Here is a 288358-nt window from a genome sequence, read left to right on the forward strand (position 1 = left end):
CTTGAACCCACGACCCCGAGATCAAGACCTGAGCTGAGATCAAGAGTCGCACATTTGGAGCGCCTGGGTGGCTCAGAGGGTTAAGCCTCTGCTTTCGGCTCAGGTCATGGTCTCGGGTCCTGGGATGGAGCCCCACATCCAGATCCCTGCTCAGTGGGGAGCCTGCTTCTCCCTCCCTCTCTGCCTACTTGTGATCTGTTAAATAAATAAAACAAACAAACAAACAAACAAATAAGAGTTGGATGTTTAACTGACTGAGGTACCCTGGTGCTCCCTATCTCTTTACTTCCAAGCTTTAGGGAAACGAGTACGTTTTGCTCACATACAAGGGGAAATGAATTTGGATTCTAGGTTTGAATATTCTGCATTTAATACGTGGACATCCGAGTACTTCCTAGCCTTTCTAGACTGTCCCTGCCTTTACCTGGAACTCCCACTGATCAGTTGCACTTTTGGTCTGTTTCATCTGTGCACTGGGTGACTGAGTGGGCTAGTCATAACTTGGTTTTCCCTCCTGTAAAATGGAGGTAATTATTGTAACTCCTTTATTGGGTTGTTATGAAGATTAACTAAGATAGCATCTGTAATGACTACGTAAAATGCTTGGCATAATGGGTGGTGGTGATTATAATAAGCATGTTACATGTTTTCTCATCTAAATTAACCCTCGCATCAACTTCGGCAAATAAATAAGACTTTGTAGCCACTCTAAGTGTTGTCCTCTTGGAGATATGAGGTCCTTGCCAGCTGGGTCTTAAACAGTCCCTACAGCGTGCAAAAACCTGGAGCTTCACGGATTGGTACTGCTGTCCTATAACTGCTACTCTGTAGTGGAGGTCTATTATCCCCTGGGACGACGCGAAGTGCTGCTCAGCGATCTAATTTAACACTCCTAACCTTAATAAGTAGGTATTGTTTCCTACATTTTCCTAATGAGTAAACTGAGGCTCTGACAGGGTTAATTACTCCACCGAAGTTTAAAGCAGTTAGGGGGTTGAACTCTTACCTCAGGTCTGACTCCAAAGTCTGTGTTTTCTCCACTCTGCTCCTCACTCAAGTTGTGGTAATACTAAGTAATATAATGTAGGAAAGGATCAATGGTAGCTTTAACAAGTAAAAATGCTTTAGGAAATTAGACTACTGGCTGAAAATAACTGCCGTATGTATTTCCTGTGGCATGTATTTCCTGTGGCATGTTCAAGCAGCCAAAGGAACCTGTCAGTGATTTGCTTTGAAAGCATCAAAACCAGGCCCTGAATGAGTCTATCTGTGGAGGTCTGTCAATAACTTTAAACAGATAATAACATTATTTTAATATAAAAATTAAATGTATCTCAGATCAGAGAGAACAATGAACCCAGGATTACACCTCAGTAAATAAAAAAAAAACCTCACTTCCTACCTGCCTTGTGGTTCATTCCATCAGGTCCTTTTCTCTCATGACCTCCCTTCCCCAAACGGACAAAATATGGTACCTGGGTATTAATTATGATTTTTGGAATAGGCACTTTTCTCAGGAAACCCAATTAAAAAAGTCCCGTCAGGATGAAGAAACTACCTTGTTTATATCAGGAAGTAGGCTTCAAATATGCCAAATACTTTTGTCAAAGAAAGACCACTAAGTTTTTATTATGTATGTAGTTTATTTGTATATTCACCTTAAAACAAGATTTTAATATGTAATTTGAAGTGCTAAGCTAAGTAATCTGGTTTATAGTCTGATTTAGTGGCAAACCAGCTCTTAGGAGATTCATCCGTCACTGGAGGCAAGTTTGCATAAATCACCTTTGGATACAGTGATTAATACTGTCGGTAAAAAAAGGCTTAAATGATCCATATTTAAGAATTTCTTTTAGGGGCGCCTGGGTGGCTCAGTGGGTTAAAGCCTCTGCCTTTGGCTCAGGTCATGATCCCAGGGTCCTGGGATTGAGCCCCGCATCGGGCTCTCTGCTCCGCGGGGAGCCTGCTTCCTCCTCTCTCTGCCTGCCTCTCTGCCTGCTTGTGATCTCTCTGTCAAATAAATAAATAAAATCTTAAAAAAAAAAAAAAAAAAAAGAATTTCTTTTAAAGCAAAAAGAGGTCACAGATTGTGGCTTTGCTAGATACAGTTCTGTTACATCACTCTTGTTTTATTCATTAGTTCTTGATGTCGAGGCTTAGACCTGGGATAAGCGTGCCTTACACACTCATGAATGACACCATTGACCACTGAGCGGGAAACCGAGTGAGGTCACCGGCACAAGACTGTAACTCTTTTCATGTTAATGACAGCACTGGAAGTCTGACGCCTAAGCAGTGTGCATTCAAAACGCGAATACCTGAAAGTGGGCCGGGGAAAGGGACCCGGGATGCCAGTTTAAGGGGAGAAAAACTGAGAAGTCATAACGACCCCAAAGATAGGAAGGAAACCGCAAAAAGACACGGATCGGATTGTGCTGTAGAAAGGAAACGAATCGCTCCCTTGGGGTTCCTATACCAGCAGTTCCAGCCCATGGTAGCTTTGCCTCTTTCAGGCTTTTAACTCTGATTTAATTTCATGGAAAAGTAGACCTCTCCAAAGAGAAAGAATGCCATTTACCAAAAGAAAGAGGCCTTGTCAACATGGGGTTTAATAAGGAAAAATATTTATCTGTGCCCTGTACAGTTTTCAAAAGCCATTATTTCCATTTACTGTTTGGTATTTTCTACAGTGCTGGTTACAGAGTTAACAAAAGCCTCCTGAGTGAATGAATCACAGGATGAAAAAGGTGATACAGTGATTTCTTGAGAGCTCAGATTCCATAACAGTGAGCCTTCTCAGTGGCCTGGTGAGGGTCTGGGCCACAAGAGGAGTTCAGTGCGTGAGATGCTGCCCACTACATTCATGTTCAAGAACGTCACGCTTAAATGAGGTAAAATTTGGAGGTTACAATCCCCAAACTAGCATTTGCCAGCTAGCACTGCGGTAAATGGGAAGAACTTTAACTGTTCGGTGTTAAACTAACCAAGTTAACTGAAGGTTCCGTCTAGGTGGCTCAAAAGGGAAAATGTGTGTAAGGAATATTTCAAAGATTGACTTTCAGATGAAATGATACAGATTAAAATTAGCACGATCTAATTACTGAACAGTATAGAGTACCAAAATACAAACTCGATTCTCTTAGTGCACAGCAGTCAAAGTGGTTTGCTCACATTTGTTAAAATCAGAACTGAAAGGATGAGTGTACAGAAGAACAGGTCAAGTGGTTTTTCATTCTAGTCCAGTGTGTCACTTAAGTTCGTTCGGCCCCTTGCTGTGAGCTGATCAGGACATGTGCGGTCACGCAGGCTGCATGGAGCGGTCAGGTAGACTCATGGTCGAGCCTCTCTATCTCAACATACATTTCTGACCTCTTATTGGGTCAAAGGCCAGCACCAGCAGACTCGCTGAGATTTTAGGACTTGCTTTCTTTTTCTTCTGGTACCATTTCCCAGACTGGCTCCTTGATGTGTTCTGGTAACTGTTCTAATTTGGTCTAAAAAGAGAAAAACAGAACTATAACATAATGTGGACTTCACTGAACTCTTTGGCCACAGATGGGATTTATTCATTTTGTTCCCTCAAGTCCTCTTGTTTTCTTTTTCCCTCTCACTCCCCCTTATCTCTGTGTAGGGCTTTCCAACAAGGAGAAGGAACCTGGACAGTGTATAAAACACTCTCACACGGATCACTCGGTGATCTCCAGGGACTGCCAATGAATGCGGCCCCTCTGTCCACTACTGCTGAGGGGAAGGGAGATCAGGGACAGCTTGGGGAGGACGTGGGCTGTCGGCACTGCGCAGGGAGGCAAGGACCCCCACCATGGTGGCAACTCAGCCCCCAGTCTGCCTCAGGCACTCCCCACTACTCCACGGGCCAGGACAGGGCCGTGAAGTAGCAAAACAATAATACATACCTCTTGCCAATGGAGCCAGAAATTTAAGTCATACCTTTGTTACTTCCATGGCAACTCCTTCAGGTAAGTTACGCTGAATATATTCCAAGTAGACATCTGCTGTACTTCCAGTTAGATGTTCTAACTAAAATTTCAAACATGAAATTGGTTCATGATATGCTGTTAAAGCAGAAATTTTAATTTTTTTTTTCTTTTTTTTCTTAAAGTAAAAGCTGTATAGCCTCTTCTTTCACTATGAAATCTTACACGGAATTCCAGCTTTGTTTTTTTTTAAGAGAGAGAGAAAGCGTGAGCGTAGGTGAGGGTGGGAGGGGCAGAAGGAGATGGAAAGAGAATCCCAAGCAGGCTCTATGGGCAGGCTCTATGGGCAGCACATAGCCCAGCTTGGGCTTGATCTCATGATCCTGAGACCACGAACTGAGATGAAATCAAGAATCAGACACTTAACGGACTGAGCCACCCAGATACCTCCAGAATTCCAGCTTAAAAGGAAAAAAGTATTGGGGTGTCTGGGTGGCTCAGCTGGCTAAGCAACTGCTCTTGGCTCAGGTCATGATTTCAGGCTCCTGGGACTGACCCCACATTGGGCTCCCCACTCAGGAGGGGAGTCTGCTTGTCCCCCTGAAACCCCTCCTCCCTCTGCTCACATACAGATTCTTGCTGATAAATAGATTAAATCTTTATTTATAAATAAATAAATAAATAAATAAATAAAAAGAAACAACTAAAAATAAATAAATAAATAAGATCTTCTGGTTGATTGGAAGGGGCGAGCACAGCGCACTGGATACCTTAAAACCAGGGCTCTATGCAACCCAGCTGGCAAGTGTGATTTACCTGCATTTGTTTTCATGACATTTACTAATCATTTACTATGTAACAGGAGGATTCTAAGTGCTTTCAATAAATACCGCATTTAATCCTCACACTAAACTTATGAGATGCATACCAGAATCGCTCATTCCACAGATGGGGGAACTGAGGTGCAGACCACACTGCTGGGACGTGCAAGTACTTGGACCTGATTCCAGAACCCTTGCCTCCTTAACCACAAGACCATGCTGACCCGATTGGATGCACGAACGAGTAACTGACGAATGAAAAACCTTCCTGTTTCCCGCTGTGGACATGGAAAACCCACTAGTGTGTGAGAAGAATCACTAGAACTATGTAGGAACTTCACTAGAATTTATGAAATATAAGCCAAATCCTTCCAAGGTTTCATACTGTATGAAAATTAGCATACCCTGCATTGCTGAGTTGAAGTACGAACTGCTCTGAAGGATGGCTGTGAGTCTCATTTCCTATCATTTACCTTTTCTCCAGGCAAAAGTCACCGGCTGACAGAAAGTCCACCCAGTCAACGTCAAAGGACAGTTACGGGGTGCTAGTATAAAACCCCGGGCATTTCAAAAACACTTTAATGTCTGAAATTAACTCACCTCTAAACATCTGTAAAGTGTTCTCATTTCATACTGAACTCTGTGCTTCTTGAAAATATGCACTGATTTGAGAAGAGTAAATCGCTCTATTTTCCTTGGAGGTTCATGTCTGAAAAATCAATGGGCAAACAACATACTAAGCTAAGTGGTGTTAAAACCTGAGTCACCGATAGCAAAGCATGATTCCACAATTTCGTAGGCGGGGCTCATAATTATAGGCATTAGCTACCACTTACAGACTTGCAGCTGTCAAGACTGTCACGCGTTAACAACTGCTGTCATAAAGCCCAGGCCAAAGTAAACACGGCAGACGGCAAGGGGAACAAATATCCCACAGACCCAGAACTGAGCCTTGGCATGCAAGGGCACAGTGCATGCCTCCGGCTCTTACCCGCTGCCCACCTTAGTCTGGTTTTGGCCAAAATGTATGAACTGTGAAGAGTGGAACTAATGCGTTACTGTGTGTGTTGTTTTAGGGAAACCTGCAAATCTACCAATAACCACGAAACTAAAAAGCCTATTATGGGAAAGGTGTGGGTTCCTTCTGTTTTCTTATAAAGCAAGCCTGGCAAAGCCCTAAATGGGCCTTGTTCAGCACCAGAAGGAGCAGGTGACAAAAGAGGTGCAGCAGTGCCCCCCCTTATCCATGGTTTTGCTTCCAGCGGTTTTAGCCGCCTGTGGCCAACCACAGGCCCGAAGCAGGTAAGTCCTTCTGAAAGAGTCAGCAGGTTAAGAGCAGCCTAACGTGACATCACAGTGCCTACAGCACTCAGCTCATCTCGTCGCACTGCCTGGGCAACTCATCATCTCACATCATCCCAAGGCTGAGTACAGCACAAGAAGGTATTCTGAGAGAGGAAGAGAGAGAAGGCATATTCACGTAGCTTTTATTATAGTATATTGTTGCAACTGTTCTATTTCATGACTGGGTGTTGTTGTTAATCTCTTACTGTGACTAATTTATAAATCACTTTAGCACAGGCATATAGGTATAGGAGAAAAAAACGACATGCAGGATTCAGTGCCCTTCCCAGGTCTAGGCACCGGCTGGGGGTGCTGAGTGTCCTCCATGGACAAGGGGGAGACTACTATAGTTATACTTGACCCAGCAGTGATTTCAAGGTCATCTGAAGCTTGCCTTGCTCCTGCGTGAAATGACTAGGTGAGTGATGTTTCCAGAGGTAGTTTTGAAACAATAGCTATTAGCAAAGACCATCAGAGCCTGAAAAGATTAATTTTTCACCTAATTCACCTCCCTGCCCCACGGAGTCTCTAGACATTAGGGCTTCGTGGGTCTCCTTATGACTGTGCAATTGCTAAAAAAAGGATTTCCTTTATTTTCCTTGTTCACTCGTTCTAGTTTTTAAAAATTCTAGTAGGCAGGAATCCTGATTAGGATAATACAATAAACCTAAACTCTACCCACTATGAGTTTCTATGCTACCTTAATCAGCACCATTTTTCAGGTTTTCAGGTTGATCACGTTATAGCAGATAATAGGTCAGATTAGGAAAGATCATACTTACATTTTATTTTATTTTTTTGGAAGATTTTATTTATTTATTTGAGACACACAGAGAGAGAGAGAGAGAGAGATCATGAGCAGGGGTGGGGTAGAGGTAGAAGCAGACTCCCCGCTGAGCAGAGACACCCCCCCCGCAGTGTGGAACTCAATCCCAGGAAACTGGGATCGTGACCCCAGCAGAAGGCAGACACTTAACCTGACTGAGCCACCCAGGCGCCCCATACTTACACTTTAATAGAGATACCAAGTTCTTTCGCAGCAAGCACTGCAAAATATTCATAACTGTCCAATACAGCCTTATCATGGCCTTTTACTAAAACTGATAGGCGCTTATATAATGTATCTGGTTCATCAGAGATGGTTATCTACAATTTTAAAATCAAAAACAAAAGTTTCAGTTATGGTTCCTCTAGTATTTATAATTGGAAAATTTCATGTATTATCCTCAATTGAACAATTTCAGAGTTTACTAATAAGCGGGGCAAAAAATGCTGAGTAATAGCTTAATACTATTAGCTTAATTACCTAGCTACTTTCACATTCAGATCTCCACAATGACTCCTACAATCCGTTAAAATAAAGTTTAAATCAAAAGGCCTTTCAAGCAACCTACAAAGTCACTAATGGAACCTTCTAACTTCATAGTTTTTGATATTTGATACTGATATTGGTATCTGATCCCAAATACATAATGGGAAAAGATTTTGGGGTCTGTTAACAAAGTAGCCTGGTGAGAAGGTCAGAAGATGTGGACTGGGAATTAAACTGCCACTTCCAGCTGAGTAAAAACAGGCAAGTCCCAGGATTTCACTGCACAACAGTTTGCTCATATATATGATAGGATCATCCTTATGCTAGAGTTCACAGCATTCCTGTGGCCAACAAATAACAAAACACAGATGAAGTGCTTACAAATTACAAAATGTTGTTACACAAAGCCAAGCTATTGCTATTCATATTTTTACTAGTTTTTTTTCTTTTCGATTCTGTTAGAGCGAGAGTGCACAAAGCAGGGGACAGTGGCAGGCAGAGGGAAAAGCAGGCTTCCTGCTAAGCAAGGAGCCCAGTGCAGGACTCAATCCCAGGACCCCGGGATCATGACCTGAGCTGAAGACAGACGCTTAACTGAATAAGCCACCCAGGCGTTCCTTATTAGGTTTTATTCGTGTATGTTTTGCCTGCCCTAATAGAAAAATTACTCATTTCTAATTAAAATGTTTTGGCACTGACTGTACATTTAACTTCTCCCTCTTCTACTCTAATACTTAAAGATCTTAGGAATAATGGGTCTGACATTTCTGACTTTATTCCAAGAGATGAATTACATTCACCTTCATTTGTCCATTAGACCAGTAATTTATCTTACTAATCCAATGATTCAGGGTTAAATTACTTCACTCCTGAAAGGAGATCTACTTATTAACCAGGAAGCTACCTAGACATTTACTCTCAATTACCCCAAATACAGTTGCTGGAAGAAGAGACTATGCTGATATTCTGTATCATAACTTGGGGGACTGGGGAAAGGGAGTAGAGCTCCAAGATGTGTTTTGACTGGTCCCTGTAGGGCTTTAAATACAGTCTGAATCTGTTGTGATAGGAAAACTCAAGAGATTTTGAATAAAAATTTGGATTTCAGGTTAGCTTGGAAAACTTAAGACATCACTAGTCTACATGTCTACAGGCAACATGTGGCTGGAGTAAGTGGTAGCTGTCTCACTTATAAAGGGCATAGCCTATCACTGTGCCCACGCCACCACCTTTCCTTACAGACTTGCCCATGAGAACACCTGGCGTGGAGGCCCAGGGTTCGTATGTACTTTCATGGAAAGAGATCCAGTATCTATTCAGTGAAAACAAATCAAAAGAGCAGTACATGATGTATAGCAGAATCCAGTTTGGTGAGCACATGCATAGAGAGGATGGTTACACACAAACGTCTAGAAGGAGTCATACCGAACGGTTAACAAGGGATTATTTTTGAGGGGTGGAACTGAAAAGATCCAGAATTTGTAAGGACTGTTTAAACCACAATTTACACAAAAACTGGGTTGATAAATTATGGTTCTTATTTAAAGGAAACAAGGTTACACAGCTACTTCTAGATTTTCTTTGCCAGTGGTAATGCTCTTCCTTGCTGTGAATAATAAAGGACTGTCCAGGCCCAGCCTCTATGCCTTAAAGTGGAAACAAAGACTTGAAGCCTCCAAGAAAAACATTTTCTATAACATAATATGAAGCATTCTGCACCATTAATTATGACTACTCATCACACTGTGCTGAGCTAAAGCAAAAATCTGCTTCTTCTCACAGTAATTAGTTATTTGGGGTAAATAACCAATTCCCTGACCCCCTGAAAGATGGTATGAGCATGCAGAAATGTCAGAGTACTTCACTCAGGCACACCCTGCCCCACAAAATGTTTGTTATTCCAGAACAAAACATTTTTATCCATAAGGTGTTTGGGAAACAGCCTCAAATGAAATACAGAGGAAAATCTATTGCTAATACAGCTCTTTATCAAGAAACAGGTAGTACAAGAGTGCTGTGAACTGTGTAAACCTGGCAATTCACAGACCTGTACCCCTGGGGCTAATAATACATTTTATGTTTATTAAAAAAATTTAAAAATTAAAAAAAAAAAAAAAAGAAATAGGAAGTACATACCTTAGGTTTGGTCAAATCCTTGGGAATATCAACGTGTAGGTTTGAAAACTGTACCCATTTCATACTGGTAGTGCTACGTGTGGAAACAAAGGAAAAACCTAAGTGATATAGTACAAAAGCCCATTTCCTTATTCAATTTAGCCCATCTAATTACATACTTACAGGAGAAAGCCACCATTTCTGGCTGTACTGCTCTTAGAAGGGTTTACAGAAAAATTCCTTGAACCCTAAAAAAGGGGGGGAGCATGTTTTAGAATTAAAGTCAATCCTTAAACATTCAGTCTCCCTTAAAAAAAAGAAGAAATCAAAAGATGTACAATGCTTCAAATTAAGGACTATCTCATTATTTCAGATGAAGATACTAGGGTAACTAAAATGCCAGATTAAATTTCATTTAAAAACAAGAGGACAATGAAAGAGTTGGTAATCCAAACAAATTCTCAGAATACGACAGCATCTAGATCTCTTAAAGCTTAGATTAAGAACTTTTTAAAAAAGCACTTTACACAGACACACATAAGCAATTCTCACACTGAAAGAACACCTATGATTTTAAGTATGTGGACATCAAGGAAAAAGTGACTTCATTTTCCCATTTTTTTTAATAGATTAATGTACTACAATATAATACTTACCTTGCCTATTTCTGAGCAAGTCTCTTTTTAATTTATTTATAACAATTGAAGTAAGAATACTAAAGTACCCTTTTTGAAAAGCTTTCATACATCTTTCTACTGTAAGTTTCTTGGCTTGGCTGGGAGATTTATAAATAAACTGAAATACAGTGAAACACACATCATCTTACACCACTGCTGTACCTCATATTCCCAACAATCCAGCCTTTCCGCATCCTTTATTGTCAGCTCCCTCTGGTGGACAAAACTTCTAGCTGCAGGACACTTGTGGGCCTCTATCTAATAAAGTAATTTGCCATCTGTTTCCCCCTTGAGCTTTCCTGATTTAAAAATGTAACCTGGGAGGGGTGCTGGGTGGCGTAGTCAATGAAGCATCCGACTCTCGGTTTTGGCTCAGGTTATGATCTCAGGTTATAAGATCCCAGCCCTCTGTGGGACTGTGTATTCAGCAGAAAGTCAGCTTAAAACACTCTCCCTCTGCCCCTCTACTCCATGCTTGCTCGATCTCTTTCTCTAAAATAAAAAATAAAAAATTTTAAAATAGATTGTATTTATTTATTTGAGAGAGAGAAAGCAAGACAGATCAGAGGGAGAGAGAGAAGCAGACTCCCCACTGAGCAGAGAGCCCAATGCGGGGCTCAATTCCAGGACCTTGAGATCATGATCTGAGCCCAAGGCAGATGCTTTACCGACTGAACCACCCAGGCACCCCAATAAATAATTAAAAAAAGAAAATGTAACCTGAGAAAGTACAGTATAGTTAGATCCTCAAAAATACTCAGAAGGGGCGCCTGGGTGGCTCAGTGGGTTAAAAACTCTGCCTTCAGCTCAGGTCATGATCCCAGGGTCCTAGCAGGGAGCCTGCTTCCTCCTCTCTCTCTGCCTGCTTCTCTGCCTACTTGGGATCTCCGTCTGTCAAATAAATAAATAAAATCTTAAAAAAAAAAAAACTCAGAAAATGAAAGTAACACTTCAGTACAATAAAACTTTAAACAACAGGGGTTAAATAAGTATTTTTTTTAATTATTTTTTTATTTTTTAAAAATTTTATTTATTTATTTGACAGAGAGAGATCACAAGTAGGCAGAGAGGCAGGCAAATAAAGAGGGGGAAGCAGGCTCCCTGCTGAGCAGAAAGCCCAATGGTCTGAGCACCTGGGTGGCTCAGGCAGTTAAACATCTAACTCTTGATTTTGGCCCCCCCCTCTTAAAAAAGGAGGGGGCACAGATTTAAGCAATAGGACACTTTCCAGTCATATTCTCCAAGTACAAATCTCTGCTTTTAAAAGTTGGAGCTTAGGGATGCCTGGGTGGTGCAGTGGGTTAAGCGTCTGCCTTCAGCTCAGGTCATGATCTCACGGTCCTGGGATCAAGCCCCACATCAGGCTCCCAGTTCAGCGGGCAGCCTGCTGCTCCCCCTGCTTGTACTCACTCTCTGACAAATAAATAAATAAAATCCTTTAAAAAAAAAGTGCTGTTATAACCACAAATCAACTTTTTAAAAAAATATTTATTTTATTTATCTGGGTGGAGGGGCAGGAGAGGGAGAGAGAATCTCAAGCTGACTCTGCACTGAGTGTGGAGCCTGATATGGGGCTCAATCTAATGACCCTGAGATCCTGACCTGAGCAGAAACCAAGAGTTGGATGCTTAATGGACTGTACCACCCGGGTGTCCCCAACAGGAAAAGATGTTCACTGAATCTTATATAAGAAATGATTACCTCTTGCAACTCAGCCAATGAAAAACCATCACTCTGAACTCTTGTTTTCCACTGGACTTTCAAAACCCCTTCCAACTTCTTCCTTTTTCTCCATAAAATATTTCTCTTCTTTGTTTCTGGGACTTGTCCATGGTTTTGCAATAACTTGCATGTCCCAAACTGCAATTCTCTGCCATTCCCAAATAAACCAAATAACTTTCATTTTTAAGGTTAACATTATTTGGTGATCAGAGTGGGATCCAGGGCGCCTCGGTGGCTCAGTGGGTTAAAGCCTCTGCCTTCGGCTCAGGTCATGATCCCGGGGTCCTGGGATCGAGTCCCGCATCAGGCTCTCTGCTCAGCAAGGGAACCTGCTTCCTCCTCTCTCTCTGCCTGCTTGTGATCTCTGTCTGTCAAATAAATGAATAAAATCTTAAAAAAAAAAAAAAAAAAAAAGAAGAAGTGGGATCCAGAAATATTCAACAACTTCGAGGCTGATGAGCAAACAGGTGCTAGGGCACACAGAGCCAATGAAGTTCACTGTTCTCTTACCAACCCTGGAGTTGGAGGCTGTTTTTCCTGGACTTCGAGCTCTACTCTCTGCGTTTTGAGCTCTCCAGGATCTGTTTCAAGGCTCTGTCCTTTCAGAGAGTGCTGGTCTGACCTTTGGACTGACTTCTCTTTGGAACCAGACAGTTCCTATTGGAACTGTGCCTACTTGGAATGGAAGTGTGTTAGTTTTGGTCCACCTCCTTTCCAGAACTGGGCTGTTCCTATTGGTTCCGTGCTGGCCTTTGGAACTTAGATGTTCCTGTTGAAACTGTGCTGTTGAGCAATTTTTCTTTTTTTACTCTAGAGAAAAACCTCTAAGAAACAGGATCCCCGTCATTAAAATGATTTGAGGGCAGCTCCCCTTCTGAAACACTAGTGGTTTTATGTTTAAAAGCTGTGTTTCTTCCTCCTGACCATCTCTAACTGTAGTTACTGACTTAATCAAAAGAAATTTAGAATGTCAATGGACATTATGGGGAACTTCTGATTTCCTCCCAACTAAACCAGGAAGTCTCCAAAACTGTCAAAACTGAATAGGATGCCTATTTTGATTGGTATCTTAGAGCTTCTAAACATTATCATGGAATCTAAAATAGCCTCTCCACAAAATACAATTTCTAGACTAATTGCAGCAAAGATAAAAAAGCTCCTGAGGTCTGAGGGATGCCCTCCCTGCCCAACTCCCAGGACTGTGGCAGCTACTTTATGCTCAGCAGACTCCCGCCCCCCACCCCCAGGGTGTCATCACCCTCCTTCCCCTTGTGACGCCTCCAGCTCCTCCACACCCTCAACTTCCCTGTTCTAATTCTCCCACCAAACTTTCTTTTGCATCCGAACCTCAGCCTGCTCCGTCCTCTACTGAAACCTATCAACATCTGCCCCTTTAAAGTTAAATCTTTTTACTTAAAAAAATTTTTTTTTCTTTTTTGAGAACATGCTTGTGCCCAAGTGGGGAAGGGGCAGAGGGAGAGAATCTCAAGCAGACTTCCTGATATGGGGCTTGATCTCCCAACTCTGAGATCACGACCTGAGCCGAAATCAAGGTGGACATTTAACTGCCTGAGCCACCTAGGTGCCCCTAAAGTTAAAATCTTCTGAGGATCCAAATAACACCCAAATTTCTTATGTTCTCTAGAATGACACTGAATTGAGAGCCACAGCTGAAGTTTCCTGTAGTGACTGAGAACCCCCACAGGTTTGCAGGAAGCATTTCACATAGTTATTAAAACTTACCAACCTGGTTTCTCAGATTTTTTAGAAATTAGACCATATGCATGTTGATGAGGGCTAAGCCAAATATTGGCTGTAGCTAGCCCAATGGGAATATCGCGAAAGGAATTTAGAGAAACAGACCCCTAACTTTTGCTAAGATGCTAGAACATTTGCTGGAAATCTCCACCAAGCAATTACAGTAGCTTTTCCTAAGCCTGTTGAATGGACCAAAGTTCAGTCTCGCATACAAAAGCCTGATGAACCTGTTCATGACTACTGTAATTGATTTCAGATTATTTTCAAAGAAAATTCTGGTCTTCTTTTTCATGTTGAATCCATCAGAGTAGCATTTAGCTATGTTTCTTAATGGGCTGAACTGGGCTAACTCTTTTAGGTAAAAAAACCAAGATGGAGTGGGAAACTGCGTCCACTCCTGATTTAGTTAATTTGGCAAACCAGCTTGCTAGTACCCTAGGGCAGTCACCTAAAAGACCACTAAAATTCTTAACTTTCTTTCCATCTTCTTCTTTTTTTTTTTTTTTTAAGTAGGCTCCATGTCCAGCATGGAGCCCAATGCAGGGCCTGAACTCATGACCCCAAGATCAAGATCTGAGCTGAGATTAAGAGTTGGACAGTTACCTGACTGAGTCACTCAGGCATCCCTAAATTCTTAATTTTCAACTCAAACAAATGAAGGTCCTTAAACAAACCAAAAACTTTCTAGTTTCTGCTATTATTGCAAAGAGCCAGAACACTGGGAAAAAGGTTACCATCATAAGTGCTCCAGGTGTCTTCAGCCCTCTACAGCCAGCCTTTCCAATGGCTACGAGGAACTATAGGGGCTCCTCCCCAAAATCCCTCTCCATTGGCTCAGAGAAACCACTGTTCAGTTCAGGAACAAAATCTTTGTCCTTACTGACACCAGAACTACACTCTTGGTGCTCAGTCCCAGTACTGCAAAGCAGTTCCTCCCTGCCTTACAGTTCTAAAATGGTTCAAACAAATGGTTCTCTAATGAACTTCACCAGTTTCCTGTCTCTGAACCAGTTCCTGTTGGTCTAGCTCCATTGGGAGATACAAACCCTTTTCTCCTTAGTTCCTCTGCTCCTACTCATTTATTGGGCTAAGACTTTTTAAAAAGTTTTACTTACTCATTTTAGAGAGAGAAAGATACAGAGACACAGCATGAACAGGGGGAGAGGCAGATGCCCTGCTGAGCCAGAAGCCCAACCCGGGACTTGATCGAAGGACCTAGAGATCATGAGCTGAGCTAAAGGCAGATGCTTAGCCATCTGAGCCACCCAGGCGCCCCTGGGGCAGGACTTTTTCTTTTTTAAAGATTTTACTTACTTATTTAACAGACAGAGACCACAAACAGGCAGAGAGGCAGACAGAGAGAGGAAGGGAAGGAGGCTCCCCGCTGAGCAGAGAGCCCGATGTAGGGCTCGATCCCAGGACCCTGGGATCATGACCTGAGCCCAAGGCAGAGGCTTTAACCCACTGAGCTACCCAGGCGCCCTGGGCCAGGACTTTTTTTAAATAAATGTATCATGCTGGAATTCCTTTCTCCCAAAAGAGGGAAATAATTCTAGAATTTGACAGTAATCAAAATGGCCAACAAGGTGGATTAAATGACCTTTTGACAACTTTTATTTGCTCCACGTCTGTTAGTACTGTGGCTGCATCTGGCGACACTGTTTGTCCTTACTGGCACAAATCCTCTTTCTGGACAAAATCCTCAACTGATAGGTAGAATCTACAGAGTACTTCCCATAAAGATTCAAACAGATCCCTCAACCCTCTCCCCAGAATTGATGAATACCTTTAAAGAAGCCCCGGAGGGCATCAAGCCTGTAATAGCAGATTACAAAGCTCAGGGCCTTATTATCCCCTGCACTAGTCCAGTTACTACCGACCCCTTTTGACCTGTGAGAAAACCCAATGGCCAAGGATGGAGGTTTGTCTACGGCCTCTGAACAATACACTGTTATCCCTTGGCACCCTGTTGTTCCCAACCCCCACATGCTGCTGACAACCATTCCCAATGAAAGCAAATTTTTCACTGTAACTGAAAGGCAGAGTGTATTTTTTAGTATTCCAGTTGGTAAGGATAGCCAGTATCTTTTTGCTTCCACTTGGGAAGGTTGGAAAGACACCTGGACAGTAAGGCCTCAGACATGCACAGAGTCCTTACTTTTCACCAACCTTAAAAACAGATTTGGATGACAAAGTTTTCTATAGGCTCCACCTTGTTAATGTAGGTGATTTGCCTTTCTGTTGCCCTTCTCAAATCTCTTCTCAGTAAGATAGCATCTACCTACTAAAGCTTTAGGCTTGGGCCTTAAAAAGGAACACAAAGCCTACAAAGGGAAAAACTGCAATTTGCTCAATACTCAGAGCACCTATCTCAGATCAAGAACTACATTTGGATCCAGGGAGGACTCATACCATCCTGAACTTCCCCAAACCTAAAAAGAAGTGCCAGTTACAAGGTTTTCGTGGACTGGCTGGCTGCTGTTGAAATTGGATTTGGAAACTTCTTCTATGGCTCACTCTCTATATGCTTTACTAAAAAACAAACAAACAAACAAAAAAACCCCAATCCTATCATTTGGAAAAATCAAGAAGACAAAACTTTTGGGACTTTAATAAAGCCCTCTGCCCTCAGACATCCTAATTACCAACTTCCCTTTACTCTTTGTACATGGAAGGTAAAGGAACACCCTTGCGAGTACTCATCCCAAAACACCAGGACCATGATGGACCCATCGGATACTGTAGCCAATAACCAGACCCTGTAGCAAGATATTCTACTAACTTCTGAGCCATTCCCGCCACTGCACTTAATTAAGGCCACTGAATAAAAAAAATCAAGGGATTCCCCTTTAACTATCCTTGAATTTTGGCTAAGGGTAAAGCTGCAAATTTATACCAACAGTCAGTATGTCTTTGGGGTAGTTCGTAATTTTGGAATGTTAGGAAGCAGTCAAGAAGTTTCCAAATCCACCTGAGTGGCTCAGATGGTTAAGCATCTGCCTTTGGCTCAGGTCATGATCTTCATGTCCTGAGATCAAGCCCCACGTCAGGCTCCTAGCTCAGTGGGGAGTCTGCTTCTCCCTCTCAGTCTTTCCCCCTGCTTGTGCTCTTTCTGTCTCTCTCAAATGAATAAATAAGAAAATCTTAAAAAAAAAAGTTTCCTAATCTCCAATTTATCCCCATGATAAATTAATAACATTTCCTATTTCCAATTTATTCAATACCATACTTTCAACAAAAATACTGCTTTCAAAGAAATCAATAGCCAAACCTCTGTCATGGTCCAAAGGGATGTTCCCCAAAATGATAATCTGGAAAAATTAACCAGAGATACCCAACAATTGGTCCCAGAGAGGGAAAAACAATATCAGAAAGAGAGTAATTATTGGCTTGATAAAAACAGAACTGTGGGGCGCCTGGGTGGCTCAGTGGGTTAAAGCCACTGCCTTCAGCTCATGATCCCGGAGTCCTGGGATTAAGCCCCACATCAGGCTCTCTGCTCAGCAGGTAGCCTGCTTCCTCCTCTCTCTACCTGCCTCTCTGCCCATTTGTGATCTCTGTCTGTCAAATAAATAAATAAAATCTTAAAAAAAGAAAAAAAAAAGAGAGAGAGAACTGTAGTTTGGACCAAATCACAATCTGACCTTACCAGAAATTCTAACATTCCCACTACTAACCACTGCACATGCATTAAACCATTGGTCTACTGACAAAATGACAGCATCACTAACTAATATTTATGGGGGAATTTTTTTTTTTTTTTTTGAGAGAGAGAGAGAGAGAGCATGGGGAAAGTAGAATGGGGAAAGTCAAAAGTAGAGGGAGAAAGAGTCTTTCTTTTTTTTTTTTTTAAGATTTTATTTATTTATTTGACAGACAGATCACAAGTAGGCAGAGAGGCAGGAGGAAGCAGGCTCCCTGCTGAGCAGAGAGCCCAATGCAGGGCTTGATCCCAAAACCCTGGGATCATGACTTGAGCTGAAGGCAGAGGCTTTAACCCACTGAGCCACCCAGGCGCTATGGGGAAACATTAGTAAGGGCGCAAAAAATATCTACCTCACTCATCCCACCTGTCCAAAGTGCAATGGAAAGAAATCTATTCGCAAGAATTTCACACTAGTCCCCCACCTCATGGATATAAATATGCTTTAGTCATGGTTTGTATGTTTCTCACTGAACTAAAGCTTTTCCTTATAGACAGGCCACTGCTTCTTCTGTGGCTAAAATTCTGTTAGAAAGGATTATTCCTACTGGGGAACCCCTCTTGAACTTCAGAGTGATTGGGGAACCCACGTTACTAGTCAGGTGCTTTTAACAAGTCTGTGCTGTTTGGCTGGTTTTATAACACTTTCATTGTATATATACCATCTTCAGTCCTCAGGGTTAGTTAAACTCACTAATGGTACTATTAAGATTTAACTGGCAACATTTGTAGAGACTCTCCCAATACCTTGGCCGAGAAACTGTTGTTGGTCCTTCTGAATCTCAGATCCACCCACTCTGGAACTCAGACTCTCACTCTCTGAGCTAGTCACAGGATGCCCAATGCACCTGGTCCCTGCCTCCTTGACCCACAACTAATAAAAGGATATATACTTCGTATTATAAAGGCCTAATTATTTCTATTAAAAACAACCATCCTTTGGTCGAGGAATCTCTTCACGTGCATTCCTGGGAGAAAGACCTTAATCATCACACCTTGCAACCTGGAGATTTCATCTACTGGAAAAGATACGTCCAGAAAGACTTCCTTTAACCTTGCTGGAAGGGACCTCATCGGCTACTGCTAACCAACCCTTGTGCTCTGAACTCCAAGGGACAGACTGCTGAGTGCACATGACACATCTTAAGAAAGATCAAATACTGACTGGACCTGCCCACCATCTGATGAACTAAAAGTAAAGATTTCCCAAAACTCAAGTAAATGAATTTGAAGAAACAGCTTTTTAAAGATGTCCAGGCCAGGCCTGTATACCTTGTCCCATTTACTTCTACTACCTCTTTTGTGAAAAGAAAATGCCCTCTTCTACATTTTGCAAACCCTCGTGAAAGGGGGAAACCTCTTCCTTTGATTATGGCCTTTTGGAAACAGCCGCATCATGATCCTAGGTCAAAAAAACCTTCCAGGGGCACCTGGGTGGCTCAGTGGGTTGAGCCGCTGCCTTCGGCTCGGGTCATGATCTCAGGGTCCTGGGATCCCGCATCGGGCTCTCCGCTCAGCGGGGAGCCTGCTTCCCTCTCTCTCTCTGCCTACTTGTGATCTTTCTCTGTCAAATAAATAAATAAAATCTTTAAACAAACAAACAAAAAAACTTCCACATGCTTTTTCTGAAGGGTGAGACAGTTCAGCATTCACAAGTCTCCTGTTCATCCGGATTCTTAACTGACTCTGGCATCTTATCCAAATTCACAATCTCTGAATTTGCAACCTTATGTGCTGTATTATTGGATGACATTTGGTTCCAAACAGTTCTTTTGGGATAACAATAGTGCTTTCATTTATCTTTGAAGTTTTACTATTTTTGTAAAAAGTTCATTAGCTATTAGCTTCATGTTTATGACTACACTGTATCTTCCCAAATGCACTCAGTTAATTCTTTCAGAGTGATCTTATAGCCTTCACTATTTTGTCTTCATGGCTACATGAAGCAGGGACTTCAAGTTTGCCTTTGTAGGGGTAACTTTCCTCCCCTAACTTGGAATAAGTGCCACTAAATATTTCCGTTGGCTACCTTCAGACTTAGGGCAGAACCATCATACAATCTGAAATTGTTACAACACTTCTTTTGTTTTCTGTAATTATTTAAGTTTTGTACTTAGCCTGTCGAACTTTTGTAAAAACGATGTAACCAATAAGGAGATGATCTCCAGTGCTCATAAGCTTGATAATGTCTTGACAGATGGAAATGCCTGAGCATTTTCCCTGCCACCCCTCCTTGTTATTGAATGAGACCTCAGTAGGTTTCCAATCTATAGCTTTCCTCAGACATAAAACATGGCAACCAGGAAAAGTCCTTCCCGACACTGAGGGACACAACCACTAAACATGGAAACCTGACTCCCCAATCAGCAATGCTTTTGGAGAAAGATCTTAATCAAAAGGAGATGTAAAAATGAAGGGAAACCTCACTCAAGCAGAGCTGGGTAAAAGGGGGACCCACACTACTTAAAATCAATTACAGGAAGAACTGCTTGCCAATTACAGGCCTCAAGAGAAGAATCATCAACAGAAAAGAAAGATCAATTACCGGCTCCAACAGAAGAAGACCTACACTGAATCTTCTACAAGAAACTGACCACCCTGCAATTCAGCCAAGGAGAAACCATCTTCACCCTGAACTCTTGCTTTTCTCCAATGGACTTCCATTCAAAACAGTCCCTCCTATGTACTTCCTTCTTTGTAAAATAATGTGCCTCTCCTTTATCTGCGGACTTACCATTAGTTTTGCCATAGCTTGCATGTCCGAAATTGCAATTCTGTTAATTCCTGAATAAACTCATTTTTGCTTTTATTTTTAAAGTTAACAAGAGACTTACAAAAACAGAAAACACAGCCACTCTTATAACAAACCCTGAAAAACTTAGTTATCGCTCCATAAAAAAGTTAATAAGCATAAGCTAACTTTATTTTTAAATGAATAAGTATTTTTAAGACTCTCAGTTTGATTTTCTAGTAAGCTACATAACCATAGCTAAAACCCACAAAAACAAAAGCTCTTTAGAGTCCTCAACCACTTTTAAAATGTTAAAGGGGTAGTGAGACTAAATATTTTGAGAATCACTGCTTAAGTTTTTGCTTTGTCTCCAAAGAACGGCAGAGAATCCTTAACCCATTCCTAAGACTTCAGCGACTCTCATCTAATCTCACAACCTCCAGATATCAGAAAAACATCACAATTTGGTTCCATGAGAGGTCTAAGACCTTGCACCAGTTCAGCCCCTAATTTTACCGAGGCAATCATTCTCTGAGCTTCAGTTTATTTTGTAAACCTGAAAGCAGGGGTTTGAAACATATGCTGTTCAATATTCTTTCCAGCTCTGACATACTGTGATTCTTGTTCCCGTTTTTGTCCTGAATCTTATGTTTTACCCCGTGAGAGAATACGAAATAAAACCAGCCCCTTTCTCGCCACCTTCCGGCAAAGCCCCACGATGAGGAATAAATATCGGAGAAAATTCCAGATGGCCACAACGACATCTGGTAATCAGATTTTGTGGCTACTAACATGTTAGCTGGCTTAGCACCCCCAGCCCGCCAGGTACCTGCCAGAGACGCCGGCACATGGAGCCGAGCGCTCCCCGCGCCGACATCTTGCCTCCAAGGCCTCCCAAGACTGCTTCCGGGGTCACGGCGACGCCCTCAGGCCATAGAGTTCCGCTAAAAGAGAGAGTGTAGCCTTGCGTTCCAGCACAGAAACAACCATAGAGACTTTATTCCATGCTTTTTGAGGGTGGGACTGAGAATACGGCTGGCTTCCCTAGGGTTGGCTGACTAGCCGATGCTCCGTATTGATAACATTGCATCAACCCATGTCTAGATTGTTACCAAGTTCCTTAAATGTTTCCTCTTCAAATCCTGTTTGCCTTATGTAGTTCCTGTTTTGTTGGAGGCAACATGCTTTGAAAAATATATGTTAATATTAGCAATTATTTCTGGGTAGTGGATTATCAATGGTTGATTTATTTTCCTATTTCTGCATTTTTAAAAAAAATTTAACAAAATTTGTATTTCATTAAAAAGAAAAAGTACCAGGGGTGCCTTGCTAGCTGGGTCAGTGGAGCGTGTGTCTCTTGATCTCAGGGTTGTGAGTTTGAGCCCCATGTTAGGTGTAGAGATTACTTAAAAATAAAATCTTAGAAAAGAAAAAGAAAGAAAGAAAAAGTACTTTACTTCATTTCAATAGCCTTGCTATGTTCTGTAATCCTATATTCCTTTTTCACAACATTTCACATTTTTGTGCCCCAACCCCTGCCATCCTGCACAACACTGTCCTACAGGTCTTCTGAAGTCTTCATTTCCTTATGTTACTTTAGTATTTCAGAATTTACAATTGCTGCCATTACCCAGTACTACAAACCAAAAAGTTTTATAACTAAAAAATGGTTATTAATGTCCACCATAATTTAGCTCCAACCCTTTTGAACTGGGGTTTGTTGTAGTAGAAGTCTCTTACATTTGTGTCATTCCCTAAGTTTTATTTTCCCCAGGTGTTTTCACAGATGCAATTTAGCATAATGGAAAACTCTAGACTTACAATTGGGAGATCTGGGTTTACCACTTAGCTGAATGACTGGGAAAGTTACTTGCCCACTCTGAGCATCAAGTTTCTCATATATCAACTAGAGATGATAATAATTGTTCCCATTTCAAATAATTGCTATGCAGGATAAATGAAATATTGATGTGTGAAGGTTTGGTATAATGCCCAGCACACAATGATGCAAGGTAAATATCATCCACTATTTGCAACATAAAGTTTCTGCACCTCGATGGTGCAGTCGGTTGAGCATCTAACTGTTGGTCTCTGCCTGGGTTGGAATCTAGTATTCATGGGGTTGATCCCTGCATTGGACTCTGTATGTGACCAGGAGTTGGCTAGAGATTCTCTCCCTCTATCACCCCCCAACCCAAATCAATCAATCAAATCAATCTTTCTATCCTTCTGTCAATCAATCAATCTTCTACCTCACAGGCCTTGCAAGATTGTTGAGTGGATTAGGGATGCCTGGGTGGCTTTGTTGTTAAGTGTCTGCCTTCAGCTCAGGCTATGATCTCAGGGTCCTGGGATCAAATCTTGCATCAGGCTCCTGTTCAATAGGGATTCTGCCTCTCCCTCTGCCCTCTCCCCTGTTTGTGTGCATTCTCCCTCTCTCTCAAATAAATAAATAAAACCTCTTAAAGAAAAAGATTGTTGAATGGATTAAAAATAAAAAGATCAAGTTTATGAGAATATTTTGTACCACCTAAATAAGGTACTATGCAAATATATTCTCTCCCCTCCAAGTAGGTTATCACTCACCCTACTTGGCAGGCAAGAGAACCAAGGAAGAAGTAGCATGATTTTCCCAACATCACACAAATTGATGAGGATAGGAACAGAAACCAGTTTTGGGGCCCCTAAGACTAGCCTCTTTTCACTAGAAGTCTGTCCACGTGGCGGTGTGGCAGAAATGTGCAGATGTTGATACACCAGAGCATGTAAACACCACACCTTACACCTGCACTCTACTGTCCTTGACTGCACCCAGCTTTGGCAGGCTGCCCAGAGCCCTTTTCAGAGCTAGGCTCCCTCTCTGAATTGTGACATTCAAAGTTGGCTGGTCTCTCCCAGCCAGTGGGGCTCTCCAGTAGCTCTCCAATTCTCCTGTTACTTCTGAAGTTTGCATCTGTTTCTCTTAACGGCACTTCTGCAAGCTTTTCAGCCTGCCTCCTGCCCGCTTTGAGTAGTCTCTAGCGGTTGAGTGATCCACAGCCACAATGATGGTGACATTCTCCCAATTTGATCTTCACAGGAAGACACAAATTTTATGCTAATTTTAGAGTGAGGTCACTGAGGCTCAGAGATGAAATGACTCCTGTGAATTAGTTACAGCTGAACCAATAACCATCTTCAAAATCTTAGCTCTGTACCTGTCTACCTTTGCAGTGGGTTGCAGTGGGTTACTCTGTGATGACATGTGGTTCTATTTAAGTCCCTGTGGATTCGAGGGCTAGAGAACCCCATTCCCCCACCTCCCTGCAAGAGAAAGGGCTTATTTTTATTTTTAAAAATGTGTGGACTAAACTACCCCTAGAACTGGAAAAAAACCCACTGGAAAAGTGGGTTCAAAGCAACCTTAAGGACTGGATACCCTTTCCATTTTTAAAACCAAACATGGTCTCTCTAATGGTGGGCTTTCCCTGCTTTCAAAGAGCTTCTGCTCCTCCAGAATTCTGCATTGCACGTGGCCATTGCTGGTTGCCTTTGGCTTACTGTGTTTCTCCATTCATACCCTCAAATCCAGAGATTTGATTTGGTCCCTGCATTTTCCTGGGCCAAACCATGTTGTGTGTCACCAAGCAGCCTATGGGCCCAATAGCATGGTGTCAGGTGCCAGCCCTGGTCCAATTAACTGGGGGCGAAGGGGAGAGTCACTGTGAGGGGTCTTGCCAGCCATGGGGCCATCGAGAGGGTTCTCTACCATGGTGTGTAGGCAAGGACAGCACTCTCCAGCTTGACCCAGCCATCATGGGCCTCTTTCTCTACCTAAACTTTCAAATGTCTGACTTACTATGAGTAGGAGGCTAACTGATTCTATGCAGTTGAGGGAAGTACACCTTGCTTTATATTCAGGAAGAACAAAAGTATATGAGTCATATATTTCTACCTTATATTTTGATTGCACCAGCTGTTCTGTTTTAAAAGACAGCCCTTTTCCCTTGATTGTGGTGGTTTCACAGGTATATACTTACCTTCAAAGTTACAGCTCATCGAGCTATATATGTTAAATATGTATAGCTTTTTGTATGTCAAGCACATCTCAATGAAGGGATTTTAACAATGTCAATTATTGCTAAAAATGAAGTTACACAAGCAGAGGAAGTAATGACCTAAAACAGCCCAAAGCAAGCACCAGTGTGGTAAGGGTATGTGTGCTGGAATGCAAGACAAGCAGGGATGGCTTCTCTGGCCTTTACAACTAACTTACCTTGGGGCAGTGGTGGGATGGGGAGGGCAGCCCTTTTCAAAGATTATCTCTCTCTCTCTCTTTTTTTTTTTAAGATTTTATTTATTTATTTGACAGACAGAGATCACAAGAAGGCAGAGAGAGAGAGAGGAGGAAGCAGGCACTCTGCTGAGCAGAGAGCTCAATGTGGGCTGGATCCCAGGACCCTGGGATCTTGACCTGAGCTGAAGGCAGTGGCTTTAATCCACTGAGCCACCCAGACGCCCCAAAGATTCTCTCTCTTATATAAAGGAAATATTCAGCACCTTTTCCTCTCTCTTTTTAAAAAGATTTTTATTGTTTATTTATTTATCTGATAGAAAGAGAGACACAGTGAGAGAGGGAACACAAGCAGGAGCAGTGGGAGAGGGAGAAGCAGATTTCCTGCTGAGCAGGGAGCCTGATGCATGGCTCAATCCCAGGACCCTGGCATCATGATCTGAGCCAAAGGCAGACACATGTTTAATGACTGAGCCACCCAAGCGCCCCACTTTGGCTCTTTTATACAGGGATGTCTGTGATCCAAAGATCATCTATGGTTCACTTAGGAACATATTATTCAATTTCTTAACATATCTTCTTAAATGTGTTTTGCTTGTGTCAACATTGAAGCTCATTCTCATTCTTAGAGCACACCCCAGCTGGCTGGCTGTGGTTGAGGGAGGTAGACTGGGAGTCTATGAATTTCAAGAGGCTTTATTTACACACACACACATACATACACACTCACACACGCATACCTGGAAGAGTAAATTAATAAATTTATTTATTATATTAGTATTATTAATATTAGTATTATTTTTTATTAGTATTGTTAATAATTAATCAATTTAACAGATTGTTGCTGAGCACCCGATACACATTGCTGGGGGAGGCAGTGGTGGTAACGGGGTTCAGATTATTAATAAAACATGACCTTTGCTCTTCCCACTGGTGAAATTAGATTAAGTCCCAGACCTCTATATGTTCTAAGTATTAAATCAGCAGGAAGGAATGTTGGTCATCTTCACACTTTCTTCCCACATGTATAATACAGTGTGGAATAGTGTTTTCTGGGGCGCCTGGGTAGCTCAGTGGGTTGAAGCCTCTGCCTTTGGCTCAGGTCATGATCTCAGGGTTGTTGGGATTGAGCCCGGGGTATCGGGCTCTCTGCTCAGCAGGGAACCTGCTTCCTCCTCTCTCTCTTACCTGCCTCTCTGCCTACTTGTGATCTCTGTCTGTCAAATACATAAATAAAATCTTTAAAAAAAAAAAGAAATAGTGCTTTCTACATGGGTATCATGAGTACTGAATGAATAAACAGGAAAACGTCTTCAGATCGGACACGTGAACCTCTGCAAGCAGAATTTAAATTTACAACACTGGCCACGTACATGCTGCTTCTAGAGGAATTGCTATTTTATTTATACAGAACTGTCTAAAACTGATAGCTAAATATTATAGTAACCTCCCCCCCACCAAAGAACCTAGATCAAAAGGCTTGAATGGGTATGCCCCACCTGGAGCAAATTTAAAAAAATATATATTTGTTTAGTGGGGTGCCTGGGTGACACCTCAAGTTTGTTTTTAATCGTTAAAAAGTAAGCACACTCCAGAATTTGGAAATCCAGACTAGCAAAGCTGATACACCAGGGTGGCCAGGGGACTTGGTGGTGAATTCACCATGAGCGACCCGTGTGTGATACTGAGCCCCCATAAGCTATAGGCCAGGAAGTCTGGTGCAGAGACCACGGACCCGGCAAGGGGCGCATCCTCTCTTTGTAGCAGAAATGTTATGTCCTTGTCTCCAGGAAGTGTTGGGTAGAGGGTGCTTCAATGAGCTACCAAGTGTCATCGGCAGACCTCTGAATCGCTCTACGGAAACCAACTAGTAGGTAAATTAGCACTTATCCAGCAGTGAGAAGTGGCTAGAAAGAAGGAATGTTTAAGCCAAATGAAACTCAAAAAGATAACATTTTATTTTCAGAGCAGCTGATGCAGTATTGAATCAGGTTTTCACATATAAATAGGACAGTGTCTATTTGGTTACATCTCTGTTTGATGAATGCCTAGCTATAGGAACTGTAATAAATTTCTGAGAAGGCTAATGCCTGGAACCTTTTAAGTAAAATTCTTCTGGCTCTCTTTCTGAAAAAAGGATTGTGAGAACTTAAAAAAAAATGCTTTTCACTCAGGAGGAGAACCAATCTAGAATGCCTCATTTAAGTTTTGAAGGAATGCACCTTTTTAGGACAAGTCTATAAAACATCTTTATTTATTTGTTACATATGATGTTTAAATATAACTTTGCTTTCAAGCTTCAAACTTTTTTTTTTTTAAACCCCTGGTAAAATAAGACTTTTGGTTCACCTTAACAAAAACTGACCTAGGAAGAAACATTTTTAGCAAAATGTATTATAAAATTCACTAGAAAATACTGTCCTCTTTTTTGCCAAAATGTTACATAAAATCCTTATTAAAAATACACACGTTACAAAAGAAAAAATTAAGAAGATGCTAATACATAGTGCTTTGGATACGGACCAAGGGACCTGCATTCCGGGAAAAATACAGTTAAGTACACTAAATATTATGATGTCAACTTATAATAGTGCAAACCTGAATAAATTACATCCTGAAATGAGAAGGCATGCAAGTCATTTGCTGAGAATAGAACATAACGAAGCCAGAACAGGAAGCAATCACAACACTATTTAAAAATGTTTTCGTTTTTATTACATTAATTTTTTTCAAAAATACTTTTCTTTACAATAGAACTCCTAGAAAATATTTACAACCTTCCTCTAATAAAATATAACAGCAGTTAAATATATTTGAAAATAAGATGGGTTTTTCCATAAAATATATCTGTTAACTTTTTATATACAAGCTTTCTCAAAGAGGTCTAAATTCACTAATGAAAAACCATCTGATAGTAAACAGTAACGGTGTTGAAGACATTAATCTTTAGGAAGAGAAGTTCTTTGGGGTGGGGAGGGCGAGGGAAGCAAAAACACAACACATACATGCAGGCAGAATCATTTCAGAAGGAAAATAAGTGCAATATTTTACCGTGAAGTCAATTCTTTAAGTTGATATTGTCAAGAAATACTACTTCAGCAATTTGAACTGTCTCATTAAGGAGGAGTTCTTTGGTTATTTCAAGTCAAAGATGCTTATATTATACTGCATGAAAAATCAAAATTAAATTGTGCATTACATTTTTTGCCTTGGCAACTCAGTTTATTTTTAATGTTTAAAACTGGAACGGCTGGGCAAGTCTCCAAACACAACAAGGACATTTGCTTTATAAACATGTTTCTGGGTGTTTGCTCCTTTGATAGATAAGCTTTCATAGACCCGATAGCAGAACCATTCCAGAATCACTCTCAGAGGCCAGCACACGCCGAGGGAAGCAGTCACCGGGACAGCCGCAATCAGCTGATCTTACGGAATGGTTCTGGAACAATTCTGCCACAAAGTTGATGCGCACGGCCTGGGCAGTTTTAACTCGAAATAGAAGAGAGAATAACCTGTCTAGAATGGCAGCAAATAAAACCTTTCTTTTTGCCTGTAGGAAAGGATGAATGAAACTCCCAAGGCCTTTTTTTCTGAAAACGCAAAGACAGAAATGAAAAGAACCTTTACATTTATCTTCTGACCGTGGCTTTCCTGAGATTCAGAGAACACTGCCTAGGCAGGGCTGCGAGGGAAAGCGAGCGTGTGCTAAAATGCTTCTGCTGGAGTCAAACTTAAAAGATGCTCAGGTCCTGTCCTCATGTTTGGCTGACCTTCCAATGTCAAGCTATTAACTAATGTGCCAGCGGAGTCTTCCGGGACAGGCCACACCTACAAAAGCTCGGGGAGCCAGCCTCCCTGGGGTGGGGCAAGGCCTGAAAGCCCTCCTTCCAGAAGTCAGGCAGCATTAACGCTCCAGGGGAGGACGCTGGGGGCAGTCTTCTCTGCTGGGCTGCGTCCCAGTCTGAAGACACGTGCTCATTTGCCCTACCCAGGGAGGGGGCAGTCTGACTCAGCTCAAAAGCCTGAGCTAAATGCCATTTTTGAAGGATTATAGGCTTATTACCTTCAAGTACAAACAGCAACCCTGCTAAGGAGACAGGAGGAAGCAGAGTTCTGTAGCTTGGAGAATTCTAGAAATGCTTTGGTAAATGACTTGAATGAATACATTCCTTGTTTGAATGCAAATATTGGTGGCTAAAGTGGTATCAGAAACCATTATTGTTGGCCTTTAATGCTATTTCACTTGTATTTGCTGTTAAATCGGTTAGGAAACAGTCCAGCAAAGGTGAATGACAGCAGAATCCCAGGGAATGAGGTTTCACAGTACTTCCAAGGGACACAAAGTAATTCCAGAACTCCATGGACCATTAAACAGTGCTGCAAAAAGAATGGGCTTTTCCAGTCTAGTTTTTGGGCAAAAGAACACTTTTCAGTGTCCCAGAATGTGTGACCCTCAACCACTTTCCCTAAACAGCTCTGGCAACTTCATGGTTGGGGTTGTTTTCCTCTAGACAGCTCAAACAGAGACACGGCTCTGCCAATCCACGAATCGGAACCAACTAGTTCCAGGGGAAGGGGGGAGCACGGGAGAGGATGATGTACTCGCTCTAGGGACCAGGTCCTCAGTAAAGCCTGAAATTGTACAGTACTCCTGGAAACAGGCCAACGGGGATAGCCAAGGCAGGGAGAAAACTTATTTTCACATTTGGTCTTTTCAAATGGTGTATGTGCTAGAGGAAAGCCGTGTAAGAGGAAGGCTTGCTTTGCTCACTGGAAAGTTACCCCTTAGCACAGAATCTCCTGCTAGAGACTCCGGGTTTGCTGCAAACTCCAGAATGAGGTCAAAACAGAACAAAAATAACTCTTAGTGGGAAAGGATGGCCCAAGGCCCCAACATGAAGAGGGGAGCCTGCTCCACACACGCACACGCATCCACACGCTCACGGCAAGCTTTGGGATCAAAGGCAGCAAGGATGGTTGACATCTGAAAGCAAAAGAACATTGAAGGTCAGGTTTATTCCCTGCCAGGAATGAGTTCGTGGGAATGCAGCCCAGATGAAACACCTCTTAAATAGAGTTGTGCCAATTATTTATTCCCTCCAACCTCCCACAGAAACATTGATTTTTTTTAAATAAAAGGAAAAGAAACTGAAAAAAAATTTTTTTTTTTCCTAAACCTGAATGAAACGACCACTTCTTTAAACAGGTAGTTTAAAATGGTTACAAAACGAGCAGGGAGTCCAGGTTTCCTGATTAACGAAGACGGAGGCCGTGGGTGTTGGCTGTCTCTGCGTGACAAGTGGGCCTTTATAGTTCGGCATCACCCTGAAGTAAAACCGAATCTTGGTCGTCCAAGAGGAGATCTGTGTCCACGACCTCGGCCTCTTCCATGACGCCTCCCAACTGCTGGACCACGTCGCCATCGAGGATGTCCACGTCCTTGATGGGTTTGATCAGGCTCAGCTGGTCCAGGGGCAGCAGCCCCGGCGCCCCTGCGGGCCCCGTAGTCCTCTCGATGGTGGCGGCCATTTCGGCGGCAAAAGCTGCCTTCTGAGCCTTTTGCCTCTGCTGTTCCTCCTGCTGCCTGTGCGTTTTCATGTGCGCATTTCGGCTTTTGATCTTGAAGAAGACTCTAAAAATGAGGAAAAAGCAGCATGTGAAATTTAGGGGATCTGAGTTCTTGGAAATCTGGATGCCCAACAGGGAATAGGTGCTTTGTGGTCTAACATCTGGTTTGGGTGGCATGGAGAGAGTCTCTGGGTCACCTAGGACCTCCTGCCCCTGTTGCTTCTCCTCTCCAAGCATTACAAAGGAAAGGAGGTGGGCATGGGAGCACATGTACAGTGTTTTAGGCTTCCTCCCTGGGACAATGGAGGATGGATTCTCAAAGGCCTTCCTGTCCATCTATGGTCTGCAGCATGTGCCTTTCTCCCCCTTTAGCCTTCCCTACCCCCGTCTCCTCATCGCAACCGGAGAATCCCTCAGTCATGCTGCTGAGCTCTCACAGTTCCCATAATAAAGCCCATCATCTGCCTTTGGCTTCTGTCCCTGTTCCTCCATAGTCAAATTTCTGGAAGGCTCTGCCCAATCCTTCACACTTGGTATCTTCCTCTCTCCTTCACCCTCCCCAACTGGATTCTTGTCTCCTCCACTGAAGCCCCAACCCTCTTCTCAAGGTCACCACTCTGTGGGGCCAAATCCAATGCCCTCTGCAATTCCATTTTCATTGTACTTGACTTCTGAGCTACACCCACCACTCCTTTTCACCTAAGGCCCCTCTCGTTGGCCACCAACGACCAAATTATTGTCCTAATTTCCTCCTTTTAGCTTTAGAAGGAAAATAGTAGTTCTCAGCTGCAGGTGATTCTGCCTTCCCAGGGACACCCGGCGATGTGTGGAGTCATTTTTGACTGTCACAACTCAAGGGGAGGATGGTATTTCTCGCATCCACTAGGCAGAGGTCAGGGTGGTCTCCATAACCCATCACGTGGAGGGTGGTCCCTTCTTCCCCAAACAAGGACTGATCAGACCCAAATGTCACTGCTGAGGTTGAGAAACTTTGAGACAAGGGGCCTGCAAACTACAGTCAATGGACCAAATCCAACCCACTAAATTTTCGTAAATAAAGTTTTATTGGAACCCAGCCATGTCTATTTGTTTATGGACCATCTGTGGCTGCTCTGCTCAGCAATGGTACCAGGGGAAGTTGTGACACGGACAGTATGGGCCACAAAGCCTGAAATATTTCTCTCTGAACCTTTTTCAGAAACCATTTGCCCAGATGTGAGGCTGCCTCTTTTGGGAGAGGGGGTGGCACAGATCCCTGCATTCATTCCTGAGCTCATAAAGGGAAATGGAAAAAAAAACCCTCTGATTTCTAAGACAAGCAGAGTTGATGAATCACAATTGCACATATTGAAACCGTTTCATGTAATGAACATAATTTCAGCAGCTAAAACAGGCATTCTGCAAACATTTGCCTGTTATTCCTACTCCGGAAAACCACAGAAAATATTTCTATTTTCCACAAAATCTTAACTGGAGTTATGGTATTAAAAGGTCCCAAGCAACATCAAAACAAGACAAGAAAAACACTTAATGGGTGTCAATGAGAGACAGCCAGTGAGCTCAAGATGCTAATTCTGGTTTGTTAAAATGTTCTTTGTCTCCACCTGCTGGAACAAGGAGTTGTAGCCTGTGTGTCCCAAAGTGAGCAGAGGGAGGTGTTGGCTCCTCTCGGGGGACAGGTGGGAGATAGAGCGAGTTAGTCTGAAGATGGTTCCTTACTTCAAGTCGGGAAGCCTAATGATCCATCTGGAGGTTCACATCTCCGTGGTAAGATGAAGGGAGGGATACCTTGTCCTGGCTCTGAGGGGTATGAGAATACAGAGGAGCTGCACTAAAGGCATCTCCCCCATCGCTGTGCTTCACAGAGAGAAGACTGCTGCTAATTCCATCTCACCTTGGCGAGAGCCACCAGACGGAGTTAGGCTCACTCAGAGGCTGAGAGCACTGGCCTGGGTCAGGCTGCGTAGCCTGAATCCCGACTCAGATGTGCACTGTGACCAACACCTTACTCTTTCTGTGCCGCATTTTCTCGGCTTGTCCAAAAGCGCCTACTAAAAGGGCCTACCCTGGGGTGCCTGGGTGGCTCAGTGGGTTAAAACCTGAGGTCATGTGGGTTAAAGCTCAGGTCATGATTCCAGGGTCCTGAGATCGAGCCCCGCATCAGGCTCTCTGCTCAGCGGGGAGCCTGCTTCCCTTCCTCTCCCTCTTCCTGCCTTTCTGCCTACTTGTGATCTCTCTCTGTCAAATAAATAAATAAAATCTTAAAAAAAAAAAGGACCTACCCTGTGGCACTAAAGACTAAATTAATCAATACCTGTACAAATCCATTAGAACTGTGCCAGCAAACATACCCTACAAATGGCAAGTACTGGTAAGTTGTCGGAAATAGCCTAATGAGTATCATAGGCAGAGGTCCTAGTGGGCCTCACTCATACAACTAGGGATGCTCAAGGAAGTCACTCATGACAACCCCTCCAAGTCAGTCGGCCTCACTGAGACGTGGAGTTCTACCCTGGATGGTGTGGGAGGGAAGGCCGTGTTGTCTTACCATCCGCGATCTTTTCCACCTAAAATAAACAGACCAGTAAGATGGAGCAGTGGTCAGGGTCCTGGGCTCTGCACTTCGAGAGAGACGGGCCCAAATCTCAGCTCTGCTCTCAAGGGGGGGTGTGACCAGAGGCAAGTTATTTTACTTGATTTTCAATCTTTATTTGTGTAACAAGGATAAAAACAGTCTCTGTACCACATTGAGTTTCTGTGTGAGGATTAAAATGAGCTCCTGCACATAAGGTAGTTCCCAAAGTGAGTGCTCAGCAAGTGTTAGATGTTACTAGTACTGCCTGCTGTCGGTTTTCCTCTCTGAGCGGTCTTCAGTTATACTTAAAAGGGCAGGCATGACAGACAGGCTTTTTCTCCTGAGTCATCCTGATCAATTGGTTATGCCTGCCTGAAGCATTAGGGTCGAAAAGATCTGAGGTCCTGTCTTAAGATGACAGTGAAGAGTGCAGCAATCAGCTAGTGATGTCTGCCCCGACACAGGAAGGAACCTGTAGTGAGAGGGTACTTCCTGATACATGTTTCAGAGTCATTCTCAAATCACTCAGAAGGAATGCAAAGAGAGCAACACTCGTGAATATGGTTTGGGTGTGAAGGGATGGAGTGGGAATTAGAGTCCCACCCACTATTTCTGAAAAAGAGGGAAGTTTTTGTTACTAGAGGTTTGCCCTGAAGTTGTCTGTCCTTATTAGGCATGAGGATATCAGAATGACCATATTCTGAGTCAGAGACAACGTCCACCCACCCTGAGGCTCTGTGCAGACCACAAGGATGATACGAGGGAGTATTTGGAAACACTGGGTTCTTTTTCTAGCTGAAGAAACCTCAGACCATCTTGACCAGGCCTCCACAGAGCACTTATTCATCACAGACTCAGATTTGGTCCCCGGTCCAACTGCACGTACTTGCCACACTCCTTGCAGGGGAAGATGGTGGTGGGGTCTGTCTCGCCGCTGGTGGTGCTGTGAGAGGGGGAGCTCTTCACTGAGCAGTACCCACTCTGGGCACTGCCTGGTTTCTGCTTCCCAGAGGGGATGGCCCCCCGGGCTTTAGTCACTTGGTTGGTGCCACCATGGATGCGGGCGTGGCCATTCAGTGCCTGTCGGGAGCTGAACACCTGGGGAAGAAAGGGAGTGACATGACATCTACAGTCCTGAAAAGGAAATTAGGGTTATTAGTTACTCAATGGTGAAACATGTGATACTTGAAACAGTGTTTAATGAGGGGGTGCAGGGGTTTTATGTAAGCAAACTTTGGACGTGGGCACGAAAAGGTCAAGGTCAAATACTAGCACCACTAACACTGCGCCCATAAAAAAACCCGCATCGTTGTTACAACTGGAAGACAAGAAGCACTGTGGCTGAGTCTGAAGGACAAAGCTGCCATCTAGCACTCAGGGACCTGGGGGGTGAGAGCCAGCGCCTCTGTGTCATAGGAAAAGCTGCTGGGCCATTTCCCCTCTGTATACCCGATTTCTTTTTTCCACCTGTAAGATGAGGGAGTTGACCAGCTTCCAAACTCTTTTTTTTTTTTTAAGTTGGAAATTACCTCCCTCTCCTCCCCTCCCCTTTTCTCCTTTCCTTCCCTTTCTTTCTTTTAAGAAAAACAAAACAAAACAAATGAGGTTTTATGCAAATGCTCAAAGTTAAAAGCAGAGGTGTTCTGGCTGAAATAGAGCCAGCACCCCGGGAAGTGGGCCTACTTGCTCAGCTCTATCTCCCTACCACAGAAAGACCCAGCACCCCAAGAAACACAGGTGGAAAGACACTGATTAGCGGCTCTGATAAATTCTGTACATTACATCCAAGCCTTAATCAGTGACCAATTGTCAAAGCAATGTTTCAGACTCCCAGATTTTACTGTGGGATGATAAAAAGGGGCAGGACCTAGACAGTCTTTTGAAACTTGCCAAAAGCAGTCTCTCCCAACCTCAGTATGACTGACATTTGGGGCCAGATAGTTTTTGTTGGAGTGGGGCCGTGTTAAGTAGGAATTTTAGCAGCATCCTGGTCTCTATCCTGGAGAAGCCAACAGCACCTCTCCAGATGTGACATAAATGTCTCCAGACATTGCCAAATGCTCTTGGGGAACAAAATAATTCCTAGTCGAGCACCACTATTATAAAGAGATGCAATCCACATCCCTGAATTTGAAGAGCCCTGACTTCAAGCTTGTTAAACCTATCAGCTAACAGGCCTACCCACGGAGCCGTAGGAGGTTTGCTCTGTGTGAAATTCATGAGTTCTGTTTATGGTCTTACCGGGGGGAAAAAATAAATCTATGGCTGATTTAGCAACCCAAACCTCCAGACTTAGGCAAGGAATAAAACTAACATGTTTTTCTCCTTGTGAATTTTAAAAATCATTAACAAATATCCAGCTTGCTGAGCATTTCTGATTGGCAAAAGTGAAAGATGACTTCCCACTCAGTCAAGAATTTATCGTACACCAAACTATGAGCCGATGAAAACAGTGAATTTCTAAACTAATTCACCCAGAAATACTGGCATTGAAAGTCACATCTTAACCATCCCTGAACGGAAGAGCTCTATACAAAATGGAAATGATGTGGTGATGCTTCCAGGTCATTAAACATCAAAGACAGAAACAAGCTAGCAATTTCTTATGTTCTCTTTGAAGCTAATGCCAGATGTATGTATTTTTTTTCCTTACTTTTCCAGTTTTTTCTCGAACGTAAATCAAGTGAATTTCTGCGTTAGTATCTAAATATTTTAAAAACTATTGCTTTCTCCATCTAAATGTCGGAATCATCAAGCAGCATTCAATACACTCTGGAAAACAGTGTTGTCCTGCATAATATACAAGCAAAGATGAGCTCTAGCTTGGAAAACACAGGGGTTCTCATGAAGGAGTTAACATTCTCATTTTTTGAGGAATACCTCTAGAACTTACCTGTACAGGTGTGCCTGGATTTAAGATATCTGACTCAGGAGAAGTTCAACATGCGGGCTAGTGGGGGGACTGGTGAGGGACTGAAAGTCTAAAGTTAACATCTTAAAAAATATATATCCTTTAAGATACACTGGGGGCCTTAGACCGGACCAGTATAGATTGCATAAGGCCTTCCTTAGTGGTAAGAATGATCGAACAGTGAATTTGTTTTATTTTAGCTAAACGGTATTTCCAATGTACTTGAAAAGTACTATGTTAATTGTACAGACTTACGTTCAGCCTGTTTACATGATTAAATTGCTTAGTAAAAATTTTCTTGGTTCTTTGCAAAGTATACAAAGGTAAACTTCCGCTAAATCACTGTAATGATTTTCTCAAATTTCAGATTACTGACATTTGAATGAGTAACACTTAATGGAATCATGAAACGCAAAACCTTCCAGACAGGTGAGATGACCAGGAATGGGGACAAGTGTTACGAGAGGGCAAGCCTTCTCTGTGGGCTCCCCTAAGGCATTTCAGTGTGTGCCAAGGGGGCAGGACCTAGTGTCACATGGCCCCGAGGGGTGGCGGGGCACCAAGAAACAAGGCGTGTAAGTTCTGGAGGCCAAGGCTCACTGCTGAAACCATGCTCAGTAGCTCAGAGGAGCTCGGATCATAAGATTCCTGAGGGCAGGGACCTTCTCTGGGCCCCAGAGCGCCCCAGTGCTCATCTGCCGGCTCATCAACATCTGCCGGCTGAGTGAATAAGGAAATGGAAACACAGGAAAAAAAAACACCAATGCAACGTGAAATCCCCTCCTTGAAACTTTCCTTGCTAAAAGTGCAGCCCTTCTAAAGCGCTCTGTCCTTAAAGGCAAGCACGGCTCGCTGCCCTCCTAGTCCCAGCTTCCCGAAGGACACAGTGACACTTACAGCCCCGCAGTTGGGCATCTCACAGATGAAGGAGCCGGATGGCTGGCTGAGGGCCTGCAGGGGTGGCCCCTCCGCGGGAGCCAGTGTGGGGCCTGGCGGTGGCTCGGGTGACTTGGGCACCTCACTCTCCTCTTCTCTTGTTGATTTCCTATCTTCTTCCGGGTCCTCCTCCTCCTCCTCTAACTCCTCTTCTTCTTCACTCGTCTGGTGGTGAGACAACAGAAGCAAAAGAGGGGATATCCCCAAATGGCATTTTTAGTGATGAACAGGCCACCAGCTAGAAGAGGAGAGAGGGGCTGAACACAGGGGGTTCTTTCTGCCTAAGGAACAGCGGCAGATGGTCTCTACCAGCCCCGTCATTGGGTGCTTGGGGCTTTGAGGTCGAGGAAGTCCCCCTGCCTCACTGTGGGGCCCCCTCACCACTTTTGTAAAAATATGAGCGATTTCTGTGTGCAGAGTTTCTCTCCCTTGCTCAAGACCAGCAGACTTTGAATTGGATTAAATCTCACTCGTGAGCAGCTCTGTCTCCCCAGAGCAGTAAGGAGGGCTTTTAAGCAGCCACGATACTGCGGAAACCCCCCTGGAGAGAGACTAAAGACCTATATAGTGATTTGTTTCCAGACCTTATGATACATTTCCGGGCAAGACGACCCACATGTCTGATCTGACCTATGGCCTGTGGAAAGCATGGGACTCACGGTGCTCTGATGGGTTCCTGCTTACTCTTGTCAAAATAGAATCCAAGAGTGAACGTCAACAGCTTTGTAGAGAGGAAAGGGGAAGGGATAACCACCCCCAGCCCCCACATTTTTTTTTTTCTGGACTGTGTCATCATGGGCTTGCAGAAATGCCTAGCAGAGGTATTCCATCAAAAATAACATGAAAAATATTAGTAGCCTCACTGCTACTGTGTCCCTTCCCCCTACTTCAGAACAACCAGGTGGAGAACAGGGACGCAGGAGGCCTTCATTCTATTTGTTCAACTACCTTACTCTGTTTCCTCCATCCTCCCGGAGGGATGCTGGCTCCTCCAGGCTGTGGAAGGATGGAGGCTCAGGGAGAGGGAGTTCTACGTTATGTCAATTTCATTCCAGCTTCTGTTTCACAGCACTTCACAGTTTACAAAGTATTTTCATGTTTGCAGTCTCACCCAGAAGCTGAAAACATCTTCCCATTTTACAGATGAAGAAACAAAAGGCACGTCCTGTTGCCTCCACCTTGACAGGTCAGCTGTGTCTGCCAGGCTCTGCTTAAAGCACATGGGCTCCAGGCTGATTTATCTCAGAGAATGATGGAACTCTGGGGGAACCTACGATTCTTAGAACCCAGAAGCAAAAATTCCTGAAAAGGACGAAGATTTCTAAGAGTAGAGGAGCAGTCCCCTGGGATCCAGAAACCACAAGCTTTCTCTCTCCAGTTTGGATTGGGGGCAGGAGAGAAAGACAATGCTAGTACATATGGGGCATTTAACATTCCAATGTTGTCCCACTGCTGTCTGCATTTAATACTATATGCGTATTTGAGAGGACGTAGTGATAGGGTATACTTAAGAAATAGCTTCGGGGTGCCTGGGTGGCTCAGTTGGTTAAGCAACTGCCTTTGGCTCAGGTCATGATCCTGGAGTCCCTGGATCGAGTCCCACATAAGGGCTTCCTGCTCAGCAGGGAGTCTGCCTCTCCCTCTGACCCTTCACTTCCTGTGCACTCTCTCCCTCATTCTCTCTCTCAGATAAATAAATAAATCTTAAGAAGAAAATCTTAAAAAAAAAAGAGAGAGAAAGAAATAGCTTCAGTTTCCAGTGGGTTCATTAAAATGAACCAGTAATGATTACATTTGCTGAAAGACTTCAGTGAGCACAGATGTAGGCCTACTTCATTTTGCAGAGTGATTTCCGATATATGAGTTGTAGGTCTCATAATTATGAGTATAGAACACACGGGTTGATTTTCCTTAAATGGTCTGATTCCCATGTGAATCCAACAGCTTTGAACCTCAAAGGGTTTCAGGTAAAACCATGTCATGTCAAACTCCAATGGTTCACTCCAGACCTTTCTAGAACTGGAGCTCTGTGGACTCAATATTGCTTTATTAAGCAAGCCATGGTCCACACCTTGGCCCTTAGATTACATGGTAACTTTTAATGACAATGGCATTTGTTTTACAGTCCTTGCTATAATTACAATTTTCTCACAATACCATTTTTTTGGGCTTAAAAACTCTTAGAAAGAGAATGAGATCTTAGAAAGATTCCATAGAGTCATAAATTTACAGATTAAATTACACTGTGCTGTGATTATATATGTCTCTGGAATTTAGATAGGTTTTATTTCAACTGGCAATCTATACATGTTCACAAAATGATTTATCACCAAGCCATATGGCTTACCAAAGTGACTAAGAGATACAAAGATAGGAGGACAAGAATCCTAACATGGACAACTTTGTATCAACAAGTTGGCCATTTCACAATGTATTGTGAAATAAAACACTGAATAATATTCCCAAACTGGTAGCAGGTGGGCAAATACAGGACGGGGAGGTGGTGATGTATTTAACACGGTGCTTAAAACCTTGCGAGTCTGCAGTAAGGGTTCCTTGAGGAGGATGATACTCTTATTTCTCAGGCATGCAAATGGAATTTGCATGATGAGACATTTGTTAAGTGAAAATACAAATGCTCAACAGCCCAAATTTACTCAGAGACATAAATCTGAGCGTCACAGTTACTTATGATGATGGTAATGGTGGGGATGAAAACATGTTGGAAGCCTGCTAGGAATTAGGCACCACACACACACGTATGCATGCGTACATATACATGAAATTTCTGGTGCATATGATAATCCCGTACAAATGAGGAAATCGGCCAGAGAATGACTTTCCCTAAGGTCACAAAGCTGGTAAAAAAGTTGAACTGAGATTGAAACCTCAACTATCTGATTTCAAAATCTAGCCTTCTTCATTTATTGGCCCTGCAGCCGATGTCCACAGGGGACATGTGTTCATCTGCACACAGTTTATATTTTCAGCCCAAAGAGATCCTAAACTCCTCAAAACCATTGCAAACAGCTGCCTGTAAATGTCAAAGGGCAGCAGGAGCGTTCCCAAGCTTCCATCAGCTGTGGACCAGGTGGTAGTAACTTAGGTGCTTAGACCATGGGTGAGCATTGCCCTTGGGAGACCTGACTGCTATCTTCCAAAGTCAGCTACTCTTCTCACTTAGTTTCTTGAATTGTGCTGAATTTACAACCAGACCCACAGATTGGCCTTGAGTGGGAGCATGAGTGTGGGCAGGAGACAGGGAGGTGTGAGCAGTACTTTTCTCCTACATCCTTAACAGAGCCCACCCTGGTCCCCTTCTTTTGCCTCCAAGATGGGAGGACCTCTCATGGCTTTAGGCCAGAAGTCTAATCAGCTGAGGAAGCTACTGCGGTCTGTTGGCCTTCTGGTTACCTCAAGAGCAGCCATTCCTCACAAACTCTCTTTTTCCCTTCTCCCCACAAAAGTCCCTGAACTATCCGAGTGTGTTCCATCTGGACGAAACACTGCCGACCTATGATCAGGAAGCCTCTGGGCAGGCCCAGAGGACAAAGGGCAGGACCCCTATGACTGTGCCTTCTGCACCCTTCCCATTTCTTGCATGGTCCCAATTTTTCATCTCTACTTTGCAAACTTTCCTTAAAAGGCTGACTGTGTCTTCACAGTGCCTGAAAGGAAGCGTGAGCTACCATGCTGACCTTAAATCAAGATTTGCTCCCTCGTTCTTTCTTTCTTTCTTTCTTTTTTTCTTGTGGGCCTGAGTCATCTCTGCACATGGCTTATTGGTCTCCTTAAGGTAACAAGGGTGGGGATGCTCCCGATCCAACCTCATCCTGGCTCCTGGTGAACAGGCTCGAGAAGGTGTGGTTCCTTGGGCATCATCTTACCCTCTCCTCCTTGTCTCAGGCTAACAGGCTGGCCTGGCCTTTCTGCACAGCTCCAGAGCCCTGCCAGCCCACGACGGCCCCTCTTCCTTACGTGGTAATATCTTCCTTAGCAGCAATCCCCTGCTCTGAATCCCCCTGTTCTCCCCATCTCCCTGCACTGTGTTCATAGAGGGAGCACTGCTATGAGCCCCAGTGACTCCTCTCTGGGAATGATGTTCATTCACTTCATTCCACAACAGATATTTAAAGGATTTATATGATGCTAGGAACACCCCTAGGCGCTTGGTAACACACAGCTAGAAAGACATCCATTGGCCTTAGGAAGCCATATTCTCTGATTTTGCCTTCTTCCAAAACATGACTCTGACAGAGACCAGAATGTTTCAGAACTGGAAGGGACCTTCCAAATCATCTAAGCCATCTGCCCCATTTTATAGGTCAGTAAGCTTAGGAGCCAGGTCTTAGGTCTGGAAGACCAAGTTTCTTCATGCTTGTTTGCCATCTAGTCCACTCATCTGGAAAGTAATGCTCTGTGTGACCTTGGGCAGCCCTTCCCCTCTCTGGGCCTCAAACCCTTGCTCAGGCACGGTGGAGCTGGAGGAGAGAGAGGACCTAAGGCACCATCCAAGCCCTTTTGGCTCTTGTCTTACGCTGCTTGTAAACACTCTTGGGGTTCATGCTAAAGCTTCCATTTGTGTATGCCACATCCTCCAACTTCAGTATACGCTCCTGGTGGGGGGAGGGGGGGCCAGAGGCCAGTTGACATCCCCGGGTCACCCACAGTACCACATGCGCTTTGTTATTTACACCGTGGGAACTCAACTGCGTTCAGCTGATTGAGCCAGAACAGGCCACATTGCTTTTTTTAAACATTAGGCCACAGGTGAGAACAATGCTCTCCAGATAGAAGACAGCACCCACTTCAGTTACTCAAACAAAAGCCCTGGTCACGGGAAACCACAAGCACAGAACACCATCATCTCTGATGCAGATGTCCATTCTTTCCTGATATCTGGGTCCAAATATAAATTCAAATATGTGTGTATATTTCACAGCTAGGATAATTCTTAGGTAGGAACTTGGACCTCAAGGAATTAATGAGTCGAAAAGTTTTTATACTTCTTTAAAAGAGTCTGCATTGTACTGCTCTTAAGTATCACACAGGGAATCAGGCTCAGACAACACCCTCACCAGCCATTTGACCATGGCTAAGTTACCTACGCTCTCAGTTCCCTACCTCCCGGACGTCTATGAGGATTAAGAGTTCATACTGGTAAAGGGCCTAGCACAAGGCCCAGCACATAGAAAGGGCTATGTAAGTGTCCATTAAAGAAAATAAGCCACGTATGTGCTATCACAACTGGGGCATGATGGTGAATGACAGTGTAATTACAGATATTCACAACAATCATGAATTCCAAACACTTTCCCCGATGGTGACAGCTTGGAGTTCACGAATCTGTTGTAAGACATGCCATTTTTATACACCCCTGCACGGCTGGTAATGTTTCCCACAGTGCGTGGAAAGATTTCCCCTGGCTATGGATGCAGATAAAAGGAGTGAACCACAAGTACAAAAGTGATCGTAATTACTGAAGCCACACATTAGGAGTTCAGAGAAGACTTCAGTGTCTTTCATCTTCAGTGTCTTCAGTGTTACGTCTTTCATGTCTGCTTAATATGCAGACAACTTTGGATCGTCCCCCACTGAAGGAAATCAATCTTGAGGATAAACGGTGATTAAGGATTAGAATATACACACTGCTAACTATTCCTCAATAATTGAGAGCTCCTGGCACTGTCTAGAAGCCAGAGCTCCTCTTTGGTCATGCTTCATGGACGCTGTGGGAAAACCCGAGGGCTGTGCTTCTCTGGCCAGCAGCATCTGTGATGCCAGTGGATATCCTGGGGGGTCAAGGGCATCCACTTATAAGCCATCAAGTCAAGGCAGGGATCACCCTGGGTGCCTCAGAAGCCAGGCAAGCCCTCACCTCCTCGAACTGAGTGCTGAGCTCCGGGGCAAAGTCAGAAGCACCTTCCTTCTGGCATTTCTGTGCCAGGAAATAGAGGCCTGAATCCCGCCAGGGAGTGTGCCATCACCTGCTCAGGTGGTCACCTCCATAAAGCCGAGCCAAACGCCAGCCGCTTACTAACCTGGGTGTGGGGCGGGAGCAGGGCCCGCATAAGCAGCGACTGACCAGCTTCACTCACCACAGAATCATCAATTTCTGCGAGGCGTGTCCGGTGCTTCCGCCCCAAGCGCATGATCTTTTTCCAGGTGTAGTAGTACTCCACACACTGAGCCACCGTCTTAGACTTCACCTGCCGGGAAAGACATCTGCAAATCAGCTCGGCAGCATGCGCTCTGCCCAGCCATCAGCTTTTGTGAAATAGCTCACAAGTGTTTGCAATTCAATTTAAAAAAATGTAGATAGGGAAAACCCTCCTTCGGCACATGGTCTCCCTCCATCCAGCCCTCACTCTCCACCCCCGCCACACAGCTACCCCTCATTTCTTGGGTCTCATTCCAGAAACTACAGATACCAAAGAACACAAAAATGTATTTCTCCTCACGAGAGGCGGCACACTGTCTGCTGTTCTGCAATTTGACTTTTTTTTCCACAATATAGCCTGGAGATCTTTTTTGATGTTGGTTCACAGAGAGCTCATTCCCTTTTTTAACCCGTAAAGCAGCATGTTTTTTCATTTAATGTGCTTGAGTGTATTTGGCTCTCTGGCTGGTTGACCTTCAAAATCTATTTGTGAAAAATGTTCCTCAGTAATCGAACAGGAATGTAAGGCAAAAGTTATGATGATAAGAGCTTAGTTTCTACAGGAAACCAATGTTGCTCTGCCCTCCCCCAAGGGGGCAAAGGTACATATATTAGAGGGAAAAAAAAATGCCTTTGTGTAGTTCATAGATCTCCAAGCTCAAGGTGTGGTTCAATAATGTGGGTTTTCTGGAGGCTGGCCACACTTCTTGGGGGGAGCCAGCCAACCCAACCATAAGGTCAGAGGGCAACACCCCAAGTCCTGTCTTCCTGAAGCTGTCCCCTTCTCATCACTGGATATCTTGAATTTCTAGAGATGCGCAGGGAGTGAGGACACTGGCTCGGAGAGCACTTGCTCGCAAAGCCATGTCACCTGGCAAACATGACACATGACTCCATCACCAGTCAACACGGTGCAGGCCTGCAAGGGGTGAGGCCTCCCCCGGCTCAGTCCTGGGGCAAGGGGACTCAAAAAAGACGACAGCATGGAAGCTGCTGAGCTTACGGGGCAGCCAAGAGTGGGGTGGACTCCAAGGCAGAGAAAGGCAATAGTGAATACAGAGCTGGAGATGGGGGCAAGAGAGAGGAGAGTCTACCTGTTCTGATTCCTATCCATCAAGGAAGGCCCTAGATTAGGGACAGGAGACAGGCACCCAAGTGGGTGGCATCGGCCAGTACAGATGCCAGTGGGAGTTATTACCTGCAACTGCTCTCTGTAGACCTGAACATTTTAATGACCTTAATAACACATGGATGTTCTGAAACACCCTTGGAATCATTTTAACTTTTAGTCTAAACCACCTCACCTCTTAGAAATGAAGGTCTACTAAGTTCATTATCTGCTGTAAAAGTGCTATTTCGTCTGTATAGAAGAGTTCTATTTTGTTGCGAGATGTTATGAATGCAAACTATTATTTTTATTATTATTGCCATTATGATCAGGGGCCCAAAACCGGATGCTTTGCTGCTGGCTAGCGGGGAGGCACCTATCATCCCTTCTTTAACTTCTCAGAAAAAAACTGCCAAAACACAACAAATCTGTCAAATATACAAGAAATGAATCATGTATATTGTAAACTAACAGACCCGTCCTATTTATTCTGAGAGAATGTATAAATTACATGTATTTAATAAGATAAAAAATACCCCCCCACCACTATGTCCAAATAATGTAGGTTCTCCTTCTCCCTCACATCCCTGACACTGGAGTGACCCTAATATCCTTCTCGTGAGAGTGTTAAATGAGTACCAGATATTTCTGTATGTCTTTAGGTGCACAATTTCCCAAATTCAGTTTCAAGTGAGCAATTAGAAAAAGCATGCTTACCATCTTCTGTACAAAAATAAAATCTTTGCTGTAAGTGGCTAGTGCTTTATTGAACAGTTTTCTTTCTAGGGAGGTCCACTTGTCCGAACCTACAAAATAGAAACATTGTAAGAACAGCTCACAGTTCTCCCTACTTTTAGGTGCTGGCTTATTTAGTTACAAAACATGACTGTTTTTAGTAAGTGATATGATACACATCCAACTCCAGTTTGAACAAGAAATCCAGTGTAGTGTAATGGTTCGCAACCCTGACATCTGGATTCAAATCCCAGCTCTGGCTTTGACCTTGGCAAGTTAGTGAACTCAAGACTCAGTTCGGTGACCTACAAATGGGAATGATTCCAATTGTCCACAGCTTTTGTGATCTCTGCGAAGGTTAAAGAAGATAAGACACTGCAAGTGCTTAGCTTAGTAACTGGAAAACAGGGAGTGCCCAACAAAATGTAGCTATAGGTAGATTCAGCAGTCTCCACCATCAAGATGCTCACCATCTAGTGGGGAGACACACCAGCAGGCCACGGTGTTCAAGGTGAGCCTCACGCTCAGGTTAGGGTCAGGCTTCCCGGTAGAGAAAACACCTGATCTGAGTTTTAAAGGACATGCAGAAACAGTTCAGGCATGGAGGAGATGGAAGGGAATTCTGGGGAGGAAATGTGTTTGAGGCAAAAGTAAGCGCAAAGAGTGAGATGATGCATTCATTCACTCCATTCATTCATTCATTCATTCACTCAATCAACAGGTATTAGGTGTCTACTACACGCAAGACACCGTGCTAGGAAAACAAACGACAAAACCCCTAGCATTTCTAGGTGCTTACTATTCCGTGTTCTAAGTACTTCACAGGTATTAATCATTAGGCTCTACTGATAACCCCATAAGACTGGCATTACTATTACCCATTTTACAGATGAAATGGAGGTGTTCAGAGAAGCAGTAATCCAGTGTGGTTTAACTACAAGCTCCCAGCAAAAAGAAAGCAGATGAGGCTGGAGAGGTGGGTAGGACCAGTCCTTGAGCTGCAAGACCAATGAGGACAAGGCCCCACAGTGCTGGGTTGGTGTACCTGCTTTGGTGGCTGAACTTGATTTTCACATTTGTTTCCCCTCCATAAATAAGAAAGCAAGATATGCAGATCATCATACAGGGTGGTCCTGTTAAGAAATTAAGCTTATTTCTAAGATAGGTCCCATTTCTGGAGGCTCTAGTAAGGTTCAATCCTGGTGGCTGGTTTGCAGAAAACTCTGCTTCACTTTCCTGGCTTTTTGAGTTCTCCACATCTCTGAATTTTTTGGATGGTACACGGCAGGACCTTTGACGTTCTTCTACTTCTCAGAGCTATAATCCCCCAAACAGTGGTACTTTCCCTCCTCACCAGGGTAAGCCCAGGATTTCCACTTTGCTATGGCTGGCTGATGAAGATGAAAATACAGGAAACCTGAACTGTGTCTCCCATTGGAAGTTTCAGCCAAAATCAGTGAATCAGGCTCCTTGAGAGAATGTGTGAGTCAGCGACAAAAACAGATTTCTCAAATAAACACCTTCTCCGTGTGACCCAGTGATGGGTCCCCAAGCCAAGAGCTCTGGCTCCAGACTCAGAATATGTTCTGTGGAGTTGGCTGGCTCAGACCTCCAAAACACAGGGCCACCACCACCTGATTTCTTTGGTTTGCAAGTTTCTCTTTATTTTCAGAAGGGGAGTGGCCTTCTGAATAATCCTCAGCAGAAAGAAGCATCTTCCACAGGTTCTGGAGGCTGGGACATCTCTGGCTATGCAGCCATCACAAGAAGGAGAAGTGAGGATGAGTGGAGAGGTTTTGCTGGAATGGATATGAGCAGAGGACATCAGTGCGATTTGGGTCTTTAGAATGGTTCCATCAGTGTTCCTCAAATTCTGTCTAATATTCAGGGCCTTGGAGTCCCAGCAATCATATTCCTCTTGCTCAGGAGAGGGACGTAGAAAGAGAGAGACAGAAAGGATTACTAACACTTCAGTTGAATAACCAAAGAGCAGCCGTGGTTTTCTTTAGGTAGCCATCCAAACAGCAAAGAGGTAAGAGGAATCAGACATGTAATGATGGAAGAGGATCATGATGGGGACATGTCACATTGGCTGAAGCCCTGGTCAAGCTATCCCACTGCAGGTCCGGAGCCCAGACAGCTCTGGGTTGCATCTCAGATATGGAATCAGGGGACCTCTTGCTGATGATGACTAGATCAATGAGAATCCTGTCTGCCCTCAGCCAGAGCACACATTTCCCAAGTTAGAGTGGGGCTCTCAGACCTGATGAGACACTAACAGGGCCAGGCAGCCTTCTCAGGTCAGCACCCATCTCTACGGTGGGCACAGGTGATTCCACCCCACACCAGGAGCAGAATCATCACGTGATTACAGCCCAGGTCTATTTTTTTTCTTTTTTAAGATTTCATTTATTTATTTGACAGAGATCACAAGTAGGCAGAGAGAGAGGCAGAGAGAGAGGAAGGGAAGCAGGCTCCCTGCTGAGCAGAGAGCCCCATGAGGAACTTGATCCCAGGACCCTGGGATCATGACCTGAGCCAAACGCAGAGGCTTTAACCCAGTGAGCCCCCCAGGCGCCCCCCCACGTCTATTTTTAAGCAGCATATCCCTTCATGCCTCCAAAGAGCTTGCCAGTTGCAACCCCACTGAATGGGAAGTAGCATCCTGGACCATCTGACATGGGGAACTCCAAGCCTCATGGGGGAAGGGCATCCCCCCCTGCTGATTCCTCAGTGATTTTTTTAGGGCTGCTGCTCTGTGATGGGGTCTTCAGTCTCCCCCACCGGATTGTTTGTTCCGTACCCCTAGCCTGGATCAGAAGTGCACTGCACTTCTCTGCTCTGAGGGCTTGCAGGGCCCGGGGCAGGGAGCATGTGCTCAGAGTAAAAGACGGCTGCCTTATGTGGTCCTCTGGGTGCACTTCAGTGCACAAGACAGCATCGTGTATGTGTGTCTATCCAACAAGGACATCCATGAAGTGAGAGGCAGAGGCAAGGCCAGACCAGCAAATCCATTCGCTCACACTAGAGCGGGGTCCATCTTCACGATATCCTGATTAAGAGTGCCCCCAGGGCTGACAGTCCACCCCTGGGCTCCTGGACAGAATTCCTAGGACCGCGTCTAGAAACACCCAAATGTGCTTTTCCCAGATAAAGGCACTGTGCTGTGATAAAAAGGGGTGACTTCAGGGATGCCTGGGTGGTTCAGATGGTTAGGCAGCTGACTTTGGGTCAGGCCATGATCTCGGGGTCCTGGAATTGAGCCCCCCACATCGGCTCTCTGCTTGGTGAAGCCCACTTGTCCCTCTCTCTCTGCCTGCCATCCCCCCTGCTTGTGCGTGTTGTCAAATAAATGAATAATCTTAAAGGAAAAGCGGTGACTTCAGTCAAGAGACCCCAGTCTGCAAATCCAGTTCTGCCACTTACTCCTATGGCCTCAGGCAAAGGTACTCAACTTCTCTGGCTCTCAGTTTCCTCTTCTCTGAAAGACAGCACCATTTGGTCCTAAGTGGGTAGGTACACAACAATTATTGCTGGTCCCTTGGAAAGGAGATTCCAAGTCAGCCCACAGCTAGGGGATCCACACTGTCCCCGGCTGACCTGTATTAACAGCACTGGAGAAGAACACTGGTCGTGCTGGTGTTCCTAGTCCTGTGGGAGTACAATCCCACCGGTGCTGGTTGCTGGTGGCTCCCCAACTTCCACTCCCTGACCCCCAAAATGCCTTCTGTAATCCCATCAAGGCAAGACTCAGGCATCTCATTCCCAGAGGCTCTGTCGGACGGGAGCGCTTTCTTCATTTTTAGACAAGGTTCTAAGCCAGCCCTTCCTGGATTCTGTGTCTTGGACAAGGTCCAGGATAAAACACAAAACCAAGGCAGGGGGCTGCCTCTAACAATCCCCTTGCTCTGCCCTTTCTTCCTCTCCAGGATCCCCGCTGTCCACTCAGCACGCACACAGGGTTAGTGGGCTGACATTCCCCCTGCGCTCATTTGCCTTACCTGGGGATTCCTGGCTATTGGGCTGTTATCAGCGGGGGGCCCCTAACAAGCCGATTAAGGCTAATTACAAAGGGCCTAATTAACTGAGGAAACTGGTGCTGGAACAGTATCCAGAGGAAAAATGTTCTGAGCTTTGGTTGCTGGGAAACAGGCTCTGGACTAGGGCTACATTTGGGGCCATCTATAGCGAACCCAGGCAATTAAAAAGAGACATGGAGCGGTGAGAGAATTGGGCTCAGGATCTTTTAGAGGGCCCTTCCATCCTGCTCTCAAGACTTAAAATACTTTGGTGATGGTGTTGTTATTGCACAGAACAAGGAAGACCTGTTCACTGCAGGGAAAGGGGGGACTGTTTTAAAATCAGATCTTCACTTCTGCGTAAGGTTTTCCACAGTAGGTAAAGGCTGAATCCTTTTTTAGAGGTGGAGGGTGAAATCGGCTGCTGCCAAAGATCTCCGTGAGGCAGAAGGAAGGGAGGCCTCCATCTGAATCCACACCTTGAGCTCAGACGCTGAGCCCTTCTTTACCAGCATTGTGTCAGGCAAGGCCAGAGACCAATTACTGACTCAGGTCCTGCCCTTGAGGTGATCACTCTCCAGCCAGAGACATGAGCTGAGAAAGCCTGGAAAATGCCATCACAGCTGTGTTCCTCGCCAAGCATTCTCTCGAGTATGTAGTCCTGTCTGCTCATCAAACTGGGCAGCTTCCAAGATAGAGAACAGGTCTTCGCCAACCGATTGGGGATTTCCTCCAGGAATCCTGCAAGTCCGGAGTGAGGTCAGGGTCTGGGACTTGGGAAGAGCCTGGGCTGTGGTGGGAGCTGGATGGTGGCCTTTGTTGCACCCTTGCCAGGAAGCATGAGGCCAGTGTCTGCACCCACCTGCAGGAATGATCAGTTCGATGGAAAACCCAGGGTGCAGGAAGCCCCTTAATCACAACCAGGCATCCTCCTCACCCTGACTCCCCCATGTTCAGGCCTTCCCCACCCAACCCAACTGCTAGCAGGCAACTTCTGCAAAGTGCTACCCACACATGGGCGGGGGGGTGGGCTGAGAGGCTGGACAGCGTGCCTGGGTGTGGATTTGCATGCCGGAGGCCCCTGCAACGGCATGTTCCTTCCTCCCAAGGATCTTGTACAGCGCTCCTCTGGCCTTGGCAAGCTGCCCACCCATACTGGTGTCTTTCCTGGGCCCCAGCACTCGTCACTTTTTTCTTTTCATACTGAATTGTTTGGGATGAGCGGGGCAATGTCCTAAGTAAAGTAGGGGAAGTGATTTTCACACAGGCCTGGGTCTCCGTCTGTCTCCCCCCAAACTTGTAGCCTCTGCCTCTAACCTTAGATGTTCTACCTCACCTCCAGGGACAGAGTGGGGGTGGGGTGACACTGGCCACAGCCACAGAGCCAAAGCCTAAGGCGATCCAGAAGACAGTGTCCTGGTGATGCTGACTTTACAGAATCCTATTGGAGAGCAACCCAAAAGGGCACAAAAGCCAAGACAGGATGGGGCCACAGGGATGTGAGTCACTGATACCCTGAATCAAACTGAGGGAAGAAGGTGGTGGCTGGTAACTAGGACATATGAGGGGGATATACTCCGGGGCCTCTTCTGGGGCCTGGAAGAGAACTATTAAGGGATGGAGACTTTAGGGACCCATGACCTGTGGCCTTTTTGCTCATAGTTCTACAAGATTCTCTGCGGCCCAATCAGTGATCACTTCCTGGAGAAGGCAGACGTCTGGAAGATATATGTGAATACCCTTTTCTTGGAGACACAGGGCTAGTGGAATACCAACCCTTCACACCTCAGCTCTACCTCTCCTGCATCCAAGGTTGAAAATTTCAGAAGGCAACAGAGTGCTTCCTGGTCTGCTTATGGGGGAGGGAGGCCAAGGATGGGCAACTCATTAGCTGGGGACCCTAAAAGATGGGTAATTTTAGCAGAGTTTAGTTTCAGAATCCTTATTATTATTGCAGCATTTTGGTTTTGTTTTCTTTGGGGAGGGGTGCTTCTATATAGCTTTCCAAATGTTATGTCATGACACACATAAAACAATGTTATACTTGCTTGGCACAGTGGGAAGAACTGGATGGAGGGGGTCTGGGTCTCAGACAAGGTTGCTTACAGCTGGAGCTGACCAGCCCAGAGGCTCCGGCCACCCTTGTTCCCCCGTGGGTGAGGCAGCTACAGCAGATGGCTGGGAAGCTCCCTGTCATCAACCGTCTCGCCCACTCTTCAAAGAAGCCTGAGACCGGCTCCAGTAGGCTGGACAGCCTGTCAGGGTTTAATGGGCAGCAGATGACACTGGGAATTAAGAGGATTGAATTGTTTCCACGGCAGATTAGGGAGAACTCCCACATCTTCCTACCCGTACTCGGGGCAGACACCAAGCAGGAAGTGATGGAGACAATAGTAAGAAACTGGTTGGCTTAGGCCCCAGTTAAATGATTTCTTATCCCCGTGTCCCTTTTGTGCTTGCCTACTTCTGGTAGCAGCCCATGTGCTAACAGTGATCCATAGGCAGACATCCAGGGCTGTCTGTGCTCAGGTAAGTGGCTTCTGGGCCTTTCCACCCCCGTGATGCCACACACAGTTAGCATGGCAAAGGGCGCTGGGCCCGGTGGGGCGCCCATGGAGAACAATCTCATATTTGCTGAGCAGCCCTCATGTTAGGCCACATCTGTCTGCCTGGACTGAGGACTAGGAAAGGTCCAACCAGGTCCCCAAGCCCACTTCAGTACTTAGCACCTACTCATGCAGGATCTGCCCAAGGCACCAATGGAACCTTCAAATCCTCAATGGAGGATTTAGTCCCCTCTGAAATGGAGGAACCCAGCAGGCTTGCACAGGCCCTCAGAACGGATGGGTTTACCCATTACCGGAAATTAAAATGTTGATTTCAACTTCCTTTTGTCATTTCAGGCTCCCTGACCTGTCACCTTCTCTTTCCATGATTCTTACCACATTCAATTCTCAAAGGTGTTTTCTCCTTCCCCCTTACTGGTGATGCCATCATTAACCCACGCCGTCACAGGACACATTCTGTATGTGTACGTGTATGTGTGTAACACGTGTACATATATGTATATGCATGCGTATATATGTATGTGCGTGTGTATAGTACACGCATACGTAGATGTCCTTCTCTGGCCTTGAGTGTCATCTGTGGTTGGTGACTCCTTCCTCCTCAGACTGCAGACTGCAGGAGGTAGGATTCCACCTACGTCCGTCATAGGCACTGTTTTATCTTAGTACTCAGCACAGTTTCTTGTATGCAGCAAGTACTCAATAAGTAATTAGTCAATAAATAAATAATAGTGACTAGACTATGCCATGCATTGTGCTACATCTACTATCTCTGATCATCACAAAGTGCTGCAAAGGATGGAGGAGGAGCCCCGTTTCACGGGTGAGGAGACCAAGGTTCCAGAAGGCCAAAGGGTGCAGGCAAGATCTGAACACATGGCCACTAATTCCAAAGCCAAGGGGGCCACCGAGCATTGTCTCTGTGCCGTCCCCTGGGTGGTGCCTTCCTGCTGATGCACCAGTCTCACCGCCACACACGCAGGCACCGGCCACTGTCACCCGGCTCTTGGCACGTCCACTAGGGTGAGGGGAACCCATACAAACACCCAAGAGTACCCAGCCAACAGACACAACTGCCCCACCAGCTGTGCCCCAGAAGCCCTGGAGCTCACAAGGGGCGATTAGGACAGGATTGGTGGATCTATTATTAAAAAGCAACCCCACCAAACATGCAAAAATCCTGCTCTCAGGAAGCAATGGGGCACAAGGCTCCTGGCAACCTACCGGCATAGTGGTAATTTGCTAACGGATGACATTTTAACCTGACTGGCTTCCTCAGCAGCAGCATTTCCAGAGCAACCTGCAGACCCATGGGAGAGAAAAAGGAGAGTCAGTGAGTGGTCTGTGGGCTGCGGGAAGAGCATTATCTAACGGGGAAAAGGAGTCAGCACTACAAAGCTAGGAGTTCCGGGTGCTGGAAGGAAACCCAGACTGGGCTTCCTTTCTGGCCGGCACCCCATGGGATGTGGCACTCAAACACCTCCCCCTGTCCATGCCTGTGGCCAGTGGGTCCTGACAGAGAAAAATAGTGGAGACCCCACTCCTTCCCTGGTGAAGGCGCCAGCCTCAGAGAGACAGTGGGATCTCCATTGAATGGGGACTCAATCTCTGGGGAAAGGCTCCAAGTAAATTAGTGGGTGATTTGTGGGTGTTTTGCAGAAAAATGCATTTTGTTGCAATTAACATAAACAGTTGTGTTAATAGTAACTGTACTATGCACTGTCTTTCCAGAGAGCCTAGGTAAAGAACACTTTCAAATATGCCTTTCATAAGCCTGTTCAACTTAAAAAAAAAATGGTGCCTGTGGAATTGTGCATGGAAACAGTAGATGGGTTAGGAGCAGAGCAAGGTTTAGAATCTCGCTTCTCAAGTGTGGTCCATGGGCCAGCAGCATGGGCATCCACCGGGAGCTGGTTAGAAATGCAGAACCTTGGGCCCCACCTCCAGAACTGTTGAATAAGAATTTACATTTTAACAAGATGCCCCAAGTGATTTGTGTGCACATTAGAAGTTTGAGAAATGCTTCTCTGCAATACTTGTCTTAAAGGATTAAGAAGCGTTCTCTTAACATCCTAGAAAATCCATGAAAGGAATCAATAATCTCATGAGAAGGTAGTATTGGGACACAAGAGGCCAGATTTGGTACCAAAACCATGTATTTCTTAAGGGGGAAACTGATGTGAGTAACTGAGTGCCCCTGGTAGGAGCCCAGGTGAAGCAGGTAAATGGTCAGCTAGGATCCTGGGAGAATGACACCAAAGGTCTGACTGTGCCAAAGCTGCAAGAATGACCCCAGCTGGTACACAGCAAACCCTTCATTTCGGGTAGGAGATAAACTTCTATGAACATCAAACTGGCAGGGAAGAACACAGCAGGGAAGAACAGTCAGCAGAGTAGGATAGGCTCTTTCAGGCCAAGTCTTGTCTCAGTAAGGTTTTCTACCTCTAACATTGGAGGCCCAGTTTCTGATGTGAATTATAAGACTGCTGAAAAGAAATTCTAATTTCCCAAGACAGGTGTGAACATAATTATTACTCAGAAATAGATGTACAGACAGAAGTCCAACTGCAGGTTTCTCCTACAGGCTTAAAACCAGACCCACTCAGTGAGATAAGGAACATGGTGGCATGTTGATTGGTCATGATCTTAAAAACTGGTTTTATGGCATGTGGGACAACACAGAATTTCAGGAAAATACTTTTCAAAATTCTGACATGGGGAATATGAACTGTGAAGTCTCTCTCTCTCTCTCTCTTTGATGGTCTCTCTTCTCCATTCCTTACCATCACATCACCTTTGGCCTCGAAAAGAGAGTGCAAAGCAAATTCAGAATTGGTCCCTCCACCAGGCAACGCACTTGAACAGCACAAATTCAGGAGATTCTCCACTGTTGGGGACAATAAGAAGCCAATGCATCAGAGAGAGCTCAAGACTCAAGGACAAACAACACCCAGCCTGAAGCCCAAGACCCTTGTAAGAGGATCAAGCCTTCCCCACCCAGTTCTTCCCACATGCCAATACCTCTTTGCTGGAGGTCATGGTTTTCCAGCTCTGGCCAGGGCTTCCATACTAGTGTGGCTTTGTGTGTGTCCTGAGCCAAGGCAGAGACATCCTGAAGTTCTGGGATCTCTGCTTGGAACCTCAAGCCAATGTTGATGCGTCTTTAAGGACAAAAATGAAAACAACAGTGTGGCCTTCAATTTGAGGTCAAGAGCAACTGTCAGAAACTTGAAAAAGGAGGAAACCAGTTCCTTCTGCAAGAAGAATGCAGAGGCATTTCCCAACAGTGTGATCCTAAGATTCCAGGGATGGCCTTTTCACTGGGAGAAGGAACAGCTTTAAGATTGGGGAGAGATGCTACAGGGAGCGGGGGGAAAGTCTGATCAGAGCATCATAGCTCACTGTAACTCAGACAGGATGGGTGCTAATTGCAAGGCAACAGCTGCCCAGGGTATGGCCGCTGGCACAATTTAACCAGGAAAAACGGAACAAGCATAATGTGCTTATTATATTTGCTATCCCTTTCAGACTACTTTCACATAAATTATCCCATCTGAATCTCACAAAAACCTGAGATGTAAGCAAGGCAGTGATAATTATTTCCACTTAATAGGTCGGTTAACTAAAGCCTAGAAAGTTGGGGTGCCTGAGTGGCTCAGTCAGTTAAACGTCTGCCTTTAAGCTCATGTCATGGTCTCAGGGTCCTGCAATGGAACCCCTCATCAGGCTCCCTGCTCAGCAGGGAGCCAGCTTCTCCCTCTGCCCCTCCTCCCACTCCTGCTCTCTCTCTCAAATAAATAAATAAAATCTTAAAAAAAGTAAAGCCTAGAAAGTTTAACTTCATCAATGTCAAATGAAAAAGGGTACTGACTCAGTGTTGTCACCACTCTACCACCTGGTCTTTTTTGCACTTATCTATGAAAATAGCACCTTCCTTGGGTCTCCTGGGTGGCTCAGTCAGTTGAGCCTCCAACTCTGTGTTTGGGCCCAGGTCGTGATCTCAGGATTGTGGGATCGAGCCCAGGGTCGGGCTCTTCACTCACAGCAGGGAGTCTGCTTGAAAGTTTTTCTCCCTTTGCCCCTCCCCCACTCATGCTCCCTCTCTTAAAGTAAAATACATAAACAAACAAACAAACGAAAAAAGAAGGGAAAAAGAAAATAGCACCTTTCTTCCATTATATCTCCAGCCCCTCCCACACTAAGCCTATTTGGAGGACCAGCCAATAATTTTAGGGAAGGGACAGGGAAGCAAGGGCATTTGGATGGAGCCTTGTAGAGAGCTCAATGTCACTGGGGATGTGCAAGCATGTGGCCCGAACCATGCAGATGGAGATGGGGACACTAGGTTCTCTGAATATAGGACTTCATGCTTTAGTATACATTTAGTCTTTGGCAAAAGCCTTGAAACACCAGAAACTGAGAAATACCATGATCTTATAATTCCCTAACTTCTCATTCGGTGGTAATTCTCAAAGTTCCTCATCCCCAGCTGAGGCTTCTGTTACACAAAACAAAACAAAAACAAACAAACAAAAAAACAACCAAAATTGGCTTTCCTTACGGTTCAACATCAATGGTCTGCTCTCCAGGCCCTGGGGTGACTGTCACGTTGCTGCCATCAATGCTGTCTGAAGCACAAAACCCAGAGGTCAGTGGTCAACAGGAAAAGGAACGGAAGAAATTATAGCCAATGAGCAGTGACCTAAACACTCACAATGGGACCCCCCCCCCCCACCCAACCCACACCAGAATTACTCGCAGTGGTCTCCAAGGAACTGGATGGCATGTGGTGCTAAATGGTTTAGGATTACTCATTTCTCGCACAGGGCAAGGAGAAGCCATCGCCCCGATTCTGGTCCACTAAGCTCCTCGTTCGTTCCTCTGAAACCATTCTTACTCTAGAAAGAGATACTGGCTCCGAGGCTCTCCATGCTTGATCTTTAGACAACGTGTGCATAAGATGCAGAAGCGGAGTCTTGCAAATAATACCTAATCCTATTTGTCTACCTGCTTAGTACATGTATTGCGGGGGGCTGTCTCCGAGGATGATCCGCGGCACCGGCTTAGGGACCGCGTGCGCACTTTAACTGTTCCAACTTAGGCCAAAGAGACAGTAATTAACCAGAGCTCCGGGGTCTCTCCGGCTAGACTGGGGATCCCGAGGGTGAGAATCACCCGTGGAGTCTAAGTGTTTCGGTCACCTCGCCCAGTGCGGTCCCGGTAGAGACAAGCCCCAGCAGAAGTGAGTGCGGTGCAGGAGCCCCGCGTGGGAAGGGAGCCCCTGGGGTGGGGTGGGGCTGGGCGCGTGAGGAGGGCCCGCGGGGACTCACTGGAGCGGCACAGCAGCACCCGCGGCGTGGGCGTCAGGGGCGTGAGGGGCAGCTGCGGGTGCGCGCCAGGGCCGTGGCCCGCGATGAGGACGTTGCTGAAGAGGCCCGAGCCCTGGCGCACCGGGCTCAGCATGGGCGGGGGCGTGTAGGGGGGCAGCTCGTGGGCGGGGTCCAGCAGCAGGTGGTCCCCGAGGATGCGGGGGGAGCGCAGCTGGCTCTGGTACAGAGTGGCGCCCGAGTACGAGGAGGCGGCGGCGGAGTTGGTGGTGTAGGAGGGCGGTGGCGGGATGAACAGCGGCTCCGGCCGGTGCCGGAACTTTTTCTTGTCCGGCAAGCTCTTGAGGGGCTCCTCGGCTTTGGCCACGGCCGGCTGATGCTTCTTGGGGAGTTCCTAGAACGGGAAGAACGGTCCGGTTCGAATCCTCAGGCGTTCCCCACAGGCCACTTCCACAGGCTGAAGGAAGGGGAGCGTCTGTTCTAACGGGGGATTCCCCCCCCGACCCCCCCCACCCCCACCACTTGTCTGCTTCCCCCTCCCCCCGCATCCCCTGCCTCGAAAAACAGCCTCCTCCAGTTCCCACAGGGCGAGTTTGGGGGCTTGACGGGGGAGAAAACTGGGATTCAGGAGGAAATCCCTCATGTCTGGAGGCGATGGGGGTGATAGGAAAGGTGGGTGGGCAAGAAAGAATAAATTCACATTCTCTATTGCTTAGCACCGCATTCCCATCCGGTGAGTGGACTCCAGCCGAGTGGGCCCTTTAATTCCCCACCGCTCCCAGGGGACAGACATCAGGGACAGATAACACATGTTCTGAGAAGGGGACAGAATATTCAGGAAGGCTGGGCTGCGGCTGAGGAGCAGATGAGGGGGGCCAGTGACCCGCACTGGGCTCTCCTTTGAGGTAACCCTGGAGCTGAGGGACAGCCATCTTCAGACCTGTTCCGTGTGCTCCCCTAAAACCGGATCCGGCGAAGCCCCCCCGCCGCCCGCCCCTCACCACCGCTCCCAGGACGGTAGCTCCTTTGCAGCAAGCCCCTCTCCTGGGTGGCTTCCTGTCAGCAGTGTTAGTTTACTTTATGGCAGCGGACCCAAGCACAGTCTGGAAGGAGGATCTGCCACATGGATACATATATACTAATAAGTAAACATGTGCACATAAATAGATAAGCAGGGCATGCCAAAGCCAAACAGAAACAGACTTGGGGCGTGTGCCAGCATCAGCCCAGAGAAACCGGCTGGGTGTAGCTGGGTGTGGCTGGGGAGGCCGAGGTGCGGTTGGGAGAGGCCGTGGGGATACCTGCAGAAAGTTCTGGGCAGTCTGTGGTACCCTCCCAGGCCCTGCAGGCCAGTGCCTGTCACAGCTGCAGTTCCTGGCAATTCCTGTGCCCAGGGTGGCACCCGAGTAGGAGGAGCAGGGGGTGATGGGAAGGGCAGGCCATGGTCATGTGACCAGTTGCCTCCAGCCATGTGACCTGCTCCAGTCTTCTCTCAGCTCTGGGCTTCTGCTGCTGCCCCTCCTGTTTTCTCCCTCAGCTTCCCTGTCTTCTGGGCTGCTGTCCCAACCCCTAGGAGGGAAGTCTAGGGAAGCTGAGGTGTGGGGAAAGGAGAGGGGACACCTCTGTGAGCTCCCAGCTCACCCCGAGGGGGTTCTCCTTAGGCCAGAGTGCCACAACCCGCCTCCTCTCCCCACCAGAGGGCTCCTTACCACCTGAGGCTGAGGTGGAAAGAGAGGTCTGAGGAGAATGGGGAGTGGATGTCTCTGCCCCCCACAAGCTGGGAAGCAATCCTGAAGCCTTATACCCTGTTCCCGGGGAATGATGAGGCCATGTGAGCACAGGCTGACCTGGCATAGTTTCAGGGCATCTAGACCCTGTGTGGGCATCTAGACCTCTGATCCCAGGGTCCAAGGTCCCTTTTGGGCGCCCTCTACTTGAGCCTCTGGTCCTTTTACTCCAGTTCTCAACTCCAGGCAAGACCCTGAGACCCTGGGCCAGCGGATTCACCCAGAATGCCAGGCCTGGATGTCACTTGAGAGGAATCATTTATAGGGTTCTACCTCTACCAAGTTATTCAGACTCTGGAGGTGGGACCACTCGTGGAGAGGTTTTAAAAGCTCCCCTGGGGCAGGGAGAAACATTAATGAGTCCAAACCCAGGCTTTTTGAGGGGGAGGGTCTCACAGTTGCCTGCATCCCCAGGGCGCCAGCAGCACAGTGGGGACTGAAAGCCAGTGCTCCTCCCCAGACATTTTAATTTCTTTAAGTGTCAGGATGTTGCCCATATTTTCCCAGTCCCAGCTATGTGCTTCTGGTTCAGCTTATCTCCTTACAACAATGTCTCTCTTTTCTACAAAGCCAGCTTTATCCCTGCCTTTAAAACCCTGCTCAAAACTGTGCTCATGGTGGTCTTCTGACCAAATTCTTACCAAACTCCCTGTGTCTCCCCAGTCCCTAGTTACTTTAACTGCCCAGGGGTGCCCCCCTATGGGGAACTACTGTTTCTTCTGTGCCCTGGTTTCCCTCCCACTGTCTTAAACTGGGGCAGGGGGTGCTGCCTGGGGTTTAGACCCCTGTGTGACAAGGAACAGTACTGTCTCCAGCTTCAAGCTGAGAATTCTCTAGGGGTAGAAACAGTGGGTCTCCCACTAAATCAGGGACTTCCCTGGGCAAAGAGGGAGCTTGGCTCTGTCATTTCATCTCTCTGCTTATTACTGGCCCCCAAGTCCTGCTGACTTCTGAGAATCGTGCTCACTCCCAGAGGTTCCCCCTCCGCCTCTCCTCTTCTGATGCCTTGATATTACATAGAGAACCAAGAAGGTTCTTTCTGGACTTTTCTAGTTTTCTTAATTTTCCACCCTACCTCTGTTTTGGCCCAACCCCACCCTCATACCACCTGGAATCCCAGCAGCCACTTATTCTTCGAGGACAAATGTGACCCAGCACACCACTTCGTGGAGAGGGAACAAATCCAATGTAGTCAACTGCATGGGTTACAGACTCCCCAGGGGAGGGAAGGAGGGAAGAGGGAGGAAGACAGAAAGAGAGGGAGAGAGGGAGACAGGAAGGGTGGGGTAGAGAGAGGGAGAGAGAGAGATCTCTGTCCCAGAGCCAAGCTAAGCTGCTTGGGTGAAGCAGAAGAATTTGAGGAGGAGGAGAACGTAAGAGTGAGTGAGAAACACGGATCTCTTTGCTTTCCTGAGATTGGGGGCTGGGTGTCTCTCAGTGGAATTACTTTGGGAACCATAGCGAATTAGGTCCTCTAAGGCTAATGATGCAGGTGGGATACCGAAAATATGAAGCATCTGCTAAGGCTGACCACCAGAACGGATGCAGGGCTATCCTATGGAGGCTTGCTGTGCCAGGGGTTCCCTCTGGATCTGAGGAAGTCTGGAGATCCTGCAGGGGGGTCAGGGCCCCAGGCAATAGCTCTTTATTACGTGGGATAGTACTTCCATGTTTTAATAGCTGTGTGATTACCAGCTGAGTTATCATCTTTGTTTTCACCTTGGAATAGCTTCAGCTTTCTCAGAATCTAATCCAGACCGTTAGCCTGGTAGAGGTGGTCACTGGGTAGCAAGCAGTGTGGACAAGGATGGGATTCCCAAGGCAGCCAGGGTTGGGAGCTCAAACCGAGAGGCCAAGCCATGTCTGAGAGCTCAGGTCAGTGATCCCGGAAGAGCTGCCCCATCTCCAAGAAAGCAAAGGGATGTTCCCACCCCAGGCGGGCGGGGGCAGAGCAGCAACTCACAGCAGGCGGGTGGGGGGCAGCCCCTTGGGGTGAGTGTGGGGGAGAGAGGGTCATCCTCACGAGCACGGGCATCTCGTCGTCCGACATCGAGCTGGCTGGCTTGTCTCTGGTGGAGGGGGCGGCAACGATGCTGTTGGCGAAGCCCTGAGAGCCTGGCTTGGGCGGGAGAAGCTTGACAGGGACAGACACGGGCATGACCATAGGCGTGAGGCTTTCTGCCTCGGGAGGGAGCTGCGGTGGCGGCGGAGGCGGAGGTGGCAGTGGCGGCTGGGGCTGAGGCTGAGGCGGCAGGGCCTTCTCTCCTTCCTCCTACACAGACAATAAAGGCTTTGATCCTGGGCTGAGAGCAGCCTTCCCAAACTGGGGACGCACTCTGCTCTTCCTGAAATGTTGCAGGACATCATGAGTGGGTGATAGAGAACCACGGCAGGGTGGTTTCCTTCCTGCAACCCTGAGTCTCTTGGCTTTATTGAGGCCAGTTGGGAGTGGACAAGGCCATGCACTCTATTTTCTATGTTAAGAGAAGCTCCTCAACCATTATCACTTGTATAATTAAAACATATTAAAATTTTGTTGTTGTCATTGCTTTTAAAGAAAAGGATGTGGACTGGGAATTAGGCACAAAACAAAACAGGACACATAGGCTTTTGTGTAGGACCTCTGAATTCTATGGGCCTCAGTTTACTCATCTGTCCAATGGAAGACAAAGCTCTTTTATCTGGAATGGTCAGGAGATGGGGTGAACCGGGATATCCAGGCTTTTGACAAACAGACAGTTAATCCCATAGACTTAAACTTAGATCAACAATATCTAAAGATTTTGAGAAATTCTTTGATTTCTAATCTTACTCTAAAACCGCATGGATAGTTCACCACATGGATATCCTTCCTCCCTGGATAATCCTGAGGGTAATTAAAGACCTTCTTTTGCTAGAATCAAACAGTAGAGTAGAAAGTGCTGGCTGAGAGCCCAGTGGTCATGTTAGCTTTCCTTGGCCATCGGCTACTACGCTGGAAGGCCCAAGAGACTGGTCTTAGGTGCTTTAAGCAACAGAAGTTAAAAATAATATTGCCTCTATGTGTTTTCTTTGCTGTCTTTTTCAGAAAGTGGAGAGACTCGGATCCCTCAAGAATTTATTCTAGCCTCTGTTTTTGACCCTTGTTCACGAAACCAGTGGAAGCGGGGTCTGTTTGACCTGGCTGGCTCCTAGTGGCAAAGCTTTAAGGGAAGGACAGTGCCTTCCTGGGTGCCCACCTGGGGGTCCCATCACTCTCTGATGGCAGCAAAGCAAAGCAAGCAACACATGGCCTGGGAAGGGCTGGGCGCTGGCTCCTGCTAACCTGTTTGAGGTTGGGGGAGGCTCTCATTCCCCCATGGGACCGCATGTGGCCGTTCAGGGCAGGTAGGCTCTTGAATTCCTTCAGGCAGATGGAGCACGTCAATTTGTTCTTGGCATCAAACTGCTCCCCAAACACTCCTTTTGGTTGGCCACTGCTCAAGGGTAGGGACAAATGAGAGGACACACACATTGACAAAGAGGAAGGGTGACTTATCACAAGACCTCACACCCCACAGTGAACCCATTTCATTCACTCAGTGCTCCCACGGCCCCACTTCTATTATCTCAATACCCTTCAGAGAACTAAGCCCACTTTACAGGTGGAAAACTGAGGCTCAAGAGCGGGAAAAGGCTTACTCAAAATCATGTGGGAGTTGAGTAAAATATCCTTCATTCTAAGCCAACAAGTGCTAGGTTTTTTTCACCTCTGGCCTGTTATCTTTCTAGAGGCAGTTCAGGTGGCCTCTAAGCATTCCCTTAGAGACATGCATCTAAGTCCCCTGGCTTAGCCTCCAGACCACATGTCTCAGCATTTTATCAGGTTCTGGCTATGAATTTACCATGCCCATGATGGGGGAAAACAAGTCTGTACTATTCACTGCTGCATTCGCCAAGCTTAGCTCTATGCCTGGCAAGCAGTAGGTACCCAGTGAATATTGACTGAACAGGGGAGAGAATGTGGCCTCAGGACTCAATTCCAGTATTGCCACTTACGTGATGTACAACTCCAAGTCTCTGAGCCTGTTTTCTCATTTGTAAAGCCATTGGAATAAAGCCAAGAATGATTGAGCATTTACTATGTGCTAGGCACATGGTAATCCTACCTACCCCTACTGGGTTGCTTTATTACACAAAATATAGCGTGCTTAGCACACAGTAAATGCTCAGACACAATAGCTGCTATTATTATTATAAACTTCTTCAGAAAACTGACTTTGAATTTGAAAATGAGTCTGGAGAGACAACCCAGGAAAACCTCCTACTCTCCCCAAATGCCAACATGCCTTCTTGCATCCATCCTACCTTGACTCCGGGGACCCTGGCTGGGCTCTGCCATCAGGTAGGTGCATCTAATTTAATCCATGCAGGACATGGGAAGAAAGAAGAAAGAGAAAAAAAGTGTATTTCTACTGGGAGAAGTCTTTGAGCTAAGGGAACCCCAGGACCTGCACTTTCTAGAATACTTCCTCAAGCTCACAGTGGCCAGCAGTTCATGTCCAGATGCTGGGAGCACCTGACACTTCTTTCCCGGGCTTCCTCCAGCCCCCCAACCTGGTAACAGACCCACTCCAGGAGTTGCCACCAGCCCCCAGCCCACCAGGACTCAATCCCCTGCCTCAATACTCCCTTTTTTCCCTGTCCACTACCGTGTGCACAGACAGGCTTCATTTCCAAAAGACATAGAACAGAGAGCCAGACGACACAGCAGCATGCCCAGAGACCTCCTGCTTGTCATATCAGCACTGGCCATGTCACCTTATTCTTATATTCATAACAACTCTCCATTACCACTGGGCCTGGGTTTCAAGCAAGACAGAGTCAAGTGAAGCTCATCTCCAGCCTCCATCAGAGCCCTGTCTCTATCTATTCTGGCCCCTTTCTCCCATGAGCTGTTGTCACATGACTGTAGCACCTGGAACATGCCAAGGCATCGACAGTGCCCAGCACACAGGAGGCTGTTTTGTGGCAACTACATTTGGGAAACAATCAAGGATTAATAACAACCTTGGCCCATAGCCTTGCAGACGCCATTCAGATGGGGCATTTGCGCTCTAGGCCACCACAGTGGGCACCACTCCCCATTATCTCCTAACAAGCCACTTTGCTTACTCCCTTTACCTGCCTGGATCCTGAGGGCAGCTAAGATTCTCATCTCTGAAGCTAGCCGGGATATCCCCTCAGGGAGAGTCCCAGTGCTCGTTAGCATATTAATGGCTCTGAGAAGCCCCTCAGCATTGCAACCTGATTCACTGTAGGAGCCCCTCAGATGTATTGATCTGGAGAACCCGTCCCCCTCAGCCATTCCTATTAAACATTCTATGGTCTTCCTGGTCTGAGCAATATACTAGGAGAAATGCTGTCATAATGTGGTCTCCTTCCCAAAGAGGCAACAATTTCATGGGAATTCCCCGAGGATTCAGAACTAAGGGGACCAGATGCCTTCCCTGTGTGGTCCCTGGGCCCAACTCAGGCTTGACCGCTACATGCATCATTCAGGCCCGGTACTGGCCCCCTCTGCAGCAAGCTCAAGTTCAGCGGGCAGAGGGCTGAGTCGAAATTGATTCTGTGTTCCCTGTGCCTGGCACAGACAGTGTCTGGCATGTGTGAGTTAACGTTCGCGGTGTGAACAGAGAACAAAAGCCCGGGAGGGGCTGGCGAGAGGGCTGGGTGCTGCCTAGACTCGGCTCTCGCCGGAACAGCGGCACACCGAGGGACCCAGAGATGCTCCCGCTCTGAGAATACCTGGGGCCACAGGGCACTGGGAGACAGCTGCTGGTGCTGAGGCCCCATGTTGTTGAGGTGGATCCCGCTGGGGGACAGCAGCGGCCGGTGGGGGAGGGCCCCGCCGAGCCGGTTCAGGTCCGAGCTTGCCGGGTCTCCCATTCCTGCGTCGGGAGGCCCCAGGTCGCCGTGGGAGCTCAGCACGGCCTGGGCCTGCCTATCGCTCGGGTACGTCTTGGGCTGACTGTCCTCGCGCTGCTGGTGCTGGGGCAGGTGGCTCTGCTGGCAGACGTGGTGGCCGTAGGGCTGCTGGGGCTCCTGGTAGTAGTACTGGGGTACGGAGCCCAGCTGGATCAGCTGGACGGCGTGTGCCTGCTCCGGGCCGTACTGGTGGGCGTCCCTGTGGTAAGAGGGGGGCTGCAGGTGCATCTGCGGCGGCTGTTGCTGCGGCTGTTCTTGCAAGTGCTGCATCACGGGCTGGGGCTGGTAATACTGAGGTATCTGCATCGGACCCTGCCGTTGCTGCAGCTGCAGCTGCTGTTGCTGCTGCTGCTGCTGCTGCTGCGGGCGGCTCTGCTGCTGCTGTTGCTGCATTTCCTGCAGGGATAGAGGCTGCTGCCCAGCCTGCTGCGGCTGCGGCTGCGGCGGGTAATACTGCTGCTGCTGCATCTGCTGCATGTGCTGGGACAGCATCGGGGGGGCCTGCAGCGGCTGTCCTCCCTGCACCGGCATCTGGGCCAGCGGCTGCTGGTAGTCATAGTACAGGTGCCCCTGGCCGGCGTGTGGCCCCACCTGCAGGGCTGGTTTGGACAGGCCACCGGGGAAAGCGGGGTGAGCCTGCTGGGGCACCTGCTGGTAGCGAGCAGGAAGAGCCGGCGCCGGGGGCTCCATGGGCTTCTGGGACAACAACTGGCGGAGGGCACTGTCAGGGGCCCCGTCCATCACTGCCGACTGGGTGTGCAGCACCTGGGCCATATTGTTGACCTGAATTCGCAGGTTTTGGTTGGCGAACACCTGGGTGAAGGAGTCTAGCTTGTGCAGGACACCGCTGGTGAGTTTCTGGGTGCGGATCTCACTGGCCTGGGAGTAGGTATACTGGTAGCCATCGGCGGGCTCAGGCTGGGCCGGGGTCCCCCACATCATGTTTGAGTTGGTCAGGTTGCTGCGTAGCTGGACGTGGTTGCCAGGCCCAGTGTGACCTCCCCACCCTCCCTGCCTCGAGGTATCCACTTGGCCTAGGTTTTTGGAACCAACAGGCAAGCCTAGACCATCCCGAGTATCTTGAGGGAAGTGAGGGGAGAGGGGCGATGCCTGAGGGGCCTCCAATCCAGGCCCTGTGACTGTATTCCCATAGTTGTGGTTCAGCCCACCATGGATGCCAAGCGGTGGCTGTTGGTAGAAAAGGTTCTCACCACTGTGGGCCACGTGATTGGTCTTGTAGAGTTGCTGATCCCCCATGGCGCCTGCCTTGGCTGGGAACGTCCAGCCACAAAACCATAAAAAAAGGTCAATGAAACAAAACCCAAAAGGACTGAAACCCTGAGAAGCTGAGAGAAGGTGTCCACACTATTCCACGGCTGACATGTCTGTGAACGTGGCTGCAGCCAGATGTTCCTGTGGGCCTGTACCACTCATGTGCAGGGAGGGGGGCTTGACATTGTCACGGGGGCTGAGGTACGAACCGAACACCACCGTGGGGCAGAGATGTCGTGCACACCTGTAAGACAAGGTACAAAAGCACAGGACCAGATTTACTCGGATGCTCCACATGAACAAGGACATCTATCCCAACCAATCAGAATTTAATACAAAACAGAAGACTTGATTCAAAATAGCCTGTTTCATACACTGCCCACCCTTTATACTAATTCTGCAGCTATGGGCCCTCGTGGGAGACAGAACTCTCTTAGTTTCCAGCCTTTGTTCAATGGCTCATTAGTTCATTGATTTGTTAATTCATTGTTTTTTGCTCACTGATTAATTCCTCCATTCTTTGGAGGCTTGGCACTATTCTAGGACCTGCAGGGGATGCGAAGAAGGTTAAGGCATTCATTTATCAACTTTTCTGCTCAACACATACTTACTAGACACCTACTAAGCATAAGGCACAATGCCAGGGAATGACTGCAACATGGGCCAGCTCTTGAGGTGTTTATGGTGGGAAGAACATTTAAGGAGGAAGGATGCACATAATAAAAAGGTAAAAGAACAGATATGGGAACTCAGACTGGAGAGCTTATGCCGGGTAAGAACAGAACTGGAGAAAGTATCAAGGAGGAGTACGGCACATATTAGTTTGCCTGTCCAGTTAACAAGGTTCCCTGCTTTCTGAGGTCCCCACTCAGGCAAACATCTCCAAACAGGGTTGACCTGGCATGAAAAACCATACCAGGACAAGTCTTAGAACCATGAACTAGGCCATCTGGGGAGACAGGTTTAGTCTGGTTTGAGTCAGATAGTTTTTTTAGAGGACTTCTAACTGGGGTCTATAAACCCCCGGGAGTACATGAAGACTTTCCAAGCACTACACACATGCACTCCAAGTTTTAAGAAAAACTCTTTCTTCCTCTAAATTCAGACAGCCTCAAACTTCCATAGAAGCTATTTTCTAGAACCAAATAGTGATGAAGGTGCAAGTTGACATTTTAAACTTGCACTCTCACAATTGCCCTCCTCCTTTCCAAAAGGAAAGACAGACCTTTGACTCACATTGTCTCAAATCTTTTTTTTTTTTAAAGCCAAGCTCTTTAATTCATACATGCTCCGAGAAATCAATAAGAAAACATCACTATCCCAATAGAAAATACGAAAACAATATGGAAAGATTTTTCAAATAAAAGAGAAAGAATTCCTAAACACATGGAAATTCAGCCAAACTTGCTCATAATAATCTACGTACTAAAAGGTCTCTGAGTTACCAATCAGATTCACCTGACAGATTGAAAATACATCCAATAGTTTGATAACGCACCTTTTTATCAGAGTACTAGGGAAAATGGCTCTCACAATGTTGGTAAGAATATAAATTGATGTAATCCTGCAGAGCACAATTCGTTAATAGCTATCAAAAGTCAAATGTTAACATTAAAATTCAAATGTATTCAACATCCTTCAATCAAGGAATTTCATTTTGGAGGATTTATTCAATAGGCGTGACCTCATCCCAAATCTGAACAGGGCTTATTACTCAGTAAAACCCCCCTGGCCACCATATGAAAGGACATCTAGAAAATAAGCAACTCTAATAAATGAGTAGTGTATCTTCTTTGACGCTGGGTGGTTTCCAATTCTTTTTTTCCCCCTTAGGAAAACCTAATAAAAGTAATTAAAGTCTAATTGTTAGTGATAGATCACTATGTGATTTTCGGTATAGAACTCCGAAGCAGATCAAGAACTGAGTGATCCTGTTTTAACAAAACTTCCATCCGTTCACGCGAATGAGGATATACAGTGCTTACATACGTATGAATGAAAAACAGAAATGCAATCAGTGTTGGCACCCGTCTCATATCTCCTACCAAGCGTCATATTCTTCCAAGGATTTAAAAACAAACTGAACAAATAACCCCAGGCCAGCAATATTCTGTTTCTGGACGTGGTGATAACGGTCCTAGTGCGCTCACTCGGCTAATTCAAGCTGTAGGTTCTGGTCATATATAGGCATGTCTGTTGTAAATCAAAAAAAAGGTTTGTTTTAAAAAGTCGCCCAGCATTACCATCCCACCAAGAGATGCACCTTCAGTGTAATTTTAGGTTTTATGTTTATTAATTATTTATCCAAATTAGCAATACATTTATGTTATTTTGATTAATTATCTCCTATCAATAATTTTTATCAATAACTCAAATAAGAAAATGTCAACACTTAGAGCTTTATGATTTCAGGAAATTAAAGAGGTTTTAATTTCATATAAAATTGTTATGGAGAAACATGATAGGGAACAAATGAGAGAGTTTTAAGCATAAGATGGATTACATACATTCCATTAGGATAAAATTCCACAGGGCAAGTGAACAGAAATAAAATTTCAAGAAGAAAAAGGAACACTGACTATTAGTGAAGAGGATGTCTGTGCATTTTAAAAATGGATGATGGGGGATATTGAATGTCTATGGTGCTTGGATTCCAGTGGATAAATTTAAAACAGTGATGTCATAGTTTTACTTAAAAATATCAATGTTGGTAATATGCTGGAACTTGCATCTTCTGCAAATGTATGATAAAAAATGTAGAGGTAAACTTGAAAATATGTGAGTGGGTCATTATATTTACCATATCCTTTTATGCGGGATTTTAAGCCACAAAGTGTGGAGACCATTATAGTAGCCCCCTCCAACCGGAAGCTAGACTGAGTTGGTCTCTGTCCCTTTCTGCATGATAGAGAGGGACAAATTCAGAGCAAGGAATTGGGTTTGGCTTGGTAGAATGAAGGGTGGATGAAGGAAAGCAGTGGGAGGAAACCATGGTGGCCAAGGAGAGCCGGAACAGCTCCTGAATATAACCGTGAATGGCTGCTGAAGACCTCCCAGCAGTGGCACGATGATGCTGGGCGGGATGGCCCTGAGCTTCAGAAGCAGGGTAAGACCCGATCCCCTCATTGAAAAGGCAGTCCGGGGGCACCTGGGTGGCTCAGTGGGTTAAAACCTCTGCCTTCGGCTCAGGTCATGATCTCAGGGTCCTGGGATGAGCCCCACATTGGGCTGTCTGCTCAGCAGGGAGTCTGCTTCCCCTCTCTCTCTGCCTGCCTCTCTGCCGACTTGTGATCTCTCTCTCTGTCAAATAATGAATAAAATCTTTAAAAAAAGAGAAGAAAAGGTCATCCGTATCACCTGAGAGCTTGGTAAAAATTCAGATTCTCAGGCTTCAGCCCTCATCTACTGAAACATCATCTGCATTTTATCAAGACCCCCAAGTGATTCATGTGCATATTAAAATTTGAGAATTTTAGTAGGCTCTTGCTGCATCCAGATGAGACCTAACAAAGACCTGAACTTAGATGATGGTAAGCAGAACCAAGGGAGAAACAAGAAAAACAGCCCCTGTGGTGCCAGTGGGAAGTGAGTCTCCTTCAGGGGCTTATAACCCAGTCTGAAGAGACACCCCTTCTTTCCTTGCACAAGCTCTCCTCCTTGACATCCCTTCTCCCCACTATACCTTGCTGACTCCCAGTCATTACTCCCAGCCCAGAGGGTCTGCCTACTCCAGCTGCCTACCCCAAATTCTACTTCCACGTTCAAAGGCAAAGGCGACTTCGTGTTCCCCAGAATAGATGCTCCTCTAAACTCTTGCCCTCAACTCCTCCCTCTCTCTTAACCAGCCTCACAACCTATCCATTTACCTCCTCATGTTTTCTTAACTGCATCCATTTTCCCTGTTCCACTACTATCACCTTAATCCAAGACACCTCATTTGTCTTCCAGACCATCCCAATAGCCTTCCAAGCCATCTCCCTGCTTTTGGTCTTATCTATGCTCCAGACAGCAGCAACACAATGAACTTTTCAAATATAACTCCAATCCCATCACTGTTCAAAATTCTTTGATGTCATTTTAGTGCTCCAAGGTTAAAAATTAAAATCATGAACAAGGCCAATTCGGCACAGCAGTCTGTCCCAGTCTGGTGATGTATTTCTCTTTCCTTTGTTTTCTACCCCCTTCCCATCCCACCACCCCAAGACATTCTGGTCTTCTTGAAGCTGCCACATTGTCACCCACCACAGGAACTTTGCACATGCTGGTGTGTCCCCACACCCCTAATTTGGGAAATTGTTCCTCTTCCTATACTCTCTTCATCTAGTGACGTCCTGGGCATCCTTCATTCAGATGTCAGTCAGCTCAGGCTATATTTCTCAAGGAAGTCTATCCTGATCCCAACCACAAGTAAACATCAGGGTCATTTCTTACACGTTCCTTTCTTTCAAACCACTCTTCTTAGTCCATAATTGTACTTCCACCAGTACCACTATTTAATTAATGGATTTCTCTTTATTAGAGCTGGGGCCACATCCATTTTTGCCTCTGATCCTATTCCCAAAGCCTACCATAATGCCCAGCATATTGTAGGCCCTCCAGTAAGGATTTGTTGAAAGAGGAGTAATATTTGTTGAATTAATGAACTGATGAATGAAAAACAAACAAACAAACAAACAGAACAATGATCAAGTGTCCCGCTAAATTGGTATCAGCAGAAAAAGATGCTTCAGTGTAGGGGGAAATGAATGTTAAGTTCTTATGGAGAACAGTCAGATTTACCTGGGTGTTGATGGACCAATAGGGTTTATACAGAGATGAGAGTACCAGGAAGGGTATTCTGGCTGAGGAAATAGCGTGTATAAAAGCATGGAGTCAGGGGCAGGTGTCCAAGTCAGGAACTCACTGATGATCAGACTGAACTTGTGAGGCAGGGATAAAATGTGGGGGCTTTAAAATGACCTCTAGCAGTGTTATCCTGTGGGCATTAGGCCTGGTGGAAACACTGCCCTGCCTAGCTTAAACCTCACCACCTAACTTTTCTCAAAAGTCTTTGCACCTCGTTACCTCCCACAGGAAGAATTACTTATCGGAACTCACCAGATTCTGACCATGACCTGATTTCATGTTCCTCCACTGTGCCCCTGTGGGTGGAATGGAAGCTAGATACTTTTACTTCTGTTGAAGTGTCCGCTTTGTGTTCTCAGCTACAGAAATCTATTCTTTATTCTCTAATATTTTCAGAACTGGAAATGTAGTTTATTTACAAGTACAGAGCCCTACAAAGTCAGAAGTGGTTCCTGGGTCAGCAGCATAAGCATCACATGGGAACTTGCTATAAATGTTAACTCTTGGCCCACACCCAAATCCACTGAATCAGCAACTTGGTTGGGGGACAGCAGTCTGTGTTTTAACGAGCCCTCTGTTGGGTCTGATGCCCTCTCCAGTTAAAGACTGCAATAAAGCTCATCTAATCTCCCCACGTGACAGATTTAGACACTGAGGCCCAGAAAATAGTGCCCAGTTCACAGGGGCAGGCATTTAAGAATCATACATTGAATAGAAGAGAGGGGAAAATGACTTCCGTAGGAAGACATAACGAAGTAGTGGGAAAACCAGGTGCTATTTATGTTAATTAATTTTTAAAAAGATTTTATTTATTTATTTGACAGAGAGAGAGCATGAGCAGAGGGAACAGCAGGCAGAGGGAGAGGGAGAAAAATGGCCCCTGTGGCCTTAGGAGCCGGATGCAGGGCTCGATCCCAGGGCCCCGAGATCATGACCTGAGGTAAAAGTGGACACTTAACCGACTGAGCCACCCACACGCCCCTATTTTATGTTAAATTTATAGATTTTTAAAATTTTATTTATTTATTTTCCCCAAGAACTTAAATTCTTTGTATTCTGCATATGTGCATACATTTATATATATACATATATATTTTAAATAGGAACTATAATTATGTGGTTTAAAATTCAAAAGGCATAACAATATACAAAAGAGTGAAAATTACCCCCAAATAAATAAGTGCTTAAAAAGAAAGTGAGGGGCACCTGGGTGGTTCAGTTGTTAAGTGTCTGCCTTCGGCTCAGGTCATGATCCCAGAGTCCTGGGACTGAGCTCTGTTTTGGGCTCTCTGCTCAGCAGGGAGCATGCTTCTCTCTCTCCCACTCCCCCTTGCTTGTGTTCCCTGTCCCATTGTGTCTCTTTCTGTCAAATAAATAAATAAAATCTTTTTTTAAAAAACAAAGAAAGTGGTGGCGCCTGGGTGGCTCCGTGGGTTAAGCGCCTCTGCCTTTGGCTCAGGTCATGGTCTCAGGGTCCTGGGATCCAGCCCTGCATCAGACTTCCTTCTCAGCAGGGAGCCTGCTCCCCCCCCCCTCTGCCTGCCTCTCTGCCTACTTGTGATCTCTCTCTCTCTGTCAAATAAATAAATAAAATCTTAAAAAAAAAAAAGAAGAAAGTGAAAAGTTAGAGCAAAAAAATTTTTTTAAAAGGTATGAAAAGTCTTCCTTTTGCCTCTATTCCCAGATACCCAGCAGCCCAACCCTCTTGGGATAATCACTCAGATTCTTGTGTATTCTAGAAACATTTGCCTTTTGCAAAGAGGATAGCATGCCACAGTTCAGCATCTTGTCAAAAGGTTTCTTAAATATACATTTAAAACCTAAAAACTGTTCTTGGTGGATTAGTCAATCTTCTAGAATTGTCATAATACCATCGCAGGGTTCAAGTCTTAATGATTTTTCTAACAAGGTAACTGCTTTCCTCATTATGTAAAACATTTCCTATTGGGTAATTGGCACCAGGAGCTTTTTCACTCGTGAACTAATTAACAGAGCTACTACTTTCACATTCCTTGGATCAATTCCTTCCTTAGAGCAAAACTCAGGGATTCCAGAGTAGAACCAACAAATGAAGGCTTACTCAGAACCCGAGGTGCCCTCTCCGTTCCTCCCAACGCACGAGAGCCACACGACCTGCTCCCATGCCCATCTGTCCACTGGCTGTCCTGTCATTCTAAGGCAGGGACAGCATCCTACTTATCTTATGTCCCCAGAAGCTCAATCAACGCTCATTGAACCGATACGCTGAGGCAAGCCGATGAGACGGGGAGTACTTCAGCCCTGACACGGAGCCAGGGATGTAGTCTCTTATTCTCTGTTTCGGGCTGAGTGCCCTACAGCCCCAGCTGGGATACTGTAGGTAGTAAGGCTCTGCACAGAGTTTTCTACACTGGAGCTTTTCTGTACGGGACCAGCTAGCAAATATGCTCAGGTTTGTGGGCCATACAATCTTGGGACACAACTTCCCAGCTGCAGCGTGAAAGCAGCCATAAAATGATATATGGCTGTGTTCTGATACAACTTTATTTATGGACAAGGAAATGTGGATTTGACATCTTTTCCTCATATCAAGACATATTACTGTTCTTCTTCTGATCTTTTCTTCAACCATGAACACATGTAAAAATGCTTCCTTATTAGCTCACAGGTGTGGGCTGGGTTTGGCCCTGGCCAAAGTTTGCAGACCCCCATTCTGATGCATCAAAGTCCCTACCAGTCTGTCTGAGCCCTCACCCTCCCCGCCTGGAGCACCAGGAGACAGAGCACAATCTGCAAGGAGGATATCTGTCCAAAAGGACTGTCCTTTGAACCAGAAAGAGAGAGAGGGAGGAAGTTGACTTTGGCCAAGGACCCAGCGGGACTTGTTTGCTTATAATTCAGCCGGGGTAACACCCTGCTCCCGCCAGACCACCACCGCTGGTTGGAGGAAGAAAAACCAAAAAGATTTCCCTTTTTCCGACACCAGGTCATCATTCAGAGTCTGTATACACAATCCCCCAAATGACTTGGCTTGGGTTTTGGGCAAGCCTTCCCCTCAGGTCTGTCAAAGGAGCTTCATGTGGGTTCTCCTGGGATTCTTCTCACTCCAACTCTCTCCCCAGCTCCCCAAAGGAGGCAGAGGCCAAGGGCAGCTCTCCAAGGCATGGGCCCATGGTTCATGGTCTCCTTTATAGCAATGTTGTTGTTTTAAATACTTTCTGATTAGTCTTCTAAGTAAAGTTGGTGGGTATTTTATGATTCTGTAACCCAATGACTGCAGACGAGTTTGGTCAGTGCTGGCTGTTAGCATCGTTCCCCCTCACAGAGTGACTGGTCTGCTCTTTTCCTTCTTAGCCTGCTGCTCCCTGTCCTGGGTCTCTGATGACTCCCCACAGTGGAAGGATTTCCAAGACTTCCCTTGGGCTTTAAGGGACACTTATTGCCCCCTCTTTAGGACTCACCCTGTGGCATCAACTATCATTCTAAGCCCAGGAACCAGGAAGAAGCCTGACACATAGCCCGGGAACTTGCAAAATGGGAGTTTGGATTGTGCTTCCGACGGACAGTCACCATCAGTAAATGGCGATGGGAGCTATTTCATTTTCTTGGGGGGCAGAGCTATTTCACTTTCTGACCCACACTGTCCACTGCCATTGCTCATTCCTTTGGGCTAGCAGTAGTCCTCGACCAGGGAATCAACACCGTCTTCCCCCGGTGACTGCCTCATGCCATTTCTTCTCTCCCTCCCCTCCAGCCCCCTGAAGGATGTGGATGCTAAGGATATAGGGAAATAAGGGATCACAGAAATCTAGGATGGCTTCCTGGAGGAGGCAGCCATGGTCTGAGTGTGCCTTGTTGATATATTTCTGAATATAGTTTTGGAAACCACCTTCCTCCACAAATGGCTAGATCTAGGTAGGGACATTAGGAGTATGGGCTTTGACTCTGGGAATACGGTGCAATTAAAGGGGCACTGGAGAAACAAACAGAAGACTCAGCTATGCCTATATTGACTGTGTGACCCCGGGCAAGTCATTTACCCTGTCTGGACCTCAGCCACATTTGTATGTATCCAGATAATTAAAGTCAAGTTTTTCTAGAGGGAGCCTGAATGAAATCCATAAAATCCCTACCTCATCTTTTATAAATTTGTAGAAGCTGAAATTAATGGTGCAGTATCTAATTAGTATTCCATGTGCAGAGTGGACAACTGTTCAGGGGTGAATGCATACAGCTTAGTGATTGCTACGGGGTGTCTATCTCCCTTAGGACAGAGAAGTTAGGGAGGAGGAGGCAACTGATATGAATGGATGTGGCCCAGCACTTCCTGACTCCCCAGGACTCCATGATGTAACTGCTCCAGGAGACCAGAGTGGGACCTGCTCAGATTCACCTGGTGAGATCCATGTTTGTCACAGAGCAAGTCAGTTACATCCTGGGGAGAAGGCGACATGGGAAACAGTGTAGGAAATTTATACCCCAAACTTAGGGCTCCTTAGATCTCAAGGGAAAGATGCATCAGATTCTGGGGCAGGAATGCCAGGGATGAGGTCCACACGGGCTCCAGGAAGGCTCCTCCCAACCACAGCTGACCGCTCCTGGTGGTGAGGCAGTTGACAGGCAATGCGGCCAAGAGGTCCACAGAGAGAAGGCAGGCCAGGGGGATCACCCGAACAAGCCACACAGGAGGTCCCAAACAGTGACTACTCCATAAGAACATGCTTCTCCTAAGGAGGAGTTCCAGGAGAATTTCAGAATCCATCAGCAACCATAACGAAGACCGTACCTGTGCCAAGAAACCTGACCAAGTCATAGCTGCTGCCCTCAAGGGGCTTACAGCTGATGGAAGGCCATCCATGCCCGGCCCATCCTTTATATTCTTTCATACCATCTAGCCCCAAGGACCTATGGTGCCAGGACTCTGCTAGAGGGAATAAAAACCTGAAAACCTGCATCTTCAACCTCACAGTCTGGGGTAACGAGGCTGGGGTGGGGTTTCCAAAAGACTCCAAGGAATTTCACAAGGAGGAGGAAGTGGAGGGCCTGGGGGAGTGTTGCGAGGTGACTCTAGCCAGGGCCCAGGAGGCACAGTGGGCAGACCCTTGCTGTTGGGGATGGGGTGGATATTTCTGTGGGGTGGACACTGGAAGAGGGGCTGGGCCTGGAGCCACAGGGAGGATCCACCACTCTTGTCCCTGAGGACCTAGGATGTGGGCTTTGTGAATCAACACGTGGGATTGCAGCCAAAGAAAGGATCCCCATCCCTGCCCATAGCCCCCTGTTCAGGGCAGGGCAGGGCAGGGCAGGGCAGGGAGAATGGAAGATTCCCTCCAGCTGTTCTGATGACACCTAGGAAGTGTGGGGGATGAAGAGGGACTGAAGGGGTGCTGGTTGGTGGGTCGATCTGACACCTGTATTCTGCCTCTAGCCTCAGAGTCAATTATAAATCTAAGAAAACCCAAGTCGAGCATCTGAGGGCTCTATTCCTCCTACCTATGACTCAAGCCCCACATCCAGCACCCTGGGTTCAGCCACCAAGAGGGCCTCCAGCAGGTCAGTGGTACAGACCGGCTTCCTCAGCAGGGGCGGATGAGAAGGGCAGCAGCCTGCTCTGCCTCCTGGGATAGACCAGCCCATAGACTATCCTGCCTTAGGACTCTAAGTAGGCTGCCCAGTCAGGGCTTCTGTTCCCAAATGGAACAGCTGGCTTGGCTTTGGTCTATGGCCTTTAAGGTCTGATGTTGATATAGAAGACAAATGCTACCGGACACCCAAAGTCTCAAAGATGGGGGTCAGTGTCTTGGAGAAAACACCGCCCTTCTTTCTGGAAAACAGCCTCCAGCTCATTGGGTGACAAAGTCAGTGACGCTCCTTTATGTGTAAAATAATTATGCCTTGCATTCCTGGTGCTGGCGGTGTCTGAGGGTCTCGCTTGGCTCTCCCAGCCGCGTTTCAGACAGGGGGCTCCCCGGGTTATGATGTCAGTGCTATATCTGGCCATTCTGTAAACAGCAGCGGCAACGCAGCCCCATCCTGTGGCAATGCCATGGCTCCCGGGCTCTTCACTTGTATGACTAGGGGGCTAAGACAAGCAGAAAAGCATGCCCAGTCTCAGAGGTCTGAGACTTTGGAGGAAATTCTGGGAGTCAGGAAACAAACCAGAGGGACCTCTGTGTCTGGGGAAGGAAGCCTTCCCAGAGGCACTTCCTGAGGGGCTCCCTCCTCCAGACCCCTATAGATTAGACTCTAGCCCATCATCACCGCTCATGCCCGAACCTTGCCAGCCCTGAGGGCCGCTGGAGGCCCATTGTGGTCAGCTCTGGGACCAGCCTCGGCCTCAGGCCTGGCTCTGTGCCAACTAGGTGTTTGCTCTATGAAGCAGACAGAGGGCCTCACAGCCCACCTGGAGCCTCCCGTCACCCTGTAGCCCCCTGACCAAGGTTTGACTCTGTGGCTTGGCTGCCCAAGATGTCTCCTTTGTCCTCTGGTGTGCAGAGGCCCCCACCAGATGAGAGGGGCTCCTGGTCCCCGGGTTCTTGGGAAGTTCTCTGGGGAGCAAACATGGAGCAGATCCCAGAGGTGAATGTCCTGCAAGAGGCAAAGCTGATGGAGTTGTGGAGACCAGTTCTGTCAGGAGGGCTTCGTCCCGAATCAACAGTGTGCCGAGGTGAGGAATAGCAGCAGGCTTTTATCTACAGATGCTTCTAAGAGTTCAAATACTATAAAGTTGGAAGCAACTATTCCCAACAAACCCCTCACCTGAGATTCCCCCACTGTGGAGTTCTTTTTGCTGATGATGGGAAGGACACGAAGCTTGGTTTCCATTTGCCCAAAAGGCTACTGACAGGCCTCAGGGAATCAAAAGGGTATCTTGCCCTTTTCTGGGTTTGCTCCCTCCTGGTGATCCTTTATATCCTGGGAAGCCCCCAAACCTGTCCGGACTTGCCCAAGTCTGATATTCTGTTGGTCATCCGTCCCTACCATCTCACTGTCTCAAATTCTTACATACATATTTTTGAAGATTTATATATTTATTTGAGAGACAGAGACAGAGAGCACATGTAAGTGGGAGAGCACAGGCCAGGCGTGGGTGAGCGCAGAAGGACAGGGAAAGCAGTTTCCCCGCTGAGCAGGGACTCGATCCCAGGACCCTGGAATCATGACCTGAGCTGAAGGCAGACGCTTAACTGACTGAGCCACCAGGCACCCCTCACTGTCTCAAAGTCTTGCCCAACCAACTTCCCTTTGCTGCTCTAAGACCAGGAAGCTTCAGGATGCATCCACCAGGGGCCCCGTGGCTGAAATGAGAGGGCCGAAATGGGGCCTTTAGAGCTTGGGGATCTTGGGGAGAATGAGGACCATACCCTAGAGGAAGGATTTACAGGCCCAGAGACGAATCCTTCTGCTTGCTGGAAATATTACTCACCACGGAGTCGTATAAGGTATTTTATTTTTCAACCAATGCTCAATTTTAAGTTCTGAAGGCACAGAATTGTGTCTTAATACCTCTGTTTGTATGTCTCTCCCTACCTTCTCCACCACGTCATGAGCAGTGTTGGGCCCAAAGCAGGTCCAGTCAATTCTTACGGAATGCAGCAACCAAGTTTGCCAAACATCAACACCGTGTGCCTGGTGAAGGATCAGGACGTGAAGGAGACAATCCCCTTCCCAGGAAGCTGATGTGGCCCAGTGTAAAGCCTAGGTGGGATACCAGCCTATGAATGTTCCCAGCAGTGCCCAGGCGTCCTCCAACCCCATGTGGAGACAGATCGCAGAGAGATGGGCTGTGGTTGGGAGAAGAGAGGTAAGACCCCCGCCGCCATGCTGATGAGCTGGACTAAAGCTGCTGAGCGAACAGGAAGGAAGAACAATAAAGATAGCGTGGCCAACGTGCCTGGGATGCCAAGCTCGGGCCAGGCACAGTGCCAAGTCCTTCACATGCCCTTCACCTACCCCCACACCACCCCAGTGGGAACCCACCCCCCTTACACCTCACTACCTTATTGATCTCCCACAGACACCCCAAGATAGCATTCTCAGATGAGTCCCCTTCCAAACCTCTGTGAGATCTGTTTAGGCTACACCCCCAGGAGTCCAGAATTCCCTTTCTAGTAAGTTGGTTACAGAAGACAACAAATGACACGTACAGACAAGCGTGTACACTGCAGTACTGTTTTGAGTAGCCAAAGATTGAAAACATCCCAAATGCAGACCAGTAAGGGACCAATTAAAGAGAATTATAGAATAACCCCAGGGTGGAATACTATGCAGCTATTAAAAAGAACAAGGAACCTCTCTGTGGACTGATATGGAAAGCGCTCCAAAGTTAAAACAGAATATACACATATCTGTAAATAGTCGATTCTCATTATTAGTAGTCCTATGTCCTGTAAAGTCATCAAGAACACGGAATTCGTGAACACTCTACCACTGCTTCTGAGGAAAATACAAGTCAGGTCCCCATGAGGTCACAACATTTCCATCAACTGATCAGTACATATCTCGTTTTACGTGTGTTTCTGCTTGAAGTCACCTTATTTAATATATATTGCTGATTCATAAACACTGAACTCACGGCCAACAGCCCTTTAACTCTTATTTAAATGAAGCTTATCTAACAAGTGTTTTCTCCATAGGTCACACGCAACCTGGCACTTCGGAGCCCTAGCCAGCACAGCAGACCACATCTGGGGGCCACGTTAAAACGGCAAAATCAATAGGAAGCACAAGAAGGTGAAAAATGTGGCCCGAAACAGAACAGGAGAAGGACACCTGTTTATAGCATGAGCGCCTAACAGGAAGGCAGCGCATCACACGGGGCAGCCTCAGCTGGGGATGTGTGTTGGGCAAATCCAATGTCCACTGCCAATGTGGACAATGCCGTGTCCGCCAATGACTTCCCAAATGTTGCCAAGTATTGATTTGGGGGTTATAAGTAAATCGGAGAGAGCAGAAGAATTTGTAAATACAGAACCCGTAAATAGTGAGGACCCGCCGTATATTCACAGTTGGTGGCTGTGCAAAAAGAAAGTTTCGAAGGATCCAAGAAACCAGTAAGAGCTATCTGTGGGGAGGGGCTGTGTCTGGGCTGCATGGGAAGAGATTGGGAAGGAGACTCCATTTTATAGCTTTTTATGTTTTTCTCAATTATTGAACCACAGGAAGCAATTACTTCTTCAAAAATAAAGACATCTTAAAACATTGAAAAACCTGCACGTACACTTAAAAGCCCTACATTCACGCCTTAAAATTTTATTTTATCTTCAAACACAGATATCTTCAGAATCTTTCTGAGGCAGCGTCCAGGCCTCTGCACACAGAGAGCTTTGTGTCTTTGTGTCTCATCTGTCGACGAGAGCTTTGCATTTGTCTTTTCGGCATAAATCGCCCCACCATGCATCATGGGTCATTTTCTAGTGCGGTGTCTGGAAGGTAAGGGCCAGTGGTCAGTGGAGCAGCATGGCACAGACTCCCCCTAACAGGGACATCCGGCCCTCTCCTCCCAGGGCTGGTCTCTGCAGCCGTGGTCATGCACACAGCCGGAGAGGGATGTTTCTCAGAGCGCCTTGCTTCCATCAATTCTTTCCAAAGCATTCAGTTCACTTTTCACAGAAACAGCATTTCTAGGTCTTCCGTGTACTCAGAGGTCATCTGCTCACGTCACATCGACGTGACATCACACTGCCAATTGCAACTTGGCCTAAGCAGGTGGATTGTGAAGGCCGGACCACCCCTGTCGGGGTGGGGGCTGCGTGGGCGGTCTGGGGGCCGAGGGGTTCTGGGCAGCCACCGGTCATGAGGTAGAAGGTGGCTGACGACGGCCTCATCTGTGCCTGAACATGCCTTGTGACCCTGAACACACCACGAAGAAGCAGGATGTCGCTGAAGCATGTTTTCGTGTCTGTTCTTCATGCATGTTATGTGCCAGTTAGGTCTGTGGGTCAGAGACTGTCCGGGGGCGGAGGGCTGGTCCCCGGCGTGCGGTGCTCAGAGCAGAGCTGGGCGGAAGGACAGAGTAGGCCCTCGGCAAACATCTGAAGGGAGAGACTTTCCTTAGAGTCCTCCAAGGTAGGATTTCTGACAAAGCAGACATTTGGCCATCCCATTTTTAGGAAAAGGTAGAGGAAAGGCAGGTCTGTAAAATCTCCTTAAGGGCCCTATGAATCCCCAGGGAAGCTATTTGGGATTGAAGTCCTCGGTCTGGGCCTCCCATCCCCACTTCCCACACCCGGCAACAGGACAAAGGGGCCAAAGTTCCAAACCCAAAAGTTCTTTGTCTCAGCAGATGATCCTGACTTTGCATCACAGAGGAGACCGAGGCTGTCAGAGGCTGTCGGCCTTGGCTCCCTCCACTTCCTGGGCCCAAACGAATTTTTGAGCCTCTACCCCTGCGTCAACTCTTTTCTCTCCACTGTCTTAAGTACTGGAAGGGACTGAATCAGAAATCTGGGGCCCCCAAGTGCGCAACACACCTCTTACTTCCGATAGGTTATCAATTCCTGTTGACCTCTCCTCCATGGCATTCCCTGACCGTCTTCTCTCCATTCTCTTGCCAACTCTACAACAGAGTCTCTTCATGGCCGGTCTCACTTCCTCCAGCCCACTCCCCCCCCCACCCCGGTAGCCCTGCCCATGGCACCCTTCTGCTCCCCCTGCCGACCGTGCTCCCCCTGCCAACAGAAGTGTCCCCACAGCTCAGTCTGGCACATGGGGCCCTCTCGATTTGGCCTCATCTGTCTTTGCAACAATTTCCCCAACCATTCACCCATATATACCCCAAGCGCTAGACCTAGGGAGCTACCCCAAGTTTCCAGAATGCTGGTTCCTCTGCCTGAAATTGCTTTCTCTTATTCTCCAATTTCTCAGTCTACAAGTTCCTGCTCAGACTTAACATCTTTTATGAAACTTTCCCTGATTCTCAGACATGGACTGTAACAAAATATTTGGGTGCCTACTTTATAGCAGGCACAGTAGATATAATGGGGTGGGTACATGACTCAGTGTCAGCCCTTGTGGGGCTTGAGGTCTGGGGAGGCAGTGTCATACCCAGACAAATGTAATTCTATGACCATGTTGAATGGCTCTATTACCGGGTCATGACCTCAGCAGAAAGGTCTGGGAAAGATCCTCTGAGGAAGTCACAGTAGTGCAGCCATTGGAAGGATGAGAAGAGTCTGGAAATGGTGTGATATGTCACATTTCGGACAGAGTCAAAGGCAGTATGGGCAAAGGTCCTGGGCCTGGTAGGAAAAAGGTGGACATGAAGAACAACAATAAAAAAGGCCAGAGTGGCGAGGGCCTTGCAGGACCAAGGAGCATGGTGATAAAACTGGAAGGGGGGTAAGGGCCAGACCACCCAATGTTCTTAAGGGTAAGGAGTGTTATCTTTATCCTAAAAAGTAATGGGGAGCCAAAAAGTGTTTTGAGTGGTGTGTGTCTGTGTGTCTGTGTCTTCTAAGTAAGTGTGACTGGCCAGATTTCCATTTTGAAAAGGCCACAGTGGTCCAGGTCCACAGTTTTTCAAAGTAAAGGGCCAGTTAGAATACATTCTAGCTGTTGCAGCCAGAGGACAAAACCAAGGCTATAATGTAGACACACATGTAATGAGGGAAATACACATTTCTACAAATTTTTCAAGGAAACTCAAAGTAGAATAATAACTGAGTACTTTTTTTTGGTAACACAGATCTGCTAAGGAGAAGAGTGGAAATATTTTTTGGAGGGAAAACATCTTGCTTAAGTGGGGTTCAAAGCTAGTGTTCCTGTATCATCCAGTGTTCATATGTACAAACCATTCTGAGCTCACGGGCCATAGCGTGTGCACCAGTGGTGCAGACATGGACTGGAGGAGGGTGAGTGGGAACATGGGGCCCTTAGCTTTACAGTGATCCAGACGGGGCAACTCACATGTGGGAGGTGATGGAGAGGCGTTTTGGGGTGAACTAGGCAGAACTTAATGATGGGGTGAGTATAAAGGCACAGGAGGGGCAGGTGTCAAGAAGACATCCTGATGTCAGGTTCAAGCCTATGAAGATGGGGCACTGTGAGAGTTCAGTTTCATCTGGAGACCTACAACAGGAGCTGCCTGTGAGGAAGCTGGACTGGGGGATCCCAGGCTGAGAGGTCTGTGAGTTTCCTGACAACAGGTTAATATGTGAAGGGAGGGGCACGAGGAAGAACACCTGGAGGGTGAGCAAGAATGGGCCCAGGACTCTGTGCGTCATCAACCACTCAGCACGCTGTGCCCCACCGGGCTACTGCCTCTGTCATTAGGCTAGCACCTCTTTTGAGGAGTGCCACATCAATTCTGTCTTCAGGGCTGCCATATTCCATGGTACCCACTGGGCACTAAAGACATGAGAGAGGGAGAGAGACAGAGAGGAAGGGGAGGCCTTTTGTTTCTACAGGGTAACATGGAAAAGATTCCCTCAATTCACAAGGGAATCCTTCTCTGAAGAGCATACCGTGTCTTTCCCAAGAGCTGCTTTCGATAAGGGTCACTGGACCCTCCCCAATCATGCTAAATCATCCAGCGTGTGAGCGCACAGGCACATTTACACACAAATCTCCTCCCCACCAACCCCTGCAACATGATTTGTGGTGATGGTGTATTAATAACACACCCATCAGCTGTCAGTTCAACATGTCTAAATATTATGTCCCAGCAACCAGAACATCACTTTTTTAAATTAAAAAAAAAAAAAAAAAAAGCAAAATGGCAATTCCACTCATAGCAAAGAGGGGAGAAAGAAAAAAAAAAAGCCACAGGTTAAAGAAAATTAATTTTTCTCTTTTTCCCATTTTGTTTGTTGTTGTTGTTTTTGTTTTTAAACAGAAGAATAAGAAGCTCTTGGTTCCATCTCTTTAACAGTCCAGGGATGGGGTCAATGCAGGATGACCCGCCCTGATGACCACGGGGTGTGTTTGCGGACATCTATGGAGCTCAGGGCAGACTGGTCCCCTGGTCCACAGCCACAAATCCTCTGGCCCCATGTGAAGTCTCTGACAGGGACAGCAAGAGTTCACAGGAGGGTGTGTATATCCTCCTCATGGCCAAAAGTAACATTCTGGAAAGCAGTGCACAAAGCACAACATACACTATTTCTGTTTGTCCCCATAACAAGCCTGTGAAGGCAGAAGTGCTTTCCCTATTTAAAAGATGAGAGGATTAATATGGGGGGAATAATCTGCACAAGATCACACAATCAGTGATCAAGGACAGACCTCTAATGATCTGATGCCCAAGGATGAGGCTTCCTGGGGTCCCAGGTTCCCCATCACAGATCTGATTAGCATGAAGCTACTTCCCCCGAGTGGGAGCCTTCCAGCTTTCTCTTTGACTCTTTTTCTCGAAGAACTCTGGAAGGGCTGAGGAAAGCCAGTTTCACCACAGTACAGACATGCCCTGGGAATCTGGCCATTGGCCCTGAGCAACCTTCAACCCTCCACATACAGCTATGAACTTGGAAGTATGAAAAAGAAACTGATGCACTTTACACCAAAAAAACTTCCTATTTCTAGTCTGAAAGGGGTATCTTTTACACACATCAGGAACTTCTCCCCGGAGAGAAACACTTGGGGGGGATGTGGCAGGAATATTCCTCACAGAAATGCTCAGACCACTATTCTGGAGTCAGAAGATCTGAGTTCAAATCCTAAACTTCCACTGGCAAAGAACCTAGCAGGCTGATCTTGTCCTGTTTTTGAAGACTCAGTTTGGACTGAGGAATGACAATATCTACCGTTCCATTTTCTTTTCGTGAGTATTAAACAAGAGAACGTATGGGACGTGCGGGGCACCCAGTGAGACTCCCAGAGCCTCACCGCCTGGGGTGGGGTTCCTGTTGTTTGTTTTGACTTGGGTACAGTTTAGATGAGGCCTCAGTGACTCAGTCGGGATTGAACTGGTTTGGTTATTCGTTTCCTGGGCAACCTTGAGCCCTCCCTGTTTCAGTTAGCAGACTGGTGCTTGGGGGGCAGGCGCTGCAGACGTGGACACCGTAAGGAAGAGAGACAAACTGTAAAAACCATCCACTGGGAAACGTCAGCAGCAGCGGGGACCAATAACCACACTGACCCCACCAGCCAGGGTGCCTTCCCTCTTAGCCCTCACAAAGATCCAGAGACACTACGGATAGCCTCACGCACATTAAGCATATTCTTCACGAGGCAGAGAAGTAACCAGAAGAACGTAAATGCTCTTGGGACTGGTTCGTAATTGAGGGAAGCTTTCCCCGGCAGCTCAGCCCCCGCAAAAGAGGCCTTCAGCTCTCCAAGGCTCAGTGTGCTTCAGGAGGTGACTGAGGAGCTTAGAGTGGGGCTGCAGGTCAGGCCAAGTTCTCCCACACGGTTACTGGTAATGAAGGAGGGGCTCTGCTCTCTGGGGTCTTGCCTTCAAGCAGTTCAAGACCCACTCCCCCCACCCCTGCCCCAAGGAAAAGAGAAGTAATTATTTAGTGGCCATCTAAAGCTTAACCTTATCCGTGGTTATCATTCAAGAAGAACCAACGCTCTGCAGTTACCCAGAAAGAGTCATTTCATTCCCTCCATGATACCAGATAAAGAGATCGTCTACTCCCTTTCCTGTTTCAAGAGGGCCCCCAGTGCTCAGATTCCTGGCAGTAACTCTGTCCCGATCTGCAGTTTCCTGACTTCTAGTCGCAGCCTCTCGGCCTGTCTCAACAATGGTCCCTCGAAGGAAGCCGGGACACACCGTGCGATGGGGCTGTCCCAGGACAGTGGGCCTGGGGTGGCTCTGGGGGCACCCCTCTATCACTGGATCTGATGGGAAAATGAGAGTTTGCCTGGTGGAAGCACTGAACTTTCTCAGGGCTCAGGCCAAGGCAGGTGTGAGAGAAGGCCAAAGGAGGTCAACCTAAGCCTTACCATGTTGAGGGCACTTACAACCCATTATTTTTCTGTGAGGCAGACCGTCAGGATGTTGCATTCCCATTCTGAGCTAAGCTATGAAAGCTCCGAGGGAAGAAGAGATTTCCAAAGGATCCCCCGTGCCAGTAGCAGCAAACTCGAGGGACTCGAGGGCAGAGGCCTCTGGTCCCAGGCCAAAGAGCCCCCCAGAGACCATGAAACCACTGCCACTAAAACGGGACTAGGGCCACCAAGTGACTTGAACGTTCTCCAAAAATACTAACAAGAAGCCATTGCTAAAGTGCAAAAAACAAATTCCTATTTATTTCTAATCCATCGATAAAAATGTCGCAGCCTTCTCTGAATGGCTCCCTATTTTGTCCTCCTTCTCTCCACCTCCCCACCCCTCACAACTCTTGTTGGTCTTTTGGACCCAAACCAAGTCTTCCCTCTCCTTTTGATTATGTGCACATAGATTATCTCCCTCTTCATGGGACACTCACAGGAAATTTAAACATTCTCTGATGGGGTTCTTTTAAGCCCACTTCCCCTGCCCTCCTCCTCCCTACCCCACACCCGTTGCTGGCGTATTCAGGAAATGCAAACCCAATATAAAGATAACCCGGACCAAACAGAAAAGGAGACTGGCCCTGTGACCTTGTTGGGTAAATGACTTCCCCTCCCTGTACCTCAGACTCAGCTTCCGCAGAACACGGAGGCTGGGCCCAATGGGCTGCCAGGATGTCCCTCTGGCTCTGACCTTCGAAGGCTCAGCTGAGTGAGCACCCTCAGCCCCTGCTTGGTCCCAGGGACACCCAACAATACTGAGGCACTGGAGTCTTCTACCGCTCACACCTGAGCCCTGAGGGTCCCACTACAATGGATCAAAAGCGCTGCAAATCGGGATGCCTGATTCTAGTCTCAGTTCTGCCACCTTCTTGAAAAGGGAAGAAAGAGAATGGGGGAGGGTATCTGAGCAGACATATGCTCCAGCTACTGTGTTTTAATTAAAAAAAAAAAAAAATAGAATAATGGAAAGGACTAGTATAGTAAAGATTTTTAAAAAAAGATTTTACTTATTTATCAGAGAGAGAGAGAGAGAGCGCACAAGCAGGAGTAGCAGCAGGCAGAGGGAGAAGCAGTGTTCCTATGGAGCAAGGAGCCCTACGTGGGACTTGATCCCAGGACTCTGGGATCATGACCTGAGCCAAGGGTCGATGCTTAACTGACTAAACTACCCAGGCATACCTATAATAAAGATTTTAAAAATATTTTTAGAGGGGAGACCACACATCAGTGAGAAGGAAGTGATGGTGAATCTCTTAGAGCAGCACTTCAAGACGCAGCTGAGAACACGTGTCCATTGGCTTTCTGTGGCTTTCCCTGGGTCTCCCCCTGTCCCTGTGTCCATAACAATCCTGGCTCCCCAAACTCCTAAGATAGCCCCAGACATAAGGTGTTGGATTTACTGGTTCTGGAAAATGGCCTCCATGACTGTACCTAGAATAAACCCCTTGTTTCACTGTGCAGGGCTGACCAGGAGAACACAGGCTGGGTTGTCACTCAATGAAGACTATTTAATCTACCAGCTGAGCTCCCCCTGGGCAAAGCCAGTTGAATGGTATAAGTAATCAATCTTGGCTCACAGCTCTGAGTAACTAGAATGGAGGAGGGACGGACAGGAAGCATGAGTCATCATTGGGAGAGAGCTGTTAATAAACTTTGAGGTTTGCAGGCAGGGGTGGGGTTGGGGCTGGGCCCTCAGCTATGTGGAGAATATCCAGGACATCATCTTGGAAGTTGTGGAGAACAAAGAAGCCCCTCTCTAACCACAGCAACATTAAAGTTCAGGCTTCTAGAATCTTCATCCTTCGAGGAACAACTTAGAAAAGGAAGACAAATGGTTGGCTCCAAATAAATCTGATACTCACAGACTGCAATTTTATTTATTTATTTATTTTAAAGATTTTATTTATTTATTTGACAGAGAGAGAGAAGGAGTAGGAGAGGGAGAGGGACCAGCAGACTCCACATTAAGTGCAGAACCCAACTCAGGGCTTGATCCCATGATCCTGAGATCATAACCTGAAACCGAAATCAAGAGATGGAAACTCAACTGACTAAGCCACATAGGTCCCCCTTACCTGACTGAATTATTTTTTTTTAAAGATTTTATTTATTTATTTGACAGACAGAGATCACAAGTAGCAGAGAGACAGGCAGAGAGAGAGAGGAAAGGAAGCAGGCTCCCTGCTGAGCAGAGAGCCCAATTCGGGGCTTGATCCCTGGACCCTGAGATCATGACCTGAGCTGAAGGCAGAGTCTTTAACCCACTGAGCCACCCAGGCGCCCCTACAGACTGAGTTTTTAAAGAAAGTTGCCAGTTACTGTTTTAGGATAGTGAGCTGATGGCCTGGAGTCAACTGAAGCATCGGTTAGAGAGACAGAAGTCAAATGTTAATTAGCTCAAGACCTCCATGCACTCAAGACCACTATGTTCAACGGCCATGAGTGGTCAATCACACTTGGGAAACCTGGTGAAACACAGTCAAACATTAACTGTAGGACTTCTCAGGGCGTTTGATATGCTAGTGGATGTGGCTCTCCAAGAGGAGTCACAGGGGCCATTTGTCTCATATCTCTATACCTTATGTCACACCATAAGGCCAGCTCCAACCCACCTGCTCCAGCCTTCTCTGACCACAGAGTAGGGCACAGTGCTGTCCCTCATGACGACCCATTCTGTACACCTAACACTTAATCTCATGAAGATGTTTTATTCTTTGTGTCTATTTTTGGTCATAAAGTTTTTGAAGATTAGTAGACCTTATTTTTTTAGAGCAGTTTATGGTCACACCACCTCTATGCATTTTTAAATGCCACTTGCCTAATGTATAAAACCTAGAGTCACTATGAATAACAGGCACTGCAAAAAGTTGTTGCTTCATAGATATCAAATCAGGGAGTGATACAAATCTGAGCATGATATAAAGCCACATAATAGAGTGTGTGAAATAAAGTGAACATCAGCTATAAGAATGAAAGTAAAATGGACAGTGAGGACTACCTCTCTCACCCCCACTGGACATGTATCTGGCAGGGTGGTTGTGCCATCCTTGACCTTGGGGGGGCGCTCCACAAGGGAAAAGTCCCCAGTGGGTAGTGTCATCAGAGGGCATGGCTTAGAGGGAGGGCTGAGATTCTGGAGTACCCCATTTCTAGAGCCCATGGTTTATATCGTCTGCCAATACTGGCCAGATGGATGTGCTCTGTTTTCCCTCAAACTGCCTTTAAAAACACCCCCAGTTTGAAGTACATAATAGTGAAGCTGGGAATCCCACACGGCCCCTAGATTTTTGCCTCCATTTTCATTGTGGTTCACAAACCAGTTCTTGTCAACTTAACAGCGTCACTGAACAAAAACTTGGGGCTTGAAGGGTGTGTCTTAGTCATAACAATACTGGCTATTATAGACTGAGTGCTGTAAGGCTCCAAACTCTTGTCACAAGCTCTATGTACATCGTCTTTCTAAAAAATTTATTTATTATTTGAGAGAGAGAAACGGCATGTGCGTGCATGGGGGAGGGGCAGAGGGGGAGAGAGAGAATCTCAAGCAGACTCTGCACCAAGTGTGGAGCCTGACGTGGGAGTTAATCTCACCACCCTGAGGTGATGACCTGAGCTGAAATCAAGAGTTGGATGCTCAACCCACTGAATATTGTCTTATTTAGTCCTTAAATAGTTCTGCCTATTGTCCTCATGGACAATTTTAAATTAAAGATAAAGAAACTGAAGTTTAGAGACACCAAGCTAGTATGTCACAGAGTGAGGTTCAAACTCAGCTTCTCTCCCTGCCCCCAAAGCTCAAAAAAAACTAACCACGGTGCTCTGTGGCCTCCCCTCCAATGAACGGCACACACGAGGAGACAGAAAAACCAAGAGCAGAAAGGATGGAGGTGCAGGAAAGGGAAGGGAGGAAAGTGGGGAGGAGATAGTGGCATGTGGAGGAGAGGAAGTTGAGATCTGGAGGAGGTGCATATGGGGTTTGGCATGCAGCAGGCCTTTGAGCAGTGGAATGGAGCAGGACAGTTGCTGGTGCCCGCTAGAGAAACAGGCCACAAAATATGCAGAAGCCATTTCCTCTCTCAAGGGAAGATAAACAATAGATTCATAAACAAATTTTACAAAGCTGTCCAGCTATTTAAAGCATTCTGCTAGGGACTCATATCCTTTGTAAGCATAAAGTTCATCCAACCCCAACGGTCAACAGTTACTTTGGGGAGAGGGAAAGTGGGGAAAAGGGGACAGGTGGAGACACACTCTTTATACTGTGTCATCTGCTAGCTCTAGGGCTGCAGCCAGTTACATGCCCACTCTGAATTCTGGTTCACTCTTCTGTGATAAGGACTAGAAATTTCTACCGTATGGAGCTATGGTGAAGAAGAAAGAAGATACTTTCAGGCAATATGGCAGATCAGATAACCCTACCTGACTTTCCCAATTGAAACAACTAACATGCTGGACAAAATTTAGAATATAAATATTGTATACACATCACTGAGCTCATATCAATGCAAGGATTCTTCAAAAGACCAAACACAAAGCCAAAGCAGGAACCCTGGGAGGTGAGCTAGCAGCAAAGCTGACTTTTGCCCTGAGGGTTCCTGTCAAATCCTAGAGATTCTATGTTTGTCGTGAGAGCTGCACAGTGTTCAGGACATAGGAGAAAAAACCCTCATTCCTCCATAAAGTTGGGGCTCCACACTCAATGAATGAGAAATAAGTGCACAACATAGGAGAGACTGCAAAGAAACCTGACTTTGGGCTAGTGGAAAAGGAAACAAATCTCTCCTGAAAATTTGTGTGTGTGTGTGTTTTTCTTTTTTCCTTTTTTAGAGAGGGAGAGAGGGGGAGGGGCAGAGGGAGAGGGAGAGAGAGAATCCCAAGTGGGCTCCATCCCCAGTGTAGAGCTGACATAGGGCTCCATCTCACAACTCTGAGATCATGATCTGAGCAGAAATCAAGAGTCAGTGGCTTAACAGACCGAGCCACCCAGGCACCCCTTTGCTTTTAGAGAGAGAGAGAGAGAGAGTGCATGAGGGGAGGGGGCAGAGGGAGAGGGAGAGAATCTCAAGCAGACTCTGTACTGAGCATGGGGCTTTAGCTGTGACCCCGAGATCATGACCTGAGTCAAAATCAAGAGTCAGACACTTAATTGACTGAGTCCTGGCACCCCTCTCCTGAAAATATGTAACCAAAAGCTGGAGCTCACACAGGTTTAGAGTTTGAATTAATGCTTCTTATGTAGCCAGAGAAAGCTTAAGTAGAAAATTAATTTTTTTTAAAGATTTTATTCATTTATTTGACAGACAGAGATCACAAGTAGGCAGAGAAGCAGGCAGATAGAGAGGAAGGGAAGCAGGCCCCCTGCTGAGCAGAGAGCCTGATGCGGGACTCGATCCCAGGACCCTGAGATCATGACCTGAGCCGAAGGCAGCGGCCCAACCCATTGAAGTGATTTTTGGTTTCTAGTGACCCCAAACAATTAGCAGAAATGAATACAAATTCTTTCTGGAAAAGTCAATGTCAACGAATACCTCAAATAATTCTCAAAGTTTTAAGGAAAATAAGCAGCTTGCAGGAAACAAGACACCATGATTACTAGCCAGCAGACACAAGAGACAGCAGTACTGGACCTCCAGGGATTTCAGAATCTGGAATTACCAGACATGAGAGTTTACAATTTCTAAATAGCTAATTCAACAGGTTAAAAAAAATAAAAAAAGAAGTTTGCAAATATGAGCAAGAAATAAGAGACTAGAAAATAAAAAATCAACAAGCAGAAAAATAATGAGCCAGAACTTTCAGAAACAATAAATAAAACAACCACAAGGAAAATGGATGTAATCACTGGGGGATTAAAGAGCATTTGAGACCCCAAATATGTGAGGTGAATGGAAGGCAGATTTGAGGAAATTATTCAGAGTTCAGCCCAGAGAGACAAAGAGATGAAAAAGATGAAACAGAGGTTGAGAGCTAAACAGAACAGAATGAGAAGGTCTAACATAGGTCTAACAGGAGTTCCAGAAGAAGATATTAGAGAGAATGAAAAAGAGGCAATAGTCAAAGAAATGAAGGGTGGGAAATTTCCAGGACTGTTGAAAGACACCCATCTTTAGTTCTAGGAATCCCTACAAACCCCAAGCAGAATGAAGACAGAAAAACTTATTCCTAGTTACGTGGTAATGGAAGCTGCAGAACACCAAAGAAAACAATGTGTTGTTGTTACTGTTGTTAAAGGTTTTATTTCTTTGAGAGAGAGAGAGAGAGAGAGAGAACAAGCAGGGGGAGAGGGAGAGGGAGAAGGAGACTCCCTGCAGAGCAGGGAGCCCAATGTGGGATTTGATCCCAGGATCCTGGGATCATGACCTGAGCTGAAGGCAGATGCTTCACTGACTGAACCACCTGGTGCCCTGAAAACAATGTTTTTAACAGAACCAGAGAGAAATACCAGGTCACTTACAGAGAACAGCAGCTGAACTGACAGCCAACTTCTCAACAGCAATTTCAAAGCCAGAAGCAGTGACACAATGGCTTTAGTGACTTAAGAGAGTATATTCAGTAAAGCCACCTTTCAAGACGGAGAAAAAAATAAACACATTTTCAAGCCAACAAAAGCCGAAAACCAAACCAAACCAGACCAGTAAAAACACTTGGGAATTTAACACCACCAGACTCTCACTAAAAGCTAATGCTAAACAAGCAGAGGGAAACTATCTGAGATTCATAAAAGAATAAGGAAAGATAATGGTAAGTATGTGGGTACATCTGTATGAACACTTACTGTATGAAACAGTGATGTTTCATGAAGGTAAAGACCCTGATGAATTTTGGACTTTGGTGAGTATCCCAGCTACAACAGCTCGAGTACCCATTGCAAGAACAGACAGAGAGTGTAGAACTTCTAAATAAGAAGATGGAAAATGGAACAGGGGTGGAGGAACAGCTCAGTCTAGAAGAAACATCAGAAAAAGGTGCAAGTCTATAAAGGTGGTAGAAATCTATCTCAACTCACCAGTAATATACACTGATTCTAAACATCGAGACACCCAATAGCATTGCCTTAAGATATATAAAACTGACAAACCCAGTGGGAGATTTTTAACACATTTCTCTCAATAACTGATAAGTTAATCAGACAAAAACAGAAAAGGACATACTATAGATGATCTGCACCATACAGTGAATGAATTCGTTTTGACCAGCCTATACAGAAAACTATATCCAACAATAAGAGAATATAGCTTTTTATCGAGCGCTCATGGAACATTTGAGAAAAAAAGTTGAAAGGAGATAAAACATGAAAAGGGAACATGCCGAGGGGGTTATGTTTCTTTCTAACTCTCTCTGAGGATCCAAACTTGTTTTGTCTTGATGTACCTCGAGTCTAGCGCAGTGACTATCACAAAGGAGGTTCTTAAGATGTCCTGACAAAAGAATGGTCAGTAGAGGTTCTCTGCGGAGGCTGGCAGAGGCTGAGTGAGCACGGCAGTCCTTTCCAACATAGAGAGGGACAAGGGGGCCCACAAGTGAATGGGGCCAGTCTCCAGGGAAAATGAATACCAACAAGAAAAGCAGAGTCATGACCGCCATCTTCCCATTTGAAGAGAGAGTCAAGTGGAAGAGATTTTGAAAGCCCAGTCTTTGTGGTTCCATAAGGCAGAGCAGTGAAGGGCAGACAAGAATCACAGAGAAAAAGAGTTGCTTCCAAATTAGGAAGAATTTTCTAGTAATTCACTGCTCAACTTTGGTTACAAATTGGCCTGGGTGATCCTTTAAGACCTCTTACAACCCTGTGTGGGACAGGAGTCTGTCCGGGGAGTCCCTCATCACAGACTAAATGTCTTTCAAATCCCATTCTTTCCAGGGAATCCTTCACCCCAAACTGCCTGTATATACAATCCCTAAAAGATATGCCAAAGGTCCCAGATTCAGGAGGTAGTAGAGGAACATTCTTTCAGAACACGGTGCGAGATCACAGAAGCACAGAGAATTAGTTAAAATAAAAATGCCTGAACCTTCCAGGAGAAAGGCAAGCAAGCTTACCTTGACCTCTGCAGCTGATGGTTGAGTTGGGGGCCTGGCTCTGGGGGCTTCTCCTGCGGCCGGGCAGTCATGCTGCTCTCATGCTGCTGGGCAGGTGGGAAGAGGAGACCTGGTTCTGCGGGGGCAAGAGCAGGAAAGGTCACTCCTTCACTGTCTGCTCCTAGCTCTCCAGTACCAGCCTGGAGGGGATCCTATCTGAAAGCCCAGGGAGTTCCTGAGGCTAGCCTCACCCACTCTCATGTCCTCGGGGAGCAGACAGGCATGGATGGGACAAACATTTCCCACGCCCTGCAATGTGCCATGCAGGGATCTGGGGAATGAGGCTGAAAAGATGGATTAGATGCACTCCCTACTCTCAAGAAACAGTCAGAGAGAGAGAGAGAGAGAGAGAGAGGAGGGAGGGAGGGAGGGAGGGAGACGTGCACATGTTTCATTACAATATAATTTGGTAAGTGCTGTGATTTCCCCAAATTCATTCAGCAGCCTACCTGTCCCACAGGGAGCAGAGGCAGCTCACAAGCGCTACCCACAGGCCTTCCCAAAGAACTTGGCAGGAAGGAAAGGAGTTGTCTCTGTGTTTTAATTTCCAACCCATCGTAGGTCACTCTTTTTATAAAAGATAATGAAAATGAACTGGTGGATAAACGAAATCAAAAAATGCTCATACAAAGCACCACCTCTTCGATGATCTGACTCAACAGATCACTCTGTCCAGTCGGGATGGAAGTTTCTAAGTGCTTCCTCACCATTTCTGTACTCGTCTCGTGGACGGGTGAGCAATTTGTGGCCAGCGCCATTCCGCAAACCGCAGTTGGGTCGCATCCGTGAAGTTCCCAGGTTGTCGGGCTGATCTCCTGAGAGGGTGGCTAGCAGTGTGGTTGATGCCAAATTCACCCCCTGGACTACAGATCAGAGTCTCTCTCCTGGAGGAAGGGCCACGGCAGGGGCATTGGGGAAAGCATCTGGGTAGAGCCAGTGGACTTGCTGGGCTCAGATTACAGAGCATGGGATTCATGAAACCTGGTCAGAATTTCCCAGCCCTAACTCTGGCAACCCCTCCAAAGCTACCACTGCGACCAGGAAGGACAAAGTGTTATCTGTTAAAACCGACTGGGACATTGCAGAAAAATCAGTTCCAAAATGTCAAGAGGGCTGCTGGTGCTCATTCCTATCATTTAATGCCATAAAAAAGTTTTTTTTAAAATTGAGAACTCCTTTGTCTGTGACAGCCAGCTCAAAAAAAAAAAAAAAAATCAAAAAAAAAACTTTAAATGCCTATTGCCTTAATACTTGAGGGAGAGATTACAAGTCATTTTCACCCATTTGAATGTTTAAGAGAAAGTGTTCATTCCTCTAAACTCTGAGCTTTTAAGTAGTTCCTATTTTAAACTTTAGAAGATAACTCCACAGAAGAAAAACTTCCCCCTTTCTAAGTCTTTTTTTTTTTTTAACGCAAACACTCATATATTCTCACTCCGTGCTTCAAATGCTAAATCATCTGCAATTTGGTAGTTTGAAGCTCATGAAATTCTAGTGAGAAGCACATCAGATAGAGGCTTATAGCAACAGAATGCTTTTGAACCGATGTCTGTGATGTTATAAAGATTGCATATCATTATCTCTGAATGGTGGGGAAGAGAAGGTTATGGCAATAGCTGTTTATGTACAAATAAGTCAATATAGTAACTGGCAAGCCGCGTAGAAGACATTAGCAAGAAGCTAAATTACAGTGTGTGGTGAGAAGCAGGGACGCACTTCCTCAGTTTCCATGACTGAAGGCCTGTGCCATCTCTCAGCAAGGTCCCAGCCACAGCCTGAGTCCTTGCAGCTGACTGTCTCAGGGGCAAGAGCTATGCGAGGCAACCAGAGAGCCAAACGTGACTGGTCCTCTACCGTAAGTCAGGTGCTGGGCTGGCCTCCAGGGTCCTCAACACGGGTGCTCCTTCAAGGCGGCCCAAGACAGACACGGAAGCAGGTATTTACAACCTCCCTACCCTGCTAAAAAAACAAAAACAAAAACCGCACACACTGGCTGGAGTTAAGGGAGAGGAAGTCAGTAACTAGCTCGATCCGTCTCTCCAAACATCCATTCATCCATCCAGTGATGACTGAGAGATGGTAGGTACCATCTTCAGCTGCAAGGCACTAGGCAGAGAACAGGTGAGACCACAGTGGTCCCTGCCTTCACGGAGCTTATAGTCTAGAGGGAGAAACAATGAGAAGTAACTGTGATAGTGATGTGCTCTAAAGAAGTATGGCTACTGCTTTAAGAACACGTGATGGGGGTAGACTCGCCACGGAAAAGGGTCAGTGGCATTTTCAGAATGAACTGTTCTTTAATCGGAGCCCTAAGAGCACATTAGTGAAGCAAAACAGAGAGGGCAGGAGAGGAATGAGAGAGAAAAGGTGTTGCTGGCACAATGAATGGCCTGTGCAAAGGTCCTGTGATTAGAAGGAGCAAGGCACATTCTAGTTACAAAAGGAGGCTTGTAATAAGGACCAGATGGGTTCTTGGCCTCACACCACGCTTCAGTCACTGTGGTATTCAAGGAAAGCACGAAAGTTGTGCAGGTTTTTCAAAAGTGCCCAGGAAGTTACTTATGGCAAGCCAGGAGCAGAAGGTGCATACATACACACATATGGCATAATTTTCTCTCACCCTAAGTGGGCACAAGGAATCCAAAATAGGGGCTACCTCGCTCTCCCTCCAATTTTAGACCAAGTTTTTGGTCAAGTTTTCTTACCTATTTTCTTTACAGCAGTGGTGACTTGGTTAAATTCAATTTGTCCAGTAGTAAAAGATTAGCTGATCAGCGTTGATAAGAGAGTGAGTGTGTGGGTTTTGGAATGCGAATGAGCATTCCATTATTAAGATTATTGCTGGAGAAGCATCCTGCGGGGGAGGGGGCGCTCCTTTAAGAAGAGTCATATGATTTCAAGCATGGAACATGAGCTTTGGGGCCTGGCAGGCCTGGGTTCAAATGTGACTCCACCCCTCACTGGCCATTTGGCCCCTGTTCTTCTGTTAAAATGGGATTAGCTGTACCTCCTTGCATGGGTCTCAAGGAGATCAGCAAGAAGCACACTGCCTGGCTCCCAAAAGCCCCCAAATAAGGGGCAGCATCACCATCAATGCACCCCAGTGAGCAGGGGACAGGGACAGCCACAGCCCTTCCTCCCTGTGAAAATCAACAGGAATCCATGAAATGATCTCCCAGGCACTACTGGGGCTATAGGGGAGCTTTGCAAGGACTCAGGGGGTTACCCCTCAGTGGCTAGGTATCCTGGTGACTCATGGTTTCTTGGTGTGTACCCTCAATGGTCCCCGGCCATCTTGCTCAGAGTCCGCAGCCAGAAGTCCCACTCTCCACACTGAGTCACACCTCATCTGCCCCAGGCTCAAGTGCATCTGAGAAATCCAGATGTCCCTCTGGGGACTGATGAGGAGCCCCACTCAGGAACTCTGGGGTTCCATCATGGGTGGAGCCAAGGGTTTCCTCTGGACAAACAGCGGAGTCCCCAAAGGTAGAGGAAATGGACCAGCTACCGCATCCTACCACAGACTAGGCATGGTGCTGGGACTTCCCAGCAATCGCCTCTGATATTGACAACAATCCTGCTGAGTCACTGTGGGTATCACAATCTAACAAGGAGGAAACTGAGGCCTGCCGACTTGCCCAAGACCACAGAACTGAGCACTGGAGCCAGACCCTGAAGCCCGGAAGCCCTTCCTCTTTACTCCAGCACCACACTGCCTCACGGGGACAAAAATCTTATTATCTCTTTCCCAGGCGACCAAGGAGGACACAGCCCTGGGAGGCTGTGTGCCGTTCCAAGAATCTGCAGCCAGCAAGCCACCAGGCATGGCCAGACTCTTCCCACTGCCCCACACAGCTGTTGGGCCTCAGTTTCCCTTCTGCACACTTGTGGGGACAAATACCCCTTACATACCACACTCTTTTCAGCGTTAAGGGGCGGGGGGGAGACAAAGATTAAAGATCTGGGGAGGAGGGAAAAAATTAATTTACAGAAACACTTTAAATGGGTACTGAGAGGCTCAAACCAAAGAGGGAGGGTTCTATTCAGCCACAAAGTGGTTGTAATGAAAAGAGCAGCTCAGGGATGCCTGGGTGGCTCAGCTGGCTCACGGCATGATTTCAGGGTCCTGGGATTGAGCCTGGCATCGAGCTCCCGGCTCAGTGGGGAGTCTGTTTCTCCCTCTGCCTCTGTCCACCTCCCCCTCCCCCCGCTTGTGCTCACTCTCTCTCTCAAATAAATAAAATCTTGAAAAAAAAAAAAAAAAAAGAAAGTAAGGAAGAGTTCACATCCTGCCCTGATGGGTTGGGGGAAGGCTTAGCTGGGGACACAGGATATACAAGAGGGAGCCTCTGAAATGGGAAGCAGGACCAAATGAAGTCTGGAGAATTCGCTCCATGCCACCCACAATAAATTAGGAATTGGCACAGATTTTATTTTTATTTTTTAATTTTTTTTAAAGATTTTATTTATTTATTTGACAGACAGAGATCACAAGTAGGCAGAGAGGCAGACAGAGAGAGAGGGAATCAGGCTCCCGCTCAGTGGAGAGCCCGATGTGGGGCTCGATCCCAGGACTCTGGGATCATGACCTGAGCCAAAGGCAGAGGCTTAAACCCACTGAGCCACCCAGGCACCCAACACAGATTTTAAAAAGAAGGAAAAGGAGGGAGGGGGGAGGAAAAACGATGATGATGAGGAGAATTCAATCTGTAGCTTTAATTTAAGAAACAGTCTAAAGAGCGATGGATGCAATGAGGAGTCTCAGACTCCAGGTGCTCGGGGGCCAACACTTCCGTCCAATGAACGCTATGCAGAGACAATGCGGGCATGGAAGAAGATCTCATCTTCAAGTGACACATTTCCCCAACAACCAGGGGAGGCTCGGAAGCTTTTAAGATGGGGTGGGGGGGACTCATTCTCTCCCTAAACATCTCTTCTTTTGGTGCCCCACTCCCATTTCCACGGAGGTTGAGAAAAAAATAGCTGTCTGCATGGCAGGAGGGGGTTCTGCCCAGGCCACTATGCGTTAATCCAGCCTCTTGCACCTGGTTACTCCAAAACACAGAGGCTTGGCCATTCACATGAGTACCAGAATAGCTCAAACACTGAGAACATATCATCAGACAGACTCACTGTAGACTGATGGTGAACAGCAGGCCCCTAGTCACTCTGCAACCTCCTCTGGCCTCCTATACCATTATTCATGGCCCCAGCCAGCCCGTGTTTAGGGTTTCACACACCCACAAGCTCTTTCCCACCCCAGGGCTTTTGCACACATGGGCCTCTCTGACTAGGATGCTCTTCTCCTGGCTCCTCCCTCATTAGCATCTAGTCAAGTTTTCAGGTTAAAGTTTCAGCGAGACTTCTGACTCTCCAGAAATTTAAGTGTGCAGCAGTACTTACCACAGTTGCAATCGGTTAATTATGGGCTTAGCAAGCTGGTCTCCCCAGTCAGACTGTGTAAGCCCTACTATGGCATGGACAATGTCTCTCTCTCTCTCTTTTTTAACCATTGTGTCCCAAGGGCTCGCCCAGCAGTTCTCAATCCTGGTTGCACATCAAAATCATCTGGGGAGTTTACAAAACCACGGATGCCTGGGTTCTACCACAAACCTATTAAACAATAGTGCTTAAAGCTTGCCAAGTGGTTGTAATATGTGGCCAAGGCTGAGAACGGCTGACATAAGGAGGTCGTGGGTGCTAGGCTTATGTCCTACAGCAATCTTGCAGTGGCCTGGGGCGTTACAGTAGACCTTGCTCCCATTGCTTGTGTATACAATGTAGCACATTTAAATGTTGTTTTTCACTCCAGAGATTAAATTTGAGGAAATTCCAGAAGAGGGAAACAAAATCCTCATTGTTAGAAAGGAATACTATGCCTTTCGCTCAGTTCTCCCTATACAGTCCCCGTCCCCAACACACCTCTGTCCGTTTACTCTGCTTTATCACCTTGATCCTCAGAGCCATTAAATTAACCTCATGCGTTCCTGAAATACATTTAAATAGCGGGGATGAAATCTACTCTTTTTTTTTCTTCTTAAATTAAAACAGGCCTCGCTATACAACGCAATAGGATGCAAAAATTTCACACTGAGTTTTAGTAAAACAGCAGAGTTCAAAGCCAGTTTGCACTGGGACAGGCTTGCTGAAGCAGACTTTCTGTCCCCAGGTGACCCATGTGCCTAACGAAGCGTGGGCAGCCCTGGTCTCTCCAGCTGCGCTGTCCAACATAGTAACTACTAGTCACAAGTGGCTCTTTCCATTAAAATAAGATGAAATGAACTTAAAAACTCAGTGCTTCCAGTTTTACTCGCCACATTTTAAGTACTCAGTAGCCACATGTGGCTAGTGGCTACCATATTGAATGGCACAGAACAGAACATTTCCATCACTGCTAAGAGTTCCTTGTGACCAGCATCCTTCTAGAGCAGAGTATCGCTACATGGGCACTAGTGACATTTGGAGTGGGATAGTTCTTTCTTGTGGGGAGCTTCCAGCCTATGGTGGAGTGGTAGTTCTTGACCTTGGATGATTTTTGCCCTTCAAGGAACACCTGGCAATGTCCAGAGACAGCTTTTGGTCCTCACAGCTAGGGATTCTACTAGCATCTAATGGGCAGAGGCCAGAGATGTTGCTAACATCCCTATAGCTCACAAGGCAGTCCCCACAACAAAGAATGCCCTGGTCCCAATGTCAGTAGCGCTGAGGTAAGAAACTACTCTAGGTTCATCAAGAAAACACAGCCTTTCTCAGTAAAACTGGTGGCAGGAGACTCATAAAACCAAAGGGCCCCTAACCCCCTCCTTCCTCAAATTCAGAGAACAAGTGTCTAGGCAAACAGGTGTCTCTATTTGTCAAGAATGCAGGTTTCCAGAATAATCTATGAATTCATTTTTAAAATGAAGTCCGTGCACTTGGAATCCTCAGGACTGGGAAAAGTAGAGATTCACTTCTAGCACTGTGGTTTGGAATGTGTGATTGATTCCACAGGAAACCAAGTCTGCCTGTTAGATGTAGATATGCCTTTGTTGACACATCTACTTATTCGGGAGTATTTGCTGAGAACCTACTATGAGTTGGGTACCTTTCTAGTGCTGGAAACAGAGTAGTAAATAAAAGAAGCCAGGTTCCTGACCTGTGGAGTCAACTTTACACTAGGGAAGACCAACAGTACACAAGGAAACAAATACACCAGCAGTGGAAAGTGGGAATGATACTGTCAGGAAGGAAAACAGGCCAGGGTAAGGAGACCGCGGTAAGGGGGATGAATGCCTGAGGTCACCCCCTTGAAGAATGAACAGGGAAGGTCAGCAGAAAAAGTGACATCTGGGCAGAGACCTATGTGAACTGAGATCGAACAAGGTAATTCAAGGAGGCAAGAGAGTCCCAGGCAGGGGGAAGAGTGGATGCTGGGTCCTTTGGTGATATGAGCTTGGGGGAGAGAGGAAGGCTGGTAGAGACATCAGTGAGGCAGGTAGGGGCCAGGTGACAGTGCTAGGAAGTCACTGGATGGCTCTGAGCAGAGAAGAGATGGGGCCTGGTTAATGTTTCACAGAGAGAACGAAGTGTGGGAGGACAAGAGTGGAGAAAGACCAGTTATGAGGCTGCTAAGGTTTTCCAGGCAAGACATGGTGATGACATTATTAATCAATCAATGAAATCATCAATACTAATACCAGCTCTCTACTTGGCCAATGCTACTCATATTCTATCTCGGATAGATCATGGACAGACCAAGCATCCTATTCAAGCTACCTGTATGGGAAAATACACTCTAAGTTCCAAATGGTCAGCTAGGGTTTTAAGCTGAGGACCGAGTGATCTGAGAAAAGATGGCAGGGAAAGGGAGTTGGGAGTTGGGAAGCTCTGCAGGAGGAAAAAGGGAGAATTCCCCAATTACCATCCCCCCTTTCTCCAAAGGCATCAGAGAAGGGGAGTCTGAGAGGGCCCTTCCCACCATATTCGTCCCAGGGTTGCTGGGTAGCCAGTGCTTGAGACCCACTCTCCCGCTATAGGCAGAGCAGAAGGGGAAGGACTGGTTCCCCCAGAAGGATGGCATTGCAGCTGAGAATGAAGGAGGGCATGGTGTCTCTTCCAGAAGCGAGAAAGCTCTATTTCTGGGGTTTCTCGTGTTGAAGGGCAACACAGGGTCAGGGAAACAGCCATGGAGTCAGCAGACGTAGCACAGAATAATCTAGCCATGCTTCTTCCTAACCGCACAACACTGAGCGTGCTGCCCAATCTCCCCAGCCTCTGTAAAATGGAAACGAGACCCTGCCTCTCAGTGGGGTTAGGAGGGGTCAGATCAGACAACTCCCATGCTGAGAGTAAAAACTGCTTCCAGTCCACGGGCCAAAGTTTGGACATGCCAGTCTTCTGGAGTAGAGGCAGAACCCACCACTGTCCATGGGCGTGTCAGCGGGATTCAGCTCTATCCATGGGAAGGGGCTTCCCTTTCATTAATTTATTTCTCCAACACACACTCACTAGGTCTCAGTGCTGGCCGTGGTTTCTGGAAAAAACCGAGAGGATGATGCAGCATCTCCTCTCTAGGAACACAAGAGCAGCGGGGGTGGTGGGAGATACGACAAAGGGTCCTCTAATCCTCTTTTTCCCTTGGTGTGTGGTGACCCCATTCAGATGGTTTTCACACAGTTAAGACCCTGGGGACCCACCCTCCAGCCTGGCCAGCAGGTCTGATTGGTTCTCCTGGAGGAAAAGGATGGGGAGAGGAAAAGGCAGGGCTGGCTGGGTCGACGGGGACGCAGGAAAAGTGACTGCTTTCAGCCAGGCCTTCCTTCCAGCCGCCTCTTCCTCCCTGCAGTGGACGTGGCCCCAAAAGAAAAAGACCAGGACAGGTCAGGGGCCAGAAGGACACCTGATCCTGACCCTCAGATGGCCCAGTGCTCGGCATCTTCTCAGGCGCTTCCCTAGGAATGTCTTCACGAGAAGGCCCCAGCTCTGAGTCATCCGAAGCAGAGAAGGGACCTTGTAAAAATAACTCCCGAGTATGAGGAACCTGTATTCACATTATTCATGAAACAAAGAACAAAAAAGCAGGGCAGGAAGCAGAGGAGGAAAGTGTCGTTCACGTCAGTTTTCTTCACATGACAAGCAGCCAGGAACTCATTTGCTGAGCCCCATCTCTTCCTCTCTCCCCTCCTCTCTCCTTAGAGCGATTACATAAGCTGGAGAGAGGGTCTCCTTTTAACCTTTTGACTCTCCCACCCACCCTCCCTCAACTGTCACCCCCAAATCTGAGCCTTCCCAGTAACCCGGGATCGTATCCAGAGGGGCGCAGGCGGGGTCTACCCAGACACAGGGAATTCCCATGAAGCCCCAAGAGCCTCTGCCAGGTGCCAGGGGCAGCATATCTGCCACTGTGACCAAAAATATTTTAGTAAACATCTATAAAAACAAAAGGAAAATACCTTATAATCCCATCACTTTGTGACAATATTTATTTCAATTTTTTTTTTTGCTCAATTTTTAAGGAACTATGGTTTGGGATCATATTGTATATATAGTTTTGTATCCTGTTTCTAACATAAGCATTTTGTCATGTTATTAAAAGCTCTTTGTAAATATTAGCTTTAACTGTTGGATAATAATTCACTGAACATAATGGTCCATTCCCTAATGTTATAAGGAATAGGAACCCGTATCCTTCCTGGACTTATTTTCCTAATAATGCAGGTACTTTTAAGTGACCCATCTCTGAGCACTTACTACTTTGTGCCTGGGACCCTGCCTCCTGCCATGTCAGCTGGCTGGGAAGGTCAGATGTGGGGATGGCTTAAGAGCATACTATCCCATGCAGAATAGATCCCCTTTCTCCACACTTGGAGCTTCTACCCCTCCCTTGGTTGAGGGCCGCCTCCTAGTCCACTCTTCTCCCAGAAAAACCAGGGCCTCACCCTCATTCTGTTGAGGGGGAACTCCAGGTCTGAAAAGCAGAGGACATGTGGACAACTGAAAGACCTCCGGTTGGTCTTCGGGTGTCAGGGCTGGCCAACCACAGCCTGCCCACAGCCAGCCCCCTATGTATGCGAAGAGAGCTTTCACGGAACACAGCGACACCCATCATTTACATATTGTCTACTGCTGCCTTCAGTACAATAAACAGACTTGTGACAGAGACCATATGGCCCACAAGCCTAAAATATTTAGAACTTAGCTCTTTAAGACCGTTTGCTGACCCCTGTGTTTGAAGGCCAAACATCCTCCAAAATCCATGCTCCCCATTATTTAGTGAGAGGTGTCCTTCAAAGGCAGCTGCCCAGCCAGGAACCCCATCTGCCAGCTCTTCCTGCAAGATGGGACCCTATGGGGCGCCTGGGTGGCTCAGTGAGTTAATCCTCTGCCTTTGGCTCGGGTCATGATCTCAGGGTTCTGGGATCGAGCTCCATGTCGGGCTCTCTGCTCGGCAGGGGGCCCGCTTCCTCCTCTCTGCCTGTGTCTCTGCCTACTTGTGATCCCTGTCTGTCAAATAAATAAATAAAATCTTTAAAAAAAAAAAAAAAGATGGGACCCTATGACTAGTTCTCATCAATGAAACAAGGGCCTGGGGACATATGTCATCTTGGGGCCCTGCTGGTGAAGAGGTAGTTGAGCTTCTACTACCTTCTTTTTTCCCTTCCACCTGAACCCAGGGGCCTCCTGGGCCTGCAGTAGTGTTTCCTTGCTTTCTTCATCATTATTTCCCAGAAAGGAGGAGTTTTGGATATTTTTTTCCTAATTGCCTTCCTCCATGAAATTATACCACAAATACACCATATATCTGGTTAGCTACCATGTATAGATCCATCATATTTATGTAAGGAATGTAAAATTTTTTGCCCCTGGGAAATAATTTTTGCTCCCCTGAGTGTGATATTAACCCCACTGAGAACGTACCCTCTAAAATATAGCAGAATCATAAGACAGAGGTACCTGGGTCCCTGAATAACCCTGTGGAGGAATACCAGGCATTCCTCCAGAACACTTGCTTTTGACCGTTATCAAGGGCAAGACATAATTGATATGGTAAACTCCCCCAAACCGGAAGATAACTGTGGCAGCTAATGTTGCTTTAACAATGATAATACACGATCTAAACTTAATCATTTTTGTTTCAAAAGTATAGATTGGATAGGTATGTAATATTAGAAACAGAGAATCTCTCCTAAATCCCAAAGAAAGTAAATTTGGGATTAAAAGCCCCTACTTAGATGGGGGATAGTTTAGCCTGTTATCTCTAGAAGTGATTTGGCAAAAATTTTAAACAGATTCAAAAAAGGTTGAGATTCCATCTTTATTAGATGGAACATGGATAACACATTACTTATATTCTTTTCATATAGCTAAGTCACTGCACAGACGAAAGTAAAGAAAGTGAGATTTTAAAAAGACATCATTTTAGGGTGCCTGGGTGACTCAGTTGGTTAAGCATCCAACTCTTGATTTCGGCTCAGGTCATGTTCCCATGGTCATGAGATTGAGCCCCATGTCAGGCTCCAAGCTGGGCATGGAGCCTGCTTAAGAGTCTCTTTCTCCCTCTCCCTCTGCCTACCTACCACCCTACACTCATATTCTCTCCAAGGGAAAAAAAAAAAAAAGACATCATTTCAAATAACAAAGGAAATAGGTAAGGGCTACTAGGGAAGAGACTGGAACAACTTTGTGGAAAATAAACAGATGATACAAGGTTGGAAACTGATGATGCAGGCACAGGAAGCCTGAGTCCAGAGTAGATGTGAGTATCATGGGAGTCCATCAGCCTGGCAGAATGGCCAAGAGGCTCATGATTCAGGGCAATGGAGGGCAGGAATCAGATGTGAGGCTGAACAGGGGGGGATTATATGAAATCTGAAGTCAAGAGGAGTTGAATCCTCCATGGGTGGCTCACAGGCAGCCAGGTATCCACTCTCCCGAGCGAAAAATGGCATTTTTTCCCTGAAGAAACTGAATGGACCCAAAGAAAAGATATGAGGTCCAGAAAGCAGTAGAACAATAGTAAAATAGTAATAGTAAATAGTAAAGGAAATCCCAGATGACAATGTGTAGCAGGCCTAGAGAGCAACCAGATCAAACCTGAGGAGAATAGAGGCTCTGGGAGAAAGGGAGGATATATAAAATACCCAACTGGCTGGAGGGTTTGGGAGGAAAGAAAATGACAATATGATAACAACAAATGGTTTTAAAAAAAAAAAAGGCAATAAAATACTCTTGGGAAAATAAAAGGCTGCTCCCCGAAAGACTCCTAATATATTATTACTTGGTTCCAAAGAGGATAATATATCAGGTCTCAGGGTCACACACTTTAAATGCCTTCATGGTGAAGCAAGTAAGTTAATGATCAGAGCAGGTTAAGTATTACGCACATGCATACACTGAATGAGTAGGTGGGGACTGTAAAAACTGGGGTAGGCATGCCCATTCTAAAGAAGGCATCCTCAAGCTGGGTTACCATTTGGGAAGTCAGACCATATGTGCCAGAGCTTCCAATTTTAAAATCAATATCCCAAACTCTAACTCTTTTATGAAAATTCTATTTTAAAATATTGGCTGAAATTTAAAAAAATCACTAGGCAAACCAAACACGTATGTCCAAGGGCAGACCGCCAATACACAATTTATTATTTACATATTCACAGTAAGACAAATCGTATCTGCTGATTTTTCAGTCTTAAGGATCAACCTACAGCTAAAGCACAGAAGATTTAATGGCCATTAGAAATAAAAATGTAAATGCTATCACTTTTATTATAAAGGGAAAAATAGAGATGACTTAAATTGGAAAATGGGAGGTAGCTGGGGTAAGAACACTAACATCTTCATCTTACTGAGAAGAGAATCAAGAAATATTGTTGTTAATGAACAAGAAATATGACAGCAAGAATCTCTGGTTATAAAGCTAACCAAATAGAGGAACTATAAATAACAATACAACTATGTTGTGAGGATGTGGGGAGGGAGGTAGAAGGGTGGTATGAGTGAGCTAAATCATCACCTATCACAACAGGAAGTGAGTTGATAATTTCTAAAATAGGAGTGAAATAAAAGCACCTTCTTTTCAAATATGGAGATAAGTGCCAGAAAGAAGTAACTGAAAGAGTTAAAAGTGGTTGCCCCCAAGGGAGTACGGCTGGGTTAGGGAGAGAAGAGGACAGGAGACTGTTATTTTTGTTATAAATTCTTCTGAATTCAAACACCCCCAACCCTCGTGGGGAAAAAAAAGTGTTTGAAAGAAAATGAAACAGATCACTTCATGGGTTTGCCTACTGAGATAGGTAAGTAAGCTTATAAGCTGACTGAGTAACATAGTATGGATGGCACCCAAAAGAGTTTAAATGGAGATAATTTAGTGGATGGACAGGGGTTAAGGGAACCAACAATATATGAGACAGCGCTCAGAGACTAAGACCAACAAGAAGCCCTTACCACCCCTGGATGTGAAGGGCAAAGGGAGGGAATGGTGTTCCTGGAGACCAGTGAGGCTAGAGCTCTGGGAGACGGGCTCAAGCTGTAAAAAACAAACAAACAAACAAACAAACGAATAAACACAGCCACTGCCAGAAATCAGATAAAGCAAAGAGGAACCAAGAGGATTAATACTCCAACCTTTCCTTCCTCTGGTTCTTGACTCTCAAGAACCTCTGGTGCTGGCATCTCCCGTTAGTCAAACCCAGTTAGAAGGTAAAGTAGAGAAGTCCAGCTGATGCAATCCATAGAGGCCAGCCTCCCAAGGACACAGCAAGGCAGAGAATGGATCTAGAAGAAGACAGGCAAAGGGAGAACAACCAACACACATTCTCACACTCTCCATTACCTGAGAGTTTAAAAAAAAAAAAGAAAAAGATTAGATGCCCAGAGTGGTAACTCTGTCCTTCTCTAGTTCAGCAGCAGAACTATGGGTCTGCCATGAAGAAGTGATAAATGATGTGTAATTTCCCCCCAATTTTAATTTGTAGATATAGATGGAGGACCTCCATATTTAAGTCCTGCATTTAGTCAAGGAGAAGAACCAGGATATATGAAGTAAGAATCCCATCAACATGAAAATAGGAGAGAGACAGGCCTACACAGCAAGGTAATGATATAGGGTGGTCTGACGAACGTCCAGAAATGAGCAACCACACATCTCCAAGACCCAAACCAGGAAGCAACACACCTCCCCAGGCTTTCCAGGGAAGATGGGATCGGCTCTTGAAGGACAAGTGCAATTAGATAAACAAGAGAGAGCAGCACCTGAGACATGTTCAGGGGCACTGAGTGGGTCTGCTCGGTCACAGGAGGAATGAGAAATAAGCTGGTCATCGGGCTGGGACAACATAGAGGAGGGATCCCAACGTCGGGCTCAGGAGCTAAAACCTTCAGATCAATGACATGCCTGTAGCTGTGTAGAAATTACACAGGTGGGATATGAACCAATGTCAAAGAGCAGGTGGGGACATAAAGGACTTGTCCTACTGGATGCTTAATATCTGTTGGAAGATGAGAGGCCAGGAGCTAGGAAGCACCTATATATGCATATAGGTAGGCACTGAGCTGTCATTTAAGATTCAGTTATAAGGTCATTACCTCTTTTAAATTTTTCTTGACCAAACCCTGCCTTTTCTCAGTAGTGGAACATTAAGCCCGATTATCGGAGCTTGGAACACTTCCCTGAACTCATGTTTCCTGCTGTATGAACTCATATTACTGTATGAAATATCTCGAAAGCAAGAACGGTGACTTATTCACCTTTATATCCCCAGATCCTAGATCAGGGCCTAGTCCATAACAAGTGACCCCCTGGATAGATGGATGATGGATGGGGTGACAGGGGCCTGCATTAGGATAATAATAATGCAAATGAAACAAGAAATCAATAGCATTTGGATCTTCCCGGAGTATGCAGGGCAGATGCCTGTCTCTTTTGGAAAATGGGAGATTATAGCTTAATTGCTTTATGATTCTGCAAATATTCCCCAGCTTGTGAGGGCATGTTTAGTTATTAGTAACAGATCGTGCAGCAAATTGGACACAGGAAACAAACGACGGGTGATAGAAAGGTGGGTGGGGCTCAGGGCAAGAAGCAGAGACCAAAGACCCCCTTGCGTACCATTTAGAAGGATGGGGTCGGACATGTTGGCTCGCTTAACTTTGAAGTTTTGGTTGCTTCATTTTTAATAATTCATCTCAACAGAATGACAAGGAACAAGAAGGCCGTTTCCAGTTCCACACATGAACATCTCATCTACTACCATAGGCTTGTTTCCTAACTATTGGTCTTGGCAAAAGTCATAGAAAGCAAAACATTGCCCTTACGTTAGGTTCCAGAAAAACACCAGCTGTTGAAATTAAACAGCCAGACTGGGGGCCTAATGATGAGTAAGAACAACTTCCTTCAGAAAGTGCCATCACTATGCAAGAGACTTTTGGATCCTCAGACAATAAAATCCAACCACTCTAATCAGATGGGACTGCGGCCTCAAGTCCCATAATCCTCTTGACCAGTTACATAAACACAGCATCTCCGACACCAGGGGACCAAAAATTGATTCTGAGATTCTAGCTAGAATCTCAGAGACATTTAAGAACTCCCCGAGAGACTATCAGATGCCTAGACGTAAGGGAAGGCGGTGATACTGATAAAAACTTTCAGGACCGCCATGACAGAGATGGGTGGTGGCGAACTGTCTACCTTGCCTGCGTTCAGGGAGGAAGGGAATATGTCTGCTATCTCCTTGTGTTGGAGGACAAGGCCCAATGATGCCCTGCATCTCTTCTGCCCTATGAATGCCCCCAGGTGATTTCAACAACAAATCTCCCAAGAACCCAGAGGAGGAGCTGAAGCAGGTTCCTCTAGTCACATCTGACAGATGGAAAAATAAACTCGCATGAATCTGGATACACAACTTGCCCCAGGGTCTCCAGAGAGGAGTCCCGGACCCAGCCTAATCTGGAACACTGCTCTCCTGATGACCCGGATGCAAGGCTGGTGACCTCCTCTTTCTTCTCTCTCTGACTCCTAGCACAGAGCCTACTCCTGGTCCATAATCAGTTCTCAACAAACACCTGGGAAATAGATGACTCCTGGTGTCAAACCACTACGTTAGCCCCACTGGGGAGTTGATCTCTTTCATCTCTAAAATGGGAATAATAATATTCTTCTCATAGGGTTAATGGGAGGCTCCAAAGCGTCAAAACATGTACAGTTTTGATGACGCTGCCTGGCCCGTAGTTGATACCCCTCAATAGTAGCTATTACTACTACTGTTGATGGTGTCACTGCTGTGAAGGAAAGAGTAAGGTAACTTGAGTGAGAATGACATACTGGGGTGGGGGCAGCATACCTTAGCTGGGCTTGTGGGGAAGACGCTCTTGAGGATGGGACATTGGAGCAAGACCGAAGTGACAGAAGGAGTCAGCCTTGCTGGATCTGGGGAAGTGGGGGGCAGGTTGGGTGGAGGGGGGGTACGCAGGGCAAAGACTGAGAGACTGGAGTGAGCCTGGCATGTCTGAGGGGTGGAAGGACGTGGCAGTTTTGTGATGGTCCCAATCCATTTTATACATCCTAGTTCCTTTCCATCCTTAATTTTTAGGAAGAAATGTGGAATTATCCATCTTGGATAGCTACCCCACTGTAGGCAGAATCATAAAGGCCACTCTTGAGGGTTTGGTCAACATATCTTGAAAGACCCACTTTGCTGAAAGTTTTTAAAAAGTCCCTTCAGCATTGTTCACACATTTTTAAAAGAGATCTTACTTCTACCCCACAGATGACTGGCTGGGGAAACTGAGGCTCCAAACCACCTTGACCATGGAAGTCCCCAGCTTCTGCTCAGCAACAGCTGCTGAGAGCAATTTGCCACCACCCACTGCCCTACCGCCCCCCAGTCAGCCTCCTCCCTGAGCCTGTCTCACCAGGAGGAAATCTGGTAAATGTGGAGGAAGGAGGCAAGTTAATTCAGTAAACACTAAGGAGAAACACACATTGCAATGTAAAGCGACTGCATTAGAATAGAACTGTCCTATAGCATTTGAGGCTACCCTATGCTATTATCACAGGAAGCTGGAGCGGAACCAACTCAGGTGAGCCCTTTAAAGCCCCAGTCCCACTGGTCTTGTCCTGACTTTCCTTGAGGCTCAATCAGGCAGAGAAGATTTGGACAGGAACAGCCCCTCCTCATAACCATCAGCCCTAGTGAGCAACACTGCCCCCTGAGGCCAGCTCTTAGGGGCAGGAAAGATCTGGAGCTCTGCTGCTCTGAATCATGTCCATACCCCTCACTGACATTCATCCTCTGCCTCTGGATCACCCCAGTGTGAGGTGGGTTCTGGAACATTCCAGCCAGCAGCTCCCCAGGTCATGTAATGCTGAGTCCCAGGAAGGGGCTGCCTCTTCCACAGCACTAGTCTCCCACCCCCACATGGGGCTAGCAGTCCCAGGAGAACTGGCGTTCATGACCTGGCCCTCATTCTGAAAGAACTGAACTCAGTTGCACTGACATCTGCAGCCAGCCCATCACTCAGGCCCTAGCCCTGAAGAAGTGAAGGTAGCCCAGGAAGTTCAAGGTGCGAGTGATCTTGGACACGGACCATGAAGGCAACAGACTGATCAATCCTGGACGCGGACCATGAAGACAACAGAAGACAACAGAAGACAACAGACTGATCAATCCTGGACACGGACCAGGCAACAAATTGATCAATTTTACTGTTTAAAACTTACCTGTTGCATACTCAAACAAACACCAAACGGTAACCAAAATTAAAAGTCAACAAAATAAAAAAATAATTTCCTATATGCATATTAGTATCCTTCATATATAAAGAGAGCCTAAAAATCACAAAGAACAAAATGGGTTACAGGCCATCCACGAGAGAAGAAATACAAATGGCGTAAAGACATGAAAAACTGTAAGCCTAAGGAGAGATCAAGAAAAGGCAGATGAAAGGAAACTATCAAATTGGAAAATATTTTTTATATCCTAGTGCTGTGCGGGCAAGAATGTGGAAGAAATGAGCATGCTCATGCATGATGTTAAGTGGACCAATGTCTATCCAAACCTTAACGCGCACGCAGTCCGACCCAGAAATCTATCCCATAGAATGTTCACATTATAGGCACAAAAATATATGCTGTATAATCTCCAGCACTGACAGGAATGTGGAGAAGCAGGCACATTCATTACTGCCAGTGGACATGAAAATTAGTACCATATGAGGAGACATTTAGCAACATATACCAGAAACATCTTAAGGTTTTGCATATCCTTTGACCCAAAAATTCTACTTGCAGAAATTCACCCTTTGGGAATCATCATGACCATGCTGGAAAATTTACTACAAGGGTGCCTCATGTGCTGATTTTAATGGGGGGGTGGGTAGTGCAGAGGGATGAAATATACATGTGCAAAGACACAAGCCTAGGTAAAGGGAAGGTACAGACACAGCACAGAATATCGTGAAGTTCGTTAAATGACCACGTAGCCCTTCCAGTTTTAAAAATGGAAGACTGAAAACCTGTTTATCCCTTACCCCTTCTAGGACTCCATTAAAATGACAGTCAAGGAACTCTTTTAATTGTATAAACTTAACAACACTGAAGAGAACAGGAAAGAAGCAATTTGCGACAAATTATAGGAAGATGGCCAATGGACAGGAGGCAGCACCGAGAAAGCAGAACAGGGCACTCCAGGGGAGGATATGGATGAGGAGGGTGGATGAGACTCCAGAGTGAGGGAGGCAGGGGTGCCAGGACTGGGGAAGGGTGGAAAGAGACGAGGCTAGAAACAGGGACTAAGGGCAAATCAGAGAACAGAAGACTGGTGCATCCATAAAGGATCATTGCTTCTTCCTACCCACTTGCACCTACCTTGCAGGTAGGAGACTAGAGACCCCTTCTCCAGATTAACTGAATGACAAGCAGATCACCCCAAGTAGTGGCCAGGTCCCCTGTGGGTCACCCAAAAAAGCTCCCCAGCTATGAGCCACTGAGTCAGAGAGAGCAAAGGTGCAGGAGAATGAAGGGCCCCCTCGTGCCATGGATCCCCAAGCAAGAGAAAGGAAGAGATTGAAAGCCTAGGGTAGGGTCTGATCTCCTTAGGGGCACTGGGCTGGGTGCTGGGTGCTGTTGTGCCCCACCCCCCCGCCCTGAGGTTTTGGGCCACTCCAAGCTAGACCCAGGCTAGTAGGTACGCCCCAGACCCCAGAGGCCACACACATATGTAGTCCCTTCTGCCCTTAGCCTTTCCCCTTCCTTTGAGCTCTGCCAAAGAGCTGAGAATGGAGACTGTTTCCAGGGAAGTAAAATACGTGTCACTGGTCATTCTTTTCCTGAAAAGTCAGGAAGTGCTCTAAACCAAGTGTAACATCCTTGCAAAGAAGAGGTCCAGTGGGGTGCTTGGCTGGCTCAGTCGGTTAAGCATCTGACTTGGCCCCAGGTCCTGAGATCGGGTCCCACGTTGGGCTCCCAGCTCGGGGGAGAGCTTGCTTCTCCCTCTCCCCCGCTCCTCCCCACTGCTTGTGCGCACACTCTCTCGCTCTCAAATAATAAATGAAAATTTTTTTTTAAAAAAGAACTATTAATAAAAAGAAGAGGCCTTGTGAGGGACAGGGTGAGGTGTCATGTGTGGGACCGAACCCAAGGAAGCTGGAGCCACTCGTACTTTTCCACAGATCTCTAGGAAGAGAGAAAAATGGCATGGAAAACAGACTATCCATTACAGGATTCCCTCGGATGGGCAAAGCTCTCAGAGAAGAGAAGCTCACAGCAAAGCTACCCTACCTCCTTGGGCATAGGCAACACTGAAAGGGTGGAACTCACAAGGGTGGGGTGAGGGTGGGGGGCAGGAGCAGCTCTCCTCAACCTTTTAGGCAGGTGACAGTCTCAAATCCCCAATGGGTGGGACAGTCTTGCTCATTCTCTAGGCCTCCTCCCCTCCACCATGAACCTGACCTCTGTGAATGTGCCTAGAGGCTCTCATGATTAGTCAGGGTCAGTCTGAGAAGACTTCTTCCACTGGCTTCTTCAAGATGGTCCGTACTCATTTTCCTGTCTCCGTGCTTACTCTTTCTAAGAATTCCAGAAGGCTATGTTCTGGCCACTAAGACGGGTGAGAGGCCAGTCCTTTATGGAGTGTCTGATGCAGTAATGCCAGGCCTTTCTGCTAAGCTGAGCGCCAAGGACAGGAAGCCGACCTGCTTTTATGGATCTGGTTTCCCACCACGTTTCCAACAAATAGATACATATATTTGAAGAGCGTGTCCATGATGCTCCAGAGAGAGTTGTACGGGGTGGGGGGGGATAAAAAAAGAGGAAAAGAAAGGGAAGGAAAAAGGGATTCTAGTAAGTGATGAGGTTGTAGGTTAATATAACACAAAAGTCTGGTGTATGAGCCAGTGGAGAGAACTGACTTCCCACAGCCCATCACAGAAGCACACACTTACCAGTTACCAGCTTGCTCCTTAATAGCGACTGATAACATGCTAGCTGGTTTGAACTCAGATGGTTCCTGATTAAGCTTATTTCACCTCCTGCTTTCATAAATTGGAAAGCTAGGTTCTGGCAACATTTTGGGGTGCTCGTGACTGCAGTCAATGCTTAAGGCCTCACATGCATGAGGAAGTTACCACCCTCCTCGTGAGAATGAAGGGGGCATTTAAGGGGATGTTTTCTAAAGATCCTGTCATGTGGTTCTAGCAGGCACCTGACTCGCTGGTCACCTCAGCCCCTTCCTTGCCAGGGAAGGTGCTCACTCACCTGACAGAAACCTTCGGTATCCACATCAAAGCCAGCAGCTTCCCTTCATCCTGGTACAGCCGGGCAAAGGGTTCTTTGTGCCAGAGAATTGCCCTGGGCCCCTGAGCCAGGATGCAGAACTCCTACCATCGTTAAGGAAAGGGACCGACACCCCCTAATTCCAACTGGCACAAGGAGCAGAAAATAACCACAAGATCCCAAGGGGGCCCTGTGACTGACTTCATCCTCCATGGGAGGAAAATATAGGAGCCTTCAAGGGCCACATGGGCCCCTCTAGTGCTTACTTAATGTGAAGAGGAAATTGCCCCAGACACCCACCAACGGATGCCGAGGCGCTGAGGCCAAGAGCAGTGACGAATCCCAACGGCCACATCCCATCGCGTCTCAGTCGTAAAGAAAAGGAAAATTCCAAGGATACAGCAAAGATATTTTTTCTTTTAGGTCGGCAATCCTAGGTGGGCTTTCAGCTGGGACCAGTAAAAAAAAAAAAAAAAAAGAAAAGAAAAGAAACAAAACAACTATATAGACATGTAGCTCAAAGGGGTGTGTGTGTATGTGCATGCGCACATGTGGATGTGTGTGCTTGTGTGTGTGTATACCGAAAGGTACGTGTATACCAAAAAATACACACAAAAGGTGTGTGTATACCAAAAGGTATGTGTGTGTGTATGTGTGTGTTTGTGTGTGTGTGTGTATACACTGAAAGGGGTGCCAGCGAGGTCAAGAAGCCCTGAAAGGATAAATGTGGAAATCTAAAAATAAAACAAAGGAAAGTTTGGGAAGGCGAGTGGAGCCCAGTGATTTGAAGATAGTTGAGCCATGGGGGTGAAGGTAAGATAGGAAACATAGGAGATGGGCCTCCAGGAACCCCTGACACACTCACTCCTTCCCCAGCAACGGCCTGTTCAGGTTCCTCAACCACTTCCACCGTCACGACCCGCTTTCGAATTTTAAAGCAACCCAAGCCCAGCTCTAACATTCTCCACAATTCTGCTACCTAATAATATTATCCAGGCCGATCTCGTGTATCAAATCTCATTACAAGAGAGAATTGCTTGGATGGGCCAAGTTACGGTGATGTTTTGATTTGGTTAGAAAAGAGTCTCTCTGGGAATTAATCCTATGCAGCAAATCCTATCTCTCTGGGCTGGACCACGTAGAGTGGTCCCTCTCCGCACTGAAACAGCTGGCTCGGAGGGGACAGCAGCGCAGATCAGAGAGAGGGGACGGCCATGGCTTTGCTGATGGCTGCAGCTCCCTAAGGGGAAAAGGGAGTGAAGCTCCGAGACACCCCTCCCCCCCAGGTAAGGGCCAACACGTCCCACGAGCCTGGTGGCTCTGGAACTGAAAAGGTGCTGTGATGGAGGGGCGAAGAATGCTCCCTCTGATATTTCGAAGCTGTGCGTGATCCATGTGCCCGTGGTCACACCAGAGCACTGAGACATCCCACCTGCACCTGAGTGACGCTCTGGAGGGGAAGGAATGGGTACTGGGGATCCAGCCGGAGGGAAGATGCTGGCTCCCTCAGCTACATGGGTTATATCTTCCCTCCCTGGAGTCCTAACATTGACGAGGAGGTGAATCTGATACACTGGTGTCAGGACTGACCTTGCTGGATTGTTGGATTGTTATGGGACTACGTGATGCCCAGGTCCCAGAAAAAGACTACTACAGTGACTTCTGCACCATCAAACCAAGTGTCCTCTGGGAGGACTGACATCAGAGAGGCCAGAACAGGACAGGGTGGGGAGGGGACACTAGGAGCCAGAACTTTTGGTTCACCTGGCAGTATAAGCCAAGACCCTGCTCCCAGGTGATTCTGCTTATGATCCCCTAAGCAGCTGGAGGGAGGGCATCACCCTGTTGACAAGTCAGGGGTCCTGGAAACAGCAAGGGTGACAGCAGCCAGCACTCAGAAGCACTTACAGGGTGCCAGGCACTCCCACATGCTTTGTGTCTATTAATTCATTTAATCTTAGTGACAATTCTATCATGGACATACTATTTTGTCCATTTTACAGATAAGGAAACTGAGGCACTCAGAGTTCAAGTAAACAGATCTGAACCCAGGCAGTGTGTGCTCACCAGGGAACAGCAGGGCCTGTGCTCCATACAGCTCCGGATTAAACAGTCACCATGAGTGCGTACTGGGACAGTCGGTCACTGAATGCCAGTGATGGCCCATGTCTAGGCACTTCCCCGTGCACTAACGCCGGGACCCTCTCTCCTTTCTCCTCTCCTCTCCAACCTCCCTGCCAACCTGGTTACCATCTGCTCCAATCCCAATGCAGCCATCACTTCCTCAGGGAAGCCCAGGTTCCCCTAGCTAGGTCCAACTCCCATTATCTGCTGACGGGACTCCCTTTACTTTGTCTTCCTGTTGCCTTCCATGACTCCACATTATGTCTGTTTACATAATAAATGCTCTTCTGGGGCACCAGGGCAGCTCAGTCGGTTAAGTGTCCGACTCCTGACTTTGGCTCAGGTCATGAGTTCACAGTCATGAGACTGAGCCCCAAGTCAGCCTCTGTGCTCAGCACAGAATCTGCTTCAAATTCTCTCTCTCCTTCCCCCTGCGACTTGGGCTCTCTCTCTCTCTTTCAAATAAATAAATGAATAAAATCTTAAAAAGGAAAGTAAATGCTTTTCTCCCTGGCTAGATGGTAGGCCAGCACCATTCAATAAGACTTTATGCGGTAGCAGAAAGCTCTTCTGTCTGTGCTGTTCAACGTGGTAGCCTGAGCCATGTGTGGCTGTTGAACACTTGAAATCTGGCTACTTAATGTAACTGGGGAACTGAATTGAAGAATACATTTAATTTTATTTAATTGAAATCTAAGTATCTACAGGATATGCACAGCCACTATATTCCACAGTGCAGGCCTAATCCCCACGAGGGCCCGTTTTGCACTGCACTATCCCCAGAGTCAGGAGGCAGTAAACACTGACATGAATGAACGAGGAATAAACAGAGGAAAGGAGGCAGAAATGCAGGCGAGGGAAGCTGATGAGGAAGAGAGCAGCAGGATTCCAGGGGACACTGCATTCTTGCCTCCCATTCACTCTCTGCTGTCTCACCCGCCTGGCTGTACTACCCACCTGGCCATCACGCTCACCTGGCCTTCACACTCTCTGGCTTTCTCGCCCACCTGACTATCCCACCCACCTGGCCATGACGCCCACCTGGCATCACACCCTAGTGCATGGTCTTGAGAGGCTTGCATAGCTCTGCTCACCTTCTGCAGCCTCTGAGGTCCAGGAGAGTCTGGAGCCACAATGTCCGTTTCTATCCTTCCCCACCCCTGCCAGGAAGTAGCTTTATTCTACCTACTGGGGACACACTGGGGTCAACAAGCCATTACCTGTGAGACAAATGATCCCAAAGGAGGGATCATCACTCCTTCCTCCACTCTTTAAGCTCTGCATCTCCTGTGCCGGTCTGGGGGATGGGGAGATGAGGGAGGTTCACATCATGCCTGCGCAGAACTCAGTGGAGCAAATGATCCCCATCAGACCCTCAACAGCTGTGTGAGAACCGTGACCTAAGGAAACAGTGGCCTGTATGGCTCAGGGTAAATTCACAGCACCCCCGGCTGGTGTTCAGCAGCCAGGGGTCAAACTCCAGTTCTGCTACTTAAGTGTCACATAGCTTGGTGCAGCTGCACCGCCTGTCTCAGCAGCCAGAGCTCCACGTCCACGCGGGTCATAGTTATTAGGCTCCTACTCCATGCAGGTTATGTGTATGACGGGGCATGGTGGTGGTCATGGTTCCCGCTCAGTGGAGCACAGGCCCTAGCAAATGTGAAAAGAAGAAAAATACGGGGTGGTTTTCTTTCTTTAAGGAGGCCAACTGGGGGCCATGGAGTTCTGGGGGCAATGGAGTGTGTATCTGGAAAGGGGAGAGAAATAAGGGACACAGGAAGATGCCAGAGAAACTCCAGCCACTGACCCATCCTTTGGGCATCCTGAGCTGCTCATTGGAACCTTGAGCATCGAGGAGCCTGGGATGGGCCCTGCTCTCTCCTTCTGCAGAGGTGTGGCTATGTGGCCCAAGGCCCAGCAGAGAGGAAGCTGGCCAGGGAAGGGCAATGGGCAGGTGGTCAGGAGTCCTAAGGGCAGTGGAGCAAGATCTTTAAGATCTGCGACCTTCTCCAACATTAGAAGCACCTCTTTGCACGTAGACTTCTTCTCTTGGAAAAGTTGGGTTCAAGTTCTGGTTCTATGGCTCCTCAGAGAAACGCAGGAGAAACTCACCATAGCAGGGTGAAGCCCCTGTGGTTTGTCTCTGGGCCTGGGAAAAATCTGATTCACTCCTGTTTATGGAATCCCTGCTTGTAGTGGAGTAGGTGCGTCCATCCTCAAAGCCAGCCTGCTTGGCTGCAAGAGGCAGCCATGCCCAGACCATCTCCATGGCGAGGAATGCGTGATTGAGAGCACAGAGGAAAGGAACAGAGTTACCCTGGTGGGGACTGAGAAAGGCTCCAAGGAGACAAGCCTCTGAGCTGAACTTTGAAGGACAGATATAACTCTCCCAGGTGGAAAGAGGGAAAGGCGTAAGCAGGAGGGACAGTCTAAGCAGAAGGATGGAGATGGGTAGGTCGCAGATCAGTGGTTCTCAACCTGGCTGCATATTAAAATCACTCATGGAGCTTTGAAAAAGGACGGATGCCCAGGCCCTGCCACCCAGAGATTCTGATATGACCCATCTGGGGTGGGGTCCTAGCATTGGTTTTTATTAAAAACTCCACAGGGCTGAGGGTTGAAATCCCAGCTATCTGGGCCCCCAGCACCACCAACACTTGGGAGCTTATTCAAAATGCAGAGCTCGGGCCCCATCCCAGACCTTCTGAGTCAGAATCTGCATTTTCACAAGATCCCCAGGTGATGTGTGTGCACATTAAACTTTGAGAAGCCCTGCTCTGGGTATTGGAAGAAGAGCGAGGAGTTGCATTTAAATCACCTTTTCTGTTCAAAGGCAACTGGCTCCCTGCTGTGGGGAAAGTGGCAGGACCCCAAATGATAACCAAATGACCCAAAACAGAAAGAGCTGACCTCCACTGAGCACTGTGGGGAAAGGAGTGTTGCCATGAAGCACAGATACAAAAGACGGAACTAAGAAGTTGGGTGGCAGGGGAAGCAGCACGCTGACAAGACTGGGATTCTGTGAAGCCATGAGAAGAAAAAATGATCTGGGCCACAGCAATGTGAACTCAGAGTGCATGCGTGCACACATGTGCACACACACAGGCATGAAGTTCAAAATGGCGCTATCAGACTTTGAGCTACTTACCAGAGGCCAAGCATCCTAAATTGAATGGAATTTACAAATTATTGGAATTTACAAAGAAATTAACAAGGCCCTACTATTAACTTCCAACAAGCAGCAATCTTGCTTCTGAGTATTATGGGCTAGAAAATGGCCCTCCTTTGCCTCCTCCCTTCTTATGCCCCATTTCCACCCAGCAGGATTTAAGATGACTTTCCCTGAATCCAGACTGCAATGTCACACACAGACTTTGGAAAGGATCGGCCACGTTGCTGGAAGGGGACCCAAAAGAGGTCCTTCCATACCATAACATTCTCATTTGGAACTCCATTCACAGCCCACGCAGAGCGAACTCCCAGGAGCATCTGGTTTTCTGTGGTGATGATTCAACACCCATTTGTTTTTACTTATTTTTCACAACTGGTCTATGCCCACCAGTTGGCTGGATAACCCACCAGCCATTCCTAACCCCTCTTGCCCACCTCCACGACTAAAAGGCTGGAAAAACTGAATAGTCCATCACCAGCTTCCCTTGCAGCTAGGGGTGACCACGTCACACTCACGGAACTGATGAGAAAAGAAGCACAAGGACAGAAAGCCAGAACACCAAGGAGGGTGAAGCAGAAAGACTGAAAAGACTCTGGTCCTTGACGTCACCACTGAACTGCCCCAGATACACAACAGATAACCACTGAGTCCATCCTAACTTCTTGCTTTATGAGAAAATGTATTACTCTTATTTATGGCCCAAAGCATGCCTATAGGCTTTCGTATCCTCTGCTCCTCTCCCTCCATCGGCTTCACCTCCTTGTCTGCTAACTATTTCCATCTCATTTTTGCACCGACCTCTAGACGGCTCCATTTTTCCTTACTCTTTTTCTAGTTACAACCTCCACCCCCAACTCCTATAATAAAATGTACTAGAAGAGCAGGGTCAGATACACAACCCCCACTTTTGAAACAGCGAATCAGAATGTCCCATCCTTGAGCCCCACACAGTAGCCTCTTCTTATCTCTGGAAGCTTTTGCATTGCTACAGATTTTACCCAAAGCTGCAAAAACCACGAGCGAATTCCATTATTATGTTTCTTTACGTCTTGGGTTATCGGTACAAGCTAATAAAGGTATGCAAGGATATTTCTCAAGTGTGTTTATATTTTAACAAATCTTGAATTTCATAGCAGGTAACAAGCCTCCGGTAACTCAGCCAGGCCGACATTATCAACAAAGACAGAAGACCTTGAATAAGTAACTACTCCTGAGAACAAATGTGTAAACAGAAACACAATTTATGAACTAGCCCAGTGTGCTTTCCAACGTTGACTCATGGCATCCAGACACTACCTGGCCAGCCCCGGGCATTTAACTGGATATGTGATTAGGCAAAACATACTCTAATCTTGATGAAGTTTAAGATTTCTTTCTTTCAATGAGATGCTTAACATGTATGTTCAACTGACATGTTTTCTGCAACTGTTGACCTGCCTCTGCCTCCTTCAAGTTGCGAAATGCTCAAAGGCAGGAATTGTGTCCAAAAAGCTATTCGTCCTTCCACACTGCACCCACCCCAAGGCCAAGTCGGATCCAATCCCCAAAACAACAGCAACCAAGTCAAAATTAGAAATAACATGGCAGTTGCCAGTCACAACCAAACAGCCATTTCTTACCTGTACGTGCTACAGAAATTAGTCACGTTTTCAGGGCTCCCTCATTTCAAGAATGATTCATAATTTTTTTGTGACTCAGACACACCACCCCATTCCTGCTCTAGCTCATGAGGAGTGTGGAGTGAAAGCGTCAAGGGATGGATAAGTGCCTCAAGATTACCCTGGTCGGGGAGGCAGGAGGGGCAGACCACGGAACGGACGGGAGCTCACCAAGCCCATCACAGAAGGTTAAGCATTCTAACTGCAAACTTCAATTGCCCCTCCCCCATGGAATATCACTGCCATGGTCAACATCTATTCGTCAGCGCACGGATGGATCTATTTATGCTTTTGCAAGTGGCTTTTCCCCCCTTTCTTAGCTTTGTGTATCCTCACCCCTACATGTGAAGCTTCAGAAGGGTCTTCCTTCCCCAACCACACATATGAGCAAAAAAGAAAACTCTCATCAGATCACATCAAATTAACATTCTGAAAATTCTCCTGAAATGATCTACTTCTTTCTGGAACTTACTCTGACCAGCACCACCTAACTCCTCCATAATATGCCCAGCTGACTTTTTTTTTTTTTTTTTTTTTTTAAGGGTTCATCTTTATGCACTCAGCACTTGACCATGGCTGCTAGGAACTGGTTCAGAATCTGTTACTCCAAGGCAGGGGCCGGTTTGGAGATGCCGAGAGCCCATCTGTGGTGACGGGCTCCCCAGCAATCCCCTGTGTGCCATGCTAAGCTCAGCCTGGTGGCTTCCCCTCACATCCTCCCAGATCTGGGTGTGGGACTTTCATGACCCCAAATCATTTACCAGCAGAGCAGGAGGTGGAAAGAACAAGGGGCTTTAGAGACAGAATGCTCTGGGCATGACCCTGGCCTACCACTCAATGTCGACAAGCTTCTGTTTTCTCATCTGTAAATGTACACCTGCAGAGTTGTTTCAAGGATTACAAATGGTGTGGGAAGTTTCTGGCCCAAAGGGGATGCTCGGTCTGGTCAACTACCAATAACCACCCTTATCGCCATAGTGAGAAATACTCCAAAAATACACTCATACACTTATGTGATACCTCAGACAGAGGTACTGCCTCGTTTCTGTGTGCATCCATTCAGGGTTTTCATTCCCTGGCATGTCCCTGGGTCTGCCTTAGATTCTAAGGCCCCAGGAATGGGACCAGGGCAAGGTTTGGTTCCTAGGTGAGGGCAGGGCAAGGTTTAGACAATACAGCAGAGGAAGGCACATTCCCTTTGGAGATGAGGCACCTGTCATTTTTACGGGCGACCTGGCTTACGGTGAAAATTCAGCAGGTGAGCTAAACTGAATAATGCCAAGGTCTAACCCTGACATGGTGCCCTCTTCCAGAGCCACAGAGCCCAGACCCCTTCCAAGGTCTGCTGCTTCATGAAGTCACAAACAGTGAGTTCTGGCACTACCAGAAGAAAATAAAAAGTCTGTTTTTCAATCCATCTTGGATGCAATGGGGAGAGGAGTTTCAATTTATTTGTAGGAGGGACAGCTTGTAAATGTTCAATACCGGGACGCCCAGGTGGCTCAGTCGGTTGAGCGTCTGCCTTCAGCTTAGGTCATGGTCTCAGGGTCCTGAGATCAAGTCCCACATTGGGCTCCTTGCTCAGTGAGGGCCTGGTTCTCCCTCTACCTCCCACTCCCCCTGGTTGTGCTTTCTCTCTCTCTGACAAATAAATAAATAAAATCTCTAAAAAAAATGCTCAATATCAATTCATAGGCTGACATCCCCCCCTCCGCAACCCCAGGCTTTGGTAATTATTAGTGAAGCCATCTGCTCAGCCTAATGAAATGTGCAATCTCCTGCACATATAATTAGTGAAGTCATTTTAATTAATTAAACAAATTAATTAATTGCAAGGATACTGCAACCATTTCCTAGGAACTGCATCCAACTCATTTATTCTGCATGTGTCTACTGGGCTCCTACTGAGGGAAGAGTCCCACACTCGTGCTCTGAGGAAATAAAGATACACCATGAGGAGAAATGGAAGGCCAATGTGTAGAGATTTGCTGATGCCCATTCCCTCTGCTTTGGGTGACCATTTCATTTTGGTTTTCCTGGGATTGTCTTGGTTTGTAAGCTCAAAGTCCAGGTCCTGAAAACCAGCCCCTCACTGTAATCCCAAGCAAACCAGGATGGTTGGTCATCCCACTACTGTTTGACCTGGGTCAAAGTTCACCACTAGATAATCTCCACTGGAAAGGAGATAGCTAATATGAGCCTCCTGCAATCTTGCCTCCTGTCATTGTAGACATTGTTTTTGGTTGTTTTTTATTTATTGAGAGAGAGAAAGAGAGAATCCAAAGCAGATTCCGTGCTGAGTGTGGAGCCCGACAGAGGGCTTGATCCCACAACCCTCAGATCATGACCTGAGCCAAAATCAAGAGTCAGACACTCAACCAATTGAGGCACCCGGGCACCCCTCATGGTAGACACTGTTAATCAAAGAGTCCCTACTTGTTGAGCCAACCCCCAATCCTTCTCACTTTCGCTCTGGAAGCCACTATGAAAATCCTGAATAAGAAGCCCAGAAAATTAAATTAATTTTCCAGGTATGCCCTAAAATCATAGAAGAACTAGGCTAGCAAAGGCCTTTGAAGTCTAGTCTAATCACTCATCCAGAGCTTAAATCACCCTTATTGCCACAGTGAGAGGCACAGTATCCTACGGTATCCTCCACAAGCAGCCAACCAGTCTCTCCTTACATACCTCTAATGATGGGGAACTCACTATTCCTTAAAGTAACACTTCCTCTTTTCAATAGGTTGGGCTGTCAGACTCCTTCCCTTAATTACTGAAATGTCTCTCTTATCAGTCCTTTTGGGGGGACCACATCATGGTGTTTCAAAGAATGAAACACAGTTATTAAAGTCCTCCCAAGTCGTCTTTTTTTCCAGGTCCAATTCCTCCATCTGCTCCTTGGTTTCAAGCTGGAAGTGCTGTCCCAGTCCTCTCACATCCTGTTTCAGCCCCTCCTGAGGCAGACCCAGATACGTCCCCCACGCCAGTTGCCAAGCCCCTGGTGCCTTCTCCACTCTGTTGTAGCACCTGGCAACTCCCCCATGCACTGACTCATACCAGCTCCCCAACGTTGTTTCCGAAATCGCGACCGTTGAGCCACAGCTCCATCCATCTGCCATAGGACTTCCCAGGAGCTTACGCTCCATCTGGAGTCCTGGGGTATGAGAAACCCCACCAGACGGTAAGAAAATATACTATAAATGACTGACTGCCAATTTCCCTGTTACAAACAACTTGCTCTAAAGGTTTGCTTTAAAGTGATTTCTTAAGAATCCTGACAGCATGTAGCCACAGAAACCATATTTAAAATGATGGTTAGACTCCTGGGCCAGCCCACAAAAGCCGTCTGCGCTCACAATGTACCTGCAGCATAAAACTAACAGGATAATTTTACCTACACAGAGCCACCACTTACATGACAGTTTCCACACTAACACATGCTCCTTGCATTCAATTTCAGAGAACTAGACAGGAGATAAACCCAGGGCTGCGTTACTCTGGACAGTCCCCACATGGAGGTGTATGTGGGGGGTGCTGGCCTCGGAGGAGAAATGACTCTAGACACCTGTATTCCCACTTTGGTAAGACTCCCAGGTCTTTTAATGGTGTGGCATACCTACCCGAGGGCCTGTTAGGGCCAGGCTTGCTGGGAGGCCACTGCCAGGAGACCTTCTGGAAGGAGGCAAGTGATAACAGTTACAGAGTTTGGGTGTTGTCTGTGTTGTCTGTGGTGGCGGTGTTGCAGACACAAGGATGGGGTATTTCTCAATGGAAATGTAAACTGGAAATGTAAAACTAGAGAAGTCACTACTAATGGTCATGTTCCTGAGTCTTTATGAGGGATCTTTACAAGATGTTGGGTGTGGTGTCTGGGGGGACCTGGGCGGGGGCGGGGAAGATGTGTTGACACCCAGTGAACAGCACTGAGGATGCTAGGCAGAGCTGCCAAGCCTCAGCTCTTCCCAGGAGAAGCACTACATCCTTCCTTCTTCCCACCCCGACCAATCCTGCCCCCCGACTCTTGCCTGACCCTGGGCTGCTTTTCTTCAGAGGAGTCTAGAGAGCAATCAGGAATGCAGCAAATGGAATCTGTGGCCACATATCCTGGGCACCTGTCTAAAGCAGGAGTAGCTGTGCCCACCTGGAGTTAGGCAGGTGCTTACCTGGATCGAGCTGGGCCTGGAGCCTGAAGCCTGTGATTTGAGACCCACTCCACCACCCACTAGCACCCTGAACTTGCTCATTAGTGCTGCTAACTTCCCTGGGCCTCAGCTTCCTCATCTCTAAACTGAGCTTAACATCCTCCTCTTGGGACTGTCCCAAGTAATACATGAAAGGGAGTAGTAATAACACCCAAACCTCTTATAGCAGCTCTTTCCAGCACTGTTCTATACACTCGGATCATCTCATCTAAACTGTACGACGACTCTGATACTTTATAAATGAGGCCCAGAAAGGGAGGGGTAGTGGCCCCAAGTTGTTCAGGCAGTAAGCAACAAGGAAGGGTAACAGACAAAAAGCTACGCTGGAAACAACAATATGTTATACAAATGGCAGTCATTGTTGTTGGTGATGAGCAACGTAAGACAGGCATGGATTGCTCAAGTCTGTGTTTCCTACCACGAGGGATCTGAGTGGCTCCTGCCCAGCCCTCCTAAGGCTCTGAAGGTGTATCCCCTCTAGCCACAGCTGCAGACCTAACCCAGCAGTCATCTTAGGGGCATGTGCTGTGCGCTGGACATTATAGCCCTGGAGCTTGTGCAAAGGCCTCTCCATCACCTGAGCACCCAGTTTAAACCCGCAAAATGCACGTTACCCTCTTCACTCCCCCTTACCTTCTTTATCTCATTTTCCCCCATAACATGTATCACCTTCTATCCCACCACATGCTGTATGCTCAGTTATTGCCAGTCACCCCGGCTAGACTACAGGTTCCCCAAGGGCGTGGAGTTTTATCCCTGCTGTTCAATGTTACATTCCCAACACCCTGTATCCTTCTGGACACACAGGAAGCATTCAGTAAGTGTTTGCTGAATGAATGATAAATGAATCTTCACTGACATGGAGAAAATGTCAGTAAGATAGTGTTAAGCAAAAGAAAGGAGGTGCCTACATTTTATATAAAATGATCCCATCTGTGTAAATATACCATTTTGTGTGTGTGCGTACACGTCTGAACCTATGTGTGAGTGCACAGAAAAGAATCTAGAAAGAAGCTTTAACTTCCTACTAAATGTTTTACCAAGACCATATATTACTCCTATACAATTTTAAAGCTATTTATGTCGAAAAACAAATACACTGTGTATGCAGGCATGCACAGAGCAGAAGCACGCAGTTGGTTACAGGAGACCCAAGCTAGAGGTTAGGACCAGCAAAAGCTCTACATCTCCACCCTCCAGGTGGTGGGCCGGAGCTGCATTTTCACTCATGGATCAGCACGCTGAGACAAGTAATAGAATTCGGTCTCCAGGGTCCAGCACAGCACACAGCACTTCCTTCAAAACTCCTCCAAAAACGGAATGAATCAAAAAAGGAAAACTCTATAAAAATCAAACCCACTTTACTGCCTCTGTAAAGCAGTCTCAGAATTGTTTCCTCCTCTGTGATTATTTTAAAATTACATTCGAATGTTCCAGAAAATGTAAAGCAATCCTAATATATAGAGTGAAGTATTTTGCGACTGAAAATTCGCTTCACATTCAAGCAGCCTCATCCTCCTGTGCCAGCGTTCAAGAGGAAGTCGGGGAACCTGAATTCCAGCCAGGACCCAGGGCCTGGCTCAGGCCACTCTGTAGTCCTGCCTTCCTCCTCCTCCACGGTACCCACGTACTCCACATTCAGAGGCTCACGGAGAACCAGCCCACTGACCATCCTCTGTCACCCACAAATCACCAAGGTGCCCTCAACCACACTACATACCCCAAGCGAGGGCCAGCTATGGGCCCAGCACAGGGCCAGGTGCAATGAGGTAGAAGGAAAGGAAGCAAGATAAGACGCCTGCTTTCAAGGAAGAACGAACACATGAGAAATGCAAAAGAAAACAATGAGACTCTCTGCATGGAGCAGCACGGGATGTGTACTAAGAGTTCTGAGAACAGAGAGGTAAATGTGGGTAAGGAGGCTTCAGAGAAGAGAGCCGGCGGCCTCTGACAGCAGAAATGCAAGCAGGGTTTGGGGCTTAGCTTGAAAGAGCTAGTGAAGAAGGAGTGGTGAAGGGAAAAAGAGAGGAAGAATGAGGCCCAATCAAGGACCTTGCAAAGGGAAAAGAAATGGGCAAAGAGCTGGCCAGGGCAGGGAAGGGAGTAAGTGACATCTAAAGTGACCGACTATCCTGGTTTGCCAGGGACAAAGCGGGTGTTCCAGGACTCAGGACTTTCATCACTGAATCTGGGACAGTCTTAGGCAAACATGAGCTCATCCACCCTGAGGTACCAATACCACTCAGGGATGCTAAGGGGGTGCTGACCCCTTGATGTCCTCCTCCGCCCTTCCTTTGTGGATCTGTTCTTGCTGATCAGCACCCCCTAGGGCAATGGGAAGGATGCAGCTGTCAACGCAGGGAGAAGACCATTTACCCTTCCTGGCTTGGGTCCTCTTATCTCCACCACGATGATTTCTCAAGGGCTTGGGTAGAAAATTCTTTATTGTTGTTGAAATAATAGCTAGAATTACAGCCACTATCCTTTACTCAACTGTTTCTCATGCACTAAGCTCACCAGCCACCCACAGGGGAGAACACAGCACCCTGCCATTAGGGAAGTGCCTTATCTGTACCTGGAAATCAGAAGAAAGGAGTAGGCACACCCAGCTCTCAAAACCATCCCCATCCAGTCTCCATCACCCTCTTCCCTCTCAGGGCTTTAGTTCCCATCTGTGTCTCCCCAGACAGGGTCCTAAGATGATGCTGATCCTTGGCCTCCACCCGCCCATGACATCCATCTACTCAACAAGAATTTACTGAGCATTCACTATGGGCAGACATGGTTAGGGACTATGAAGAACACAAAGGACAATAAGATACTTTCTCTGCCTTCCAAAAACTTATGGTTTGGCGGGGGGGGGGGCGTTGTGGAGTGAGGTGGGAATGTAGGGGTGGTATAGAGAAGGCGAGAATCATTTAACTAGTGAACACATATTTCCTTTGCCATTAAAATGTGCCAAGAACTGTACTGGAGGAATAGAGACAATAAAGAGACGACCGCATAAACCACTGGAAGTACAATGAGGGTGATTCGGGAGCCCTCAGGAGGGGAATCTGCTCAGGGACTGAACCCAATACCAAATGATCACCCACTTCACTTTAGCATGGAGGTAAGTGCTTTAGAGGATTGAACACACATGTGCGTGCACACACACATATGCACACACTGTGATAAGGCCAATCACGGACCTCAAACAGTTAACCAAATGATCACAGACATGAAACCCACACATATGAAATAATCAGTGTATCACAGGACACAGAGGGAGGGACTAACTGTAGAGTCCACACATCAGCACCAAGAGAAACAGCAGGAGAAGGTCCACAAAGCTGCCAGAGGAAGTGGAAGTAAAATCAGAGATGGAATATTGATGGGGAAGGGTTTTCCAGGCAGGGAAAAGCCAACAGGTATCAGTCATTTTGCTCAAAAAGGAAAAGCAAATGCATAGTCACTTCTAAAAATGTTTCTGAGTGGCACAGCTATTTACAGGTCTCTGGTGTAAGCAAATGAGGACCTTGCCAATAGTAACTTTCACAAGTGTAAGTTACATTACAATGAAAAGACAGAGATCAAATCTAATTTCAACTGAACTGAAACATACTTAATTTTATAACTGCAGGTCCGTGTACATACCTGCATGCACACAAAGACAAACACACACACACACACACACACAGAGTATGGCTCCTTTCTGTACGTCTATCCTCAAGCCATCCAAACTCCATCTTTGTATTAGAAGAACCCCATAATCCAGGGAAAGAAAAACTGAATTACCAGGAACAATCTACAAATTAATGACTGAGCATCGACCACATTGGTTTTTGCTATAATGATATCCACAAAGTATGAGTAGAAAGATCACATTTGGTCTGATGGTACACCGGTCAGTCAATAACAAGTTAACAACTATTGATTGACTGTCTATTTAATGAAGAGCCCTGTGCTAGTGTTGGGGGAGTGGGAAGGAGGGGCTGGTGAGAGGGGTTGGTAGAAAGAAGGATGACACAGTGAAAAGAAATGGAAGACTCATTAGACAAGGAGTCTGGTCCTAGCTCTATCACTGACAAGGCCTTGGGTAAGCGGATCCCATGGTGAATTTCACCTTATCCTGGAACAGCTCCCACCAAACTCTTAGGGTCATTTGCACTTCAAAGGAGGGAATGTAGGCATACAGTGCTCAGAAAAGCAGAAGGATCTACATAATGCAACATGAAGGTTTGGAGGTACCTCCCTGACTTCACTACCCCATCAACTTTTCCAATAGTCCCCCGAGTCTTTCAGGCAGCCAATCTGTTCCATCCCCTCTACATGGTACTCATACAGGGGAGCGTAAGATCCAAATTAAGCCAACCAGGGGCAACTGGACACAATTCTACACCCTTGGTTCATCCATTAAGGGTCTTTACTCCTACCTGGTGAGAACAAGGAAACAGGCCAACGTAGGAGCTGTGGGCTACCATTCTGTGGCTGGAAAGGGAGAGCATGCCTGGGGAAGGAACCAACATTGAGGGAGAAACACTGGATCTTGGGCACTTCATTTGAGCCCCTGGATAAAGCCTCACCTGATGCCATCATCTAGTCCTAAACTGAAACCAGTCTGGGTTGGTTTTCAGTTAATCTGTCTTCTAATAAAATTAGAGAAATTATGGCTAATGCAATGTAATAAATGTCTCTAGTCCTTCACCAGATTCCTGTGGTTCCATAAACTACCCAGGGAGCACTGAACAGGGAATCCTCCTGAACAGGGAAGACATGAAAGGGCTCAACAAAATGAAGAAAGGCAATCATAAGCAATAAGACATAAGTGACTACTGGGCCTGCCAATAATTCATTTGCTTCCTGTCTTCCAAAACCAGTGAGGGTTGAAGTGGTAGAAGGGGAAGGAAATCTCCATGATAAGCTCAAGGATTAGAGCTTCTGTCTCAGCTCTATTCTGCAAGCTTCCTCCAGATGTTTACCTATTCTCTTTTATAGTAACCACTGTAGAGCCCAGAGGAATAAAACCAGTATCCTACTGACTTATTTTATATCTTAAAAAAAATTACTCAGGGCCTGCAGTACTGAGCTCATGTTCAAATTAAGTTTGCTGGAAATCTAATTTGGGATGAGTAATTTAATTTGGCTACTACAATTAAAAGTGGTGCAGTATTTGTGTTTTAGAGGAAAACCATATTAGATTCATCTAATCTTATTAGGCGAATATCACATTTAGATCACATTATATCTGGAACAGATATATATGGGATTGATTCCTTTCATAAATCACTCAGGAGACCAAAGGGACTAACTTTCCTCCCACTCCCCACACAGGTCAGAGCAGGTGGTGAATGTCAACGAGACCCCATGGAGAACTCCACCCCACAGTGGGGGCAATCACACATCCAAAACATTACCTACCACAACCTCTCAAGTTCTGCTGATGAGTACACTGAGGGCTCAAGTGGACAAGGGTCTTGCTCAGGGTCACAGTCAATGGCAGAACCAAGACTCCCACCCAGCTCCTTGACCCCCACCTTGGCTCCTGCCATTCTACCACGTGTGTTTTTATTAAGATCTAACATGAAGGAGAGCCAGAGGGCTCTGAGACCCCACTGCTACTCAGTTACCTAAAGCCATGGAGTCCTTCAGATACCATCAACCTGGCTCCTTGCTGCTCTTAACTATCTTGGGAAGATAAAGAAGGCAATCTCAACAACTCCGTGGCTAAAAAAAACCAAAACACCAGTGCCCCAACTCCTCCATCTTGAGTCCATTTTCTCGATGACTACTTTAAATGCTTTCACTTCAAGATAACTAAAATTTCACAATAAGAACATTCAAACCGTATGATGCGTCAGAAAAAAGAATCTGCTTTGCTTTTTAAAAATGTTATCAATCTCAGAAGTACCGCTAACCAGGCTGATTCAGTGGGTATGATAGCACATATTGGGGTTCCAACTGTAGAGTTTAATCTTTAAAAATTAGTTCACCAAGCAAAATCAAGGAAAAGAGAAGCTAGATAAAAATGTTTATAACATGGCAAGTTAATACATACTGCATAAAAATCTCTTATAAATGATTGAAAAGAAGATGGAACACTTCAAAATAAAAATGGAAAAGGATGCAAAGAGGCAATTCTCACAAACACATGCACAGATTATTGACAGCCGCTTGAAAAAATGTTCAAATCCACTATAAGGAAAGCTTACAAAGTAAAACAGTGCAGTACCTTGCTCAACAATCAAATTGGCAAAAACCGAAACAATTCTAACGCCCATGATAGTCAAGAGTGCTCTGAAATAAGAATTCTCAGACACTACTGATAAGAGTGTAAATAAGTCCACATTTCTGAAGGGCCATCTGGTAATATGCATCACCAACCTCAACACTGAGCAAGTTCATTCCCAAGAATTTTCCCTGAGGAAATAATCAAAGGAATACTCCAAGATTTATGCACGAGGACATTTATAGCAGCACTATTCAGAATAATAAAAATCTAGGTAAAGCTAACTGTACCATAATAGAAAAGTGGTTAAGTCAATTATGATATATCAAAACAAGGAATAACATGTAGACATTAAAACTCTTGTTTTTGAAAGAGACTCACACAAAAGCTTACAAAATGATGCTAAGGGAGTGCCTGAGGGGGATCAGTTGGTTAAGTGTGTGTCTTCAGCCTGCTTTCGAGTCCTGGGATCAAGCCTCGTGTCAGGTTCCCTGCTCAGTGGGGAATCTGCTTCTCCTTCTCTCTCTCCCTCTGCCCCTCCTCTCCCTCGTGCTCTCTCTCTCAAATAAATAAAATCTTTTATAAATGATGCTAAAATTCAAAACTTTTAACAGGATGATTCCATTTTGTAAAGAAAATATGTATCATATACGTTATAGATATAACAAATGGTGGCAAATTCAGTTGAACGTCCAACAAATATTCATGCTCTTTCCAGAATGCAAGTTTTTCACTGGAAAGTCGTTACCCAGCCAGGAACTACATTTCCCAGCATCCCTTCTACATAGGTATATACATGTGACAATTCCCACCAATGGAAAATAGGCAGAAGTGACAGGAAGCACTTTCAAGCTTAGGTGGTTTTAATAAAGGACATGTGTTCTCCCTGTTCTCTTCTTTCAACGTGCCAAATAGATGCACAGAACCCCAAAGCCCCAGAGAATGGAAAAACCATAAGACGGAAGGACCGTGGGCCACTGAATAATTCACTGGAAGGCTGCCCACCAATCAGAAACAACTATGTTGGATTAAGAAATAAACCCCTACTGTGTCGTTATAATCTGGGGTTTTAACTGTTTCATCAGCAACTATTACTTTAATTAATATACAGGTATAGAAGAATTACTGAAAGGTAAATCACCAAATTTTGCCTGAGGCACTGTGTGACAAACAAATTATAGGTAAATTTTTTTTTTTTTTTTAAATGTATTCATGGGGCGCCTGGGTGGCTCAGTGGGTTAAATGACTGCCTTTGGCTCAGGTCATGATCCCAGGTTCTGGGATTGAGCCCCACATATGGGTCCTTGCTCAGTGGGAAGCCTGTTTCTCCCTTTCCCTCTGCCACTCCCCCTGCTTGTGCTTTCTCTCTGTCAAATAAGCAAATAATATCTTTAAAAGTTAATTAATTAATTAAATTAAATAAAAATAAAAGTAAAAATGTATCCTTTCAACCACAAATATCTTATTTAATAACCAATAAATGTATTAAAATATAAAAGCAAACTTTCCAGGGCAATGCTATATAATGAAATCCCTCAGTAAAATATTGAGTAAGACTACAAAAATAAAAATGTAGAAAATTACAAAGGCTCAAAGGAAAAAAATAATCTATATTTACAACTTTTAAAAATCTAAAATAGGGGCGCCTGGGTGGCTCAGTGTGTTAAAGCCTCTGCCTGCCGCTCAGGTCAGGATCCCAGGGTCTGGAATGGAGTCCTGCAGCATGGTAGCATCGAGCTCTCTGCTCAGCAGGGAGCCTGCTTCCACCTCTCTCTGCCTGCCTCTCTGCCTACTTGTGATTTCTGCCTGTCAAATAAATAAATAAAATCTTAAAAATAAATAAATAAAAATCTAAAATAATTCCAGACAAGTGATGGTTAAAAAATGACCTAAGGTTAAATGACAAACAAAAAACTAGGGAGAAAAATTGTGATTTATACAATATATGAAACATTAGTGTCCTTTAATATGTAAAAAGCCTTTATGAATCAGTGGGGGGATAAATACAACAATTGGGGGAAGATATAAACAGCTAGTCATAAAATAAGAAATATTGACATACACATACAGAAAGATTTTCAACTCACAAATAATTTTAAAAATGCAAATTAAAATAAGATATTCTTTATCCCTGTATCAGACTGACAAACATTCAAAAATTGTGACTCCAGCACTCAATGTTGCTGAAATTATGATGAAATGGATAATCATGTATACTATAGGAGGGAATTCAAAATGGTATCATATTTCCAACAAAAAGTCTGCCATGATAAAGAAAAATGCCTTAAAAACTCTTGGGTTTTCCAGGTATTTCTCAGAAGAAAAATGTATGCAGAACTGTTTGAATAGGAAAAAAAAATGAAACAACTTAGCTATCCATTTGTAAAGGATTGGTTAGATCAAAACAAATTATGGCATGTGTGTGTGTTTTCCCATATTAGAGTAATACACAGCCATAATATTAAGTTATGAGGAAGATCTAAATGTACTAAAGCCCAATAGTGTCCACAATATAAAAAAGCAGGATACAAAAACAATACAGATAGTATAATTTCTTGTTTAAACATGTGTATGCATAAGAGTATGTATTGTAAGTGCATAAGGAAAGAGTATAGAAGGAGCCCTATAAAAATGTTGATAGTAGTTATCTCCAGGGGATGGGAATGTGGGTGACTTTCATTTCTTTCTTTATACTTTTCTATACTTTACACATTTTCACCTGTAAATATGTATTACTCTTATTTATATTTTATTATGAAAAGTTCTAAACATCTATACAAAAGTATCAAGAATATATGTACTCACTGCCCAGCTTCAGTTATCAATTACCATGTAATAATAATAATTATATTATTACATGGCTGACCTTGTTTCATCTATACACCATTATAGCCCCTACCCCTGCATTATTTTAATGTAAATCCTGGATATATCATTTATCCATAGGAAACCCCCATATATGGACTTTTCATATTTAATATACCCAAACTCTCCTCTAGATTATCTTAAAGTAAAAATCTGATATATTACATGTTCCTAAACACTATAGCATGCATCTTTAAAACATAACCATAAATAAAGTCATACCTAAAAATTAATAATTTCACAATATCAAATATCAAATCAGTGTCCCAATTTTCCCAATTGTCTCATAAACACCTTTTCACAATTGGTTTAAGTCAGGATCCAAATAAGATGTGCACTGGAATTTGGCTGTGTCTCTCAAGTCTTTTAAAATTTATTAGACTGCTGTCCCTCCTTTTCCATGCTATTTTATTTATGAGCAACGTATGTTCTAAGAACTTCCTGGCTGCACCTTCATGGTGTCTTTTTACATGTTCCCCTATCCCAGTATTCTCTTTCAACAGAGCTGTAGTTCTAGTGTCTGCCTGACTTACAAATTTTTGTAAGACTATCTCAAATTATTGTTATTATTTTTGTAACCAGTCAAAATACTAAGCTAAAAAATATTTTAAAGGAACCCAAAGAAATGCCAGTCTTTCTAATTCATCCTCATCAGCAATACAATAAACTCAGTATCCATGAAATTTTCTCAGAATTCAGGCTAGGTCAAGGCTTTCTCACACAAGTAAGATGCTTAGTAACCATTCATAGATGCATTTATTCTTTCCAAATACATTCCTTTTACATTTTAAATACATCTTGGGGGGGTGCCTCGGTGGCTCAGTGGGTTAAAGACTCTGCCTTCAGCTCGGGTCATGATCTCAGGGTCCTGGGATTGAGCCCTGCATCTGGCTCTCTGCTTGGCAGGGAACCTGCTTCCATCTCTCTCTCTGCCTGCCTCTCTACCTACTTGTGATCTCTGTCTGTCAAATGAATAAATAAAATCTTTTTAAAAATAAATACATACATACATACATACATACATCTTGGGGCACCTGTGTGGCTCAATCAGTTAAGCATCTGCTTTCAGCTCAGGTCATGATCCTGAGGTCCTGGGATTGCACCCTGTGTGGGGCTCCCTGCTCAGCAGGGAATCTGCTTCTCTTCTCCCTCTGCCCCTCCCCTTAACTGCGCATGTGTGTGCACATGCTCTCTCTCTCTCTCAAATAAATAAAATTCTTAAAATAAATTAATAAATCCATCTCCCCTTTTGCCTCAGTGGTGAAGTCTATCACTCTCGAGCAATGGCTCACTCTACTGAGTGAGCTTAAGTCACTCTACTGAGTGAGCTTAGGTCACTCTACTGGAAGCTTAAGTCATCCTATAGTTGAAGTCTTCTTCAATTTTCCTTTCTTTTTTAAAAAATGCAACAAAAGCACATACAGGCATACCCCAGAGATATTGTGGGTTCAGTTCCAGACCATTGCAATAAAGTGAATGTAGCAATTATGTGCTTTAAATGAATTTTTGGCTTCTCAGTGCATATAAAAGTTGTGTTTACACTACACCATAGTCCATTAAATGTTAAAGAGCATTATGTCTAAAAAACTACTATATTGGGGCGCCTGGGTGGCTCAGTGGATTAAGCCGCTGCCTTCAGCTCAGGTCATGATCTCAGGGTCCTGGGATCGAGTCCCGCATCGGGCTCTCTGCTCAGCGGGGAGCCTGCTTCCCTCTCTCTCTCTCTACCTGCCTCTCTGCCTACTTGTGATCTTTATCTGTCAAATAAATAAAATCTTAATAAATAAATAAATAAATAACTACTATACATAACTTAATTTAAATACTTTATTGCTGGGGTGCCTGGGTGTGCAGTCAGCCAGTTGAGCATCTGGTTGTTGGTTTTGGCTCAGGTCATGATCTTGGGGTTGTGAGATCAAGCCCCACATCGGGCTATGTGCTCAGTACGGAGTCTGCTTAAAAGCTTTTCTCTCCCCCTCTCTCTGCCCCTTCTCACTCAAGTAAATAAATCTTTTTTAAAATAAAATAAAATACTTTATTTCTAAAAAATGCAAACCATCATCTGAGATTTCAGTGAATTATAATCTTTTTGCTGTTGGAGGGTCCTGCCTCAATATTGTTGGCTGCTGACTGATCAAGGTGGTGGTGGCCGAGGACTTGGGTTGGCTGTGGCCGTTTCTTAACATAAGACATCAGTGACATTTGCTGTATCATTTGGCTCTTCCTTTCAGAATGATTTCTCCGGACCATGTGATGCCGTTTGAGAGCATTTTACCCACTGCAGAACTTCTTTCAAAATTGGAATTAATCCTCTCCCACCCTGCTGCTGCTTTATCAACTACGTTTACAAAATATTCTAAATCCTTCACTGTCATTTCAAAAATCTTCACAGCATCTTCACCAGGTGTAGATTTCATCTCAAGAAACCACTTTCTTTGCTCATCCACAGGAAGCAACTCCTCATCTATTAAAGTTTGACCGTAAGACAGCAGAAATTTAGGCACCTCCTCAGGCTCCAAGGGTAACGTGAAAGACTATTGACCACAGATCCCCAGAACAGATAGAAACAGTCAGGAACAAGTCTGAAGTACTGTGAGAATTACCCAAATGTGACCCATAAACACAAAGTGAGAAAATGCTACTGGAAAACGGCACCGACAGACCCCCTCAACACAGGGTTGTCACACAACTGCGAATCACAATAAATGGAAGAGCAGTAAAGCCAGGTAAGACTGCCAATGAAAATTTGGAAATGAAAGAAAATGAAAGAACGACCCATCCATAATTTCACTCCTCTTACACAGTCACTATTACCTATATACTTTCTTACCATCTATTAGGGGTAAAGATTTTGTACATAATTGGACTCCGTGAATATGGTTTTAATACTCCTTTGTTAAATTAACACTAAATACACAAAAAATACTTGTAGCTTATTTTAAGGTATAAAAAAAGGGCTATAGATTTTGTACATAATTGGACTCCGTGAATATGGTTTTAATACTCCTTTGTTAAATTAACACTAAATACACAAAAAATACTTGTAGCTTATTTTAAGGTATAAAAAAAGGGCTATAAGGGGAAGCCTGGGTGACTCAGTCGGTTGTGTCTACCTTTGACTCAGGTCATGATCCCAGGATCCTGGGGTTGAGACCCACACTGGGGGCTCCCTGCTCAGTGGGGAGTCTGCTTGTTCCTCTTTCCTCTGCTCCTCCCCCCACTCACACACACACACACTCTCTCTCTCTCTCTCTCAAATAAATAAAGCCTTTAGAAAATAAATTTAGGGCGCCTGGGTGGCTCAGTTGGTTGGGTGACTGCCTTTGGCTCCGGTCATGATCCTGGAGTCCCAGGATCAAGTCCCACATGAGGGTCCCTGCTCAGCGAGGAGTCTGTTTCTCCCGCTGACTTCTCCCTTCTCATCCTCTCTCTCTCATTCTCTCCCTCTCTCAAATAAATAAATAAAATCTTTAAAAAAAAAAGAAAAGAAATTTAAAAATTTAAAAAGAGCAATAATATATATACTTTTGTGAAAGAGAAGTTTACCATCCCCTAGATAGTCCCCATGGGCCCCTTCCACAACCTCCTCTTTCCTCCCCCAACTAGACTGAATTTTTGTCTATGCTTGCTTGTTTGTATTGGGTTTGCCACATGCATGTAGATGTCTAAACGCTCTATCACTAGTTTTGCTTGTATCTGAACTTTATGTAATTGGGATCAAGTGGCTATTCTGCAACTTGCTTTTTAAAAAAATTGTATGTTTTCATTTTAATTCCAATTAGTTAACAGACAGTATTATATTAACGTCAGGTATACAATATAGTGATTTAACAATTCCAGACGTCACTGGTCCTCATCATGATAAGTGCAGACGTCACCGGTACTCATCATGATAAGTGCACTCCTTCATCCCCACCACCTATCTGACCCATCCCCCTTGCCACCTCCCCTCTGGCATCCATGAGTTTGTTCTCTCTAGTTGAGTCTGTTTCTTTTTTTTTTTTTTTAAAGATTTTATTTATTTATTTGACAGACAGAGATCACAAGCAGGCAGAGAGGCAGGCAGAGAGAGAGAGAGGGAAGCAGGCTCCCCGCTGAGCAGAGAGCCCGATGCGGGACTCGGTCCCAGGACCCCGAGATCATGACCTGAGCAGAAGGCAGCGGCTTAACCCACTGAGCCACCCAGTCGCCCCGAGTCTGTTTGATTTGTCTTTCTCTTTTTCCCTTGGCTCATTTGTGTTTTTCCTTAAATTCCACATATGACTGAAATCATATAGTATTTGTCCTTCTCTGACTGACTTATTGCACTTAGCATTACACTTTCTAGCTCCCTGCATTTCGTAGAATAGAAAACCCAGAAATGAACCCAAAACTATATGGTCAATTTCGTTTCAACAAAACAGGAAAGAACGTCCAATGGGAAAAAGACAGTCTCTTCAAGTAATGGTGTTGGGAAAACTGGGCAGCAACACGCAAAAGCAAGAAGTTAGATCACCTTAATACATTATACACAAAAATACATTTAAAGTGGATTAAAGACCTAAATCTGAGACCTGAAACCATAAAAATCCCATAAGAGTACACAGCCAGTAACCTGTTTGACATCAGCCATAGCAACTTTTTTCCTGAATAGGTCTCCTGAGGTAAGGGAGACAAACACAACTTGCTTATTTACTTAACAGTTGTGTTCCTGAGATCTTCTCAGTCGTCACAGGCAGCTATGGGTCATTCAATCTAATTGCACAGCAATATAGCTGTATTCTATAGTGCAACTACACCACAATTTATACTGTAATTTCTATACATAAAATTATATTGTAAATATCATGCCACGTTACGATGTATCTTCAAAATAATTGTTCATTATATTACAGTATTATGCTGAGAAGAGCTATTTCATTTTATGGTTACCCAACAGTTGGACATTAGTTGTGTGTGTGTGTGTGTGTGTGTGTGTTTTGTAAATAATGCATCAGGGAGCATCTTTGTTGAAATAGCTTATTAAGTATTGTGTATTATTTCCTTCACTGAGGGAATGGGGGTAGATGGTCCACAGAAGTAATATTACTGGATCAAAATGTATGAATAAATAATATGGCTCTTTAATATATTGTATAGCCATTTCACAATATTGTAATACCACCAGAATTGGGGATTAGCATTAAAAATGCATTCTTTGGCTAATACGTTAAAATTGTATTTTGCCAATGTTTTAATCTACATATCTCTTATTACAAAATTGACCATTCTCTATATATATTTGTACAATACTGTATGTAGTCACCTATCCAAGTGTTCCAACAAGGCTTAATTTTTTAAATTAGTTTTTTAAATTTATTTGAGCATGTCCCAAAATAAAGATGCTAATTCTGTCCTGTTACTGAAGATCTTTTCCCAATCTACTGTTACTCTGTTGGCTTTTCACATGAAGAAATCTTTTATTTATTTTTTTTTGTAGTTTGACTTTTCCTGTTTGAGGGTTTTTCCTTTGTTTCTAAGCAATATTCAATTCTATAGATTTCCTATGCCTCTACATTTTGCAGTTAATTGTTTAATCAATATGGAATTCATTTTGGTGAAGTTAGAATGATTTTTTCCAAATTGCTAACTATGCATCAAAATTATCTTTTAAATAATCTTTCCTTCCCCACTGATTTCTGATGACTTCTTTATGATTTACCAAATTATTTATGCAAGGGTCTGCTTTTGAACTGTCCTGGTTCCCTTACCTACTTCCTCGTCTTCTGCCAGCATCACTGTGTTTTAATTACGAAGACTTCATTAGGCACGTTAATATCTGGTAGTGCAATATACTATAATATCCAACAGATCTAACACCCTCCTCCTACAGCCATTTCCAGAATTCTCCTGAGGTTCTCATCTACTTATTTTTCCATATAGACTGATAATCATCTTATGAAATTTTAAAAATCTTGGTGGGACTTTGAAAAGAATGGCATTAGACTCGTGAACTGATTTCAGAAGTACCCAAATCCTTAGTTCGTTTGTTTGTTTTTTAAAAGATTTTACTTATCTATTTAGTTTAGAGAGAGAGAGAGAGAGCACGCAAGACAAAAATGGGGGTAGGGTCAGTGGGAGAGGGAGAGAGAGCATCTCAAGCAAACACCACACCCAAAATGGAGCCCAACGCGGGGCTTACTCTCAAGACCCTGAGATCATGACCTGAGCCGAAATCAAGGGTTGGATGCATAACGTACAGAGCCACCCATGTGCCCCTCCAAAATCCTTAGTTTTTATCTTACCATCTAAAAGTAATCTCTTTAAGTCTTCTTGATCTACAACTGAGTGATCTGTAAGGATAATTTTATCCTTTTCCTTATAATATTTCTTCTCTAAAGTTAAAGTTACTACTTTCATAACTTTCTACATTGGCTTTTTGTTTTGATCGCAGTCATATCCAATAATACCTTTATTGGGGCCCCCCAAAAGTCTAATGATAGTGGGCTGTATGAACTCAGTCTTATCATATGAAGGAATGGTCATGTTATATGCTCGTTTTTAAGTGGTTCGTAAAAATTAGAAGTTGAATTGACTGAGTGTTCTGGAACTAATGAGATTATCGCCTATGTTCACTTAAATAATTTATGTGACTCAAATGAAAATCTATGTATATGAAGCCATTCATATACATTCCTGCATTCCATAACCTACTTGGGTCTGGTAGAACACTCACAAACCCTATTGTTGAAACCCACTCACTAGAATTTTATCTGAAATTTTTACATTCCTGAGAGAGACTGGTATATAGCCTCCCTTTGGGGGCTTGCCAGATTTGTTATCAGGGTCATGTTTGCTTGAAAAAAGAATCTGGAAGTTTTCCATCTTTTTTCTAAAGCCTGGAACAGTTTATATAACACAGAAATTATCTGTTCCTGAAAGTTTAAAAAGAACGTTCAAAGGCCTTTTATATTTTAAAATATTCCACCTGGCACAGGTTTCTCTGTGTGTGTGCACGTGTGTATGTGCATTCACGCACACCTGTGTCCATGCGGACATTCCCGAATTTGTAGACACTTCAAATGACACTGCAAGATACTGATCTCTAGTGGAAAAGGGAACAGTTTTAGTATAATTTACTGCCTTCCTTTCCCCCATGAAAAGGAAGTAAATGCCCAAGAGGATAAAGTGCTAAGAACTCATTTTCCCAGGCTTTCATTCTGAGAGCCTCCTTTTTAGAGGCCCAAAAGGGAGGCTACAGATGGTGGTCAGGGAATACTGAATGCTGACCTAGCCACACTTCATTAAGGCTGACCGAATTTAGCATCCATAACTTTACCACTGACATTTGGATCTAGGAAACCCAAGATCTGAAAAGAGGAGGAGATCACCAGTCTACCTAGGTCACCTTGAATTCTGTGGTAAACGGTTTCCAACTTTGTAATCCCCCAAGCCACCTATAGGATGCTGAATGTGTTCCAGCGCATTAATTCTAAGGCTTTCTTTACTTACTGCAGAGCTCCTGGACTAACGACCCTGTAAACACTTCAAGGGAGCCACAGATAAAGGTTCAGAATTATTATGGACAGGAAATTTGTGTCTGGTCATCCGTCACCACTCCCACAACCAAAATCGTAGGTTTGAAATCCTAGCCCCCAATCTGATAGCATTAGGAGGCGGGGCCTCTGGGAGTCAACTTGGTTAAGATGAGTCACAAGGGTGGAGCCCCCCTGATGGGATTAGTGTCCTAAGAAGAAGAAGAGTCTCCAGAGCTTCCTCTTTTCACAAGGGCACAAAGAAGAGGTCAAGTGAGCACACAGCAAGATGGTGGCCGCCTACAAGCCAACATTAAGAGGTCTCAGAATGAAACCCGCCTTGCCAACACCTTGATCTTAGATTTCCCAGCCTTCAGAACTGTGAGAAATAAATTTCTATTTTAAGCCATCCAGTCTGTGGTATTTTGTTATGGCAGCCCAAACTGACTAAAGCAAGAGGGTTGTGGTAATGTCTGTCCAAAAGAACACTGAGCTGTAACTATACACACAGAATACCCTGCTGTAGAGAGAGAGACACCCGAATAGAAGCAAGTGGTAAGGAGTCCGAGTTGAAGATGGAGTATCTGTTGGAACAGGCGAGGACTGTGCTGTAGGAGCGTATGTGAGAATATCAACAGGACTCAAACAGCGACACTGTGCCCCACAATGAGACTGTCAACAGGGCAGTAACTGATGTGCGGTGTGTTGCAGAACAGTCTGCTTTTTCCTGAGAAAGACACATCTTAGTTCATGTCCCTGTTCACAGAGGATCCGGGAAATGTTAGAGGTCAATGACACACTAGGATTAGGTCACCTTTTGTCAGTCACAGAGATGAGCATTCAGGTAGCCTGGCAGGAAGGCATGGACCTCAAGACCCTCTGTGGCACTACAATCCCACAATTCCATTCAGGATTTCGCACAGGCATGCAAGCAGTTTTCTCTCCCCCTCAACAATGACAGAGAAGTTGTTTTCACACCAGTCATGGCCTCACACGGAAGCTTAATCCCTGGCTGGAAGGCAAAACATGTTTGTGGCAAAATCAAGCAAGCATGTGAAGTGAAGCAGAATGAGGAATGTTTTATTACTGTTTGGGATGCCAGGGGTGGTTGGGTGTATGTGTGGGGTTTTTTCATGATGCCGGAAGACATCTTAAAAAGCCATATTCTGTTGGCAGCTCCGAGATGTAATTGTTACTACAAGTACTACCGCTTACCAGTGACTAAGGCACACATTGATTTTCTCACAAGCACCCTTTCCTTTCTGGGGCTTTTCACCCAATTAAGTTATCTCTTTCTCTCCCTCACTCCTTCCCTCCCTCCCTCCCTCCCTCCCTCCCTCTGTGCGAGTGCGTGTGTGTGTGTGTGTGTGTGTGTGTGCGCTTTCCCACACACAGAGGCATATACTACACAACTGAAGGCCAAATTGAAATGAACAGATTTATCATTTTTACGGTTAAATTATGAAAAAAGAAAAACTGTTGATACAGCTAGGTATTGCAGAATTTTCTACAACTATTTGTTGTAGAAATACAACTAAAACTACAATAATTATACTAACAATTCTAAGTTAATGACTTGAGAGGAAACAGTTCCTTCTTTAAAAAATGGATTGGATTCATCAAAACTTGTTCTCCTCCTTTAAGTCAGATAAAGACATGACTTAAGAGAATGCCTAGGCTCTAAGAGAATCTTCAGAAAAGTAGGCTCTCCCCCGCTCCACTGCACATTAAGTAAATAACTCCCCATCTCCCCAGTGCTTGCTACCCACAGACTGTAGCTCAGGGCCCAAATATGATGTAGTTTTTATAGGTAATATCAAGAAAAAAATGTTCCTTTCTTGTATGATAATCGTGGTAATGTTAGATATTTCAAAACATCCACTAAGGATGGCAAAATCAGAAGTTGGTAGCCCTAAGCCAATCCCTTCCAATTTTTTTTTTTTTTTGGGACAGTTTCTTCAACCAAGTGATCTATGTATGAGAACCACTTGTCTGAACTAAGGAATTTAGGGTCAGTCATTTAGTTGTTACTAGCTGCCATCTAGTTATCACAATGGTGACCATCCTCGGGACCAACAAACAACCCACAGAAAATTTAAGGTTTATTTTAGTCAAATGCAAGGAAGAGAGTATGAAAAATTTTAAGGTCTATAAACTTGTGGCCTATAAGTTCCTGGTTGTTCTGGAAGTTTTTCCTCTATCTGCAGGCCCCTCACTGCACCCTATCCACCCCTCATTCGAAACACAGCTAAAGCTTGAGGGTACCACTAATCTGGGAACCCCCAAATTAAGACAATTCACCCTGAAATTCTGAGAGGTCGGCCTTATGGTACTAAAGGCTTTAGAGAACAATTCACAGCATTTTGTCACAGCATTGGTTCAGTTAAATTCAACTGAAATAAATGCCTGAGACTAGCTTCTTGCTATTGTAGCATCTCACCCGATCCAAGTGATCCTAAAATCCATCCACCCAGAGAAGCCAAATGGCATGGTTGGTTTGGGAAACCAAAGCTTAGGAGGGTCACTTGTTCCCTCCAGAATCTCCATACTGAGAACAAAGGCAAAAAAAAAATCAGCTGGGATACATCATGACAGGACTTCAATGATTTATAAAACTTTTCAAGTAAGAATATGTTAATAAGTGACTGTAAAACGAAAATCCCTTTTTATCCAGGGATTCTATCTACCCTTAACTTTATGATACCTAAATTTTCTTTTTTTAGATTTCCCTGAAAATGATTTCTAAAATAAAAACCATTCTGGTGGGGAAAAAAAATCCATAAACAGTAAATTTTTTAATACCTTTATTTACCTCATCTCTAAGTAATCAGTGACAAATAATGTATTTCTTGTGAAAAGAGTTAATTTCCTAGATTAAATGTGCACATAAACACATAAATGTGACAATATTTTGAGATACAGGATGCTAATAAAGGTAACATTTATTGGACTAGCTACTGGGACACTGGGTTACTTTACTTGGATTACCTCGGCTAATCCTTAAAACAAACCTATGAAGTCAATGCTATTCTTACTCCCATTTAAAGGTAAGTTTTAAATGATGAGACTTTTAATGTAATTTAATCTCCACTAACCCAGAATTTGAGTTCAGTGTTTACTCTGGCTATACAAAGTCTGAATACGCATATGAGAAATTAAGCAGAGTTGTAGAAAGCATGGTTAACCTACCAGAAGAGTCTGTTTTCAGACATACTGGAAAGCAGATGCTAATTGCAAGCCATCCAACAAGAATTGTTTGGAAAGCTTCTGTCTGAAACAACTGCCATGAAATGCTTGAAGATTTGGACTTTCGCTAGTTAAAAGCAGGTTTCCTGTCACTTCCAAATTAGTAAGGTTTCTACAGATGATACAGTATACTGGACGTCAGCTGTCACTCTCCCAGCACCCATCTCCCTTTTCCAGTGCTACTCGGTTCTGTCCCCTCCATCTGTCCTCCCAGCCCTAGTGCTAGGGAAAGGTTATGCATGCCCCCAGGAGAGGGATAGACCAATCAGAAAAACCTGCCGCCCCTGCCAATCAACAGACTGTCTACTGTTCACCTGTCTACTGGGATTGGCTGAGGAATGAGCATGTGGCATAATTCCCACCAATGAAATGCCAGGGTTGGCTTGCAGGGGATGAAATTCTGGGAAAGCTACTTTCTCAGTCTTTTTAGGAGTTACTGGCAGGGATGCTTCTTTCCTTCTGGCCAGAGGGACTTAACTATGAGCCCAGGAACTTCCACAGCCATTCTGCCTCCCTGAGGTTGAACTGACATCATGGAAGAGTGACAGAGAGAGAGAAAGAAACTGGATGGTTGATGTCATGTTGAGTTGCTATTTCACACCCACAATGCAGTCCACCCCATCCCTGAACTTTGCAGGTACAAGAGCCAATTAGTTATTTCCTGTGCGGTGGGAGCCCCTTTGAGTTGGGTTTTATGATGGTCACAACCCCAGAGGATCCAAAATGATAAATGAGAAAAAGCACTAATTCACAGCTTTCTCCCCATGTGCTTGGATTTTACTTGACACTGCTTCTTAACTGTTTCAAGTGGCTTTGTGTTGGTTTTCTCCTTAAAATGTAACAGGTTTTTAAGACACACTTTCAAGAATTCATGAGTGGCCTTAGGCAAGTCACTTGACTTTCCTGGGTCTTCCCAACTGTAAAAAGGATGACGTTTGACTAGAGGATTTCTGTTGCTCTTCCCAGCCCTCACAGCCAACAGCTCTATGTAGCTGACCTAATAATGCAAAGTTTCATTTACTCCACCAAACAAAAACCCCTCTTTGGATAGAAACATCCAATATAATCCAAGCAATTTGCATTGCTTGCTTGGTCAGCTATTTCCCACTTGCATCCCTATATCCCCCCTTCTGCAGTCAGTTCTATGCCCCCCAAGAGGGTCTTGATCTCTATGGACAGCATCAGTCTGGCTCACTGCCTTCTAGCTTCTGGCTGAGTGTGCCTAATGGGAGGGGCCATCAGGAGACGGGAGGACTGACAAGGGAGTTCAATGAGGATATTTATTCTCTTGGCTCCTTCCCAGCTGTGTCACTGAAGGTTGACTACATCCTTCCACCAGACAGAGCCTTTCCATGGAGCTTCTCTTTCCAGTTCTAATAACCATTCCTTCCCTCTTGCTTTCAGGACCAGGCATAGTAACAGCTCCCTGATACCGCTAGCCTCAGGATACTTTGACATCCTGTGCTTGGTTCTCTTAACCCTGCCTATACCTACAGTCCCATCAGAAGAGTCTTTTGGATGACACCACCTGTTTCTTACTGGATCCCCAAGACACGATGGCTTAAAAATTAAAATCAAGTACAACAAAAAAGAAACAGAAGCAATCAACTTTGAGTCTCACTAAGAGAGATGAAAAGTGTGGCCCTTGCCAAGAAAAACAACCTGCACATACCAAGAGAATCCAGTTTGACACCCACCACCCTCCTTTCTCTGCTGTCACTGAGAATTGTGGGAAGTGGCTATCCCTTGCTATGCCAGGGTTTAAACATTAAAAAAAAAAAAAGTCTCTATACACAAACTTATTGACCCTTCAGACAACTTCTGTGTGGGACCTGGCAGGGGAATCCCAGCCATGTGTCCATTTTCTAGGGGGGCAAACTGAGCCTGGAAGAGAATACAGGGCTATAGCTGATTAAAAAACAAACAAACAAAAACACTAGAAATATCCCAGGGCCAATTCAAAGTCTCCTTGGTTCAATAATCTGCCTCCTACAGGCTCTGGTGGCTTTCTCAGAGCAGCCCTCTGTACCACCATTCTCCAGAGAGGTCTAATTTCCCCCTGAACACATCCAGAGCTACCATTCATGAATGTCTTTTGGCTCCTTCACTGTTCACAACTCTGCAAAGTTAAGTGGCAAAAGGCACAAGGCCCTCAGCCCCATTCCACATGATGCTGAATGCCACTAAGTGAATCCACAACCGCCAACCATTTCCCAAAGAAAGTTTTCCAGAAATCTATGGGTGACCAGGCCCACAGCATCCTTTCTCCCCTTCTTGGGGCATTTTCCATTGCATGGATATCCAAGGAATGCTTTCAAGGACCCCTTCATCACAAAACACTTCAGAGCAGCTACCTGTTTCAAGATTAAGAGGCTTAATCGTTCAGGGTTGTCCTGCTTCCATGTCTTCCTCCTTCAGCATCCGCCAGAGCCAGGGCCTGTAGGAGTGACCCAAAAAGCACATTCAGGATATTCAGCTTCAACACGGGAAAGATCGTATCAATCAGGAGGAGAGACTGGAGCAGCCAAGGATGAAGCCTGAAGAATCCAACAGTGGATGGACCGACGCAGGGGGACACCTCTGAAAGGCTGCTGAGGAAGCCCAAGGGAGAGGAGAATGTAGAAGAGAAAGACACCCAATGCCATTCTAGTTCCTCAGGCCTGAAACCCAGGAGTCTCCTTAACTCCCCTCTTTCCCTCACACTCCACCTCCACACCATCAACCAGCAAATGATGTCAGCTGATTCTTCAAGACACATCCAGACTCACACCTTCTCGTTCATTCCATTGCCACCACTTTGGTCCAAGCCAGCAGCTTCGCTCCTTGGATTATTGCAATGACTTCCTTACTCATCGTCTCCCTACTTCCACCCTTGCTTGTCTTTCTAGAATCCACCTATGATGGGGATTCAATCGTGTTATGGGTTGGACTCCCAACCCATCTCCCCCAAATTCCTTTGTTAAAGTCCTAACCCCCAATACCTCAGAATATGACCTTATTGGAATAGGTCATTGCAGATGTAATCAGCTGTTGAGATAAGGTCATCCTGGAGTTAGGGTGGGTCTCTAACCAGTACAACTGGCGTTCCTATAAAAAGGGGAAATTAGGAAGCAGGCACTCACACGGGGAGTACTGGGGAGTATGCTGCTGTGTGAAGATGGGAGTTCCACTGCCACAAGCCCAGGAGCTACCAGAAGCTGGGAGCAGGGCCTGGAACAGATCCTTCCCTAGGGCCTTCAGAGGGTGGGAGACCCCCCCCCAACACTTTGAGCTCAGACTTCTGGCCTCCAGAACTGTGAGAAAATATACTTCTGTTACGTAAGAGTTATAAAATACACTTCTGTTATCTGGTAATATTCTGTTATTACCCAGTTTGTGGTACGTTTTTATGGCAGCCCGAGCTGATGAATACACCATGCTCCCCACAACAGCCTCAGTGATCATTTAAAAATCACTCTTCTGCTCAGAAGACTCCTACAGTGTTTCATCTCTCTCAAAATAAAAGATAAAATTTTTGAAATGACCTTCAGGGCCCACATGACCTGGTCCAGCCTCTTCCTTGACCTTTTCTTCTACTCTGCCCTTCTTCAGTTTCCTTTAGCCAGAATGGCTTCCTCAAACACCCCAGGCAGGCTTCTCCCTCAAGACCTTTGCCCTTGCTCTCCCCTCTGCCCAGAACACTCTTCTTCCAGGGCATCCTTTACTTTCTTCAGGTTCCGGTGACAATGTCCCTTTCTTAATGAGACCCTCCCCTACAGCCCCATACCCTTCCTATCACCCTTCCTCACTGTGTTTTTTGTTGTAGCATTTATCAGCACCTGACATTTGTTTATATTTTTTGCCTTCTTCCCTCACACTGGTCTTCAAACTCCCTACAAATAAGGGGCATGGTATTACGATAAGTCCCAGAGTCTGGAACATGTTGGTGCTCAAGAAATAGTTGCGGAGAGATTTATTTGTGGAATGAAAGAAGCCAAGAGAAGTGAGAGGTGCAAAAAGGAGGAAGTTGTCCAGTGTCAAAAGTAGCAAGGAGTCCAGAAAGATAAAGAGTGAAAGGTCCGTTGGGTGTGGCAATATGGAAGTCACAGGTGACCTGACAGGGGGCAGATTCCTATGGAAGGCACGAGCCCTCTGCAGCAAATCCAACCAGGTTCCTCCCCTGGGCCCCCGCACACCTCCCACAGGCAGAAAACATACCGAGTTGGCTGTGTCAACTAAGGAGCAAAACCTGAAGGCAGATTCTTTCCAGACAACTGTCTCTTAAGGGAGGAGAAAAAGGAATGAGAACTAGAGAGGGTGAAGGTTTTTGAGGTTTGGCTTCAGCCAGCTGATGGAAGGGTGTGAGGTCCCAGAAGCTACAGGAGATGGGGAGGATTCAGGCACAGGAAGAAGGTTCTCTCTGGCCAAGAGGAGGGAAGCGTCCATCTCTGAGTGGAAGGAAGTCAGGCTGGGATGAGCCCCAGTGTCAGTACCCACAAGGAAGTGGAGGCAGGAACCTGACTCAGCTTAAGACTATGCTGTTTGGAACCTGTCAATGAATAAACGAAGCCAGGTTGTCTCCTAAGTGAAGAAGGGCAGAGAGGAAGAAGCTCAACAGGGGGTATGGTGTGAAACACCCCACCAAGGGGAATCATGTAGGTGACAGGGCAGCCCTAAAACAGGGGGCCTCCTTAAGTTTTATGCCTCAGTGTCTCACTAGCCTCCCCCAGTGGCGACCTGACTGGGGTTGGAGGGCCCAGCAGTACTGAGGGCCCAGCTGAAACCAGAAGCCATGGTTTCACAGAGGCATAATCCACAGGGCTGTGGGGGTTCTGGACAGGCCCACAGCAGCCTGGATTAGAAAAGCCTTCCCCAGACTGAATCTGGAGGCCCCCACAGGCTCCCAGAATGAGCCCCTGGAGAGCCCTCAGAACGCTCCCCTGCCACCTCCCCACATGTCACAAACTGGGCCTCGCCCCCACAGGAGGACTCATACTCTGCTGAGCACTGACCACAACGTGTGAGCCAGCTGCCACACAAGCCAAACCCTCACACGACCGTCCCATGAAGTGTTTTTGGCCTCCACACACAGACGATGAAACAGAGATTCAAGAAATTAAGTAACCTGCACAAGGTCCCACGGGCAGCAAGGGGCAGAGCTGGGGCTTAATGCCTTCCATTTCTCTGTCTTCCCTTCTATATTCATGTCGCTACCTTCATCCAAGCCCTCAAAGTTTCCCCTCCTAAAATTCAACAGGATAAATGTGTTCTTACTCGCCCCCTGGCGTTCCCCAGCATTTCCAGGGCAGCCAGCCAGGTGAGCCTAGCCTGTGTTTACCTAGCCTGGTCCTGTTCAGCTGGCTTTGGCAGCTCTCGATATGGGAAAATGGCCAATTCCAGAGCCATATTCCATGGGATCCTTCAGGAACACTTCTTCAGTCTTGTTTCCCACAGGCACCCTCCATTCCACCCCACTGACTATGCGCCTCCCCTTTCCAGGCCCCTCAGGCCCCAGGGCCCCACATATTTCTCCCCCTGCAGCCCCGCCCCTCTCAACCCACCAGCTCTTGGCCCTCTCCTGCAGCCCACTGAGCGACACCACCCCAGCTTCCTAACCCTCACGGTTCTTCTGAGCTCACGGCATTTCCCTTCCATGTAGACTGCAAACCCCTCGAGGGTGAGTGATACTTGTGTTGAAAATGCTTGGAATTGCCCACTGTTCAACGCAGGAACTCTAGGCTGGTAAACATTGCTTGATCTACAAAACAATGCTGATGTAGCTCTGATGATACAGTTGCAGAAGTTTTTTAGAAAATAGAAGAGAACTGGAATGGGGAAGGGATGGGACACACGGCCATCTTCAAGTTTCTGGAAGCATACTGATTGTTCCTTTGCAGGAGCACCCGGAGTCTGGCATCCTGTAAGAGCTATCCCAATGAGAAGGAGGGTGCTAGATTTAGCTCCCCCTCCTCCTCCTTCCCACATATTCGAGGTCTTGGCATCCTTCCTTAGCTACCCCTTCACATGCTTTCACAGACACAGATAGCTATCCTCTCTTCTTCCCTCTTCAAGGGAAGAGCTTGAGATGTGAGAAATCCAGCTCAGCAGGGTTTGTGGTGACCAGAGGAATGGTCAGAAGTAGAAAAAAGGACACTCCATTTCTGGGGAATTGGGAGTTGGCCTTAACCCATTTTAGTCATCAGCCACGGACCACACATAATTCTGGGCTTTGTGGGGCTACAAGGGGAAGATGAGTGGGAAAGATCGAAGTCAGCAGAACACTCAAGGACCATCAAATCACACCCCAGACCGAGAGAATGGGCAGCCCCTGAATAACAAGAGAAACAGGGGTCAAGGTGATGCTATCCACCAAGAAGCCCAATAAGATATCAAGATCTCCTTAAACCAGTGGAACCAAAGGCGCAGCAGGGTCCTCACGGACCTCTGGAGTCAGGCTGGGATCCAATCCTGACCTGGTCACACAGGGGCTGGCCAGTCTTGGGCTGGTCCCTTAACCTCTCTGAGCCTGGTTCTGCATGAGCTACCATGAGGCCTAAATGCAACACACGTACAGAAACATCTAGCACACTGCCTAGCTTTATATAAGGGGCCCGATAAATGTTGCTCCCCTCCTTCCTCCCAGCCTTCAAACCTCCCAGCTCTCAACGCTGGATAATGAGAACAAGAACAGAAGCTACCGAGCGCTTCCCAGAGAGAAGGTCTGCAAAGAAAGATGGCAACCGTCAGCGAAAGGAAGGAGAACAAAGGGGCCACCCCACAGCCTCTAAGAGAGAAGCGCCGGACCTCTGTGAACACCAGGGTTTCAAAACACAACAAAGCTTTGAGCCTCAGACCATACCCAAACAGGAAGTTTGTGACAAACTTAGAAAACACACAGGCACGACTGAAGGAGGTAGCACATCCCTCCACAAAGATAAAAACCAGCCCCTCGCGGGGGTCCACAGGGAATAAAAGGAGTGCGCCTGCTTGGCGTTCAAAACGCACAAAACTCTCTCTGGGCATCAGGGAGCACCCTGCCCCGTGCTCCCCCCACCTCAAACACGTGGCCCAAAGCACATACAGCTGCTCTGGTTTTGCCAAAGCCGGGGTCTGGCAACTGCTCCCTGCTCTCTGTCCTTCCCCCCGCCCCCGCAGGCATCGGGGACAGTGGGCACTCTGAACAGTCATGGGGGCGTGGGGCAGGGGACTTAGTTGTGTGGGGTCACTTTTCAGTCAGGAGAAGGGAGCACAGGAAGAGGAAGTGATATGTGGAGGTGCCTGGCCTGTCTATGTTCCAGCAGGCCCCCGGCACTTCACGCTGGGGTCATCAGGCTGCCGTTTTTCCTCCTCTGAAATGATGCCTGGCACTAACCTTTGCATTGGCACCATTCACACTGGCGCGGGCACTACAGCCTCCATTCATGTGTCCGTAAGTGCAGGCAAATAGGGACATGCCTATCCGCCACCGTTGAAGGCTCATGTCCCCACCTAGAGTGCAAACCAGGAAGTCTCTTCCCTATGGTTCACCATCCCCTACCCCCCTGGAGGGAGCCTTGCTACCAGTCCACATGCTTGGTGAGTGCACTCCAGAAAATACTGGATAAATTAATAAGCATACCAATGCCATTTCTGCTACCTCACCCCCTCCCAGGCTGTGTGCCTCTCATCTTGATACACCCTCAGCAGACAGGACCCCGGTTCCAGCCCTCCCGGGTGCAAGGCCCAAGTGTAAACTCAGTCCTCACTGCCCACCTCCCCTCCTTGGCACCTCTCACAGCAGTTTCCCCACCTCCCCAAGTTAGGTTCCTTTTTTAAAAAAAAAATGACTCATTTAGGAAGAGACAAAACCAGAAACTTCAATGGTACAGATAAAACAGCATCAAGTCTCTTTAAACATCCCCTACTCCATGTAGGAATTAGGTCTGATAAAGACTCCCCAAACTGGACCTCTTAATTCGGAACTTAGGGTATATACAATTCTTCTAGTGAAAACATTTCCAGTAATGCCTCCTCTCTGAACTTTTCAAAGGCTCCTTCTTCTTCTTCTTCTTCTTTTTTTGGTTAAGGTTTATTTATACACTCTAGAGAGGGGAGGGGTAGAGGGAGAGGGAGAGAGAAACTTTAGCAGACTTCGCGCTGAGCCTGACACAGGACTTAATCTCACGACCCTGACATAGTGACCTGAGCTGAAACCAAGAATTGGACGCTTGACCGACTGCACCACCCAGGCGCCCCCACATCTTGTTTATACACGGAGGTGGACTCAGGCTTCTAGTTGGTAGCTTTTTCAAAATGAGAGAATGAGAAAGAGAAGTCCATGCTCTCAACTCCTGGTGCAAGAAGTAATTATTTGTTGTTTTTCTATGTTTATGATTCCAACTCATTGGACAAAGGATGTTGGCATTATATCCCTGGCCTACTCAGAATTATGGGGAGTGTTTCTTTCTTTCTTTTTTTTAAAAAGATTTTATTTATTTATTTGATAGACAGAGATCACAAGTAGGCAGAGAGGCAGGCAGAGAGGGAGAGGGGGAAGCAGGCTCCACACCAAGCAGAGAGCCCGATTCAGGGCTCGATCCCAGGACTCTGGGATCATGACCTAAGCAAAGGCAGAGGCTTTAACCCACTGAGCCACCCAGGCACCCCATGGGGCATGTTTCTTAAATAGTAAAACTTTTTGGTAGGTAACAAGTTTATAACATCTGTGCACAGTGTTTGAAAGGAATAAAATTATATAATACCAGACACAGAACTGTAACATTTTTTGGCTACAATGAGCGATTAGATGAATTCTACTCCAGGGATATTTAATGTTGACTGCATTAAAAAACTTCCTAGGCCCCACCACCAAAGATTCAGGCAACTTTGGGCTGGAGCAGGGCTCTGACATGGGGTATTTTTTAAGTTCCCTCATGATTTTAATGTGCATCCAGGACTGAGAACCACCTATCAACTACAGATAAGAAAGCTGAGATCTGGACAAATTAAGGTACAATCCAAGACGGCCTAGCCAAAGACAAAAGCAGAACAATATCTGACAGTTAGGACTCCCCAACCAGTTCTCCAGTCTTACTCAGATTCTCAGCATTCAAAGATCTGTTTAAAACTTTTTTTTTTTTTTTTTTTTTTTAGTTTGGGGGTCTAACACAGAGTTGCTGACTTTTTATTTTGTCAACCAAGGGTATTTTTATAAATATCCATCAATTACTGTCACTGCTTCCTAACACGTCTCTTGCTCATTTGCATTCCTGCCACCCTCCCTACCCCAATCCCTGCCCAGGGGGTAAGATTTGATAGTATCTGGCCCCTGCCCTCGGTCTCCCTCAGCTCCACTCACCCTGCTCCTCACCGACACCCATGTGACAAATCCAAACAGAAGCCAGGCCTCAAAAATTCGGCATCTCCTCCTTCCCCTAACTCCCCAGTATCAATTTCTGAAAGCCCCTTCACTAACTACAAACTACTTCCCAGTCCCTCCAAACCCACCCTTCACTCTCCTCCTGACACATGACGGCTAATATTTGCACAAGTTACAACAACCAATATTTCCAGTTTGTTATTTCATGTATATTGTCCCTTCTATCTTGTTCCCTAATCAGGGACATCCTGAAACTTCTAAAGAAGAACAGAATTAGGGGTGAGGAGGGGAGAGCAAGGGGAATTCTCTTTATCCCCTTCAGTTTTAAGTTGTGGAAAGCATTTTATTTTTTTTTTTAATGGGACAAATCTCTCTCTCACACACACACACTCACACACCAGGTTACAAAATATATCTACAAATACCATCTAAGTGGTTTGCTTCCACTCTGTAAATACAAAAAATCACCTGGGAAGTTTCCCTACGCAAGTTCTAAGTGTAAATGATATCTGGGTGGCAGGATTATGGGTGACATTAATTTCAGTTCCCTTTCTTCTTTGCTTATCTTTATTGTGTTTTATTTATGTAATGAAGGAATAATGAAAGTTTAAAACCTGAACCAAAGCATTATCTGATCTCTGAATCCTACACAGCATTGAGAAGCAAAGTGCCAGAGCAGGTCCCAGTCTGGCACGTAGAAAATCTCCTTGTAAAACGAAAGCTGTCTCTCCAGGACCGAGTCCACTGCTGTCCCTGACCCCAAAGCCACATCCAGGCCCTGCCAGTCCCCAAGAACAGATACAGAAGAGGTGCCTCAGCCCAGCTGGAGCCATCTGGCCTCCTCAGCTTCATCTCCCCCTTCTCCCTGAATTTCAGCCCCAGGGATTGGTCGTCTCGCCTGAGGGTCTCCTCTGGTCCCTGCTTCTGAAACTGCACCTCAGCTTCGTCACCCACCCCTACTGGTTTCCTTCCTGAGTCTCTGCCAAGGCGACCAGTCATGCCCACTCCAAGGAACAATCAAAGCCACAACGTATAGATCAGGAGCTCAGAAACGCTTCAGATGGAGTGTAAACTATGGGCTTCTCCACAGTCCCCACTGCTCCCTACTAACAAGTCCGTGAAGAGGGATGAGAGAGTCCTCCAGGCAGAAAGAACAAGGAGCTCAAAGGCCTGGAGGTTGGCGGAGGTGTGGTGTGTTCAGTGAAAAAAGGGGCATTTAGGATGTCTGGAGCATCCCCTAGCATGTCTAGGACTCAGTAGAGAGAAAAATCCAAAGAAACTCATCATCAAAAGGTAAGAGCTAGCAAAGAGAGGCCCTTTGGGTTTTCATCCTTCCAACTGCTTGACCACAATTCACCCTACCCTTCCAGTGTCTAGTTGGGTCTAGGCCAACAGGAGTGGGTGGAAAAATAGGAATAGAGAAAAAAAGAAATGAGATTAAGCAACACCATATGGAGGAAAACTGAGGTCCTCCCAGTGCAACATCAATTCTTCCTAAGTGGCTCTGGGCGGTTCTTATGGCATGTGGGGGACATGGTGCTTAAGCTTCGCCTGAGGTCAGCCCCAGAGTTGAAGGATGTTTGCTAATTATTCAAACTTCTGGGACCCTCGAAACATTTTTTAAGTACTCTGAAACTTCAAAATCACTGAAACACAGACTAGCCACGCTCCACCCAGATGCCTCTGTGGCCCGTGTGAGGCCTTGCAGGAAATCACTCACAGCAGCTGCCAGACAAGCACCACCTCTTATCCCCGAAGAAGGAAGCCTTCAACAATTTTGGCTCCTCAAATGTCCTCCTCCATTGGGCTTGAGTCTTGGCTAATGGTATGCTCCTCTGTCCGGGGAGAAGATACTGCTCCGCAAAAGTGCTGTGCTATTTTAGAAAGGGGTATGTGCCTGTCTTCTCCCCCTCAAACACTCAGCTAGACTGTAAGCTCTTACTGGGCTCTGCTCTAGCTTATGGTCTCTCCTTCTAAAAAAATCCTCCCCGTTGGCTTTCAGTGGGCATTTACTGAGGAGAAAAGCAATCCTCAGATCCATCAGTTCCTACCATGTGGCCCCTCTCCCAGCCATCTCTGGGTGCCATGACTGCTCACTCTGAGGAAATTCCTTCCCGCTCTGGAGTGGTAATGGCTTGCTTCCTCCTGCCACCGCCCCTCCCCGTGTTGGTCCCTGGGCACCAGACCACCACTGCTGTTTCCCTTAACCCTATAGCTCTGTAAATAATTACTTTATTAAAGTCTCTTCAGTTCAACCTTTTGAGTGAATGAAGAGTTCAAAACAAAAAAACAAAACAAGGGACTCCTGGGAGGCTCAGTTGGTTAAGCAACTGCCTTCAGCTCAGGTCATGATCCCAGCGTCCTGGGATCGAGTCCCACATCGGGCTCCTTGCCCCGCAGGGAGCCTGCTTCTCCCTCTGACTCTGCCTGCCACTCTGTCTGCCTGTGCTCACTCTCACTTGCTCTCTCTCTGACAAATAAATAAATAAAATCTTTAAAAAAAAAAAAAAAAAACTCAGGATCTAACACCTCTATCAGTGAAAATTGGAGTCTTCTTGGAAATGGAGGAGAGGTACCACTCAAAATAGCCAGATAATCCCATCACAGATTGCTGAAAGAGAGGTATAGGAAGCTGGACTGGCTGGAGAAGGTCTCATGGAGGAAGTGAGATCTGAGCTGGATCCTGACAATGGGTTCAACTGGGTCAGGTGGAGAGGAAGTAGGAAGACCATCCCAGGCAGTGGAACCAGCACACATGCGGCATGGACCACAGGGTGGGGAGGGCCCCAGTGCAGAGGAATGAGACCATGAGGCACTGAGAGGTCAAGAGTATGTGTTCAGGAGTCAGAGAGAACTGCTCAGAGCCCAACTTTGCCTCTTGTGAGCTCTGCCACTGGGCAACCCACTGGCTGTCTCAGCCCCATGACTTTACCAGAAACATGGCAAAGATGAGGACAAGAGGGCCAACCTGCTGGGATCCTTGTGAAGATTTAATGAGGACGCACATAAAATGCTTACGCTGCTCAGTGCCTGCCATCGATGAATAGGATGTTTTTCTTGCTATCGTCAAAACTACCCAATGCCTATCCTGCTGATGTAATTAAACTTTCTGCTTGATAACAGCCATGATTCCGGAAGGAGTGAACCCTGGTTGACCGGTCCCATGCTGACTAACCTAAGACATGCAGGAGTCAGCTAAGCATTAGAAATCAGAATGTCCATGCAGCGAGGGCTAGGTCTTGTCAATCTGACACACACACACAATGTGCTCTGCTCTGATCAGACTAGCGACCGCATCGACTGGGTTCCGTAGGCTTCCAAGTGGATTTGGATAAAAGGAAAGCATTTACTTCCCTCTTCCTTTTACCTGGCCAGTTTGGCAGTAGCTGTATCCCTTCAGAATCCCAGCCATTGTTGGGGGCCCCTTCTTTAGAGTTCTCTCCTACCGGCCTCAGGGAGGTAGGTAACAGCTTCCCACTACGGCCAGCCCTAGGGTGCCCCTAACCCTTCGGCGTGTCTAGTTCTGACCACACGTCTCTAAACACTCACCATTAAAGTCTCACTAGCTAAGCCCTTTGCATGTGCCAGCCATCTCATGCTGGGTCCCTAACCAACAGAGCCAGGGCCTCCATCCATCATCAGATGCACAGGGCTGAAAGTGCAGCCCCGTCTCATACTTACTTCCCTCTTCCCCAAAGAGGCAGGATGTGAACGGCAGTGTTCACGATGTAAGCACCAATGCCTCTTGCCCATGAGCAATCACATGGGAAATTAAAATCCCCAGGAAACTGGGGAAAAGCCAAGTGGCTCAGGGAAAAGCAACTCTCCAAGCCCAGGCATGAGTATATTCAAAGACCCTGTGCTCTTCCACATCTATCATACATGGAGCCTCTTTGGATGTGCCCCTCCAAATCCATGACCCAACGGAGCTCCTACAAAGTGACAGAATCCAGCTTGGCGCCTGACACACAGGAGGCACTCAGTAACTGGGTGCTCATGCAGGTCCTCTGACTAATGATGGAAGTCTGAGATCTAAGAGATCATTCAGGAAAGGATACTCCGCGGAAGCTTCTACTGCAGGCGGCAGCTTGGGAGATGCCCTTTGTTTGTCATCTCACGTGACAGGAAGCTCTGAGATGCCCCTGTGAACGGGCAGCAGGTTTCAGACTTTGTTCTTTTCCTACCACAAATGCTATTCTCTTGTCTCTTATCAAGTCATTCCTCAGGCTTGTCATCTCCTCAGCCTCTCTCTGGATTCATTCTGTTGCTTCCCACTCCCTCACAGGACCAAGCACAGTCATGGTTCAGTGCAGTTCAAGGGAATATATAAGTGACGGGGCATGTGGGTGGTTCAGTGGGTTAAGCGTCCGACTCTCGATTTTGGCCCAGATCAGATCTCAATGTCTTGAGATCAAGCCCCGCGTTGGACTCCATGCTGGGTGTGGAGTCTGCTTCAGATTGTCTCTTCCTCTCAGTCTGCCCCTCCTGCTCATGTTTTCTCTCTCTCTCAAATAAATAAATCCTTAAAAAAAAAAAAAACCCACACATTTGCTAAGTGCTTACTGGGTACAAACACTGTGTCAGGCATTGTGGATCCAAAGATGATTGTTTTTTTTAAAGATTTTATTTATTTGGCAGAGAGAGAGAGCAAGTGCACAAGTAGGGGGAGCAGCAGACAGAGGGAGAAGAAGAAACAGACTCCCCACTGAGCAAGGAGCCCTATGTGGGACTCGATCCCAGGACCCTGAGATCGTGACCTGAGCCAACATTTAACTGACTGAGACCCCAGGTGCTCCAAAGATCCAAAGATGATTAAAAGAAAGATCTCAGAATCCAAGAGCCACAAATAAATATGAAAAAAGAGCATTTAATACCGACTAAAGGGATTCTCAAAGAGCTAGAGCTTGAACTACACTGTGTCCTGAGGGATGGGGCTATGACAATAGGGACGGAGGCCAAGGCAGCAGGATATGTGAAAGGGACAGGGGAGAAGGAGCAGTCCCAGGCAAGGACAAGCAGGACTGAACTGAGAGGGACAAGAGCAGAAGTGCTAGGCAAGGGGTTTGTCTCAAATTGGGGCACCTGATTCAAGAACCAAGCACATTAACAAAGCAGAAATGAGACCTGACTGGAAAGATGCCGCCCTCCCTAAGCAGTCCTCCATGAACTGCTCCCCCAATCCCCCTCCACCCCCTAGCCAAGAAAACAATAAAGGCAGCTGGGATCCTAGGGCAGGGACCCTTGTCCTGAAGGAATGTTTCTGAGGCCTGCCCCTCACCCACTGCCAACGGGACTCTGTCTTGGGGTCAGCCAGCTCAGTGGGCAGAAAGGGCACCTGGCCACCCCTGGTTTCACGGGGCACCCGGCCCCATGAAAATGAGCAACCTTCCACGCTCACTTGCTCTTACTTGGAATTCTAAAATTAAACATTCATTCCTCTTACCTAAAAGCTTTCTCCCTTTATAAGCTAATATGCAAATGCCTTGGATGGGGCTAAGTCTTAGCAGCCACAGATCCGCTTAGCATGAATGCTTCCAGAAGATCTTTCCTGGAAAACGGGCTTTGTATAAGGGATGCCCAAGAGATTATCTGCAGCTGAAGGTAAGGCAGGAAGAAGAGGGAGGGGCTCGTGGAAGGAGAGGCCACTCCTGCACTGAACCCACAACACCCACCAATGGCAGAGGGTAAAGAGTTCAAGTCCAAGCCTTCAAAAGATCTTTATTTTCACATTTAAAAAAAATACTGAGCTATAACTTGTGAACTGTAAAATTTACCCTTTAAACTGCATGGTTCAGTGGTCTATTAGCACAGCGACGAGGCTGTCCAACCATCGCCACTAGAGGCTTATTTTCACCACCACCCCCAAAAAACCCCCATACCCAGTAGCCATCACTCCCCATTCCCCTCTTCCCCTGGCAACCACTTTCTGTTTCTATGGGCTCACCCATTCTGGACATTTCCAATAAATACAACCATCCGGCTTCTTTCCCTTAACATAATATTTCCAGGATTCCTTTGTGTTGTACCATGCATAAGGACTTCGTTCCCATTTATGGCTAAATCATACTCCACTGTACAGATAAACCACATTTTGTTTATCCATCAAAGGACTTCCTAAAGGCAAACCAAGTGATACCCTGCAGAAAGGAGCTTCCCGTATCCTTGGGGCTGCTTGGGCAATGCAACCATTTCTAAACCATCATCCTCTGAGCCTCCCACGGGCACTCAAGGACATGGCCCAAACCCTCCCCACTACACACGCATGATTTCCCAAACACACAGTGGCTCAGGCCAGAAGCCCTGAATCTCACCAGAGGCCATGACAGCGACACCTCCAACTCCTTCTGAAGAAGCTGGTCATGACCATTCAAATGTGTTTTATAAGTCTCTCTGGTCTTGGGAATGTAAGAGGGAAGAGCAGAGCCAGCCACAAGGGCATGCGACTGGTGTAGGTTCAGAGGGCCCCACACCTGGCTGAAGGTACTACCGTCGCCGTCTTGAAAGTCCTCATCTTTAAACAAGGGGACCCACATTTTCATTTTGTGCTGGGCCCAGCAAAGTATGTAGCTGGTCCTAGGCAAGAGGCTGGGGTTTGGGAGTGGGTTGAAACTTAACAATCTCCCCAGAGAGACTGCCATATAATGGGAGCTCAATGAGTCAGGCTGGGGTGCCGGGGAGGGAGATGGCGGATAAATGAGGAAGAGGAGCCAGGTCTATGGGTGCGGAGGACCCAGCGTCCAAACTGCCCAAGACCAAGCCTTCCTGCCCTGACGGCTGAGCAGTTGACTGACAAAAGCCTCCCAGAACAGCCCGACTAGTTGAAAGTAAACGTGGTAAGTTGACGCCGTAGAGACTCAGACTGTAAAGCATGGGGACTCAAACTGAAACTTGTTTGATCTTGTAATCGCTTACAGGTTAAGACCAAGAAGAAAGAAAGAAAAAAAAAAAAAAAACCCACACTTACTACAGTAACTGGCATTGAGAACATTTTTTAACATGTACTTTTTTTTTTTTTTTCTTAACTGTCACCTCTATTTCCAGCATTATCCAGGAAGTCATGGTTTTACCAAAAACCTGATATTCGATCCAAAGAGTGTCAGAGACCTGATGTCAGGATGGAAGGGAACCTTAGGAACAACCCAGCCGCATGAATCCCCAGGAGCCTTGACCAACCCCCTGGGGCCCCCAGGTTCAGTCCAACTCTTTTATTTTATAGATGAGGAAGCTAAGCTGTGAGAGAGGAAGTAGCTAGTCAAGGCCACCCACAAAAAGAGGCAGGACGAGGAGCCGGGAGCTTTCAGCTTCCCCTTCCAACCTCCCAGCTTTACGAGTCCAACCAAAATTCATATGCCCCCGCCCCCAATCTGCTCCTGGGTCCTCAACACCAATCTTGGGGTACTCATCTTTGTCCTTGTGAAAAGGGAGTCTGTCTGGTCCTGCAGATAAGTTGAAGACTTATAAACCCCAAGAGAGAAGACGCAGCTTCCTTCCACCACAATCTCTGTTCCATCATTTGGCAGAAGGCGAGAAGAGCTCCAGGGGAGGGGTCAGAGCCTTTCCATGGCCGGGGCATTTATAAACACATTTCTTTTCTGGGAAGGGTGAAGCTGAACCTAGTTTCTTCTCCTTATAGGTGAAAGTATAATACAAGGTGGATGGAGGGAAGGAGCAACAGAGACTGCTGCCAGCCACCCAAGACACAGGTCCAGATGACACTGGCAGGTGATTCAATCTCGCCACTCATCGTTTTGTCCTTTTTCTTTTTTTTTGGTCCTAACCAAATGAAACGCCTAACACCGAGTGATTTCAATTTGTGTTTTGTACTCTCTCCTTCCCTCCTTTCCTTCTCTGAACAAACAGATATTAAGCATTTACTATGTGTCACACATGTTCTGGTTGCTGGGCACATAGCAGAGAAGGAAACAGACCATGTTTTGGTATTTACATTCTAAAGGGAGGAAACTAAGAAATAAATGAAGAGAAGCCATTTAAGATGGTGACGAACGCTCTGGAGAAAGTAAAGCAGGATAAGAGGGATAGAGAATGGCAGGGAAGGAAGGCATTTTATCTAGGACGGTCCGGTTAGGGCTCTCCGAAAGAGGTGAAGAAGTGAGCCATCTGGGTAAGATATTCCAGGCAAAAGGATCAGCAAGTGCAAAGATCCTGAGGTAGAAATGGCCTGGGATGTTCAAGGAACAACCAGGAGTCTAGTGTGCCATGAATGACAAGCAAAGTGGCAGACAGAGAGGCATGAGGTGGGAGCCAGATCAGGCCACCCTGAAGCCACAGAAATACCTTTGGTTTTACTCCAAGTGGGATGGGACTATGCAGGCTCCAAGCAGGGGGAGTAACTGACCTGGTGTAGGCTTTACCAGGACTTCCCTGAGTGCTGTTGTTACCAGGCCTCTTCTCTAGGGACCAGATTCAGGAGCTAGGCCATAAGCCCAACACAACCTCTAAGGAACCTTGAGAAAAACACTTCCCTTCTCTGGGCCTCCACAATCTCCTCTGTGAAATGGGAAGATAAGACTAGATGACGTCTAACGTCCTTTCTAGGATATTCTTATTTTTCTGACCTTAAAACAGACTGTCCAAAGGGTCCACAGGTATCACCCTGTGACTCAGGAGAAGGCAAGGGACCACAGCCAAGTTCTGGAAGCCCTCAGTCACTCTGCACTGCCTCCCCTGCCCCAAGCCAAATTCTCACCCAGCTAAAAGCACAGTTCTCTAGGGAGAGAGGTCCAGCCCAGGAAGCAACCACGTCAGCAACGGCCTCTAAAGATTACAAAGGGTGACCACTAAAGATAGCGCAGCCTGCACATGTTTCGGGGTGGGGCTGGGCGGGCAGAGGCCAGTAAGAGTGGCTGCTACAGCCCAGTCAAAGGGTGCTGCTGAAAATGCCCCTTCCCCAGGCTGCCTCGGTCTCTCCTATCTCCCCTACTTCTATTGTGGACGCAGAATCAAGGCTATGGGGTTAAGAACTGCTCCACCTTGCCCATTTTTTTGAGGGCTCTGTCTGTATCACATCATCAAACCATGTCAGAAGGCAAGACTCTGGTCTCCTCCATCAGACTAGATAAACAGGCTTTGTCTCTCCCACATCAGACTGGGAGTTCCCTGAGAATATGAGCTCTCTCACCATCAGACTGTGAATTCATCCTATGCCTCCTCCATTAGACTGGGGTCTCCATGAAGGTCAGGGCTGTATTTCCCCCAAGAGAGTGGGAGCACCTCACGTCAGGGGCTGTGCTACCTCCATGGGACTGGAAGCTCCCTGAGGACAGGGTTTCTGTGCCCCTCCACCTCCATTACCCCCCACTGCATCCCATAGGTCTTCTGTAGGTTTTGTGAATTCTTAAAAGAAGGTGCTGATTGAAGCAATCAGACGGAACCACCCACCCAGGCACAAACTCTTGTGATCTTCAGCCATTAAAAGATCCACGAAAACCATCTGGATACGAACCTTCGAAGTGAATGTAAAGAAAACAAAATGAGAAATTGGCTTCACCCAACATTTCGGCAGACTGTTTATAAGTTCTGGCCAAAGACCGTCCCCAGTTTATAAATAACCCCTTCTGGTGACTGTGGCTGAGGCCAAGCTGAAAGGCACCTAGACGACCAAGAGCAGTGAGCTCAGGAGCCCAGGACTGACAGAAGCCAAGTCCTTCATGGGAGGGAAGCCCACGGCCCAGACACAACCATCCTCTCAGCTTCCAACTTAGGCTTTTCCAAGGCAGTCACACCAGATGATGTGGGGGGAGACAGGAAACTGGCCACGGGAACTGGAATCAGGAGAATGAAATGAAGAGACCCATCTCAGAGAGGCAGGCCCAAGCCTCCCTCCATGGAGGAGATCGGGGGTGGGAGGATGGAGAGCAAAGGGCTGGCTCCGTGAAGCTCCCAGTGCCTCCTGGGAGGAGCAGAACTCTCTCCAGACACGGCGAGGGGCGCTTGTGTTTATGTGGACTCAGGAAGCCTCCAGAGGCACCGTGGGACTCAAGTATGCTGGCTCATCTTGGCAAAGGCTTTCTACAGAACTGCAAAAGAGGGGCAAGAAGGCTGAAACCTCTGAGGGCAGAAACCAATAATCACAATCACGATAATACTAGGCAAACACAAACAAGTACTGTACGGAGTACTTTCCATTTAGTAACTCAGTTCATCTTCCTTCTCATGCTAATACTGCTCCCTTTGTACCCAAGAGGCAACAGGAGGCCACTCAAAGTTGAGCCTTGGTGAGGAAGAAAGATTTCAAGTGGGCAGTTGGCCTCCCCAGCAAGGGCTTTTCCCCTCCTCCTGCTCTGAAAATGAGGAAAATCCTAGGGTATTTCTGCTGGTTCCTCTGAACCTCTGGGGTCGAGGGCCACTGGCAGCAGACATTCTAGAGGTTGAGGGACTCACATAGAGCCCAGGAGGGTCTCAGGGCTGCCCTCCCACTGTGCGGAAAGCCCGGATATCTGAAAATGCCATCATGCTGGCATCCAGGTCCCTCTCCTTTCAGGAGTCTCAGGTTTAAAAAATCGGCACCCCCTTGCCCCCACTTTTTACATGCATGTGTGCACAGGGCAAAGAGTGATGGCAGTAAGAAGGGACAACGGTAGTGACAGGTCTCTGCCCCCACTGAAATCCCACAGGGGGTCAAAAACCTCAGGAAACATAGGATTGACTTCTTTTCAAATGGTGTGCTAGTCACATTTTCAAATTAAATTCTCCAAGTTCTTCTTCAATCTCCACACCTTTTCAGGTGAAGGTCATCTAATTGTGACACTATAGAAGGTCCAAAATGTTTGAAAACTGAAGGAAACAGTGCACCTATTGTATCTTTTCTTTTTTCCGCCAGATTTACCACTGGACCCTGTTGTTTTACGAGGGCTTTCCATGTATTGACATTATTAGCATTTAGGGCTGAAAACTGTCTGCTGCAGGGGCTGTCCTGTGCGTTGCAGGATGTGTAACAGCCTCCGTGGCCTCCACCCACTCCAAGCCCATGGCCTTCTCCTCCCCCCCCCACCCCCCCACTCCCGAAGGTGACAACCAAAACTGTCTCCAGACACTCAGCTGCCCCAGGATGGGGGCAGGAGTGGGGTGCTGAGATCGCTCTGGGTTGACAAACAACTGCTTTGGGTTTAGATAAACCTCCTCTGGAAAGGTGTCTGAAGGCTAAAAAATGAAACCATATTAAGGATAGTACTGAAAACATGACCAACATACCACTTAAAATTAGGCGTATCCTATTTTCCCAGACTTCTCAGATACTGTGTATTTGAAAATTTTCGGTGCAGGGGTGATGACCCTTCCCCATGAATCTGCCTCAACGTAAACACTCAGCACCCTAAGTCCGGGTGCACCACTCCTCCCCCTCGCAACCCCAGCCTCCCCGGTCTCGTTCATGTCCAGCCCCAAATCCAATCTCTCCTCACATAGCCAGCACACCAGCGGGCACTTGCTGTCCACCTGAATCAGACTTCTGCAGGAGCACCGTGGGGATGCTACCAGAAACCACTAGGTTCAGGGACCCCAGCAGCCTCGGGGGCAGCAGTGGCCGCACCCAAGAAAATGAACCTGTTTTCAACCCTAGCATGGTCGATCCACCCCACTCCCCAAAGCCTCATTTGAATGCACGCATCGTCGCCCTGGCCCCCAAGAGTGAGCTCTGCCAAGTACAGAAATGGGTCAAACAGATACTGAATCTAAAAGACGATGAACTTTCGATCAACAGCCTGATAGAAAAATGGGCAACAGATACGAATTAAAAGGAAAGGAAATACAAATGGATCTTAAACCTGTGAAAAATGTTCAACCACACTCATGAAAGAAATGCAAATTAAAACTGAGATACCAATTTTCATCTATCAGATTGGCAAAGATCAAAAAACTTCGATAACTCGCTGTGTTGGCGAGGACGTCTCATTCACTGAGGGTGCCGGTGTAAAGCATTACCAACTCCTTGAAAGGCTACTTGCATTGTCTACCAGTATCACAGACATCTATATATGCTTTTACCGGCAACGCCGCTTCTAAGAATTTCTTCTGCAGACGTACTCCTACATATGCAAAACGGTCTGTATACAAGGATACGCCAGCAGTGTGATTTGAAATGACAAAAGACTAGAAACAGCCTCAGTATCCACTGCTGGGGAATGGCTGTAATACATTGTAGCTCATCCATAAAGTGGAAAGCTCTGCAGGTATAAAACACTATATCATCATGTGGACTCGTTTTCCACGTATGCTATTAGGGAAACAGGAGAGGCACAGACTGGCGTGAAGAGTATGCTAGCGGTTGTTGAAAAACACTATGTGTTCATATGTGCATTTATGAGAAAGATAAGCCTTGAGAAAGATAACCGAGAAGCTAGTAATAGTGGTTATCTCTAGAGAAGGGAACTAGGAGACGCTGGGCAGAAGGGGAAGAGTTACTACACACTCCCTTCGACTGTCACTTCCAACGTTTATGCCATGTGCACATATTAATAAATAAAGGAACAAATAAATAAATAGGAAAGGATTTTACATAACTGCTCTAGCTCTCCCATCGTGACACATGGATGCATGCAACAGATGGTAAATGTCAGCGTCAATTATACATTTTTTATTCCTGTATGTATCCTTTCTCATCAGTTCAAACGTCCCAGGTGGTTTTGATGCAAAAGGCGGATGGATGATCTCCACGTCCAGAACACACAAGAAACTCACCAGCTTCCCTCCTCACTTTAGTTTTGAAAGCATTCCTCCTCAAAACGACCTTCCATATCTGAAAAATGTCCAGCCTTGACCCTGGAACCACCACCACCCTGAAGCTCCACAAGTGGCTAAGTGGAATCCTTTGGAAGGTGCACAGCATATCCACTTACTTGTCAGAGAGAGAGAGAGAGGGAAAGAGAGAGAGAGCGCACAAGCAGGGAGAGAGGCAGGCTCCCCGCTGAGCAGGGAGCCCGACAAGGGATTCGATTCTGGGACCCCGGGATCATGACCTGAGCCGAAGACAGAGCTTAACCTACTGAGCCACCCAGGCATCCCCCCCAACCCACCCACACACTTTTAATAGTGCCTCAAAGCACTATCATCTGGGACCATGTATCACAAAAGTGACCTGGACCCCAATACCTATCGAGAGTGACAGGAACCTCCCCCCAGCACCTCCGCAGCCACCCAAATCCTCCCCACAGCTCTGCCAGCAGCACCATTTTAATGACACATTACTCAAAGGTGCCACAGCTGTCACTGGTTTTAAACCTACCCCACTACCACTGCCACTTCATCAAAAAATAACCCTTATATATATTTTAAGCTGTAAATCAGCATTTGTCAAGTTCTAAATTGGGCTACAGCAATATTTATTCATCAAAGGATAAATTTGCCCTGCACAGCCATAAAACTGCCTAATAATTTAATATGCTATCATTCTTACCTGAAACTTGTCAAAAAGTGGCCTGGAAGAGGCATGTGCTTTACAGTTGACTGGCGGTATGTCTCTAATTTATTAAATAGTTCACGTTCTTAATTCTCTCTATGGGGAAAAATGGCACCCAGGACACATCCTACACAAACCGCCAATCTGGAGATTCATGAAGCTCGTTTGGGGTAGAGAAAAGCAGATTCCCCCAAGAGGCCCAAGGACTTGTCCAACACCACCTCAAAACCGGTGGTAGAGATAGAAAGGCAAAACAATTCAAATTACGGCATTGTGCATGGAATAGGGGCAAAATGCACTAAGTTACAGAATTGACACTGCGGCGCAGGGCCATGGCACTATAAGACAGGAAATTGTCAGAAGGGTGGGAAAAAAGACACCAAGCTACAAAATTAGTACAGCTGGGCCAAGATACCAGTTTCTGGGACCCTTTCAGATCTTTGGAGCAGTAAGCATTCTGGACCTGGGGGTTCCACCGCATTAGGAATATGTACATCCTGCCATCCAGAGCCCAAGCCATTGCTGTCTTAGGATGGATGGACAGCAACCAAGCCCTGAGATCAAGGGTTCTCAACTTTGGCACCACTGACACCTTGGACTGAGAACCCTTTCTCGTGGGGCTGTCCTATGCATTGCACGATGTTGAGCTATCCCAGCCCTCTACCTGCTCATCGGCAGTAACCTCCCCCCAAACCACTGTGACAACCAAAATTGTCTCCAGACATCATCAAATGTCGCATGGAGGCAAAATCACACACCACACACACACACACACACACACACACTGAGAGCCACTGGTCTAGATGAATGAAGTCTAACTTGATGAAGGTGGACTGATGTAGTTAATCCACTCCACAACAACCAATGTCCTGTTTCCCTGACGCTGCTTTTTCTCTGAAGTTTTAAAATACAAATCTAGGGTCACCTGGGTGGCTCAGTCAGTGAAGTGCCTGCCTTCGGCTCAGGTCATGATCCCAGGGTCCTGGGATTGAGCCCAGCATGGGGCTCCCTGCTCAGTGGGGAGTCAGAATGCTTCTACCTCTGCCTGATGCTCCCCCTGCTTGTGCTCTCTTCTCTCTGACAAATAAATAAATAAAATCTTTGAAAAAATGCAAATCTAAGCAAATGAAGACATTAGAACAGCAAAGCTGAGTTGGCACACTGCTAACCTTCTCTCACTAGTGATGTCCAAGCCTGCCTCAGGGCTTAGAGTACCTTGCCAGACTTTGTTTCCCTGTCTCTTTTATCTATCCTTCAACACCCCTCCCACCACACACACACACACACACCACCCACAAGCTTCAGGCTTTACCTTTTACTACCAACTTACCCCCCCCCCATTTCCTTTACGTTTTTCCACAACTTTGCGGTTTACGCGGGCAAAGTACATGTTTCAGGCTGGCATTCACTGGTGGTTAATGACAAGGTGGGTTTCTAAGCCACAAACACTATTAATTTTAAACCATTTGAATAGACTCTCCTTGTTCACGGGCAACCTGGGGAGGCAATCCCTCCCCAGGGCTCTACATTGAACTCCTAACAGAACTTAACACATTCATCAAAGATAGAGCGCCAATTTCTAATTATGAAAAAAAAAAAAGGGCCAAGTTCATATATGTTCATGTTCTAGGCCACATTTCCCACAAGAATTTTATAGTCAACAGAGCAGGAGACTACATTTAACCTGCAAGATTCCACCCAGGGAGCTGTCTAGCTCTCTGGCATTAAAACCCTACTGGAAGACAATAGAACCTGGACTGAACTCAGATAAATGCAGTTAAGAGATTAAGCTTTGATTTCATTGTGGGGTTTAAAAAAAAAAATAAAAAGGCGCCTGGGTGGCTCGGTGGGTTAAGCCTCTACTTTTGTCTCAGGGTCCTGGGATCAAGCCCTGCATCCTGCTCTCTGCTTGGCAGGGAGTCTGCTTCCTCCTCTCTCTCTCTTTCTCTCTCTTCCTGCCTCTCTGCCTACTTGTGATTCGTTAAATAAATGAATAAAATCTTAAAAAAAAAAAAAAGTTAGCTCTCTGAAAACAGTACTTGAACAGGACGGGAAAATTTCAAGGAAGCTGGACTGGAGGTTCCAAATGATTTCTCGTGTATTTATAGTCGTCCGTCAGCGTTAGAGTTAGGTTTAGGGCCCCCCTACCAGAAGAACAAGAGAGGTGAGCGGAGCCCTGAGGCTCGAGGCTGGTGGCCTCACACCAGGACTGCACCACAGCCACAGACTCCTGTCAGTGGTCAGCTCCCAGTCATGCCAACCAACCTCTCTGCGTGTCTGATTCACAAACAACTGAAACGCAGCCTCCTGCAAGATTTGCCTGGACGCTCTGCCTTCCTTCCACAAGTTTCATCCGCTCCAGCGTCACCACCTCTGCCTTAGTATGCCTCTGAACAGCTTAGTGGAATCACCAGGGTAAGAAACACCTAAGGTTGGGGCTGTTTGGCACGTGAGGGAACTCCTGTACAAGGTCGGTTAGAACTCCCCAAATTAGCTCATGAAGGCCAACCTTCCGCTGGAAGCAATCTAGTTTGCTGTTGTTGTTGTTTAAAGATTTTATTTGTTTATTTGACAGAGAGAGCAGCAGAGGGAGAGGAAGGAGAAACAGACTTTCCACTGACCAGGGAGCCCAATGCCAGGCTCAATCCCAGGATGCTGAGATCATGACCTGAGCTGAAAGCAGATACTTAACGAACTAAGCCACCCAGGAGCCCTCCTCTTTGGGTTTTTAAAAACTCTTTCAGTCCCATGCCCTACTCCTTCCATCTGTCACATACAAGTTTGCTAAATTAGCTGACTGTCTGGTTTGCTTATGCTCTCCACACCTCTATTCCAATAGAGATTTAAAACACAGAAATGAAGTCACAAGAGGGTAGGTAGGAAAGTGCCCAAGTCTCACTGGCGCGGAGGGCCTCTGAGTATAACCTCTCCATCAGAGGGCCATCAGAGCTTGGACTCAGACTCTCAGAGCAGTCCTTACACACACTCCGATCGTGGCAAGGCAGAATGCCATAGACATCAAATGGAACTGGGGAGAGGGGTAGCTTAAAAAAAAGAAGGGGCACCCAGGTGGTTCAGTAAATTGAGCATCTGCCTTTGGGTTAGGTCATGATGCTAGGATCCTGGGATTGAGCCCCATGTCGGGCTCCTTGCTCCTCGGGGAGTCTGCTTCTCCCTCTCCCACTGCTCCCCCGCACTTGTGTTCTTGCACGCTCTGCTCTCCTTCTGTCAAATAAATAAATACTATTTTTTAAAAAAGAAGACCTTAACCTTTCTTTGAACTAGCCCATGCCCTAGTGTATTTCCAGGGGCACAGAGCCCACATAGTCCTGCAAGGCCTCAGCGGGCAACGAAGATGCCTATCCACGAGCAAAGCTTACGGAGTCAGGGTCGGGACATGCCTTGGAGCGGTGAGCTTCCCCCAGAGAATGCTTCTATTGCCAGCTCATCAACCATACCCCCAACCAGCCATTTCAGAAGTCAATGTCAACAAACACAGAAGGCAACACGGGAGATGCCATCTGTGACACATGTGAACTGAGGGGCAGGACACCTGCTCCATTATTTCAGGTCACTGAACTTATTATTCCATGGCCCATCTGTACAATGGAATCCCCTCAGCATTAAAAAGCGTAAGGTCATACCTATGACCCAGCACCAGGCTTCCAGAACCAAAGAAACGTGCCCAGGAAGCATTGGCTTACTGTTCCTGTATTCGTTATTACGTTACTAATATTATCCAGCCACCAACAATGGCGCACCTGTATGCCTCTATCTTCCCTCCCAACGTCGTCGTAAACTTGGTGGAAGGGTAGACCGTGGAAATGCAGGTGAAGAAGTTGCTACAAACACAGCTCTTCTTGCTCCAACGCTATTGTTACTTCAGATCCCCAAACTCAAAGGCCCAACGGAGCTAATCCAACCTGAGTGATGGGGCTCCAGTATCCAAACAGCCACACCTCTCAGCAACATCCTTCCTCGGACCATATCTGCTCCTCAGATGAAAAGTTGTCTGTCTAAACTAACAATCCCTCTCTCCATCTGGCCAGCCAGTGATTTGTCCCCGGATGTGTGAAGTGTGCCCTCCCCAGTGGGAGGCAGCTGAGGCAGTGACAGGCTTGACAGGGTCTTGTCAGAGTCAACACGGGTGGGCCCTCACCATACCGGAAACTAATGGTTAAATGTGCGCTCTCTCCTTTTGAAGTCATTAGTGGGAAATGAGAAACTGAGGTAGAAACCAATGAAGAAAAACCGTGGGGGCAGAATTCCACTTTCCCTACCGTCTTTCATCAAGCACAAGAAGAGCTAAATTGAGTCCTCCAAAGGAAGGTCTAAAAAGAGGAGCAATTTAAATAACTTTCCCCAGCCCTTGGTAGAGAAATGGAGAAAGAGGATCAAACAGCCTCCAGAACCCTGACATGAATTTGCATAACTTTGGCCAAGCAAGGGAGGAGGAGGGTGGTTTGCTCCTTCCCTAAACTTGTTTGACACCCACCACACACACTCTCTCCAGAGGTCTCTTCAGAGGCTGAACCTTTTCAAACAAACAAGAACTTCTACCTCAACAATCTAACAGAACGCTATGATTTTAAAGAGAGAGAGAGAGAAAAAAAAGGTCAACAGCCTTCTGAGTACACAGCGCAGGCTTTGTTCTGCTCCCTTCCCCACTTCCTGTTGCCTCCTCACCTCATCACTTTTTAGTTTTGAAGTGTATGTGTTTGCTCTGGTGTCACTGCACGGTTTCAGTGGGAGGCCATCGGAGCGACCAGGATGGGGACTAGACCGTTCTGACACACGAAATCACCACTGCCCGACCATTAGGAAAGTACACCCCAAATTTCACTCCCCTCCTGTCAAGAGTGGGCGTGCTAGGAAAACACTTGTGGGCGAGCTTTCCTTTGTGGGGAAGGTCCTGTGTGGGCAATGGCCACCTAACCGCTAGCGAATACCAGGTGGCTTAGAACTGGGAACTGAGGCGGAAAATACTCGGTACCCACAGACCAAGAAATACCCTTGAGGAGGCACATTCCAGCCCTGAAATCCTTCCCCAGACCCTGCACTCCGGGCAGCACACAGCACTTGGGAAAGGAACTGAAAGATTAAAATGCTCTGTGAGGGGGACCCTGTGTAACCTCCTCCTTAGAGGGAAAGGTCAGAGCAAAAAGAGACATCAAGACCGTTTGGATAGTACCTTCTATCACAGAGGAGCAAACCAACACCAAGACATTTATCATACAGGTCATTTATTAATAGCAGGGCTGGTACTGGTCCCCGGCTCTCCGTCTCCCAGGGCAGGGCTTTTCAACGTCTTATCCACTGAACATGGACAAGATGCTCACTAAATGTTGGCTTGGCCACAGGGGACACCAGCTCGTCCCCAACACGTGAGGGTCAGGGAGGGTGACTCTAACATGCTTTTGTCTGTTACGCACTAGAAGGTCCCATCTTCTAGAAGGACGTTTTGCTGGGCAGAGGACGGTCTTTGTGACCCACTCTGACTCCTGAAGGCCTGGAGTTAGGGGCTGTCTTTTAATGGGTCTCCAAACTAGCTTACTGCATCCATCCTCCAGGCAGCAATAAAAAAAATAAAATAAAATCTGGCAGAAGGATGATATTACATAAGGTGAGGGACTGGGGATGGGAAACTGGGATCCACCCTTTGGTGAACTTGGGTTTCATGGGGAAGCCTGGGGAAGTCATCCTGTCCTCTACACCTTCCTGTGTCTGTGTGTTCCATGCAAATGTTGACCTTCAAGAAACTGTTAAAGTCTTGTGAGTCCTAAACCTGCGTCCCTTCTCCCACCCCGTGACTGCCACAGAGCTCATTGTCCTCTTCCTACCTTCACTGCTCAACCCTCCTGCTCGTTCTACCCGCCCAGAACACCTGGGAGCCCTCAGAAGGGAGACCAGTGCACCAGACGGGGCCGGGGGCACTCGCACCTGATTTGAGCTTATCGTAAGCTCTCAGCGTGCCTTCCTGTGTCATCCCCGTGCAGCAAGGCTCCAATCACCCAACCAATAAATATGTGACATGGGGCTGCTGTGCTCAAGGTGCCCGACTACATACAGGGTGGGTGTGTTTCAAGGACAGAGAGGCAGACATCCAGGATTGGAATCTAAACAGCCAAACCCAGCCCTTGCCCCATCAGCCTCAAGCTCCCTCCATGGATGGCTTATCTTGTAGCCACTGGAAACACCTGACTTGGCAGTTCATGTTTACATGTTTATTTATTATCTGTCTTGCTCACTAGAAGGAATGTTCCTTCTAGACTGAGGGGTACAGAGACTGACTTCGTTCATGGCAGCGAGGGCAGCCCTCGGCACATGGATGAATGAGTGAGCAAACTCGGATCTTCCTCCATCACAACCAAGGTACTGAACATCTCTAAAGGTCACATTTTGGGGGCACCTGGTTGGCTCCATCGTTAAGCATCTCCCTTTGGCTCAGGTCGTGATGTCAGGGTTCTGGGATTGAGCCCCGCCTCGGGCTCCTTGCTCTACAGGAAGCCTGCTTCTCCCTCTCCCACTCCCCCTGCTTATATTCTCTCTCTCTCGTTGTCTCTCTCTGTTAAACAAGTAAAATCTTGAAAAAAAAAAAAAGAAGAAATAAGTGTTACCTATTCCTCATTTCTAAAACAAGGGTAATGTTAATGCATTCTTTATATGACTGGAGTAAAGATTAAACAAGAAAAGGATTGTAAAAGCATTTAGGACGTACCTGCCACACAGTAAACAATCAATGAGTGCTACCTATTACTTGTTAGCCATTATTATTATAGCCACTGATGGAAACACAGGCAAATAAAGCCTATTTATTATGCCCTGGGCAGTTTTAAGGCTAAAGAACTAAAATTCGGGAGTACGGAAGACCCATCCATAAAGGATCATTAAGAGAGGACCGGGCCACAGGCCTGCATAGCTACTAGGAACCCCTCAGAACTAAGTCTTAGCATAAATTTTTTTTCATGTAGTTTATTTATGTTTTTTTTTAAAAGATTTTATTTATTTATTTGACAGATAGACATCACAAGTAGGCAGAGAGGCAGGCAGAGAGAGAGAGAGAGAGAGAGAGAAGGAAGCAGGCTCCCTGCTGAGCAGAGAGCCGTATGTGGGGCTCCATTCCAAGACCCTGGGATCATGACCTGAGCTGAAGGCAGAGGTTTTAACCCACTGAGCCACCCAAGTGCCCCTTTTCATGTAGTTTAAAGTCATGAGCTCATTTGGGTAAATGCAGCTTTACAGGGCCCTATTGTTAAAAATCTTAGAGTATCTAAGGCCTGCTCTTAAGATCCAGCTGGGGAAAATGAGACATTAATACACACACACACAAAAAACTATCAACTGAAACCAAAACAATGTATGTCAAATGTCAAATAAGAGCCCTGGACAGGAGGGGCGCCTGGGTGGCTCAGTGGGTTAAGCATCTGCCTTCAGCTCAGGTCATGATCTCTGGGTCCTAGAATTGAGCCCACATCAGGCTCCCTGCTCCATGGGGAATCTGCTTCTCCTTCTCCCTCTGCCTCTCCCCCTGCTTGTGTTCTCTCTCTCTCTCTCTCTGACGAATAAATAAATAAAATCTTTAAAAAAAAAAAAAAAAAGAGCCCCAGACAGTAGGACTGTAAAGTGCTGGTAAATGTTTACCGATCACCTCTAAAGAAAAAGAGCGGGGGGAGCCTTGATTGTAGCATTTGTCTATTTCCATGGTAAGACACACTCACTACAGCCCATCTCGAGCTTCCAGTGTGAGGGCCAGTGGACATGGAGTTGGGAAGAGGTGTGTGCAATCCACCCCCAAGAGCTGGTGTAAGCCAGCTGCAGGTACCACCAGACCAGGCCCTGTAACTGGTCCTCAAGGTCAATGCTGACAACTACCATCTTTACGTACTTCAAGTTGCAAAACACAGCTAGGGCCACACTACACCTCCTCATTCAGTCAGAAGGGTATATTGCCCTCATTCTGCAGAGAAGGAAAACAGAGTGTCAAAAATGCACCCCAAATGTTTGGGCTCTGCCAGTAACTGACATTATCAGGGCTCGAACCAGTATCATCCGGGGGAGCCATGACCTCTCATGGCCCCCACTACCCCTGAGAACTAGTGCTTCCTAGAGGAGAAGCAGTTGGCAGGGTAAGCAGTATGCGGAGACCAGGGCAGAAATGCAGTACAGGGACCGTGGTTTTACCTCGACAGTGAACTCAGTAGCAGAGGCCAAAGGGCTAGGGAACACGTAAGGTATGAAAAAACTTGAAACTAATGAAACCATTTGTTCAGCGTGCTTCACCGGAGAACTGCTCTCCTAAAAACAGTGATCCAGTTATTAAAATCTGCATTCCCAAATTTGCTGCAGCATAAGGTGAAGGAGCACAAGAAAGGGGAAGCAATTTAAATGACAAACAATGGGGGGCTCGGTAAATCACTTAAGGGCTACCCAGCACCACAGAATGCTGTTGCCACCACCCGAAGTTGTGTTTTAGAAGAACAATCTACAACTAGGAAATGCTCACAGAATATTGTTTTAAAAGCGTATTACATAACAGTATGTGCAATGTGACTCCAATTTTGTAAAAACGGACAAGCAGGCAAACACACCCTATGTATAGATGCAGAGAAAAAAACTACTGGAGACACAGATTTCAAATCCTCGCACCGGTCTCTTCTAGAAAGGTGTGATTATGGACGATTTTTATTTCGCGTCTGATTTCCTGTATGCTCCAACTTTTCTATAAATGTGTCGCTTTTATAACCAGAAAGATAACCAGTGGACCATATATTTCCATGAGGATTTTAAAAGACTGAGAAGAATAACAGCACAGAATCAGAGAAATAAACTCCAAGGAGGCATTCCTCTGGAGCAAAGGTCCAGCTGTTCAGGCTTCTAGTACTTTCCTCCTATGCCCCAAGGAGAAAAGCCCCCCACACTCCAACTCCCTTACACACACACACATACTGACACACACACTGACCAGCACCTGCCTCACCTCCAGCCCAGCCCCTCACCTCCTCCTTCAGAAGACCATCCTCTCAACCTCATCCCATGATCTACCCCCGACCTGGAGTGGGGCAAGACCTGGAGGACACAGAAGAGGACGGACAACCACCAACAACTCATAAGCAGTCCTCATGTGCTGTGAATTCAGATGTATGGCAATTCTAAAATGTAACTACTGATACCAACCTTTTAAAACAAAGAAAAAAGAAGTTCAAGAAATGATACCCAAGGTCATGTAGCCAGCAAGGGCCCAGAATCGGGAATGAAACCCAAATCTAATCAAAAGTGGCCAATATATGCTTAAGAGGCTTGCCCCCTAACTGTATTTGACCATCATGAAATACAAAATAGTAATATGCCAATTCAACTTACTTTGGTTTATATCCAGGCTGGAAGTGAAATGCACCACCAGTCCTGAATTGAGAATATACAGATATTTAATAATTTAAAAAAAAAAAGAAAGAAAGAAAGAAAGGAAAGGAAAGGAAAGGGTTGGGGGAAAAACCCAACCTTAAGCTCTGTGCTCATCCCTCATTCAGTGAAGTAAAAATAAAAATCGAACCTTCCCCCAACACATTGTGCTTTAATGAAAGCACCAAGCCAATCTTCTTCACTACCACCCACCCCAGCCCACTTCGTTTAAATTTAGGCAACCACCAGGCAAACTGTACCCAACTGCATTATCTGAAATGAAGTCATAGAGCCCTCATCTGTAACACCAGCACATGCTCCGAGGAAAATGGGGTAGGGCACACAGGGCTGGTGTCCCAGGGGGGCATCCGAGGCTGTGCCTTGAAGACCCTTTGCAAAGAGTGAGTTCTATGAGCAGCTCTGCCCGAGTGGTGCTGTGTAACCTCGTGACTGCCAACTTCCCCTCTCTGGATCTCAGTCACCAGCTTACAAGTCTGGGGTGGACCCACCTCCACGTACAGCTGTACGGCTCCCCGGTTCCTAGGACCCTGACGTGTACAAGGCAGCTTGCAGGCAAGGCCTGGATGCCCCACCCCACCTTCCAATGCCCAGCATGAAGGAACAGCAACCCAAGGTATGGGTGATGGGGGCGACCGACATGAGTTGACCAGACCCGGAACTGCTATAGTAAGATTCTTAAGCTCCGGCTTTGGAGTATTTGGTTCCCACCCGATGTCTGGTAACAGGAAGAAGAGAGAGGGCTAAATAGCCAGAGGTATCAGCAAGGCGGGCTCTTCGGGGACCACCCAGGCAACACTGGAAGGGATTTTGCCCGCTGGGACTCAACAAGCTCCGAGTCCCTCTCTCTGCACTTGACCTTCTACATAAGATCTGGTCAGAGAAAGGGAACTTACAAGCCAAAGAAAAACTCCTTCTGGTTCTCTGGATGAACCTGAGGCTCTAGGGGCCCACAGGCTAGCTGGATTTTTCATCCAGCAACCTAGTCCATAAATGTCTTTTCAAGGTTTCCTAGGGCTTCACCAGTGTGTCTAAGCCCTTATCTGTCAGTCTATACTCACTTCCTCAGGAAGAGGTATCAGGCACCTGGGAAAGGAGGATAAAATTAATATTCCCAACTCAAGGAGAAACACAGTCTTCACAAAAGTAGAACTCACAGCTCCACGCTGGAGAAAACCGTAAACTACTGTGCACTCACTGAGACCCTGGGTTGATAGCACTGTCTAACCAACCTGGGGCACACACACACAATTCCAGTCCTGCTCCAGCCCTGCCTCCTTCACACCTGGACTCTCCCAAGCAGACTGTCCCTGCTGAGTCATGCTCTAAGACTCTGTCAGATACCCAGTAGGTGACCAGAAAGGCTCAGAGACAAGAGGTTTAGAGAATGCAGAGGGCAACCAATGGCCTCAAGGCTCTGAAGCTCTCAGACAAGTGACTGTACTATTCAGCTTCAGGACCTGGGAAGCAAGCCTCACAGACCTCTCCCCTCGGCCTGAATCCGACAGAACAGAGGACTCAGAGCCTGAGCCCCCTCCCCCAACACTCCCACACCATGGTCATCGTCACAGCCCAGAACATCCCACCCTCCAAAGGCAGTACTTTCAAGGTGAGTAAAAGTGAGACATACATATTACGTTATTTTACACAGTGCTAAATTTACCCAGCCCACATCCCCAAGGGGGGGAAATGACAGAGAATAATAAATATTTTTGATTGTAGGTAAAAGTATGACTGATGCATACAGTAGCAACAACCACAAACTCTGGAATCAGATCTGGATTCAAATCTAGACCTTTTCCGTTAAAGGCTATGTGACCTCAAGCAAGTTACTTGATGTCTCTGAGCTTCCTCGTCTGTATATAACTTAGAGACAGTATATAGCAGAGAGAGTATTTGTAACTTGCAATTTATTCATTAGTTTTGACTGTGAAACTCCCAAGTTGTTCTTCTTAGCAGCCTGGGCCAAAAGGAGGAGAATTATGAATCCCTGGAGAATGAGAAGGACCCACACTCCAGGAGCAGAGTCAGAGCAACAGGACAAGCACATTGGTCCCCTGCCCCCAACACGCACAGAGTGCAGCAGGAGGTGTGGCCCTCACTCACAGACCCCGGGGCCCTTGCAATGAGCACTGCAGATACGCTCTTAGGCATCTGGTTTTCAAACTTTTTTTAGCACCAGAATCCCAGACCCTAATATAGAAAACAAAGATAAAAGGCAAGATGCTCTTGGAGAAGCAGATTCTAAGATTAACTAATCTGCAGCCCTGAGAGAATCTGGCAAACTATAATCGCCCTGTAACAGAGAAGAGGAGAAAGTGATGAGGAGAAGGAGGAGAGCGAGTCATCGGAGGAGGGTGTCAGCTGTGCCACAGGATGGGAACCTTGAGGCAACGGTACCCAGGTACCCATTTGCCGGACAAAACCGACAGCGTGGGGCACCTTCCTCAGCCAGGTTTTGCTCCCCGAACCCCTTTTCCGAGGGTGAAAATGGCAAGACAGAGGTGCCAAGGAGACAGGCTCCAGAATTACAATATTATTTCATTATTGCCAAACATTTATTAAGGTTCAAACACCCACCCTGCCCCTGATGCCCCTCGGGCCTCAAGACATCTCTTGGGAAAAACGGGCCCAGAATTCCCAGGGCCCAGTCTCTCCAGCCTTGGTCCCAGCAAGTGTCTCCTCCCATTCCTCGCCCCGCTCACTCTCACCGTCTCTCTTTTCAGATTTCATGACTTGGCATTCATTTGTCCAATAAAAACCTCGCCCCAGCAAACTCCTAGGAGGACTACCAGGCCAATTCAGCCAGCTCGCAAAAGCTTGTCTCCATTAGAAATGTATAAACAACCCATTCCAGCACGGAATGTGACTTGCCGGTGTGGTCAGAAGATAGCTGCTCATCAGAAAGTAATACGCACAGCAATCGTCTCATAAACCAGCCAATAGCAGCACTGCCGGAGAGCAACACCGTGGCGTAATACCACTGTGTAATACCATGCTTCCAGAAAAGCATGGCCGAAATGACACTTGTCCTTCCATCAACCACACGAAGTCTGAATGACGTGAGTTAAGAGAGCAAAATAATTTCACAGTATTCCCGCCCGTCAGAAGCCAACTCCTACTTTGCAACCTGAACCCTAGAGCTGGGGAGTTCCTGCTTCAGCAGTAGCAGCTTCCAGGGAGAAGGTGGTAAGGCAGCACGGTGGGAACATCAGGGAAGCAGCAGTCCCAGGATCCTGTGTTCAAATCCCAGCTCCAGCACTTGCTAGCGGTGTGCCCCTCAATTAGCTGATGTAAGCAGAAATATTCAATAAATGCAAGCCTGCTCTTAATGCCAACCTTCCACCGCAATCCCTAACCCTAACGAAGGGAGACCGCTCCAAACATTTTCCGAAACCATTAACCGGGCAAGTGCCCTTCAACCCAGGTCAGGATCACCTGTGTGTTCACGGGAGGGTATTCAGGAATCATACCCGTGGTATGCTCTTAGTCCTTACTTCCCCAAATGCATTTTTGTGCTCTGCCCAGCACCAAAATTCTATCCACCCTTCAAAACTCAGTTTCAGTGGTGTCTCTGCCATCTCTCAACGGAAATTAACCCCTCTTCTGCGACTCCCCCTTGCTTGTTTCATACAGCACTCAGTTGTTCTGCTTGGTAATATAGTTGTGTTAGGGTTCTGTGCCCCAATGCCAAAGAAAAGATTATTCAGCAATGTAACTTTGTCTCCCTCATCCCCCCCCAAAACCTCCTCGGTCTGGCACATTGCTTTGTGCTGAGTAGGTCAAGAAATATTTCAGAAGGATGGATGGGTGGGGAAGGAACCCATTCGAGAGAGACCTGATACCACTTAAAATGTATTTTGGTGCACTCAGTGGGAGCCTGTGTTACCTAACCCAATCAGACTACAAGGAGGAAGGACTAAGGATACACAGTGGCAGGGAGAACAGTCTGCAAATAACACCAACACTTGGAGGTGGGGGGAAACAGAACTACGGGTCTGGAACCCAAGCAGTATAGACCTGACTCAGTCCTTCTCCTGTGACAACCTCAACCCACTGCAATCGCCTCAATGGGGCCTCGGTTTCTCCAGGTTGACTACCTAACCTGCTCCACCATGAGACAAATGGTGGGAAGGAAGGCACCACAGTGGGAAAGTGTTGTGTATTTCCTGGGGTGCAATTTTATTTTCTAAATGGTTTGGGTTTTTATAGGAGGCTATAAAAACTAGAAAAGTCCAGAGGAAGAGAAATGAAACAATGTACAGAATTTTTAAAAATAAAACAAAAATCAAGAGGAAGTGGGTCCCTCTCAAAGGTTTCTCATTAAACCAATAGTCAAATTTTAGTAATCAGCTTGTGTTACGATTTCCATGACAGATCAGAGCATATTCAACCTAAAATGATCAGAGAACGTACAGGCGCCCCCCGCAACTGGATTCCACCCCTCAATTTTCTCTACCACCAGCTGGGGACCCTGGGTCTCCTCCTGCACCTGCCTGCAGGGAAGAGACACTGATAAGCAGGAGGGGCCTGTCCAAATGACAAGACGTGACCAGAAAAGAACCTACGCCTTCGGAACAGCCACGGTGCTGGGGGTCCTGGATGAGAGAGTTCTTCACCTGAAGGCTTTAGGAAAGGCACGTGCATGGCTGTATCCAGCGCCAGAACCAATGCTGACGTGAAGTAACCGGAGTAGACAGGAGGGACAGAGGGAACATAGGAAGGACAGCTCCTGCAAGTCACTGCCACTGGAATTAGGGGGTGGCGAGCAGGATCAGAGTAAGTGAGGGCTCTGGGAACAGAGGCCCGCTTCCCCGCCCTGATTTCTGACTCCTCTAGCTCATGTCAGACCCTCTGTAGTACAGTAGGGAATGGAGACTGCCACTTCGGGTGACCACCACTTATTCACACTCTTTCTGTTCTCCAAGCAGAGCCCTCAGGACCCAGGGGGAACAGGAGGATTGGATCGCAGGAATAGAGCCTTCTAGCATTCCAGGAGTCGGTGTGATGCTTCAGAAGGAACACTACCTTCGGAGTCAGAACTGTGTTAGTATTGTGATTATTACATACAGGGTGTCACTTGGCCTCCCTGACCAACTTGACGTGCATAGGTTTTCTTCCTCAGCCGGATCCAGTTATAATGAAACTGAGGTCATAGGATCCACACTTTCTGTGCAGAGAAAAGCATTCCTGGTCCCAGTTATGGGCAGTACCCCAACCCCATCCGGCCTCTGCCTAAATGCTGCACCATTACTACACCAGGGAGAACCAAGCAAAGGCATCTGTATTGCTCTGAGGGCACAACTCAAGAGACATAAACACAGAAAGAAGAAAGTAACAAATTATAATGACCTACTTCCCATGGGGGTGGGGGGGCAGTAATCACCCTGAGTTTTTCTCATCCTGAGCACCCTTCATTCACTCCCTCTCTCAACACTGGCTTACAGAGGGGGTGTCCTGGATGAGTGTCCCAAGTAAGACATTAAGCATCCCCCCACCCCCCGCCCAGGACTGTACCCTCTGGAAGGGCAGCAAACGTGGGGTTGGTAGAGGCAGCAGTACCACCATATGACAAAGTCAAGAAGCAAGGGTGCTCCGCTGTAGGAAAACCATCCCCACCGCTGAAATCTGAGGATGGCAGAAGAGGGACTTGAGGAGATGTCAGTGCGGAAGGAGGCAGAGGCAGAGGCAAAGGATGATCCCTTTATCCCACCATCCTTCACTGCAGGTAAGGTCAGCTACGGCAACCGCTACCCTGAATGTCCCAAAGTTCCGATCGCAAATAGCGTGTCATGACTGCCCCCATAAACTTTGGTCATCTCCCAAGGAGGCCCAAACAGATGCCCTTCACAACTTCCTCTTCCCAGGGGAGGCACAAAGATCTCTGGGAGACCCCGGGGCCTGACTGACCAGAGCAAGACGGCAGGATGCGTACTGAACTGCAAGGGTTTGTGGCCATCGTCTCAAAACACCAGAAAAGCCTGGTCTGGCCAATCCCAGGAGAAGCCCAAGAGGAGAGAGGATGGGAAAGGGGCATGCTCTACCAGGACCAACAGCAAGTCCAAGGTGCAGAGGCAGGAACTAGTTAAGTGAACAGAGAGGCCAATTTAAGATACTGAACTAAGTACCATCAATAACCAGGGAGTTCACCACTAATTACCTAGATGGAACATCTTCTCTCCCCTCTTCTTACCACAGGGCTTCCTCCATCATGCATGCTTTCAAAATACAAGATTCACAGCACTGCTTGTCTTTATAACTACCACTTTTTCTGCACCAGGCCTGTAGTGAGTGCCTTAATTATCTCATCAAATCCTTGAAACAATCCAACTGAGCAAGGTGTCAGCGTTCCCATTCTACAGATGAGCAAACTGGCTGAGAGGTTACATAACTTACCCAAGGTCCCATGGCACAGATATGCACACACACATGCACATACACATGCACACACGCACAGAGAAACATTTTATCTGTTCACTCCAACTTTAAATTCCATCAGAGCCCCAGACCTGGCCACAGAACCCACCTTCAGGGAACCAGGTTGCTAGAACGGTCTCAGGTATGTACAGGGCACCCGTGGCCGCCTCTGCAGCCACTCACGACTCCCCACGCCCTGCCCCACCCAGCCCCACCTGCAAGAGGGAACAAGCTGCCCCATATCGAGTCTTCACAACTGAGCTCATCCTCAAAGACTAAAAATGCCCCAAGCCCTGTCTGCCACTGGAGACCAAATGGAATTTCACAGGTTCATCTCTTGAAAGGAAAAGAAAACCATCACCTGCAGGCAGAGAGGAACCAAAGACATTTTTACTTAAGACGAAAAAAGGTCTCAGGCTTTGAAGTGTTGCTCTCAGTGGCCGATAATCAAGAGATGAGAGTCAATCCCTTAAAAAAAAATTAATATTCACACAAAACCAAAAGCAGACACAGCATAAACCTCTAGTTGAGAGGCAGGCAAACACCAATTTGCACAGACTTATTTAACTGACTTCAAAAATGCTGAGCACCATTTTCTGGGTCAAAATAAACTCGTGAAGGAAATCTGGGGAAGGAGGAAGTTGAGAAAGCGACGGACCCTCACCCAAGACCTTCCTACTACTTGGGACCATGGCAAGTATTTTCCCTCTTCTTCTTCTTCTTTTTTTTTTTTTTAACATTTTATTTATTTATTTGACAGAGAGAGACACAGCGGGAGAGGGAACACAAGCAGAGGGAGTGAGAGAGGGAGAAGCAGTCCTCCTGCTGAGCAGGGAGCCCAACAAAGGGCTCAATCCCAAGACCCTGGGATAATGACCTGAGCCAAAGGCAGATGCTCAATGGCTGAGCCACCCTGGCTCCCCTTTTCTCTCTCTTCTTCAGACATTGATGGCTGCTCTGCCTTATGGCAGAAGGCCCTACCGCTCCCGTCTGGCAAGGGCCTGCCGGGCATCTGAAAGCTTTACAGTAAACGGTGACTCACCTACTGCAGCCACCATAGGTACCGCTAATGTAATAAGCGCGAGTTTGTTCCATCCACATGAAAGAGAAACACTGGGTGCAGGGCTGTGAGTCTGACTCAAACTGTGACCCCCACTCACCACCACTCATCAGCATTTAGCTGAAACTCAAACTGTAATTACCCGGCTCTTGGGGACCAAGGACAGGAGGAAGGGGGTTTCTAAGGAAGGGTCACATCCATAAACACAGACATGTCACTTCTCATCAGACTAAGTCTACTCATGCAACCACTTATTCGACAAATATGTAGGGAGCAGCTACTCTGTCAGATACTGGGCCCAGTGCCAGAGAGACAGAAGGAAAGAAAAACCATAGCTGCGACCCTCAAGGAGATCCTAAGTCCTGTCTTCACTGCTTTACACACTTTTTCTCACTGGATTTATGAAGTTCTCATGCCACAGCTCCAGCCGACAGAGGAGGACACTGAGGCCGGGAGGTTAGAGCCGGGTCACGGGGCTAACTGAAGGGGACAGCCAGGACTCGAATTCATTTCTACAGCACCCTCGGGTCTGGGCTCTCAGACATGATGTTACCCGGAACACAAATAAATAATTACAAATAATAATGACAATGACTAGGGTGCTGGGGGTGGGGTGCCTGGAGGGCTCAGTCGTGTAAGCCTCTGACCCTTAGTTTCGGCTCAGATGATGATCTCATGGGTGGTGGGATGGAGCCCTGCGTCGGGCTCTGCGCTCACTGGGGAGTCTGGTTGAGAGTCTCTTTCTTCCTCACCCTTTGCCCCTCCCTGCTCCCTTAAATAAATAAATAAATAAATCCTAAATAAGTAATAAATAAATAAATAGGAAAGCTCAGAAGAAGACAATGAAGTTCAGGCAGGATGGATTCTGGACGCCTTCGCATAAGGAAGCCAAGGTCGGGGGGCGGGGGGTGGGTAAGTGAGAATACGACCAAAAAAGCAAGTAGAGGCGAGGCCTAGACTGGATTGAACAGTGTCATCCTTTTCCCAAATTCATGACCACTGGGAACCTCAGAATACGATCTTACTAGGAAATAGGGTCTTGGCAGATGTACTTGTTAAGAGGAGTTCCTATTCATCTTAAGCCCACCGATGCCATGAGGAAGAGAGAAAACAGACATAGAAATGCTCACAGGGAAAAGGTCCTGTCACAGGCAAGGCAGAGATTGGAGGACGGATGTGTCTCCAAGCCAAGGAATGCCAGCGTTGCCGGCAGCCACTGGAAGAAAGGCAAGGAACAAATTCTCCTTCAGAGCCTCTGGAGGGAACCAACTCTGCTAACACCTTGATTTCCAACTTCCAGCCTCAGGACTCTGAGAGAACAGGTTTCTGTTCTTTGAGGTCACCCAGCTAACACGAGGCCTGTTCTCGACAGGCCGTACACATTGGCATTAGGAGTCTGGAGGTGGGGGTATATTCAAGGGCGTGTTTTATTACCAGTGCAAAGCTTGTGCCCTTCAAAGCTGGGGACTCCAGTCCTATGGATACCTGTTAGTGACCTCCAGTGATCTTCCCACCCACGTACTTGCTGGTCTCATCAGGGGTCACCAACTGTCCACTCCACTCCCATTTTACACCCCCATCACGGGAGCACTAGGGTACCTTCTGAATGTCTCTATGGCCACATGATGAATTTTCATTCCTCTGGGAGGACCCGACCCCTTTTCCTTACCGGCCCCCACCCCAATCCAGCCCTCCTGAACAGCACAGCCACAGCCAAATCAGAGAAGCACAGCTCCCAGAACACCTGACCTCTGGCCCCACTGCACCCGGCCTCAAGGCTCTGGCTGATTCATAGGCCTTTACTCAGGCAGGAGTCCCACCCGAACTCATTTCCCTGTCCTCTCCTCCCACCTCTCGCTCCTACCCTCCTACCGATCTCTCTGCTAACGCCTGCTTCCTGTCCTAGCCAAGCAACGCAGAGCCAAAGGCCTCAAGAAGTCAACACCATAGCCAGCCTGCCTTCTCTCACATGGAGTTTTCTTTGTATCTGTCCCGAGTGGAGCTAAGATCACACTTGCTGCACTCAGTGATCTCCTCCTGTCTGCGGGCAGCACCGAAGAGGTTTGGAGGGTGGCAGAAGTGTTCACATGTTTAATCAAAGCTCATGTGCCACCCTCCCACCCCCATGTATGCCAGAGACCAGGTCCCTTTCCCACAAGGCTGGATCATGCCTAGGGCTGCAGATGGGGTAACCGCCGCCCCCACTTCCAGCCACGCTCCAAAGCTTTGGCTGTTATCTTACTTAATCTTCACAATACCCTTGCCAAGTATTGCTGTTATCACTGCTACTTTCCAGACAGCAGGGTGAGGCCCTAGGGGGTTAAGCACCTTGACTCCAAGTCTTACAAGGACAAAGTGAAAGGCAACAGTCCTGCTGTGTCCCAGCTCACGGGCTCAGGGGAGGGGTGCAGGGAACCCGAGCCCCAGCACACAGCGCCCACTGCATGTCCCCAGGGACCAAGACAGGTTGGCATCCCTCCTGCGGGACCTTCTGAGCCTCCACTTCCATATCTGAAAAACAAAAAGGATGACTCCCACCTTCAACAGTTACTGGGAGGATTTCAATGAGGTACCATAGGTAAAATAACCGAACAAAATGCCTAACCCGAGGAAGGTGCCTAATACAGTTAAGGTGCCTTAAATCCAAGAGAGGGAAAGAGACAAAGAAAGAGGGACAGAGAGAGGTAGGCAGAAAGAGAGAAGCATCCACCTGCCCCTGAGAAGTAAAAAGTAGCACTGACCCCCTGGGCAGCAAAGCCAACAACACAGAAGCAAATGCCATCATTTCCTGGAGGCTCCAATCCTTCGTGATCACAAAATAGTAACATCGGCAGCTATGACGCATGGAAGCTTGCGCTTTGTGCAAACGCTTTCCACAGATAACTCTCAATGAGTTGGCCTCTCACACCCCAGAAGGGAAGCTGGTTATCCTTCTTTTACAGACAGAGGGACAGAGGCTCGGAGAAGTCGATTAACTTGGTCACAGTCACACGGGCTGGCAGTCGTAAAGCTGGGACTGACCCCCAGGTAACTGACTCCAAGCCGCATTACCCTATCACTGCCTCCCTAAAATCAGTCAGACCCACTTCATGACCCTCACCTTCCATCTTCTCCACCTCAGAAATTCCCTGCCTTTCATCCTCTTCTCCCCACTCAGAGGGAGAAGCAGAGTGCTCGCTGCTTGGTGCCCACAACTCATGGTTCTCAGGAAGGTTTGTGGCACAGATGCAGAGGAAGCCAGGGGCCTGTCCTGGACCCCTGTCATCCCAGGAAGGAGCTCAGAGCCCTTCGCAAGCTGCCCTTCATAAGCCCCTCCCCTCATAAGCTGCTGTAAGGCTCACGTGAGGTAACAGACATGGATGTGTTCAGTACATCCCACAGGACTGCACAAATCCATCTCAGGCCTTTGGAACCTTCCAGAAAACACCACCTCTCTCTCAAGCATCCTCACACTCTGTCTCTTACCTAGTCACCAGCCCCTTGCCCTGAGTAGCCCCAATTTCCCTCAGCCTAAAAGGCCACCTCTGACCTTGCCGGCTTCTCAGGACACTTGTCCCTTTGTAGAAACCCATATCATCACCCCCTCTGGGCTGGTCAAGCTCCCCAGAGGCAGGGACCATCAGTCAGACCATCCCATATCCCTATGGGATGCAGCATGGGATCTTTTGGGGGCATGCATTTGGGGAACACCTTGACCAATAATAACTGAAAGCACAGAGAAATCCTAAGTCATTCTCACAACCAACGAGGGAGACAGAGAGGTTACCCTCATTTCACAATGAGGAAACTGGGGGTCAGGTTAAGAAATCCAAGGACATCCAGCTCCCAAGCAGAGGAGCCTGACACTAGAATTTCTTAGTGAGGCCCCAAAGTGTCCCAAACAGGCTGAATAAGGGCCTGGCCTCCTTCCCTTCCTGCCTTGTCCGCAGGCTAGGCTTCTAAAAGGATTCAGCTGTGTGGTAATTCTGAACCTGCTCACCAGAAGATTCTCCTGAAGTCCCTATGTCTTCCTCAAGCCACATCTCCTGTTCCAACATGGGAGGGGCACATTATCTCTGTTTAATGTTTCCCGGGGCTGCCAATGCCTTCCAGAAGTAATTCAGTGGCTCTGCGGGCTGTCTTGTCTGGGGGTGTATCTGTCTGCCTCCCTCCCGCTAGAAGTGACATTCTGCAGAGTTGGGGAGAAAGTGAGGGAGAGAAGGCAGGGGCTCCCAGCACCCTGCAAAGCTGTTCATGAAAAGAGTGCTCACAATAGCCAAGAGCTCCTGGGATCTAATTTGTGGGTGTCACCATCACCTCCCTCTGGGTGGGGACAAGGGGGCTGGACAAGGTGTGTGACTAGCCCCAAACCACATGGCAACGCAGTGACTCAAATCCAGCCCATGTGGATGCCTTGCCCACTGCTGTCTCTCCACCACAACACGGTGCCCACGTTTCCTCTTTTTACTACCAGAATTTTCCCCCTCCTTTCTGCACTGCATATCAACAATTTTATGGGGGGGGGTGTGAAACCTCTCCTCGTTCCACCTAACTTCACCCCACACAGCCACATGTGGGGGATCCCACGGGATCGCTGTCCCAGAGTTTACTTAACCGTTCCTTAATTACCTACACAAGAGTTATTTCCAATTTTTCCCCATCTGTGGACAAGCTGGTTGTTGGCCCCTTTGCGATTACTTCTGTGGGACTTATTCCCAGAAGTAAAAATACTGGTCCCAAGGCATGAACGTTCCCGGTGCTATTGGAGCCCAACGTCATCCTGATGTCCTGAAAAACAGCCCCACCTTTCAGTCACACGAGAGGCACCCTGTGTTCTTTCCCACAGGCCTCCGCACTGGGTTCTAGAAATCTCATCGATGTGCTCCTAACTTTATAGGCCAACCGAGCTGTTTGAACTCATGTATCTTTGGCGTTGAGGAAGATAAATGCTGCACATCTCAGGGTATTTGGGCTTCAGACAAAATGACCCTGTTATGTTACCAACAGTCTGAATATTTGCCTTTAAAAATCTTTGCCAGTTCTGTGTCTACCTTTGACAACAAGTTCTTTTTGTTTTTGTTTTTTTAATTTATTTTTTTTAAACAAGACCTTACCCAATAGCTCAGGGCACCTGTTTCCTTCTTATCCTCCCCTTTAGCACAATTTTTATTATCAGTTTTGGGGGAAAACACCCCCCCCTTTACTGAGCCACACAGAGCATAAACATGTCCCTGGAGAGCCCCACCCCAAAGCCCAGGTCCACAAAGCCTGCCCTGAAATGACCAGGTACACGAGTATTCCTTCTACCTCACAGATTTCGCTCCTATATGGCTGAACGCATCTCAGTTTCATCAATGATTACTGGTATGGAATTTTCACAAACACACCATTGCTCTCTTCAGCGAGGATAAGTATTCCATCTGCTTCCTCTGAGTTCTGACAAGTTTTTAACATCAGGTTTTTAATATGTTGAGATTTTATAACCTATGATGAGACGTAAGTCTAAGTGTGCCTTCTCTGCGTGGCTCTCTGGTGGTTCCCAAGAGCCCCTTTAAAATAATATCCTTTGCTATTGTTCGCCATTCCAAATTTGCCATGTACGAATGTCTTCCATTTCTTTAGATCCATTTCCTCGCACCAACCTCCCATTTTTCTATAATACCACACAGCTTTAATAACCACTGCTTGCCTGCCCCGTTTGCCAAGAGGAGCCCGCTGCTAAAAGATTTTCGAAGGATATTTCGGTATGCTTACCCACCAATTTTTCCTGATTATTGCTATTATTATCATTTTGCATGCTTTAGAAAGTTTTTTCACTGGGATTTTAACTGCCGGGGCATGAAATCGAGGCAAAAACCTTGGGAGACTGACTTTTCAGTACTTTAAACTTCTGATCAGAAACAGCCATGCAGGATTTTGTAATTCTCTTTGAATAGAAATTGTGTCATTTGCAAACAGTGATATTTTTATCTCTTCCTTCCCTATACCAATCCCTCCAGTTTCTTTTTGTTCCTATATTGTTATGACAAGCATCTGTTAAACTATGTTAAATAAAAGTAGTGATAAGGGACATTCTGGTTTAGTTCCTGTTTTTCAGGACACACTTCTAGTATTTCTCCACTTGGTATCTGCACTCCTGGAAGGCTTGGTACATGATTATACACACCAGGCTCTTTAGCTCATTTAGGAGTAAATCTCCCAACAATCCCATTTTTAGTCTTATGATGCTTTATAATGCATCTATAATTAAGTATTTTTTGGCATTTACTGAGACCTAACTCCTTCATTCATTGAGTATTTGTTCAGCATTGATTAGGTTCCAGGCATTGTCGTAAATATTGGATGCTCTGATTTTTATGGTTTATTTCTATTAATAGCGGTCTCTCTGTATTAAACCATGCATATATTCCTGGGATGAGCCCTACTTGGTAATTTTTCAAGACTCATTTTCCAAGAACCCAAGTGGCTGTAAAATTTATCTGGAGAGGGGCGCCTGGGGGGCACAGTCGGTTGAGTGTCCCAACTCTTGGTTTCCGCTCAGGTCACGTTCTCAGGGCCTGCACTGGGCTACCTGGTGAGCTAGGGAGTCTCTCCTTCACACACACACACACACACACACACACACACACACAAGCGCGCGCACACACACACACACATGCACTCTCAAATAAATAAATCTTTTTAAAAAATTCATCTGGAAAAATTAATCGACAAGGATCTTGAGTTATCAACCTTCAAGAAGCAATTCTAATGTTGCCTCCCCTTCTGAAGCAGAGGTTCCAGCTCCTTCCTCTGGGCACGATGCCCCCCCCCCATCCTCTCCCAGCCTTACCGCACTTACTGCGGGGGCTGTAATACAATCAGACATCCAGCTCTCTGCCCCACCTCAGGGCTCCATCACTGACTGCCCTGAGGACAGAAGCCTGGGTGTTTCACTGGTGCGAAGCACCATGACTAGTGGACAAGAGTTGCTCAATAAATATTTCCCGGAGTAGTTAGGTCATTCATCTATTTGTTTATTTCACCCATGATCTTTTGCAGCTGTATTTTTAAGTGAAACTGATATGTAAAATCCTTCTCAGGATCAGCGAGACATGGACAAGCCAGCCCAATTCCACACACACACACACACACACACACACACACACAGAAGCTGTCTCCTGCGGCGTGAGCCTCCAATCAGAGGAGATCCTAGGGATCTCCAGCTAGAGGATGGGCTCACAGTGACTTTGGAGTAGGTGACAGCATAAGATGAGGTGACGAACAGTCTTTACCAAAGGGCAAAGCCCTGTGACATGGGAGCCCAGACAGTGACCCTCCACCACACAAGCATCTGGACATCTATGAAAAGGTTACCAAAGCCCCAGCTGGCGGGTTGAGGCCAGATTCCAACACCCAGGAGTGGAACTAGTCTTGCTCGTTGTTGCTTACCAACACACATCCATGCCCCAGACACCCTACAGAGTTATCTTTCCAACCACCCCGGGAGGTATCCTCAACACTTCCTGTCACACACACGAAGAAACTGAGGCCAGGCAGGTCAAGTAATCTACCCTGAGCCACACGGCCAGTAAATGGATGAGCTGGGATTCCAGCTGACGTCTTCCCACCACACCTTGCCATCTCCAGCAAAGGGCCAAGGCAGGGTCTTGGTCCCAGCACAGGACCCATATATCAGGCATGTTAGCAGAACAGGAACCAACATAGAAGCCTCTTAGAAGAACCGAGACTCAGAGAAGGAAATGGGACACAGGAACAACACAGGAGGCCCCTGCCATGTCAGAGTCAGAACAGTGTCTGAGCCCAGAATCCTGGCCGGAAGGGATTGGAGTCTGCTTCCTCAGACCATACGGGACTCTAAGAGCTGAGGGCAGGGAGGAGCGACAGGAAATAGCCCATCCTCTCCCGAGCTGATGCAGGCTGGGTCCTGGTGGGCATGCCTCTCAGCTTAACAGACTGCGAGGGGAAGCAGGGTCAAGCCAAGCAGGCCCTCCACTGCCACGGGCAACTGTTTAGAATGGGGGCTTGGGGAACACTGAGAATCCCACTTAAACACCTGAAAATCTTGGCCTTTGGTTTCCTTATGCGTAAAGGGAACAGGGCCGGATCAGATGCCTTCTGTAGATACTGTGGGTTCTAGTCTTCATTTGGGGATTCTTTGCTTTAGCAGCACCATTTAATCAGGGGTCTTATGACCTAGACATAGGCTTCAGGATGTTTGAAGCCCATATAAGCAAAAGAATTGAGGGTTTCAGTGGGCACAAATGAGGGTGGGCATATTTCTGGAGCAGAAGTCTAGAGTTTCCCTCACATATTCGATGGGTCCACAGACCATCAAAAAAGGTTCAGAACAATGGATCCAAATGTACCTAAAGTCAGCTAAACCAGGACAGGCTAGACAGCAGTGCTGAGGTAAGGCAGTCCACTCACCCACCAAGTATGGCTAAAGAAGTTCTGGACCTTCTAGTGTCTAAGACCACCTGCAAAATGTGTGGTCACTAATGAAGCCAGAGAAAGTGACCAGGATTTGGGGGGGGGAATCCCATCTTCCCTACTTCAAAGGAGAACAGTATGAATTTTATCACAAGAGTTAGAAGCATCATCTTTGGACAGCTGACAGGTTTACTGCATACCATTCCCTCGGGAGATCTAGTGCCCAAAGGTCAGAGAAGGAACAGGTGCCACTTCCTCTCCTTTCTTGCTCCTCAGCGGTCGGCCCCACCTAGAGCTGGTTAGAAACCCAGAATCTGGGGCCTCACTCCCGGCTGGCAGGATCAGAATCTGCATTTAACAAAGGCTCCAGACCCCAGGGGATTTGTGTGCACTTTAAAGCTGGAAAAGCGCTGCTGTACTTGTGTGGACGGAAATTCACAGGAGGAAAAAAAAAAAAAAAGAAAGATAAAATAAAAGTGAAAATAGAAGGAACACTCTCACTGTCTCTCTCTCTCAAATAAATAAATAAAATCTTTAAAAAAAAAAAAAATAGAAGGAACAAACAAGAATGTGAGCAAATGTCCGGGAAGAGAACAAAAGCCCAAAGTTGACTCTTAGAAAAAATAATGAGGGGCGCCCAGCTGGCTCAGTTGGTTGAGCAAGCGGCTCTCGATCTTAGGGCTATGAGTTCGAGCCCCATGATCGGTGTAGAGATTACTTAAAAAATAACAATCTTAAGAAAAAAAAAAAGAATGAACGTTCTATAAACCATGGGCACAAGTAATTTCAAAAGAATACACTAGAGGGGCGCTTGGGTGGCTAAGTGGGTTAAGCCTCTGCCTTCAGCTCAGGTCATGATCCCAGGGTCCTGGGATCGAGCCCCGAATTGGGCTCCCTGCTCAGCAGGGAGGCTGCTTCCTCCTCTCTCTCTATGTCTGCCTCTCTGCGTACTTGCAATCTCTGTCTGTCAAATAAATGAATAAAATTTTTTAAAAAAAGAATACACTAGGAAAGTCAGAAAAGAAACACAACCTCATAAATGAGCCACTGATACACTAACAGTTTCAGGTGATCATAAGCTAATCAATGAAAAAGCTAGGATGATGCTGATAAATATGTAAGATCCTCAAATTAAAGCAAAAAAAAAAAAAAAAGGCAAGAAAACTGATCAGAAACCGAAGACGGGTCACAAAAAGGCAGAAACAACCAAGGGAAAAGCACCTGTGCTTAATGGCTCCATTGGAAAATCTCTGCAATGTGTAAACATTTTTTAACATTCCAGTAAACAGCTAAAGCATTCATACTTTCTTTTTGACAAATTAAAGCATGCAACTCAAAGCTGAAGACTTTCAAATCTGACTCCAGTTCCCAGAGGGCACCTCCGAGAAGAGCTTGGTGCCCACCTTTCAGGCCCGCTTTATATGAATACACAATTCCCCCCAAAACACGATACTGTCAAAAAGATGATACCATCTTCCTTTTCAAAAATGGCAACACATCGTATGCATATCACCCTGCAACTTGCCTTTTGCACTCAATATTACATTTCCAAGGTCTACTCTTTATCACAAGATTATCACAACATTATCTATTCCTTTGAACCACTCCTGCAGGGTTTTTCCAGCTTTCTAGACTGAGTCCCATAGGACGAAGTCTATTTTATAGTGTGACCCAGTTCACACTTGGTGAACGTGCAAAACTGAAACAAAAAGTCTCACCAAATATCAGCCCCCACTGTGGACAAGGCTCCCCTGATCGCCCACTGCCTCCTAACTCACCACGCTGATTTACTGGCACCCTCAGGGTCTGAGCAGCCCAAGCTGTATTTAGCCCTCACTAAATAAACACATACTTATTTATCCATCATGCTGATGGATGTTCCCCTTGTCCTCTCCAATCTCCACTACAACAATGTTCCATCGACACTGCCCATGGGTGTGAACGTTTCTCTGGGGCAGACACCTAGGAGTGGGGTCACTGGGTCCTGAGACATAGGCATGTATAATTTAGATAAACACCACCAACTGCCTTCCAAAGTCATTGTACCCATTTGCGCCCACTGAGGATGTACAAACGTACCTTCCCTTTACACACTCACCAACTCAATATATTCTCAAATGCTTTCATCTCTTCCAATCTGACAGATGAAAATGTCATTTTACTGTTGTTACGATCTGCATGCTTTATTGGAAGAGTCTGTGCATCTTTTCTTTTTAAGAGTCTGTTACCTTTCTTTTCCTGTGAATTTCTGTTCTTGTCCTTTCCCCTTCAATTAAGTCAGCAATCCTTATTTCTAAGAGCTTGTTATATATAAAGACAGTTAGCTCCTTTTATCATATACGTTGCAAATATTTTTTTCTCAGATTATCACCAATCTTTTTTCTTAAAGATTTATTTTATTTGAGAGAGAGAGGGCGCGCACACTCACATGAGGGGAGGGACACAGGGAGAGAATCTTCAAGCAGACTCCCCACTGAGAGGGGAGCCCGATAAGGGGCTCAGTCCCATGACCCAGGAGATCATGACCCGACCTGAAACCAAGAGTCAGAAGCTCAACCGACTGAGCCACCCAGGCGCCCCATACGACCACCTATCTTTTGACTTTTATGATGGTCTCCTCGTGCAAAAATTCTCATTTTTCTGTTGTCAGCTTTATAATCTTGCATGTCCTCTGGGAAATGTGTCACACTTGGGAAGGTCTCTCTACTCCAAGACCGTAGAAAGATTCTAGTGCTTATATACTTTGATTCTTCATTTAAATCTTTCACCTATCTCTGATAGACTTATTTTGATCTAAGGCACAGAGTAGGGATCCTACTTCCTGTACCTCCCCCTACTACAGACGGCTATCTAGATGTGAAGATATTATCGTTCCCCATAAACTTGAAATGCTGCCTTTATTACAAATCACACACACACACACCCCTCCTATTTATTTTGGGGCTCTCTATTCTGCCCTGTCACTTGTTTGTTATCTTAATTACTACAGCTTTTATTTATTTTTTTAAAAAGATTTTATTTATTTATTTGACAGAGAGAGAAAGATCACAAGTAGGCAGAGAGGCAGGCAGAGGGTGGGGGGAAGCAGGCTCCCTGCTGTGTAGAGAGTCCCATGCGGGACTCCATCCCAGGACCCTGAGATCATGACCTGAGCCAAAGGCAGAGGCTTAACCCACTGAGCCAGCCAGACGACCCACTACAGCTTTTAAAATGTTTAATATCTGTTACAGTAGACCCTTCTTTTTCTTTGTCATATTTTCATGCAGATTAATTTTTCTATATCAACTTAGAATCAGATTTTTATACTACCAAAATAACCCTATTGGTAGTTTTTATTGTGGTTACATTTTTAATGTATAGGAGAATTGAAATTTTTCTAACACTGACTCTTTCCAGCCAAGATTATATTATCTTTCTGTTTAAGTATTTTATGTCCCTTCGCGTAGCACTGAAGTCACATATAATTTTTGAAGCTTATAACTAGATAGTTCATCTCTTTTGTTGCTTACATAAATGGAGTTTTTTCTTCCATCGTGTTTTCCAGTTGGGATATTGTTTATATGGGAGAGGTACTGATTTTTATGCATTCGTGATATATTCATCTACTTTTACAAATTCTGTGTCCTTAGTCTTGCCTCCTCCTTCTAGTTTTTATATCTCTTATTTCTTTCTCTTATCTAATTTTACCAGCTTATCCTTCCAAAACAAGGTTACAGAATTATGGTGCTGAATCATGATTTTATTGGGAATGCATCTACTACCCACCATTTCAATGCTAAGCAAAATTTGGCTACCAGTTTGACAAAGATCTATTTTCTCACAGTGAGGAAGTATCTAATTATTCTTATGTTACAAGTTTTTATTAGAAAGAGATGCTTAATTTTTCATAAATCTTTTCAGCATCTTAGACCCTTGAATATGGTGAATTGTATTAATAGAAATCCTAAAATTAACCTATCCTTGCATTCCTGCTCTGAAACCCACATGCCTATGCATTCTTTCAGTGAACTGCTAGATTCTGTGTGCTAATCAGTAGTAGAATTTTGCATCAATATTCAAATCACTTTGTAGCTGTGTGTGCCCCTACAACTCTCTTGCCAGTATTTATTATGCTACGTTCACAAGAAGAATGTAAGCATTCCTTCTTTCTTTGCTCTAGAACAATTCAAGTAGTATTAGAATCACCTGCACCTTCAATATTTGAAAAACTTTACCTGTGAAACCCATCTGGTCTTATGACTATTTTAAGGAACAGCTCTTCGATAACTTTCTCAGCTTCTTCTATGGTAACTGATCTGTTTAAATTTTATTCTGTTGGTGTCAGTTTATTGTGTTTTTTTTTTTTTAAAGAATGCATACGCTCATCTTCCATAAACTATTTCTAAACACAGAAAAAGACCCTACACAGTATACCTGTCAGAAGTAAATATAGCCTCCACCCCAAACCTTATCAGGACAATGCCAGTTCCTAATATCTGCACCTGTCCTCCCTGCCTCTCCTTAAAGAATCTATCTTTCCGCACCATCAGACTTCTGTAAAAAGAGAAAGGACAGGTTTGCAATAAACCAGATACACGAGGGCACTCATTCTCTCCCTCTGGGACCATTACGGAAAGGCTATAGACAAGGGGCCCAATTCCCACCTCTCCTCTGTGGAGTCCCTTCCAATCTCTTCTAGGCTCCTTTTCCCCAACTCTGAAGCCAGCAACACAACTCACCCACTCATACCGAATCCTTGGCCTCTTGATGATGGACAGCCTCAAGGAACCTACAGTGTTCATTCATCAGGCACCTGCTGCCATACAAGGGTCCCACGCTCTAATGAAAGTGTGTTATCTGAGCGAGGAGTTAAGACCAGCCCACAAAAACAACAAGGCTTCAGTAAGCAGCCCCAAATCACCAAGTACAAAACAGTGCAGCAGAGCAAACCAAGGGTGCAGAGAACAGAGAAATCACGGGACTACCAGGAAGGCAGTGGGAAAGATACTTCAGACACAGGACCCCGAGTCAGGTTCAAGGAGAATCAGCCCAGTGCAATCATGCTATACAGTGAGATGCTGCCTGGCCTCAGAAAGAGGCAGATAAACCTGGGCCCCGGGGTGTAGGAACCCCAGTGAGAGGTTTGGATATGACACAGCAGGCAATGGGAGGTACCATGGGCTCCTGTTCAGAGGAGCAACAGGAAGAAAGTGGTGTTCTGGTCATCCTCCCCACCACCACATTCTATGATGCCAGACTTGCATTCAGAGAAATGACTAGCTATGCCAAGAACTCGGTTAGCGGAGGGGGGTAGGGGCACAGGAGACATAAACCACAACCCTATACTGACGCCACAAGTGACAATGGACACACACACACTCCACACAGACAAATCCAGGTTCTAATTAAAGACACTGGCTGGAAACCTACAGCAACCCTAGGGCTCAAATATTTTATTGCACTACCCAATAAAAACCACATTGCCACAAATCTCTAACCTCAGGGGGCGTCTGTGCTGGTCCAGCGCTTCTCAAATGTTAAAGTACACCCAGACCCCCTGAGAACCTTGTTTAAAATGCAGATCCAGGGCGCCTGGGTGGCTCAGTGGGTTAAGCCGCTGCCTTCGGCTCAGGTCATGATCTCAGGGTCCTGGGATCGAGTCCCGCATCGGGCTCTCTGCTCAGCAGGGAGCCTGCTTCCATCTCTCTCTCTCTCTCTCTCTGCCTGCCTCTCCATCTACTTGTGAGCTCTCTCTATCAAATAAATAAATAAAATCTTAAAAAAAAAAAATGCAGATCCAGACTCTGCCAGTGTGGGTTCTGTGTTTACTCTAAGAAGCTCCCAGGGGATGTGGGACGCCACTGATTCAGGGACCATGCTTGGAGAAGCAAAGGACTAGAGGAAACAGAAGCTCTAGTGGGCTCCCAGGCAGCAGGTCACGGGCATTAACTACAGGTGGAGAGAAAGCTGAGAGCAGAGCACCCAAACTAACCAACTCATTTTCTTTTTGATAAATTCACCATGGGGGTTCAGTGCCAGGCAAGGCTCCCTCAACGCCATTAGTAAATGGAAACCGCCCCCCATTTCACAACTACCATCTAATTACTCTCCCTGTAACCTTCCACAGCAGCCCTAAGCCAGCTCTTTCAAGCGCTGATGCCACTAATCAAGTCATAAAGCCTTAAAGCTCATATTATGAGCCTTGCAAACAGAGGGTAAAACAAACTCCATCAATTGCCTTCCATACCAGCTGAGGCCATCCGTCAGGTTAACTGGTTGCATTTGCATGACACCCCAGGTAAAGGAAAAACACAGCTAACCGATGAGGATATCCTATTCTGGATGGGTCCCGTACGAGAAATTTTTTTTTTTAAGATTTTATTTATTTATTCGACAGAGAGAGATCACAAGTAGGCAGAGAGGCAGGCAGAGAGAGAGAGGAGGAAGCAGGCCCGATGCGGGACTCGATCCCAGAATCCTGAGATCATGACCTGAGCCGAAGGCAGCGGCTTAACCCACTGAGCCACCCAGGCACCCCCCGTACGAGAAACTTATCTGCTCTCTTAACGATCCTCTGAGAAGATCCTGGAAACTGATCACAATCCACCATAATCCTAGTGATTTCCTTGCTATCCACATCTCCTTGGGTAATTTGGAAGCCTAGAAGAAGCTTCTCCCCACCCCTCCTATCTCCCCACTCCTTCCGTGGCTTCCCCTCCCCTCAGGTTGTTGCCTACTTAGGCACAGAGTGACCGACTTCAAATCGACCCCATCACAAACCACAGAGCTCCTCAACACAGTTCAATTCTTAAATCAGATGGCTTGTGTTTCAAGATGCATGCCTGTATCACTTGGAGATGAGGCGACTGGTCGATCCATGGAGCCACAGTAACAGAAACTATTCAAAGTAGACTTGGACCGTACCTCCATGTGACTCATGAAAACACACACAAACATTAGTTCAATAACTCAGACATGTAAAGCATATACAATCTGAGCACCTACTCGGCACTATGGGGATTCAGAAAACAAAAATCTCTGAACTTGAGGAACCAGTCAAAGAGAAGATGAAGTTCTCCATGGCCATGTAGCAACTGTACTTTAAGTTCCATGATGGTTGGCACCCATCAAGCTGGAGAGCTTCCTACACTTGTGGCCTAAAGTCTACAGAACATGGTCAATGACAGCTCCAGGAAGATGAGGCCATTGACTCTAGAAGGAAATTAGCCTGAGGACCTGCTCTGTTTGGGGATAGTATTCCTGCCATGAGCTGACTAAGTGATATGTGAAGAAGAATTAATTTCCTCCAATGACCATGAGCAAGTAACTAACCAAAGATTACACAGAGAGCTTTAAAGCTGGAAGCAGAACCCGAGTTGCTCAATTCCCAGATCAAGGCTCTTTCAACTAAATCCCACTCCTCTCACCTCTGCTTTGGAATTTCCCCATAAATTCAGAATTTGAAGTTGGCCACTTCTTCGGTTTTTATTCACCCCAACCTCAACCAACTTTTAGGACTGCTTTTCCTTGAGGAAGCAACATAGTTTAGCCCATATGAAAGCTGGTCCCATTCTGCTCTCTATGGGATGGGTCAAAGGCAAAACAAAGTCACATTCCCTCTTCAGGACTTAGTTTCCTCTTCTATAAAATGAGGAGTTTAGTGGCGATGACTTCCAAGATGCTTTCCAGCTTTAAATAAAATCAGTGCAAGCTTCACTTTGGAGTCAGGAGGGAATAGGGGATCCCTCCAAGCCATGGTCCCACGTGTCATCCTGTTTTGTGCAAGCAGGATAGACTGGTACAGGCAACTGATAAGAAGCTACTGTTCACCCAAAACAAAAACAAAAACAAAAACCTGTCCACCAATCACCTCCCATGGTGTGCACAGAGCCTCTCCAGTCCACATTGGAACAGAAACAGCCACCTGCCAGCTATCTTCACAAACTTGCCAGGAAGAATTCCTAATTAAGGGACGCCTGGGTGGCTCAGTTGGTTAAGCAGCTGCCTTCAGCTCAGGTCATGATCCCAGCATCCTGGGATCGAGTCCCACATCGGGCTCCTTGCTCAGCAGGGAGCCTGCTTTTCTCTCTGCCTGCCTCTCTGTCTACTTGTGCTCACTCTCGCTCCTCTCTCTCTCTGACAAATAAATAAATAAAATCTTAAAAAAAAAAAAAAGAATTCTTAATTAAAGTTTTTGTTGCACTGCACCATTATTTCCTTTCTAATGACTTTTTAAAAATTATAAAATTGATGTGTGCTTGTTACACAAAACCAGAAAACATTTTCTCATACCTTTTTAAAATCATGAAATAAATGTACATTCATTACAGAAAACTTGTTAAAAGAAAACTCCACCTGTAAACAAGTCTACAACTATGTTAACTAAGTAAGTTGTACTCTAATCAAGGATCAAAGAAACCCAAGAATTGGACTGCCTTTCGAGAGGAACAGGTTGCATTCCTAGCTACACCATAAAACATCTGTGGGAATAGTCAGGGATCCACAGTACTGATCCAATCCAATCCCCCATCACCACTGTCCCACAGGTGCAACTCAGCCTCTGCTCAAAGACTTCCCACTTTCCACCTGTTTTCCAGGCTTTGGGAAAGCTCCATCAATGCTTCTTCCTGTAGTAGACATTCATTATATGCTTAGGCCTATAAAAGGCCTGCAGTTGGGTTCAATTCCAGACTCACATGCTCCATGACTCTGGGAGAGTCACTTAGCTTCTCTGAACTTGATATCCTCATCTCTAAGATGGGAATGATAATATCTGCTTGAAAGAGTTGTCCTGAGATTTAAATGAGAAAATGTATGGAAAGCACTTAGCAGAGTGCCTGGCACGGTATAAGCGCTCCATAAATAGTAAGGACTATTATTAAATGGTAGCTTGTAACAAAGACTTTCAAACTTTCTCCACCTTACCTCTAAAACGAAATTATACTTTTTATCATGACTCAGTACCTAAAATATCTATATATGCATATAAATATATAAAATGGGACAAATATTTTCTCTCTTTTTTTAAAGATTTTATTTATGGGGAACCTGGGTGCCTCAGTTTTTGGGCATCTGCCTTCGGCTCAGGTCTTGTTCCCAGAGTCCTGGGATCCAGCCTGGCATCAGGCTCTCTGCTTCTCGGGAAGCCTGCTTCTCCCTCTGATCTCCCCCTGTTTGTGTTCCCTCTCCCACTGTCTTGTTCTATCAAATAAATAAATAAATAAATAAATAAATATTTTTTTAAAAAGGACTATTTATTTATTCTCTCTCTGTCAAATAAATAAATAAATAAATCTTTAAAAAATTAAAAAAGATTTTATTTATTTGACACAGAGAGAGAGACAGCAAGAGAGGGAATACAAGCAGGGGGAGTGGGAGTGGAAGAAGCAGGCTTCCTGCTGAACAGAGTCTGACTCAGGGCTTGATGCCAGGAACCCTGGGATCATGACCTGAGCTGAAGGCAGATGCTCAACGACTGAGCCACCGAGGTAACCCTGAACAAACATTTTCAAGAAACAATGTTGACCCATACATCTCTGATCCACAGGAAATTTGTCTTCCCGTTTTATTCTTTCCTTTCCATTATATTTCATCTTTCTAAATTGCTGGTCTTCATCATTCAGTTAATTAGACAACCCACTAATGGACTGCAAACTGCAGTCTGAAAAACACTTGACTTATACTAAGACCAAATATCTCCTCCTGGAGCTCTCACCTCGGGCTTTCCTTTCTGGAATCACACAGAACCACCCTGGTCCACCTGCTCACCTTCCAGGCACTCCCTGTTCTCTCACACAGTCACTGCATATGGTCTGGCTTGCCGATCCCCCTTTATCCACATTCCCTCCTCTGGACTCCTTCTTTTCCTCTGCAAACGTTCCCCCTTAACCCCTGCTGCCAGGGAGGGCCACGCTCAATCAGTAGGTGCTCTGTGCCCCTGATGGCTTCCATGTCACCTCGGGTCAGACAGCCTGACAAGAGCATCTTTTCAAACCTTCCCACCAGATGAGCTATTCATTCCCAGAGGAGCACATCTTGGTTTCTTCCAGTCCATCCCCAACTCCCCTCTGGTGCTTTCATACAGAAAGTTGCTCCCTCTGCTCTCTCCTCTGTCCTTCCACAGATGACTTTCGGACGCCTCAAGGCCCATCAATGAGAAAAGCGAAAGTGAGGAAGAGTTTCGATATGCATGTGTGAGCCTGAGTCTACAACCAAAAAGTGCTCCCCTCTTACTCATCTCTGAACTACCTCTGCCAGCTAAACCTGGAACCGGAGAAGGCCTCATCTCAGCGCCACATCAGTCTCTTCATGGGGAAGGGGTCCCTGTGACCAGGAATCTCACAGCTGGCTGCAAACACAGCCGCCCTCCAAGCTAACATCCGCCGACACCACTCTCGGGGGCAGGAAACGAAAGTGATCACGACACTCAGGCCACAGTTTCCCATATCCCATCTGCATCTGTGGTCATCGAAAAAGGCATTCAGGGTAATAAAAAAAAAATACATAAAATGCACACAGAGGCACCCAGCGTCACTACTCCGATAGGTAACGTTTTGTAATTTGGGTTAAAAAAAATAAAAGCTTCCAAAGCAATCGGCAAAAAAAAGGCTACAAAACACAAGCTGGCTCCTGGTTCCTCCCCACTCCCTTCTCCTCACTGCGCTTTAAAAATAAAGAGCCAGTGTCCAGAGAAGCAGGTTCAAGAGACTGGCCCCACCAGAGGATCCTTCCCAAACCCAACCCCCTGCCCCCGAAACAATGTATTTTAAATGTTCTGTTAACTTTAAAATGTATTCCGAAGGTAGACCACTCTATAGGCTGTGCAGGGTCTTGCTTTAGCTTCAACTGCAGACAGGTTTAAGATTCACTCTTACCCATGCACGCAGATGCTGTTTATTTCTTGTCACTATGGCCTAATGGCTCGTCACGTGACCACAATCTCATTCTCCAGCAGAAAAGCATTCAGGCTTCCAGCTTCCGGCTCACATCTACAGTGCTCCAAGGAGGAACATTCTTAGGACACATCTATCTCCAAGTGCCCCTCTGAATGAGTTTCTTGTGATTTTGTACCCCGAGGAGTAGACCGGCCAAGTCACACAGTACACGCACATACAACTTTACAAGACAGCCCCAAACCATTCTCCAGCGTGGCTGCATCTGTTCAGGCTCCTAACCTGCAGTGCACATGAGGCCAGGGGCTCTTCACTCCCTCCAATGCTTGCTCAGCGAGGCTTCCTCATGTCTGGCCACCCAATGCTGATAAGATGGAATCTCGCCGTGAGCTGTATTCCCCGATTACTAATGAAATTAAGTGTCTTGTAAAAAGAAAGATCTTCTCCCAACCTAAAGCCCTGTACTTTTCTCTCACTGCTCTTATCACAGTCTATAATTAAACATTTGTGGGATTATTTGATTAAAGCCCATTGCCATGCCTGCTTTCTTCACCACTGCACGCTGTACAACGGAGTAGAGCCTCTGCCTAAGTGCCGAATGAATGAATGCATGAACGGCTGAGTCAATGAGATGATCCCGTTGGTTGTCAGACTCTGATCTGATTTTATTAAAAGCCTGGGCTCAGGAATCTGGGTCTGACCTCCCCATGAGTTATCAAGGGAGTGGGGATAGAAGTGATGGGAGGGAAAGGAGGGGAAGTCCAGTCTTGGTCCCGGGTAATTTCCGGGGCCTCCCCAGTAACAAGAACAGTAAAACGACTACTGCTGTGAGTTGCAGGCCTAACTTGGGCTACTTGCTTCACACCAAACAATTACAGCTATAATTTACATAGAGCGCTCATAAACCAAGCACTGTGTAATGTGCTTACTGGACTATTCCGTCTGATCCTCACCACCTCCAGGGAATGGTATTACTATTTCTTTTCAAGAGTTACTTTGTTTGTTTGAGAGAGAGCCCACATGTGTGGGCAGGGGGAGGGGCAGAGGGAGAGAAAGAGAATCTCAAGCCCTCTCCCTGCTGAGCTAGGAGCCTGACATGGGGCTTGATCTCACGTCCCTAAGATTATGACCTGGGCCGAAACCAAGAGTTAGATGCTCAACCGACTGAGCTACCCAGGCGACACCCGCTATGGAATGGATATTATAGCCCCATTTTATAGCAAAGAAAACTGAGGCATAGAGAGGCTAAGAAGCACCCCGCTGTGGGGCATAAGGGACAAACTCAAGAGTCAGAGGCACATCAAGGTCAGTCTGGCCCCAGAACCCATGCCCCTTCCACACACTGGCTGCCAACCCTGCCCCCTGGGCTTTTTATCTTCTCTGCACAGGACTGCTCTCCCTCCCCATCTACCCACAAAATCTCTGCAGATTCGAAGTTTGCTCCACAGCTTCCAAATGCTTTCCCTGCAGTGGGGGAGAGGTGCTTGAGTAAAAGATCACCCTGCTATCTGTCACTGAAACGTTTACCCTGAGAACACACTTACCTGGCAGGTCCCTGGCTACAGGGTGTGGACTGTCACCTCTTCGGCCGGCATGAGGAGACCACCCTCGCCCGACTCTCCCAGCGTTCTCCCAAGTCAACACTTCTCACCAGGGGCGGTTCTGCACAGACTAGCTCCTTTTCAACTTGGGAAGGGTTTTTACTGCAACTGGAAACAAACACCTAAGAAATGCCTACTATACCGGGGCATCTAACAGGCCTTAACTCAGCAAGAAATACTACATAGCCACTACAATTAAACAATCCAGGCCAATGCATGAAACTATGCATGTGAAATTGTTAAGTGAAAAGAAAACAAAAACAAAAACAAAAACCAGCAACTCAAAAATGTATCTACGTGCCAAATTAAGTACACACCGTACCCTCAGACACCAGAGGGTACTATAAATAGAACTGCCTATGCAGGAGTAAAGTTACTTAGGTTTCCATGGCCCCCCTAAAGCTACTTGTAAAACTATTTACAACAGGTGTGGTCTCAAAGCAATGCTACTAACAGTAGCAAAGAATCATCCCCAGCAAAAATGAAAGTTCCCTGAGGGTCATGATCAGGTCTGTTTTGTTCATGGCTGTATCTTTAATGAAAGGGTTGAAGGGGTCAGATCAGGGGTCAGTAGCTGGCCTGCTGCCAATCCCACCACCTGCTTTTATAAATAAAGTTTAATGGGTACACAGCCCCACAATTCATCCAAACACCTTTTGTCTGTGGTTGCATTTATGCTACAATAGCAAGACTGAGTAGTTAGTACAGAGGACAGAGACATGGCTCCCAGAGCTGAAAATATTTACTCTCCGGCCTTCTAAAGAAAGTTTGCCAATGCCTAGCTTGGAGTCTGCATATAGTGAGGATTCAATAATGTGTACTGAATTAATTATTTCAAGTATGTCCAAATCAAGCCACTAGATAAGAACAAAGACCTTATTTACCCAGGACACATAATAACAGATGTCTAACAACTGGGCAATCTACTCCTGTATATTTAAATCAAAAGTGGGACTCCTGACACCCTCAGTAGGAGGGCTATGCCTTGAGCATTTTCTTCCACAGTGGAGATAGATTACACCAAATCACCTGCACCCAAGAGCTATAGGGAAAGACAGCTGGTGAGGGCTTGGCAGGCCATCTGAGGCCAGGAGGAGGAGCCAAGTCTGGGTAACTAGTCACCATGCGGTAATGATCTCATGTGGGGCTCAAAGCAGGATTTGGGCCTCCTTAGTCGTGTATTCTAAACAACTAAGCTACAGGGCCCAAACGACCTAGGGTGAAGTCATTTTATTTATTTCCTATGTAACTTCTGGTGGGGACAATGCATCAGTAAACAACGGTAGGCTCAATTATTTTCCCCTTAATTTATTGGTATATCTGCATTATAATGTAACCGTGTATTTTTAGTTGTACAGACTTGATTATTCAGAGGCTGATCATTCAGCTGGTGGCTTTTTGAAGCTCATTATGGCCCCAGTACAGAGGAGAGAAAGGAAATGAAAGGAGGTGAAACTCACATCAGTTGGTGTTGCTACTTTATTAGCAGATGAAATGCCAAGATTGGGGTGGAGGGGGTGGGAGAGGGTGAAACCCCAGGTCTCCAGGGCTGAAGCTCTCCCCAGGCCTCCCTTATCAGATCCCCACATCTCACATACATCACTGTACGCTGACAGCCTATTGATAATTTTGTTTTCCTGGCCTAGCCCTGTGACAACCCAAGAATATTACAGTTGACCCTTAAGCAACATGGGTTTGAATGGTGCAGGCCCTCTTGTATACGGTTTTTTTTCTGATAAATATGATACAGTACTATAAATGTATGTTCCCTTCGCTGTAATTTTCTTTTTTTTTTTTTTTTAAAGATTTTATTTATTTATTTGACAGAGATCACAAGTAGGCAGAGAAGCAGGCAGAGAGAGAGGAGGAAGCTGGCTCCCCGCTGAGCAGGGAGCCCTACGCACTCCCAGGACCCTGGGATCATGACCTGAGCCTAAGGCAGAGGCTTTAACCCACTGAGCCACCCAGGCGCCCCTCACTGTGATTTTCTTAATAACATTTTCTTTCTTCTAGCTTCCTTTATCCTAAGAATACAGTATGTGCTACATGTAACATTCAAAATGCATGTTAACTGCTTGTTATTGGTAAGGCTTGTTGTCAACAGCAGGTGATTAGCAGTTAAGTTTCTGGGGTGTCGAAAGTTATACACAGATTTTCGAATGCTCCCAAACATCCCCCAGTGTTCAAGAGTCAACTGTAGGGGCACTTGGGTGGCTCAGTGGGTTAAAGCCTCTGCCTTACGCTCAGGTCATGGTCCCAGGGGTCCTGGGATCGAGCCCCACATCCAGCTCTCTGCTAAGCAGGGAGCCTGCTTCCCCCCTCTCCTCCACCTGCCTCTCTGCCTACTTGTGATCTCTGTCAAATAAATAATTTAAAAATCTTAAAAAAAAAAAAAGTCAACTGTACCCTCTAAGCTCCCTTCCTTTGTTCACAGGGAGAAAACAAAAGTCTAAAGGAGATTCGCAGTTGAAGCTCTCGGATGAACAAAGCCTTCCTTGGCCTACTGAAGTCAGAGGACAGGTCTACCCTGCTTGAGAAGCCAGAGCATGGATTCATTTAGGGAAATCTCTGGAAAAGAATGCTGGGAGGAGTCTGAGCCCCTTCCCCATCCACCACACACGTTAATTACTCCCAGCAGATCTGCCCCCTTCCCAGGAATCCACAGATCCAGAAGTTCAACACGCTGGCTCAGAGCCACAAGGTTCCACACCCTAGCCCCCCCATCCCTGGTGGGGTACCTCCTGCAGCAGAATGAGTACTGAGTGACCCAGAGCCCAGGCCCACAGGCCCTTCAAGCCTATTTGTACTGTAACCACTGCTGAACACATCAACAAAATCCATTGGTTGTTTTAAGTGAAAACTAAAAGTCACACCCACAGAGGACCACAAGTCTACTTTCTCCTTGGGCCACTATTCCTCCAACTGAACCATATAAAACACACCTCACTGCTCTCCCTTCTCACCAGCCTGCCACCTCTTACCCCTTGTATCCTGACTCCTGGTGACTGGAGAAACCCTTCAATGTGGGAAGGCAGCATTTTCTATTTAGGCTGACAAGAAACTCTCCAGCTGGTTGTACCCCTGGAGGCCCGGGAACCCCTGCTCACCTCGACCCTGGGGGCTTCAGGCCGTCCTAAGGGAACCAACCCCATGAGACAACCACAACCACGGACAGGGGAAATGGAAGTACCCTCCATGGCTGCCTCCTCACACTTTCCCTGGGGCCTTAGCTCTGTCAGATTTTGAAGCATAATGAGTTTTGTTTCATAACAGTCTTAAATGAACTAGAAGGGGGAAGGGGATGACAATGATAAAAATCTTAATTAAAAAAATTCCTACAGGCAAAGACTTTTCAGATCCTAAGATGTGATAAAAGTCTCTTGAGCTGGGGGCCCTACAGAGCCCCCAGGAACCCAGCACTCAACAAACATCTCCTGGGGGCCTACTATGTGCCTGGCCCCTTGCTGGGTGCTTAGGGTCGGCAGAGAATAAACACATAAAGATCTCTGGCTTCTCGGGGCTCATGTTCTAGAAGGGAGGAGACAGTAAAGATAAGAAATAAGTAAACTATATGGAATCTTAGATGGTTAAAGTGTTTTTTTTTTTAATGATTTTATTTATGTATTCGAGAGACAGAGATAGGGAGAGAGAGCATGAGCAGGAAGGAGAGGGAGAAGAAGGCTCCCCACCGAGTAGGGACCCCATCAAGGGGCTCGATCCCAGGACCCCGGGATCATGAGCCGAGCCGAAGGCAGACACCTAACAGACTAAGCCACTCAGGTTCCCCTTAAGTATTTCTAAAAAAGACAAAGAGCAGATAAAGGGGAATGGAAAATTCAGGCAAAATGTATTAAAGGGGATGGGCAATTCAGCACTGAATACAGTAGAGAGGAAAGCCTCAGTGAGAAAGGGAAGTCTGAAAAAAGACTTGAAGGGGAAGACAGTGAGCAATGCAGATGGGTATCTAGGTTCTGGAAGAGCAATCCAAGCATAGAAGACAGCCTATGCAAAGGCCCTAAGGCAAGAAGGTCCATCCAGGGAATGGTGAAGAGGCAGAATGTGGCTCAGGCAGAGTGAGGGAAGGTAGGGGAGGGAGCAGAGTATCACCAGGCCACTGCAAGGATGCTGGCTCTCACTGATTACAGCAGGGGCTGCTGAAAGGCTGTGAGCAGGGAAGGGACAAGTTCTCCTTCACTTCTCTGCCACCTTGTCATCCTTCCTACATAGCTCCTTCGATACCACTTAATCAACATGCTCAAAGCCACCTCACCCGCAAAGCTCTCTGATGAACCCCTGCAAGGTACAAACCCAACAACCCTAAGGAAACCAGTTATCCCCACATCCACCGGTCCCCCAAATCCATGTTATACCCAAAAGGGGAGATGAGCAGGAAGATGAAAGAGGGGAATGGGTAGGAGAAAGACATAACAAGCAGAGAGGGACAGAAGACTGATGGGGACACTTACAGAAAGATCCAAAGAGAGGCAGAAAGACAAATGTCAACGACTTCTCCACTCTTCATCCACACCCCACAGTCCCTAAAGTCCAAAGCATCAGTGCTTTATCAAGCAAGCCCTCTCTACACCTCTTTAACTATTCGTGCTCCTAACCAGAAGTGGAACAGAGAAAAGGATTACTTCACTCTGCCTCTCTAAATGGCAAAATCAGCAGCCAGCTAACACTGGCCCGTCAAACCACAGGTGGAGGCAGAATTCCCTGTCATTCGATCCACACCCAGGGTCCCCAACAGACACACTACAAGCCACCCGGCAAGCTTATCTGGTCAACCTATAAAGTGAGCTGTCACTGCACAGACCCAGTCCCAGAAACAGCAATTTCTGTCCCTGGCACCTTGTACCCACATTCACACTCATCCCCCAGCAACCACAAAGCAGACGGTTTAAAAAAAAAAAAAAAGGTCAATTAAGAAAAGGCTGGGGCAGCTCTGGAATAAGCTAAAATGGGGGAAAAAGGAAGTGATAAGTTAGAACAATTAGCTCCAGGTGGTACAGGGGAGGAGCCAGAACCATGGGCTCTAGAGTAGGAACTCATGGCTCAGCTCTGCCACTGACAGGCTGTGTGACCTTGGAAGTTACTTGGGTGACCTTGGGCAAGTTATCTACCCTCCTGTGCTCAGAGTCCTCATCTTTAAAACCATTATCATTATTAGTACCTGTGTCCTAGGGCCCTTAGGAGAATTAAAATTAGTATTATAAAGCATATAAAAGAATGCCTGGCACATGGTAAGCACTAAATGAATATTTTTAAAGAGATAAAAACACTTTGGAAAAAGGAATGTTTCTCTCTGGACCATCTGAGATAGAAAAGTTTTGTATTTATTTTTGTACCTGACATATACATGGAAACAATCGCTACTGATTAATATTTTCAACTCTGATCATTCATAGTCCATGCTTTTAAAATATATTAAGATGCTCTGGCACAAAGACATTTACTGCAGCATTATTTTTTTAAAAGCAAGTTATGGGAAATGACCTAAGCATCCAACATTAGAAAAATGGCTGAGTAGATTATAAAAGCCAGAGCAAACAGTTTTGTGCAGATATTAAAAATCACCTAATGAGGAATTTTTAAAAATTCATTTATTTATTTGAGAGAGAGTGAGTAAGCGGGATGGAAGGGAGAGGGGCAGAGGGAGAGAATCCAGAAGCAGGCTCCCCACTGAGCACAGAGTCCTGATCCCAGGACCCTGAGATCATGACCTGAGCTGAAATCAAGACTCGGGTGCTTCACCACCTGAGCCACCTGGGCACCCACCCCCCATGAAGAATTTTTAAAGACATACAAAATACTTAAAATGTCAAATGATAAAAGATTAAAAAAAACTAGACTTCACTTGCAACTGTCATGACACAACTGCTATTAGATTAACCCTCCTGTATAGAACAAGTATAAAAGATAGATAAAATATGAAATAATAATAATAATAACCATAATAACTGTTGAAGCTATGGGAGTACAACAAGGCAGCCAGGCTGGGAAGGACAATGCCCCTAGAAGAAAGAGAACCTTGGTGAGGTACCTATCAGTCGCTGATGTTTCTCCCCAGAACATGTGCTGATCTGGTATAACAAACACTGAGGGAAAAGGCAGCAAGATACAGTATGCTGCAGCTCTCTCCCTGGACAAGGAAACAAAAGCTGCAGTTCAGGGCTATAATGACATCCAGGATTTAAGACCCAAGATCTCAGGGAAAAATGAACAACTCATACATGAACCCAATGTTCAATAATTTCCCCTCAAGGCATTTGATGACACTGAAACCACATGTGTACAGAGCTAGGTCCTGGAAATCCAAACCGGGGAAAAAAAAAAAAAAGTTAAAAAACTGAAAAGCTAAGCAGAGATTTTGGTAGTCTCCCAGAGGTAGAAAAACAAATTGTGAATATCAGGGTCTATCAAGGAAGCGGGACCCCAATAAACACTCTAAAACAAGGGCAGATCAAAAGTAGACCAGCCTCAACAGAATCAAGGTGACCCAACATCCTGAGCTTTTTCCATCTGAAATGCCCAGCATTCAAACAAAAATTACCAAGCACATCAGGACCAAACCAAGAGAAAAATACAATCATTAAAAACAATCAGAAACTGGGCACCTGGGTGGCTCAGTGGGTTAAGCCACTGCCTTCAGCTCAGGTCATGATCTCAGTGTCCTGGGATCGAGTCCTGCATCGGGCTCTCTGCTCAGCAGAGAGCCTGCTTCCCTCTATCTCTCTCTCTCTGCCTGCCTCTCTGTCTACTTGTGATCTCTCTCTGTAAAATAAATAATAAACATTTTTTAAAAATCTTTAAAAAAATCAGAAACTATCTTTTTTATAAATAAGATATTTACAAACAATCAAAATAAATTAAGAATTGACTAGATATTTGGACAACAAACAAACAGGAAAGAGATGACTCATGAAATGGAAAATAGATTAATAGAAAAAATATTCATATTGAAGCACAGAAAATACAAAAACAAGCTTCAGGGACCTGTCGGCTACCACAAAAGAGTCTAACAAATGCAAAGACAAAGAAGAGGAGAGAAATAATGGGGCAAAAGCAATTTAAAAAGAAATCCCCCCATATTTTCTAAAATGGACTTTAAATCAAGCCATGAATTCTAAAAGTTCTCCAAACTCCATGGGGGATACATACAAAGAGAGCCACGCTTAATGTACACCATAATGCAATTGCTTTAAAAAAAAAAAAAAAGCTAAAGAGAAAAGAAAATATTACTTTCAAAAGAAACACAATAAAACTGACAGATGACTTTTTAACAGATGTGCAGGAAGCCAGCGGACAATGGAACATTATCTTTAAGGAATTAAAAGAAAAAAAAAAAGGCAACCTAGACTTCTATACCTGGTGGAAATATCCTCCAAATAAAAGGGGAAAGACATTTTCAGACAAACATAAATTGAAAGACTAGGGCACCACCAGACACCCCCTATGCATGCTTACACACACACACACACACAACTAAGGGGGTTTATTCAGAAAGAAGGAAATTAATCTGAGAGAACATAATGAGCATGGTCATACAAGAAGAAACGAAGAACACCACAGAGATCTACATATTTATGTAGATTAATCTAAATTATTATTGACTTTTTAAAACAACGTCCCTTGGGGTTTAATATAGAGAGAGGATTAAAATCACAAGACCACAAGAGGCATAAAGGAGGTAAAGGGAGCCTAAGTGTTGTATATAAGTAGCTTGAACAAATCAGGAAATGGTTAAAGGATTGACTTAGGGTCAGCTCTAAAACAAACAAACAAACTCATACCCAGAAAGCCTCCAACTATGGAAAGATATATATATATATATATATAGATATATATATATATGAAAAGAAAACACTAGAAAGGAACACACCATTTTTTTTAAAACAGAGGTTCTATCTAGATGATGGAATGCTGTTCTGGTTTTCATTCCCTTTCTACTTTTCAGCATTTTCAATAGAACAACTTTTTTCTCCATATTTCATTTCATACAACACTTGGACACTATAATACTTGTGGGAGGTAAAAGGAGCCTTCCTTTCCTTATAAAGTTTCAAACAGAACAAATTCCTAAAACTTTCAACAGGGACCCCGTAATTCTGCAGTCAACTGCTAACAACGATTATTTACATGAGTGGAGAATCCTGGTCACCTGTCAATACAAACCAGCTATCTGACACACCCCATGCCCTGGGCAGGGATGTGTGTGGTAAGAAAGTACTTCTCAAGTCTCTGCATAAGCATAAAGAAATTCTAACTTGGTTGAAAGCAGCACTTTCAATAATAATTCAGGTCATCTGCACAGTCTTTCTACAACAGAAACCCAAAGATCCTGCTAAATTTATAAATAGTAGTTACCAGCAGGAGACCTTTGTACCCCACCTTGCAGCAGGAAAAAAATGAGCCCCAGAGAAGAGCTGCAGTCCATGGTAGAAAGGGTAACCCACACTACACAAGAATTACCATTTTTTGAAAAATAGTATTAGAGCTGGTGAAGGGAGGTCAGTTCTCTCACATGCTAGTCGGATGAATGAAAATTAATTTTTAAAAATGTTTTGAAGAACAATTAGGAAATATTACTGAGAACCTTAAAAATACCCATTATCTTTAACATAGTAATTCTCCTTTCCAGGGATTTATTCTAAGAAAATTATCTGAGATGTGATCAAAGATATATGCACAAGGATGTCTATCGAAGCATTATTTGTAATGGAGTGATAAACTAAATTTCTAATAATAGTAGTAAAATAAATTCTGGGACCCAGTGCCTGGCACACAGGCACACTATTTCTGGTGCTCCAGAAATATTTGTTGAACATAAAATCCATATGAGAATATACTTAAAAAACTATAAAAAAAAAAAAGAACCCAAAGAATATTTAATGAACAAAATATTAACATTAAATCTCATTCAAAATTAGCCCAATACTATTTTCAGGCATAATACCATAGCTAATGTCTACTGAGAACTTACTAAGTGCCAGGCATGTTTTACATGTATCCACTCGTTTCATCTCACCCAACCCCATTATTTCCATGAAGTGAAGGATTCTGGATCCAAAGCCAGGCATGTCTGACTCCAGAACTTAAACTTAATCAACAGACTATGCTGCCTAGAAAAAATACCAGAAGGAAGTTATTAAAAAGGTAAGAGGTAGGAATTAAAGACAACTGGTATTCTCTTCCTAAGGCCTACCAATATTTTCCAAATGCTCTATAGTCCCCTCCCACTACCTGTCGTCTCCTTGTCCACACTAAAAAGTTCTATGAACTTTTCACTTATCATTTACACAATTTCAGTGAAAAAGTCTTAGCTCCAAAGGGGTTTTGAATCGTGTCCTTCTCCAGGTCTTAAAAGCAGAACATATGAGCCATACATTCTGACCAGGAAAGGGAATGGGCTGAGAGTGTGCTCAACCGACCATGTTGCCCATGACCTCCATTGCACATACACACATCACTATCTGCTGACAAGGTGCTGTTTCATACACATATTCTGCCATTAATCTTCCCAATGACCCCTCTGAGTAGATGTGACCATCTCAGGAAATGGAGCTTTAGGAAGGTGAAGTGACTTTCCCAAGATCATGCAGAGCATTCCAGCTCTGATCAAGGTTCCACCTACCATGTGTCTAGCTACCAACCATTCCCCCAAGTCGTGGTGACTGCAAAGTTTGGGAGATAAACCAAAGTCTCCCAAAGGAGACAAGGGAGATCTGTGGGACAGGGTGCGCGCGCGCGCACACACACACACACACAGTGCCCAAAACCTAGATACAACCCTGGGACCCAACCATCTCAGTGCTTCGCTCCTTCACAAAACAATTCTACAGAAGAGTAAAGTATATGGCTTTGTATTTGTCAAAGCACTTGTGCATCCTTTCTCTCCTTTGATTCTTAAAATAAGCCTTTTCAACCAGAAAAGCAAAAGTACTGAGAATAAGGGAAATGAGGCTCGGAGAGTTACACCGCTATCCAGGAGTACCCCACGAGGGTCAGGGTGGTGTCCCTTCTCCATATTATCCTGGCCACATTCTGAACTGAACTCAGGCCACATTGTCTGGTAAGGCTAAGTGGGAGGCAGGAGGAGGAAGGGGGAAAAGCATCTGCTTTTACAGTCACACAGGTCTGGATTCCTGGGTTGAATCCCTGCTAATCACGAGACCTTGAGCAAGTCTATTCATCCCTTTGTCCGCCCACTTGCCTCCCTTGTTTAGTAAGGATAATAATGCCTTCTCCATCAAGTTGCTGTGAGGCTTTAATGAGGTCCTATATATAAAATGATGGCATGTGTCTGCACTTAGGAGGTAGCTGTCACATTCTGAAATGCATCCTATCCCCAAACATACAGTGTGAGGTCACAATGTCCAGAAGAGCACCTTACCTCACCTTCCTAAAGAAAATAATCCTCTTAATGTTTCTCTAATTCTGCTATCCTGGTTCCTTTCCACTCAAAGAGCCTAGATTGATCTCAGTTACTTTCCAGACTCCTTTGCAAAACTCTCTACAAGCCTTCTTAAATTTAGGCCCCAGAAGTGTCCTCCAAGGAGAATCCATCATGGGCTGGAAAAGACAGTAGGCTAAAACCCCAGCCTCTGTGCTCTGAGTGTCAAATTTACTACAAGGGGTCAGACATGGAACCATACTGAGTAAAGTATACCGAGGGGAAACTACCCTGAAGAGAAACGAACAGGTGAGCACCCGGCAGGGTGAGGGTGAGAGGGTGAGGGGATAAGGGGGTGGAGATGCTCACCATCTACAAAAGTAGAGACCAAGGCTGGGGCCCCCTAAGAAGAAAGAGGTTGGGTGCCTGGGTGGCTCAGTTGGTTAACCAACTGCCTTCAGCTCAGGTCATGATCCTGGAGTCCCGGGATCAAGTCCCACATAGGGCTCCCAGCTCTCTGACCTCCCCTCTCATGCTTTCTCTCACTGTCTCTCTCTCAAACAAAGAAATAAAATCTTTTAAAAAAAAGAAGAAGAAGAAGAAAGAGGTTGAGGGTACCCAGAAAACGTGGAAGGGAATGTTTTCTGCAGCTTCCCTTAGAAACGAACAGGAACATCCAAAATGGAGACAGAAATGGTAGGAAACCCTGACTTGGCAAGATGGTGACATTACTCCTCAAACTCGCTAGCATAGCTAAGGAGTACAGACCTTTCCCTTCCGGCTCCTGTCCTCCGAATACTTTCTTACCTCATCTCAGTCTACAACCTTGGCCCCTCCAGCCTGTCCTCCATACCTTTGACCGACAGTTCTTTTCTTTTCTTTTTTTTCTTAAGGATTTTATTTATTTATTTGAAAGAGAGAGATCACAAGGAGGCAGAAAGGCAGGCAGAGAGAGAGGGGAAGCTCCATGCTGAGCAGACTCGATCCCAGTACCCCGACATCATGACCTGAGCCGAAGGCAGAAGCTTAACCCACTGAGCCACCCAGGCGCCCCTGACTAACCTTTCTAATACAGAAATCTGACTTGTCCACATTCCCCACACACCTCTCCTCACTTCAAACCCTTCAAGGAAGGGTTTGCCTAAAAGGTCAAGTCTAAGATTCCTATCATGGTATCAGGACCTCCCAGCCCAATCCCTTCTCACCTTTCCAGCCTCATCACCTGCAATTATGACTGGGAACTTCGTATGTGCTGGGCCCTGACTGGTTGCTGGGGACACAACGATACACAAGACGTGGCACAAAAATGAACACAACCTAGCTCATGCCCTTTAGAAGCTGAAAGTCCTCATAGGCAGACGGACACAGAAAGGGATCACTGCAGTCCAGGTGGGCAGTGGGATGGCGACCCACCCTGGGGTGCACAGGAAGTAGGAGGAAGTAGGAATGAGCTAGGTAAGGGATGAAGAGGGAAAACATTGCTTGCAGAAGAAGCCTCAGGGCAAAGTTCATGAGCAGTGCTACCTTATACAACTGTCTGCTCTAATGGAAATGTTCTATATGCATGCTCTCCAATATGGCAGCCACCCGCCACATGTAGCTAATGAGCACTTGACGTGGGGCTAGTGCCATGGGGGAAACCAAATTTTTTATTTTATTTAATTTTTAATTAAACTTAAATAGCCATGCATGGGGCACCTGGGTGGCTCAGTGGGTTAAGCCTCTGCCTTTGGCTCAGGTCAGGATCTCGGGGTCCTGGGATCGAGCCCTGCATCGGGCTCCCTGCTCAGTGGGAAGCCTGCTTCCCCACCCTCTGCCCGCCTATAGATCTGCCTACTTGTGATCTCTCTCTCTCTGTCAAATAAATAAATAAAACTTTTTTTAAAAGATGTCCATGTGTGGCTAATGACTACCATATTGGATAGCACAGTTCTAGAGCATTAAACTGAAGGTGATGGAAGATAACATTAGATGAGTAAGCTTTTTATTTCCTAGACAGAGAGAGAGCTTGAAGCAGGAGATAGAGGGGGAGCAAAGGGAGAGGGAAAGAATCTTAAGTAGGCTCTGCACTGAGCTCAACACAGGACTCGATCTCAACACAGGACTAAGATCACGACCTGAGCTGAAATCAAGAGCCAGACATTCAACCAACTGAGCCACCCAGGCACCCCAGAAGGGTAAGCTTTGAATTGATGCTTCAGTAAAGCCAGATTCTATGTAGCTTCCTATACTCGCCATGCTATCTGCTAGTCCCTCCCCCCTTGCCTACCCAGCAAGCCCCCACTGAACCCATACAACCCCACTCATGTACCACCTCTCTGAAGATTTCCCTGGCTCCTCCACACAGTCTCTCCCACTGACTGCTTCTGCAGTATGATCTTTTTCTAAGCAGGTCTCTCTGTGTGCCGGGTTTATATGTTCTCCTGACTTGTCCCTACCAGACTCTGAGCTCCTTCTCCTACTGGTCCTAGAACTTCCAGCCACTGGTACAGTCTGGGCACATGAGAAGCACTCACACACACTTGAGGATCAAGTTGTCAGCACTGACGGTCCCTGTAGCCTGGCAGGATGAGGAGCAGGGCGCTCTCTCACTTCTTCTAACAAAGATGTGAGCCACTAACCTTGATCTTGGAAAGACAGCTCTGTCCAGGGGCTCAGCAAAGGTTCTCGTGAACATCCTGAGCACTCCACCCTTCACGGTCAATGGCAGGCCTTGGGGTAGTCCAGGTTCCTAGAATCTAGATAACCATACGGGGAAGGTGACCAGGCAGTCTTTGTGGGTTAGCCCTGGGTCTGGAGACCAGCTTGGCAGCTCAGCACCCACGTCTCCTTAAGCCTCAGTTTCCTCAAGTGTAAAGTGTAAAGTGGGCACCCATCTGCCTCCTACAAATGCTGGAAGACTGAAGTGACTAGTACACCTGCACAGGGCCAGGGACACACACTAAGCTCTCAGTCAACAACAGTAGCAACTACCCCTAAAGCCATCTGAAACCCTCATTTGGATACCCCACAGCATATGCAAATTCCTGAGCCCCTAAATAAGGCTCTTCTTGGTACTCTCCGGGATGCAAGGGATACAATCCAATCTCTGACTCACAGTGTGTTGCCAAAATTCTCCCTGAGTTCCCAAGAGAGAATTTATTTTAATTCCCTCCAACTTTAAAAATTAAACAGTCCTTACAGCATTTTGGGGTGGCACGGAGTGACAATGGAGACCATGAAATCCAACAAGCAGCTTTAAAAAGGTTACAAACTGATTGGAGAAAGAAAGGAGAAGGCAGCTGAAGGGGGTGAGCAGGAGGGGTTGGAGACAATCCCCCGAGTGTCTGCTATTATTGAATACCCCAACTCTCAAAGCAGCCTGGCCGCCCCCTCCTCCATGCGAGCTAAGCTCTGTTAATGAGAAAACGGAGCTCTGCCTACATTTTACCACAGTAATGATTTCCCCGTTGCATTTTTACATGCCTGCCGCTTTATCATAGCAGAAGTAGACATATATTTTCAATAAATCCCTTCTCTCCTTCCTCCTCCCCAACTCCAGCTCGCCCAGTAAATGTTGTTCCCTCCGCGCCCTCCCCCAACACAATCCCAACCCTGGAGCACAATGAGTTCCACTAATCAAAACAGAAAGAAAAAGAAAAATGGAAAAATCACAGCTGCTGAAAAACAGCATTCGCTACAAGTCAAAGCCCTCCACATTTTTTCTGCATGCAGCATTTACTTCTTCAAGGACATATCACCCCCCCCACCATCAGAAATCTTATGTAGAGTTGCTCCAAGGGGAGAGGGAAGGGGGGCAGGGAAAGAAATCTAATATTCACTCTCTTTCCTATTTTGACTAAGCCAGCACAGACAGAAATATAGATAAGGCCTCGAATAACTGATTTAACAAAATGTCACTTATTAAAAGGCATGGGGGATGGGGCTGCACTTGAATTTGAGAGCTCAGTTAAAGCACCCCAGCTAAAAGCTGCCAGACCGAGAGAGGCAAGGGGGAAGGAAACATTCTCTAGCCTGGTCTCCTTCAGGGGCTGCTAGAGCTGACCCAGGTGGCAGAGGGGCCTGGATTTCTCCCTCCAGGGAGAACCCGTAGGGGGCGGGGTGGGGGGAGGAGGCAGGGGAACCAGAGATGAAACAAACAAAAAAACCCAAAAAACCCCAGTTGATTCTTAAATATATAAGCATTTATACTGCACCAACTAGTGCCAGGTGCTGGGGGTACAACAATGAGTGCTGACCCAGTTCTGCCCTCCCTGGGGCAGCAAGGAAGGGGTAAAAGACACACGGGTTGGGGGGGGGGCGGATATTATGACAACAGCATCCTAACAGCCCAGCCCAGCCCACAGCACCGGTCAGTGACCAGGCACATGGGGGCACACGGGGCTCTGGAGAGAAAGTGAAGGAATGAATGAACGTATGTACACTGAAATTGTTTGAATTCCATACTGGTTTCTAAAGCAGCTCAGACTCTTCAAAAGAAGATAGGCCTCTAAATGTCCTTACCTACTGTAGCTCCCCATAACACCACCCCAGCTCACATCTGTTCACCCAATTAAGAACGAAAAGTGAACAAGCCCTGGTACTTGAGAATCAGCCTCATTACTGGTATCCTTGAGTTGAATTTTAAGGGAGTTTGATATCTTCCATTGTGATGACATCAGAGGGAACTCGAATGACACCCCCTATTCAAACGCCTTGGGCATCAACTCCAACTTTTTTTTTCCCCCTTTCCCTTTTTAAAACATCTTTCAAAGAAGTTAGATTGGAGGTGGTTTCCCAAGACGAGGGGAGAGGCCCTCAGAGCTGTCCCTGTTATGACCAATCACCCCCCCCACACACAAGGGGCCCCCAGGAAGCTTTCCAAGGTAGCAAATAGCAAACTACTGGAAACTAAAGGCCAGGCCGTCTAAAAACAACCATGGCTTGTCCAGGTCCCTCCACTCAGGAGCCCCACAAAAAGGACAGGGCTAAGGGTAGGAGGCTGATGGAGAACGGCCATGCAATTTGTTAAAGTCAAGTTTTGGCTTTAATTATGAGGCAGCCTTTGAGCTGTGTGCTCCAGAACGAGCCAGACGATTCAAGTTTTTTAAAAATGTAATGTCGGAAGCATGTTTAAATCATCTGAGTCTTTCCAACTAAGGTGACTGGGACTTAGAAACCCAAAGTTCCCAGATGATGGTCTTGGTTTCCATGATCTCTACAGCTACTCAGTACCATATCCTTAATACTGCATAGCATTATCTGTTTGAGGGTGCACAACATCTGGAGACCATTCAACTTCTGGCCTTAAACCAGGATGCTGGCTGGACCTGTGATTCTGGGTTAATCGCTTATTTATATATTTTTTTCGATTCTCCTTCTTGAGCCTCACTTTCTTTGGCTGTCAGATGAGGATACCAACCTCCTGTGGTTGTTGCTTCTGTCGTCAGATAAAATAAGACACACCGAAGAGGCTTTGGACCAGCAACAAACTAGGTAAACACCGGTTATTTCAATGATGGCATCCATTTCCTCTCTCTCTGATTTTTTGTTGATTATTTTCCCCTTTATGAAACCAAATTGGTATCAGTTCCACTGATCTCTCAAAACTGACAACTTGTATTTATTATACAATTACAAGGAGTCCTCTTACACACAGGTGAGCAAAATCTCAGTAACAGCTGCATCTGGGTGACGGGTACAAGGGAGCTCATTACGCTAGCCTGTCTGCTTTTGTTGCATGTTCAAGTTTTCCCATCATAAAAATTAATTCAGAAATAAACAAATAAAGCCTCCCCCTCTAGCCCGGAGGCGAGCGGTCTGATGAGGGAAAAGCACAAGGTATTTCTTAAAACTAGAAATGACTTTTGCAGCATGACAGTATGAGAAAGGGCCCAGGGCTGGTTTTTGTTGTTTGGTGGGGTTTTTTTGTTGTTGTTGTTGTTTTAGGTAGACTCTGCTTTACAGTACAAGCCTCATTTGCAAAACAAAGGCTGAATGCAAATGAAGACCTGCCAGGACCCTCGGACCCCAGTCCGGTTTCCTGCGGAGGCTCAAGGCTCCCCTGCACCCAGTGCACAAACCAACTGTGTGTGTCGCCTCGACTGGGCAGGTCTCCAAGTTTCAATCCGGGATCAGAGTCTGAACCTAGACCGCCTAGCATGTCACCGCCTGAGCTCGGATGCCAGCCTTCCTGTAGCACTTTCGATACAAAGATCCCAGAGGACCCGAAACCCCCAAGGAGAAAGTGACTAGAAGGCTGGAACAAGAGTGAGAGAGGGCTTGGTGAACAGGGGTGTGGGCAGAGGCTCTGGGAAGTTAAGGGAAGCGTTTCAGTGGTAGTCAGGTTTTATATCTGAAAAGGAGATCTGGCTGAAGATTAATTCACCTCGGTGCTCTCGGTGCGCGATGCCTCTTACAGTTTACATAGCACTTTCCGTACATTATCTGATGGCATCCTCACAAGTGGAGGGGAGAGGCGACAGATGGTATCACCCGCCCTTTACAGATGCCCAGACAGGCTGGGAGGCCCCCTTGGCCAGAGCCAGGAGACCATGAGGGCGCCACACTCTAACCTAGACCTTCAGCCGCCCTCCTCACCCTCCAATCCCCATGCAGACCCCTCGCTGGGGGCCACCCAGGCTGGCAGTCTGTAGCGTGTGCTCCTGAAAGGCTGCCCAGGGGAGAGGGCTCTTCTTTTTTTTTTTCTTCTTTTCTTTTTTGGAGCCTTTTCCTCCAACCTATGCCACGGTGCCCACCAACTTTTGAACAGGGCTGAAAATCACAGATTTTTTTTTTTCAATGATAGTATTCAAATAAATCTAACGTGAGGCCCAAATTACTTTAACTGAACACTCTTCCTCAAGCGAAAAGAATTTGCTCTCGCCTCTGTACTGCTCAGTAATGCAGTCAAATGTTGAGAAAAATGCAGTACAATTTTCTGATGCAGTCTTAACCCTTAGAAGTCTCTGGCTGGTGTCAGGTTCTGAGCCCAAACCCTTTCCCTAGGAGGGTGCAGACACAGCCTGGAGCAGCTTCCCCACCTTCTGCTCATCTGCACTTGTCTTCTCAGGTTTTCCCTTGGTCCAGGACCGAAGGCCCTCCACACCCACGCACACCCCCTCCCCTGCCCCTGAGGAAAAGGCCACATCTTCTGGAAACCCTCTCAAGGGCTTTAGTCAGCTGACCCTACCCACCAGCTGCTCTCCTCAATTAATTCCTCCCTCTCCAGGATCTTTCCTGTCCATACACCAAGGTAATACCAGCACCCAAAACACCCTTCCATTCTGCACAGGTCCTTCCTGCTCCCGCTCCGTATCTCTGCCCTCTCTTGCACAAACTTTGCCATAAAGTTGCCCACACATGCTGTGACCAGTTCCACCTCCTAGACCCCCCCCAACCCCTCCAATCTTGCCCCCAGCCCATCCATTGCATTCCAGGGAAGCTGTTCTTTGGAAAGTCCCCAGTGGCTTCCATTTTGCCAAATAATCCAGTGGTGACTTTTCTGGCCTTATCAACCTCAGGAAACATTCAACCACCACCCCCTCCCCACCAACACACCAACACACCAACACACACACACACACACACACACACAGCACCTCTCCTCTCTATAGGCTCCTTAGGGCATCCCATCCAGTCTCCTAGATTTAAATACCAGTTCCCTGGCCAATGGCTCATTTTTATCTCTTGCCTGGCCACTCCTCTGGTGCTGGACACCGCTGTCAGCCTGCCTTCCTGACCTCTCCACCTTGAGTCTATCTAACAAGCGCTTCAAACTTAGCGGGACCCAAACAAAAATAGCTTGATTCCACTCCCCTCCTTCTCCCAATCTTCCCCGTCTGGGCAAACAGCACCAGCCATGTACCCAAATGCTCAAGTCAGAACCCTCAGAGCTATCCTCAACTCTTTCTCACCAGCTACCATCAAACCCAAACAGAAATACCTCCAAAGGTACGCACTTCCTGATACCTCCAAAGTGCATCTCACATGCACCTGTTCTCTCCACTGCCCATCATCTTCTACCAGACCTGCTCTCCAACTCCACACCTGCCCACCTCCACCACTGCAAGCCCCTTTATCAGAAGTTGGGAGTGTCACTTCCCATTGGAAACTTTCAGTGGTTTCTCACTGCACTTCAAATGAAACCCAACCTTTTCAGAGGCCTCCAAAGTCCTGCACATTCACCTCATGCTACCCTCTCTCTGTCCCTCTTGTCTGCCTGTGCCCTTCTTATACAGCACCCCCCAAGCCAAAGTCCTTCCACACAGGCTCTCCTCCTGGTGCTCTCTTCCAAACCTCAGAGCACCTTTATAGGCTACTCTAGCTGCGTAAGGCCAGGTCACTGTTCCCTGTGGTTTCATCATTTATCACATTTTTGCAATATATATTTCTGTACGTGTCTACCACCCCTCTGAATGGTAAGCTAGAGGCTGGGGTGGGGATAAGGGGAGAGGTAGTAAAATATGTGTATTTTAATTATCATCATAGTCCCAGAGCCTTAAGACAGTGCCTAGAATAGTAGGCACTCAGTAAAGTAGCTGCTGAACATACCAGTGAATAAAGTAGATCCAATTATGACATGAAAATAATTGTTACCTTCTAGGAGCCCAGAGTTATCACTGCCATTAGGGCACACGGGTTGGGTTCTCTTCCCCCCTTTCTCTCTAACAACAACAACAAAAATGTTTAGTATGGTTGCACCGACAGCCCAATAACTCAGCATATCCACCCATCCCCAGCTTGTCGTCTTTGACCAGGAAAACACAAAAACTACCCTCTTGCTCAGTAAACGCAAATTAAACAGAAGACCTTAATAAGCAGATACCATGAGTACTTTAAAATTCTTAGAAAATATCACACGGTCTTTTTATTATGCAGTTTCTTTAACCCAGAAGAAAAGATTTAGTAAGAAGCCATGGGATCAAACGTAGTGTTACCAGGACTGTATTATTCCTTAAACTGCCACAGTACCCGTGGTGACAAGTGCCAATAACTTGGTCGCCAGCTACTCCTGTCTCCTCCCCACAAAAGAAATCAACTATGTTTTACTTTCCCCTTTATTTCTGTGGTTCCCCTCCAACATGCAAATTCAGAAATATTATTAATCCACAAGATCCCAGCTGATTCTAATCCTCCCTTCTCCCTAAATCACACTGTTTTATGAGGTCATAAATAAGCCGAATTCAACTGCTTTTAGAGCAGAACAACCAACATCCATTCGTACTGGCTGGGGTCTGAGCCACTTGTCTGAATCCTCACTTTTTATGTCAATGTTCAAAGTCAATAAAAACATCTAGAGCTTTCCCCCCAAAAGATGCCCAAGGTGAAATACAGGATATCCCAGAAATGACAAGAATACAACATCACTATTATGAACTCTATCACAAACATATGACCAAATCCCAATTACCTGTATGTGAATTCTCCACAGAAAGTGGGTAAAGCCACACTCAGCCTCCTCCCCCAAGACTACGTCCTCCTGCGGCGTGGGAATAACAGCTCAATTAACCTTAGACTTGACCAAGCATAATTAGACAGGTAAGCCAGCTGGCTGGAGGGGAAACTTTCAAGATTAACTGAAATTATTTTGGGTGCCTGGGGTTATGTGCCCCCCAAGCTCTATTAGCACATATAATTGGGAAACAACCATCTACTTTTTTTTCCCAAGATAGTGGCAGGCTTTCGTTAAGTATTTCTTTGTATTCGATGGTCAAGATTACCGGCTAGCTACTCAAGAGTCCTTTTTGGAATGCCAAGGTACAAATCCACTCTCTCCAGGAGAAGACAAAAACGGAAGTTAATCAACTCGTCCTAGTCCATGAAGCAATTTGGCCGTTGGCCCAGGAAGAGCCTGTCGAGACCTCCTGAGACCTCTCTCCACAAGACCCAAGTCACAGAATTTCAGAAATGGGAGAAACTCATGGGTCAAATACGTATTATTAAGATTAAAAAAAAACCCCAAGACCCAGAAGTGGCTAAAAACTGGTACCTTCCCAACTTTTCTCCTAGGTGACATTTACTCCCTGCTTTGAGAATCAAATCACCTTAAAAGTTCTTTGTCACTTTACAAATACTGTGAACTGAGCCGATTCTCCAATGCAAGACAATGGTAACACTTTCTGATTAGTAGACTTGATGGAGAACCCTTAAACTTTCAAAAAAAAAGAAAAAATCAATGCGTTTGATTATTATGACCAACCTACCTATCAGAGGAAAAAGAATATTCTGAGTAAGCTTTGTCTTTGTGACCACACATTTTATTATATAAGCAGCAGTCCCCTTTTACTACGAAAGCTCCTACTTCACCAAAAACCACAGGCCCAAGCCAGTTAAGGAGGCAAAACTGAATACTTTTCACACAGTTCATAGAACAACTGTTTTCACAGCAAGCTCACATAAATGCTATGTGATATTAACACATGCCTGCTAGGTGGAAGCCGGCTTACCAAGCTGTGAAAAGACCCATGTTCACCATGGAACCTGCAAAATTAATATTCTCAATGCCCATAAAGCAGAAGGGAAATGCTCTTTTTTTAAGATGTCAAGCTGGCTTCTCAACAATCCTTTGGCGAAAATGGACATGCCTAAAAGGGCGGGGCCCCAAGAGGTGTGTCACTCCCGGTATCAATTCCTATAAATCAAATCCTGACAATCACCACAATATTTTAAAAAGAATGAATTATGATTCATGGGCCTTCAAACCTTTATTACCACAAGAACATTCTCGGCAAAAGAGAAAAAAAAAAAAGCTACTGTGACTTGATTAATGGCCAAAGCAAGACAATAAAATAAATCTCATAAATATAAGGAAAAAAAAAAACCTGAAAGACTGTTCTTGGCTTCTCGGATAGACACGTAAATAATTCTACTACCCTGGGGTAAACACATATAAAGATTTTGTTTACCCTCCCAGCATATACACCATCCAGACTAAGATTCTCAGCAGGGAAAAATAATAGTGAATTTTTTTAACTAATGCCTAGTTAGGAATATTTGATAAGTGGCAATAATATTTAATTCCCAATGAACTCAACTCTCAACTGGCCAAAAATCAAATTCTCAATCTGGAAATCTGATGACAGGAAGGAAAGAAGAAAAGCACCGTCCATCAGTAACACGTAGAGAGATCTTTTTTTAAAACCCACTTTTTCCCCTCCTAGAATTGAGCTCATCCACAGAATTGCACAAAGCTTAACCAACTTTAGTTAACCACACATGTAGGTTACTACCTGACCCTAAGAAATACGTCTGGGTTTCCGTCTCGTCTGGGTTTGAGTCTCTGGAGTTAAAATTATACTGGCAAAGTTAAAACTCCCAGTATCATCAGGGTCCCTGATAGCCAAATCCTATAACTCATTTGCAGAAACCAGCAGGCTGAAGACCAGGAAGAGAGAGGCTGGTAGAAGCAAAGACTGCTGGTTAACTGGTTAAGCTTGGAGTCCCGCTTATTATTCTGACAGTGGGCATCTAAATCACATTTTCTACCACCAGATTGCTTTCTTGAAACATAAATGATGCCGAAGGTCGGTACCAACTGGGACAACTTAAAACTCCTCTCTTAAGGCTCTCCACCACGGCCTGCTAAAAGGGGAACCCAGGTGGCTTTGGGGAGGCTTTTTTTTTTTTTTTTTTTAAAGAACTCTTCAGTCATCCCTGGCTTCTTCATTCCCAAGCATCACCTCCATGGACTTCACCAGACAGTCCAGGCCACGTTGTGAGCCACCGGCTTCAACGTTTCATTTGCCAAAGCCACGTCTCGTCTTGGGGAAGAGTTTCCACAAAGCAGGCTGTAACAGACCAGCTGAAGGTACTCGGAGGAACCAGAAGTCATTTTCTTTAACCTAAGGATGGCAGGCGCACATGCTCCAGCCCAGTGCTGGCCAGAGGCTGCCCGCCAGGTGCTCTCAGCCTCCGCCAGTGAATGGGTGGTTTTGTGTTATTCTTAAATGTCTATTTCTTCAGCCCACCAGCAGTTAACTTCCCAGTCTCCTAAACTGAAGTTAGGGAGTGAAGGGGGCAGGCTTACCCCCTTACACATTTCTCTTATCTGGGTGGCCGCCGTAACTTGGGGGAGTACCCAGCCCCCAAAGAGCCTTACAGGCACATATCCATACACATATGCATCATGTCAAAAACCCCCAAAGGCACATCCCTAGGGTCCTGCGGTTTCTTGGCTGGAAGAATGAAGGCTTTATAACATCACAAGCTTCAATTGCAAGCCCCACCACCACCACCCTTTAAGCCGGGGCTGCCAATTATAGCGCCCACCGTGGCCCTCCCCCTTTGCTGGGATGCTGGACAGCCTGCAGAGGGACGAGGGAAGAAGGGAAGCAGAAAGAAGGCCCGCTAACAGACTGAAAGTACAGAAGTGGGGGGGGGGACTTTTCCCTTCCCCTCCCCCGTCTTCTCACGGAGCATCCCCCAACTAATTTTTTTTTTAAATGAAACTTAATAAGCTTCTTGCCTACCTTGGCTGTTTCTGCAACAAGTGCATGGGCAATCCGACAAGACCAGACTCCGCTTGGGGGGTGAGATGGGGGGCGAGCAGAGCTGATGGAGTAATTTCAATATTAATTTATGTCAGAGCCGCCTTCTCGAAGCGCTACTCACTTACAGTACTGCCCTCAGCCTGTAAACAAATATCGCTCCGCCAGGAAACATACTCCCCAGATGCAAGCCCCTTCCCCAGCAGGGAACAGGGCCCTGCGCCGCCCCCACCCCACCCCCAACAGCATGCGCCCCCACCCCGGGGAGGAAGCTCCGGGTTCCCAAAGCACCAACCCACCACCTCCGCCACCACCCCAGCAAGAAACTTACTCGGTCCGTCTACGCCTCCACCCTCCCTTCAGGAAATCTACTCTCCATATGCATTCAGCCTCCCCGCAGGAAATCTGCTCCCCCCTCCCCCCTTCTATATACATGCACCCCTCCCTCTCCTCCTCCCCACGCGCCCTCCCCAACCAGAAACTTACTAGCGTGCAAGCGTGCAGGCTCTCCTGATCCTGGAAACTTACTCCCAGATATAGCGCCCGCCAGCCCCCTTTCCCGGCCCTGCTCCCCTTCCTGCCCTCCGCGGCAAGCAACTCCAAACTCTCCGCATCCAGCCACTCTCCCTCCCCGGTGGAAATTTGCAGCGCGGGGCCGCGCGCGTGCATCCACCCTCCCCTTCAGGAAACTTACTCCCCATCTGCATGCACCGCCTCTCAGCCATCGCTTAGAGGGAAGGGGGTGTGCTAGGGAGACAGAAATACATATGTATCTCTCGCCCCTCCCCCGGCCGCAGCCCACTCGGGGCCGAGCCGCGGTAACCTGGCCTTACCTTTTGCATTGCTCCCCACCCTCGCCCCCTCCCTTAACCCTCCTTATCCGCTCCCCGGCGCCCCCCTTTTTTCACCCATTACCCACCCCTAGCAACCGTTCCCAAGCTCCTCTCGGCCTTTTTTTTTTTTTAATCCAGGATGCAAATTCCTCCCCTGTCAGCAAATCGACTGTCAAATTATTTTCTTGCAAAAGGAGAAAGGCGGGGTGGGGGGGAGAGCAGAAGCAAAAAAGGGGAGGGCGGGGGAAGGGAGAGAGGGACAGAGGAGGGGAGAGATATCCCTCCGCAGAGCTGGGTCTGGCGGCGGGCGGGGAAGCAGGAAGTAAGGTGTCCAGCGCCACGGCCGGCGGGTCCTCCGCCGCGGCCCCCACCCGCGCCCCCTGTCCCCCCGGGCGACGCGCTCGGGCGGGCGCGGGCAGCCTAGCGCATTGTTAGCAGCCTCCCCGGCGATGCGCTGCCGACCTTATTTGTGTGCTCTGCATGTGCGTGAAGTTGCACCTTTTGTAGGCTGGCGAGACTCTGGACGAGGATGGGGCGGGGGACGCGGACCGAGTTGCGGCCCCGTGCGGGACCTGTCAGCCCCGGGGTGTGGCGGACTCTCCGGCGTGACCGGAAAATCGAGGCCCGGGAGAAGGCGGCGTGGCCGGGAAGCTGCCGCCTTAGACCCGGACCAGTGCAGGATTGCTTCCTGCGTAGCCGTCCCGGTTATTGTAACGCGCTTTGCAGTTGAACGACTGGGGGTGGAGGGGTATTTATTTTTTATTTTTAAGGGGTTGCAAAGACGCCAGGGTCTAGGTGGAGTGCGGAGAGATGGCCTGTGCCTACCCCCGCTGCACCGAGGCTCGGCGGGGCTGGGAGAGGGGCTGGGGCTCCTGGGAAGGGGCTGGAGGTTCGCGAAGCGCGCGGCTCCATCCCTCCGCCCCAATGGGGGCGGGGAGGGGGTGCTGCAGCCGGCGCTGGGAACGCAGCTCTCTGGGGAGGGGTCTCCATCTCCGTGGCGCTGCAGGCCGGGGAGGGAGGTTGCCTAGGAGAGGAGCCGGGGCCGGGAGGGGAGGGGAGTGGGCGGGGGGGCGGCGGCTGCGCGCGCTCGCCCCTCCTCGCGCGCCATGACTGTGGAACGTGGTGCCGGGGAGGAGGGACGGCCGCCGGGGGCCGCCCGGGGCTGCTCGGCATTGGTGCGGAAACCCGAGCCCCGAGTCGCTCCTCGCGCTGTCTCCTCCTCCTCCGCTGCGGGGGAAACCGCTGCACCCAAACCGAGAGCAGCTGCGAGCAGGGGGCAGGGCGCGGGCTGAAAGGCGAGCCGAGGGTTCAAACCTCGGCGGCGCCAGTGGGGCGAGGGCAGGAGGGCCCCCGGGGCCCCGCAAAGGCGCGGCCGCCGGTCGGTCCAGCGCGGGACCCCGGCATTTCCAGGCTTCTCTCCCGGTCAGAGGGAATGGGAAACCAAAGGTGGCCAGGCTAGACAGACCCCCTCGAGCCGGGTCCGAGGCGTCGATCTCAGGAAGGGCCCATAAGACAGCGAGTAGTTTTTGCTCAAGGGAAAGTTAAGCCATGCTTTTTTTTTTTTTTTCCCCCCAGTGAGGGGAAATCGTTGCGTCCCTTCCCCGAGATCTCGCGCGGGATAAATGAGGTGCTCCCCTACCCAGACCTTCACTGCTGTCCCCCACCCCACCCCCACTCGGGCGCTGGGTGGGGACTGGGCGGGGGAAGGCTATATGGGAGCTTAAAGCATGAGGTCATGGGCGGAGAAGGCTGCTGCCAAAAGCGGCCGAGGTTTGTGTGTATTTTGAGGGGTAACGGTTCTTCTTCAGCAGTGGTAAGTTCTCCCGCCTGACCCTACCAATTCTGGGGCGCCTGGGCCAGAGAGCCCCCGAAAAAAGAGGGTGGCTCTGGCTATTTTCGCTCAGTTAGTGTTTGGCCAGTGCCCAGCCCTTTATGAGGTCCTTCCATAGAAGCAAAGAAAGCTGAGGGACAGCGCACAGTGTCTCGGGGACTGAGAAAGGCTTCAGATGCTCGGTTGCCGCCCCCCTCCCTTCTTTGGTCCTCAGTCTCTTTCAGTCGGACTGCTTTCTGTGATAGCCTCCTGTCCCCCTCCCACCCATTCTTCCCTAGCGGCCAGAGGAGTCTCTAAAACTCTCCGCCACACTCCTTCAAAACCCTCCCAATTGCTCTTAGAATAAAGGCAAGCGCTGAAACCCCTGCGTGATTTCGCCGCTACGGACCTCCCCACTCTTGCAGCTCCTCCCCTCCCACACTCTAAGGCGGGTGGTGCTTCTTTGTTCTGCATGGGGCGGGGGGCGGAGGGGAGATCTCTAACCCTCTTATTACTAACTCCCGCTAGACCTTTAGGATTGGGCTCTACCGTCGTCGCTACCTCCAAGAAGCCTTCCTGAGCATACAATCTCATCTCTAACACCCTCGGGGGAGAAAGACCCTCCCTAGGACACCCCTCCCTCTCCCTCCATCCAGCTCCTCCTGGAGCTGGCCCCAGTAACGGCCCTTTTCCCAGCGGGGGAAGAATAGCAAAGCTTGAGCGCCATCACTGCCTGGGGCCTGACCTCCTGGAAGGGAGTTAGCCAGGAAAAACCTCCAAATACCCAGTCACCTTTAGAGACCTGGTAGAAGCAACACTTCCACGTCCCACCCTCAGCACACACCCGTACATGGAAGGCAAGGAGAGGTCTTTCCATCTGAAACTCCTCCTTGGGGCAGAAAGATAAGGAACCTAAAGCAAAGACTGAGTAGATAAATGGCCCAGGGTCAATGCAGAAATTCACACTCCGGTCTTTCCGGCTCCTAAACAAGAAGATGGAAAAAAGAAGGATTTGGGACCCAAGGTATCGCTGCTACGCAATCAGTCAGGCTTGAGTCACCTTCAAAGACCCCCTGCATCCTTGGGCTGCTAACAACAGAGAAGTAGTATTGCCTATTGCTTAGTCCAGCAAGCTCTGACCTTGAAGCAACTTGATTCAGTTGCTTTGCCTATAAAATTGGAATCGTGGTATCTACAGTGTAGTGTTGTGAGGTTGAATGAATTAATATACGTAAAGGCCTTAGAAAAGTGTCTAGAAAAATTCTTGATTATTTGTGAGAGGGAGTTAGGTGCCTCCCCCCTTCCCAAGGGGAAGGGTCCCAAGGACCCTAGAAAATCAGGTCCTCAGAGACTACAACTGACTTAACCATCAAAAGTGTTCTGGCCCAAAGAACTCAAAAGCCCTGATAAATGCACAGATAACACACAAATATGTTATTTAGCCAGTAAATTCAACCCTCAACAGTGCATGTGCTTGGAGACAATCCACAGGGTGGATGACCCCCATTCTGTGAGCTGTGGTTCTGGACCCTTAGAATGAGTGTCAGAGGGAGGACACCTGAGATTAAAATATCACCTTGGATCTTTGAAATTAGAGTCAAGCTTGGGGCACCTGGGTGGCTCAGTTGGTTGAGGGTCTGCCCTGGACTCATGTCATGATTCTAGAGTCCTGTGAACAATGACCATCAATGGCTGTCTCCCTGCTCAGCTGGGAATGTTTCCCCCTCTGCCCTTCCCCTGCTCATTTTCAAATAAATAAATAAATCTTGGGAAATAAACAGAGTCAGGCTGAAATACTCCTAATACTGGTGCAAAACCCACCTTGTATGATCTAGACCCTCCTAGGGCTGCAAAAAAAATGTAAGGGGACTATTTTTCTTATCATTAGATTCTAGTCTTTCCATTCTCAGTACCCCCACGATAAGGGGGTTTTTAAAAATGCACTCACATGGCGCCGGATTCAAATAAACATTGAGAAGTCTCCCTCCCACCCTATCTGACACCCACCGATTTTCCCTCTGTGGAAGCAACCAAGGTCAGTCTTCAGAAGACATGTTTAACTGTTTTCCAGCTGAGGCCTTCAGAAAACTCCTTGGATGCCTGTTTATATCTTCATGTCCACAGCTCCCTTCTCGAATCCAGGCAGAAATCACTACCCAATCCCACCCTAGCCACCCCCTTCAGGTTGTATTACTAGTGATGACCATTTCCTGACCTACCAACAAAAGCAAACACTTTGCGGGTTCTTTCTCCTTTTCTACACCAATAATAATCACTAAGGTTTATTGAGTACTTTCTATGTGCCCAGCGCTGTGCTAAGTACTAGACATGCCTAATCCTATTTAATCAGCCCCAAATCCTCATTATCCTTACTTTACAGATGCAGACAGAAGTGGAGGATCAGAGTACATAACTTACTCCAATTTGCAAGCCAACTTGAGCCCAAACCCTCTCCTAACCAGCAGTCCTCTTGCCTCTGCAACACAGGAAAAAAAATTTTGGTAGCCTGAAGGGGAAGGAGTAGAATGGAGTCTTCAGACTTTGTCAGACCTCAATTCAAAATTTGGCTCTGGCTCTCACAGCAATGAGACCTTGAGGAGGTTTCTTCAGCTCTCTGGGCCCCGGTTCGCTGCCCGCCTGTGAACCAGGAATCTACAATTTTCGTGGGGTTAGTGTGAAGATCAAATGCATGTAAATAATGGCTTCCAAAATGCCTAGCAAACCAAATGCAGTGTTTAAATCTTGTGTGGTTCTGATTTGAATAAGCCAATCGTTAAAGAGAGATTTTTGAGACAGGGAAATAAAATGTGGACTTGATGGAAATGTTAGAGATTATATTAATGTGATATATATAGATATCATAGATATGTGATAGATATAGCTATTATAGGTGTGATAATGGCATTGTGGTTAAGTTGTTTCTTCAGTTCTTATCTATTAGAGATGCATAATGAAAGATTTGGGGTGAAAGTATGTCTAGGACTTATTTTCAAGTACTCTAGCCTCCTCCTCCAAAAAACAGGAGACAAATAAAACGAGATTAGCAAAATATGGATAATTGCTGAAGCTATTTATTATACTGGTTTCCCTACTTCTGTTGAATAGTTGAAATATTTCAGGTCAATTTGAAATAAATTTAATAGTAAAATTATTATATTCTAAAACATTAAAATTTTAAATGATCATTCAATTACTATGAATTGTTAATAATCATAAAATTTTCTAAATTATTGAAATACAGTACTAGCTTACAGTACTTACATGCAAAAATGGCAGTTTTGTTCCCGGGAGACATTCAGGACAGGTCTTAGCCGCCGTTGGCAGCTAAGCAGCTGGTGGGGGTGGGAAGATGGGAAAGAATGAACGCTGCAGAAAGCGAGGTGAACAGGTAATTGTTAAGGACCCATTCAACCATAGAGAGGTCAATGTACAGGCAGGTAAATGGCAGGACGAATGGGGCACAGAGGCACAGACAAATTAAAATTGGGGGTGGATTTTCCCCTAAAATGTACCTCTGCACGGAGCCACTTCAAAACCGAATGGATTAGGAATCAATCAGATGCACTGGGCAAAATTCTCAATTCTACCAATGCTGTTACCCAGTCCAGAGGGCCCTGAGTTCCCTTGTTTGCAGTTTGGGTGCAAGACTTCTCCCAACACTTCTGTTGTCCAGACTGGAAGTCTAAGGAATACTGTTGGCCTTCCACAAGAAAAGCATCATTTCTGAGGCCACTCTGGTTATTTGCTTATCTCAAGAACAGATCAGAGCTGAATAGAAATGAAAATGTATCCAACTCATAACTAAATAAGATTTTTTAGGACCGGCAAGCATTTGTTTATTATTCTAGGAGTAATTTTTTTTTTAATGCTCTGGATTCAAACAGCTGGAATTATTTTTACATGCGACCCATTTTAAAATAAATGTTTGTCTTCTTTGAGAGAAAATTTGCATTTCAGAGAAAAGATGAGACAATATATTTGGCAACTCTTTAAAGAAAGGAACCCTTCTGTATAATACATTCCTTTATATTAAAGTTAGCTCTTGCGAACTTTCTAAAACCTGGAAGAAGAGGATGTACGAAAAAATAGGGGAGAAGCCTATATCACCTTGCTTCCTGTATTATCTGAGGCTGTGGAGTGAAGGCTCTGACAGACAACACGAGCAAGTCAAGGGACCATGGAAGAAGTGGACTGTGTGCTTTAGGGATGGGTGATGGATGGAAGGATGTCACTAATGCCGCTGTTGAAGGAGGCTCAGTGGTGATGGCACGTTAGAGCAAAGAAACAGTATGGTGATGGACTGTTACTGAAGCTCTCATTTCTTTCTCCTTAAATCTGGAACAACCAAAGCAATGAAAGCAAAAAATCATGGCAAGGAAGGGCTGACGGGGCTCCCACTTTAAAACCTTTAAAACCAGTAAGATAGCATAAGTCACGTCAACTGCCAAGTCTGTTAGGGATGGTGTTGACAGAGAAGACCTTACTCAAGACAGGAGGCCTAACTGGTGTTTGCGGTAATACTAAGAGATTGCTATCTTGGCCAAGTTTCTAGCCAGAAGGAGAAAATAGGTTCCAGGCTTTGAGAATGTTCTCAGTTTCAGTCATATTTCCAAGAGGGAAAAAAAAAAAGAGAGAGAGAGAGAAAGAGAGAAAGAGAAAAGCTAGGATATTTAGTAAATTCCATATCCAATATAAAAAATAAAAAGGGGCTAACTGGTGGAAATCACTGCTAAAAATTCCCACCCCTGTCCAGAAGGCACACTTGGGAGTCACACATTTCAGCTATGGTATTAGTACATGGTGGGGGGTGCTCAAGGGCTGCGGTGGCCCACAATGGTTCCCATATGAGTGGCTTTGTTCACTGTGAGGGCGAGCACGAGATTAACTGAATTTCCTAGTTAGGATGCAAATCTATTAAAAAGTTTTAAATTGTGGGGCGCCTGGGTGGCTCAGTGGGTTAAAGCCTCTGCCTTCGGCTCAGGTCATGATCCCAGGGTCCTGGGATCGAGCCCCTCATTGGGCTCTCTGCTCAGCAGGGAGCCCGCTTCCTCCTCTCTCTCCATCTGCCTCTCTGCCTACTTGTGATCTCTGTCTGTCAAATAAATAAATAAAATCTTTAAAAAAAAAGTTTTAAATTGCATCCCTGTGCAATTTAAATGTAAGTATCGATAACACCTACTTTCCCAGAACCCCCAATAGAACCCCAATTTTTTTAAGTGGGAGAGAGGACCTATGAGAAGTTGCATTAGAAAGGATCCTGACGTGGGGCGCCTGGGTGGCTCAGTGGGTTAAGCCTCTGCCTTCAGCTCAGGTCATGATCTCAGGGTCCTGGGATTGAGCCCCGCATCAGGCTCTCTGCTCAGCAGGGAGCCTGCTTCCCCCTCTCTCTCTCTGCCTACTTGTGATCTCTCTCTGTGTATCAAATAAATAAATAAAATCTTTAAAAAAGAAAGAAAGAAAGAAAGAAAGGATCCTGGCAGGAACCAGCTAGCCCGCTCAACAAGTGACTGACAAGTATTTAAAGTAAGCACTAGCTGTAATCATATGCAGGAAGGGCAGACTTCATGGATGTGATCACACAAAAACCCTGCTTAGAAGGGTCTTGCACTGAGCGTAGTGCCTTGTGGTTACCATCTCAAAATTCTCAGTAATTTTTTAACAAAGTGTCCTGCGTTTTCATTTTGTACTGGGTCTCACAAATAATGTAGCCAGTCCTGCGGGCAGGGTTAAGGGAAACCAGCAAGAAGTATAGTATCTGAAGATCAAAGTAGTGTAGAGCCTTTAACCCTCCCTAAGACAGAAAGGGCAAACAAAGGAAGTATCTGGTGTGGAGAGAGGGCTGTTACTGAAGTTGTGACTATCGCCATAGCTATAGGACAAAGTCACACCAGAGACGCAGTGGCCTTTGGTAGAAGAAGAACAATAGTCACCCCATACACTGTACAGAGGGATGCAGGTGAGTAGATACCCAAGTTTCTCTCCACTCCTCCCCTCTGGTCTCTTGCATGTGCTTCCCATTGGTTGAACCCTACAGGAAACCAGAGGGTCTGGGAGCCCACTGATGAAATCAGTGAGTATTAGCTTGGGGTACAATGGAAAAAGATAAGAGTGAATCTGGAAATGGCAGAAAATATCCAGCTCAGGACTTTTCCTGAAATCTTCAGGATCAGCGTTAAGAGTAAACAAAATGGAAATACCACAAACAATGAACTTCAGTAAAGGACTTTAAGTTGTGATGATTTTTTAAAAAGACTTATTTATTTATTTGAGAGAAAGAGCATGTGTACACACAAGCGAGGGAGGGACAGAGGGAGTGGGAGAGTATCCTAAGCAGACTGGGCACCAAACTCCATGCAACACTGGGTTCCATGCCCCAGGCTCAATCCCACAACCTGAGAACATGACCTGAAACAAAATCAAGAGTCGGAGGTTTAACTGACTGAGCCCCAAATTGTAATGATTTTTAAAGGATAGTCATTTGGTGTGTATTATGCACAGGTTTTTATACACTTTCAAAGGAAAATCAAGACATTTTAAGAATTTTCCAAAAATTGGGTTGCGTGGTGGAAGGAACTGTCATTAGCAAAGAGATAAACCTGAAATTTCAAAAAATTTGAGAAACATTCCAGGCCCCTTGGGGCACCTGGGTGGCTCAGTCAGTTAAGTGTCTGCCTCCGGTTCAGATCATGATCCCAGGGTTCTGAGTTCGAGCCCTGCATCGGGCTCTCTGCTCAGCAGAGAGCCTGCTTCTCCCTCTCCCACTGCCTGCCTCTCTGTCTACTTGTGCGCACGCGCGCTCTCTCTCTCTCTCTCTCTGTCAAATAAATAAATAAAATCTTTTTTTAAAAAAACCCACAAAACATTCCAGGCCCCAAAGTAAAATTTTGCAGACCGCCCCCCCAACACCCCTCTTTACTCTTTCTTTTCCTTCCCCTTTCAAGGCACCATGACAACAAAAAGGGCCTTTGACAGGCAGAGAATTCCACGAATTACCAGAGCCACAAGGGAAATAGCAGCTGAAGAGAATCTATTCCCAAAGACGATTTTGATATAATTAAATATTTGTAGATACCTTTTGCATATGAGGAGCACTGAAAAGCTTGTACAAAGAAAGTTCATTATGCCGATTAGTATCTCTTGCAACTATTCCATTCCTCTGAATGGTTTCTACTACCCAGATCACGTTCAAAAAAGTACATATCACTGATTAATTTGGATTCCACTCAGAGTTCCTGACTACTCAGACATGGGCTGAACTTAATTTATCCATTATGGTCTCCATGAAAGACAAAGATTTCGCTTACAAATGTGAATAAGATTACAGGGGCACACCTCATCTTTTTTCAAAATTGAGACAAAAGTCACAGAATATAAAATCAGTAATTTTAAAGTGTACAATTCAGTGGCATTTAATACATTCACAATGTTGTATAACCATCACCTCGATCTAGTTGCAAAACATTTTTATCATCCCAAGGGGAAATCCCATACCCATTATGCAGTCATCCCCGATTCTCCCCTCCCCCTGGCTCCTGGCAACCACTAATCTGCCTTCTGTCTCCAGATTTATCTATTGTGGGTATTTCACATAAATGGAATCATACAATATATGACCTTTTCTGTCTGGTTCGTTCACTTAGTCTAACATTTTTGAGGTTTATCTGTGTGGTAGTGTGTATCAGTCCTTCATTCCTTTTTATAGCTGGATAAAATTCCATTGTATGGATTTACAACATTTTCTTTATCATCAGCGGATGGACACTTGGGGTGTTTCCACCTTTTGGCAATTGTGAATATACCACTATGAACATGCGTGTGCGTGTACTCATTTGGATAACTGTTTTCAATTCTTTTGGGTCTACACATAGAAGTGGGGTTGCTGGGTCATATGGTAATTCTATGTTTAACTTTTTGAGGAACCGCCGAACTGCTTACACTAAATCTTTTTCGGGTACTCATTGTTTGAAATCTCTTTTAGAAGCACTCAATTACAATCACTTGAGAACATACCTAGAGGAATGAAGCCCATTCTTGTCTACGAAATAAAACAAACTCCAAAAAATATTTCTACATGGAAGATACTCAAGTTAGAAATTGACTTGAGTTCTTACAACTTATTTAAGTTATTAGTTTCTAAATGTAACACATACGTATTAGACATCTTTTAGAAAGATGAAGGGGCACACAGGTGGCTCAGTTGGTTTAAGTGTCCAACTCTTTTTTTTTTTTTAAGATTTTATTTACTCATCTGACGCACAAGTAGGCAGAGCGGCAAGCAGAGGGAGAGGGGAAGCAGGCGTCCTGCTGAACAGGGAGCCCCATGCGGGGCTTGATCCTAGGAACCTGGGATCATGACCTGAGCCAAAGGCAGACGCTTAACCAATGTACCCTGGAAGTGTCCAACTCTTAATTTCAGCTCAGGTCTTGATCTCACAGTTGTGAGTTCATAGCCCCTGTGCTGGGCATGGAGCATACTTAAAATAAATAGATAGATAGATAAATAACCTAAACGGCCCCAGACTAAGTGTAGGCATTCTTTTCTTTTTTAAATGACACAGAGTAAAATTGACTCCATGTGTGTATATGCATGTGTATGTGTGTGTATGCGTGTACAGTTCTATGTATAAACATCATCACAATCAGGAAACAGTTCCATCATCCACCCCCAAATCTCCCATGCTATCCGTTGAGAGTCACACAGTCTCCCCCATCCCTAACCCCTGGCAACCGCTGATCTGTTCTCCATCACCCCTTTACTTTGCTTTTTTCCCCAAATGTCATATAAATGGAATCACACAGCATATAATCTTTTGAGACTGACTCCTTTCGCTCCACATAATGTCTTTGAGACTCATTCATGCCGCTGCATATGATAATAGTTAGTTCCTTTTTATTGCTAAGTAGTATTTATATTATATTAGCAATAGTATATATTGCTGAATAGTATTTTAATGCTAAATAGTATGAATGCACACAGTTTATACACCCATTGAAGGACTCTTGGGTTGTCTCCATTGTTTGGCTATGATTATGAATAAAGCTGATACAAACATTCCCATACAGGTTTTTGGGTAAACATAAGATTCACTTCTCTAAGGTAAATAATTAGGAGGGGGATTGCTGGGTCATATGGTAAGTATGTGTTTAACTTTATAAAAGACAGAAAAATCATTTTCCGGAGCACCATTTACATTCCCAATAGCTGTGAATGAGGGTTCCAGTTGTATTGTTGAGCTTTTGTTATCGTTTCTGTTCCCATTCTTAACAGCTGTGTAATGGTATCTCATTTTGGCTTTAATTAGCTTTTTCTTAATGGCTGCTGATGTTGACCATCTTTTTATGTGTTTATTTACCTCCTACAAATCCAGTTTGTTAAATGTTTATATGTTTAAGGCTTCTGACTCTTGCCTTTTTTTTTTTTTAAACCATCTAACAAACTATATATTTTACCTATTTATTTTACTTATCGTCTGTCTTCTCAAGTTAAAATGTAAGTTCTGGGGCACCTGGGTGGCTCAGTCTGTTAAGCATCTGAGTCTGAGTTTGAGCCCCACTTTGGACTCCACGCTGGTTGTCGGGCCTACTTTAAAGTGAAATTTAAAGGGACGCCTGGGTGGCTCAGTTGGTTGGACGACTGCCTTCGGCTCAGGGCGTGGTCCTGGAGTCCCGGGATCGAGTCCCACATCAGGCTCCCAGCTCCATGGGGAGTCTGCTTCGCTCTCTGACCTTCTCCTCGCTCATGCTCTCTCTCACTGTCTCTCTCTCTCAAATAAATAAATAAAATCTTTAAAAAAAAAATAAAGTGAAATGTAAGTTCATGAGGACAGGAATTCTGGTCTATGCTGTTCAGTGCTCTAACAGCTATAACCGAAAATATTTATAACCTGCAATATCTTGTCTCCTGTAACCGTGCTTCACACATAGTAGATCTCTCACTAATATTTATTGAATGAATGAACTAACATTTGTTGAGTATTTCCTATGTGTCAAGTTCCATTCTAAAAACACCATATTATCAGATTTTTGTTGACATTTAATTATTTCGTCAATACTTCTTATTTATTTTTTCCAAGTCTTGTTCAACAAACACACTGAGTGGGTTACTATGTGTCAGTTACTATGGGATAAAATTGAAATAGGAATAAAGTGAAATAAAGTACCATTTTCTATAGCTACCATTAAGAGTCAGGCAGGTTGATACTGCAAGATAAGAAAGGTGCTGTGGTAACAACATACACAAAGGAACCTGCCAAAGTACAGGGGAGGAACACTGAAATCACACATAATGGTCAAAGGAAGTTTTCTGGAAGAGCTGATCGCTTTAATTAAACTTAAGTGACAAAAATGCTTAGCTTAGGGGCTCCTGGGTGGCTCAGTGGGTTAAAGCCTCTGCCTTCGGCTCAGGTCATGATCCCAGGGTCCTGGGATTGAGCCCCGCATCAGGCTCTCTGCTCCGCGGGGAACCTGCTTCCCCCTCTCTCTGCCTGCCTCTCTGCTTACCTGTGATCTCTCTCTGTCAAATAAATAAATAAAATCTTTAAAAAAAAAATGCTTAGCTTATACTTGTCCCATACCGTTAAACAGAATTAAATTTTAAAATTATTTTTATTCCCACTTACAGTAATATAATTATCAGGAAGCACTATACTTTATTTATTTTTTTTCAAGATTTTATTTTTAAATAATCTTTATACCCAAGATGGGGCTCAGACCCACAACCCCAAGATCAAGAGTCACATGCTCTACTGACAAAGCCAGCCAGACACCCCAGAAGCACTACTGGACAAGAAGAATTAGACATTGGAAACAATCAAACAAAAGCCATCAGTTATTGTTTCTTGTCATGGTAAGTACCCTGTTTTAAGGATTATAAAAACTCAACTATAACAAGATGGTTTCCTTTTTTTTTTTTTTTTTTAGAGTGAGTGCTCACACAAGCATAGGCAGGGGTGGAGGGCAGAAAGAGAGGGAGAGAGAGAATGTTAAGCAGTCTCCACACTCCTTACAGAGCCAGTCGGGGGTCTCAAACTCCCATGATCATGTCCTGAGCCAAAATCAAGAGTCAGATGCTTAACGGACTGAGCCACACAGGTGTCCCACGTGTCCTCATTTTTTTTTTTAATTGGGTTTTTTGTTTTCCTGTTACTAAGTTCTGAGAGTTTTGTTGGATATGTGATTTGAAAATACTTTCCCCTTATCTGTAGCTTTGCGTGCACCTCGTGTCTTTCACAAAGCAAAAGTTTTTCATTTTCACAAAAGTCCAATTTAATAATTTTTCTTTTATGGGTTGTGCTTTTGGTGTCAAGTCTAAGAAAGCTCTTCCTAATTCCAAGTCCAGAACATGTCTACTATATTTTCTTTGAGAAGTTTTATAGTTTTACCTTTTACTTTCATCTCTGTGATCCATTTTTGAGTTAATTTCTGTAGCAAGTATGAGATTGAGGTCAAGATTTTTGTTTTTTAATTTTAAGTAGGCTCCATGCCCAACATGGGGCTCAAACTCACACCCCTGAGATCAAGAGTCATATGCTCTACTGACTGAGCCAGCCAAGCACCTGAGGTCAAGATTTTTTTAGGTTTGTTTGCTTGTTTGTTTTGTGGAATACTTTTGTGTACGGATGTTCAGTTGTTCCAGTACCATATGTTGAAAAGACTATCCCTTTTCCATTGAATGGCTTTTTACCTTTGTCAACAACCCACATTCTGTCAATCAATTGCTGGGCATTCTATTCTACTCCATTGAGCTAGGCCTCTATCCCTCTGCAAATATCCCACCGTCTTAATCACTGTTGTTTTACAGTAAGTCCTGAAATCAGGTAGACAGATTCTTCCCACCTTACCGTGTTTTGGTTTTTTGGTTTTTTTTTTTTTTTCAAAATTGTTCTGGCTAATGTACAGCATAGGGAATATAGTCAATAATATTGTAATAACTTTCTAACAGATAGTAACTAGACTTATCGTGGGGATCACATGTAAAAATATCAAATCTTTATGATGTACACCTGAAATTAACAGGATATTATACATCAATTATACTTCAATGAGGAAAATTGTTTTGGTTATTCAAATCCCTTTGCCTTTCCAAAAAATTTTAGAATCAGCTTGTCTACATTTGCAGAAATTCTATTGGCATATTTATTGGAATTGCATTCAGTCTATAGGTTTACTTGGAGAAAATGGATGTTTTACCAAATCAAGTCTTCCAACCCATAAGCACAGTATGTCTCTCCATTTATTTATGTCCTTTGATTTCTTTCCTCAGTGTTTATAGTTGTCAGCATACAGATCCTGCACAAGTTTTGTTAGATTTACATCTAGATATTTCTTTTAAAATTTTCTTTCTTTTCTTTTTTAAAGATTTTATTTATTTATTTGACAAAGATCACAAGTAGGCAGAGAGGCAGGCAGAGAGAAAGAGGGGGAAGCAGGCCCCCTGCTGAGCAGAGAGCCCAATGTGGGGCTCCATCCCAGGACCCTGAGATCATGACCTGAGGTGAAGGCAGAGGCTTAACCCACTGAGCCACCCAGGTGCCCTCTTCTTTTCTAATATAGGCGTTTTAAATTTATAAGCATTATAAGCATTTATAAACATTATAAATTCCCCCTTTAGGCACTGCTTTAACCTCATCCCACAAATTTGTATGTGTCATGTTTTCATTTTTATTTAGTTTAAAATATTTTAAAATACATTTTGGGGGGCGCCTGGGTGGCTCGGTGGGTTAAGCCTCTGCCTTCAGCTCAGGTCAGGATCCCAGGGTACTGGGATCGAGCCCCACATCGGGCCCTCTGCTCAGCGGGGAGCCTGCTTCCTCCTCTCTCTCTGCCTGCCTCTCTGCCTACTTGTGATCTATCTCTCTGTCCAATAAATAAATAAAAATCTTTTAAAAAAATACATTTTGGGACTTCTTTTCAGCCCTTAGATTTATTTAGATGTGTGTTAATTTCCAAGAGTGTGGAGATTTGTCAGTTATCTTTCTGTTGTTGATTTCTAGTTCAATTTAATTATGGTCTGCGAATATACATTACATGATTTCAATTTTTTCAAATTTGTTGAATTTTGTTTTATGAACCAGGATGTGGTCTGTCTTGATGAAGGTTCTATGTGTACTTGAAAAGAATGTGTATTCTGCTGTTAAATGGCATACTTTACAAATGTCTATTAGATCCAGTTGTTTGATAGTGCCATTCAGCTCTATAACCCTGCTGATTTACTGTCTAGTTGTATCTTTTTTTTAATGAGAGAAAAGTAGCGAAACCTCCAATTACAATTGTGGATTTGTTGTATTTTTCTTCATGTCTTTTTTTTTTTAAGTTTGTTTTTCTTTTTAGTTTAGTTATTTATTTATTTATTTATTTTTAACAGAGATAACAAGTAGGCAGAGAGGCAGGCAGAGAGAGAGAGGGGGAAGCAGGCCCCCTGCTGAGCAGAGAGCCCAATGTGGGGCTCCATCCCAGGACCCTGAGATCATGACCTGTGGTGAACGCAGAGTCTTAACCCACTGAGCCACCCAGGTGCCTGTTTCATGTGTCTTGACGCTCAGGGGTTTGATGCATGTACATTTAGGATTGTTATGTCTTCTCAACAAATGACCCGTTTATTGTTTTGTAATGTCCCTCTCTATGCTTGTTTATTTTTCTTGCTTTTTTTTTTTTTTAAAGATTTTATTTATTTATTTGACAGAGAGAGATCACAAGTAGGCAGAGAGGCAGGCAGAGAGAGAGAGAGAGGAGGAAGCAGGCTCCCTGCTGAGCAGAGAGCCCGATGCGGGACTCGATCCCGGGATGCGAGATCATGACCTGAGCCGAAGGCAGCGGCTTAACCCACTGAGCCACCCAGGTGCCCCTATTTTTCTTGCTTTAAAGCCCACTTTTTCTAATGTCAATTTAGCCATTCTTTCTTTCTCTTGCTTAATGTTTTCATGACAGAGCTTTTTACATTTTTAAATTTATATTCCTTATGATATTATATTTAAACTTGTTTTCCAGGGCTCCGGGATGGCTCAGTGGGTTAAAGCCTCTACCTTCACCTCAGGTCATGATCTCAGGGTCCTGGGATCAAGCCCCACATTGGGCTCCCTGCTCAGTAGGGAACCTTCTTCCCTTCCTCTCTCTCTCTGCCTGTCTCTCTGCCTACTTGTTATCTCTGTCAAATAGATGAATAAAATCTTTTTAAAACAACAAAAAAAACCCTTGTTCTCCTATAGACAGAATATCTTTAGTTTTTGGTTTTTTTTTAATCAAAAAACAATACTGGCAAACCCTGTTTTTCAATTGATGTGTCTAGACTACTTGCATTTTTATGTCATTTTCGGTGTATTGGACTTATTTACCATTTTACTATTTGTTTCCTGATTTTTGTTCTTCAGTTTTCCCATTCTTATTTCTTTTTGATTATCTAAATATCTGATAAAATATATATTAGAATTTCAGATATGGTGTCATGAATTCCTGAGGTTCTGCTCATTTTTTTTTCTTTTTTTTTTCCTCTCTATTGTTAAAATCAAATCATTTTTATTGATTTGTTTTTAGGATCATAGACTCTTTCCTGCATCATCTCTATTCTCATCAGGTAAATTTTTATTTTAATTACTATATTTTTCATTTAGAATTTTTCCATCATTTCTTCTCTTTTTTTTAAAGACTTCTTTTAAAGTAATCTCTACATCCAATGTGGGGCTCAAAACTACAACTCCCAGATCAAGAGTCACATGTTCTCCTGACTGAGCCAGCCAGGGGCTTCTTTATATTTTTATCTCCTTGCTGAGAGGTTCTTTGTACCATATGTTTCAAGAGTATTCATCTGTACCTCTTTGAGCACTGCTGTTGAAAAGTTTGTCTCATTAATACAACACTTATGTCTCCCTAGGATTAGTGTCTATTGATTGTTTTTTCCTTTATCACCTGAGATTTTTCTGGTTCTTCATATGCTGGTTAATGTTGGATTATAAATCTGGGACATTTCTAAGACTAACAACAGGTCTCAAAAAGGATTTGACTGTACACCTTTCAGGCTTAACCAAGTTCTGTAATATCATTACAAGCCAGTGGAATACAAAAGGGGATTGAGCATTCTTTAAAAACAACAACATATACACTACGCATGTATGCAAAGGTTTGTGTTGAACTCTTGTTTTTTTAGCGAATTAATAAAAGAGTGTTGCTCTTTTTAAAAAAATTTTTAAATTTTTAAAAAATGATTTTATTTATTTGAGAGAGAGAGCATGGGGGGATGGGTAGAGGGAGAAGCAGACTCCATGCTGAGCTGGATGTGGGTGGGGCTCTATCCTAGGGGCCTGGGATTATGACCTGCACTGAAAGCAGATGCTTAACCATTGAGCCACCCAGGTGCCCTGAGTATTGCTCTTTTCCAAGCAATAATTATTGCACTCATTGCAAGTTAAAATGGTTTTTAAAATATTAAAATATTTTTTGATTGCTCTGACCCTATCCCCCTGAGCCTCTTTCCACTAGACCCACATTACCTCAGCTTCTCCATCAGGAAACTCCAAAGCTGCCTTTTATTTAACAATTAAAGAGTTAACGTCTGGCCCAGGAGGAGCTTACCCACCTCTGTTCCAAGGCTGTGGTTGAAGTCTCTTCTGATTAGTCAAGGGCAATGCCTACCGGTCATTAAATATTTGGAATATCACCTCTGCCATTACCTCATATTTGTACAGCATTTTATAGTTACAAACGATATTTACATATATTGTTTTAGTTAAGCTTCATGCTAACTCTGACATCAGTAGGAATTATGACTGCCATCAGAAAACATCTTAATGATAAAATTAACATCATGAGTGTGGAAAATGAATTATTATTGGGGAACTCTTGGCTCAGGAAGGTTATCACTTATACAAATCCCATGGTTATAGGAGTTGGAGTCTAAACTTCTCATAGCACCAAAAATGGTACATGTCTTAAGTACCCAGTTTGGGGGAGGGAGATTTCACTCTGGGCTGGTACATCTGGGAAAGCAATTGTAAGAGGAAGGCATTGAACTTGATACTGAGGGACTGGTGGGATCTGGAAGGCAGAGAAGAGCAAGGATATTTTACACAGGAAGTGTGAGATGTAATCCAAATATAGTAAAATATTTCATTTCCACCACTATCTCAAGACTCCTTGTCTGGAGTCTTGTACTGGAACTGAAAAATGCTCCAAGGTTCAATCACACAGCGCCCTGGGCAGAGCTCTCCTCCGCTACATTGCTTTCTCAGTCCTGGATTACTGTTGACTCCTTCGAATATTCATGAGCCACTGAAAACAAATTGTTCTTACTGAGCCTTGTGTGTCCTTCACAGTCTGGTCCCTCTACATAGAGTAGTTGATGCAAAAGAAGGTGAGGACGTCTTAAATATTATTCACAGTTCCCTGGCTGCTTTGCTGAGTCCACAAAGCCTTCTCCAAGAGGAGAGTGTTGCTCTAAGTCTAAGCATGGCCACCATGGCTCTCACGTTCTCTGGGTGTCTGTGTTGGGTCCTCAGTAGTGATAGGAACACTTTGCTCACTCAACACTCCTTTAAGGTCCTTGTAACAGTAAGGTTGAATCCAGGTGTGGTGAGCCCTAATCTTACACAATTTGGGACCTCTTTAAAAACACACACGCATGATTACAAATTAAAAAAATCAATACAGGACTTTGGAAAGAACTCTGGGAGGGTCTGGAAGCCTTAATTTCATGACCTTTATAGTGCAGTTGACACTGGAACAATGCAGGGGTTAGCTGAAAATCAACGTGTAACTTTGGATTCCCCCCAAAACTTAACTGCAAATGGCCTACTGTTGACTGGAAGGTTTATGGATAACACAAACTCAATGAAGACATATTTTGTATGTCATATGTATTATGTACTATAACCTTACAGTCAAGGAAGCCAGGGACAAGAAAATATTGAGAAAATCATAAGGAAGAGAAAGTACATATACAGCACTGTCCAGTTTTTAAAAATGCATGTATTACATGGACTGTCACGGTTCAAACCCATGCTGTTGGAGGATCAACTGTCTACCTGTGCTTAGCAGTATAACAAATCTTACAAATGGAGGAGCAATTATTCAATTAAAGAACACAGAAGTCTTTTTTCACTGTATATTCACCTCTGCTGAACAGTAATTTTAAAAATCTGCTAAAAGAATGGGAAATTATCCAAGTAATAGCCAAATAATGAATAAGAGATCTTTTTTTTAAGGGTATCTATACTCCCAGGCTGGGTTTTTTTTTTCTACCCAGTAATTTTTAAATAGTTTTATTGAAATCTAGTTGACATACAATAAACTCTCATATCTGAAGCAAACAATCCAAGTTTCGAATTATGCATATACCTGTGAAAGCATCAAGATAGTGAATATATCCTTCACCCTCAAAAGTTTCTTTATGCCTTTTTGTAATTCCGCTGTCCAGCCCCCTCCACATAGTCCCTCCCCACCTCTGCCCGCATATTGTAAAATACTTTAATCTGCTTTCTTGATCTTTTTCTTTTTTTAATTAAGTAGACTCCGTGCCCAGTGTGGAGCCCAACACAGAGCTCAAACTCACGACCCTAAGATCAAGACCTGAGCTGAAATCAAGAGTCAGACCCTTAACCAACTTAGCCACCCAGGAACCCCAATCTGCTTCTGTAGTTGTTTAAAGCAGAAGAATAAATTTGGTCCCTGGTATTTTATCTTGTCCTGATAGACGTCTCCAGGCTTTTTTTTTTTTTAAGGTAGAGGAAAAATATTAATCCAAATATGAAGAAGTGAAGAGATGCTCCTTCAGGATAAGTAGAATTTTGAGTAGAGAAACTAAAAGACCAATAATCCAAGAGAACTCTCTGATCTTTTTTTTTTTTCTAAGATTTTATTTATTTGTTTGACAGAGAGATAGAGACAGCAAGAGAAGGAACACAAGCGGGGGGGTGGGAGATGAAGAAGCAGGCTTCCTGCTGGGTAGGAAGCCCAATGTGGGGCTCGATCCCAGGACCCCGGGATCATGGTCCGAGCTGAAGGCAGACACTTAATGACTGAGCCCCCCGGGCACCCGAGAACTCTCTGACCTCAAGAACAAAAGTAGAGACTATACCTAAGAAGTGGGTCCAGTCCAAAGGAGTCTTTGTCTGTGAACTCACGGATTAACTTCAGGGATGTGGTCATCATGCAGAATCATGTAAAAAAGAAAATGACCGACTTTTCTCCCATACTTGACTTGTTATAAATCCACAATGAAATTAATTTTGGTTTGTCTCTGTGCCTAGTGTGTAGTTGGGCCCAAGCAAAGTTTCTATATGAATTCAATAATTTTCCAAGTCTTCCCATCAACAGTGTTCACCAAACACTCACTGTGCTATGTAACCGGGTCGCAGTGGGGATTTGCTTAAATGCTTGCCTCCTCCTCACTCTCTGCTGGGAGGCTCTGGGGGATGCCAAGCTGTTTTGTCATCCAAGACTGGGCCCGCATGGCCCTTCTAGGGATCCCCAACCACTTATTTTTTCCCTTCCAAGTACTTGCCAACTGTACATTTAGTCCTCAGTGCATGCTCTTTCCTGAGTATCTTATTACTATGTGTTTTTCCAATGTATGTTCTCTCTTATGAATGAATGAGATCATAAACCTCTTAAAGGCAAGAACATATTTGTATTTCTTTTTAGCATCTCAGTTCTTATCATGGAGCATAATACAAGTTGACATACATTTATTTTACTACTATCCTCTTTCTTTTTTAAAGTAAACTCTGCACCCAACTTGGGGCTTGAACTCAGGAAACGGATATCAAGAGTCATATGTTCTGCCCACTGAGCCAACCAGAAGCCTCTATTATATATCCTTATTATCTAATTAACACTTGTTCATAATGGAAATGTTCAGCATGGAAACGTAAGATAATGTGGACAAGCAAAAAGATTTTTAAATTACCTATAATTCTACCACCCCCAAATAACTACTGTTAACAATTTTTATAGGGTGTGCCCCAAACAGGATGTAAAATTGCCCCAAGGGAGCTAAAATTTTAATGGAATAAATTGAAATATACACAACTACAAGTAAGGCCGGGTAAGTGGATAGAGTTACTTTTTTTTTTTTTTTTTTTAATTAATTGTGGCGCCTGGGTGGCTCAGTCGGTTAAGCATCTGCCCTTGGCTCAGATCATGATCCCAGGGTCCTGGGATCAAGACCCCCATCGGGTTCCCTGCTCAACAAGAAGCCTGCTTCTCCATCTCCTTCTCCCTCTGCCTACTGCTCCCACTACTTGTGCTCCCTCTGCCAAACACATAAATAAAAAATCTTAAAAAAATTTTTTTTAAAAAAAGAATGCACACTGGTATTAGGCTCTGATTGAAATTATTACCTTCATGGTGATTCTACACATTGATGCAAACATTTGACAACTTCGCCATGCTTCCTATTGTAGTTAGGTGTACACATTTTATGTAGTTTTATGGGAAACTACTCTTCTTTTGTTTCTCCTTTATATTTGGGCGCTATAATTATTTTAAAATTTTGTGTGTAGAATGATCCTATCACCTGTGAATTTCATTTTGGTATTAAGAAAGTACATTATAAAATATTTCTTGAAAACCGTGAAACAAGAGTTCCTTGGTAAGGAAATTTAGGTTAAGAGAATGAAAAACAAAACAAAAAAACAGAAACAAAAAACCCCCACACCAAACCCTCACTTAAGCTTCAGATGACACAGTGGGTAATTGAGACAGGACCACTGTATACCCATTGCTGACTGACAGCAAGTCTAGACTCTTTGATTAGGCCACTCTAATTTCCAAGGCCATGGCCTCCGTGCAAGTAACAGCGATCACAATAGCTTTGATATGCCTAGTCTTGCTGTGCACTAGACATGGTTCCCACAGGTTTTACATTTGCTAACACTCTGACCCTCACAACAGCCCTCTCAGGTAGGTACTCTTCTTCACTGTACAGGTGGGGAAGCCAATGCACAGAGGGTTTAAGAGATCTTCCCAAAGGCACACAGCTGATGTATAACCCAGTGAAGATGATCCCTGGCTATCTGGCTTTTCATCACTGTATCATCTCAAAGACAGGGTCGGAAGCTGGGCAAACCCAACGCAGACATTTGGGCTGTGGAAATGGAAGGAAATGGACACACCCAAGCCATACCATGGTTCAAGTAAGACAATGTCCCTGGATGAGCTTTGCGGTTTTTGTGGAACCCCTGACATTATATGCAAACTATGAGTCTGTATGTGTGTATTTGCACATTATTTTAGTGAGCAAGTTCATGGTTCTTGTTTGATTCTCAAAGCAGCTTCCTGACCACAGAAAAGTTAGAGCCACTGGTATCAAGAAGTAGTAGAAGGACTTGGAAGGACTTGGCAAGGTGCAGGATCCAGGCGCGGAACTTCCAACCCCACCACTTGCGTGCAGGGATAGGCTGAGCGCTGGGATGGGAACTCCTTTTGCTGGAACTTCTCTGCTCTTGGGCATCTCTGTCTGGGAGCAACCTCTCAATTTCTGTTCCCAGCAAAAGCAAACCCTGAGAAAGTCAACACGCTGCTCAGATAAGACCCTATGTGTTCAGTTACATGCTAAAGCTCAGAAAGCACTGATTTACAGTAAAGGGAGAGAAAAAACCATATTCTGAGAGCACGATTGAGGTTGAAAGGGCTATTCGGTACCCAAATGGCTCTCAAGATATTTCTGCCCCCACACATCAGGGCACGTCGAGAGGGCACAGACCACCAGGGGCCGTATGAGGATCTGCTGTGCGAGGAAGAGCTTCTGAGGGAGAGATGGTCAATGCCCCTCAGTGCTCTATGACTGAGCCGCCTTCAGCTTTGGTGCAAGTCCCCATTCACACCAACAGTTTCAGATCCCAAACCTTGGCTTCTTTTCTGCCTCTGAGCTGCCTCTGGCCCCTATGCCCTATCAGTCTGCGCTCCCAGGGACAATTGTCAATGAGGACGGGAGTTAATGAATATATGACTCCGTTTGCCCACCCTCAGTGGAACAAATCTGAGGTGTGTTTTACACAGTCTTACAGAGCGTCCCTAGTGGGATGGGGCCCCAGCTGCCCACAGCCATAGCCTGCTCCTTGATGCATCTGGTACTGACATTTTCCTTACTTCGTGTCTCAATTTCCCAATCCCTGCTTCCTGGGGCCAACTCCAAAGTAAACCATATTCAAATGCTTGTCTTAAGGTCTGCTTTTAGGGGAAGCCAAGCTAAGACAGTCCCCGTGGAGATCACGTGTCAGCTGAGAATCGTTGCTAACCAAGCCAGGCCTCTGACACACCTTGGTTGCAAATGTCATTGAGGCACCATGGGCCTGGCATTACTGGGGACAGGGTGCTCACAAGTCCCTTGTAGGATGAATCTAAAGTGCTCCAAAACCAGGACAGTCATTAAGCCTCTGTCTTCAGCTCAGGTCATGATCCCAGCGTCCTGGGATCCAGCCCGGCATCGGGCTCCCGACTCAGCGGAGAGCCTACTTCTCCCTCTCCCACTCCCCCTGCTTGTATTCCGTCTCTCACTGTGTCTCTCTCTGTCAAATAAATAAAATAAAAATCCTAAAAAAAAATAAAATAAAATAAACTGTTTGAAAATTAAAAAAAAAAAAATACAGAGCTCCAAAACCAGGGGGAGAAAGCATTCGTTCACATCCTTAAATGAGAAATTCTATCACAGAGGACCTTCTCACTAAATGCAACCTGTTCCAGGATAGACCCAAGGAAGAAAATTCCAGAGAGTCACCTTATAAATAGGCCTTAAAAGAATAATTTTGTGCCACTAGGGGCCTCTCCAAAGGTTGCACCCAGGCTGAGGGGGCAAAGGGAGTTGAATTTCAGCCTGCGTTCTGGTCACCAAGCTGTGTGCCCGTGTGAAGGGTTTACCTTTTAAAAATATGCACAAAAGGGGTTATTCACACTTGGCCCCTTGCGTATCCACCAAGGTCTCTGCTGGTTCACTCTAAAAAAAAATCAGTTAGTTTTGGTCTTAGATCCAAACTATCATTGCTAGCAATATATTCTTTATAACAATATTCCACTGATCTAGAACAAAAGCAATTTGAAAGCCCCGGGCTGTTGGTTGTAATGGAATTTTCCTCGTGTGAAAAAGTAAGCATTGCTGTTGTATTATTAATGGAGTTTATCCTTTTTCCACCAAGTTGACAGCTTTAGTATCATGTTGGTACAATTTATTCTGCTAAATGATTAGAATACTTCTCTGTCACATTTCTATCTTCCTTTTCTAAATTGGAAACGCTTGTATTCTTGCTGCAAAGTCCGACATTTAATGAGATTTGAACTTGTTTGCTTTGTGTTGAATGGGATTAACCCCCCCGCAGGGCCCACTCACCAGTCTTTGTGTTGGGGAGGCCCCAGTTAGGGGCCAAATGGATGGTTATTCTCAGCAATAAAAATGAGCAAATAATGTGAAAGCACCCATTCCTCAAAAAGCAGAAGAGTGACCTTGGTTTGACCTTGAGGTCTGGGCGCTGAAAAGTTCCCTAACAGACAAAACAAGCTTTGAGCCAGAGAAAAAGAGAAAGATTGCTTACTTTCTGATTACTTTGTTTAAACCAACCTCCTCTTTAGTTTATAATCCTTTACGGGAGCGTATTAGGAAGGGGCAGTTTAAGGTCTGTTTAGAGTGGCAAGGAATCATGAAATAAACAATTAATATTTAGGAAAGGGGCCCAGAGCCTTTTTTGGAGGCCTTTTCCTCTCCCCATTTAATGAATCATAGCCTTGAACTGTGGTCTCAGGCATCCCATGTATTTATTTTGATTACTGTTGTCATATATTCAGTGGTTACCCTCTCTGTGCTATTTCAGACAATCCGAAATCGGGGACTTCATTGGAGTAAATAATGCCATGATTTCGGCTGGTGCGAATTGTATATGGAATATAGCAGTGTCCGTTCCAGTAACAGGGAAGCAAAGTCGGCATTCACATTTTATCCTGACAGAGCGGTTTTGGAGATTTTGCCTTGGGTGGTTTCTAAAAATCAGTCAGTATTCTTTCTCTCGCCGCCAAAGACTCCATATTACATTGCAGTGTAACCCGTGGTTACTACAGCTCCTGCCTAAGGCTGGTCTGCCCTGTCCAGCTTCTACCTCTGTTCAGGTCAATGCCTTTTGTGTCTCTTGTGTTAGTACTTCCCATCCTCAAAGAGGAGTTCAGGGTGCCTGGGTGGCTCAGTCGGTGGGTGGCTCAGTCTGTCAAGCATCTGCCTTTGGCTCAGGTTATGGTCCTGGTGTCCTGGGATTGAGTCCCACATCAGGCTCCCTGCTCAAAAGGGGAGTCTGCTCCCCCTGCTTGTACTCCCCTCTCTCTGTCAAATAAATAAATAAAATCTTTAAAAAAAAAAAAAAGGGTTCAAATCCTAGTTCTTCCAAGCAGCTTTCCCAGGCTACCTTGATACCTTCTCTCCCTCCTCCAAATTTTGATAACCCATTGCTTGGCCCTTCTCAATATAGTACTGATTGGTTTTTCAAGCCTACAGGTTATTTTTCCAGGTAAATTTTAACTTCCTAAGGCAGGTATTGTAAGTTGCCACCCAATATCCATTCTGCCCCACTTTTTAGTAACAGACCCCCAGTTACTCAGGATGGCAATAAACCCACAGAGAATCTATCCTCTTGGGACTACCTTGCCAAGTATGGTCATGTGACTGCATTCTCATTAGTGAGACACATAAGGAGAAATGTTTTTTGGAACTTACAGAAAGACTGCTAAAGGAGAGAAGACTGGACCTTTTGTCTTTTCCTCCTCCCTTCCACCTTCCTGCTGCCTGCTGTGAAGAAGGGGGGATGGCTAGTGCTAAGAAAGCCACTTTAAACCATGAGGGGACCATCAGGATGGACACCATGGTCAAGGATAATGGAGTTAAAAATAAGAAGAGACAATGTCCAGTGACTTTGTGGAGCCATTATTCCATCCCTAGATTATCTCCTCTAGACTTATTTTCTGGAGAAGAATAAACCTTTTGTGTTTAAGTCATTGTTATTCCCTTTCTTCTCTTGTCCAGCAAATTAAGGGCAGGTTGGCTTTTTAATCATTGCACGGCTAAAAGTGCCCGACAAAGTACGTGATAAATTCTAAACAGCTATTTGTTAAAACTGGAAAATGTTTTCCTTCTGACCCATAAAGTTCTCATCCTCCTTAATAAGCAGAATGGCCCTCTTTAAAATCATGCTTATTGATCTTATGCTCCAATTTTAGAAGTTTATATGGTTTCCACTGTGTGGGATTCTGCATCCTTACAGATGAAGTCATTGTTTATGTAAGAAATATAAGAGATCACAGAAAAGAAAGAAGGCCATGATTAGGTCACAAGCAGAATTAGTAAGTTTATCATACGATCCAGAGGAGCCTTCATGAAAGGTATATTGGGCACATTTAATGTCATTTTTGCTCCATTGCAGGCAGAAGAGAAACAAGGCATTCCATTCATATACCTGGACAATTCTTTGTGGCCAACTCTTCTTTCATTAACTTGACCTTCTAATGTTGACCTCCTTGAGTCAGTATCTGCGACCAGTGATATGAATCCTAGTCATCCATCAATAAGAAGTGCTACTGTAGATTTTGAACCAGAGATTTTGAACCATAAAATATAAGAAAGTGATTGTCACATTTTTCCTAGGGATCTGTAGGTTGACCTTTGACAAATCATTTAGCTTTCCTCTGTAGCCCTTGGCTGTCTATAACATTGTCACATATGTGTGTACCAGTCCTCCCACACAAAAGTGGCTGAGATTAATGAGGTCACTGTTTCCAAATGGATTTAAAGGTCCTTCCATGGAAAACCACTTTACAGGCAGAAAAAAAAGATTATTGCCCTATTATCATTTCCTACAACATCAATGGCCAACCTTGAATAAAATCTTATTTAAAAAGAAACCCTCAGGGCGCCTGGGTGGCTCAGTAGGTTAAAGCCTCTGTATTCAGCTTGGGTCATGATCCCAGGGTTCTGGGATCGAGCCCCGCATCAGGCTCTCTGGTCTGTGGAGAGCCTGCTTCCTCCTCTCTCTGCCTGCCTCTCTGCCTACTTGTGATCTCTGTCTGTCAAATAAGTAAATAAAATCTTAAAAAAAAAAAAAAAGAAACTCTTTTCCCTAAGTCTTTCTCCTAAATATAATAATTCTTGGGAATAAATGGTGGAAGAATTGTGTTTAAAAGCTGTATAGCTTATGTGGCAGGTCATAAGCTTTGTCATTTTAAGGAAATACGATTTAAAATTTTTTCTTTCCACTCACCATTTCCACAGTTAATACCAAACTTATGTACCTTAAGAGCAAAACAAAATGGGAAGCTTAAATTGTGTTTGTGCTCTTCAATTTTAAAAATGTAAAACCTCAGAACTAGAAAAGGACCCTGAAAGAGTATCTGATGGTTATTCTTCCTCCAGATAGATGAACAGCTAAACTATGAAGGACAAGTTTCCGTCCATTCCATTCATAAAGGTCTCTAGGAATCAGGAAATTCTTTGTTTTCCCGGAGTCTTGTTCAACATTTTAAAGTTCCCTTTCATATTTGACCAGAATAGCTACATCTCCAGTCCCACGAGTGCCCCAGAAAAATAGTTTTCCTAGAAGAAGGTCACCAATACATGGAATCTTTTATTATAAGCCCTGTTACACAGAGTGAAATGGCAGCCATCTCTGACTTGCTGTAATCTTTGAGCATAAATGGGCACATCTACACACAGGACCCACAAATAGTTGAGTTACCAAAAAATCAAATCCATAGCTAAGTGGACAAAGAAATATTAATGTCTTAAATAAGGAGCCTTCTCCCCCTTAGCCAGGTCATGAATTCTGTCCTGGAAAATCACTTATAGAGGGGAGTGACTTTTCTATAAAATAAGAGAACATTTTTTCCTAGGAAAATATTCCCCCAAAGAGAAAAAGATTAGTGGGAAATTAGGTTAAGATCCAATTTATTTGAAACCGATATATAAAATTAGGTCATTCATTCTCTTTATACCCAAATAACAATGACTCATGTTCCTAGCAGACTTTGCTATATACTACTACACCCATCCCCCAACGTGTTTGAGAAGCTCCTCCTCCAGTCCTCTCATCGCGGCTCACCATTCTGCCGGACACGACTCTCTTCTGCTGACTGATATTGCTAACCATCTCCACCAGAAATTTGGGCTTCCACCTTTCCTTCTTATTTCTTTGTACCAAGCCCAAACACCAGCTCTTTCCTAATTTCCCCCAGCAGCTCTGAGACTGAAGTGGAATATTAATAATAACTGCTGAAGGCTAAGAGGAAGACAGGCTGAGAGTAGAGACAGAGTGTACCATTCAAAAACAACGTATAGGGGCGCCTGGGTGGCTCAGTCGGTTAAGCTTCTGACTATTGATTTCAGATCAGGACACGATCTCAGGGTGGTGAGATGGAGCTGGAGCAGGGCTGTGCACTGCGTGCGGAGCCTGCTTAGGACTCTCTCCTCTCCTTTTTCCCTTTGCCCCTCCCCCGGCTCCGCTCCTCCCTCCCTCCAACCCTTGCTCCTGTGGGCTTGCTCTCTCTCAAAAATAAACACACAGGGGTGCCTGGGTGGCTCATTTGGGTGGATTGGGCGTCTGCCTTCGGGTCAGGTCAGGATTCCAGGTCCCTGGGATCAAGCCCCACATCCAGCTCCTTGTGTGGCAGGGAGCCTGCTTCTCCCTCTGCCTGCTGGTCCCCTTGATTATGTTCTCTCTTTCTTTTTGACAAATAAATGAAATCTTTTAAAAATAATAAAAACAAACAAAAGACAACTTATAATTCCTTTCTAAGCCCCGGTGACTCCCTGGCTCTTCTGACCTGTACCTAAGCAGCTCACCCTCTACCACAAAAGTACTTCAAGTCTTTCCTTTCTATGAAGAATGGATGTTCCCACCATCAATCATGTCGTAAATAGGTTCATTTTCAGTTAGAATTTGGAAATGTAAGAAGACTCCTAAACAAGAGAGGGAGAGGGAAATTTTATTTTTCTTTTGGGGATTAGAGATCAGTTTTTCCGAGACTTGGAAATGAGGAAAGACCTGGAATGCTAGCCATTTTGGTACCAGGAGGATGAAAACAACCAAGAAATAAGTTCAGAGCCAAGAGAAGTGCAAGGAAACAGAGCTAGAGATACTGGCTTGGATTAGTTTTAAACTTACCTTGTCTCTTGAATTTTAGGTATGAGAGCAAAAACATATACTTATAATCCAAGTCAAATTGAATTAGGGTTATTTTTGTTATTGAAAAAAAGCTCCCAGGGGCACCTGGGTGTCTCAGTAGGTTAAAGCCTCTGCCTTCGGCTCTGGTCATGATCCCAGGGTCCTGGGATCAAGCCCCACATTGGGCTCTCTGCTCGGCAGGGAGCATGCTTCCTCCTCTCTCTCTCTGCCTGCCTCTCTGCCTGCTTGTGATCTCTGTCTGTGAAATGAATAAATAAAATCTTATAGGGAAAAAAAAAAGCACCCTGATGTACTTCTATATTCCTAATTATACTTAGACTGCCATTTTTTAGTTTATCAATATTGGATATTATGTATTTAATCTGTCATTTGATAAATGAAAAAATAGGCTCTTTTCAACACCTTTCCTACCTCCTCTTTTAGTCTCTTTATTGATTACCTTTATAACATTTAAAACTTTTACCTTTATAAAGGTCATCCTAACAGATTTATTTTTTTGGTGCATCAACTATCTTTTTTTTTTTTTTAAGATTTTGTTTATTTATTTGACAGAGAGAGAGAGGGCACAAGCAGGGGAAGCAGCAAAGGGAGAGGGAGAAGCAGGCTTCCCATGGAGCAGGGAGCGCCATGTGAGGCTTGATCCCAGAACCCCGGGATCATGACCTGAGCCGAAGGCAGATGCTTAACCAAGAGAGCCACCCAGGCGCCCCCATCAACCCTTTTAATGCTCTTTATAAAATTAAGATATTAGCTCTTCAACCAGTCCATTCAGTAATTCTACACTTCCCTTTGTACCTTCTGTCATTCATACTCAACCTTTGCATTATCAAGGTTGATAGAATTTAAACTATAACTAAATGGTCTAAGCTTTGTCTGTAGGTTGACCATGAACAAAAATCAATGAAAACTCATTGCTATTGGCAACGAATGCACCAGGATGGCAAGGCTGAACAGTATTCAATAATACCATGTTCCGGGGCACCTGGGTGGCTCAGTCAGGTGAGCATCTGACTCTTGATTTTGGCTCCAGTCAAAATCTCAAGGTCATGAAATTGAGCCCTGTGTCAGGCTCCATGCTCAGTGGGGAGTCTGCTTGAGGTTATCCCTCTCCCTCTGCCCCTCTCCACTCTAAATGAATGAATGAATAAATGAATAAATAAATAAATAAATAAATAAATAACAGCATCATCCATCTTCTCTCATTTTAAGTCCATGGAAGTCCCTGAAAACTTGTCTTGCTTTGTAGCTGAGATAGACAAAGATAGAATGGAGACAGAAAGAGAGAGACAGGGCTGATGTGATTGTAAGAAGCAAGGACCTGGTCTGCTTGGGAGTTATATTCCACACCATAAATGAACAAAATTTTATCAAGGCATGACTATTTGTGAACATAAAATGCTGGTGGAAGTTAACATACTCATGTACATGTAAACACATAGATAAATCATCCACACTTACCGTGCAGAAGGAGAGGAAGAGAGAAAACAGAAACAAAAACAGAAACCTCTACATTATTATTATGACTAAAAATACTGCTCATTCCAGAATCAGTGATCAGTAGAGTCACATTTCCCTTCTTTTTTTTTTTTTTTTTTTAAGATTTTTATTTATTTATTTGAGACTGAGAAAGAGAGAGAGGGCACACAAGCAGGGACAGTGGGGCAGAGGGAGAGGAAGAAGCAGATTCTCTACTGAGCAGGGAGCTCATCTTGGGTCTTGATCCCAGGACCCCAGGATCATGACCTCAGCCAAAGTCAGATGCTTAACCCACTGAGCCACCCAGGATCCTTAGATTTCCTTTCTTACTGATTTTTGTTCTTTCTAAAATTTCTGTCTTTATTTTTATTCCAAACTGTTTATAAATTTATATAAATAATGTAGGAAAAAAAAAGTAGGAAAATTTCACTGTTTTTATTTTTTCCGTAGCTATCTTTTCCAAAACTTTTTCTATTCATTTGCATACATGTGTGTGTGTATAAAAAGTTTTATTTTGCAGTTTTGTTTTACATAAGTGTTATAACATTGTACACATGGTTCTTTGACTTGCTTTTTTCACTTAATAATATGTTTTGGGAAATAACATTTCCATGACAAAAAAAAATACAGCTCAACTTAATTATTTTCTCTTAACTCTCACCTAAATATTAGTATGGTTGTATCACAGCTCTGTTCGTTTGTTTTTTGTTTTTCCAATTGTACTAGACCCCAGTTGTACAAATAGATTGACATGATTTGATTATTCATTTACCACCAGTATGGGTTTTTTTTCCTTTATTTCCATTCTTCTCCCTTTAACATAGGCATCTAGTCTTAGATATTTAATATATATCTTTCCAATCCTCCTGCCATGTTTTTCTTATATAATACACAGCATTATTTAGTGAGCTTAAGCTTTTTTAAAAAATGGTATCATGCTGCGGAGAAAGGGGAACCCTCCTACACTGTTGGTGGGAATGCAAGCTGGTGCAACCACTCTGGAAAACAGCATGGAGGTTCCTCAAAATGTTGAAAATAGAACTGCCCTATGACCCAGCAATTGCACTACTGGGAATTTACCCTAAAGATACAAACGTAGTGATCCAAAGGGGCACGTGCACCCAAATGTTTATAGCAGCAATGTCCACAATAGCCAAACTATGGAAAGAACCTAGATGTCCATCAACAGATGAATGGATAAAGAAGATGTGGTATATATACACAATGGAATATTATGCAGCCATCAAAAGAAACGAAATCTTGCCATTTGCGACAACATGGATGGAACTAGAGCGTATCATGCTTAGCGAAATAAGTCAAGAGGAGAAAGACAACTATTATATGATCTCCCTGATATGAGGAAGTGGTGATGCAACATGGGGGCTTAAGTGGGTAGGAGAAGAATCCATGAAACAAGATGGGATAGGGAGGGAGACAAACCATAAGTGACTCTTAATCTCACGAAACAAACTGTGGGTTGCTGGGGGGAGGGGGGTTGGTAGAAGGGGGGTAGGGTTATGGACATTGGGGAGGGTATGTGATTTTGGGTAAATTGGAAGGGGAGATGAACCATGAGAGACTATGGACTCTGAAAAACAATCTGAGGGGTTTGCAGTGGCGGGAGGGTGGGCGGTTGGGGTACCAGGTGGTGGGTATTATAGAGGGCACAGCTTGCATGGAGCACTGGGTGTGGTGAAAAAATAATGAATACTGTTTTTCTGAAAATAAATAAATTGAAAAAAAATATTTAAAAAAATGGTATCATGCTACAGGTCTCTACAACTTGCTTCTGTCATGTAAATTATGTTTGAGATCCATCCACATTGATAAATATGTTTATTCCTTTTTTTTTTAAGATTTTATTTATTTATTTGACAGAGAGAGAATCATAAGTAGGCAGAGAGGCAGACAGAGAGGGAGAGGGGGAAGCAGGTTCCCCGCTGAGCAGAGAACCCGATTCAGGGCTCGATCCCAGGACCCTGAGATCATGACCCTAGCCAAAGGCAGAGGCTTAACCCACTGAGCCACCCAGGTGCCCCAAGTTTATTCCTTTTTTTTTTTTTTTTAAGATTTTATTTATTTATCAGAGAGAGAGAGGGAGAGAGAGCGAGCACAGGCAGACAGAATGGCAGGCAGAGGCAGAGGGAGAAGCAGGCTCCCTGCCGAGCAAGGAGCCCGATGTGCGACTCGATCCCAGGACGCTGGGATCATGACCTGAGCCGAAGGCAGCTGCTTAACCAACTGAGCCACCCAGGCGTCCCCAAGTTTATTCCTTTTAACGGCTGTGTGGAATCTATCATATGATGAGACTGCATTTTATCTATCCATTCCCCCATGGTTGTCATTTAGGTTGTTTTTGACTTTGCTAGCAAAAACAGTGATGCAATACATATTATTATACGTATCTCCTTCTGCATATGTACAACCCATAATGATTTAATCATATCACCACTGATGGAAATTTAGTTTGTTTTGAATTTTTATTAATATGAATCTTTTTGTCCTATGTGCATATATTCCTCTACCAAGTGCTGTGTAAGTCATGTTCTTGCATAAAAGGGTATGCATTTTTAGAATTTTGATATCCCTAGATTATCTTCCAAAAGATTATATCAATTCAAATCCCCAACAACGGAGTATAAGAAATCAATTTTCTACACATTTGTCCACACTTGATATAATCAACATGAAATTTTTCTCTACGACACAGTTAAGAAATAATATCTCATTGTTAAGATTTGCATGTCCTCAACTGACTGTAAAAGTGGGGTATTTTTTAAATATCTTCACTGGCTTCTTGTTTTGCCTCTTTATAGCCTTTGACAACTTTTCTATTGAATTGCTTTTTTCTTTCTTGTTGACTGTCTAACATATTTATGATTCTAATTTTTGTTACTGTAAATATGATACAAATCTTTCTTCTCACCTTGCTCTTTATTTTACTTGGTTGTGGTGTGTTTTATAAGAACAAGATTTTACTTTGAAGTCATCAAACTTATCACTCTTTCCTGTAAAGGTTTTTGAGTTTGAGGCTTTCTTGCTTTAGAGAACTTTTCCTATCCCATGGGTTAAAAATATTTGCCTATATGTTCTTATTATTGTGTGTGCGTGTGTGTGTGTGTGAGAGAGAGAGAGAGAGAGAGAGAGGATCCTTCCTTCTCAGTAGTTATATATATGTGTGTCTGTTTTTATCTTATAATTCCATAGATTATGGGTTTTTTATAAGCTTACCCTTTAATTCATTTGGAATTTAATTTGGGGAATGGTGTACGGCAGAGATGTAGCTTTTTTCTCCCAATTATTCCAACACTATTGAATTTAAAATAATTTTAACATTATATACTACTACATTCTCACATATAGACAAATCTATTTCTATGGTCTCCATTCTGCCCCATTAATCTCTTTATGAATTTCTATGCCAAAACCACACAACTTTAATTGTGTTAGTATTATGAAATATTTTTGTATTTGATATAGCAAGTCATAATGTCTGTTTCTAGGAGTATAGTAGACCAGACCCTGAACTTCTTGGTGTAAGACAACTAAAAATTCAAATAAAATAGATGTCTTATCAAATTTTTCAAAAGATTTTAACAATTTATTTATTTGAAAGAGAGAGCAGAGAGAGAGAGCACACACACGGGCGGAGGTTGGGGGCAAGGAATAGGGAGAGAGGGAGAAGCAGACTCCCTTGCTGAACAAGGAGCCTGATGTGGGGCTCAATCCCAGGACCCTGAGATCTTGACCTGAGCTGAAGGCAGAGGCTTATCCAACTGAGCCACCCAGGCACCCCAATATATTTTCAATTTTAAAAATAAGTTAGCAAGAAAATTACAAAAAGTTACATAGGCCAAATGAGTGAAAAGAGAAATCCATGTGGAATGCCAGGTGCCTTATAGTCCTCTTGTATGACCTCAAGTTTCCATTTCAACATTCTCCAAAGGTCTAGAGCATTGAAGTACTTCCAAAGTGAGGAAAATGAATAGAAGACCCACGCACAAATCTAAAATCCAAAAGACGTGTTAGAAAAATCAAGCCCACAGGAAAGTACAGTAAGAAAATTTATCTGCTTCAAAGTTGGTGGTGGGTGGGAGGGGAAATAAAAATATCCTCAGAAAATATAGAACCACAGCTAGCCTTTCCATTGATGTGTGGCCTAAATTCACGTGGCCTGTGTTTTCTGAGAAACCTCAATCTGATAATTTATTTGTAAATGGTTTGAGAGCAAACATTACATTGACATCAAAACCTGACAAAGATTGCCCAAAGGAAAAAAACTATAGACCAACCTACTTACAAATATCAAGGTAAAAACCTGAAATAAGACATTAACAAGCATGGGGCGCCTGGGTGGCTCAGTGGGTTAAGCCTCTGCCTTTGGCTCCAGTCATGATCTCAGGGTTCTGGGATTGAACCTCACATTGGGCTCTCTGCTCAGCAGGGAGCCTGCTTCCCCCCCACCGCCTGCCTCTCTGCCTACTTGTGATCTCTCTCTCTCTGTCAAATAAATATATAAAATCTTTAAAAAAAAATTAAAAAGCAGAAGCAAAGGGTACATTAAAAATAATAACCAAATGGGGCGCCTGGGTGGCTCAGTGGGTTAAGCCGCTGCCTTCGGCTGGGGTCATGATCTCAGGGTCCTGGGATCGAGTCCCGCATCGGGCTCTCTGCTCAGCAGGGAGCCTGCTTCCCTCTCTCTCTCTCTCTGCCTGCCTCTCCATCTACTTGTGATTTCTCTCTGTCAAATAAATAAATAAAATCTTAAAAATAATAATAATAACCAAATGATGTTGATTGCATGAATGAAAAGACAGCTCCATACTAGGAATCTATCTATATTAATATATCTGAGAAGAAAAATTATGTGATCATCTCAACTGTTACTAATAAGTATTTGCAAAAGATAAACATCCATTCTTGATTTTTAAAAACATTACTTAAAATATAAGTAGGTAATTTATTTTACATGATTAAGATTTATTAATCCAGAAACCAGAATCAGTCTGCATGGAGAGCACTGGAAGAATGCATCTTGAAGTAAGAAACAGAACAAAGATGCTCATTATCACCACTGTTATTCAATACTGTCCTGAAGATATTAAAAAAATATAATTAGATGAGAGAAAGTAAGGAATTTTCTTTTTATTTATTTATTTCTTTACTTTTTAAATTTTTTTTTTAAAGATTTTACTTTTTGTCAGAGAGAGGGAGCACAAACAGGGGTAGCAGCAGGCAGAGGGAGAAACAGGCTCTCCGCTGAGCAAGGAGCCTGATGTGGAACTTGGTCATGACCTGAGCTAAAGATGGATACCTAACCAACTGAGCCACCCAGGTGTCCCTTATTTATTTAGTTATGAGAGAGAGAGAGTAAGAGAGTAAGTGAGCACAGGGGAGGGGTAAAAGGAGAGGAAGAGAGAGAGAATGTTAAGCAGGCTCCATCCCCGGTGTGGAGCCTAACACAGGAGCTCCATCTCACAACCCTCAGCCCAAACCAAGAGTGAGACGCTTAACTGACTGAGCCACCCAGGCACCCCAGAAGTAAGGAATTTTATTTTATTTTATTTTATTTTATTTTAAAGATTTTATTTATTTATTTGACAGAGAGAGATTACAAGCAGGCAGAGAGGCAGGCAGAGAGAGAGGAGGAAGCAGGCTCCCTGCTGAGCAGAGAGCCCGTTGTGGGCCTCGATCCCAGATCCTGAGATCATGACCTGAGCTGAAGGCAGCGGCTTAATCCACTGAGCCACCCAGGCGCCCAGAAGTAAGGAATTTTAAAAGAGATGGTAAAAAGTCACTATTTTCAAATGATTTGATTTTACATTTAAGAAAATCAACAGAAAATTTACCACAAATAATAAAAGAGTCCAGTAAGCTGCAGGATATAAAATTAATATAAATCAACGAATACCTTTCTTATATAAAACAATACCAGTTTAAAAATACGGTAGAAAAGAATATCGCATCTGCAGTAGCAAGAAAGACAACAAATGGATATACTACTTAAGAATAACTTCATAAGAAATATGCACTTTTGTGGGGAAAATTTCCAAACACCACTGTTGGACACTAAAACAGACCTGAACACACACACACACACATACACACACACACACGAAATAATAAAATAAAACAGTCCTGAAGAATAGAAATATATGCACAAAAAGCCAACATGGCAAAAAGTGTGTTTTCTCTGAGTCAATTTATATTTAACCTTAAAAAAATTATCAGCAGATTTTTTTCCTCCAGGAAATGGATAAATTGGTTTTAAATTCATTAAAAAATTATATAAGCAGGGATAACTAGGTAACCCAGCTGGCTCAGTTGGAGCTGTATGCAACTCTTGGTTGTGAGTTTGAGTCCCATGTTGGGTGTAGAGATTACTTACCTAAATTAAAAACTTAAAAGAAAAAAAAAGAGTAGACAGAAACACTCTGGAAATGAAGATGTGATGAATTTATCCCAAACAGCTATTAAAATATACCTACAGGTCCCTGAAATTAAAACAGATATTGGTGCATGACTAGACAGGCTAAAAGAGGAAAATATAAAATGCAGAAATAGAACCAAATACATTTAAAAACTTAATACATGAAAAGATGGCAACTCAAATCAGAGTGACAAGAAAGAATTTTAAATAAAAAACTGGGTACCAGGGCACCTGGGTGGCTCAGTGGGTTAAAGTCTCTGCCTTCGGCTCAGGTCATGATCCCAGGACCCTGGGATCATGACCCACATCGGGCTCTCTGCTCGGCAGGGAGCCTGCTTCCCCTTCTTTCTCTGCCTGCCTCTCTGTCTACTCTCTCTGTCAAGTAAATAAAATCTTTAAAACAAAACAAAACAAAACAAAAAACAAACAAACAAAAAAATCCTGGGTACCACCTGGAAAAAATAATGTTGAATCAAGACCTCTCATTACATACCAGGAAAAAGACAAATATCTTTAAAATCTTAATATTAAAAGATGCACCTCGCTGTTTCAGTTGGAAGAGCGAAAGACTCTTGACTCGGGACGGTGAGTTTGAGCCTCACATTGGGTGTAGAGATACTAAAAAAAATAAATAAACCTTAAAAAGTCTTAATATTAAAAAATGTAACAATAAAACTAACAGAAGAAAACACGAGGGGCGCCTGGGTGGCTCAGTGGGTTAAGCCTCCGCCTTTAGCTCAGATCCTGATCAGGGGGTCCTGGGATCGAGCCCCACATCAGGCTATCTGCTCAGCAGGGAGCCAGCTTCCTCCTCTCTCTGCCTGCCTCTCTGCCTTCTTGTGATCTCTGTCTGTCAGATGAATAAATAAAATCTTTTAAAAAATAAATTAAAAAAATAGAAAAGAAAACACGAGTGAATTTCTTTAGGAGCTAACTATGACTTAAAATACACATACAAAAAGCTTAGTAACTTGACAACATAAAACAAGTTTTAAGTGCATGGGAAAATACAACAAAAGCAATGCTGAAAGACAAAGGACAAACTGGGAAAATAAATTTGCAACCTAGGTCATTGCCAAAGAGCAAATTATCCAAATATGTAAGGAGTAACAGTAAATCAATATTAAAAAGACCAATAAAGATCAGTATTTTTAAAGAAAAATGAACAGAAGCACCTGGGTGGCTTAGTTAAATATCTGCCCTCGGCTCAGCTCAGTTCATGATCTCAGAATCTTGGGATCAGGCCCAAGTTCCACTCTGTGCTCAGCAGAAAGTCTGCTTCTCCCTCTCCCTTTGCCCCTACCCCCACTCACGCTCTGTCTCTTGATTTGTCTCTCTCTCAGATCAATACATAAAATCTTTTAAAAAAGAAAAGAAAAGAAAAATGAACGAAGTACATGGAACAGAAAATTCACAAAAAAAAAAAAAATAGACAAATGGCCCTAATGCATATAAAAAGAAAGTAAGCTTTCTTTAACTCATAATAAGAAAAATGCAAATTGAAACTAAACCAAGGTAATTCTTAAATTAGGAAAAAACCCAAAAGTTGAACTGCAGTTTCTGTTAGCAGGGCTGTGGGGAACCAGGTCACCTCAGACGTTGGCCATAGTAGTGAAAAACGTTACAACCCTCACAGAAGGCAATTGGCAGTATTTCCCAAATTTACAACACATTTACCCTTTGACCTGGCATTTTTCACTTCTGGAGATTTTATATATTCTCGTACTCACTGACAAAATGATGTATGTACAGGGTAATTCATTACTGCATCATCGTCTGTAGTAGGAAAGGATCCAAAACAAGTACCTACCAATACGGAACTGCTTAAGTAAACTATGCTCTATTCACACAATGGAACACAATACAACTGTTAAAAAAAAAAAAAAAGGAAGTTTCTTTATGGACTGATGTGAAAGTTCTTTAAGATCTACTTTAAGAACAAAGGGAAGGTACAGAAGAGTAATTTATAGTTTCCTGCCTTTTTTGCAAGAAAGGGGGGAAACATATATCCTTGTTTGTATCTGCATAAAGAATATGGGAAGTATTGAAAAGAAGTTGATAAAAGCGCTCAACAGCAGCAAGAAGGAGGAAGTGGAGGGTAGCCTATCAGTAGGGAAGGGAGTAACTGGATTCTTTGTTAAAAGGGAGGATAAAGATGTGGGCTAACTTTAGATTTTGTGGATTGAGTCAGGATCGGTTTGGTTATGTATGTCACAGTAACAAACACACCAAAATCTCAGTGGTCTAACCACTAAGATTTTCTCTCTTTCTCTCTCACTCTTTTTTAATTTGAGAGAGGGCAGAGCAAGAGAGAGGGAGTAAGAAGGAGCAGGGGTGACGTGGGAGAGGTAGGGGCAGAGGGAGACGGAGAAGCAGGCTCCCCGCTGAGCAGGGAACCCATGCGTACTCCATCCGAGGATCCTGGGATCATGCCCGGAGCCAAAGCAGACGCTTAACAAACCGAGCCGCCCAGGCAGCCCTAACCACCAAGATTTTCTTTCTCCCGCTAAATGTCCATTCCATCGTGGACATACTGGGAGCTCTATTCCATAGTTCTGGGATGGGCACAGGACCTAGTTTCCACCAGTGAGATGTGACAAAATATCCTGGGGCACTTCCGGCAAACGTTTCCTCACTGCTGAGAGGAGTCAAACAGGAAGCCATCGCTTCTGTGTCACAGGATGCTTACTGGTATGGGAGCCATGTTGTTGCCTCGGAAGGGGGAAGCTTGAGACACTTACATAGCTGGCCTCCTGGTTATGGTGGAGTTAAAAATAGAAAGAACCCAGGTGCGTAATGATGTCAGCAAGCCACTGAGTCGGCCAACTCTGGAGACTTTCTACCTCAGGATTCCTTATTATGTGAGATAATAAAATGAATTTTATAAATTTTTCCAAATTGGGATTTCTGTTAGTATTTGTAGATGAAAACGTCCTCATTTCTATGTTTCTTATTAATTTTTCTTATTTTATTGCATTGACTAGATCTCCCACCGTAATGTTTTATAGCAGCATGAAAGCAGGCATCCCTGTCTTATTCCTGATTCAACAGGATCACCTCTAAAATCATCCCTAAGGATTAGAATAACTGTAGGTTTTTGGTTGGTTCTTTATTAAAATAAGAAATTTCCTTTCTGGGGGCGCCTGAGTGGCTCAGTGGGTTGGGCCTCTGCCTTTGGCTCAGGTCATGATCTCCGGGACCTGGGATCGATTGGGCTCTCTGCTCGGTGGGGAGCCTGCTTCCCTCTCGCCGCCCCCCGCCCACCCCCCACCCCCACCCCCACCACCCCCTGCTGCCTCTCTGCCTGCTTGTGATCTCTGTCAAATAAATTTTAAAAATTAAAAAAAAAAAAAAAAAGAAAGAAATTTCCTTTCTGTTTCAGGTCTTTTTTCATCCTTAATAGATGTTAAATATAAATTATTTTTCAGTGTTTATTGATATAATCAGATGCTTTAATCCGTGAATGTAGTGGCTTATATAAACCTTTTGTTTTTGTTTTTAAGTAGGCTCCACACCCAGCGTGACGCCCAGTGCAAGGCTGGAACTCACAACCCCAAGATCAAGACCTGAGCTGATACCGAGAGTTCGACTCTTAACAGACTGAGCCACTCAGGTGCCCTGTGAATTATATTAACTTCCAAGTTAACATTAGATCCATGGACTTCTGTAATTAACCTCCAACTGTCATAATAGATTCCTTTGACACACTGTTGTATTTGCTTTGCTGAAATTTAAATAGGGTATTTGCATCTAGTCCCAAGTGTACTTGATTTTATTTGGTCTTGGCATTCATGGTTTGCTGGTCTTACAAAATGAGTCAGATACCTTCCAACACTAGAGTAATACCTATAACATAGAAATTATCGTTTTTTGGAAAGTTTTGTAGCACTCACCCATAAAACTCCTTAGACTTATTGTCTTTTTTTAACTTTAAAAAATTTATTAAAATGCAAGAAATAATATAGCTCCCCATTTACTAACTCATAGCCAGAAATGTTTGACTTGTAACAATGATCATTTTGAAGCAAATCTCTGACATAACATCTATAAATATTTCAGCATGTATCTCTAAAATATAAGAACCCTGGGGCGCCTGGGTGGCTCAGTGGGTTAAGCCGCTGCCTTTGGCTCAGGTCATGATCTCAGGGTCCTGGGATTGAGTCCCGCATCAGGTTCTCTGCTCAGCAGGGAGCCTGCTTCCCTCTCTCTCTCTCTGCCTGCCTCTCCAACTACTTGTGATTTCTCTCTGTCAAATAAATAAATAAAATCTTAAAAAATATATATATATATAAGAACCCTTTTTAACCCTACCCCCACCCCACCCAAAGTTTCCTTATTGCTTAAGAATTTATTTGTTGAACGAACTGAGTCATTTGTTCTGTGGAATTTGGATACTGTTTGGATTTTGTCGATTATATCCTTTAGTGTTGTTTAATTTCTTCATTGTCTCCTATTTCTTGTAGCAAGCAGCCAATAAGAATTGTTCATTTGTTTTAATTCTCACACACACTTAAACTTATTATCTGAAGTGTTTAAATCCAGTGCATGTATTATTTTTATTAGTCAGGGGGAGTCTCTTTATGTTGGTTCCCAAGTGTTTTGACACTCTCTGTAGTCTTTGATTTTCTTGCTTCTGATAGGAAAGCTTGTTCCAGGCTCATCTTTTACATTTCCTGCCCCTGACTGGGAACCAGCGCTTTCTCAAGTGAACTCTGATCCCTTTTAGTGGGAAATAATGTTTAAAGAACACTACTGAGGCACCAGGGATGCTTACCCCTACCCGGTGAATCTCTTTTCTAGATTTCCTTGAATTCTCTTTTATTTGCTTTAAATGTATTCACATAGAGGTTCTTTCCACTCATTTCTTTTTTGAATATCTTTTCCCATCACTTTGTTTTCAACGTTCACAGGTGATTTTATTTTACATGTATCTCTTGTAATAGCTGGATTTATAAAAATCCAACATAAGATTCTCTTTTCATCCATGAACTTAACCCAATCACAGGTAATGTGGTACTGACACAGCTGAGCTCTCATCTTATTTTATTTTCTACTTATTCTGGATTTTTGTTGTTTCCTTTTGTCTTTTGTAAGATTTATTAAATTTTCTTTGTCTCATTTTGTCTTTAACATTTGGAATTTCTATCCGCTATTTCTTCCAGTAGTTACCCTCATTTATATGGATTTTACAGTAAGTTTCACTGATTTCTTTAAGAAGATACTGCTTCATATGTCTCTGTGGGATTATGTTTAAATTTAAAATTTTGCCAGATAAGTACATCCTTTATTAATTATTTGTAGATGGTAAATTTTCTGAGTCCTTGAATATCTATAAATGTATTTATTTTGCATTCACGCCTGAATAATAGCTGAGTATAGAATTCTAGATTTGTAACCATTTTCCTATACATTTCTATTTTCTTGTTTTCAACATGTTCTCATTGAAAATTCTCATATCAACGTTTTTAGAAATGCTTTTAAGAATCTTTGGATGCTTTAAGGGATTCTCCTTATGCCCTATTGCTTTAAAATTTTACTCTACATATCTAGATGTAGTCATTTCTTTCTTTCTCCCTTCTTTCCTTTTTTTTTTTTTAAAGATGTAGTCATTTCTTTTTCTTATTTTTTAAGGTTTATTGGAGAGAGAGAGAATGCAGGGGGAAGGGCAGAGAGAGTGAGAGAGAAAGAGAAACTCAAGCAGACTCCACACTGAGCATACAGCCTGATGCGGGGCCTGATCCCAGGACCCTGAGATCAAAACCTGAGTGGAAATCAAGAGTCAGATGCTCAACTGACTGAGCCACCAGGCGCCCCAAAGATATAGTCATTTCTTATTCATCCCACTCAGTTCCCAACCTGAAGACTTGTGTCTTTATTCAACTCTGGAAATTTTTCTTTTATTATATTTTGAATTTTTCTTTCCTTTCATTTCTCTGTTTTTAAAATTTCCTTCTGGAACATGTATGACTAGGTTTGGGTGGCTCTGGCTCTATTGTCCATGTTTCTAAACATTTCTTTCATACTTTCAGTCCCTTTCTACTGGCATTCTGGGAGAATCCCTTGGCTATTGTTTCTAGCTCACTAAGTAGCTCTTTATCTGTATTCATTCTGCTATTTCCCCTTCTTCTGAATACTTTTCGTTTCTAAGATCTTGATTCTTTCTCTTTGGATCCTTGGTACTTGGTCCTTTTTCGTGCTTCCTTTTTGTCTAATGGATTCAGTTACATTTCTTACCCCGTGAAGATTTTAATTATATTTCACTTAAAATCACCTGCTGTGACTCCTGTTAACTATTTCTTAGGTATTCATCATATGTTATATTTTGTGCTTCTCTTGGGCAATGTACTAGTGATACGTACCTCTATGCACATCTTTTCGTTTGAGATTCTCTGTTAATCCTGCCTGGGGGAGCTGTTTATTGAAACCTACTACCAGTAAGCATTGGGGAGGGAAGTGAGGATGGACCTGTATTTGGCCTTCTGAATGTGGAGCTGCTGTCTGTTTCTGACTATCAGCAGGCCCCTAAGATTCTACCTTGCCTCTTACACCCAAAGGTCTCTTCTCACTTTTCAGGGGCAGATACCTCTTTTCACTGCTATACGACACAAAGTGGGAAGTAGTGAAGAAGAGAACACTCAGTCTCCTCCTACCTAAGTGTACTGGATTGAGTAGTGTCTCCCCCCACCCATGCCCCGCAAAATCCATGTTCATCTAGAACCTGTGAATATGACCTTATTTGGAAGGAGGGCCCAAATGCAGATGTCAAGAGAAAATGAGGCCATACTGGATTAGGGTAAGTAAATCCAATATGGCTGGTATTCTTATAAGAAGAGGAAAATTTGGATGTTAAGACATAAACGGGGAAGGCCATGTAGAAGGCAGCCACCAAGACTAGAGTGATGTACTTACAAGTCAAGGAATGACAAAAATTACGAGCAACTCCCAGGAACTAAAAGAGGTTAAAAGAGGCAAGGAAGGATTCCTCTCCCAGAGCCTTCAGAGGGAGCATGGCCTCACTGATGCCTTGATTTCAGACTGGTAACCTCCAAAACTGGGAAAGAAACAATTAAAAATTTCTGTTGTTTTAAGCCACCCAGTGTGTGGTAATGTGTTCCAGCAGCCCTAGGAAATGAATACACCATGCAACCCTACCAATCCTCCATCCCTTCTCTAGCCCATTTGGCATCTTTCCAATCTTTAACCATGAGATGGTCAGGTTCATGATAGAAACCCTTTTCATTTCCTTTGCAGACGACAACAGTTGACTGCCACCCTCTCCTGCCACCTTGAGCCAAAAGAAATTTAGCATATAAGACAAGAAATTGACCCTACAGTTGAAATTCAGTATGTCCTCCTAAATATCAGGTGATCATAAAGATTTAACTCTTCAAGTCACAGTTTAATCATCTAGCAAACAGAAATAATAATACCTCTTATCGTACACAGTTATTATGAGGAACAAAAAAATAAGGTTGGTATAAAGGGCTGTGTGAGTCAGGACATTGCATATTGGCTTATGGTAAGTAAGTGCCACACAAAGAAGATTAGCAACGATAACACAACTCAAAAGTAATATGTGTTATCCTGACTTGGACTAAGAACCCTAATTCTGTAAATAGACCTCAAGAAAGTAACAAACTATAGAACCATCTTTATGCTTGAAAAATGTTCACCATAGCAATCCTTATTAAAGCAAGGGATTGGCAGTAAACCAAATAGCCAATAATGAGGACATCATTACATATATTTGCCTTTCCCTATAGATATAAATATAAATATATATAGCCTTTTACTACCTAAGTCTTTGTCCACTCAAAATAATCTCTTAAAATTCATTGCATTTTAAAAAAATCATTTTGTAATTGTTGTATTATTTTTATTTAACAAGCACATATTGTGCTTACTATGTGCCAGGCATGGTTCTAGGAACTTCAAGAGTATTTTAAAATATTAATATCCTTATTTTAAAAACTTTTTGTTGGGGCACCTGGTTGGCTCAGTCGATTATGCATCTGCCTTCTGCTCAGGTCACTATCCCAGGGTGCTGGGATTGAAACCTCCATTGGGATCTCCAGTCAGTGGGGATCCTGCTTCTCCCTTTCCCTCCACCTACTGCTCTGCCTATTTGTGCTCTCTGTCAAATAAATAAAAATCTTAATAAAATAAAAACTTTTTAATAAAATATTTTGTATTTAATGAAATAGTATTAAAATTGTATGTTAAAGATTGTTTAATACATCAGTCATTAATATCTAAGACAAAAATATAATGTCTTATTAACATGTGATGTATACTTTAAATAACTACATAATTACATTTTAATTGTATTAAAAAGCACAATTTGTGGTATACATTTTGAAATGGAATTGCTTAATATGCTTAGGGACAAAATCTATATTTTGATTGAAAGAAGCTACATGCTATGGCATTAAAATGGGTAAACATTTTTCTAGTTACCTAATGTTTAGAATTTTTGCATTTTAACTTAAAATAACAACTATATTCTCTTTATAATTTTAATATTTTGTTTCCAAATGAAGAGATGAGGGAGACTTTACACCTCATTTGCAAATATTTCTCTAAAATACATTTGGAAACTGAAGGTAAGTGCAGATAATCATTATTCCTAGGAGTGAATTACTCCTTCCCACCTTTATTTTATTTTATTTTAAATTTTAAGTGATCTCTATACCCAAAATGGGGCTTCAACTCATGATCCCTAGCTCAAGAGTCATAGGCTGAGACAGCCAGATGCTCCTCCCACTTTTAAAACAGATTTTAAAGTACCAGACATGTTTTGATGTTTAAACTCATATTACTGTAATGATGAAATAAATAAAACTTGCCTATCTGATTAGCTCTCCTTCAAGGAAAGAAATTCAGAATTATCATTTTTTATTTTGGTAAATACATGTATCGTAAAATTTGCCATTAGTGGCATTTAGAACATTCACAATGTTGTGCAACCACCACCACTATCTAGTTTGAGAATATTTCCATCACCCAAAAGGAAACCCCTTTCCCATTAAGCAGTCATCCCTCCCTTCCGCTCCCAAAACCGCTAATCTACTTTCTGGCTTTATGGATTTGCTTATTCCGAATATCTCATATAACTGGAATCATATAGCGTGTGGCCTTTTGTACTTGGCATCTTTCATTTAGTAGTTACTAAGCTACTGTTTAGTAGTTTTCAAGGTGCACCCATTCCGTAGTATGTGTCAATACAGAATTATAATTTTAATGCTTCCCATTAACTTATTATATAATTTTTGAAGATTTTATTTATTTATTTGACAGAGAGAGAGAGATCACAAGTGGGCAGAGAGGCAGGCAGAGACAGAAGGGGAAGCACGCTCCCTGCCGAGCAGAGAGCCCAATGTGGGGCTCCATCCCAGGACCCTGAGATCATGACCTGAGCCGAAGGCAGACGCTTAACCCACTGAGCCACCCAGGAACCCCGACTTATTATATTTTAACATAACAGTATTCCTTATTCTTTCTGTTGTTACCCTATAAACTATTATGTGTGTAGATTAAATAATACAACAGGAGTAAAGGCAGTTTACAACTGCCAATAGGTTCCTTAGGTATTAGGGATCATGGTGTGGTGGTGATCAGGATAAGGACTGGGGGATTGTTTCACGATCTCCACTAACCCTGTCTGGGTGCTCTGTCTCCACACACACTCAGAGGTTCCTTCCCCCCCCCCCGCCCCCAGTTTTTATTTATTTGTTTGAGAGAGAGAGAGTGAGCTAGATAGAGAAGGAGTAGGGGGAGCAGCAGAGAGAGGGGGAGAAGCAGACTCCCCACTGAGCAAGGAGCCTGATTCAGGGCTCGATCCAAGAACTCTGAAATCTGCTTAAGCAACTGAGCCACCCAGGCACCCACACCCAGAGGTTCTCACTACTCACTGTTATAGGGCAAATGCTTTTGAATAACTAACTGCGCTACTTTTTACTTTTTGAAATTCAAACAAATGCCTTAGCTATCTTTGAGAAAGGAATAACGTTCCACGTTCTCTGGAATTCCCTGGAATGATGTCCACAGATGTAGCAGAGGATCGCACACTTTATGGGTCTCTCATGAGGTGGAATGTTTTATGACCATTTAAACATGATGCTCATGAAGACTATGTATTACATGAAAAATATTGACAATATAACGACACAGGGGAAAGCAGAGTACAAGTTTGTAAACATGCTACAGAATTGAGAACAAGTGTAAAACTGTGAAAGTTACTTCTATAAAAAAGAAAGGAAATATTCAAAATAATAACAATAACGATGGATGGTGAAATACGATTATATTTTTTCTTTCCTAAATTTCCCAAAGATCAGCAATGTGCTTATATTACATTCATAATTTAAATAATTATACAAGAAGAAAATACTAGTTCATGACCACTGACCTTTAGGAACTTTCTGCTGACTTCTGTTGATTCCGGTCATCATAAAAGGACATGTAGACCCACATATACTTTATAGATAAAAATCTTGAAGTTACATGATTGGAAAATTACACGGGCATTGCTTTCTTTCTTTTTTTGAAAGAGAGAACATGCTCATATGAGCACTAGCAGGGAGTGGAGCAGAAGGAGAGGGCGAATCTTTTTTTTTTTTTTTGAAGATTTTATTTATTTATTTGACAGACAGAGATCACAAGTTGGCAGAGAGGCAGGAGGAGAGAGGAGAGAAGCAGGATCCCTGCTGAGCAGAGAGCCCGATGCGGGACTTGATCCTAGGACCCTGGGATCATGACCTGAGCTGAAGGCAGAGGCTCTAACCCACTGAGCCACCCAAGAATCCACCCCCCCACTCTTTTAAAAAGATTTTATTTGAGAGAGACAATCTTAAGCAGTCTCCATACCCAGCATGGAGCCCAATGCAGGGGTCAAATCTCAGGACCCTGAGATCACAACCCTGAGATCAAGACCTGAGCCGAAACCAAGAGACAGATGCTTAATGGCTCCCTCAGGCTCCCCCTCTGTAATGTTTTCTTTAAAAAGGTAACTTTTGGAGGTCAGCTCTTTTTGATGAGCCCCTTTTTGTACTTCATTAATCCCCATTGGATGGTCTTTAATTTGACCAAATTCTGCTTACTATATACTTCTTAAAAATAAAAGCAGGGTTGCATTCGCTTCCGGTAACAGGCCACCTACTGTCATGTGTGGGGAAGGACACGGACATAGGTGTTAAGAGGCCTGAGGTCAAGGCTTAGCTCTGTGGTCTCGGGCATGTCAAACTACAAGTTTGAACTTTGTCTTCCTCATCTGCACCGGGGGAAGGGAGTCCCAGCCTCTATGCAGCTATGCTATATGTGAGAAGGAAATTCTCAGCTATTCAAATGATCTCTCATTTCACATAAATAGGGACACTCCAAAAGCGTGAGACTACTGTTATAACAAAAACAGCTGGAGAGCCAGAAAAGGAAGAAAGATCAAAAGAGGGCACTTGAAAATCAGCCTGGAGCAGGGAGGGCACTAGAGGGTGAATCTCAGGAGACCTGAGTTCTAGTCCTTGCTCTGCCACTGGCTAAAGGTGTGATCCTGGGTTAGTCATTTCCCTTCTGCAGGCCCACTTTCTTCCTCTGTAAAATGAGGTGACAGATCAAAGGCCCCTTACCGTTATAAATTCTATTAATACATGACTATAGCATAGGACAAGGGGTGCTGGTCGTAGCCTCACTTGGTTCTTAAGGGTCCTCATTGTTAGTCAAGGGATTCAGCACAATGTTGATTTTTTAATCCTTTCATTCTTTAAGTAAATCAGAAGGGAAAATCCAGATGAACATTCCCATTTAAACCAGTTTCTTGAGGCTGATATTTTAACAAATAATAAATCATGAGATGGCCTTGGAAAATATTAGACAATTCAATCTGCTCAACATTTTTCAGGAAACAGGCTGTAGGGGACCTGGGTGGCTCAGTTGGTTAAGCAATTGTCTTGACTCAGGTCATGATCCTGGAGTCCCGGGATCGAGTCCCACATCAGGCTCCCTGCTCTGCAGGGAGTTTGCTTCTCCCTCTGATGTCTCTCCTCTCACGCTTTCTCTCATTTTCTCTCTCTCAAATAAATAAATAAAATATTTTTTTTTAAAAAAAGAAACAGGCTGTAAATGAGGGAAGAAAAAAATGTAAATATGTTCAAAATGGGGAACTGTCTTAAATAAAAATAACTACATTTTACTTTTAAATTAAAAAAAAAATCCGCTGAAAGAGGACTTGGGATGGGTACAAACATAGTGTCAGGGATTTTCCTTTAGATCCCACAGTCAACTCAGAATGTGCTAAACAGAGCATTTTGGGAAATTTGCATCACGAATGCAGGCTGAGACAAGGAGGATATGGAGATGGGTGACTTCTCCAGCCCTTCCTCAGTTGCATGGTTTTCCTGATGGTCACACTCCATGCTAAAACCAAGCCCCTCGCCATCAGGAGAAGCTGGGGGCAAAAGTTACCTTCAGACTCAGCATCTGGTTCTCCTCACTCAGTATCAAGCCCTCTTCAAAGGTGCCTTACATACCTGGAGTCTGTCCTCCCTCCATTCCTTTCTTCCTTCCTTCCTTCGTTCTTCCTTCCTTCCCTCCCCATCCCCTTTTCTTCTCCTTCCTTCTTTTCTTCCTCCCTCTCCGCCTCCTTCTTTCTTTCTTTTCTCTTTTCTTTCTTCCTTACTGTCTTTCCTCTGTCTTCCTCCCTACTTTCCCTCCTTTCTTTCTTTTTCCCCACACCTTCTACAGGAGAAATCTTCTGAGTATATTGTTCTGAGCTATATGGGTTGAGAATACCCTACAATAGGTTGTATCTTCCCAGGTTCCCTAAGCTTTTTGAGGATTCAAAGGCTCAAACAAATGGAATACACTTTCCCATAAGAATTATGGCCCGAAGCCATGGTTGAGGGAATGTGGGGTATGAGAGGAAGGGGTATTTATAGGCTCTATCAGTCAGGGTCCATCTGCAAATAACTGAGACTATTTTGGCTAGTTTAAATAACCCTTTAATAAGGGAGTTGGGTGCTTACAAAATTGTTTGAAGGTTATGGGAAGAGCTTCCAGGAATGGCTCCCCAGAACACGATGGTAGAAGTGGCCCACAAAGGGAGGTGTGGCTGTCGATATCACTAAGCTAGGGAATCCCAAATTTCTAGGGCTTTCTTGCTCATGTGTTAGTAAGTGGGGGAGGGACAGTAAAGTATCCTCCAGACAGAGAAGGCGCTTAGAGACAGTAAAATGAGGGAAGCCACTCCTTATTGTTTACACAGAGTTTTATTTGGGGTTACTTACTAATGGTGGTGGGGCAGGGTATTGGGCAGACAGACCATCCAGCCATTCTCCAGCTCCTTCTGGACCTTAACCCATGGGTTTTACAGAGCAAGGGGATCACTGTGGTGGTGAGGTGAAAAGAAGTTACCTAAGGTAGTATCACCCGTGCACCAGAAGATCTCTGCTGGTCCTGTACAGTGGGCTGTCTGTACCCAGTCATACCCACTAGTTACCCACTGTGGATCTCTGCTAGGTAACTACAGTGATGCCTTTCCTGCACCACTTGAGGGAGGATCAGAGCAAACCTCCTCGAATTCTGGTCAGGGCATAGGTTCATCTCCAAGGGGACTGGAGCACATACCCCTGAGGGAGGTCATGGTGTGGGCACCACATGAGGGCGGGCCAAAGATGGACTCAGTGTTGTCAGCATTGCTACATCCTGACCCCCAAAGAGCTAAGAACCAGACCCTGGGACTTCCAGCAGAAGAACCCAGCTCATCTCTACTTGCATGCAAGCCAGCAGGAATGACAAAAAACAACAGAAGCATGGCCTCCCCCTCTTCCTGACTTTCAAGTCCCATCATGTTTCCATGATGGGCTTGGAACTCTGGTCATCAAAGACTCTAGGAAATATGTTGTCTTTTACTTTTTATCTGAAGGATTTAGAAAGGCATATTATAAGGGAGTTGAAATGGAGCTGAGTGAGTGTATCTGTAATATTTGACATGAAAGGAGTGAGGGGGAAAGACTTCATTTTCCCCAAGGCCCTAGAAGTTCACTCTCATACACGAAGGCCAGCCAAGAACATCTTGGTGTAAGAGGAGGCCATGCAGAGCATAAGGCCTTCTGGCAGGGGAGGACTCAGAGAGTATATATCATCCTTGGCTACCTAGACCTTACACTGTCCCATATGAAAAATAGGAACACACTCTCAGATTGGCAGGCCAACACTATATATAGTATATATTATATATATGACAGACTTTGAAAACAATTGCATTAGGAAATTTGTAATTTCCTTTTTTAAAAAAATCTACCTTAGATGACATTGGTATGTAGAGGCTAGAGATAACGTCCAATTTACAACATCTGTTTGTTCTGAGCCTACAAGTTACCAAGAAATACTCTAATATTTCTTTTCATTCAATCTTCATAACACATGAATTTGGAATTCCAGAGGTATGAGACATATTACAGACATAAAGCAGTTACTGACTTCCCAGAGCGGGCAAGATGGAGGTAGAAACAGCACGTGTAGCGGCAACTCATTTATCTTTACTAGAGAAGCGAGAATTGAAACAAGGTACAACCATTTAGAGAGGATTTCAGAGTTCCAAAAGTATAAATGCGTAAGGAAATTTAAATGTACATCTAACCCCCATGACCTTGGGCTGCTGGAGTTAATTCCAACTTTAAGTTATTGGTGTTGCGAAAGAAGTGTTATGACCTTGGTGTTTTCAGCCTGGTTGGGGTGTGTGTAGGTGGTGGGGTGGCAGGGAAGGATTCTGCTTCAAAAGATACCAAAGAGACAGTTTTTTTCTTCCACGGAAACATCAGAAAACCACTAGCCCATGGGCACAAGTCATAAAACACAGATTTATTCAACAGAGAGAGAGTGAGAGAGCACAAGCAGGTGAAGCAGCAGGCAGAGGGAGAGGGAGAGGAAGGCTCTCCTCCAAGTTGAGAGCTCAGCATGGGGCCCAATCCCAGGACTCCAGGATCACGACCCCAGCCAAAGGCAGACACCCAATTGACTGAGGCACCCAGGCGCCCCCAGAGCTCTCCTATTAAAAGGCACATCTGCCAGGCACTTGGGTGGCTCAGTCATTAAGCGTCTTCCTTTGGCTGGGGTCTTGATCCCAGGGTTCTGGGCTAGAGCTTTGCATCCGGCTCCCTGCTTAGCGGAAAGCCTGCTTCTCCCTCTTCTACTCCCCCTGCTTGTGTTCCCTCTCTCACTGTGTCTCTCTCTGTCAAATAAATAAATAAAACCTTTTTTTTAAAAAGGCACATCTGCTATGGACCAGGAGCCAAAGGCTTAAGCCATATCTGGGTAGAATAACTATAGGAAAGCATTTTCCAGAACTCTCTTGAGGAAATCAAAGGCTTTTGGGGGGGAAAAAAAAAAGTAACCATTCTATGTTCATAGGCAAAATACATAAAAAATGGACAGAGGTCGACTTTTTGGTTTTAGGAGGTAGGTCTTTTAAAAAAATTTTTTTATTGCTGGTGCGTCTGGGTGGCTCAGATGTTAAGCATCTGCCTTCGGCTCAGGTCATGATCCCAGGGTTCTGGGATCTGGCCAAATCAGGCTCCCTGCTCAGCGGGGAGCCTGCTTTCTCCCTCTGCCTCTTCCCCCACTTGTGTTCCCTCTCTTGCTATGTCTCTCTCTGTCAAATAAATAAATAAAACCTCTAAAAAAATTATCTTTTTAATTATTGAAGTACAGTGGATAAGAAGTAGGTCTCACTGAAGGCACACACCACTTTCTTTCTTGTCCTTTTAAAATTTTTTAATTGTCTGTATTGATACTATTAATAGTCTTATCTACTGAGTTCTTATATCTGTACTTTGTGTATATTACCTCATTTATCGACATGTCTGCTTATCATTTCCATTTTATACATAGAAGGTAGAGGCTTAGAGAATTTATCAAAATTATACAGAAAATAAGCATGGACTCTGGGATTAAAAGCCAGGTGTGACTCCAGACAACCACTGACATCCTAGCATCATTAGACTGAGCTGTGCTAATATGGATGTGGGCTCAGTTCTATCACAAATACATAGAAGATGCTGAATAAAATACAACTGAAACATGTATTTAAGTAAATAAGCTTGAAAAAAATAAAGGAAAATGTCTAAATACTAGGAATGAAGAGAGCCATCAAAGGCAGAGCAGCCAACAAGTGCACTAATGTTACAATAGCCCACAAGAATTTGGATCTGGAGTTAGGGTCAGGAGTTCACACCCATAAAGGGCAAGGGGAAGGTGGCAAGCCATGATTGTTCTCTCTGCATAAAATCTAAGGCCTGGGGGGTACCTAGATGGCTCAGTCCATTAAACATCTGACTCCTGATCTCAATTCAGGTCTTGATCTCAGGGTTGTGAGCTCAAGCCAGGAAAAAACCTAAGGTCTTGAAGAAGAACCCTTCCCTGTGAAATGGAGGTAGAAAAATTTCACATAGACCCTGGAAACTGGCCAGGAAGTTTACCACTTGTCAAAGTTCTTATGTGGAGCAAAAGTATTATCCATGAAAAATCTAAACCTTAGGCCTATGCCATGTGCCAGAGCAGAGGTCTAAATTAAACTACCTGCAGAGTGCAAAAACCAAAATGAAAATTTGACATAAAAACTGGTTTAGGGCCATTGAGACACTTAGCATTCTAGTAGACACAAATCATGAATCTGCTCCATGGAGATAAGCCACTATACAGAGCTTCAGAGATTTTCATAGGAAGAAACAACCTCTGCTGAAGATAAGTTCACAAGAAATTACAAATATCTTGTCATGCTGGTGAGAGAGTAAAATCATGTCTGGGATTTAAAGAGTGCAAATTGGTTTGAATTAGAAAACAAAAGAAAATGGCAGCTCTGTCAAATTAGGTGAGAGGGCAGGAGAACAGGTACTAATACAGCCAGAGTTAACAGGAAACATTCTTACTCCCAAGGTCAGACAGCCTTTATAAAACACCACAATGAGCTATGGTGAGTGCTGTGAAGTGTGTAAACCTGGCGATTCACAGACCTGTACCCCTGGGGCTAATAATACATTATATGTTAATAAAAAATTATTTAAAAATACCACAATGACTCCAGTGACTACTGTTTTCCTACCAAACCCCAATCACTTTGCCATACCCTTCTATTGCTTGGGTACCCTGTTGCTAAACCACCTTCTCCTCATGAGAAGCACCCACCTTCTCCTCAGGAAAGCACCCAAACCCTAGTTAATCTGCACTTCCCCTAATACCCCCACAGTAAGAGCAACCAATCCAGAATTGATACCCACTTCCCTTAGCATCGTCAGAATCCCTCAGTGGGACCTGAACCTTACAAAAATGCCCCCCTCCTCCCGGTTGTTCCCATGGAATGCCTTTCCTTGCTGCATTGAGTCGATAACTGACACAAGCACACTGTGGCCTTGCTCCTGGTGGTCTGTAGCTAATTAGACTTAATCAGTAGAGAGTTTGCATACGCAAGAGAAAGAAAACTTGGCCCTTCGTCCAAAGTCAAAATAATAGAAAATCTGAAACCAATCACGGGTAGTTTTTTTTTTTTAAGATTTTATTTATTTATTTGACAGACGGAGATCTCCTGTGCCTACTTGTGAGTAGGCAGAGAAGCAGGCAGGGAGAGAGGAGGAAGCAGGCTCCCCGCTGAGCAGAGAGCCCGATGCTGGGCTCTATCCCAGGACCCTGGGATTATGAAGGCAGAGGCTTTAACCCACTGAGCCACCCAGGTACCCTCACAAGTAGATTTTAAAGGTTTGGTTTTTTTTTTAAAGATTTTATTTATTTGTCAGAGAGAGGGAGAGAGAGCGAGCACAGGCAGACAGAGAAGCAGGCAGAGGCAGAGGGAGAAGCAGGCTCCCTGCCGAGCAAGGAGCCCGATGTGGGACTGGATCCCAGGACGCTGGGATCATGACCTGAGCGGAAGGCAGCTGCTTAACCAACTGAGCCACCCAGGTGTCCCAACACAAGTAGATTTTAAATGAAGATGATAGTAAAGATAGCTAACACTCAGCTAACACTGTTCAAAGCACTTCACAGAATGTGAATTCATTCAGTCTTCCTAAAATCCCTGTGAAGCAGATACTATTAATTTCTCCATTTTACAGAAGAGATGTGAGGACATTTACCCAGGGTCTTATAGCTAGTAGGGGAACAGAGCTGGGGTCTAAACCCAAGCAGTCTATTGCCAGAGCGCATGCTACTCATCACTCTAAATGGAAGCAAAGGACACTCTTTTTTTTTCCTTTTTATTAAATTTATTTATTTTTTTAAATAAACATATAATGTATTTTTATCCCCAGGGGTACAGGTCTGTGAATCGCCAGGTTTACACATTTCACAGCACTCATCATAGCATATACCCTCCCCAATGTCCATATCCCCATCACTCTCTCCCGTCTCCCTCCCCCCAGCAACCTTCAGTCTGTTTTAGAGATTGAGTCTTCTATGGTTTGTCTCCCTCCCAATCCCACTTTCTTTCATTTTTTCTTTTCCTACCTCCCAACCCCCCCGCACATTGCATCTCCACTTCTTCATATCAGGGAGATCATATGCTAGTTGTCTTTTTCTCTGATTGACTTATTTCACTAAGCATAATACCCTCTAGTTCCATCCACGTCGTCACAAATGGCAAGATTTCATTTCTTTTGATGGCTGCATAGTATTCCATTGTGTATATATACCACATCTTCTTTATCTATTCATCTGTTGATGGACATCTAGGTTCTTTCCATAGTTTGGCTATTGTGGACATTGCTGCTATAAATATTCGGGTGCACGTGCCCCTTAGGAGCACCACGTTTGTATCTTTAGGATATATACCCAGTAGTGCAATCACTGGGTCATAGGGTAGCTCTATTTTCAGTTTTTTGAGGAAACTCCACACAGTTTTCCAGAGTGGTTGCACCAGCTTGCATTCCCACCAACAGTGTAGGAGGGTTCCCCTCTCTCCGCATCCTCACCAGCATCTGTCATTTCTTGACTTGTTAATTTTAGCCATTCAGTCTGGTGTGAGGTGGTATCTCATTGTGGTTTTGATTTGTATTTCCCTGATGCCAAGTGATGTGGAGCATTTTTTTCATGTTTCTGTTGGCCATCTGGATGTCTTCTTTGCAGAAATGTCTGTTCATGTCCTCTGCCCATTTCTTGATTGGATTATTTGTTCTTTGGGTGTTGAGTTTGCTAAGCTCTTTATAGATTTTGGATACTAGCCATTTATCTGATATGTCATTTGCAAATATCTTCTCCCATTCTGTCAGTTGTCTTTTGGTTTTGTTAACTGTTTCCTTTGCTGTGCAAAAGTTTTTGATCTTGATGAAATCCCCATAGTTCATTTTTGCCCTTGCTTCTGTTGTCTTTGGCGATGTTCCTAGGAAGAAGTTGCTGCGGTTGAGGTTGAAGAGGTTGTTCCCTGTGTTCTCCTCAATGATTTTGATGGATTCCTTTCTCACATTGAGGTCCTTTATCCATTTTGAGTGTAAGGAGGTCCTTCATCCTATGGTGTAAGGAAATAGTCCAATTTCATTTTTCTGCATGTGGCTGTCCAATTTTCCCAGCACCATTTGTTGAAGAGGCTGTCTTTATTCCATTGGACATTGCTTCCTGCTTTGTCAAAAATTAGTTGACCATAGAGTTGAGAGTCTATTTCTGAGCTCTCTATTCTGTTCCATTGATCTATGTGTCTGTTTTTGTGCCAGTACCATACTATCTTGATGATGATAGCTTTGTAATAGAGCTTGAAGTCTGGAATTATGATGCCACCAACTTTGGCTTTTTTTTTTTTTTTTCAATATTCCCTTGACTATTCGAGGTCTTTTCTGGTTCCATATAAATTTTAGGATTGTTTTTTCTATTTCTTTGAAAAAATGGATGGGATTTTGATAGGGATTGCATTAAATGTGTAGATTGCTTTAGGTAGAATAGACATTTTCACAATATTTGTTCTTCCAATGCAAAGGACACTCTTAAATAAGGACAAGCATGTTTGAAGGAAGAACTCATTCAACTTTTTAGAAGTAAAAACAAATAGAGTCACTTATTCATTCATTTACCAAATATGTCTTGAGCCCATATTATATGGCAGCCATGAGCTCTGGGAACATTTCGGTGAACAAAATAGACAAACACTTCGTCTTAACAGAGCTTACATTTTAGTGATGAAGATAGATAATAAATACAGCATATGAGGGAGAGATACATGCTAAGGAGAAAAAGTAAAGTAGTGAAGAAGGGAACAAACTATCAAGAGGGAGTACATGAAATTTTAGATAGGGTATCTAGGAAAGCCTCACTGAGCAAAGGAGTTTTATTCAAGACCTTAAAAAGTGAGAGAGCAAACCATATAGATGTGTGAGGAAGAACTTTCCAGATGGATAAAGCAACCAGAGCAAAGGCCTTGCGGGAGGACTATGTCTGGTGTTTTTAAGCAACAGCAAGGAGCCCAGTGTAGGTGGGAGTGGAAAAACAGAGTGGGAGACTGAGAGAGAGAGGGAAAGAGAGAGAGAGAGCAAGCAGTGGGAGGTGAGCCCAGGAAATAACAAGGGGCTGGATCATGCAGGAAATTGCTGATCACAGTAAGGACTTTGGTTTTACTTTGAGAGACAAGGGAGTCCTGGTGCGGTCTCAGTGGAGGGAAGTAAGGATCTGGCTAACATATTGGCAGGATCACTCTGGCTACCATGTTGAAAAGAGGCTATAGGCAGACAGGTCAGGAGGTTATTGCAATAATCCAGGCAAGAAATGACAGTGATTTGGACCAGAGGGGACAACAGTGAGAATTGTTTAAAAACAGCCAAATTGTGGGGGCTCCTGGGTATCTCGGTTAATCATCCAACCCTTGCTTTCAGCTCAGTTCATGTTCTCAGGGTTGTGGGATTGAGCCCTGTGTCAGGCTCTGTGCTCACCACGGAGTTTGCTTGCTCCTCTCCTTCCACTCCTCTCCCTGCTCACTCTCTTTCTCTAAAATAAATAAATAAAATCTTTTTTTAAAAAGTGGCCAAATTCTGGATCTATTTTTAGATAAAATCCACAGGATTTGTAGTATTTACAGTGTGAGACAAAGAGAGGTGATAAAGCTGATCCGAGGGGTTCAGCCTGAACATCTATAATAACAGTTACCATGAAATGAGATAGGAGGAAGAAAACTGCAGAATCTGAGAACGAAGATCAAGAGCTCAGACTGCAAACTCCTGCATGGAGAGGTGTCATAGCCAGCTGGATATATAGGTCAGGAGTTTAGGGGAGACATCTGAGCTGGAGATATAAATTTGGAAGTTATCAGCATATCTATGGTATTTGAAGTCACAAGACTGATGACTTCATCTGGAAAGTGGTTTAAATTGTGAAAAAAGAGAAGAGGTTCAAGAACCGAGCCCCAGGGACTTCATCATTTAGAAGTGGGGACGATGAAGAGGAACCAGCAAACAAGACTGAAACAGAGCAACCAGAAATACAGGAAGAAAACAAGATGAGTGTGTGTCTTCAAAGCCAACTGAAGGAAGTTATTAAGGTATTCGAGCCCATAGATCGGTTCAACAGCAGTTTAGACATACATGAAGTTAAAATTAGCAAATTCAAAGGAAGGGATAGAAAGATGGGAAAAAAAAGGGTGATTATAAGGAATGGAGGATAGAAGGAAGACATTCAACATGTATGTATTTAGTGAATGTACTGGAAGGAAAGAACAGAGAGTACAAAAAGGTAATATTTCAAGAAAATAACTAGGAATTTTCTGTCATTAAATTTAGAGAGACATTAGTGTTGCAGGTTGGGTTCCTGGGGAGGTAAGTTGAGACAGAGGTTGGTGAACAGGAGGCTTATTATGGAATACTTCTGGGATCAATATCAGTGGAAGGTATGAAAGCAGGACAAGGCAGAGGGAGAGGGGGAGTGCTTTGCCGTCTCAACAAAGACTTCATTCACCTTTATGAGAAGGATGACCAACTGCCCTGGTTTGCCCAGGATCAACGGATTTCCCAAGATGCAAAATTGAGGGTTTTCAGAGACACGAGTCTCTGGCAAATCTAGGATGAATTAATCGTCCTATGATGGAAGCTGGGAAGCTAAGATGGACCTTTAGAATTGTCCCATGTAGAGACAAGAGGGCTGACTCTTTATACCCCTGCCTCAACCAATCATTGGATGCCAGCTGCACTCAGGAAGGGGTGTCATGCTGTGGGAAAAGCAGCCCTATTCAGCTGAAGGCAATTCCTAGAGAGGGGCTGACATTGTGAGATGTCTGCTGGAAGTACCTCCAGCTTCTATCATCTGGAGGATTAGGACTAAGTCCTTCAGCCCTGAAGAGAGATCCAGGTGGTCAGGACAGTGTCAAACACCATGAATCTTGGGTTCCTGGGTGGCTTAGTCATTAGGCATCTGCCTTTGACTCGGGTCATGATCCCAGAGTCTTGGGATCAAGCCATGCTTTGGGCTCCCTGCTT

General features: G+C 45.2%; 2 protein-coding genes across 14 annotated transcripts; both read right to left on the reverse strand.

Annotated features, from left to right (window-relative positions):
- Positions 1-2590: 2590 nt before the first annotated feature.
- Positions 2591-21036, reverse strand: MRPS10 (mitochondrial ribosomal protein S10). Its single transcript, XM_044250790.1, has 7 exons — positions 20948-21036; positions 9711-9775; positions 9549-9621; positions 7110-7246; positions 5357-5465; positions 3949-4038; positions 2591-3494 (listed from the first exon to the last, which is right to left on the reverse strand). The coding sequence occupies exons 1-7, from the start codon at positions 20993-20995 to the stop codon at positions 3414-3416; spliced, it is 603 nt and encodes a 200-aa protein (XP_044106725.1). The 5' UTR covers positions 20996-21036; the 3' UTR covers positions 2591-3413.
- A 6106-nt stretch (positions 21037-27142) lies between these two features.
- On the reverse strand, positions 27143-229275 carry TRERF1 (transcriptional regulating factor 1). 13 transcript variants are annotated; one of them, XM_044250812.1, is made up of 18 exons: positions 229165-229275; positions 228228-228309; positions 147211-147293; positions 93101-93215; positions 63851-65546; positions 62411-62457; positions 61389-61539; positions 60048-60356; positions 56301-56691; positions 55532-55598; positions 53992-54131; positions 53754-53857; positions 52195-52270; positions 44367-44455; positions 42423-42590; positions 36343-36546; positions 33421-33668; positions 27143-30023 (listed from the first exon to the last, which is right to left on the reverse strand). In XM_044250812.1, the coding sequence occupies exons 5-18, from the start codon at positions 65285-65287 to the stop codon at positions 29699-29701; spliced, it is 3756 nt and encodes a 1251-aa protein (XP_044106747.1). In that variant the 5' UTR covers positions 65288-65546; positions 93101-93215; positions 147211-147293; positions 228228-228309; positions 229165-229275; the 3' UTR covers positions 27143-29698. The 13 variants fall into 13 exon arrangements, with proteins under 13 accessions (XP_044106747.1, XP_044106756.1, XP_044106738.1 ...); XM_044250821.1 differs by lacking the exon at positions 229165-229275 and adding an exon at positions 228940-229156; XM_044250803.1 differs by lacking the exon at positions 229165-229275 and adding an exon at positions 228732-228924.
- Positions 229276-288358: the final 59083 nt, after the last annotated feature.

The sequence above is a fragment of the Neovison vison genome, chromosome 1, assembly GCF_020171115.1.
Source record: "Neovison vison isolate M4711 chromosome 1, ASM_NN_V1, whole genome shotgun sequence".
NCBI lineage: Eukaryota > Metazoa > Chordata > Mammalia > Carnivora > Mustelidae > Neogale > Neogale vison.

Bases quoted from the DNA above. Each gene is read 5' to 3' on its own strand.
- MRPS10 (XM_044250790.1), bottom strand. From the start codon at position 20,995: ATGTCGGCGCGGGGAGCGCTCGGCTCCATGTGCCGGCGTCTCTGGCAG. The intron at 5,466-7,109 runs GTAAGTATGGGG...TTGATTTTTCAG, and splicing joins CTTGGTATCTCTATTAAAGT to ACATGAACCTCCAAGGAAAA. The intron at 3,495-3,948 runs GTATGACTTAAA...TTCTCTTTTTAG, and splicing joins TTGCCATGGAAGTAACAAAG to ACCAAATTAGAACAGTTACC.
- TRERF1 (XM_044250812.1), bottom strand. From the start codon at position 65,287: ATGGGGGATCAGCAACTCTACAAGACCAATCACGTGGCCCACAGTGGT. The intron at 60,357-61,388 runs GTTAGCAGGAGC...TTGTCTGTGTAG, and splicing joins CCTCCCCCAACCTCAAACAG to GAGGAAGGAGAGAAGGCCCT. The intron at 55,599-56,300 runs GTGAGTCCCCGC...TTTGTGCTTCAG, and splicing joins GGTGCTGCTGTGCCGCTCCA to ACAGCATTGATGGCAGCAAC.